The following is a 288358-nucleotide window of genomic DNA, read 5'->3' as shown; positions in this document are numbered from 1 at the left end:
ATGACCAAACAGAACCAGCACATTACAGGGAGGAGGAAGGCCCCTCATAAAGAATAATTGCATCCCTGCACCAGGTGCAGAATGGCCCAACTTCAGAAATGAAGTTATGATTTCATGGAGATGGGTGTGAGGCAAGGACAAATTCAGACATCTGGACTGTGGGGAAATATCAGGCTTTTTCAGGAAGATACTTTCTAAGGTGATAGTGCACCTACAGTTCCCTCCCTCTATTATTGTGCATGCAAAGCTCATACCTGAGCCCTCCCTTTAGAGTAAACTGGCATGGCTTATATAAAAAAAGCTATGGTTACCCTCTTTTTTTAAAATAGTATTGTTTTAATGGTACTGTTCTAAGTGCTGGGGTAGATACAAGGTAATCAGGTCGGACACAGCCCGTGTCCCACATGGGACCCACAGTCTTAATCCCCATTTTACAGATGAGGGAACTGAGGCACAGAGAAGTGAAGTAACTTGCCCAAGATCACACAGCAGACAAGTGGCAGAGCCGGGATTAGAACCCAGGTCCTTCCAACTCCCAGGCCCAGGCTCTATCCACTGGGCCACTCAGCTTCTCTTGCTACTGAGAGTTGCCATGGACCTTTTTGCCTGGTCCTCCCCCACGGCTGTTTCACAGAGCCTTTGGGTCTCTCTCCTTTGACTGGAGTGTAAGCATCTACTCTCCCTACTTCTGCGTTAATAAACGAAGTACCTACCTGTTGCCAGCTTGGTGTGGTTACTCTAATTCTCGGGTATTGCTCTGAAAACATGTTACAGAAGGGAACCTCTCTACCAACTGTCATACTATAGTCTCCTGAGCGCTTAGCACAGTCCTCTGCTTACTGCCTATTGAGTAAGATCTCAATAAATACAACTGATCGATTGATATGGGGCGAAGCTATGTGAAATCAATTAGGGAAAGCCTCCTGGAAGAGATGTGATTTCAGGAATCTCAATACAATTTGACCTAGAACATTTCTGGAGAAAAAAAATTTTTCCTGAAATATACAGCTGATTGAGGCTAAAGTATATTTGGGGATTCATTCATTCAATTGTATTTTTTGAGCACTTTCTGTGTGCAGAGCACTTTACTAAGCGCTTGGGAGAGTACAGTACGACAATAAACAGACACATTCCCGGCCAACGAATTAGACGATGTGATCCAGATAATTTTCATGTGTCTGTTGTTCTGGACTCTCCTCAGAGTTTAGTTCAGTAACCTGCACACAACAAGCACTCAATCAGTGCCATCGACTGATGTGTTGATTTAGTTTTAAGAATCGAATGAGTGGAATGAGGAGTCACTGGCCAATGCTGGGTTTTCTCCCTAACAAAATTCAGATGTAATCAATAAGGTGGGGACGGTATGTATCATTTTCCCAGGGGGCTGCTGGAGACCTCTCTAAAGTGAAGGCATCACCAGATCCTGCCCGTGAGGCCCCTCCAATCAATCGTATTTATAAAGGTGAAATATTCGACATATAAAAAATGATTTTTTTCTATTACTTGAGGAAAGCACTAAACAGCATTTTAAAATTCATTTACTGATTCTCGAATTTGCGGGACATAGTTCAGTATTGAAAACTGGACACATTTCCAAATTTCAGTCAATCGTATGCATTGTGTGCATACTGTATGCAGAGCACTGTACTAAGCGCTTGGGATAGTACAATAAAAATAAAAAAGAATAAAAATAAATAAATAAAAAAGACTCATTCCCCACCCACAATGAGCTTACAGCCTTCACAAAACCAGGGCCTCTCCTTCCCCTCCCCAGAGATGCTAAATCCAGACTTTGTGCCTCTGTGGAAAGATCACTGGGCAATCAGGATCTCTTCCTTAGCCATCAGAAAGCCTGATCAAGTTCGAACCGGCTGTGTGGTCTTGTTTCTGAATGTTCACCAACTGTGCTCCGTAAAGCGAATCATGGCACTTGAGGCTTCACAGTATCTAACTTGACATGTCAGGTCCTAATCTGATCTCGCTGACTTCTTGCTCATCCCCATCAAACAAGAAAATCCTCTTAAAGAGAAGGATGGATTTATGAGAGTCAGCATAACAGAAACCATTCCTTAACCGAAGCCCTCCATCCCATTCACCCAGGTTTCTTACCTCAGGCTGCTCTTTCTCTAAATATGGTTTTATACTTTGAGACAGGGTTGGGCCGAAAAAAAAAAGATTCCTGTCAACTAGATTTCTGTCAAGGAATCAAATGTCCTTCCCATTGTCGTTCAGGTCACCCAGAAAGTGGGTATGGGATTGAGATGGTGGGGAGGTAGAGGGAGAGGAAGCAGGGACCTGCTGTCTCAAAAAATATACTGAACATATATTTCAACTTAGCAGTGGGGGCACCTTTAGTTATAAGTGGATGCTTTGTTGTGCTTGGAAGTTGAACACTTGGGCTGAAATCCGATTATCTACAGTAGAAAACATTCCCGACAACAGGTTTCCAGGCTCTTTGCCAACTCTTTGCAAATTCCGTATCCGCTCTCTTCACTTGGTACTCCTCAACCTGCTCCCTTCACTCCCTGCCAGGCAACCTTCTAGCTGATCCTCGCTCAACTTCCCAGCTCTGTCCCTTTGTTCCCCCAGCTTTCTCTCCCTCCCTAAATCTGACTACAGCCCTCCCCATATTCAAAAATCGTTCCTTCTGAAAGCCCACCTCACCCACCATGCCTTCCATGATTCATTTTAACATCCCACTAATCTAAGGAACCCAAATATGCCACTTATGTGTAAACGTTTATTTGCATAACTGTAAATATTTAAATAACTGTCTATTCCATTCATAATAACTATTATCATTATGGTACTTGTTTAGCGCTTACTATATGCCAAGCACTGTTCTAAATGCTGGGTTAGATACAAGTTAATCAGGTTGGATACAGTCCCTGTCCCACATGGGGCTCGCATTCTTAATCCCCATTTTACAGATGAGATAGATGAGGCCGAGAGAAGTTAAAGTGACTTGCCCAAAGTCACTCAGCAGATCTGTGGCAGAGCTGGGATTAGAACCCAGGCCCATGCTCTATCCACTATATAGAGAGCTTACTGTGTACAGAGCTCTGTACTAAGTGCTTGGGAGAGTAATATACAAGAAAAATGGTCAATACATTCCGTGCTCATAGATAAGCTTACAGTCTAGACAAGGAGATGGGGTTAAGTTACCATTACATAATAATATTAATATAATAATAATTATGGTATTTGTTAAATTCTTACTACTTGCAAGGCACTGTACTAAGATACATAAGTGCTGTGGGGCTGAAAGTGGGGTGACTGAAGTGATTAAAGGGTATAGATCAAAGCACATAGAAAACACAGAAGGGAGAGGAAGTAGGGGAAATGAGGACCTAGACAGGTGAGGCCTCTTAATGGCTCAGTATCCTACCTGTAAGTCTGTCTCCCCCACTAAAGTGTGGGTTGCTTATGGGCAGAGAATGTTTCACTTGCTTGCTTTGTTCTTTCAAAGCATTTAGCACAGTGCATTGCACTCAGTGGGCACTCAATAAATGCTATCAGCCTCCCCACCTCCAAGGTGGAGGGCATCCCTGAGGCTTTGGGAAGGGACACAGCTGTAAATAAAGACTCCCAGAGAGCTTCTGGGCATAAAGTGATCCTAATGGACTTGCTCTACCTGCCAGGGCCTAGGCTGAAAGCTTCCCATGTGCAAAGCACTGGACTAAGCACTTGGGAGAGCACAGTATAGCAGAGTTGGTAGACAACTCTGCTATACTGTGCTCTCCCAAATGCTTAGTCCAGTGCTCTGCACACGGGACGCGTACAATAAATACCAGATTTATTTACCTAGAAATGATATATCCACGTCTGATCTCACACACCAAGGACCAGAACCTCATCTCCAACCCCAAACCCCTTCCCTGCATCGCTCTACCCCAGTGTTGAAAGTAAAACAACAACAACAAAAAAACTGGTTATCGAAGGGACAGTCTGATGATTTCATTGTTTCCTACTTTCAAGGGCTATACAGTGCTTCTGTTTAGCCTGGTTTATTGTCATGCACAAAATCTAGACACCTAGCATTTAAAGAGTTAATAAGTATCTCTCAGCATCATGTGTCAAATTAAAAAATATATTGACCTAAATGTCTGTTGTTTGAATTTCCCTTAACTCCAATTTGAGAAAACTAATATTTGAAATGCTCACTCATTTTCAGTAATAGAATTATTCCCCTTGCATGCGGACTGTGATATGCTGCTTTGAAGATTCCCCCAGTGAAGAAGCTCAAAATAATCTTCATAGTCTCTAGAATTCAAATATAAGAATTTTGTTGCATTGCAACTTCATGGGTCAGATGAGGTGAAAGTGAACTTTAATATTTGCATTTTTAGCATAATTAGAAAGAATGATCTATGCATTTTAAAATAAAATTGCTGTGAAGAGTCATGTCAATTGGGTAACGGATGGGTTTAAAAAATAACGCTGTAAGGTCAAATTAATTTAAAAAACAACAATAATAATGACTGTGGTATTTAATCAATCAATTGTATTTATTGAGCACTTACTGTGTGCAGAGCACTGTACTAAGCGCTTGGAAAGTGCTTACTATGTGCCAAGCACTGTACTAAATGTTAATATAGATATAAAATAATCCCTGATCCTTCTGGGGCTCACACTCTAAGAGGGAAGAAGAATGGGTAATTTATTCCCCCTTTGCCAGATGAGGAAACTGAGGCGCAGAAAAGTGAAGTGACTTGCCCAAGATCACACAGCTGGCAAGTGGCAGAGCAGAGATTAGAACCCAGGTCCTCTGACACGCAGGCTCGTGTTCTTTCCACTAGGCCATGCTGAAAGTTGTAAAGAGGCCCTTCCTTCCCTCGTCCCCCTCTCCATCCCCCTCCCCATCCCCTCCATCTTACCTCCTTCCATTCCCCACAGCACCTGTATATATGTATATATGTTTGTTCATATTTATTACTCTATTTATTTATTTATTTATTTTACTTGTACATATCTATTCTATTTTATTTTGTTAGTATGTTTGGTTTTGTTCTCTGTCTCCCCCTTCTAGACCGTGAGCCCACTGTTGGGTAGGGACTGTCTCTATATGTTGCCAACTTGTACTTCCCAAGCGCTTAGTACAGTGCTCTGCACACAGTAAGCACTCAGTAAATACGATTGATTGACTGATTCCCTGACACAGGTCCTTCTGACTCTGAGGCCCATGATCTATCCACAAAGCCGCACTGCTTCTTGGCTTTCTCTCTTCCCTTCCCGTTGGAGAATGGCCTTCACAAAAGGACAGCAACCCACTCAGCAACCCATCAGGGAGTCAAGTGAGGAAATGGCTGGGAGTGTGGGACAGCGGGAAGGGATCAGTGGTATTTACTGAGCACTTGCTATGCAAGTGCTTGGGGGAGAACAATACAAGAGATGTACACATCTATAAACTATGTATTGAATGAATGAATACAGATGCTTATACTCAGTTGCTTCCCCTATCTGTAATTCATTTTAACATCTGTCTTCCCTGCAAGATTGTGAGTCCTTTTACAGTGCTCTCAAACATTCATTCATTCAATCATTCATTCAATCATATTTATTGACTGCTTACTGTGTGCAGAGCACTGTACTAAGCACTTGGAAAGTACAATTCAGCAACAAATAGAGACAATCCCTATTCATTCATTCAATCGTATTTATTGAGCGCTTAGTGTGCAGAGCACGGTACTAAGCACTTGGAAAGTACAAGTTGGCAACTTATAGAGACGGTCCCTATCCAGCAGCGGGCTCACAGTGTAGAAGGGGGAGACAGACAACAAAACATACATAATAACGAAATAAAATAGAATAATTATATACAAGTAAAATACAGTAATAAATGCATACAAACATATATACATATATACAGGTGCTGTGGTAAGGGGAAGGAGGTAAGGCGGGGGGGATGGGGAGGGGGAGGAGGGGGAGAGAAAGGAGGGGGCTCAGTCTGGGAAGGTCTCCTGGAGGAGGTGAGCGCTCAGTAGGGCTTTGAAGGGAGGAAGAGAGCTAGTGGCGGATGTGCGGAGGGAGGGCATTCCAGGCCAGGGGGAGGACGTGGGCCGGGGGTCGACGGCGGGACAGGCGAGAACGAGGCCCAGTGAGGAGATTAGCAACAGAGGAGCAGAGGGTGCGGGCTGGGCTGTAGAAGGAGAGATGGGAGGTGAGGTAGGAGGGGGCGAGGGGATGGACAGCCTTGAAGCCCAGGGTGAGGAGTTTTTGCCTGTGACAATGGGCTCATGCATCCTCTGTTCTAAACAAGCCCATGGCTCCCTCAATCAATCAGTGTTATCTATTGAGAGCTTATTATGTGCAGGCACTGTTTTAAGCGCTTGGGAGATTACAACAGAATTAGTAGAAATTCATTTACCACCCTCCGAACTCCTTGAGCGAGTCATCTACACCTGCTGTCTCCACTTCCTCTTATAATTCCCTCCTCGACCCGTACCTATCTGGTTTCCGCACCCTTACCACACAGAAACTGTCCTCTTTGACTCTCCAGTGACCTCCTTTTCCCCCCAATACAACAGCTTCTTCTCCATTCTAATCCTCCTTGTCCTCTCAGATGCCTTCAACACTGTCAATCACCCCCTTCTCCTGGAAACACTCCTCAAAATTGGCTTCACTGACACTGTCCCCTCCTGGTTCTCCTATCTCTCTGGCCACTCTCTCAGCCTCTTCCTCTGCCTCTTCCCCTCTAACTGTGGGTGTCCCTCAAGGCTCAGTTCTGAGTCCCTTTCTTTTCTCCATCTGTACTCAGTTCCGTGGAGAAATCACTGGAGTCAGAGTTCATGGGTCCAAATCCCAGCTCTGTCAATTGTCAGCTGTGTGACTTTGGGCAAGTCACTTATCTGTGCCTCAGTTACCTCATCTGTAAAACGAGGGTTAAGACTGTGAGCCCCGCATGGGACAACCTGATTATCTTGTAACCTTGCCAGTGCCTAGAACAGTGCTCTGCCCATAGTAAGCGCTTAATAAATGCCCTCATTATTATTATTATTCACTCCCAAAGCTTTAGACTACCAAATCTATACAGGTGATTCCCAAATTTACTTCTTCAGCCCTGACCTCTCTCTTTCACTGCACTCTCACAATTCCTCCTGCCTTCAGACCATCTTTACCTGGATGTCCAGCTGACACCTCAAATTAAACAGGTCTGAAACAGAGCTCCTTATCTTCCCATCTAAGCCCTGTCTTCCCCATCGCTGTAGAGACCGCCATTCTCCATCTCACAAGCCGATAACCTCATCTCTCTCATTCAACCCACACATTCAGTCTGTCACCAGATCTTGTTGGTTCTACCCTCACAACACTGTTAGAAATCCACCCTTTCCTCTCCATCCACACTGTTACTATACTGACCTAAGCACTTTTCATATCCCAGCTCAACTACTGCATCAGCCTCCTTGCTGACCACCATACCACTAGTCTCACCCCTAGAAGTTCATACTTCACTCAGTTCCCTGGTTCAATTTTTTCTTTTTTCTTTTTTTTAAAAAAAGGACAGTCCACATCTCCCCATTTCTCAAGAATCTCTAGTGGTTGCCCATCTACCATTTCATTTATTCAATCATATTTATTGAGCGCTTACTGTGTGCAGAGCACTGTACTAAGCATTTGGGAAGTACAAGTTGGCAACATATAGAGACGGTCCCTACCCAACAGTGGGCTCAAAATCTACCATTGCATCAAACAGAAACTCTTTGCCACCCCCTTTAAAGCATTCTATCAGTTCTCCCCCTCCCATCTTACCTCCCTGATTTCCAACTACAACCCATTCTAAAAGCTTGACTCCTCTAATTCCAACTTACTCAACGTACCTCGCTCTTGTCGAGCTTGCCAACAACCCCTTGCCCACATCCTCCCTCTGTCCTGAAACTCCATTCTGCTTTGATCAATCAATCGTATTTGAGCGTTTACTGTGTGCAGAGCACTGTACTAAGCGCTTGGGAAGTACAAGTTGGATACCATTCTCCCCACCTTTAAAACCTTATTAAAAATCACATCTCCTCCCAAAGGTCTTCACCAACTGAGCCTCCATTTCCCGAATTCCCTCTTCTTACTGCCATCACCCATGCATTTGAAGCTGTATGCTTTAAGCACTTAATGGCCAATCATATTTATGGTGTACTTACTGTGCTCAGAGCACTGTACTAAGCACTTGGGAGAGTACAATAGGTTGGGAGTTGGTAGACATCTTTCCTGCCAACAAGGAGCTTATGTCTAATGGAAGAGCTTACAGTCCCACCCTACGACACCCAGCCCGACAACATTTATGTATATATCTGCCATTGATTTTAATGTTGGCATCCTCTAGACTATAAACTCCTTTTTTTATATGATATTCTTTAAGCATTGTTCTAAGTGCTGGAGTAGATGCAAGTTAATCAGGTTGAGCACAGTCCCTGTCCTGCATGGGATTCACAGTTTAAGTAGGAGGGAGAATAAGCATTTAATAACCATTTTACAGGAGGCAATGAAGCACAGAGAAGTTAAGTGACTTGCCCAAATCTACACAGCAGGAAATTGGCAGAGTAGGGATTAGAACCCAGGTCCCCTGATTCCCAAGCCCATAGTCTTTTCTCTAGGCTGCGCTGTTTCTCACCGTGAACTTGTTCACTAACTTAATTATATTATACTCTCCCAAGTGCTTACTACAGTGCTTGGCACACAGTAAATGCTCAATAAACAGCACTGACTGATTGAGAGCAGGAATCATGTCTGCCAGTTCTATCGTACCACCCCACTGTATTCTCCCAAACGTTCAGTACAGTGCTCTGCATAATAAAAGTGCTCAATGCATACTACTGATTGCATGCCAAGAAAAAAAGTTCCTGGACTACCTACTAATTTATAGGTAGGGGGAAAGGGTAATTGTACATGTTTAATGATCTCACATCTTTACTCATAGTATTTTAGTATTTGTGGTTGCAGGGTTCTTCTCCATAATGTCCACTTTCCCAGTCCCATCCACTGTCTGTGGCTCGAGGTTTCCCTTGGAAGCCCAGAGGAATCAACCAGGAGCATTTGGCCTTGCAAACATCAAATTAGAATGGACATGCTCTTCAGCCCAGGGACCTTTACATTCACTTTCCCCACCCCCACAACCCTTCTCAGGCTCTGCTGAGTGGATGGAAACCTCTTTAACAGTAAGACCATTACCACCTAGACCAAAGCTGGGTGATAGAGGAGAAATGTGAAATGAGAGAGGGGCAGAGAGGAGAGACAGAGATGTAGAGAGGGAAGCAGAAAGGCAGATGAAGAGGCAAAGCAGGGACAGATTACTGTAAGAAAAGATGGCTTTTATTTCCTCAAGATGCTTCTTATTCCAGAGTAATTCTAAAGCAGAAGTAGAAGGATTCTGTTGAGATGGCAAGCTCTGCACAATAATCCAAACACAACCTGTCATTCATGTTACATTGTAAACACTAGGAATACTCTCAAGACTCTGGCTGCTGAACTGAAGGCCAATATGTCTGTCTGTCAAGTTTTGCCCTGATTCCACATCTGCTGTGTTTGCTATTCTTGTAACAGCACGATGACACAGCATCCTCAATTTTTTTAAAAAAGCTATTTCAACAGGCCATAGGACCATGTATAGAATTGGCTCACATACCACATTTGGGCTGCTTAGGGTTTGGTATTGTAAATTCAGGGAAGTACAAGCCAAACCCCATACCATCCCAAACACAGTTTGTCATTAATCTATTCATCCCTATTCCCTCCCCTTACTACAGAAGGCATTGGTGGTTAAAATGAAAAAGAATCAGGAGGATGAAAACTCTCTTTTGGCACAAACTGTCACCCTCACTGGGGGAGAGAAGGGGCTCACAACCTCAAGACTAGGGTGGGTAGGGGGGAGCATGGGATTTCTGGGCACCCCACCCGACAAAGAGGGGGCCTCCACTCACACTGAAGTGCTCAGAATGAAGAGGACCAATTCTTTCCCCTGCAGGTGATGGACATAGGGAATTCAATCCCACGGGCTGAAAACAGCAGTGCTTCAAGAGGGATTTGGGTACCTTTCTGGACGGCGAGCCTGGCTTTGTTCGTACAATCTTAGTAACACAGGACTGTGCTCTCAGCATGGTAGGCACACAATAAATAGCAACAGTTGCTTGATAAATGCCTTGTCCATCAGTCACATTCAGATGCTAAGCCCGGGCAGGGGCCTGTGTATTCATTCATTTATTCAATTTTATTTATAGAATACATATTGTGTGCAAAGCACTGTACTAGGACCTTGGGAGAGTTCACTATAACAACAGTGTATCTAGTCTAAGGCTAGAGCACTGGAAACCCCAACCTCGTCAGAGAATAATTAATCAATGCTATTTAAGTGCTTGAGAGAGTACAGAGTTAGTAGACACATTTCCTGCCCTCAACAAATTTCCAGTCTAGAGGAGAAGACAGACATTAATATTAATACATAATTCACGGCTATGGGCATAAGTGCTGTGGGGCTTTCTCCAGACCCTCTTTTTGCCCAATTTCACAGACTTCTCTAGACTCCAGGAGTGTGAAGGAATTCTCATATTAGGAAACTGGAACTGATTCACCCTGAGGTTCCATTTTGGAAGTGATGCTATTGCCTACTTGAGAGACAGAAGGCAGCCCCACCTTCCTGAGCATTGGCACTGTGGTGTAAACTAACTTGAGGCTAACATAAGGATAATAATAATAATAATAATGGCATTTATTAAGCACTTACTATGTGCAAAACACTGTTCTAAGCACTGGGGAGGTTACAAGGTGATAAGGCTGTCCTACAGGGGGCTCTCAGTCTTAATCCCCATTTTACAGATGAGGGAACTGAGGCCCAGAGAAGTGAAGTGACTTGCCCAAAGTCACACAGCTGACAATTGGCACGGCAGGGATTTGAACCCATGACCGCTGCCTCCAAAGCTGGTGCTCTTTCCACTCCATGCTTCTTCTCTAAGGATGCTACAGTTGTGAAGAGACCAAACACATGATCAACATTTAACCACAACCAGGTCGTTTCATAATAAGCATAATTATTATTATTATGGTACTTTAGCACTTACTATGTGCCAAGCACTGTTCTAAGCACTGGGGTTAATTAGGTTGGACACAGCCCCTGTCCCATAGTGGGCTCACACTTTTAATCCCCTTTTGACAGATGAGGTAACAGTCCCAGAGAAGTTAAGATCACATAGCAGATACATGGCAGAGCAGAATTAGAATCCAGATCTTTCTGACTCCCGGCCCCTGCTCTATCCACTAAGCTTTGGCTTATTTGTGGGTGGGGATTTGAAAAAGTGCCAGCTATGGCATCACCATCCCCAACTGTCCTGTCCCCTCTAGTTCTGCTCTAAGTGGGGCGGTGGGAATTGACATGTGCTATCAGTGAACTGCTCAAATCCGTGTAAGGGAGTTAAAAGGTAGCTGGCAGTGGAGGCCTTAGAGCCCTTGCTATCAGAGTAACAGAGATTCCTCATGTGCCAGTCCATTAGCCAAAGCTTCCCTCTTCACCGTATTCCAAAGTACATTCACTAGCCAATTCTATGCCCCATATGATCCCAGCACAGTTTCTACTGCTGCTGAAATCCTACCCTCATTATCATTATTATTTTTTCCCAAGTGTTTCCATTTTTTAAAAAATTCAAAAATGAAAGTGCCCAAACCCTGTGGCCCGTTAAATAAGTGTCTTTCAGAGTCCAGAAACAAAGAACTGGGCAACTTTGAATCACCTTGCGGTTCGGAGATAAAGAGCAGCTTGTGACGAATGTCACCCACTGGTCTCGGAAGATTATAAAATGAGTCTTTTGAAGGACATCAGTTTCCATGCCGCTCCCACCAGGGAAGGGCTGCTTTCTGAATGTTAACACTCGTTCCCGGCTCTTCTCTACTCCCCTCTAATTGGAGAGACGCAGAGACCCCGCTCACAACCAGGCCTATTGGCTCCCCAGTGAATTTGAATCATCTCCCTCTTATATACCAGATGGCATTCCACATTAGCACCAGTACGCTCCCGATAATGGCAGGAACTAATAGAGCAGGGTACAACTTGAAAGCAAAGGCACTAATGTACACTTAATAACTTCAAAATTGCCCTGAGATGTTTACAGAACTCAGAATTATTACTTGAATATATGTTAATTGAGCTGTACAGAGCGATCTCCTCTGAGTAGGAGCCAAGGTTAGAAGCAATTTCCAGTGATCTATTGAGCATTCCAAAATCTTTGCATTGTAGAAATGCCACACCGCTGAGGGACCCCCTTCTCCACCTTCTCTAAAATGGATGGGATTAGTTTCCCAAAAAGATAATTTTTGGTGGGGGGGGGGGGGGGGTGGTACATGGCAAGGTTGGGAGAAAAAGAAGCTGTGGAGGAACTGTAGTTTCTCTATAACTGTAAACGGACAAAAAGAAGAGAAACTCACCAACTCACGGATCGGCTTACCACCAATCAAAAATCATGGAGAGGGGAGGTTCAAGTACAGTGGGATGCATTCTCTCTCTCCCCCACCCACTTTCCCTCCCTCTAAAGGATTTTCACACTTGAAATGTCACTCACCAACTGTGCCTTGGTTTCCTCATCTGTAAAATGGAGATTAAATCCTACTCCCTCCTACTTAGACTGTGAGCCCCAGGTGGGAGAGGGACTCTGTTCAACTGAATTACCCTATATCTACCCCAGTGCTTAGTACAGTGCTCAGCACATTTCAAGCACTTAACAAACACCAAAAAGACAACCAATTTACTTCTCATAGAAAGCTTCAGCATCTGTCTTTGCCCCAAATCTCCTCCATGCCCCTTTCTTCCCTTTCCCTCTGCTTCTGCTCGAGAGATTTTGATTGTGATTAAGATCCTGCCCACACCTGAAAGCCTTGTTTCTATTAATCAGCTTCAGCTGGCAGAAATCAGTCTGTATCTGCTGGTTGCAATAGAATGATCACTCGAGTCCCAAATCTGTATGGTGACTTTCTGGGTTGTCTGTATGGTGACTACAGGGCTGTAGAGAAAGAAAAATAAGCTGTGAAGTGGAGACAGGTGCCATTTAAAATGAAGACATCTTGAATGATTAGGGAAAGGACATGTGAGCTTGCTATCTTATTTCCCCTATCTCTAATCTATTTTCATGTCTGTCTCCACCTGTAGTCTGGAAGACAGTTGTGGGCAGGGATTGTGTCTACCAACTGTTGTACTGAATTTTCCCTAGTGCTTAGTACAGTGCTTTGCACACAGAAAGTGCTCAATGAATACCATTCATGGGTTATTTCAAAATTATTGCCATCTTCCTGTCTTCAAATGGAGTGTCCTATTCCAGTTCTTATATATATATGTATATATATATAATATAATAAAATATATATATATTTCAATACCATTTCTCCTCCAAAATCACAAGGACTTTGTCACAGTAAACAGGATATAAGTTAATGCAGCCTATTTTAATCAATAAATGAATCAATCAATCCATTAGTGATATTTACTGAATCTTTACAGAGTGAAAAACACCGTACCAAGCACTTAGGAGAGTAAAACAAAAGATCCTTGTTCCTTGGCCTCAAGAAGTTTACAATTCAATGGTAAAGACCCACAAAAACTATGTTAAAATAATAGGAGCAAGATGAAGAATGAAGATAAAGCAGGAAGTAATTCAAATATGTTAGAATGAAATAGTGCTAAGATTACCGTTAGGGTGATTTGACGAGGGTGTTGCGAATTAATTAGGGAAAAACCCCTAGAAGAAAGTTAGCTTTGAAAAATACTCAAAATTATCAGTCCAAAACAATTGAATCAAGATTCTGCAGCAATAAGGAAAAAAGTAGGAAAACAAGTGAACAACTAAAAGAATGTTCCAACCAAATACATTAATGATGGTATTTAATACCTGCTTCCTACACACTAAACTCTGGGATTAAGATGGAACACAATATCTGTCTCACATGGGGCTCAAAGTCTATTTTATCCTCATTTTGCAGGTGAGGAAACTGAGGCCCACTGAGGTCAAGCGGCTTGCCCAACATCACACAGTAAGCCATCGGTGAAGCTGGAACTCAATCCCAGGTCCCTTGACCTATTTCATGCTTTTTCCTTAGTTTTTGCTCCTTAAATTCTATCAATTCAACAATCCAATCCATCATATTGCAGGTGCCAAGGATTACCTGAATATTTATTCACTGATTTTTCTACCAATTCCTGTGTTTCTTGCCCCCATAGATAGCAATTAGACTGTGTGATTTTAGTGAAAGCTTTTTTGGGGTAAATGACAGCTCCTTGCAGCCACTTTGCACTAAATTTTGGGACAAAAGTAATGGAAACTTTTCTGATTTAGCCTATTGCATTCAGAAAACTCAGATATTTTCTCATGATTCAGAAAAATAAATAATTATTGTGATACAGATGTTAAAACTGTCTCATTCTCAGCAGTTCACAATGAAATCTTGAAACAAGTAATATTGGAGTGAGGACAGATTTTCAAAACACCTGCGGGAAGGAACGGCTTTCCTGAAGGCTCTTGCTTGTGGGTCATAATTCTCAACAGCATTCAACATTCAAAACTTTCTTTCTTTTTAGTCTTGGTCTCTTTCCTGCTTTCTTTCTCTCTCTCTCTCCCTCTCCCCCACTCCCTCTTCTCCTCACTCAATAAATCCTTTTGTGATTCTGTGCCTTTCATTAAAATTCAAACTTCTCATCCGCTTGCCCAGGTTTCTCCCTACATCATTCTTTTTTTGGAATTTCTAATTCTGATGATTCCCTAATGATTACTCCTTGCTCCAGTGAATAGAAAAGTCATTGATCAACACCTTTTTCGTGAACCTTTCTTGTAACTCACATACTTAAAAATACCTACCAAGTTACTGGGCTAAACCCACAACTCTGATTATGAAAACACAAGCCAACTACTTCCCACCTGCAGAAGTCACTCCTGTAGACAGGTTTTGGCCATGACTACTTACCTGGTTTATTTAGGAAGCTCCTCACCCAGCACTTACAACAGTGTTTGACACAGAGTAAGCGCTTAACAAATACCATTATTATTATTAGAGATAGAGAGGGATTAGTCGAGGATAATGCCATGGTTATGGGCTTGTGAGATGGGAGATAGTGGTATTGTCTGCAGTGATGGGAAAGTCTTGGAGAGGACAGGATTTGGGTGGGTAGATGAATTCTGTTTTGGACTGTTTTGTTAGTGGTGTCAGCAGGACATCCACATAGAGATGTCCTGAAGGCAGAAAGAAATGTGCGACTGCGGAGAAAGAGAGCTGTCAGGACTGGTGAGGTAGATAAGGGAATCATCCATGTAGAGGTGATAGTTGAAGCCTTGGGAGCGAACCAGTAAATCATTTCTATTATTTGAATAATGAGGTGGAGTCCCAGGATTTAGGATCCAGATGGGAATGAGAGGAGAGAGCAAGAGAAACCAGAAATGTGAACACGAATCAGCCCTTGGGTAAACTGCTTGGAACTTGATACGGTCTATTGTTTCTGCAGATCTAGTGCGGCTTAGTGGAAAGAGCACATGTTTGGGAGTCAGAGGAGGTGAGCTCTAATCCCGCCTCTGCCACTTGTCTGCTGTGTGACCTTGGGCAAGACACTTAACTTCTCTGTGCCATAGTTACCTCATCTGTAAAATGGGGATTAATACTGTGAGCCCCACGTGGGACAAGCTGATTATCTTGTATCTACCCCAGTGCTTAAAACAGTGCTTGGCACATAGTAAGTGCCTAACAAATACCATAATAATAATAATTATTATCTAGTTCAGGACCAAAGTCCCCTCCTCCATGGAGTCTGAGGAATCCACTAGACCATTAAATCCTGGAGGGCCTGGATCCCCTCTGTCATATCTCTTGTATGTTCCTTAAATGCCTATTGCAAGTACCCAATGGATACTTCTTGTAATGACAAGGACAAAACCAAGTGTCATAGTATATTAGACAAAGGGAGAGCCAGAGGACTTTAAGGTTGTAATTTACATAGCGAGCAACGGAAAGACACCACCAAGAGAACAAAGCCGTCCTTCCACCTGCTGATATTTATTTAAACAGAGTTGAATGATCTTACTTGGAGCTGACTTTTCCCTGATAAACCAGCTAATCACTCATTTTTTAACCTTTTTAATTTCCCCTCTTTTTCCTTTCCTGAGTGGAGACATTTAAACTTTTTTTTTTCTTTTTTTGCCCTTGCCGTGGAGTTGCTAAGTGGGAAAGGGCAGAGTCTATTGAATCCGGAAGGTCACAATGCAAATTGGGCCTGTCTAATTTTTTTGCCTCATGAATAGAGACAGCAGTTTGATGTTCTAATTATTCCATCGACTTCAAAGAAAATCGACAGGCTTCATCAGAGGGAAGTGAGGCCTGACCTCAGAGATAAATGTTTTCATTTTTCTACAGCTCATGCGGGCTGTTTTTTTCTTCCCTCTCCAGCATGACAGTACATCCAACAATCGCTGTAATTAAATTGGGTCATTGTTCAGGGATAGAACGACACAACCAATTAATGCACAATACACCATCCCCGGTCTTAAAAGAAATCTTGGGAGAATAATACAGCAGTAGTTTTTTTTTTTTCCTTTGGCGAATGACCAGGAAATGAGAACAACTTTGTTTTCATGAAAGGCAATTTCAAGCTCTTCACTATACTCTCTAGTGTTGTTGGAGTCATTGCTACCCTTTGCACAAGCACTGCCATGGCCTGATGGTAGCAGAGCTCACCTCCTTCAGGAGGGGAAGAGGAGATGGTGAGAAGGGGCTCAAGTAGGGGAAGGAGTGGAGGGACAGAGTGTGGGATTTGCATTTACAGGCTCAGAGAGCATCTGGACTTATCTGGGGGAACCACCCGCACAGTTTCACCGGATGAGAATGGGACTTGGATTGACTCCAAGACTGAGTATTCTCAGTTAGTTCTGGCAGAAATCCAGATAGCGGGTCGAACTCGTCCATCTTAAACTCATCCTCACCTGCCAGAACTCTGCGCTCTAGCAACAATGCTTCTCCACCTTTATTGACTTCCAGGGGCCTGGGAGTCCACTTCATGCCACAGAAATAAATCAATCAGTCAGTGTATTTAAGAAACTGCCCTCTCTAAGGTAGACAATGACCTCCTACTTCTCAAATCCAATGGCTCCATCCTAATCTTCAATTCTGGAGAAGAGATGAACCGAGAACTGAATGAGGTCAACAGCAAAGGGAATGGGGAAACTGGAGAAGATGATGGAGACATTTGAGTACATATCAAGGAAAGGCCAGGTCAAGCCTTCCATCATTGGCACAGTTTATCTTTATTGCAAAAAGGGGCTGAGGTTTGTTTTGGGAAAATGAAAGGGAATTTATTGCTGCCACTGCAGCAGAAAGGATAAGGTAAGTAAGAAATCCCTCTGAGAGAAGAATAATGAGGTATAGTTCAGGCTACAGCAGCATTTCTCTGCTGCCATGGCCTCTACTGATAAAGATAAACTTGAGGAAACTGTTGGTGCTGAGGAAACAGATGCTATTAGGTCTGCTGAGGTTCCCAAATGGAAATTGGGTTCAGTAAAGGTGGATTTCGCCAGTGAGGCCAGACAGTCACTTAACTCTGATGGGAAGAGGGTCCCCATGGGTGTAGCCAGCCCTTGTCAAGCTGTGCTTTTGGGTTGGATGGTTCTGGCTTGGGACAGAAGCCTTTGGAGCCAAAGCCAGGGCCAGTTGTGGCCAGTGGGAGCCAGGAGCCCAGTCTTTCCAGACACAGAACAGCATTAGCACTGTGCTTCTGTGAATAATAGTGATGAATGAAATGGGGGCCCACTTGGATTTAGCCTTTCTCTCTGGCTTTCTCTCTGGGCTGTCACAGCTGAGTGGCTTTGGGTGGGTGGTGGGTGGGGGAAGGTACATTCTTTTTGAGTGGAGAACTCCAACCAAGACATACCACACAAGAAACAAAGGTTCTGGACTCAAGGGGACCCAATTTGCTTGCATCCATCCCAGTGCTCAGTAGAGTGCCTGGTACATAGTAAATGCTTAACAAATATCATGATGAGGCACAACACAATGTCCTCACTAATGGGAGCCTCCAAATAGCTCCTGGAGGGTGTTTTTTTTTATGGAATTTGTAAAGTATTTCTTATGTGCCTGACACAAGCTATTCAGGTTGGGCACAGTCCACGTTCCACATGGGGCTCACAACCTTAATTCCCATTTTACATATGAGGCACAGAGAAGTGAAGGGACTTGCTCAAGGTCACACAGTGGACAGTGGCAGAACTGGGATTAAAACCCAGGTCCTATTGGCTCCCAGGCCCATTCTCTATCCACTAGGACACACCGTTATCTCAGGGATTAAACCCTGGCATCTGGAAGAGGGGCTGGCCTGAGCAGTAGCCAGTGACCTCTGACTCCAGCTATACCTTATTTTCTTGGGGAATGCCTTGGGTCAGAAAGGTGACTTTCATTAGTGGATAAATGTCCCTCTCAAAATAATAATAATAATAATGGCATTTGTTAAGCTCTTACTATGTGCCAAGCACTGTTCTAAGTGCTGAAACGTATGCCCTCTTATCTGTTCCGTCATCTGTTCCTCAGGTTTGAATAGCTGGACTGTGAATGACCTTTTATCTGAAATTAACAGTGAATCTGCCTTAGCCATTCCCGCCTGCCCATCCCATTTAGCTTATAATTGCACATCTACCTGACTGGGCCAAGGCCATGTCAGGAAATGCCAAAACCCAAGCCAAGGGCAGTTGGGTGAAAAGCAAAAATTCTGGTCGCCTGTTTCCTCAGAGAGCCAAGCCTAGTACAGGGGCCAGGGCTGGTCAGACAGTTCACTGAGAAAGGCATTTAATAACACAAAGGTCACTGAAGCAGAAAGATAGCAGGGCAGCTATTTCATAATCCTCTCCTCCTCCGCATTAAACCACAGAAAGTAAAGCGCATTCTGCTGCCAATTGGAGATTGCGGATAACATCGAATTCAATATGTTCAGGGCCGCAGAAGTCGCTCATCTGGAGTGAATGGCAATGTCCATGGGCTGGGGACCGTCTCCAGGGGGCTGGACTCTGCTCCCTTCTGATAACCTTCACAAAGCTTCCCTTTCCTCCCCTCCCCTTCTCTGCTCACAGTCCGAAGGACCCGTCTTTCCAGTTTTCAAACGGGCTTGAATTTGAAAAGAGCTTCCTGTGTCCCTCTTACTGGTGGCACTTTTTAGTCCTTGACTTCTCCTGTGGAGTGCCCAGTGTCTCTCTCCTCTTCACAACCCTCAGTTTTCTTTTCTGCATGGGTATGTGTCCGAGTCATATGAGTGGGAAGAGCGAACTGAAGAAGCAGAGAAGCCTAGTGGATAGAAAACAGGGCTGGGAGTCAGTAGGACTTGGGTTCTAATCCCGGCTCTGCCACTTACCTGTTGTGAGACCCTGAACAAGTCACCTAACTTCTCTGTGCCACAGTTACCTCATCTGGAAAATGGGACTTGAATGTGAGCCCCATGAGGGGCATGGACTGTGTCCAACCTAATGTCTTATATCTAACCCAGAGCTTATCATCATCATCATCAATCGTATTTATTGAGCGCTCACTGTGTGCAGAGCACTGTACTAAGCGCTTGGGAAGTACAAATTGGCAACATATAGAGACAGTCCCTACCCAACAGTGGGTTCACAGTCTAAAAGGGGGAGACAAAACCAAACATACTAACAAAATAAAATAAATCGAATAGATATGTACAAGTAAAATAAATAAATAAATAAATAGAGTAATAAATATGTACAAACATATATACATATATACAGGTGCTGTGGGGAAGGGAAGGAGGTAAGATGGGGGGATGGAGAGGGGGATGAGGAGGATAGTGACGAGGGGGATAGTGACGAGGGGACGAGCTTAGTATAGTGCCTGGCACAGAGTAAGCTCTCAGCAAATACCATTTAAAAAAAATAAAGGAAAACAGGAAAGTAGCTCTTCTGGTAGTGGTCCCTCAGTCCATGAATTCCCACTGCAGCATCCAATGCTGCTCTTCAGCGGTATTCACTGCTGTTACATGTAGTAACAGTGGAAAAAGCCACGGCTTTGGAGTCAAAGATCATGAGTTCAAATCCCTGCTTCGCCAATTGTCAGCTGTGTGACTTTGGGCAAGTGACTTAACTTCTCTGGGCCTCAGTTACCTCATCTGTAAAATGGGGATTAAGACTTTGAACCCCCCTTGGGACAACCTGATCACCTTGTTACCTCTCCAGCACTTAGAACAGTGCTTTGCACATAGTAAGCGCTTAATAAATGCCATTATTATTATTATTATTATTATTATACCGTAGTGTACTCTCCCAAGGGTTTAGTACAGTGCTCTGCACATAGCAGGGACTCAATAAATAGTACCACTACTAAATAGTGGAAAAACCACGGGCCTGAGAGTCAGAGGATCCGGGTTCTAATCCCAACTCAGCACTGCTTGCTGTGTGACTTTGGGTAAGTCACTTAACCTCTCTTTGCCTCAATTTCCTCAACTGTAAAATGGGGATTAAATATCCTACTCCTTCCTACTTAGACTGCGAGCCCCCATGTGGGACAGGAACTGTGTCCAAACCGATAAACTTGTATCTACCCCAGCACTTAGAACAGTGATTTACACATAATAAGCTATTAACAAATGCATAAAACAAACAAAACAACAACAAATAAGTGTCTGAAGGCAGAGGAGAAGGTGCCACCAGAGAGTGAGAGGTTGAACAGAGAACTAAGAGGAGTGAGGGTGGGAATCAGTGTTTTTTAGATGGTGAGTAGGGAAGAGAGCCGGAGGCAGTAGGAAATGGTAGATTTTGATAGCAGACAGGAGATCACCTCTTGATAGGTGGCTGAGAAAGAGGAGAAAGAGGGGAAGAGAAGGTAGAGCAGCAGGGAGGCAATGGAGATGAAACCTGTCAGTTTTTCTATTTTACCAACCCATTGCAGACCAACCCCAAGATACAGCCACGGTGTGTTGCTCAAAAATATTGATAAAACGTGAAGAGATGTTCATGTGGAGTACATTTTCCCACAGGCTTACATACAATTTGTTAGGTTCTTTTTCATAACCAGTCTCGAAATGGTGACTGGGCCCTGTATTTATTTATATATGTAAATATACATTAAACTGAAAATCCTTCTTTGCTGACCCCTCCCACTATTATTGTTATTATTATTATTATTATTATTGAGCTCTTACCGTATGCCAAGTTGGACACAGTGTAGGTAGGAGGGAGTAGGATTTAATTTCCATTTTACAGATGAAGAAACTGAGGCCCAGAAGTTAAATGAATGAACTTGCCCAAGTTCATCCAGAAGACAAGTGGCAGAGCTGGGATTAGAACCCAGGTCTTCTGACTTCCAGGCCCAAACTCATTTAATCCCTTCCCTTATTCCTAAAGAGATTTTCCGTTCTCTTGCACCCCAAAATCAGCCTCCTCTTCCTCAACCAAACCCCTGCCACGTTCCAGCATTCATTAATTTTTTTGCCTCCCAGCCTCAGGTCGAGCCAGGAGAGGAGGAACAGAGAAGTTTGGCGAGGCTTCTGGTCCTGTCAACTGCAGCCCCATCTTGTCTCTCAGTTTCCAGTCCTACAGCTGAATGTCAGAGGGATGGAGAGATGCTGCTCGGATCATCTTTGTGCAGAAATGCTCTGGGCATGTTACTCCCCCCCTCAAAAATCTCCAGTGGCTGCCTGTCAATCTATACATCAAGCAAAAACTCCTCACTCTCGGCTTCAAGGCTGTCCATCACCTGGCCCCCTCCTACCTCACCTCCCTTCTCTCCTTCTCCAGCCCAGCCCGCACCCTCCGCTCATCTGCCACTAACCTCCTCACCGTACCTCATTCTCGCCTGTCCCGCCGTTGACCCCCGGTCCACGTCCTTCCCCTGGCCTGGAATGCCCTCCCTCCACACATCTGCCAAGCTAGCTCTCTTCCTCCCTTCAAAGCCCTACTGAGAGCTCACCTCCTCCAGGAGGCCTTCCCAGACTGAGTCCCCTTTTTCCTCTCCTCCTCCCCATGCCCCCCCCCACCCCAGCCCTACCTCCTTCCCTTCCCCAAAGCACTTGTATCTATATTTGTACAGATGTATTACTCTATTTTACTTGTACATATTTACTACTCTATTTATTTTGTTAATGATGTGCATGTAGCTTTAATTCTATTTGTTCTGATGATTTTGACATCTGTCTACATGTTTTGTTTCGTTGTCTGTCTACCCCTTCTAGACTGTGAGCCCGTTGTTGGGTAGGGACCGTCTCTATATGTTGCCAACTTGTACTTTCCAAGTGCTTAGTATAGTGCTCTGCACACAGTATGTGCTCAATAAATATGATTGTATGACTGACTGACTGAATGTGGCTAAAAGGGGCTTTGGGGGATGGAGAAATGAGGTTAAAAGGGGCTTGCGGTGGGGGGGACAGGATATGCAGATGCAATCACACAATAGGAGCTCAGTGCTGTATCTGCCCAAGGGATGAGGGAAAGCTGGTCTATGTGGCAGCCCGGCAATCAGCTGCCCTAATGATAATAATAATAATTGTGGATCTTGTCAAGTAATAAATAAAATAATAATAATGGCATTTATTGAGTGCTTACTATGTGCAAAGCACTGTTCTAAGCACTGGAACAGCCTTAGAATAAGTCAAGTCAAGAGAAGTCAACAAGAGAAGTCAAGTGCCTACTATATGCCAAGCACTCGACTAAGCTCTGGGGTAGATACAAGATCATCATGTCATTCTCGGTCTCTGTCCCAGAAGGGGTACTGAATCCCCAGTTCACAAATGAGGAAACTGAGGCTCACAGAAGTGACTTGCCCAAGGTCATACAGCAGCGTGGCCTACTAGATAGAGCACAGGCCTAGGAATCAGAAGGACCTGCATTCTGATCCTGATTCTGATTGAGAAGCAGTGTGGCTCAATGGAAAGAGCCCGGGCTTTGGAGTCAGAGGTCATGGGTTCAAATCCCAGATCCACCAACTGTCTGTTGTGTGACTTTGGGCAAGTCATTCAACTTCTCTGTGCCTCAGTTACCTCATCTGTAAAATGTGGATTAAAACTGTGAGCCCCCTGTGGGGCAACCTGATCACCTTGTAACCTCCCCAGCACTTAGAGCAGTGCTTTGCACCATTATTATTATTATTATTATCATGGCTCCGCCATTTGTCACCCGTTGTGTCTCGTATCCATTCGGAATCTTAGGGTGGGCAGCTGTGGACAGGTGTGGACAGGTGAGTAGGTGGTAGACTCGGACATTGCCATTCCCTCCCATGTGCAGGGGATTCGTATCCTGTCCTGGAGCCCATCAGAAGTTGATGTCACCTGGCAGCAGGGAGAAGGTCATTCGTAACTCATGCAGATAAAATTCTGATGTTTTTCGCTCTGGAACATGACAAAGTGTGATAAAAAGGAAAGTCTGGGAAATGTCACCTTTCTGAGCCCCGCGGCGATCCATGCTGTCTGTTTCCCTGGGTGCAGCTGCTTTCCACCTGTCTCTCTCCTGTCTCTCCCTCTCTTCTTCTGTCTCTCTCCTCTCTCTCTCTCTCGCCTTCTCTCTCTCAGAAATGCAAGGCTCAGGCCAGTGCACAGCAACATGACAAATTGCATTTTCCCTTTCCAGAGTAAACCAGAATCAGGGCTGCCATGCACACATTGAGAACTGCTCACAGCCTGGTCTCCAGGTTAATAATAATAATAATAATCATGGCATCTATTAAGCACTTACTATGTGCAAAGCACTGTTCTAAGCACTGGGAAGGTTACAAAGTGATCAGGTTGTCCTGTGGGGGGCTAACAGTCTTAATCCCCATTTTACAGATGAGGTAACTGAGGCCCGGAGAAGTTAAGTGACTTGCCCAAAGTCACACAGCTGACAACTGGCGGAGCAGGGATTTGAACCCATGACCTCTGACTCCCCGAAACTTTAAGTGCCTACTTTGTTTTTGTTAAGTGCCTACTATGTACTAGGCACTGTACTAAGTGCTGAGGTAGATACAAGCAAATCAAGTTGGACACAGTCTCTCTCCCATATGGGGCTCACAGTTTAAATAGGAGGAAGAGTCAGTATTGAATCCCCATTTTACAGAGGGATCTGAGGCCCAGAGAAGTGAAGTGACTCATCTAAGGTCATACAGCAGACTGTCTCTATATGTTGCCAATTTGTACTTCCCAAGCGCTTAGTACAGTGCTCTGCACATAGTAAGCGCTCAATAAATACGATTGATGATGATGATGATGACAACTGGCTGAACCCAGGCCCGTGCCCTTTCCACATTGCAGCAGGACACACTGCTTCTACTTAAGCAGGGGTATCAAGAGGTAGGTTTGAAAGCAAGGACAGCCCTGGAAGTGGCAGTGCAACAGGATATCTCAAACCCACTTGGAGATGCTTGTAATTTGTGTCAGCAAGTGAACCGTGGATAGCTGCCTGTGTGGGGAAGAGCTCTATCCAGTGGAGCTGGCATCTTTGAGAACAAGGAGCCCTCCTGCCAGGGCCCAAACGTGAATGGACACACTGTCACATCCCCAATCACAATTTCCTTCCACGGTCCAGGTTCCTTTCCTGAAGTGCTCGAGGCTAAATCCCCGACAAGATATTAAAGACAAAGGCAGTTAGTGAGGATGCCAATCACAGCTTTGCCTCCAAGTTGTGGGAACCAGCCCTGTGTCAAGCAGAGAAGTCCCGCTGCAGTGGGTGGAGAGGGAGTAATGGTGCTTTGTCCTGAATAACCTTTTCACTCACCAGAGAATTCAGGTGTAAAAATTCCATTAGAAAGTTTAATTATTGCTGCCTCCCTGGTGGAGTTGGCAAAATGGAAGATCCCTGCCCATTCGATGCCCACGGGGCAGTGGCCTCATCACACTGGAAACTTTAATCCCTTCGCTCTGACAGTTTCCAGTCAGGAAAACACAGGGGAAACAGGAGAGGTAGAGGCCTGTCAGAGGCCCTCACCTCTTCATCAGCACCAGAAAAGTGTTTGGTCAAGAGTGGTCTGTGAGTGACGCTGAGCTCCACGAAGCAATGTGAACTGTTCCCCCCTCATCCCACATTCTTGGAACTTTCTCTCCAAATGGGGCAAGTTCAGTGAGGAGAAACAAGGAAATGGATCCCTCAATCAATTAATCAGTGATATTTACCGAGTTCTTACTGTGTGCAGAGCACCGTCCCCCAATCTTGTCCGTTCTACCGTCACAACATCACAAAAATCTGTCCTTTCCTCTCCATCCAAATTGCAACCATTCTGGTCCATGCACTTATCATACCCCACCTTCACAACTGCTGCAACCTCCTCGCTGGCCTCCCCGCCTCCTGTCTCTCCCACTTCAGTCCATACTTCACTCTGATGCCTGGATCATTTGTCAGAAAAAAAAGTTTAGTACCAGTTTCCCCACTCCTCAAGAACCTCCAGTGGTTCCGAATCTATCTCTACATCAATCCCTTATCATAGACTTTAAAACAATCAATCAGCTCCCCCACTCCTACCTTAGGTCCCCTGATTTCCTACTTCTGCTTGCTTAACTCCTCTAATACCACTCTACTCACTGTATCTTGATCTCATCTATCTCACCGTGGGCCCTTTGCCCACATTTTCCTTCTGACCTGGAATTCCTTCCCTTTCACATTTGACAGACTACCACTCTTGCCCCATTCAAAACCTCATTAAAATCACATGTCCTACAAGAAGCCTTTCCCATCTCTACCCTCATTTCCCCTACTCCCTCTCCCTTCTGCACTGCCCTTCCACTTGGGTATGTGTCCTTTACACATTTGATATTCACCCCACCCTCAGCCTAACAGCATTTATTTATAGATTCTATTCTCTCCTATTGAGACTGTGAGCCCCATGTGGGACAGGGACTATGTCCAACCTGATTATCTTGCATTCATTCAATCGTATTTATTGAGTGCTTACTGTGTGCAGAACACTGTACTAAGCGCTTGGGAAGTACAAATCAACAACATATACTCCACCATTTAGTACAGTGCCTAGCACAATGTAAGTGTTTAACAAATACCATTTAAAAAAAAAAAGCAAACTTCAAGAGCCAAGGTGCACAGAATGCGGAATTAAATCAGAACAATGAGCTATTTACAAATCAAAATAATGAACAGAATCTAGGGACTTACTAGGTATGCAATTCCAGCTGAGGTTGACATATGTGAGAAAAAAATTTGGTGATTTGGCAAAGTCTGAAATGATACAAAGCGTCTTTACCTGAAGCTCCTGGACTGAGGAAAAAGAATGAAAATAGCATGCTAATGCCAGGTTTCTGATTGATGCAGAGAGGAATGGGCAACCAAGAAAAGTTTCTCAGTATAAGATTTCAGGTCAACAAGGATTGGAGTTCCACACAGTGGGAGAGGAAAGGGCCACTTCCAAGCAGCTGAAACACTGGGTTATAGGCAAGAGAGACAGAGAAATCTGTCCCCTTCTAGTGAGCCCACCACTCTTTTGGATACTCTGGATTTCTTCCAGAGTACTCAAGTACATGATCTTAGAATCTCAGGCTCTGATTCAACCTGCAGGGTATGGACTGAGACCACCCACTCAATTCACCTATTCAGTATAACAATCTTTGGTCACCCAAGGCTTGATATCACCTCAATCAATCTGTTTCTCTTGTGGGGAGGCTCTGAAAAATACGACATCAAACCCCAAAGAGGCATGACTGAGGAACAGGGTTGCAAAATTAAAAGTTCTTGTGCCTGGTGGAAATTATCAACACTCTACAGGATGTTTTAAAGACCCTCTTCTGCAACTTGAAATGTCTCTATGATACCCACAGAGGCTTTCGCTAATCCTCGACTATCTTAAACACTGCTCTGCAGAGTCATGAGTTGGTGCCAGTTTGAGAATTTCAGAACCTCATTATAAAGGGATTTACTGAAGGATATTGAAGCAGCAGATGAATCCTTGCATGCTTCGCTAGAACCATTTCCCATTCACTGTGTAGGGATAGAAATGTAAAAAAATAAATTTGTAAAAAATTAATACATCTTCTATCGTCCTCGGTGCACCCAAAGTGCTGACTAAAATAATTCAGTTGCCACTTAGGTGAAACTTTGAGCATATTTTTTATTGGCTGTTAAATTAAAGCTTCCTTTGACTCCCAAGGAACCTCCTCCCCCTCCCACCTCCAGGAGATTCTTAAGGATTCTTAAGGAGGCAGACTTGCTCAGATCGTGTCTACCAACTCTATTGCACTGAGCTCTTCCAAGCGCTTAGCAAAATGCTCTGCACTTGGTTAAGCACGCAGTAAATGTCAATGATTGATTCTACTGTGGAGCTCTAGACACTGTGGCCAGGGAATGTGTCTGGCATTTTTGTTATATTGTACTCTCCCGAGTGCTTGGTATGGTGTAAGCACACAGCACTTGGCACCCAATAAGCACTCAATAAATAACATTGCTGTTAATTAGGGCATTTGTTCCTTTGAGATCACTCTCAAAAATAGATCATAAAACTCCCCCACTAGATTATGATTCTCCCCCACAGATTATAAGATCCCACTTAGTAAACTCTCTGAGGACAGAACTCACTTTCCTCTCCATCCAAACTGCTACCATATTAATCTAATCACTTATCCTATCCTGCCTTGATTTCTGTATCAACCTCCTTGCTGACTTCCCTTCCTCTTGTCTCTCCCCACTCTAGTCCATGCTTCACTCTGCTGCCCGGATCATTTTTCGACGAAACTGTTCAGACCATGTTTCCCCACTCCTTGGTAACCTCCAGTGGTTGCCCAGCCACCTCGGTGTCAGACAAGCTCCTCCTTATTGGCACTAAAGCACTCAATTCCTTGCTGCCTCCTACCTCTCCTCTCTGCTCTCCTACTACATCCCAGCCTGCACACTTCACTTCTCTTCTGCTAACCTTCTCACTGTAATTCCATCTTGTCTATCTCACCACTGTCCTCTCTCCAACATCCTGATTCTGGCCTGGAATGCCCTCCCTCTTCATATCCGATGGACAATTACTCTTCCCACCTTCAAAGCCTCTTTGAAGGCACATCTCCAAGATGTCTGCCCTGAGCCGTCTTTTTTTTCTTCAACTCCGTTCTGAGGAGAAGAAGAAGGAGGAGGAGGAAGAGGAGGAGGAGGAGCAGGAAAAGGAGGAGAAGTTAGAAGAAAAACAAAAGAAGTAGAAAAAGGAGGAGGAGGAGGAGGGGAAGGAAGAAGAGGGAAGAAGAAGGAGAATTATGGCATTTGTTAAGTGTTTATTATGTGCTTCGTACTGCACTAAGCTCTGGGGTAGATACAAGATCATCAGTTCCCGCATTGTCTCACAGTCTAAGTAGGAGGGAGAACAGGGATTGAGTCCCCATTTTACAGATGAGGTAGCTGAGGCCCATAGAAGTTAAATGACTTGCCGAAGGTCACACAACAGACAAGTGGTGGAGCCAGAATTAGAACCCAGGCCCTCTGATTCCCAGGCCCGTGCTCTATCCACTAGGCCATGCTGCTCCTGAGGCATATTCATTCATTCATTCAATCATATTTATTGAGCACTTACTGTGTGCACAGCACTGTACAAAGTGCTTGGGAAGTGCAAATTTCTCCCTGAGATACCAACACATGGAGGCCCTGCAGCACGCTGACACCCATCAGCCTGGTCCACTGCAGGTCTGGGCTCAAGTCTTTGACTAAACCGAATATTTCAATATCGCATAGGTCTTCCTGGATCTCCAGATCGATCCTCCCCACTCAGGTTTTGGCAGCGAGTGGATTGATTTAAGAGATTTGCTCGGGTTCTGGCACCAAATCAAGAAGCAACGTGGCCTAGTGGATAAACTGGGAGTAAAAAGGAACTGGGTTCTAATCCCTGATCTGCCATTTGCCTGCTGTGGGATCTTGAGCAAGTCACTTTGTTTCTTTTTGTCTTAGTTATCTCATCTGTAAAATGGGGATTAAGACTGTAAGCCCCACATGGGACAACCTGATTACCTTGTGTCTACCCCAGCTTTTAGAACAGTGCCTGGCAAATAGTAAGCACTTAAAAATGCCATAAAAAAATAAATGCAGAGTGGCACCAAAGAGAAATGCCCCATGATTCACCCAGACTTACCTTACACAATCTGCTCGTTTCCAAATCCACCGAAATTTGATCCTTTTCCAAAATGTCTGCACAGATGTCACAGGATAATAATGTGAATAAGAATAGTGTTAATTGTTAAGTGCTCACTATAAGACAAGCACTGTACTAAACACTGGGGTAAACATAAACAGATCAGACACAGTCTCTGGCTTTTATAGGACTCACGGAGGGAATACAGGTGTTTAATCCCCATTTTACAGAGGAGGTAATTTAGGCACAGAGAAGTTAAGTGATTTGGAGAAGCAGCATGGCTCCGTGGAAAGAGCCCGGGCTTTGGAGTCGGAGGTCATGGGTTCAAATCCCGGCTCTGCCAATTGTCAGCTGTGTGACTTTGGGCAAGTCACTTCACTTCTCTGTGCCTCAGTTACCTCATCTGTAAAATGGGGATTAAGACTGTGAGCCCCACATGGGACAACCTGATCACCTTGTATTCCCCCAGCACTTAGAACGGTGCTTGGCACATAGTAAGCGCTTAACAAATACCAGTATTATTATCATTATTATTATTATTATTTACTCAAGGTTGTGCAGCAAGCAAGTTGCAAAAGCCACTAGCCACTAAATTGCAAGAGCCGCGCTGAGAAACAGGGTTGGTCTAGTGGACCTGGATTCTACTCCTGGTTCTGCCACTTGCCCATTGAGTGACCATGGGCAAGCCACTTCCCTTCTCTGTGCTTCAGTTCCCTCATCTGTAAAATGGGGATTAAGACTGTGAGCCCCACGTGGGACAGGGACTGCGTCCAACCTGATTAGCCTAGAAAGAACAGTGTCTGGCACTTTAAAAAAAGCCAGGATTAGAACCCAAATCCCCTGACTCACAGACTCGTGGCCTTTTCATTAGGTCACTCTGATTCTCAACCAATCCCCAGACCAAGCAATCCATATGGCTTGGGAGAGGCCCAACTGACGGCTCAGCTGTAGCTCTCTTATACCACTCCCAAGGAGGTAAATTCTGGAGGGGTATGGTTGAGTCCTCTGATCTCATGGGGGAGAAAAGCAGGGGTGCCAGAGGGAAACCCTGGGGGTTGGGGGGTGGCAGCCGGCCGGGCCAGGCCTTCCCTGATCATGGGGCCTCTTAATAATAATAATAATAATAATGATAATAATAATAATGATAATAATAATAATGATAATAATAATAATAATAATAGTGGCATTTGTTAAGTGCTTACTATGTGCCAAGCACTGTTCTAAGTGCTGGGATAGATACAAGGTTATGAGATTGTCCCACGTGGGGCTCACAGTCTTAATCCCCATTTTACAGATGAGGTAACTGAGGCACAGATAATACTAATGATGGCATTTGTTCATTCATTCATTCATTCAATCGTGTTTATTGAGCGCTTACTGTGTGCAGAGCACTGTACTAAGCGCTTGGGAAGGACAAGATTTGTTAAGTGCCTACTATGTGTAAAGCACTGTTCTAAGCACTGGGGGAGATACAAGGTGATCAGGTTGTCCCACGTGGGGCTCACAATCTTAATCCCCATTTTACAGATGAGGTCACTGAGGCTCAGAGAAGTTAAGTGACTCGCCCAAAGTCACACAGCTGAGAAGTGGCGGAGCCGGGATTAGAACTCATGACCTCTGACTCCCAAGCCCGGGCTCTTCCCATCAGTCAGAAATCTGATGGCCGTAGCAAACGATTCATCATCATCAATTGTATTTATTGGGCGCTTACTATGTGCAGAGCATGTACTAAGCGCTTGGGAAGTACAAATTGGCAACATATAGAGACAGTCCCTACCCAACAGTGGGCTCACAGTCTAAAAACGATTCTGCCTTCTACGGCCAGTTGGCTGAGACTACAAGTGAAGCAGGCCTATAATGCCACCTCTGGACTCCCAACAAGACTGAGGAATGTTTCGGATTATATAAATCCTAACTCCTGCGCCAGGAGTTTAGGTCATCAAACTGTGTGGATTGTCAACTAAGATGAACAAAATCTTGTTATTCAACCTCTAAAACAATCTTTTTTCTTGATTCGAGCAGTTGGGTTTAATTCCTTAGGATTGTCATCCCGAGTTTAGGAAGAGAGTCTCGTTTTGGTTTTAGATGTGCTACACTTGGCTGGAATTACCCGAGCCAGTTGTCTTTGCCTGACAGAGTTTTGCTCCCCAACCTTTCCAGCAGGTCGGGGAGTGCTGATTGAGGTTTGATATTCAACAATATTGAGTTTTCAGATTAGTGGAGTGCAATTTAGTAAGCTCCCACTGTTCAAATATTACTGGCTGCCAGAACAAAAAGCCAGACTTGACCTTCTGTTTATCACTATATGCCCACTCCCGGATATGGAGAGGGTGGGTTTGCCCACCCAGACTTTTAAGCAAATAGTTCACAACTGATTTTGTAAATGTCCAATTTTCCATCTTCCCAGCCAGGAGCAGCTAAATGTGAACAACTTTCAAATGACGCTTTTTTTTTTGATGGCATTTATTAAGCACTTACTATGTTCAAAGCACTGTTCTAAGTGCTGGGGAGATTACAAGGTGATCAGGTTGTCCCATGTGGGGCTCACAGTCTTAATCCCCATTTTACAGATGAGGTAACTGAGGCACAGAGAAGTGAAGTGACTTGACCAAAGTCACACAGCTGACAATTGGTGGAGCCGGGATTTGAACCCATGACCTCTGATTCCAAAGCCCAGGCACTTTCCACTAAGCCAAGCTGCTGCTTGCAGTGTGGCCTAAGGGAAAGCAGGCGGGCCTGGGGGACAGAAGACCTGGGTTCTAATTCTGCTTTTGATACCACCCGCTATGAACTTGGGCAAATATTTTGACTTTTCTGCGACTCATTGCCCTCAACTGTAGAAAGGGAGCTGAACGCCTTCTTAGAGTGTGGGACTAGGACTGGGACTGATCTGATTGTGTTTTATCTACTCCAGCACTTAGTACAATGCTTAGCACATCCCCTGCCCACAAAGAGCTAACAGACTAGAAGGGGGAGACAGATATTAAAATAAATCACGGATATGTACATAAGTGCTGAGGGGCTGAGGGTGGAGTGAATATCAAGTGCTTAAAAGGTACAGATCTAAGTGTAAAAGCAATGCAAAAGGGAGAGAGAGTAAGGGAAATGAATTCTTAAGTACGGGGAAGGCCTCAAGGAGGAGATGTGATTTTAGTAAGGCTTTGAAGGTGGAGAGAGTGGTGGTCTGTCACATATGAAGGGGGAGAGAATTCCAGGCCAGAGGGAGGATGAATTGTTGTTATTTTTATTATTTTCATGAAGTTTAGCTGGCAAGTCTCTCCTTCTACAGCCCAGACTGCACCCTCTGCTCCTCTGCCACTAACCTCCTCACTGTACCTCGTTCTCGCCTGTCTCGCCGTCAACCCCCGGCCCACGTCCTTCCCCTGGCCTGGAATGCCCTCCCTCCACACATCCGCTAAGCTAGCTCTCTTCCTCCCTTCAAAGCCCTACTAAAAGCTCACCTCCTCCATGAGGCTTGCCCAGACTGAGCCCCCTTTTCCCTCTCCTCCTCCCCATCCCCCTGCCCTATCACCTTCCCTTCCCCACAGCACTTGTATCTATATTTGTATGGATGTATTACTCTATTTATTTTACTTGTACATATTTACTATTCTATTTATTTTGTTAATGATGTGCATATAGCTTTAATTCTACTTGTTCTGATAATTTTGACACCTGTCCACATGTTTTGCTTTGTTGTCTTTCTCCCTATTCTAGACTGTGAGCTCGTTGTTGGGTAGGGTCTGTCTCTATATGTTACTGACTTGTACTTCCCAAGTGCTTAGTACAATGCTCTGCACACAGTAAATGTTCAATAAATACGATTGAATGAATGAATGAAGTCCTTCTTGGCCAGAGGGTTTACCCTAGGAAGTGTCTGTCAGAAACCAACCCCATGGGCAGTTCTGCATCAGTGCTCAGAGGACTCAGTGGCACAGAGCACTGCAGCTGGCAGGCCCACCATCCTCGCGTTTCTGTTCACCACTTCCATTAGGCTTTCCTAGGGTGGGGATGGCCCGTAACCAACATAAACTCATGTCCCTGAATTAGGTTGCAAAATACATAAGAGCAGGGAACATGCCTTCACCTTTGGAGTACTTGCCTAAGCATTTGGTAAGGTGCAAACCACATAATAAATAGTTATTATGTCTATTACTACTGCTATGACTCCAGAACCCTCCTCCTTGCCAGTGAGTCAGAGAGCACGGAGGAGAGGCAGGGAGGGAGCCTGTCTTTCCTTCTGCACTCAGAGAGCACTGATAGACCCTTCTTAGACACCAAGGCAAGAACTGAAAGCCAAGGGAGGTGTGAGACCCCCAAAAGGAAGAACTGCCATCTGTTTTCTTTAGAGAAATAAATAGTGCTCAAAGTAAGGCTCCCGACTCCACCACTTGTCTGCTGTGTGATCTTGGGCAGGTCACTTAACTTCTCTGTGCCTTAGTCGCCTCATCTGCAAAATGGGGATTTAAGACTGTGAGTCCCATCTGGGCAGGGACAGGGACTGTGTCCAAACTGATTAGCTTTTATTTACCCCAGTGCTTAGAGCAGTGTCTGGTACATAGTAAGCACTTAAATACCATAAAAAAGTACTGCCATAGCATTCCCTAAAATGCTCCCCCCCTCGCACTCACCCCCTTCCTTCTCTCCATACCCCCCACGGGGGCCAGGGCTTGCTCCATTCTTTAGCTAAAGTCCCAGTGAAGCCAACCCTCAGAACTCAGGAGGCCACAGAAGCAGACATATCAGACCAGCGGATGGTAAGTAGTGACGGACAACTCTCTCCTGTAGACGGGATCTCAAGAAGATGGTGGCCACAAAAGGTTGAATCCTAAACAGCACTAGGTGCTCTTGGTGGCCCACGTGAGGGTGAGGCAGGGAATAGTAATGTCAGGCCCAAGGGGAGGAAGGGGACATCAGGCACATGCCAGGCTTATTAGCCACACTCACTTCCACAGAGAAATCTCATATCAGTCACATCATCTTTGAATGCCGAAAGATCTTATGTATTCCATATATCTTTGGTTGGCCAGTTCTTACATGTACAAGGGTTTCAGTTTTCAGTTTTTTTAACTATATCTGTTAAGTTCCTGGCACTGTACTACATTCTGGGGTGGTAATAATAATAATCACGATGGTATTTGTTAAGAGCTTACTGTGTATCAAGCATTGTTCTAAGTGCTGGGGTAGATACTGAAGCTGAAGGCTCACCACCTCCAGGAGGCCTTCCCAGACAATCCCCCGCTTTTCTTCAACTTCCCCTCCCCTCCCCATGGCCCCAGCTTGCTCCCTTCGTTCCACCCCACAGCACTTGTGTACATATTTACCTATCTATAATTCTATTTATTTATATTAATGCCTGTTTAATTGTTTTGATGTGCATACATCTATAATTCTATTTATTTATGTTGATGCTATTGATGCCTGTTTACTTGTTTTGATGTCTCTCTCCCCCTTTCTAGACTGTGAGCCCATTGTGGGCAGGGATTGTCTCCGTTGCCAACTTGTACTTCCCAAACACTTAGTACAGTCCCTGCACACAATAGGCGCTCAATAAATACGATTGAATGAATGAATGAATAAGTGAATGAATACAAGGTAATCAGGTTGGATACAGTCCCTGTCCCACATGGGGCTCACAGTCTTGATCCTCATTTTGTAGATGAGGTTAACTAAGGCACAGAGAAGTGAAGTGACTTGCCTTAGGTCACACAGTATACAAGTGATGGATCCAGGATTAGAACCTAGGTCCTCTGATTCCCAGGCCTGTGCTCTATTTACTAGGCTAAGATATAAGCTAATCAGGTTGGACACAGTTCATGTCCCACATGGGGCTAACAGCTTTAATACCCATATCACAGATGAGGGAATTGAGGCACAGAGAAGTGAAGTGACTTATCCAAGGCCACACAGCAGACAAATGGCCAAGGTGGAGTAGATCCAAGGTTCTTCTGAATCCCAGGCCTGTACTTTCCACTAGCTCACGTTGCTTCCCAGCTACTTTTCTGAAAATAATTCTGTCTGTTTCCAAGGTGACATGTTTCTCAACCTTTCTTGAACAATTTGGGGTCTTTGGATCCTCTTTGATTACTCTGGTTTGTCATGGCACCTCTGCCAAAAAGACTTTAATCCATTTTTCAATCTAAAATAAATGACAAAGTGGGAGCTGTACGATACCCTTTCTCTAGCACAGCCATCATTAGATGGCAGGAAATGGAAGTATTTATTGTGTCTCTGCAAAGCAAAGATATTTCTTGTGTTCGCGGTGCTTTATTTGTGGGGGCTTAGCAGGGAGGTAGGTGAAGGATGGGGAATTCTGTTGCTGCTCATGTTATTTCAAGGATCTTCGATAGCTCCATCATAACTGCCATTGTACATGGCAAGTCCTTTTAAGAGAGCATAATGTCGTGGGTTTTACTCAAGGTTGATTGGGGTGATAATGCATCTGTTCTTTTGCATGTGGTCCAGAGTGGAAGTGAACCAGATGACTGGCAGGGACTTCACCATTCATTCAATCGTATTTATTGAGCGCTTACTGTGTGCAGAGCACTGTACTAAGCACTTGGGAAGTACAAGTTGGCAACATATAGAGACAGTCCCCACCCAACAGCGGGCTCAAAGTCTAGAATGGGGAGACGGACAACAAAACAAAACATATTAACAAAATAAATAGAATAGTAAATATGTACAAGTAAAATAAATACCATTCATTCATACATTCAGCCGTATTTATATTTATTGAGCGTTTACTGTGTGCAGAGCACTGTACTAAGCACTTGGGAAGTACAAGTTGGCACCACCTCCCCTGCCATCCTAGTTCTCTTCCTCCTAAGGGTGAGACAAAAATCTTGCTCTTGCAAAGCATGGGTTTGTCCACCTAATCGGAAGACAGAAAGGGAAACTGGGAGCCAAGGTGCTACCAGGTTGTGATGTACTCCTGTGCTTGGTTGATTACAGAGGACTCCATATCTTTACCCTTTTGCTGCACTATTAGAAAAATCCCCTTTATCCCAGTGTCCCTGGAGAAGGTCTGACTGGACCCCAGCCTTGACCTTGCTCCCCCAAAAGCAGCATTGCCTAGTGGATAGAGCACAGGCCTGGAAATCAAAAGGACTTGGGTTCTAATCCCTGCTCCACCACTTGTCTGCTGGGTGACCTTCGGCAAGTCAATTCACTTTTCTGTGCCTCAGTTACCTCATCTGTAAAATGAGGGTGAAGACTGTGAGCCCCATGTGGGATACGGACTGTGTCCATCCCGATTATCTTGTATCTACCCCAGCGCTTAGCTTAGCATGGTGTCTGCCACATAGTAAGCGCTTAATATATACCATAAAGACGAAGGAAAAGAGCATGCCCTAACCCTGGACCCACCTACCTTGTGGGAAAGCAGCCCCTGGGGGTGGCGACATGACTTTTGCAGCAGTCAGGGCCACTTTTGTGGCAGGATGGCTTGCGAAGAACTGGCAGAAAGGACCACCATGTGAGGGAAGGTTGGACAGGGAGAGGAAGTGGAGCTGCAGAAAAAGAGGGCACTCAACAAACCAGGAACATGTACTGAACTTCCTCTTCACATACTTCATTCCTCTGTCTCCACAGGGTCCCACAATCCTAATGCAGACACCCAGACCTGGGTGCGGGCACATGGGCATGGACGAACAAGAAAGAAACCCCTGGGCCTTTCCTGATGGGGCCTTGTGTTCATGGTGACTGCTATGATATACAAGTCTGGAGCTCCGAGTTCTTCCTTTGCTCTGGCAGAGGGCACCGACAGGACAACCAAAGCCCCGGGGGGTAGGTGAAGGAAAATGAGAAGGGGGAGTCAGAAGCATCTCCACAAAAAAGGTCACCTTACCCTTCGCTAAAAATGTAGAAGAATCATGTCGGCCCCACTGGGTGACCCACAGAAAGCAGGAGCTTTGAAATGCTCACCGCTACTTTGACCTGAATTTGATATTTGTCCTTTCTCAGTTCTGGCAAAAGAAATGCTGACCCACATTTTTGCTTCTTTCCAGGATTTGAGCCTCCTCTCTGAACCAGATGGAGCTAGTCCTGGGGCACCTCTGAGCCCCACACTGGCAGCCAAACCTAGCAGCCACTCCAGAGGGTGGCCACAAACTCTCTGCCCTGAGGTTGGTGTTGGAGAACGGGCCCAATCTGTCCATTCTAGCACTTCACCTCTTTTGAGATGTTCCAGGTAAGTCAGGCAGATCAGTCAATCAATCGATCATATTTACTGAGTGCTAACTAGGTGTAGGGCACTGTACTAAGGTAGCTGACCAAATCCTTGAGAAAGATAGGCTGTGTTTTGGGCCTGTGCCCTACAAGCACTGGGTCTCCTTCCAGAAGGCATTGCTGAAAGGAGCTGAGTCCAGCTGGAACTGCTTTTGGATTCTACAGGGTGAAAGGAGCCGCCACCCTGTTCTGAGCTGCATTAGTGGGGAGAGTTCACAAGGGCCCTGGCATCTGAGATTGCTGGCCGGGTTTCTCTCAACACATGGGTGGAGGGTGCCCACTGTGGGGAGAGAAAGTGTAGTACTTGAAGGGGTTGGGGTTTGGAAGACGGGGCTGAGGAGAGGGTTTGATGTGTGCTACAGTTGGGCCCTTCCTGCTGGAGGGAGGGAGAGCGCTTTGCTCTGTTAAGCTTTGCTTGCCGTTAGTAGGCAAGTTTTAGATGGAACCTAAAACCTAATGGGCATAGCAGATTACTCTCTTCAATCAGTCAGAGATTCACTGGCAGGCCCCTCCTGGGGTTCACGGCTTTCTGTTTGCTGACGCTCACATTTTTCAAACTTCCAAAGTCTACAATCCTGGAAGAACAAAAACCTGATTTAATATGTACTCTCTCAACTGAGCGGGATCTTTCGATGAGCAGGGCAACTAATATAGTTTAAACCACCTAGACAGTGGATGAGGTGGTGAGAAGCTGAAGTTGCTTAACCCTTTATCATATAGGGCTTTGCCAGGTAAATGGGTTGTAGTTGAAAAGGGTGGTAATCCTTTGTGAAACCCAGCCGAGAAGGTCTGGAAGAGCGGCGGCAACACGACACCTCCATAACTTCCCTGGGCATTCTCTTCAAACACGGCCAGGAGGACAGACTGTGGTGGGACAAGTGGGGACAGGGAAGGATCCTGATTTTGATTTTTCAGAAACCATCTCTCTACATATCTCTAGGTGTCTGTATCCCAATATTATTTCCCTGTGTCAGAAGATTGGCAGAAATTCCGATCAATCATATCCCATATAGCAGAACCAATCAGAGGATATGGCTTATGAGAGTGTTCAAATAAACTCCTTCGACTAGATCAAATACAGGCACATGGGGTGGCCCAAAATCCAGACACAGTTTAACCAATGCGCAGTTTTATCACGTGTCCCTCGGTGGCCCTACTGAGTCACCAGAATTAATGCAGGTGAAATCAATCATTTATGAAGAACATCATTCGATGCCTAGGGTTCAGGAAAAGAATGGGAAGAGATTGGGATGAGAAGGATCATGGCCTAGAGCCAAGGCTTGGGAGTCAGGAGGACCTGGGTTCTAATCCCCACTCCACCACTCATCTGCTGCGTGACCTTGGGCAAGTCACTCCACCTATCTGTGCCTCAGTTACCTCATCTGTAAAATGAGGATTAAGGGTGTGAGCCTCATGTGGGACATGGGCTGTGTCCAACCTGATTGTTCTGTATCTACCCCAGCGCTTAGAATAGTGTCTGGCATACAGTAAGTGCTTAATCAATACCATAAAAAAAACCCAGCTCATGCTGATGTTCTAAAAATGATGGTGAGTCTAAGAACCTCAACAAGTGACCAGGAAGTTGAGGTACAGGGAAGAGAAAAGAAAGTTCTGTTGGCAGGGACAGTGTGAATAAAAATGTGAATAATAATGGTATTTCTTAAGTACTACTATGTGCCAAGCACTGCTCTATGCACTGGGGTTGACACAAGCTAATCAAGTTAGACACGTTCCTTATCCCACCTGAGGCTCACAGTCCTAGGGGGAGGGATAGGCCCCATTTTACAGATGAGGAAATTGAAGCACAGAGAAGTTAAGTGATTTGCCCAAGTTCACCCAGCAGGCAACTGGTGGAGCCAAGATTAGAACCCAGGTCCTCTGATTCCCAGGCCCGTGCATTTTCCACTTGGCCTAGCTGTTTTTCTGGTGCTTCACTGCTGCAGAAGGGGTTGCCCATGAGAGCCGGCCTAAGGGAGCTTGGGAAAGGAGGGTCAGGAAGACGCTTCCCACCACAGACTCTCTCCCTGGCCATCTTTCTGCACTTCAGAGAGAATCACTGGATTGGTCAGGGCTGGGGATTCTGTAACAAACCAGCGGCCTCCCTGGGTTTATGTGGTAGATTAATCCAGGCCCTAGGGATCATCTAAGACGCATGACATTCTAAAGATCATTAGACAATAAGGCCACAAGCCTTGGGGGTGGTGGAGGGAAGGAAGAGAGGGAGTTTGCAACTAATTTAAATGCCCCAGTGAATGCGCTGTTCAGATTCCGAGCACACATTTTAGCAATAAAATGTCTCAGGCAAATGAACCCCAGTATTATAACTATTAAAAGAGGAATTCAATACCTAGTCTCCCTCCCACTTAGATTGTGAGTTCCATGTGGAGCAGGGACTGTGTCTGACCTGATTGACTTGTATCTATCCCAGGACTTACTACAGCGCTGGACCAAGAGTAAGGACTTGGATACCACAGCCATTTATCTCACAAAAATTCAATTTGTCTAATAAACTCTGCCCTGACAGATAGACCCTGCAGCTCTATTGGCTTCTAATTCACTCTCTTTCCGCTGCCCAAGTTAACCATCTGACTTTACCTCATTCTAGACCCTCCTGCCTCCCTCCCCTTGTTCACACTGTTCCCCCGGCTAGAACTCTCCCTCTCTCCACATCTGAAAGTCCACAGGTCTCTCCATATTCAAACGCTTCTAAAATCCAGCTCTCCAACATGCCTTTGACAAATTCCCAATACCTTGAGTCAGCCCAACAGCCACTTACATATTAATACCTAACCTCAGCACTTGTCTCTATACAATATATACGATATGTGCATACGTGTATGCATGTAAACTCCTATTTATTTGTCCATTAATAATAATAATGATATTTTTTAGTGCTTACTATGTGTCAAGCAGTGTTTTAAGAGCTGGGGTAGACACATGGTGCCTGGCACCTAGTAAGCACTTAAATACCATCATTAACAAATACTATAATTATCATTCCACTCAATACTGTGAAGGCAAGAGAACTTCTCCCCAGGTAAGACCCATTAGCCTTGAGAAAATCCTCATCCAAAGCTCCCCTAGACCGTCAGTTACATACATAACAGAGCTTCTCCTCCTCATGAATCAAATGAACTTCCATCTTTGCTCTCACATTCCCTGCCTCAAAAATGTATGCTCCCCCAGTTCAGCTTCCCTGCATTTCCCAAATCAGCTACAGCAGGTCAGTGTCTTCTCTTATCTAAACTCCTCAGGCTCATCACTTTACCTCATCCTTCACCACTGCCCAAGTCTCTCCATCACCCTTCTTGGGTCTATTTTCCAGAGAAATTACACTTTAATCCTGTTGGTCATTTGAGAGGCAGCTGTCAAGAACCACTCTTCTCGGGCCTAGAGAACACAATCACTGAGAGCCTGGAACTGGAGAGGTACAGATTAAACTGAAACGTGTTTGATCCCGTTAGGAGGTCTCAGAAAATGGTTAACCCCTCGGTGCCGGGTTGAAATGGTGTGGTTAAGGAAAAGCACACTGTATCAAGCTTTAAAAAGGAGACACGGATGATAATTGGACATGGCTCTGGTTCCCTTCTGGTGGGGGAGGGGACTTGTGACAGACACATAAGGAAAAATGGAACAACACACAAGCAGTAGAAAAGATAAATAATAAAGTACAAGAATAAATATGACAAGAAGTTCGAGACTAACTAAAAGGGCAGTGGAGTACCTTGGCTAGAGGAGCAAGGTTCGAGTCTTTCATGGTTCAGAGTCCAACAGTCTCACCTGAGGCTACAGCTTCAGTCTTCCCAACATTCCAACTTGTGCAGAGCATCTTCAGAGAGGAATTAATCTAAACTCTGTGTCAGGGAGCCCTGGGTGGCCCAGCCAGACTTGTCAGACTCTATTCTATCCCCAGTTCCACTGATGACAAAGAGCAAGAAGAAGGGGAAGGAAGAGAATCACCTAAAAATGAATGTCTAAAATGGAATTGTCACCTTGGGCGAAATGGGGTGTGGGACCAGGGTGAAGAGAGGACAAGAGCAAGGAAGAGATGGGGGAAAGGGTTGCGAGAGACGGGGAAAGAGAGGGATAAAGGGAAGAAATGGGAGAGAGCTGCGGCAAAGCTTCCCGAGCTGCTTGTTCATTCATTCATTCATTCATTCAATCGTATTTATTGAGCACTTACTGTGTGCAGAGCACTGTACTAAGCGCTTGGGAAGTTGTTCCTTCACTGCTGCTGCCTCTCCCATTTCTGCCCAGTGGCAGTGGCTCAGGACGGGCCAGGCCACCTGAAGCCAGAGCTGCTGGTTCATCCCCGGCCTGCTTTGCTGGCTTCAGGAGCTGCACCCCTCGGTAAGAACCAAGCTCTCTGATCTGTAGCTCACGAGGAGGTCAGGGCCATCCTCTCTGTCCTCTCCCTAGGCCTCTTCTCATCTGACCAGCCTCTCCCATTGCTCCAGGTGCAAATTCAGTTCAGCTGACCTCTATTTCACTCTAGGAATCTGGGGATGAAATTGCACCCCAAGGATTCCAGAGTGGGAACCAGAAAAGACTCCCAAATTTCCAGACCATCTTGCTCTAGTCTCTTTAGTCTGATGTGTAGCACTACCCCCACTGAGTATAGCCCCAGAGGAACCGCACAGCCCCAGTACAATCACTCATCCTATCCTGCCTAGATTACTGCACCAACCTCTTTTCTGATCTCCCAACTTCCTGCCTCTCCCCACTTCAGTCTATACTTCACTCTGCTGCCCGGGTTATCTTTCTACAGAAATATTCAGGGCATGCCACCCTCCTCCTCAAAAATCTCCAGTGGTTGCCTATCCACCTCCGTATCAAACAAAAATTCCTCATTATTGGCTTTAAAGCTCTCCATCACCTTTCCCCCTCTTATCTAACCTCCCTTCTCTCCTTCTACATCCCAGCCTGCACACTCCACTCCCCTGGTTCTAATCTTCTCACCGTGCCTTGATCTTGCCTGTCTCGCCACCGATCCCTGGCCCGTGTCCTATCTCTGGCCTGGAATGCCCTCCCTCTTCAAATCCACTGGACAATCACTCTTCCCCTCTTTAAAGCCCTTCTGAAGGTGCATTTCCTCCAAGAGGCCTTCCCAGACTAGGCCTCACTTTTCCTCAGCTCCCACTCCCTTCCACGTCACCATCACCACCACATCACTGGCTCCCTTTGCTGTTCCTCTCTCTCCCTCCCCCCAATATTTATGTATATATCTATAATTCTATTTATTTATATTGATGCCTGTTTTACTTGTATTGATGTCTGTCTCCCCACCTCTAGACCATGAGCCCATTGAGGGCGGGATTGTCTCTCTTTATCACTGCATTGTGCTTTTCAAGCACTTAGTACAGTGCTCTGCACACAGTAAGTGTTCAATAAATATGATTAAATGAATGAAGCTCCATGGCACTGCATTAGCACCAGAAGGATGAGTCAGATGTATCGGGATGGTTATGGAATGAGTGGGGAAGTAGTGGTGGGAGCTGGGATGTGAGCAAAGAGGAATGGAAAGGGCAGGAGAGAAGGGATAGTGGGGAAATTGCAGGTCCATTGCAGCTGAGAAGTTGCTGGCAATTAACACATCCCAGTGGGGACTGGCAGAGAAGAGCCCCAAGCTAGGGGAGAAAGGTGGGCACTCCACTGCTGGGCATGGCAGGATAGAGTGGTGAGGCGGGGTGGGGCCAGGTGGACGAGACCCCCACAGAGACTCCTGCAGCCCATGAGGTGCCTTCTACACGTGACGGGGGAAACGGGGCTGCGAACCAGCCCATTTTTAGGATCGGTCACATAATTACCCATTTCTGCTGGGTATAGCTGAATGCCATCTGTTTCAGCGCCATCCGCCCCATCACTCCTCACTGCCACATTAGTGAGCTAATGAAGGCTGGAGCTTGAGAGAAACGGTCTGTGACACATCAAATCTCAGGTTTCAATGCCCGGGCTCTTTTCAGAGAAGCAGCATGGCTCAGTGGAAAGAGCCTAGGCTTTGGAGTCAGAAGTCACGGGTTTGAGTCCCATCTCCACCAATTATCAGCTGTGTGACTTTGGGCAAGTCACTTCACTTCCCTGGGCCTCAGTTACCTCATCTGTAAAATCAGAATTAAGACTGTGAGCCCCCTGTGGGACAACCTGATCACCTTGTAACTTCCCTGGCGCTTAGAACAGTGCTTTGCACATAGTAAACACTTAATAAATGCCATTATTATTATTATTATTATTATTATTATTTCAGCCCAACCCAGTGCAGTTGGCTTCCCCTGATGCCTGGACCCACCCCTCTTGGGGGGCTCAGGGACTCCCAGAAAGACTGGGGATGGAGATTGGAAGTCTGGACCCCATCTCATGCCTAGGAGGCCAGGCACAAATGAGGCCCAGATCTCTAGTAAGGCCTGAGAACAGCCTTTCAATCAACACTGGGGACATTTCACTGAATATGGAGGGAGATAGAAAGTAATTGGATTCTGTTGAAAAATGAAGTCTGGTAGATTTTCAGAAAGACAGAATTCCTAGTGTGAACAAGGGGACGGAGGAAGGAGAAATGGGAGGACAGTTGGAAGATGAGCGTGTGAAGGAATAGCATTTAAAGAGAACTGGTATAAAGAACATTCTTTTCTTATGGTATTTGTTAAGTGCTTACTAAGTGCCAGGGTAGGTACAAAGAAGGGTAGGTACAGAGGAACAGCGTACCTCAATGGAAAGAGCATAGGCTTGGGAGTCAGAGGTCATGGGTTCAAATCCCAGCTCTGCCAATTGTCAGCTGTGTGACTTTGGGCAAGACACTTAACTTCTCTGGGCCTCAGTTCCCTCATGTGGAAAATGGGGACTAAGACTGTGAGCCCCATCTGGGACAACCTGATCACCTTGTATCCTCCCCAGCACTTAGAACAGTGCTTCCCACATAATAAGCACTTAACAAATGCCACCATCATCATTATTATTATTACAAAATAATCAGGTTGGACACAGTCTATGTCCTATATGGGTCTCAAAGTTCTACTCCCCATTTTACAGATGAGGTAACTGAGGCACGGAGAAGTTAAGTTACTTGCCCAAGGTCACATAGCAGGCAAGTGATGGAGCAGAGATTAGAACCCAGGTCCTCTGACTTCAAGGCTCTTGCTCCATCCACTTGACCCTGCTGCTTCACAACCTTGGAGCCACTGGTCAGGAGCTGCTGTCTGATGTGGAGGGAAATGAATGGCCATTGGAGATTTCCAAGAAGGTGAGAGATGTCTGCCAAATAACATTAGCCAATTACTGTGGGAAGCCATGTGGCCTAGTGTGGCCTGAGAGTCAGGGGACCTGGGTTCGAATATCTGCTCCATCACTTGTCTGCTGTGCAACCTTGGGAAAGTCACTTCACTTCTCCATGCCTCAGTTACCTCATCTGTCAAATGGGGATTAAGACTGGGTTAGCTCCATGTGGGACTTGGACTGTGTCCAACCCAATGAGTTTGTATCTATGCAACCAATTAGTACAGCTCCAATCAATCAATCAATCGTATTTATTGAGCACTTACTGTGTGCAGAGCACTGTACTAAGCGCTTGGGAGGTACAAGATGGCAACATATAGGCACATAGTAGGTGCTTAACAAATTCCATTTTAAAAAAACCTAAAAAATGAATCCTTACCTCCTGGTAATGCCATCCTGTCAACCATCCATGTGGAAAGTGCTTTATTTAAGAGTAGTTATTGGGGTATTTGTTAAGGATTAAGTGCCAAGCATTGTACTGAGTGCTGGAGTACTTACGAAATAATCAGGTCAAACACTTTCCCTATTCCCCATAGAGCTTGCAGTCAAATAGGAGGGAAAACGTGTGTTGAATCCCCATTTTAAAGATTGGGAAACTGAAGTACAGAAAAGTTAAGTGACTTGCTCAAGTTCACACTGCAGACAAGTGGCAGAGCCAGAATTAGAACCCAGGCCCTCTGACTCCTTCTACTAAGCCATGCAGCTTCCTTTATTCAGGTTATGAATTCATTTGAGCCCATTGTTGGGTAGGGACCATCTCTACACGTTGCCAACTTGTACTTCCCAAGTGCTTAGTACAGTGCTCTGCACACAGTAAGCGCTCAATAAATACGATTGAATGAATGAATGATTGACTAAGTGTGCTGTACATAAAATAATAAGTTCTAGAGATGGTCATTGGGTTGATAGGACTAAGGAGACAAATCAAAGTTACCAAGTGATGCTCATCCCCACTCGTTCCTTGGACTTGTGACTAGAGAGGGCATGGGGGAAGAGGGGACATAGAAAAAAAGGGGAAAGGATGAGGAGGTTATGTCCACAGAGCACTTCTGGGTGCCTTGGAACTGGACCAACCTGCTTGAGGCAGGCTAGGGGAAGGAAGTCAACGTGGGTATTTGACTAGGAAAACTTCCCTAAAGTTTGCTAGAAGCCAGGTCAAGGAAACGGATGATATTTTACCAGAAAAACTCCCCGAATACTAAGTGTTGCTAGACTGCAGCACAGCCTCTCAGGGGAAGTGCTGGAAGCCTCATTGCTTCGAGACACTATGTACTAAATTGGCAAAAATCACTTTGTAATAGTCTTCAGAGAACAATCGCGCCCAGGCAGAGGATGGGCTGGATGACACCATCGGTCTTGCCCGTGGCTGGTTCAGGCTGCTGGGCTGGACGCGATGCGTCCTCCATGTGCATGCGGCCGTGGCACAGATTGTGAGGAGGTGACCCAGCTTGCAAGCTAGGGGCACGGTGTTTCAGGAGACAAATGCAAAGAAGGCAAATGGCCACCCTGCCCTGCCCCTGGGCCGTGGCCCTCGGTTCAGCAGTCAGCCCGGTTCCTTCTGGAGCTGGAAGCAGGACAGTGGCCTTTCCTAGTTAATGGGGCAGCATGGCCCAGTGGAAAGAGCACAGGCCTGGGAACCAGAGGACCTGGGCTCTAAACCTGGTTCTGCAATTGCCACAGGCTCTCAGTTTCAATTGTCAAATGGAGCTTAAATACTTGTTCCCTCTCCTTTTAATAATAACAACAATAATGGCATTTATTAAGCGCTTACTATGTGCAAAGCACTGTTCTAAGCACTGGGGAGGTTACAAGGTGATCAGGTTGTCCCACGGGGGGCTCACAGTCTTAATCCCCATTTTACAGATGAGGGAACTGAGGCCCAGAGAAGTGAAGTGACTCGCCCGAAGTCACACAGCTGGCAATTGGCGGAGCCGGGATATGAACCCATGACCTCCGACTCCAGAGCCCGTGCTCTTTCCACTGAGCCACGCTGTTTCTCTATAATAATGGCATTTATTAAGTGCTTACTATGTGCAAAGCACTGTTCTAAGCACTGGGGAGGTTACAAGGAGATCAGGTTGTCCCACGTGGGGCTCACAGTCTTAATCCCCATTTTACAGACGAGGGCACTGAGGCCCAGAGAAGTGAAGTGACTTGCCCAAAGTCACACAGCTGTCAAATGGCGGACTCAGGATTTGAACCCATGACCTCTTACTCCAAAGCCCGGGCTCTTTCCACTGAGCCACGCTGCTTCCGTTCAAGACTGTAAGCCCCATGTGGGACAAGAACTATGTCCAGCCTAATTTAACTGTATCTAACTGTAACTAACTGTATCTAATTGTATCTAACCTGGTGCTTAGAACAGCGCTTGACACATAATGCTTAACTAATGCCATAATAATGAGTGCACAGAGCATCGACTTGGGAGTCAGATGGACCTGGGTTCTAATCCCAGCTCCACAACTTGTCAGCTGTGTGAGCTTGGGCAAGTCACTTACTTCTCTGTGCCTCAGTTCCCTCATCTGTAATGTGGGGATTAAGACTGTGAGCCCCATGTGAGACAGGGACTGTATCCATCCTGACAAACTTGCATCTACCCCAGTGTTTTGTACAGTGCCTGGCACAGAGCAAATGCTTAAAAAATAGACTTTGTCTGCCCGAATTAGCTTGTATCTACCCCAGTGCTTAGGTCAGTGCTTGGCACATAGTAAATGCTTAACAAATGCCACAATTACGTACCACGCATTATGCTAAAATCTGGGGCAAATACAATATAATCAGGACAATCAGCCACAGTCCCCATCCTACATGGCACTCTGATCCTAAGGGACAAAGAAAACAAGTATTGAATCCCCATTTTACAAATGAGAAGACTGAGGCACAGAATAGTAAAGGGACTTGCCTGAGGTCACTTAGCAGGCAAGTTGCAGAGTCAGGATTAAAACCCAGGTCTTCTGACTCACAATCCCATGTGCTTCCCAGAAACAGATGAATAAGTCACGATGCAGACTCTTCCCCTTCTTAGGACAAGTCCATGCTGTCTCCTGTTGAGAGTCCCCTCCGATCCATCCTTTCAGATAAACTTCCCCTTTAACCCTCCTTGAGCACAAAAGTGCTTTCTCTCTCAATTATTTGGTAAATTTATCAGTGGGAAAGGAACTTCAGCAGCACAGAGTTTAGGGTAACTTTCTAGGCTAATCCAGTTCTGTCTACTTTGCGCTCTTTCCAGAGACCCATTTTCGAAGATTTCCCCTTTTCCCTTTCTTTTCCTTGCGGGCGGAAAGTAGGAGAAAAGAGACTACAATGTGGAAGGATAAGAAAATTGAGTCACAATAAAGAATGCTCTAAATGAGTTCTCCACCCTGGGCTTGTCCTGCCAACATTAACCGTGAGGGGTTTAAATGACCCTCTTTGTCGCTCAGAACAAGGCTTTCTCCATGACATTTTTGTGAGCCTTCAAAATAAACCCAGACAGGTAATCCTGGAGAGATTATTTTCCTTTCCATTCATGTGGCACAGGTGCTGGGCACTGATATAACACCGTGTCATATCCTCCAATATGCCAACTGTCGATCGCCGCATGGATGAAATAGATAAGAATGAATAGGGTCCCGGCAAGCAGAACGCTGGCAGGTGATGGAACTCAACTTCTAATCAATATAATATTTCAGTTAACACAATTTATGGAGGAGGAGGGGTGGGAGGTGCGTGTCTGTGTGTCTTGGGGGTGGGAAGGAGGGGTGGGGAACCAGTGAGTATATTTTGTACTGGTTAATGGGTGGTTGCAAAACTGGATTACCAACTCGGTTTTGATTTTCTGTGTCTGCTGATAGGCTCCCGTGAAAAGTTGAGAGGAAAAAGATAAGAATCATCTTACATTAATAAAAAAATTTCAGATGCATTGCTCCACGATATCCCCTATCTCACTCATTCACCCAACCAGAAGTTAAGCTGATTAGCTCCCAGGCAAGGAGGAAAACAAACACTGAATTGAAGGTCATCTTCTTGGGCTTGTGGTTAAATAGTTGGATTCTGGCTAGCTCTCTCTCTGTCTCTCTTGCTTTCTCCATATATATGTATGGATATATATATATACTTGTGTATATACATACATATGTATATACACCTATATATGGAATCTACTGCTCCTGCTGTCAGCTATTTCTGAGTTTCCATCTCTCTGCATTCAGAGAAGCAGCATGGCTCAGAGGAATAAGCACGGGCTTTGGAGTCAGAAGTCATGGGTTCAAATCCTGGCTCTGCCAATTGTCAGCTGTGTGACTTTGGGCAAGTCACCTAACTTCTCTATGCCTCAGCTCATCTGTCAAATGGGGATTAAGACTGTGAGCCGCCCGTGGGACAACCTGATCATCTTGTAACCTCCCCAGCGCTTAAACCAGTGCTTTGCATATAGTAAGCACTTAATAAATGCCATTATTATTATTTTGATTTCAAAATAAAAAGATATTCGTGTAAAAGAGCAAGCCCAAACTGAGTGGCTGAGATGGTGCTGATTTGAATCAGGGAAACAGACTACTGTGGCCTTGGACAAAGCGGGTTCTCCCAACTTACTGGTTTACCATTTGGGAATTGAAGGGGGAAAGATTTCATTACTTGGTTGTTTGAGTGGGAAAACGTTGGGCTGAAAAAATGACCTTGGTGAAATGGTGAAATGGTACATCCAAGGTGGTGACCCGCCCCCCCACTCCCCAGTGAAAGGAAACTGAAGCACACTACAGCTGTGCTACAGTGTGGGCGCTCACAGGCTTGCTTTGATCATTTGTCAGCAACCAAGTCCTATGATCTTTGCCCTTCGATGCTAAAGTCTGGCTTATTTGATTAGGATGCAGCAGGGGTTTCTGTAGGAAAAACAATTTTTGAAGCATGTTTTCTATGCTATTTGGTAAGCACTTTTTGTGCTTCAGACACTGTACTGAGCGCTGGGGTAGACAGAAGTTAACCAGAGTGAGCACAGTCCCCATCCCACATGGGGCTCAGAGTCTTAATCCCAATTTTACAGATGAGGTAACTGAGGCCCAGAGAAGTTAAATGACTTGCCCAAGGTCACACAGTAGACAAGTGTGCTCCTCTGCTCCTCCTCCCCTCCCCATCACCCCCCTCCCTCCCTCTGCCCTACCCCTTTCCCCTCCCCATAGCACTTGTGTATATTTGTACATATTTATTACTTTATTTTATTAATGATGTGTATATATCTATAATTCTATTTATTCTGATGGTATTGACCCCAGTCTACTTGTTTTCTTTTACTGTCTGTCTCTCCCTTCTAGACTGTGAGCCCATTGTTGGGTAGGGAAAATTATACTTTCCAAGCACTTAGTACAGTGCTCTGCACACAGTAAGCGCTCCATAAATATGATTGAATGAATGAATGAAGTGGCAGAGATAACATTAGAACTTTTTCCTGTTCTCTTTCCTCTAGGCCATGCTGCTTCTCATTTTTTTGGAGTTAGGCATGGGCGGGGCGGGGGGAGTGGGAGGGGTGGCGAGTTGGTTTCCCCACTTCCAGAGGACAAACTTGGCTTTCTCTCTAGGGGAACGCAAGTGCTGCTTGTCTCCTCCACTCCTGCTAGGCAGCTTCTTTAGAGAGCAGCCTAGCATCTTTAAGGGGGACAGGCAGCAGCAGCAGAAGCAGCATGTAGAAGAGGCCAGAAGAGAAACTCCAGCTACCACTGAACCCACCAGCTCCCCAGAGCTGGTCTGAGCTGCAGAGGTAGGAAGAGCTGGTCATTGCCCTTGGCAGGAGCACTGTCGATTGATGATTCTGATTTGGGCTCAGGAAGGCCGAGAAGGGGTGCCACTTTGGGGTGTATTGGGGTTGCAGGGGGTGCTATCTGTGTATGCGCCTTGTTCTCATCTCTCCCACCTCTGACCTCTGGCTCATGTCTTCCTCGCTGCCTGAAACTCCCTCACCGGGTATATTTTAGTGTCAGTATCTGTGGGTTGATTTTCCAGGATCTTGAGGGAGGGATATTTATATTACTGTACTATCCCAAGTGCTTGGTACACTGCTGTGTTTATAATATGGCTCAATAAACCTTTGACACCCATCCTGATATCCCTTATCCTAAAAAAAATCCTCCCTTGACTCCAGAGCACTGTCCAGTTATCACCTCATCTCTCTTTTACCATTCCTCTCTGGTTATCATCTCCTTCTTACCGTCCTTCTCCAAACTCCTGGAGTGAGTTGTCTATACCTGCTGCCTCCACTCGCCTCCATCCCTCCAGTTATCTCCTTGTCCTTCTCTAATCTGGCTTCCACCCTCTTCACTGTCCTCTCAAAGATCACCAATGACCTCCTTTTTCCCCCCAAGTCCAAAGGCTTCTACCCCGTATTAATCCCCCTAGAACTCTCAGCTGCCTGGGTCACTGTGAACCAACACTTCTGGAAACATTATCTAACCTTGACTTCACCGACACTGTCTTCTCCTTGTTCTTCTTTCCCTTTGCTTGCTGCTTCTCAGTCTTTTTCACCAGCTCCTTCTCTGCCTCTCCTCAATCAATCGTATTTATTGAGTGCTTACTTTGTGCAGAGCACTGTACTAAGCGCTTGGTACTATGCGCTCTCATGCCTAACTGTGGGTGTCCCTCAAGGCTCAGTTTTGAGTCTCCTTCTGTTCTCCATCCACACCAACTCCCTTTGAGACCTCATTTGCTCCCACAGGTTCAATTACCATCTCTCTACAGATGATTCCCAAATCTACCTCTCCAGCCCTGACCTCTCTGCAATCTTGCATTTTCTCATGCCTTCGGAACATCTCTCTATAATAATAGTGATGGTATTTAAGTGCTTATTATGTGTCAAGCACCTTTCTGAGCACAGGGGTAGATACAAACTAATCAGGTTGGACACAGTCCCTGTCCCACATGGGGCTCAGACTTTTAAACACCATTTCACAGATGAGATAACAGGCACAGAGAAGTTAAGTGATTTGCCTAAGGTCACACAGCAGACAAGTGGCAGAACTGGGATTAGAACATAGGTCCTTCTGACTGCCTGTCCTGTGCTCAATTCATTAGTTGGATGCTCCATTAACACCTCAGAGTTAACATGTCCAAAACAGAACTCCTCATCTTCCTGCCATAACCCAATATTCCTATGAAATTTCCTGCCACCCTCCTTAAGTCACAAATCCATAACCTTGGTACTATTCTAGAATCAGCTCTCACTCAACCCACATATTCAACCTATCACCAAATCCTGTTGGTTCTTCCTTCATAACATCTCTAGAATTCACCCTATCCATTCATTCATTCACTCATTCGATCATATCCTCTCCATCCACACTATCACGCTGCTCCAAGCACTTAACATATCCTGCCTCAGCTACTACAACAGCCTGCTCGCTGATCTCCCTGACTCAATAATGGATCAATCATACTTATTGAGGGCTTACCGCGTAACAGAGCACTGTACTAAGTGCTTGGGAGAGTACAATATAACAGTTGTTAGACATGTTCCCTGCCCACAGTGAGCAGCCATTAATATAAATGAATACATTATTGATAGGTACGTAAGTCCTGTGCGGATGAGAGGAGAGAAAAAAGGGAGCAAATCCAAGGGCAAGGGCAGTGCAGATGGGAGCGGGAGAAGAACAAACGAGGGCTTAGGGAAGGCCTCTTGGAGGAGATGTGCCTTCAATAAGGCTTTAAAGGTGGGGAGAGTGATTTTTGGTTAGGAAAAGAGAGGGTCTTCTAGGCCAGAGGCATGATGTGGGAGAGAGGTCAGCAGCAAGATAGACGACGCTGAGATAGAGTGAGTAAGTTGCCATTAGAGGAGCCAAGTGTGCGGGCTGGGTTGGAAAGTAGCAAGGTAAGATAAGAGGGGACAAGGTGTTTGAGTGCTTTAAAGAGAGACTCCTGTCTTTCCCCTTACAGTCCACACTTCACTCTGCTGCCTGGATCATTTTTCTAAAGAAAAAAAAAATCAGACTGTGTTTCCCCGCTCCTCAAAAACCTCCAGTGGTTGCCTATCCAACTATGGCTCAGACAGTAACTCCTTACCATCAGCTTTAAGGTACTCAATCAGCTCTCGCTTCCTTACTTCGCTGATCGTCTTCTACGATCCAAACAGCACCCTTGGCTCCTCCAACGCCAACCTGCTCACTAAACCTCGATCTTATTTGTCTCACCGATGACCCCTTCCCCACATCCTCCCTTTGGCCTGGAACTCCCTCCCACTTCATATCCTACAGGCCACCACGTTCTTAACCTTCAGAACCCTACTAAAATCAAAACTTCGGTGCTCTGCACACAGTAAGCACTTAATAAATACTATTGATGGATTGATTTTTGTGAACTTGAGTGTGTCACTGTGACAGCCAGGGGAGAAAGGAGGGCATATTTCTGTTTAGGAGTGTGGGCAAGGGGAGACTCAGCACTTGGGTCTCCAGAAAATCAGTATATCTTAGCCCTAGTCATAAGCCAAGCCCAAAACTGGATGTGTGTGTGTTTGTGTGTGTGAGAGCTGAGTTCTGTCAGGGTGTGTGAAGAGGCGAGTACAGTGTGAGTATGCGCTGAGGGAGTGTGATGTGGATGTGTGTCGAGGGGAGTGAGGTGTGGGTGTGTGTTGAGGGAATGTCCCAGTGTTGGGCAAAGTTGGCCTGTTATTCAGGAACTCACCGAATCTTCTTCACTGAAGCCTTTAAAGATGAAACTCAACCATCTGACTACACTGACTACATCTGACCACCCTCAGGCTTCCCCAGCACCCCTCTCTTTGCCATCTTCCCAATCCCTAGACCAGTCAGGTGTCAATCAGTCAGTCCGTCCTTCAGTCTTATTTATTGAGCACTTACTGTGTGCAGACTGCTGTGATAAGTGTTGGTGTCATCCTCGACTCCGCTCTCTCATTCACCCCTCACATCCAAGCCGTCACCAAAACCTGCCGGTCTCAGCTCCGCAACATTGCCAAGATCCGCCCTTTCCTCTCCATCCAAACCGCTACCCTGCTAATTCAAGCTCTCATCCTATCCCGTCTGGACTACTGCACTAGCCTTCTCTCTGATCTCCCATCCTCGTGTCTCTCTCCACTTCAATCCATACTTCATGCTGCTGCCCGGATTATCTTTGTCCAGAAACGCTCTGGACATATCACTCCCCTCCTCAAAAACCTCCAATGGCTACCGATCAATCTGCGCATCAGGCAGAAACTCCTCACCCTGGGCTTCAAGGCTGTCCATCACCTCGCCCCCTCCTACCTCACCTCCCTTCTCTCCTTCTACTGCCCAGCCCGCACCCTCCGCTCCTCCACCACTAATCTCCTCACTGTACCTCGCTCTCGCCTGTCCCGCCATCGACCCCCGGCCCACGTCATCCCCCGGGCCTGGAATGCCCTCCCTCTGCCCATCCGCCAAGCTAGCTCTCTTCCTCCCTTCAAGGCCCTGCTGAGAGCTCACCTCCTCCAGGAGGCCTTCCCAGATTGAGCCCCTTCTTTCCTCTCCCCCTCGTCCCCCTCTCCATCCCCCCGCCTTACCGCCTTCCCCTCCCCACAGCACCTGTATATATGTATATATGGTTGTACATATTTATTACTCTGTTTATTTATTTATTTATTTATTTTACTTGTACATTTCTATCCTACTTATTTTATTTTGTTGGTATGTTTGGTTCTGTTCTCTGTCTCCCCCTTTTAGACTGTGAGCCCACTATCGGGTAGGGACTGTCTCTATGTGATGCCAATTTGTACTTCCCAAGCGCTTAGTACAGTGCTCTGCACATAGTAAGCGCTCAATAAATACGATTGATTGATTGATTGATTGATTATAACATAACAATACAACAGACACAGTCCCCATCCACAATGAGTGTGGACCCACCCTCCAGCCCCAAAACGGGCTCACAGTTTAGAAGGGGGAGACAACCTCCACCCTCTCTTTCCCTTGGAACACAATTCTGGAAAGAGGCATGCATTTTGCCATAGTTACGCCTGTTACCTCATACGTAATGGGGAATAAGACTGTGAGCCCCATGTGGGACAGGGACTCTGTCCATCCTGATTAGCGTGGCTCAGTGGAAAGAGCACGGACTTTGGAGTCAGTGGTCGTGGGTTCAAATCCCGGCTCTGCCGATTGTCAGCTGTGTGACCTTGAGCAAGTCACTTAACTACCCTGGGCCTCAGTTACCTCATCTGTAAAATGGGGGTTGTCTGTGAGCCCCCTGTGGGACAACCTGATCACCTTGTATCCCCCCAGCACTTAGAACAGTACTTTGCACATAGTAAGCACTTAATAAATGCCATTATTATTATTAGCTTGTATCTACCTCAGTGCTCAGAAAGTGTTTGGCACATAGTAAGCACATAACCAATACCATAATAATTATTCAACCTGATTAATTTGTATCTACCCCAGTAGTTACATACACAGTAAATGCTTAACAAATACCATAATAATAATAATAATAATGATGGTATTGGTTAAGCACTTACTATGTGCAAACCACTGTTCTAAGCACTGGGGGGAAACAAGGTGATCAGGTTGTCCCATGTGGGGCTCACAATCTTAATACCCATTTTACAGACGAGGTAACTGAGGCACAGAGGAATCAAGTGACTTGCCCAAAGTCACACAGCCGACAAGTGGCGGAGCTGGGATTAGAACCCATGACCTCTGACTCCCAAGCCCGGGCTCTTTCCACTGACCCACGCTGCTTCCCATAACCATAATAATGATAATCTAATAATAAATTATTATTGTAGACTGTCAGCTTGTTGTGGGCAGGGAACGTGTCTCCAAACTCTGATACACTGTACTCTCCCAAGTGCTTAGTAGAGTGCTCTGCATACAGTAAGTGCTAAATAAATACGATTGACTGATTAACAGATTTGGAGGTAGGATGAATTTGGTGGAGTGAACGAGAAGGGGAGAGAAGATAAAATAAAATCTCTCAGACAATGTAGTTAAACATTTTATTTTATAACCTTTGTATTCCCTTAGTCTACATATGACAGCGTTTCATGCTCAATTCCAGCTAGGTCTCAGTGTGAGAGAAAGCTCATGCAGATCAAAATGTTTTTTTTTAAATCTAAATAGAGAACACCGTAGGACTCTTAACAGTGACATGTGTCTTGGCTGAATGATATTTATACAAATTGTTTGATTGCTAAAAACCACAATTAAAAAGAAAGAAAAAAGAAAAGCCCCAAACCCCAATCCACAACCCAAATGTTTGGAAAGGTGAACGATTTTAAACTACTTCCTGGTTCCCTCCACCAGAATTCAATAAACTGCCGTGCTTTTGATTCTTCTCATTTTCAAGTTTGAAGGGCAAGCCATTGGTTTGGAACCAAGGCTTTCTTACACTTAAACAGTCTTTGAGGCATGACAATAAGAGATGCCTTTCAGATTTCTCCCCGCCACGACTGGTATGGAGGGACAGAAATACTGAGAAGGGATTCCATGAATTTCTGGGTCACGGAAAGAAACTTGAGTTTCCTAACAAAAGTCATAATCTCTCCAGGTCACGCTGGCTCGTGAAAGCTTTCCTAATCAAAAAATCACCATGAAACCCAACCCTTCAATCTTTAGCCATTTAATAACCTCATTAAGAGTTGGCACATTTTCCTGAATTCTATAAATATAATAAAATCACACCTAAGGGTGGAAATCTTGAACGTGTATGTCTGCACAGGCTACACTGTGCTAAACAGTGGCTTTTTTTCTGCAGATAAGGAATCCACTTTATCAAATGATATGGGGAGGGAGTCCCTCAAAATCAGAGCACTGCATTAATGTAATTGAGCGGAACCCTCTATTTGAAAATACATCCTTTTCCATACTTCCACAAGCCCTTGCTAATGTTTGTTGGGCAGGACATATGTGTTTTTGCTGAACTGAAAATTTAACTCAAATGTTCGGTCCTTATTTGTGTAGTTTGAAATTGGCACATAGAAAAGGAACCAATTCCTCATAGAATCTGAACGATCTCACCTGCTTTACGGGTGGAAAAGCTGGATGGGAGAGCAGTTCTTTTCCAGTGCAGGGCAAACTTTGCTTCCTGGAAACATTCTGGAACACCCCAGGTCACTTTTTCTAGAGAGAAAAATTCTGGAGGTGGAAAGCAATCTTTTGGCAGGATTTAAGGAATATGTACTGGGCAGCTGCACAGTAGCAATCTACCACCATTCTCACAGCTACACACTTCTTGATGACAGAGAAGATCTTAATGGACGAAGCAAACAGCCCCAAGAAAATAAACACAGTGAAAGTCACCTTGAAGCAGCGTTCTTCTTGGCTGATGTACTTGGGTGTTAAAGAATGATCTACAACTTAAAAAGGGATCACTACCAAAAGGCAAATACTTTTTAACAGTGAAATCTACTTGTCAAATTAAATTACAATACTGCAGCATACATGAGAAAAGCAATTGGGTAGCAGAACCGCTAACAAACATTTACACCAAATTAGGCCATGGTTTAGAATTTGACCTGCCCCAAATACTGCTTCACATACTGTACGTCTATCATCCAGTCTGAGCTCTTGTGAAGTACTGATTTTGATTTTCTACGTTCAATTAAAATCCCAGCTCAATGAGACTCTTAGAAATAAAATCAACCCTTTTAAAAAATTTTACTATTTTCAGAAATGACATCTTTACAATTGTTTCTATATGTTGTTTTAAAGTCAGCTTTGGGAAGCATGGGGGCCAAAAGGATGAACAGGAAAGTTGTTCACATAGCATCCAGGAAGGAAAGCCGGAGAGTGGAGCTGCATTATCCACATCATCATCATCTGCAGTGTTGTACAAACTTAGGTCTAAGAATGGAAACCAATGAGGTAAAGGGCTGGCTGCCACACCTGAGTCACCTGGAATCTCAGTTATTCCAATTCTTCCATTGGGTCTCAAAAATGTGGTCCAATAAATCTCCATCTTTCATAAAAAGTGGGCTGCGGAATATCCACTTTGGACAGAACTAGCTATTTCAATGAAAAAGTCACTCCGGGTAAGTCTTCTGATGTGTTTGTTAGGAGGAAGAGATGAAATTTCCCTGGGCTAAAATCCTACAAAATTTTCCAATCGTCCTGTGGTTCTAGTCATCTGTTGACAATTCCACTTGCTAGCCAAGAGGAGGTTTGACATGGAACAGAGTTGTCACTCTGCTCTCTATACTTGCGGGCCACTCCTTGCATGTTTCCTCACACCGACGGACCACTGGACGCATGAGTTTGCTCTGTGTTTGGAAGTCCCACTGTTGCTACATAAGGCCGGAAACTCTACAGTCAGTAAGTTAAAACATTTTCCCAAGTTGTTCCCTTTCTCCCTCCACTTCCAGGACTTGTGGTCTTTCCTGAGGTATAGGGTGGGGTGCCTACCTGCACTGGATATGACTCGGCTACTATGCCAACCAGGCTGACTTCATATCTGGGGTGACTAAAGCCCAAGAGCTGTACGGGGAAGCACAGATACCATATGCCGCTCTGCTCCTTTCCCTGTATATGCTGCTGGAGCATCCAGCTTATGCCACTTCCTAAGGACTCTAGAGGACTCCATGCCTGTAAAACAAATGGCTAGGGCTTTCTCACCTGATGGCAGGGTATTACTGTAGGCAAATATTCTCAAATTGCGGAGAACGGCCCCCTATTATGACAGTTTTTGTCAGTCAATATCTGCTTGCATAAAGGTCCCTGATCAGATCGAAGCAGTCATAGATCAAATGGCATCCCAAGAAAGGAACATTTTTAGAGCCCCAGCTCCTGGCCACAGCAAGGAAGATGAAGATCTGGAGATACAGGCATACAATTTAGGGAGGTCTGTGTCTGTGGAGGGTTTGGGCGTGAGGGAGACAGTCTTCTATGCCGGGGTCACCTCTCCTTAAATCCAACCCTAGTCTATAAATGGAAGTTTTCATGGGGGCAGGGGGGTATTAATACTGACTTTAGTTCTCACCTCACAGGGGAAGGTACATGTCAGGCCATGACACTCATTTGTATATATTTCTGTAGTTTCTAGTTAATGGGCCTAGTTTTTAAAAATACTATTCATTTCCATTAAAACACCCCAAAACACCCTTTTAGAAAAAAATTATCTTTTTGTTATTGACAATTACCCGTAAAAATGGGATGACTTCTAGGATTGCTTTGAGGGCAATGGCTTATTTCGGAGATCGGAAACAATGAAATTCAGATACATTTCAGATTGTAGAACGGAAAAAAAGATCTTGAAAGAATCTTCATATAATAACAGTGAAAACTCGATCATGGTTACAAGGTAGCCATGGCTGAGAGGTCACACGATTCACATCTTTCACTGGGGGAAGTACAGGATGATTGTCTGATAGGTGAGGAGAAAAAGTGTTTAAATTTGTTTTTTGCAGATTCCTTCCTTCACCGTGTGTATGAACTGAGTCCCAAGAAATGTGGTGTTTGAGGCTAGTAGCCTATAATGAATATTTTATTGCCTCACTAAGCATATACTGTCATTGGAATTGGGATGAATTATAATTCATTTATACAAATATACAGCTACGAGATTCTTGCAGTTCTGGGTAAATACGTAAGGAACTGAAATTCAAAGTAATCCTGGCATAAACACACCCAAATAGAGTACTAAAATTCTACAACATCAGCACCAACCAGCTCCAGATCTTAACAGTGCCAGAGTAAAAACATCAAAAGGTTTGCCGATTCACTAGAACTGTTTATTTTGTCCATTTTTAATGTATTTAGGGTTATCTAAACATGATATAAAAAAGAAAAAATAAACGTGGTCCATGCCCCCACTAGGTGTAACAACTACCTCATTTCTCAGACAATCTTTGTTAACACTATGTTAAAATATGAAACAAAGCCAGTTGGGAAGCGTGGAGTAAAGAAAGAACATGTAATGAACATGAATGATCCACTTCCTATTTGACTTAGAGAACTATAAAAGGTGTGCTTCATTAGTGAAGGACAGGAAAAACTCTTCTAATGTCCTTATCTAATCCTGAGTGTAGCAACAAGGCAAATGCTTCAAGTCTTATCGCCAGGCTCAAACCCATGTGACCCAAATGACACCCCAACAACATATTTCATGACCCTATGAGGCTGAACATCCTCGGTTTCTTCAACTACTGTCTTTAACCACGCTAGAACTGAGTGGAGGAAAACCTTGGGTTACCTTTTTCAAGTATTAACATCTACTTAATGAATCAGATTTCAACTTCGTGACGATCCTGAGGCGAACATTCATCGTAATGAGGAAGAGGGAGGGAATCAGGAGAGCCTTCAGTGGGCATCACAGGTTGCTGCCAGCCCAAATCCACAGGGATTCAATAACACCCCTTTGGATGGCCAGCTAACTGTCTGATGGAAAAAGGAAGGGCAGTCCATATCCTCAAAAGTTGCTGACGGGGATATTTTTATCTTTGATTGTTCAGAATTAAATTGGCTAAAAGTTATACATGACATATAACACTAACCTGCAAAGAAAAAGATGTCAGAGACAGCAGAATCTCTGAAACAGCTCTTTACCTGGCAAAACATAACTGACAGAACCTGGCTAAGAAAAGGGACAAAGCAGCGAATATAATTTTTATACACTACTGAACAGACTCACATCATAGCAAGCGTCCAAGTATTTACGGAAGCAAAAGTACCCAAGTTTGCACACAATTCTGGAAAAGCAACTTACATTTTACTTATACACACATACACACGCACACACTCTCTCTCTCTCGATACTTCCTCTGAAAAAAGAAAATAAAAATCTCGCACAGAACAGCCTAAAATAATCATTCATTTAAAACACACCCTATTTTTGAACATATTACTTGTTCAAGAGACTCAGGCAAAATCATTCCTGTCTTCTCATTCCCTGAACTCAAAAAAAGATTTACTCAATAGAGCATAATCTCTGAAAGTCTTTTCCTATGAATCTCAAAAAATAATTCGAGAAAATAGACGCTTCCATTTGTCCAAGGGAATAGTTTCCCTTTATGAACAGAACAAATACACTGTTCACCAGCACAATTCTAGCACTTACGCCAGATGAAATATTTTCAATTTGCTCTAAATTGAAGAAAATATGTAACATTTAGGGAAATAAGGTAAATAAAAACATATTTGACAATAGCACACATACATTATTTGAACTAACAGTAGCATTTTTCATATTCGGTATATGTCCTAGGGATTTAAACAAATTACGTCCAAAATTGCTAACGCTTCTTATTTTTTCCCCCTATTTTGAAATCCAATTGGCTTTGTTTTGGAAGGCCGGTAACTGAGCAAGATGATCATGACACAGTGCATTTCCTGAAAGTTACTTCTGGCCAGAAAAGTTTTCTTCACCTCTTACCCTTAATTCCAGCGAGCTGTTAATCCCATAGAAATGTTCTGTGCTGAGGTAGTTACTGCTATCACAAACTAAATACTTATAAAAAAAATTAACAATATTTTGGCAGCATGTTGTATAGGTAATGCAATGGATTTGTGAGTTATGTCCTTGATTTAGCTATGCTTTACATTCTTTTTGGAATTTATGTTTGGTACTATGTTTGGTACAAATTGCACCAGTCCTTTGGGACTTCAATTCAGTTTCAAGTTACCTGCTACGAAGCAAATTTCATAGACTGAGTTATATTTTCCCTGCTGCATTTCAATTCTGTGTTTGCTCTATGTGAACATGCTTATAAAATAGTTTCCATAATAAATAAAAGACATCCTTTTCAGTATTTACCAGAGCAAACACAGCTAGATCTCAAGTCGTTTATCCCCGCATTCTTTACTTATCAACAATCACATACTCGTGATTAGTGTGACCTAAATGTGTCACAACAGTCTAATCCAAAATAGTTTGTCCTATGAAGTTCCCAAGAAAGCAGTTTAATAATACTCTGATCCTCAGGTGGATCTTGGTGTTTATTTAAAGAGGACTGAAAACCATTCTACTGTGAGTACGCTGTTTTTAATTTTCCCAATACTAAAAGAGGCATAGATGGAAATGCTATGATTGTATTCTGAACTCCTGGGAGAGATAAATCAGCTAATACTAAACAGATTTTTGTACATTACAGATTTATATGCTTAACTTACAAATACTTATTTTTTTTCCAGTTGACAATGGCTTAAAAAAAAGGACTTCACAATGTGTGTAGACAAGTATTGAAAACCAGAATAAAGAGCTGCATGTTAAAAACTGATCACAGACTAATAAATACATACATCAAAGATATGGAATTTTCAGCAGCTGGTTTTTAAGGACCAGGAGGTAGGGGAAGCTTAGCTGTCCAAACTCCATTCTGGCTTTGTAATCTATTCACTATGATCCTCTGAACTCCACGATAAAGCTAACCAACAAGCAGAAATGAATTTTGTAGCTTCATTCTAGAAAAACTTCAAACTACATCCTAAAAATGCTGTGTAAAATCTAATGCAATTATTTACATTTTAGTGCATTTGCCTATATTGCATTATATAGGGAGGAGGGGGGAACGAGTGGAGGAGGGGCAGGAAGGGGATGGTTTCTACCTAGAACAAATCAGACTAAAAATAAACATCTAGTCTCTACTGTAAATCTTCATACAGTAGATGGTGTTTCTAGAGTAATACATGTAATGAGAATCTGTTAAACGAATGAAAACTTCAGATTTCAACCCAACATTTGATTTTCGAATCTTGAAAAATCTTCCAAAGTGGATAAATAAAAGAATGTTTTGTACGATGCGGAGATGCCAGGTGATGATGATGATGCCAGACACCAAGATTTCCAGAACAACCCCCTTTTCCAAAGTTGTGATGTGCAGTCAACATTTAGCCTGTGAGAGAAAACTGATCCTGTTCAATTGGTTTTTCCACCCAGGCTCCGAGTCCGGCCTTCAGGAATGCTTTGAATAAACACTCTTTGGCAGATTGGTATTCTGTGGCTACCTGTTTGGATTCGTGGTACATATTGGGTTTGCTTATCTTTGAACGCAGGCTGGAGGAAAGCTGTAAAACAATAAGCAATACTCACAATGGTTCCAGGAAAAAACGACAACAGATGACAATGAAAAACAACTCAAAAGAACTTTAACTTGCTATTTATTAAGTGCTCAGAGAAGGAGGTGAATATCACAGACTACCCAGAAGGGACGGCTCCTTCATTCAAGGAACTATATTCTACCTAGTTAGAATGGGCCATGATCTTTTATTTTCGAAAAAATAATGGTGCTTGTTAAGTGCTTACTATATGCCAAGCAGTGTTCTAAGCGCTGGGGCAGATACAAGTTCATCAGGTGGGACAGTCCCTGTCCCATATGGGGTCCACAGTCTAAGCGGGTGGGAGAACTCTTTTAAGGTTTTGTTGTTTCTCTCAGGCATTTGGTTAGGAGGAGGAACACAGGAAAGAGGAAGAGAAGGAGAGCAGGAAAAGAGTGGATGAAGAAGGATCATTTTTGGTTGAACAAGGACCAGACGGAAATCCTTCTCTTTTCTTAGCAACAGGTCTGGGAAGAGGTTAAAGAATGAAGGAGCCAGCACCGGAGAGTTGTGGGGATCCAGGTAATCCATTAAAAGTTCATCAGATTTCTACCACAGTCATCTTTGGGAAGTGGCCCATCACTACGAAAACTCAGTATATGACTGAACATTATATACCATAAAAGAAAAAAAAAACTGGGCAGTCAACAATAGGTGCTTGAAATTCGTGTTGCAAACACAGTACCTTGGCGTGAATGCGCATCCAACGACTATACAAAGCATGCTTACAAAGGCGAGAGGCGCGACCCATTTCATCTTTACCAGTTGTGGCATTAATCACTTCGAGGCTGGTGTCTCCTACTGTCCAGTTCACGCTGAAATTCGGCGCTTTGCCTGGCTGTCGGGCTTCTGCATTGCTGATGCCTGGAACAGAGTGGATGTGCCAAATGAAAGTTGTGTAAAGTGCTTGTTGGGGTAATAAGTGATGCAAAAATGTAAGCCATAGTACACTGAGCCCACATTCCAGATTAAAATACAAGCAACTGAGGGGGAAAAGTTTTCTGCCTGATGCACAAAGCTTAAAGCATACATCTTTCAGGTTTAACAGAGATTGTGTGCCGAAAAATGTTCTTTCTAATTGTCAAAATCAGTTTTCTAGAATAGGTGCGGATCTACGGAATCTGGAAAAAAGGCACACGCATGCATGTGTTGTGATGGTAAGAAGGGAAAATAATATGAGCAGCTTTATAAGGGAAGTAGAATCTGAAGTACAGTTTTGGAATTTAGCAGGATAGGTGATCTAATCTGGGGCTAAGAGCCTAGAAGGGATAAATGACTAATACTCAATATTCGGGGTCATTTTAATCCTGAAATAGGTGATGATGGTGAATTGCTAAAGATGATTCAGTTGGTCAGGACTGATCAGTGGATAAAGGGTACCCAGAAGCAATGTGCAGTAGGAAGTGCTGTCAGAAACAAAAAAACGCTACCTCTTTCCACTTAGAAAAACTCCACATACATCAAAACAACTTTCTTCCAAATTAATTCTGGAACAATGAAGATGTCAAAGCTGCACGTACCAGGGTTAAATGGGTGTGAAATTCACCTTTAGCTCTACATGTGTTAAGAAATCTTGTCAGAGTAAAGTGGGGAGAGACAGAGGTGGCGGCAGCAGTAGAATCTGTTCCCATCTCTTAGAATGGTGGGAAGACTGTGACCCCAGAAAGTCCTTCCTGAATGATGATCTGAATCTGAAAACTGCTCCTCCTTCAGCCACGATGTTTTTCCATTTATTCTCATATTTGAGAACATATGTTGCTTTGTCTTTAGTATTGCAGGCTCTCCTCATATGCCCATCACCCATCTCCCAGCCTTTCCAACTTTCAGAATTTTTGCTCCCTGGGCTTACACAGATCATGTGTAATTTAGCCTCCATTGCAATCTTCCCCAGGGCATGGCCCATAGCAGGTGCTCAACAAATACCAACGAATGAATGACAATCCCCCCAAGAATAAGGATTCATGAAATTTAGGGAAGCTTAGACTGTAGACTCTAGACTATGAGCTTGTTGTGGGCAGAGAATGCTTCAGTTTACTGTTATATTGTATTCTCCCAATTGCTTAGTACAGTGCTCTGCACACATTAAGCACTCAATACATACAACTGACTGACTGAATTTTGGAAATGTGTCCAGCTTTCAATATTGAACTATTTTCCACAAATTTGATAATCAGCAATTAAGTTTTAAGATGCTGTTGAGTGCTTTCCTCAAAAAATGGAAAAAAATCCATTTGAATGTATGCCTGGAATATTTTACCTTTATATTATTTTCCTATTGACTGGTTTTTGTGTAGATGTGATGGCAGTGATTTAGAAATTATTCTTTAGTTCAAACATTTAATCCAGACATATAAATGAAATGTGAATATAGACTTTATGTATCATTTATTGCAGTTTAGAATAATAATTCCTGAGAGGAAAATTGTTTATTGGGTACTGTTGTGTTTAAACTACTCTCTGAGTAAGGCCAAGGATCACTGATATAGAAAGAAAGCTCCTAGCAATGTAATTATACTAAACCAAAAATACTGCATAACATTAGACACTTACCTCTGCAGAAAACAATTACAGTAAACTCTTTTTAACTCAAAGGCTCTTGAAATGCCAAAGACACCATATCAGACCAATATTTTTACAGGATATTTTGTGAGAGAATGCAAATTTATTTATGTAAAATACTTTATTTAGAGCCTGTGATTAAATGGTACTCCTTGTTCAAACAGTGAGTCTTTTTCTAACTTTATTTAAAATGGGAAATATTGTCAGAAGGTATAGAATCCCTCAGAAGATATCACCAAACAACGGAGGAAATTTTAGGCACCTCTTCTTTGTTTCGGGGATTGAAAATTCTGCACTTTTCACCTTTCTCCATCCCCCATACAAGAGGGCAACATTTACAGAATACTGGAGAAATATGATTTGCTTCTGTTCTAAAAAAAATTCATCTCATCCAAAATGATCTGGTATAGGAAAATGGCACTCACAAAGAGAATCAGAAGAGACTAGATAGGTTAAATGACAACCTACATTACGAATATGGATTTACGAAATTAGGAAGCACACGTTTTCTTGCCCTACACAAATCTGCTGCAGGGTCAGAGTATCCCAAAAGGGAAGAAAAATGTACACATTAAAAAATGTATTTACAACAAACGATCCTCCTCCTTCTTCCTCAAACAAGTCAATTTCTAGTCTGTTTCATATTTCAAATTCCCAGAGAGTGGGTAGGGACGCTTGGATTGAAAAGGGAACTAAAAGTCTTTCTAAATATTCAGATGTGCTACTCATGTTTCAGAATCCATTCAATTTCTGTGAAAAATCTTCTTCTTATGAATTTCTGAGTTACACATACAGTAACTGAGTTGACAGTAAAAGATCTGGGTCAAAATGTGATCAGTTCTCTTTCACTTCATCAAATTTAATATTTAACGAGCACATACAGAATGCAAGATATACTTGGCTAATTACTTCCAAACAGAAATGATCACGGAACAGTCTGACAGCAGCACTATTAAACTGAGACGCTGACTCCTTTACCGTGCAATCCTAAGCAAATCAACTTATCTCTCTGTTCCTGCCTCTACAGGAATAAAATAGAATAAGGAATATTTTATCAATCAATGGTATTTATTCAGCGCTTACTGTGTGCAGAGTACTGCATTAAGCTCTTGGGAGAGTTGGCAGACACAATCTCTACCTGATTCGATCTCTGCCCACAAGGACCTTACAGTCTAGAGGGGGAGACAGACATTGATATAAAGAAATATGGATTTATATATATATCCAAAAATACCTATTCACATGCAAACACAGATGCACACACACACTCTAGCACTGTGGGGCTGAGAATGGGATGAAAATCAATGTGGCAACATTTTGAGCTCCTGAAGAGAAGAACTACATGTATCCAAAATACAACGTGTTGGATATCAAGATGTTAAATAATTCTACCAAACTCAACTTGAACTCCTTTGCCTCCCCAGAGAACTCTATAAGGGAAATATTCTATAAATGTAAGATGAGTACCAATAATGCTTACTGAATGCTCAGTGTTTGCAGAGTAATGTAATTAATTAGCCCTTGGGAATCATAAAAAAGAAGTAAAAGGTACCAATTCCTGCTCTCGAGTAGCTCACAACCTAATGTGACTTCAAAAAGCTGGTTCATAAATTATCAGCTTGCTGTTTGAATTGCAGTTTTGAGTTTTCCCAAATCCTCTTAACCTTGTATTTCATCCTACACTGTATTCATTTCAATAGTATGTCTAGATGCTGTTCTTTTGTACTCACTGCATTTATAGCCCTTTGCTGAGGGTTTAAATATACCTTAAGAACAAGATAATTTTAGTCCCTCCTTTTTTTCATTTTTTTTTGTTAAAAAGGGTAACAGCATCAGAGTAAACTCAGGGACTATACCCTGATTCGGAAAAGATTTTACCATCCTTGTGTCATCTTAGAAAATGAAGAGGAATTTTCTCCATGCGTACCAGATTTACAATTGGTTCCATGAAAACTGTCAAGTTTGAATGTCCTACATTGGAACCAGTTTTCACGTAAAAATAATGATTTAAATGGGGGGATTGGTTTCAAACTCACGCAAAACCATATTTTGACTAAAATTACTCAGAATTGTGTATTTAATTATAGATGAGCAATATAACTACCTTAATGTATTTGTTACCATTGGTGATGATTTGTAGCCAGCTAGAGAAATTCTATAACAGTCGACTTTTCTTTCAAAAGAAGTAAAAGCAATGTTTTGATTTTTTTTAAATGATATTGGTTAAGTGCTTACTATGAGCCAGGCACTATTCTAAGTGCTGGGGTGACACAAGTTAATCAAGTTGGATATGGTCCCCGCTCTATATGGAGATCAGTCTAAGTACTGAATTTCCATTTTACAGTTGAGGAAACTGAGGCACAAAGTAGTTAAGTGACTTACCCAAGGTCACACAGCAAGCAGGAGGCAAAGTCGGGATTAGAACGAAGGACTTCTGACACCTAGAGCTGATTTTTTTTCACTAGGTCATGCCACTTCCCTGGTGACTTCACCTGGAGATCCCGCTCTGCCCCCGCCCTCCCCACACCCTTATCCTCTGTAAACCTTACCCCCTTCCTTCCTCCCCGCTTCTGTCTTGCCAAACTGCTTCCCCAATTCCCTTACAGCTCCCTCATGAGCCTTACAGTCCCATCCCATTCGTTGTTAAAACATCTTAAGTTGAGCACTGTCTTTGAAAAGAGTAGTCACTGCTTCTAGAAATCTTGACTTCCCCTTTCAAGTTTGGTACAGACGCCTGTGGTGGCTCAGAGGGAAAGTAACAGCCTTGAAAGGCTGGAGGCCTGGGTTCTAATCCCCTCTCTGGTATGAGAGTTTAAAAAAAAAAAAGATTGTAAATACCTAGGAGGGTCTAGATCACCTAAGAGTGCTGAGATTAAAAAAAAAAAAATAAAAAATTTGAAGCAGCGTGGCTCAGTGGAAAGAGCCCGGGCTTTGGAGTCAGAGGTCATGGGTTCAAATCCCGGCTCCGCCAACTGTCAGCTGTGTGACTTTGGGCAAGTCACTTCACTTCTCTGGGCCTCAGTTACCTCATCTGTAAAATGGGGATGAAGACTGTGAGCCCCCCCGTGGGGCAACCTGATCACCCTGTAACCTCCCCAGCGCTTAGAACAGTGCTTTGCACATAGTAAGCGCTTAATAAATGCCATTATTATTATTATTATTATTATTATTATAGAAAACTAAGACCATTGTCCCTCCGTTCTAGTCCTTACCGGGTTCTGAAGAAACTAGCAAGTGAAAGAAAATATGAACCCTGAGGGAAATTTCTCATGTAATAAGGAGGAGGCAAAGTTAGTTAACAGCAGAGGGTATGGGAGCACCCTCAGGTGGCTATTATCAGCTTTTCAACAATGATATTCAATGAAGATGAAAGTTACATCTATTGATGTTAATGAATAAACAAGCAGGATTCAGTTGTGTTTTGCTATGGATAAACAAAAAGACAAAAATTGGGGGGAGATGAGGAACATGATCTAGTCATGTACATTTCCCTGATGAAACTTTGCCCATTTCCTCAAAATTGGGCTCACAGAAAACACCTCTTTCTAGACAGTCTTGTTTTAATAGTTTTCCTAGCAACAGTGGTAATAGTAATAGTATTAATAAAGCACTTATTTGTGGAAACTGCTGTGTTTTGGGGGCAGGGGGCTGGGGGAGAACATGGTCCCTGGCCCTAAAGACACTTACAATCGAAGAAAAAGGGGGAAAAGGAGCTAGTGACACATATGCAGGCTAAGGAGAACAAAAACATAAAGACAAGAATGACAAAAAACACCAAAGAAACATCAGGATTTCAGGTCCCTTCCTGCTGAGCAGTACAAGCATCACATGGTGAAGGTAAAGACACACACGCAAATGGTCTAACATTACCTGCTTCTTTTATGGCTGAGAAGAAGAGATTTGCAACCATTACTAGCAAAATACACCTGGACCCCTGATTCTGAATGACAACATGATAAAAATCGGGAGATGATGCATCATGCACTCATTTCTGACATGGCCCGAAAGTCCCAATCACTCCAGGAAATTCAATTCCCTCCCTGCTCTGCTTCTTCTCTTCCCATTCTAGTAGCCTCCTTCTCCCTTGATAAGAGAGCAGCAGAGAAATCCCTGTTCAGCCACTGACTCTCCTAAACAGCAAACTGGAAGAAGGCTTCTCTGCTCCATGTGAAACCTGCTCACAACCGGGGCAAGGTGAACCACGTCTGCCTAAAAATCTCTTTCCTTCCACCTCTTCCTAATTCTGTGATACTTTTGGATGAATCGGAGGAACTCCCCAGTGGCAGGGAGGTAGAGCAGGCTGTCATGGTTGCCTCTTAAGCTAGAATCTTAATTCCACCAATACCTGGGATGTCCACATCACAAAGTCTTGCATCCATTTTTGAGGAAGGGGATGAACTTTTCAAAGCAACTGAAGAGGACAATCTTGATAGTGAGCACTTGAAAGTGTGCAGAGAATAAGGAGCAGGATGGCCTGGTGGGAAGGGCTTGGGCCTAGGAGCCAGAGGACCTGGATTTTAATTCTAGCCTGTGTGACCTTGAACAAGTTGATAAACTTCTATGTTCCTCAGTTTCCTCATCTGTAAAGTGCAGCTTCAATACCTCTTCTCCCTCCCATTTAGACTGTGAGTCCATGGAGGGCAGGCACTTGTGCCTGAACTGATTAACTTGTATCTAGACTGTGAGCCCACTGTTGGGTAGGGACCATCTCTATATGTTGTCAACTTGTACTTCCCGAGTGCTTAGTACAGTGCTCTGCACACAGTAAGCGCTCAATAAATATGATTGAATGAATGAATGAATGAATCTACACCAGCACTTAGAACAGTGCTCGACAAGTGCTTGACCAATACCACAAGTATTATATTTTGGTGTTTAGTACAATGCTCTGCAGTCATTCAGTCAGTCGTATTTATTGAGCACTTCCTGTGTGGAGAGCACTGCATTAAGCCCTAGGGAGAGTACAATATAACTATAAACAGACACATTCCCTGCCCACAGCAAGCTTACAGTTTAGAGGAGGACACAGACATTAATATAAATAAATGAATTATAGATATAGGCAAATAAGGGCTGTGGGGTTGGGAAGATGGATGAATAGAGGGGGCAAGTCAGGGCAATGCAGAAGGAAGTGGGAGAAGAGGAAAGGAGGGATTAGTCAGGGAAGGCCTCATGGAGGAGATGTGTCTTCAATAAGGGTTTGAAGGGGGCTGAGGGATGGGGGGGAAAGGGCACAGTAAATGTCTGATGGATATAAGGAGGGAGGGTGTTCCAGGTCAGACAGGACGTGGGCGAGACGTTGGCAGTGAGATAGATGACACTGAGGTTCGGTGAGAGGGTTGTCAATAGAGGAGCAAATTGTGCAGGCTGGGTTGTAGTAGGAGATTAGAGAGGTGAGGTAGGAGAGGGCCAGGTGATTGAGTGTTGCACACATAAGCACTCACTAAATACCACTGATGGATTGAGGTGTTCAGAAGGATTAAGTCTACTATAAGGTGCTTTACGAAGGCTATGGCTGTTCACATTTTCACGTTAATAAAGTCGAAATACCACTAGCAAGGCAAGCTTCCACTTCTTCAGCCTCCTGCAAAGATTAATAATCATACAATTCCTTATTTAATCAATGCTTTGAATTAGTTTGAGAGAATAATAGTTTAGTGATGTTCAATGCTACCGACTACTGGATGTAAAGGAATTTCATATTACTTTCGAGAGGTTCTGGAATGGATGGCAATTTACAACAAGCAAATTACATCATGAAACCACTCCCCACAACACAGCTGCTCATGATATAGCCGCACCTTTGAGGAATATATTTCGCCTGCAATTTGGGGTTACCATTATTGTCATCCATCTACAGGCTGTTCAACTCAATCCTGGGTCGGGGTGGTGGTGGTGGAAGTGAGGAAAGAGGGGCTACCCTTCCAACAAAACAATAAACTCCTGATAAAGTTTTTATTAGCAATCCAATACTCATCATTATTAATGAAATTGGTGAACTGAACATAATTCATTTTTTGCAGAAATAATGTTAGTGAATTAGCTTTCATGGGGATGGGAACAGTAGTCCAGGATTAGGGAATGATTTGAAACAGAGAAAGTATCCGGTAAAGGTACACTCCTGGTGGGCAGAGAACATGAGCCCACTTTTAGACTGTGAGCCCATTGTTGGGTAGGGACTGTCTCTATATGTTGCCAACTTGTACTTCCCAAGTGCTTAGTACAGTGCTCTGCACACAGTAAGCGCTCAATAAATACGATTGATGATGTATAGTGTAACTGCTATACTTCTTAAATGCTTAGTACAGTGCACTGCATTCAGGTGATCAGTGAATAACATTATTACCACTGCATAACCAAATAGCGCAGTAGGCCTCAGAATAGCAAGTTTTAGACTGTATGCTACAAGGATCACACTTACCAACTCTGTTGCATTGTGCTTTCTCAAGAGCTTATAGTCCAGTGCTCTGCACACAGTAAGTGCTCAATAAAGAACCACTTATTGTCTGTAATAATAACAGTAATAATGGTAACGATGGCATTTGTTAAGCGCTTACTATGTGCAAAGCAGTGTTTTAAGCACTGGGGAGGATACAAGGTGATCAGGTTGTCCCACGTGGGGCTCACAGTCTTCAACCCCATTTTACAGATGAGGTAACTGAGGCTCAGAGAAGTTAAGTGACTTGCACAAAGTCACATAGCTGACAATTGGCGGAGCCTGGATTTGAACCCGTGACCTCTGACTCCCAAACCCATGCTCTTTCCATTGAGCCACGCTGCTTCTCCGTAGTGCTCTTAGGGTGAGGTGAGTGGGTTGCCTGACTGGAGGGGAGTCAGAAGTTCTGCTACACAATTGTTTTGGCTTAATTACAATAAAGCCATTGGTGAAACAGCCTGTTCACAAAATAAAACAAAAACCTCCCCCAAAACAAGCCAAATAAACCTACATGCAAACACCCCAAAGTAACTAGGGTTGTCACTGTCTAAAGGACTTCCTTTGTAAGCAGCGTGCCCTAGTGGATATAGCATGGATTTGGGTTCTAATCCCGGCTCTGCCACTTGTTGCTTTGTGACCTTGGACAAGTCAGTTAATTTATCAAGTGCTTAGTACAGTGCTCTGCACACAGTAAGTGCTCAATAAATACAACTGAATGAATGAATCTGTGTCTCAGTTACTTCATCTGAAAAACTGGGATTAAGACTGTGAACCCCATATGGAACTGGGGCTATGTCCAACCTGATTAACTTGTATCTACCCCTGTGCTTAGTACAGTGCTTGGCACATACTAAGCACTTAAAAAATACTATAAAAAAAGAGTAAGCTTTCTGGTTCCCACTGGAAAACTGCCATAGCTTTACAGACTATAACACAGGTTTGAGGCACAGAGATATTTAACAGAGGTGGCAATTTAACTGTGGTCTTACTGGGCACAGTTGCTATATTGCAAAATAATATTTTAGCTATTATTCAATGGAAACTGAAATTCTGTGACACTGCCGTTGCAGTTTAAGCACTGGCATATTTATTGGCAGCTTGCCCACATGGGAACAGTTTAAAGATAGCTTCAGAAGGCATATGAGTCATCTCTTTGTGCCTGGGGCACCATTCCTTCTTCTCTGGCCCCAACTACCAGGCCTTAATTAATTAGCATCTTTGTACCTTTCCCCAGTGCTGAGTACAGTGCTTAGCACAAAGTAAACCCACACCAAATGCACTAACAATAATAATACTGTAGGATAGATTAACACGGCCTTCCCTCACTCCATCACAGGTTCCTCTCACCAGACTTATAGTATTTACATTTTCTTTACAATTCTACTATCTGACTGTAAGAAGGTCACAGATTAATGTTTTATGTCTGGAGTGAGGTCATCAACAGAATTAAGACAATAAATAATATTCTGGTACTCCAATCACAGATTGTTAGTAAATCAAGACAAGGAGCAAAATCAATCGTAGGGATTGGAAATTTTAATATATCTTATTAGGCTGGGGGCTAGTGTCTCCAGGAAAAAAAAAAGGAAAACCCAAGGTAACCAGCAAATAATTGGCCTTAAATTTCCTCTAATAAATTCCTCAGAAGCTGAAAGCTTCTGAATGATCACTCAGGAAACAGAGGTGCACAATGCTCAGTCCCTGTGGGTTAACAGTAAAATGAGGACTGCAGAACACTTATCAAGAGAACATGCCTTTCTGGTGTGTAAAGTCGTAACTAGGCTAATGACTTCATCAGAGGCCCCACTGTTGCAACTAAGTAATGAGGTAGAAATAATTTAGAACTATAGAGTTCCTATGCGGGTTGTAGGTCAACTTGATAACTACGATATAAGAAATTACCTTGTCTGATTTTTGAACTTCAAAATTGCACTCTGCCAGCACCTTTTTTCTTTTCTCTTACACCTAGCACACGATAAGATATTTGGTTCTGATTTCTTCAAATACTACAATTAGAAGTAGATCATTTAGGTAAAAAATGCACATTTGTGTGCCACAAATGAAAACATCAGTGTCTGAACAGGCTGTTATTTCTTCTTTGGACTAAGGAAAATATGTTCATACCGGACCAGTTTCATGACTTTTGGGATTCTCCATTTCAGGATGAGACCCTGGCCTCCAGGGCCCAATGGCTAATGATGAATGTGTTGAAGGTGGGCTACGCAGTCTCTAGGCATATTTAAATCAGATGTAAAGGTCAATTTCATACTCATCAATGGAAGAGCAACCTCATCCTGAAGAAACTAAAGGGGCGTGAAAGAAACTGGTGAGCTGCGTAAGCTTCTTTCCTCTTAATTTGTTTTGTCTCAGGAGTTCTGTTCCTCTGTGACTGCTTAGGCTCAATGCCACAGAAAGGCAGGGAGGTGTGAAGCTGGAAGCTGGGAATAGCCAAAATAATGAGGTGAAAAAGGAGCACTGCAAAATGGTGTGTTTTTCGTAAGAAAAAGTCACTTTGTTGGGCTAATGGAAGGGAATGAGAAGGGAATTTTGCTCAACAGGAAAATATGTGCAGCACTCTAATTCATTATTTTATTTTGTATATTTTATTTATTTACTCTGTAAGTAATTTGTTTACTTATATTAATGTCTGCCTCCGACTCTAGACTCTAAGCCCATTTTGGGCAGGAAGTGTGTCTGCTAATTGTCATATTGTACTCACCAAGCGCTTAATACAGTGCTTTCCACACAGAAAAAAAAAAAACCCACAATTGAATGAATGAATGACTGGAAGCAGTCAGATTGACTGTAATGAGGATAGAGAAGAAAAAGTAGACATCTTTTTTTCCCCAAACCTTCTCCTTCTCCCCCACAAACTTTCCTACCACTGTTGATGATGCTGCCATCCTTCCAGTTTCAGAAGCCTGAAACCTTGGTGTCAGCTTTGATTTTCTCTCACATTGGAGCTCCTGCTCAATCTTACCACTCCTTACTGCACACTTCCCACATTCCTCTCCACCCAGACTGCTACCACTATGGTCCAAGCTCTTGTTCATTCATTCATTCATTCAATCGTATTTATTGAGCACTTACTGTGTGCAGATCACTGTACTAAGCGCTTGGGAAGTACAAATTGGCAACATATAGAGATGGTCCCTACCGTGGCTAGACTACTGTGCAGCATGGCTCAGTGGAAAGAGCACGGGCTTTGGAGTCAGAGGTCATGGGTTCGCATCCCGGCTCTGCCAACTGTCAGCTGTGTGACTTTGGGCAAGTCACTTAACTTCTTTGGGCCTTAGTTACCTCATCTGTAAAATGGGGATTAAGACTGTGAGCCCCCTGTGGGACAACCTGATCACGTGTAACCTCCCCAGCGCTTAGAACAGTGCTTTGCACATAGTAAGTGCTTAATAAATGCTATTATTATTATTATTATCCCCCAACCCCCCATCTCCAGCCTCTCAGATTCAGTACCCTGCTGCACAGATCATTTTCTTGAAATGTCACTCATAGCTCCCCTCTCTTCAAATCCCTCCAGTGTCTTCCCATTTCCCTCTGCATCAAGCAAAAAGTCCTATCAACTTCATGGCCCTCTAGCAACTATTCCTAGCTTACATAGCAGCCCCCTTGAATCACTGTTTACCAGCTTCTCTTCCTCCTTTTTCTTATTATTATGGTATTTGTTAAGCACTTGCTCTGTGTCAAGCACTTGTTTAAACACTGGGGTTTAAACAAGTAAATCAGGTTGGACACAGACCCTGACCCATGTGGGGCTCACAGTCTAAGTAGGAGGGAGAAGAGGTATGGAGTCCCCTTTTTTTAAACTGAGGCACAGAGAAGTTAAGTCACAAAGGTCACAAAGCAGGTAAGTGGTGGAGCTGGGATGAGAAACCAGGTCCTCTGACCTCCAGGCCTCCTTCCAGTAGGCCTTGCTGCTCCTCTGAAATCTCCGTATTTCACAATCTCTTTATTCCTCTCAAGCTAACAAGCTCTCGACTTTCCCACTTCCATTCCCTGTCCCCTGCTGTGCCATCAGACTGGAGGAGTTCCATCCCCCAAGATGACCTAGGGCATGGGCTTGGGAGTCAGGGGACCTGGGTTCTAATCCCACTTCTACCACTTGCCTGCTGTGTGACCTTGGACGAGTCACTTCAGTTCTCTGTGCTTCAGTTTCCCCATCTGCAAAATGACCTTTAAATACCTATTCTCCCTCCTCACTAGACTCTGAACCCCACACGGGACAGAGATTATATCTGACCTTGGCTCAGTGGAAAAGAGCATGGGCTTTGGAGTCAGAGGTCATGGGTTCAAATCCCGGCTCCGCCAACTGTCAACTGTGTGACTTTGGGCATGTCACTTAACTTCTCTGTGCCTCAGTGACCTCATCTGTAAAATGGGGATTAAGACTGTGAGCCCCCCGTGGGACAACCTGATCACCTTGTAACCCCCAGCGCTTAGAACAGTGCTTTGCACATAGTAAGCACTTAATAAATGCAATTATTATTATTATTATTATTACCCCAGCACTTAGCATGTGTGACGCATAGTAATCACTTAACAGAAATCAGAATTATTATTATTACCAAGGCTTTCCCCATTTTCATAGCCCTCCTCAAATTCCACCTCCTCCAACAAGCCTTCCCTGATTAACACCCCAAACCCAAGTCACATCAACCAACTTCCTCTAGCACACATATATAATTGGTTGTACAGTTAACCTGAGCCCCCCATTTGTAAATGTTTTTAAGTACATCTTGCGTTGTATGTAATGAATGTGTCCCGTGCTGTTGCTGTACCATCCCAAGCATTCAATACAATGCATTACTCCAGTGGGCACTCAAGAAATACTTTTACCACTAGTAAATTATTCTGTTAGCATGCATGCATCTTTATATTCTGTGCCTCTGTCATTGCAAAACATGCCTACTTGATTAGTTCCAAAGTGAATTTCTCTGATCTCCTCATTTCCCTGTAAACTCTTCAAGAGCAGAATGCTGGGTTTTATTCTTACTTTTGAATTCATGAAAGCACCTAGTTCAAAGGTTTTCGTTAGCTAGTAAACATCCCCTGAACCAAATTAATCCCCATATTTTACACCTACACTTCCTTCTCCAATTGTGCACATTGTGAACATTTGGAAAGTAGTCCTATCTAAGTGGCGATGTGGAGGGCTACTCTAAGAGAGGGAGCGTAGGCTAATTGGAAGGCCCTGAAGTCAGAGGACCTGGGTTCTATTCCTGGCTCTGCCACCTGTCTGCTGTGTGATCTTGGGCAAGGCACTTCACTTCTCTGAGCCTCTGTTTCCTCATCTGTAAAATGGGGATTGAGACGGTGAGCCCCATGTGGGACAGGGACTATGTCCAACCCGATTATCTTATATCTGCCCCAGCACTTAGTACTGTGCCTGACACATATTAAGAGCTTAACAAGAACCATTATTATTATTATTATTACTCCAGGGTAGGTCCTGCAGCTGAAACCACTGCATGACAAAACTCAGCAATCCAAGCTGTTGCCCTACCTGATTCAGCAGTTTAGTTAATGTACCGTGCTCCTTTCTCTGCCATTCTGTCAAATCTGTGGGCCTCCCACTATTTTGTTCAGTCTCTCCAGTACTTAAAATCAGTTCCAATTTTTAAAAAGATTCAGATAAAGGGGGAAATGTGCACAGTGTGGAAGAAGAGTAAGAGGGAAACAAGATACAAAGAGGGTGAAACTGAGGTATAATAATTATCCTATTCTGCCTTCTTCCCCAGTGTTCAGAACCCAGATTTCAGAAAATGGAAAAAGGAGACAATGTCTTACCCACACTGCTCATACCTAGTCTCCTCCAAAGGAAGTTCTCTAGTCTTTCATATTTGACCACAGTATCAGTGGAGGACCCTGTTTGCTGAATCCCTCAAATCCTGATTACCCCAGTATCCCCTCTTCTATCTCTATCCATCCTCTCTCCTAGACTACTCCTCTCAAACTGAACAAAAAGCCACTCCACAATGAGCCAAAAGTTAATTATGTTAAAGTCTGAATCTTCCTTTTACCTGCTCAAGAGGTTAGCTCTATTTTTCAAGACCAGCATGGACAGAGTAACTGGTGTTTACCAGACTTTAAAAATATCAGGCAGAGATTAGCCACAAACCATTTTGCCCTTTCTGCCTGTCGTGTTCCTTTCTGCCTCTGACCCCTGGGGATTTTTCGTGAAGCTGAAGTCACCAACACCTCAAAGTTCAAAGAAAAGCGTTGAAAAACACAGCCATGTCCTTGAGAAAGCCATTTTGTTGGTCACTTCTCTCTCATACTATTTCAAGGAACAAGTCAATTTAGTGTGAGAGAAGCCGGTTGCTAATCTCAACTCCTGACAAGTTTGGTTGCTCTCTGCTTGGTTTCCTCCCGTCATTAATAGTGGCAAGCGGAGCCCAACCACAGGGATTAAAGCACTGCCAGGATTGCTCTCTGGAGCTCTGAAACACACAAGATTGCTTTACTTGGCCAGGAGACAACCCCAGGAGGGTAGTCAGGAAATAAGCCAAAACACGATGGAAAGATTGGGACAAGCAGGCTAATAGGAGGAGGACAACCAGCTCATTTTAAGACACTTAAAAAAAAAATGGACAAAGGAGAAAGCCAGGAAAACTTTCCAAGTCCAAAAGGGAACATGAAACACCATCATGGTCAGAATTGTAATCAATCTGCAATCAACCAAGAGAAGCAGGAAAGCCTAGTGGATACAGCAAGGGCCTGAGAGTCAGAAGGTCCTGGGCTCTAGTTTTGGCTCTGACACCTGTCTGCTGCGTGACCTTGGGTGAATCATTTAAGTTATCCGTGTCTCAGTTACCTCATCTGTAAAATAGTGTTTAAGACTGTGACTCCCATGTGGGACATAACTGTGTCCAACCTGATTAGCCTGTATCTACCTCAGCGCTTAGTACAGTGCCTGGCACATAGTAAGTGCTTAACAAATACCATTAAAACAAATCAATGGGTTATTATCGCTTGAGTAGACCATGACTCCTACTTTCAAGCAAGACTGAATATAAAGCTTAAAACAGTGCTTTGCACATAGTAAGCGCTTAACAAATACCAACATTATAAAGCTTGTTGTGAGCAGGGAACTTGTCTACCAATTTTGCTGTATTTAGTCTCCCAAGCGCTTAGTACAATACAGCTCTGCACACTGTTAAGCGCTCAGTAAATGCCATCGACTGATTAATGAACCAACCCAGAAAGCTAGTTTTTCTACCATTTCCTTACAGTGTTTAGAGGACCTTGTTCATACTTCCCAGGAAACCTTTTTCAAGCTTCTATAGCTTTGAATCCACAGAGCTGCGAGGGTTTATGGCCCCATCTACAGAAAATCCCAGTTCCTTTATCTTTCTTCACAAGTTGTCCAACCATCTTCATAACAAACAGAAACTCCTGACCATCAGCTTCTGAGCTCTCAATCAGTTTGCCTCCTCCTACCTGACCTCACTGATTCCTTACTACAACCCAGTCCACAGACTCCTTTTCACTCCGCCAATGCCAACCTCTTCACCCTGCCTCAGTCCCATCCTAACCCTTGTCCACATCCTGCCTGCGGCCTGGAACTGCCTCCTCTTTATCATCATCATCATCAATCGTATTTATTGAGCGCTTACTATGTGCAGAGCACTGTACTAAGCGCTTGGGAAGTACAAATTGGCAACATATAGAGACAGTCCCTACCCAACAGTGGGCTCACAGTCTAAAAGGGGGAGACAGAGAACAAAACCAAACATACTAACAAAATAAAATAAATAGAATAGATATGCACAAGTAAAATAAATAAATAAATAAATAAATAGAGTAATAAATATGTACAAACATATATACATATATACAGGTGCTGTGGGGAAGGGAAGGAGGTAAGATGGGGGGATGGAAGGTAAGATGGGGGGGATGGAAATATATTGGGCATATTGGGCAGACCATCACTCTCCCCACTTTCAAAGCCATCCTAGTTTAACACCTCCTCCACAGGATCTTCCCTGATTAAGCAAGCCTTCCTTTCTATGTCACATATGCACTTGGTTCTCTACCACGCAAGCACTTGATATTCACAGCACTTACATGCATATCCCTACCCTATCTGTAGTTTACTTGGATGACTGTCTCCCCCTGTAGACTGTAGGCTCCTCGTGGGCAGGGATATGGTCTACCAACTCTCCTAAGCACTTAGTACAGTGCTGTACATACAGAAAGCACTTAAATACCATTGGTCGATTAATTACTTTCCAACTGTTTAATCATCTCTATGCACTGGACACTAAATAGGATCCAACCAATTCAAAAAATATTGGTAAGAGTTAAGGTTCTAACTTATTCTGCTCCTAATTCTGAATATCATTCATTCAGTCGTGTTTATTGATTACTTGTTTATTTTGATATTGGCAGTATCAGCACTATAGTTGGACAAATTTAGCATATGGTAACACCAATATTTTTTCCATAAACCAAACCACTGATCTCATCAGCTTTTATTCATACAGTAAATTTTCCCTTCTTAAGTTTACTATCCAGTATGTGTACTCTACTAAACTTCATTCTTTTTGTTTCTTCCCCCTTACTCAACACATCAAGTTCATGTTAAATTCCATTCCTATCCTCCAAGCTGCTGGATATCCCGCCCAATCTGGGGAGGGATACAAGTCCCAGATCCTCCCCTCATTTCTCCAGCTCCCTCCTTTCCACTTAATCTATACTCTCTCATCTTCCCTGCCATCTCTCAAGTGGAAACTGTAAGCCTCTTTAAGGCAAGGATTGTGTCTACTTACTCTACTGTACACCCCCAAGTACTCAGTATAGTGCCCTTTCCTCCTGTTCCTCTCCAAGTACCTGAAATGGGTATATAAACACACTGACTCCGCTTGCTCTCCTCCAATTCACTTCTTGATCATTTACAATCTGATTTCTGCTCTCTTCACTCCACTGAGATCACCCTCTCCAAGGTCACCAATGATCTCCTTCTTACCAAACCTAAGAGACTCTATCTTAATCCTTCTCGACCCCTCATCTGCCTTCTACACTGTGGATCTCTCCTTTCTCCTGGGACCACTATTGAACCTTATTTTTTCTCATCCTTTAATCAATTAGTGGTATTTATTGAGCGCTTATGTGTGCAGAGCACTGAACTAAGTTCTTGGGAGAGTACAATACGATAAGAGTTGGAAGACACGATCCCTGCCCTCAAGAAATAAATCTCCTTCAATCCAATTCCTCCTGTCCTTAAGAGTACCTCTCCAGGGTATCCTCTGCCTCTCATATTAACTCGAAACAGAGCTCAGGCAGGAGAGAACAAGGAGGAAGGCTTGTTGTCTAAAAAAACAAAACGATATAAACATGTCCCAGACTGTATCTGTATCAACAGGAGATCAACAGAGAAAAACAGATCAACTGCCAGCCTACTCGTGGGTTTGCATGGTTCCGTTTGCTGTGTGACCTTGGGCAAGTCATTTAACTTCTCTGCTACCTCATCTGTAAAATGGGGATTGAGATGCGCTTTAGATGTATAGTATGTGCTTAACAAATACCATACAATAAAAAGAACAGTATGTTCAAACTAGGTAGAGACATAACAATGTATATACAGGAGCAAATTATAGCAGCCCCTGTGAATTAATTGTAAATTGAATTACACTCAGTTTTCCTTTACCTTGAGAGTGGCATTCTTGCAAAGCCTTCTGTTAAGGAACACCAGTGCCTGAGAACTCACCTGTTCTGAAACCATTCGTGGGAACATGGATCAGATCTTATAGCACCACACTGGGCTGCATCCAAACAGGTTAGGACTGTTGGATCCATATTCCCTAACAATGTCCTACCAAACCGTACTGTGAAAACTGCATTTTGGTACAATTGGGTGGACAACAAACTTGGATTTTAACTCAGATTTTGAGAGGTGAGCTTCTGTTCTACAGCCCCAGGGGCTATGAGAGTCTCAGTGAGTAATTTCCGAATGTTTCGTTTCTATTTTCCACTTCTGGAAATCTAGATTCCTCCAGGAGTCAGGCATGGGGGTGAAGCAAACTCTCCAGCCTCTGGGATTCTTTTCACTGAGCTAGAGCTGAATTAAAAAGAGGCTCCTCCCTCCATTTTAAAGATAGAGGCTGCAAACACTTCAAATTGTCACTCAGAAGCGGAACCCTGAGAAATGTTCCTAGACCCTCCTTTGGGGCTCAGGACTTCTGAAGACTTAGGGTGGTCCACTGGAAAGTACACTGCCCTTATAGTCTGAAGACCTGGGTGCTAATCCCAGCTCTGCCACTTGCTTGCTGTGTGACTTCAGGCAATTCACTTACCTTCTCTGTGCCTCAGTTCCCTCACCTGTAAAACAGGAATTCAATACCTGTTCTCCTGCCTACTTAGATTGTGAGTTCATAAAATAAAGCATTGTACACGAACATAGGAGTAAAAACATTTTGGCAAGGAGACAAGACTTTAGTTTTAAGCTTTCAGTGGTAAGTTTAAAAAAATTAATGATTAAAAAATACCCTAACAGTGTCCTTTTACAGTAAGAGAGTATAGGATTTAGGACCCGTGAATTCAAATGCTCTTGTTCGCCTTATTGTTAGCCATTGAAATTCTATAAAAACAGTAACAAAGGCCTTAAACAGCAGCTGCAACTACTACTACAATATTTTCTGAACACTCTATTTGGAGACTGTCATGGACCTTATTACCAGATCCACTTCAAAGTCTAGTATGGGATGATCTTTAGGATCATGTTTAAGAGCTCTAAAGCAGCATGAGTGAAACTATTTGGTTAACAAAGTCAAAGTTACATCTAACCCTGGGTGATAAAAGAAAGAAAATACAATGAGATGAAAAAGCATCTTACTGCATGTTGAGTGAATCTGATATTCCATACTTTTCCAAGAAGGAGCCAATCTCTGATTCTGCAATAAACAACTATGAGATCTAATTCTCTGTCAGGTGGTGAAAGGGAAATAGAAAATTTGTTGAGTTTGAGCGATTTCCTTTTATTGATTGGCATCAAAGCCTTCATTCTCAAAACATGAAAAATCGCTCATTTAAAGGAGTGCAAAGATATACATTTCTATGTAAATCAAGAGGACCTAAAGCGAAACACCAAATCATTTAGCTCAGATTAGTTTTTTTGAACCTAAACTTCCTCATCTTAGAATCTTAGCCCCAGACCAACGTATCGACAATTTTCAGTTAGAAGGGATTTAAGAACTGCAAATCAATATCATTATCTGAAATAGTCATTCCATCTTTCTTTCAGATACTTGCCACTAAGTAAAGGTCTGTTGAGGGTATAGAGAGGTGGTAGATCTTCTATCTCTGATATCCGCTGGTATACAGCTCTGGAAAGGTGGTCCCCATGATATAAACTCCCCAAGATGATACTAGAGAAGTAAATTGGTTCCACAAAAAGGCTAAGTAAGGAGCCTTGGATACCCAACACATTCCACCTGAAAGGAAGAAGAAAAATATTTCATCAGGAGAATTGATGTCTATTTAAAAAAAGGAATGGACCCATCAATGGTTTAATATTCAGATATCCAAATCCTCGTTTTCTTCTACTTATTTAGAGCATTACGTAATAGTTACTTTGCATTTAGTTAAAGAATGAGAAGGTAAAGACTGTACAAATTTTGACCTTTGATATTTAAAGAGGAAGATGTACCAATAGTTTTTAAATTCATCCTGTAGTAAGCTTTTCTGTCTACAACATCTTTTATTCATCATCAGTATCATCATCATGAACAATGGTGTTTATTGAACACTTACTATGTGCAGAGCACTGTACTAAATGTTTCAGAAAGTACAATAAAACAGAGCTGGCGGACATGGTCCCTGCCTACGATGAGCTTACAGTTTAGAGGGGGGACAGACATTACTATAAAAACATAATTTTAATATGTAATTTGAAAATATGTACCTAAGTGCTGTGGGGTTAAGGGTGGGGTGACTATCAATTGCCCAGAAGTCACAGATCCAAGTTCATAGATGATGCAGAAGGGAGAGGGAGCTGGAGAAAAGACGGCTTAATCAGGGAAGGCCTCCGGGAGGAGATGTGACCTTAATAATGCTTTGACAGTGGGGGAATGGTGATGTGGCTTATAGAGAGAGGGAGGGTGTTCCAGGATACAGGGAAGATGTGGGATACAGGGAAGATGTGGGAAAGGGGTCAGTGGTGAGATAAACAAGACTGTGACACAGTGAGTAACCTGGCATTAGAGGAAAGAAGTGTGTAGGCTGAACAGTAGTAGAAGATTAGTGAAGTGAGGTAGGATGGGGCAAACTTACTGAATGCTTTAAAGCTAATGGTAAGGAGTTTCTATTTGATTTGGAGGTACATGGGCAACCATTGGAGGATTCTGAGGAGTGGGTGGACATAGACTGAATTTTTTTAGAAAAATGATCTGGGTAGCAGAGTGCGTTATGGACTGGAGTGGGGAGACAGGAAGCAAGAAGATCAGTGATAACAGTGATGCAGTAGTAAGAGTGGGACAACGTTAAGTGTTGTGAAGGTTGAACTGATGGGATTTGATGACAGATTGAATACGTAGGTTGAAATGAAAGGGAGGAGTTGTGGATAACGCCAAGGATTTCAGGCCTGGGACACAGGGAGGATAGTGGCATTGTCTACAGTGATGGGAAAGACGGGGGAGTGCAGGGTTTGGTGGGAAGATAAGGAGTTTGGTTTTGAACATATTGAGTTTGAGATGTTGGCGGGACATCAGAATAGCGATGTTCTGAAGGCAGGAGAGATTGCGGAGAAGGAGAGAAGTCAGGGCTGGAGAGGAAGATAATAATAATAACTACGGTACTTGTTAAGCGCTTACTATGGGCCAGGCACTGTACTAAGCACTGGGGTGGATACAAGTAAATCGGATTGGACACAGACCCTGTCCTGCATAGGGCTTACAGTCTTAATCTCGCCCACTGTTGGGTAGGGACCGTCTCTCTATGTTGCCAACTTGTACTTCCCAAGCGCTTAGTACAGTGCTCTGCACACAGTAAGCATTCAATCAGTACGATTGATTGATTGATTAATCCCCGTTTTACAGATGAGGTAACTGAGGCACAGAGAAGAGAAGTGACTTTCCCAAGGCCACACAGAAGACAAGCGACAGAGCCGGGATTTGAGCCCAAGACCGTCCAACTCCCAGGCCCATGCTCTATCCACTATGTTATGCTGAATAATAATGATAATAATAATAACAACAATAATAACAATAATAATGATGGTATTTGCTAAGTGCTTACTATGTGCCAAGCACTGTTGTAAGTGCTGGGGTAGATACAAGGTTGTCCCACGTGGGGCTCACAGTCTTAATCCCCATTTTACAGATGAGGTAACTGAGGCACAGAGATGTTAAGTGACTTGCTCAAAGTCACACAGCTGACAAGTGGAGGCGGTGGGATCAGAACCCACGACCTCTGACTCCCAAGCCCGGGCTCTTTCCACTAAGCCACACTGAATCGTCTGCATAGAGATGGTATTTGAAGCCAGGGGAACAAATGAGTTCTCCAAGAGAATGGGTTTAGATGGAGAATAGAAGAGGACCTTTTTAGACTGTGAGCCCACTGTTGGGTAGGGACTGTCTCTATATGTTGCCAACTTGGACTTCCCAAGCGCTTAGTACAGTGCTCTGCACACAGTAAGTGCTCAATAAATATGATTGATTGACCTAGACCTGAGCTTTGAGGGACCCCCAATGTCAGAGGGTGGAAGACAGAGGAGGAGCCTGGAAGAGAGACTGAAAAGGAGCGGTCAGAGAGACAGGAGGAGAACCAAGAGAGGACAGTGTTAGTGAAAACAAGGTTGGATAAAGTTTCAGTGTCAAAGGCAGCTGAGAGATCTAGGATGATTAGGACATCATCATCATCATCAATCGTATTTATTGAGCGCTTACTATGTGCAGACCACTGTACTAAGCCCTTGGGAAGTACAAATTGGCAACATATAGAGACAGTCCCTACCCAACAGTGGGCTCACAGTCTAAAAGGGGGAGACAGAGAACAAAACCAAACATACTAACAAACAGAACAGGACAGAACAGAGGCCATCAGATTTGGTGAGAAAAAGATCACTGGTTACATCAGAGGATGCTGTTCAGAGAGGGTTCTAATTCTGGTGCCTCCACTTATGTGCTGTGTGACCTTGGGCAAATCACTTGATTTTTCTGTGCCTCAGTTACCTCATCTGTAATATAGGGATTAACTCCGTGAGCTCCTTGTGGGATACAGACTGTGTCCAACCTGATTACCTTGCATCTACCCCAGTGCTTAGTACAGAACATGGAACAGGTATTTGCTTAACAAATACCTCAAAAAAATTCAATCCTTGGAAACAGCTTGGCATTACGAAACTAATTTGCAGCACTGATACCCTCTAATCAAGAAAACTTCAGAAAAGAAGGCCATGAAGTAGTTCTGCAAATGAGGACTGAGAAACACTGAGCCCCTCGTGGGACACAGACTGTGTCCAACCTGATTACCTTGCATCTACCCCAGTGCTTAGCACAGAACCTGGAACAGAGTAAGTGCTTAACAAATACCTCAAAAAAATTCAATCCTTGGAAACAGCTTGGCATTATGAAACTAATTTGCAGCACTGATACCCTCTAATCAAGAAAACTTCAGAAAAGAAGGCCATGAAGTAGTTCTGCAAATGAGGACTGAGAAACACTGATATATTTCCAATCCCTCACACCCAATTCATTCATTTTTAACTCCAGTAATCAAAATGCTGCACAACTATTCTCACTTCTTCGCAACAACGCCAATGCTAAAAAAGACTGTTGGCTGAGGATGGAAAGTGTATATTTTATATGTAATTTCATGATTATGAAATAGTATTCACACCAGGAATCATTTAATCAATGATATTTACTGAGTGCTTATTGTGTGCAGGGCACTGTACTAAGCATTTGGGAGAGCACAACAAGAGCTAGTTGACACATTCCTTGCCCACAATGAGCTCAACTGTTCATTTAATGAGTAGTAAAATGATGATTCTATTTGCCTCCTAAAGTCCTGGAACATAAAGTAAGAACAGTCTCTAACTTGAATTGGAATTTGATTAAGCTTAAACATTGGAACACTTTTTCAGTACAGTAACTGAATAGTTCAACATATGAGAACTTGGTAAGGCACAGTGAGATGTACAAATACATAAACGCATCTATACTGTAAGCTCATTGAGGGCAGGGAACGTGTCTACCAACTCTCCCAAGTGCTTAGTTAAATGCACTGCAAACAGTAAACACTTAATAAGTATGACATTAGTACACAGCTGTTCGCTAAGCTCTGTTCTGCCTGAAGATAGAGATCAGTTGTCAATACATCAATCAGTGAATAGAAGGCAAGAGATGATAGAGGAGGTTGCAAATCTATCGCCTTGAGAGTACTGCAACCATAAATTCAAAATTCAGATGACAAAAGCAATTGTGACTTCTTGTTCACGTGAAAAGGTAACTGGAGTAAGCATTTTATGTTCTTTGATTCCAGTCAGCACTCATGCACATTACACATAAAACAGGAGAAACAATGAAAGCTGACATTTGAAAACACTACTCTCAAAAACAGGCCTTCAAGCATGCCTTCAAGGAATTCAAAATTGATCCTGCTAATTTCTGAGCAACCTTTCATTATGCGGAGCAGTCAATATACAGTCATTTACCATTATTTCATTTTAATGAGTCAACATTTTGCTAGGATTATGTTTTCATGATAATCACTATTTGAGCAGGCATCAGGATTTCTAATCTTATGTAATCTTATCTTAGTAATAATTAGATAATGCATATAAATGTGGAAATGGAAATTCAAAGCTAAAACAAATACTTATTCGAAAATCTTTTTCGAAGGAGAGGTGAAAATGCCAGTACTATAAGAACCTTTCTCTCTCATAGGGCTAAGACTAAGTTTGTGTTTTCTATATGAAAATCCACCTTTTGGAAGCCTGACTTCCATAATGATCGGCAAAACTTGCTTAGTCTTTCAGAGTCAGTCCAGTTTTTTTCCCATTCAAGAACATTCTAACCTCAGGAGCAAAAATTATCTTCACTCACCACTTTGACCTTATTCCTCCCACTACTCATAAGCTTCCATTCCCCTCATTGCCATCATCCAATGAGAAGCAGCGTGGCTTAATGGAAAGAGCACCGGCTTGGGAGTCAGGGGTCTTGGGTTCTAATCCTGCCTCTGCCACTTGTCAGCTGTGTGACTTTGGGCAAATCACTTCACTTCTCTGTGCCTCAGTTACCTCATCTGTAGAACGGGGATTAAGACTGGGTGGGACAACCTGATTACCTCGTATTTACCCCAGCGCTTAGAACAGTGCGTGGCACATAGTAAGTGCTTAACAAATACCATTATCATTATTATTATTGTTATCCGCCCCCTTAAAATTGAGTGCTTAGGTACAGTGTACTGACACAGTAAGTGCTCAAGAAGTACCATTGATTGATGGTCTAAATATAAATTTTAGAATGATTGTCTATGCTCTTGAAAGCAGGCTCCATCCTATCTAGCTGCTTTAATTGAGGAATGGTTGCGTAGGGGAAAGAGTATGGGACTGGAAGGTATGAGAGTTGGGTTCTAGTCCTGCCTCTGCCACTTATCTGCTAAGTGGTCTTAACCTCAACATGCTTATTCCTCATCTGTAAAATGGGGATAAAATACCTGTTCTCCTCCACTTCTTCGTCTGTGAATCCCTTATGAGATAGGGTCTGTATCCTATCTGATTATCTTGTATCTACTTCTGTGAATGGCTTAGTGGATAGATAGAGCACGGGCCTGGGAGCCAGAAGTACTGGGTTCTAATCCCGACTCCACTACATGTCTCCTGTGTGACCTTGGACAAGTCACTTAACTTCTCTGGGCCTTAGTGACCTTATCTGTAAAATGGGGATTAAGAGTGTGAGCTCCATGTGGGATAAGGATTTTGTCCAACCTGATTACCTTGCATTTACCCCAGTGCTTAGAACAGTGCTTGGCACATAGTAAGTACTTAACATGTACTATTATTGTTATTATTATTGGTTTGTTGTTTTTTTTTTTAAACTCTCCTATGTCCATGATTGAATTTTCTGTTCCAACCTAGCTGGGAAATTTTGAAGCTTCCTGCACCCAAATCTACCTGATCCATTTCAGTTTTTACCCAAATTGTTCTTTCCCAGGGTGGCAGCTTCTCTGAATCTGCCTCACCTCATCTCAGCCCTTCTGTAACCATAGCTCAAGGACCATATTTTTTCTTTCTTTTCTTTTTTTAAACGGTATCTGTTAAGTGCTTACTCCGTGCCAGGTATTGTACTAAGCGCTGGGGTAGATACAAGCTGATCAGGTTGGATCACAATCAGTCTTCTCTTCCTCATAGATTGAGGGACCATGTCTACTCCTAGCACAGTGTTATTCACCCTGAGGGGACTCAAGACACTTATATTTGATGAGATTTTGATTCTGCACAACAATAGAACATTTATCAACATTTTTTGAGTGTTTTCATTTTGCACTCTCATTAGTTAAACTAAGGCAGCAGTGTGGTCACACAGGATTCATGATATGAAGTGAGTCCATGCAGGGCCTTCTACTACTTGAGACATACTTCAGTGTTTTAGAGGTTACTCATTTTCCAAAAGAAAATAAGCTATTTTCTGGAGTGAGCATGAGAATTAAGGACTTCGGCACCCACAGATATTGTTGAGAAGCTAAAGATTAAAGAAAAGAAAGGTCTTAAAGAAAATTGCAGTCTTATCTTCGCCTATCCCAAACACTACATTAAATCCATGTTTTGATTAAATCCATGTTTTGATTTACCGGGACAAATATAGTCCTTTTGTTTATGAAAGAAAAATGGCCCTCTCTACCTGGTATTTTTGGTGTTATAGCCCACTGCCAATCACTTTCTGAAACCTCCAGCCAAATTTCTTCCTCATATACTATCCTCTTTTCAGATCATATATTCTTATATATTCAACTCCTTCCCTTAAATCATTGACATGGGGACAATGACCCAAAGGATTCAGAACTTCAGAATCTAAGTGTATATGGTAATGATGTTTTGAAGATAGATCACAAAGAAAAAAATTCCATTGTTCCTTAGATCCAACCAGCCAGCAAAAAACTGACCAGAGGTCTCCCATTTACCCACATTCTCAAACTGATGAACCTAATAGAAGGATCTGCTGTCTGAATTTTCATTTTTAAAAAATTTCAAGCAGATAATTTAATTTTAGATTCAATAAAATGTTTTTTCAGACTCTGGGCTGGTGCTAATACTGCTGTGTTAAAGCACATTTTTTAACACCATTTAATACAGCTCCTTTCTGATAATGGCAAGTGGGGTTGATAAAAATGAGCCTCCTGAGTTGAGTCCCATAACTAGTAATCAAAGAAAGAAGGAAACCTTTAATTTCCATAGAAATAAATCTATTTTTGAATTATAAATTTCAAGGAACACTACTGGAGACTTCAATCTATCATCACTTAAATTTTAAAACTTGCTGCTAGGCAGAAAACAGCCAGTTTACTGGCTCTTTTCTGGAAATAGGATGAATGAGGCTGTAAGAGCGAGTTACGGCAAAGGTGGAATGGGTCAGTGAAACATGAATAGCTTCCTTCCGTACTTCAGGGCTGAGTTGGCAAATCAGCAAGGGCAGGTGTGGTCAAAAAGGAGGGAAACTTTTTTCTTTATAGTACTTCTTAAGTGCTTAATAAACGCCAGGCACTGTATTAACTGCTGGGAGATACAACCAATCAGGTTGGACACAGTTCATATCCCACATGGGGCTCTCTGTCTCAGTACAGTACAAGCACTGTACTAAGCACTGGGGTAGATACAAGGTAATCGGGTCCCACATGAGGTTCGCAGTTGAAGTAGGAGGCAGAACAGGTACTGAACCCCCATTTTTGCAGGTGAGGGAATTTAGGGGCAGAAAAGTGAAGTTCCTTGCCCAAGGTCACAGAGCAGGTAAGTGGCAGAGCCAGAATTGGAACCCAGGTCCTCTGACTCAGGCCCATGGCCTTTTCAGCTACGTCATACTGTTTCATTACTACAGTACCAATGCACAGTGGGGCCAGAAACACAGGTTTCTTCCCAATTCTGGATTGCTCATCTTGTGCTTTGCCTTTAGCCCCTGTTCTCGTATCCTCATCATGAAATGGAGTGGCCAAGGAAGGCCCAGAGGTGGTGAAGACACCACAGAGTCGCGTAAGCTTGCACGGGTAGTAGTGAAGGCCTGGGACGATGCCCACCACTCAGGATACAATGCTTCAGAAAGGGAGGGCCTCCAAGGCCATAGTTAGACTTCCCTGGGACAAGAAAGCAGCGCAATGAAGCTGTTTTCGCTGGACTTTCAAGTCAGAGCTAAAACCAACCTGAGAAAATGAGTACTGCCTATTTAAGTGACATTTCCCTATGTGTAGATACCCAGTGGGTGTGCTAGCCCCTTGTCATCCCTCAGGGTTTTAGGATGAAGGAACTAGGCCGTGGGTGTGTCCGGTCCATTGGCTAACATATCCTGAGTGTCCACCAACAGCAACTGTTAAGTTGCTGGGGGCTGGAGTCGAAACAATTAAACCAGAAGAAAGGCAGAGGCTGGCTTTCTAGAGGCAACTGGTGTCCAAATGAGATTAAAGGGGAAATAGAAACGAAAATCAGAGAAAAGGAGGTCAAGACCCCAGAGATGAAGCATAGTTTTAAAAAAACAAAAGCATAAAGAAAGGAAGGCCGAGATCACCAGGGTCAGACGGGCCCTAACTGGAGGCAATCCTGGCAGTTGTTGACTTTATACTTTTGCATTCTTGGGTATATGAGAGAGAAGGTGTGTATGTGTTGGGGGGTGCCCTTGTCTCCTAGCAGAAACTTTTAGTAAATGAGTCAAAATGGCCTATGATAAGTTCTTGGATCAGCATGAGAGAACAGGGCAGATTCTAGAGGTGCTGTGATGCCAGTTGTAAATCCTTAGCTGTGGCCTTGATAATCATGAAGTGGAACCGAATTTGTCTCCAAATAGGAGAAAAGTGAAAATGTGTTTTTTTTTCTGCATTTGGATAAAGCAAATAACCTATATTCTTAGTAAAAACAACAGGATGATAGCCCACAAAACAGCCTTAAGAAGTGAATATTTTAGTAGTTATTGGATAAAAAATATACAAGAAATATTTATAGATAAGAAAATAAAATCATACAAGGTTTTAGCATTCAAAAATCCAGGCAACCTCAAAAATACTTTGAGCCATAGGCTGTACTTTCTATTAATTGGATCAGCAAAAAGGGTAAGTTACAGCATTATTTTCAATATGAAAACAGTTTATAAAGGTAACAATTTAACTCCTAAATGTAGGAGTCAAGTGCTCCAGAAGAGATAAGATCATCTCTAAAACAGGCTTGTAAAACAGGTGATCTCAAACACTTATAAAGCAGAAAAGACATAGGAGTAATATTTTCATATACATTGGAAGAGTTACATAGATACCTTCATATAATCCAAAAAAGATAGACTTCCCTACCTAGAATAGCTTGCAATATCCACCCACTCTTTCCTAAAGTAATAATAAATATAAGGGGTTGAGTGACTTTAAACTTGGAATTCTAACTTCTTGCAGGAATAAAACAAAATCTCCCCAGTAGCAAAGTAAGCCATACCCATATCTAGCATCCACATTCTAATTCTTTTTAAGAAAATTTTGAGAAGAGTACTGTACTTGATATTGGTGTGCTACTCAAGAGAAATAACGTAAAGCTGGCTATGTCCATGGACTAGCTGCTCATTAAATGAATCTTAATTTGAATTCAGAGGAACATACTTTAGAAAGGATTAACAATTGAGAGAAAATGGCTCTCATGTAATTAGTCTAGGCCTATACTTTTATATCTCTTGCAGCAGGAAAGAAATGGTTGTCAGAGAGGCTGAGAAATCTAAGGGATTTATTAAAGGCTGCCTTGTAAGGGATTTCATCAGGATGAATATGAGAAAAGAGCAAAATAATCAGATGTGGTCCTAAACAAGCATTACCTCAAATACCTTATACAAAGGGACATTTCCAATTTTCTCTTGCAAAAATTATTGTGGGGGTGGATATTCCACAAGAGGTCAATGCTTTCAGAAATTTTTTTTACACATTGAACTAATCAATAAGATTATGAATCATTTTGGCATTTAATATTATATATTATTTTATATTATATATAATATAATGATTTTATATTAATCATTTTACTTTAATGTAAAGTACTTTAAAGTACTTTACATAGTACTTTACATAGTACTTTAGTACTATGTGCCAAATGTCAAGTTAGATAGGCTATAAGATTGGACACAATCTCTGTCTCCCCCTGTGCTTACCATCTATTTCATCCCCACTTTACAGATGAGGAAACTGAGATCCAGTACGGTTAAGTGTTACAGCATGTCAGTAATGGAGCCAAGACCTGAACCCAGGTCCTTTGACTTCCAGCCCTGTGATGACTCTGCTTCTAAAACCCCATGGGCTTTGGAGGGGAAGGGAAGGGATAATCACTGTGAATATTCTGTCACCTTGTATAATTATAAGCATACTTTTCCCTAGAAAAATGTAATTGCATAAAACATGGAACCTCTAGAATTCAGTACTATTTCAGTAGAAATTATATATTTATCTTTATAGTTGCTACTTTAAATTTAGGAAGTGTAGAAGGTCCTTGAAGAATGAATCATCCCTCTATTTTTGGGGTCTCATCATTTCCTATCTCCCTGATTTCCCACTACAACCCAACCCGCAAACTTCGCTCCTCTAATGCCAACCTACTCACTGTACCTCAGTTTCATTTACCTTGCCACAGATCCTTTGCCCACATCCTGCCTCTGGCCTGGAACATCCTCCCTCTTCATATGTGACAGATGATCACTCTCCCCACATTAAAAGCCTTACTGAAGGCACATCTCCACGAGGCCTTGCCCAACTAAACCCTTATTTCCTCTTCTCCCACTCTCTACTCTGTCACCCTTGAACTTGGATTTGCACCCTTTATTTACTCCTCCCTCAGCCATATCTTTAATTTACTTAATTAATGTCTGCCTCCCTCTCTAGACTGCAAGCTCATTGTGGGCAGGGAACAGGTCTACTACCTTTTTTATACTGCACTCTCCCAAGCACTTAGTACGGTGCTCCACACACAGTAAGCGCTCAATACATACAACTGATAGATTAATTGACTGATCCCATATACTATTAATAATAGTAATGATGACATTTATTAAGTGCTTACTATGTGCAAAGCACTGTTCTAAGCACTGGGGAGGTTCCAAGGTGATCAGGTTGTCCCACAGGGGGCTCACAGTCTTAATCCCCATTTTACAAATGAGGTAACTGAGGCACAGAGAAGTGAAGTGACTTGCCCAAAGTCACACAGCTGACAAGTGGCGGAGCTGGGATTTGAACCCATGACCTCTGACTCCAAAGCCCGGGCCCTTTCCACTGAGCCACGCTGCTCACTAAGGAAGATGCACACTCCTAATGAAACACACATTATGAATATCAGAAAGGATAAGACTGCTTAAATTGTAATCACTAAAATATCAAAATGCTATTGGAAATAGTTATCATGGATTGATGTTGTTCTCAGTAACTCATGGAATGAGTTGCTCTCAGATCGGTGTGGCATAGTCCCAGAAGCAGTACAATTCTGTCCATGATCCAAGCCTTCTCAGGTTAGAGCTCTTCTAAGAGCGTGACGTAACGGTTTTCCATCACCCTTCAACATCCTTCCCTAGTGCCTTCACCCCATCCCTTCCTATTTCCCTCCCCAACCCTAAAGCGGCTGACTGGCTATCTTTCTCTCACTCATTCTCCTCAAATGTTTTTACCAGCCATGTTGTGATGAGCCCTGCTTCAATATTAGGGAACTGTTGCTATTTAATGTTAAGTATGCCTCACATTGACAGTGGTAGAATGATTCGGGAAGCTGACTGTACCTCTGTGTAATGTCCAAGATTCACAGTCATTTACGTTGGAAACTAGTAAAGCCTTGAAAACCTCTGATTTGCTTTTCAACTGGATATTGTACTTCCCAAGCGCTTAGTACAGTGCTCTGCACACAGTAAGCGCTCAATAAATACGATTGAATGAATGAATATGCAATTGTCTTCATCTCAGTCAAATCGACCAATTTACTTTCTACTCCTTTGTCAATGAGTTCATCATTAAATAGCGTACCCCTAAGTAACAGAAATCAGGGTCGGTATTATATTCTGTTGGACAATGAAAATCATCTATGGAGGTACCATTTTCCTTGAGAAGCCTTAATAATCAGTCTATGGCTCTGTGTTCACCTGCTACGGGGCTCAAAATCACCATCAGTTCTATGTAGGTGGGACAGAGACTGCATTCAATCTGATTATCTTGTACTTAACCATGCAAAGTGCTTGGCACATAGTAAGCACTTAACGCAGAGGTTAATTTCTTAAAGAACCCTGCCTTAATTACACCTTAACTGATATCACACAAATGTGCACAATTATTTCTTCTGAAATCACATCATTCTATTCATCTAGATACCAATTGTCAGAAGGCTGTTCCCTAATTCTGCAATAGAATTATATTTGAAACACGTACTGTAAATATGTGTTGGAGGAGAACTGACTGCAATTGCTTCTAGAAAACCTTCATTACAAATTAAACATTGTCTTAAACCCTTTTGGTGAAGCTCATAGTGTCTTGAACTGGAAAAGTTTCCAACGGACTAGAAACACAGTCTGACTCCAGTTTCGTGGATTCCATCTGGGCTGGGCAACACTGAATAAATCATACAACTCTAGATCTCCTATTTAGCTCTGCTTTACTCTGAAGATGAGAGTCAGACAGAGCATCTTCAACACTAAATTAGGTTGCTCAAATCATTCACTGTTGAATGATTTTAGGATCCTGGTGAATTTCTGAAGGCAATCAAATTGCTTAGTGATTGCCAGAATCCTGGTCTGATGATTTTATCAGTGTCAAAATCTAATCTCTTGCTGGGAAGGGTAAAAACGTTATTTCTATTACAGACTGCACTGCAGTTTCACTTGACAAGAGTGCTTATGGACATTTTGATGAGGTCATCCTGCCCTGACCACTTTGGCTTCGTTTCGGGATAAAAGTAAACAACTTAGAGAAGGTTTTTTGGTTCAGTAAATAACTTTCCTTTTTCCAGACCCAGATATGCCTACAGTGGGGAGGCAGAATTTGTTTGCTGAATGCCAGAAGTCAAAAATATAATTTTCCTGAAGCCAAGGGATAGAAGAAATATTGCACCCGGAAAAAGAGGGTCGAGACCGAAACAAGGTCTGCTGGATGTCACCATCATTCCCCTGTCTTCTTTACCTCTGCTGCTAACCTACTCTTTCTCAATGCTGCTGCCCCTCTCAACCTCCTTTCCTTCTCTTTTCCTTTCTCCTCCTCATCACCATATAATGAGGTGTGGAGTTGGCAGTGAGGAAGAGGGGAGGAAAGAATTAGTAGCAAGATACAGGTGAAAGGGAGAGGATTGTTGTAAGGGCTATGTAAGTGAAGGTAAATGGAGCAGTGGGAGGAGGAGGAGGAGAAGGAAGAACAGATAATGGCAGTGGCACCAGAACCCCTGTTCTTGCCCTTATCCTGAAGAGAAAGATCCTGATCTGTGGATCCCAACACAACTGTTACTGTTGCATATTAATTTCTCTTACTTTGTAGAATTGTGATTTTTCTTTTCTCTCTGGATTTTTTTAGAAGGCATTTCTAATGTCTGCTTGAATTACAATGTTAGCGAAAATACCAGTTTATTTTTTTTACCTTCCTGATGAAGGTTAGCCTGGGTTTGAGGGAAAAAAGGGTAAGCCTACTTGTAAATTAAAATATACACACACACGTATGTTAATATATTCTTTCTGCTTCCTACCGATATTCCAGTTTGGATTGCAAAAATAGGGACTAATCTTTCACTTGTGTTTATTGTAGAAAGATATTAAACTCCAATTCTCTATTGTCTTAAATGGATAAAATTCACAAAGTGAGTGGAAACTTGAATTAATTAAGGACTGACACAACAAATAGCATTTCCACGGCATCAAAGGTTCTTTCTCTGTTCCAGAGGCATGCAGTCGAGCAGGGCCAGGTCAACATATTTTTGGCCCTCAAGGTTTAAGGAAGGGGTTATCATAATTAAAACTGTGGAATTTGTAATGTGCTTACCATGTGCCAAGCACTGTACTAAGCACTGGAGTTGATACAATGCAATCACATCAGACAATCCCTGTCCCACTCGGGACAACCGGGGATCTGGAGGGGAAGGAGATTGGGTTTTTAATTTCACTTCAGAGATGAGGGAACTGAGGCTCAGAGATGAATTCAAGTGACTTGGCCAAATTCACAGAGTAGCCAAGTGGCAGAATTGGGATCAGAACCCAGGTCTCCTGACTCCCAGCCCTGTGACCTTTCCACTAGATAACACTGTTCCTGAGAAGCCGTTAGACCATAAGACAGTTGAGAAGTTATCAAAAACAGAAAATCGTTCCCCATCAGCAATTGCCAAATCAGGTATGTAAGTCATATAGTGCAGAACCAACCTGAAATTTAAAAATATAATGCAAGCACTATACATAAACATGTTTATTTACTCTATCCTCAAGGGCATTCATCATGTTTATTTCTGGGCCCTGACTGCAAATATGCTGTCTGCTATCATGTCATCCAAGGTGAGTGCAGCATACTTTTCTAAGGCTTCCAACACTAACTGTGTTTCTTGCAAGACACTGAAGTCACAGCTGAGCAACACAGCTCAAGTCAGGTTTAAAAAGTTTGTGTTAGTGAGCTGGGGAAACAGGGTAGGGGACGAAATTGATGTCTGAGAGTAGAGGGAACCTGGTCATCTGCAGTCTTGGATTGGCTATGAAGCTGCTGGATAAGGGGCAATGGAGGGGACAGGGGCAACAGAGAAACTGGGATCAACAGGTAATTAAAATAGGACCTCCACAAACCCAAGAGCCATCAACTTTATATCCACAGCAAAGATAATGGCTGTCGCTGCTGACATTCTGTTTCTCATTCTCTACTAACAGATGTTGGAGGAAAACCAGGAAAATCCCTAGAATGGGCTAGAAGTGTATATTTTTTCAAGGTACATGACATGAGGCTCTTCTTATATGGCTACATTTAAAAGTCCTCATACCACCGCTTCGATATTTGGCTTTAGCAAAATTTATTTCTCCCTCCTTTAGTTCCACTGCATGCCAGTTTCTGCCCCAAATGAACAATCTACAAGTATAAGACAAAATGAAATGCTTCTTCTTCTTTCCACAGCTGTTCTGGCACAGATTCTCTTCTTTTCTAGTATCTGGTATGAAATAATAAGTTCACGCTGTGGTTTGTAATTCTGTCTCCAGAACTTCTTGATATGTGGCGTAAATGAAAAACAAAATTAAATTGTCACTGCTACACTTCATGGAACGAAGTTAAAATATTGTTATTCACTTAAAACAGAGAAGCAAACAAGACCTACTTTACGTGAAAATCAATTATCTGGACACTTGACACCTCACCTAGCTATCTTGTCACTGCATGACATAGTGAGTAGTCTTTCTCCCTGTAAAACGCCGTCCCACGTCTGGATGGTTGCAGTGGATCTGACTGGAATCGTCCCTTCACCAGATTCTATTTTTGTACGAAGCTGTCCTCTTGCTTTTCGATTCGGATGTCTGTCGCCCTGATCTAAATGACAAAACCACGGTTAGAACCTAGAAGGAAGAGATGTGTGTTTCAAACTCTCAAGGACACTAGCACTTATGGAGAAACAGAATGATCTGAACAATATGTACTGAAAAGACAAATCCAATCAAACCTCATTTGGGAAGGATAAAAGGGGAAAACCAGTGGCCTCCATTACCACTCTCGCCTGCAATAACCAATAGAGGAGGCTCTTTTATGCATTTCAGATCATTTTTGTTTCAATAACAGAGGGATCCTGGCCTGGCCTGAACCCACCTTTCCCTCCCCACCTACCCCATCCCACATATGGCCAGACAACCACTCGCCCCATCTTTAAAGCCTTATTAAGGTCACTTCTTCAAGACGCCTTTCTTTATTAAGTCCTCTTTTCTTAGGTCCCTCTCCCTCATGCATTGTACATGCACTTGGATCTGTGACCTGTGGACATTGGGTATTAGCCCCACCCCCCAGTACTTATATATGTATCTATAATTTATCAATTCTTTATTTATATTGATGTCTGTTTCTCCCTGTACACAATAAGCTTGTTGCAGGTGGGGAACATGTCTGCTAACTGTTTATTGTACTCTTCCAAGTGCTTGAGTATTGTGCTCTGCAATCAGAAAGAGCTCGGCGTGGCTCTGTGGAAAGAGCACCGGCTTTGGAGTCAGAGGTCATGGGTTCAAATCCCGGCTCCGCCAACTGTCAGCTGTGTGACTTTGGGCTAGTCACTTAACTTCTCTGCGCCTCAAGTACCTCATCTGTAAAATGGGGATGAAGACTGAGCCCCTTCCTTCCTCTCCGCCTCGTCCCCCTCTCCATCTCCCCCATCTTACCTCCTTCCCTTCCCCACAGCACCTGTATATATGTTTGTACATATTTATTACTCTATTTATTTATTTATTTTACTTGTACATATCTATTCTATTTATTTTATTTTGTTAGTATGTTTGGTTTTGTTCTCTGTCTCCCCCTTTTAGACTGTGAGCCCACTGTTGGGTAGGGACTGTCTTTATATGTTGCCAACTTGTACTTCCCAAGCACTTAGTACAGTGCTCTGCACACAGTAAGCACTCAATAAATACGATTTATTGACTGATTGATTGACTGTGAGCCCTCCGTGGGACAACCTGATCACCCTGTAACCTCCCCAGCGCTTAGAACAGTGCTTTGCATATAGTAAGCACTTAATAAATGCCATTATTATATTGATTTACTGATCCTTAAGACACACAAATTTTTCCCATTAAATCTTTATGATATGGCTGCACAGTGCTTATCAACTCAAGCAGTAAGTGCTGATATTTTTAGCCTGCCCTCAGTACGCAGTCAGGGGCTACAGGAGGGGCCTAATATGGCAGGGCTCCATTTACTGTGACTGGTGATTTCCAGCACCAGAAATAGGGCCCTAGTCTACCTTTGCTCTCCACTGGATCCAGACTCAAAGGAATTGGGCTAAAGATAACCTATTCTCAGCAAATCTCTTAAAACAACTCACATTCTCGCTCACCTCCAATCTTGAGATTGCTGAAGCCTTCTGCACTGACTGGAATGCCCCCTTCCTTAGATTCACCAAACCACATTCCTCCCGAACATCCTTCCTTTCGAACATCTCTTTTATGAAATTTTAATTTTATTTATTTAGATTAGTGTCTGTCTCTCCCTCTAGACTGAGAGTGTTGTGGGCAGGAATGTGTCTGTTTGTTGCTATATTATACTCTCCCAAGCTCTTAGTACAGTGCTCTGCACACAATAAGCGCTCAATAAATATGAGTGAGTGAATTAATGAATGAATGGAGCACTTCCTGATAAAGGTCCCCAACCATTTCTGGGCACGAGCACCCCTCCTTTCATTCAATCGTATTTACTGAGTGCTTACTGTGCGCAGAGCACTGTACTAAGCGCTTGATAATAATGGCATTTATTAAGCGCTTACTATGTGCCAAGCACTGTTCTAAATGCTGGGGAGATTACAAAGTGATCAGGTTGTCCCACAGGGGGCTCACAGTCTTAATCCCCATTTTACAGATGAGGTAACTGAGGCCCAAAGTCACACAGCTGACAATTGGTGGAGCCGGCATTTGAACCCATGACCTCTGACTCCCAAGCCCATGCTCTTTCCATTGAGCCACGCTGCTTCTCTTCAAGAAAGTGATATAAATCAATCAACTGATTGATTGATTCAATAAACTGATACAACAAATCATTAAATACCTATCTGTTTATGTGCTATTGACTCATTTTTCCATTAGTGTTTAGTATTTATACCCAGTCGCTTGTTCTCTTGCACATATTTGTCAATCGATGGCTTTATTAACCACCTACTGTGTACAGAGCACTGTACTAAGCATCTTGGAGAGGATGATAGTGACTACTTGTTTCTCCCCATTAGATTATAAGCTACTTGATGGCAGGGATCTAATCCTTTTATATGGTCCTCAACCACTGAAGTGCTCAATAAATACTGTTATGTTGAGGCTTCCTCTATCTGCAACCCAGGACTGCAGGGAGGCATAGGGCTCAATCAATCAATAGCATTTATTAAGTACTTATTATGTGCAGAGCACTGTACTAAGCGCTTGGGAGAGTCCAATACAGCAGAATTAACAGACATGTTCCCTGTCCATAAATGTGCTTACTCAAACCAATCAATGGCATCTACTGAGTGCTTATGTGCAAAAAACGATACTAAACGCTTAAGAGAGTAAGTAGACACAATTCCTGCCCTCTAGGAGTGTCCAATGTAGCGAGATCTAGATAATAATAATGATAATAATGATAGCATTTGTCAGCGTGGCTCAGTGGAAAGAGCCCGGGCTTGGGAGCCAGAAGTCATGGGTTCGAATCCCGGCTCCCCCAATTGTCAGCTGTGTGACCTTGGGCAAGCCACTTAACTTCTCTGAGCCTCAGTTCCCTCATCTGTAAAATGGGGATTAAGACTGTGAGCCCCACGTGGGACAACCTGATCAACTTGTCTCCCCCAGGGACTGTCTCTATATGTTGCCAACTTGTACTTCCCAAGCGCTTAGTACAGTGCTCTGCACAAGTAAGCGCTCAATAAATACGATTGATTGATTGATTAAGTGCTTACAATGTGCAAAGCACTGTTCTAAGTGCTGGGGGGAATAAAAGGTGATCAGGTTGTCCCACCTGGGGCTCACAATCTTAATCCCCATTTTACAGATGAGGTAACTGAGGCACAGAGAAGTTAAGTGACTTGCCCAAAGTCATACAGCCGACAAGTGGCAGAGCCGGGATTAGAACCCATGACCTCTGTCTCCCAAGCCTGTGTTCGTTCCACTGAGCCATGCTGCTTCTCCTAGATCAATCAATCAATCGTATTTATTGAGCGCTTACTGTGTGCAGAGCACTGTACTAAGCGCTTGGGAAGTACAAGTTGACAACATATACATGGATAAGATTGACTGCTGAGACCATTTGCAAGCCCGGTCAGGGTTGGTTGAGATCCTCTTACAACTCCCCCAATATCTTATACTGGGATCCACTTTCTTTCAGAAGATACAGCTGTGGCGATCTCTGCAATCCCTATCCTTCCCATTTCCCATCAATTACCATCCCTTCAACCTTCCCTCTTTCTTAACCCTCTGTAGCAGAGCCCTGCAAAGAGTCAGGTCTGAAGAGCGGGCCAGGCTCAGGGAAATGTTTAGTACAGTGCTCAGCACTTAGTACAGTGCCTCCGTGCTATGCTCAGTGCCTGGCACATAGTAAGCACTTTACAAATGCCATAAAAAAAGTGGGGGCCGGATCCTTAACTAGCAGCCAGTCTGGTGTTGATAAGGGCCCTCAGCAAATGCCACAGCTGGGGAGAGCCAAGTAATAACTCACCTAGATCTAGAAGAGTAAATGGACCTAGGAAATTCCAACTGAAAGAGAGAGAAATGAGAGAGAGAGAGAGAGAGAGAGAGAGAGTGTGTGTGCGTGTGTGTGTGTATCACACACTATTCCTCATTTGGTTAGGTGTTCTTCCTGATATCTGATGTCAATTAACTTCAATGAGCTACATTCATTCATTCAATCGTATTTATTGAGTGCTTACTCTGTGCACAGCACTGTACTAAGCGCTTGAAAAGTACAATTTGGCTACATGGGCTTGTGAGGTCAGAAGTAAATCCAGTTTTTGCTTCTGAGGTTTTGGAGGAGCAGTCAGAAGCTCAGCTGTTCTCCCCCCCCCCAAAACCACCCAGGCCAACTTGGCTTGGGTTCAATCAATCATATTTATTGAGCACTTACTGGGTACAAAGCATTCATTCATTCATTCAATTGTATTTATTGAGCACTTACTGTGTGCAGAGCACTGTACTAAGTGCTTGGGAAGTACAGGTTGGCAACATATAGAGACGGTCCCTACCCAACAGCTGGCTCACAGTCTAGAAGATAACAGAATTGGTAGACATGTTCCTTGCCCACAACAAAGCTTGCTTGAATAATAGGGGGTACCTCAAGTTTGGGACTTTTTAGGGGGGGTGGGGAGGGTGGGAAGGATACCTCAAGTTTACTCATTTTCACTTTCTAACCAGCTGCCAGTTTTGTGGAGGTGATGCTAGGAAGACATATTTTTCTTCTCTTAACCAGTGATGTGTGAGCCCTGCTCACTTGAATGATCCAGAGTCAGAAAAAGTGCACTAAAGGATTTTCTTGGGGGAAAGAATGCAAGAGCTGCCCCGCAGGCTCACAGTCGGCAGTGTCTTCTTCGAACTGAAGAACGACTAGAACTTGTCTGCCCACAGAGAGCATGTAAAAGCCCTTACACAATGGGTACAGAGCGGGCTGAGGCGGGATAAAGACAGCACTGCAGTCCACATTCTCTGGTTTTTCCCAGGCTAACACAAAATGTTAGCCCTTCTGAAGGCCTCTGGTAGGAAGTTGCCACTGCACATAGTAAGCGCTTAACAAATGCCATTATTATTATTATTATTATTATAGGGGAGGATGTAGGGTTGTGGTTTCTCAGGGGGCTCCTCTCCTTTTCTGTCTGTTCCCAAGAAGCCCACCCAGGATGAGAAGACCAAGGTGTATAGTCAATCACATTTATTGAGTGCTTACTGTGTGTAGAGCACTGTACTAAGTGCTTAGGAGAGTATAATATAACAGACACATTCCCTGGCCACAGAGAGCTTACAATCTAGAAGGGCAGACAGACATTAATATAAATAAATGAATTACATATATATACACACACACATATATATGTATATATATATGATAAATATAGATAGCATGGCTTTTCAGATTTATATGCAGTTTATCAGGTTTAAAAATATATCAATCTATAATTTGCTGGATCACAGACTGTGGTTCTGGCTTTTAAGCTTTAAAGACCATTTTCAAATCACATTTGAATCTAGAGGGGTAGACAGACATTAATATAAATAAATAAATTACAGATATATATATATATATATCTATATAGGATAAATATAGATATCATGGCTTTTCTGATTCATATGTAGTTTAACAGGTTTAAAAATATACCAATCTAGAATTTGCTGGACCACAGACTGTGGTTCTGCCTTTTAAGCTTTAAAGACCATTTTCAAATCACATTTGAATCTAGAGGGGTAGACAGACATTAATATAAATAAATAAATTACAGATATATATATATATATATATATATATATATATATATATATAGGATAAATATAGATATCATGGCTTTTCTGATTTATATGTAGTTTATCAGGTTTAAAAATATACCAATCTAGAATTTCCTGGATCACAGAATGTGGTTCTGGCTTTTAAGCTTTAAAGGCCATTTTCAAATCATATTTACCAATTTGTGGCCAGGCGAGGAGTAAATGGTTCAAAGCTTCAATGACACCGAAAGTCAGAAGTGAAATGGTAGTTGTTCAAATATCTTTTGTCCATTGCCATATAACTGTACAATATCATAAGAAACTAAAAGCATAAACTCATACCCTCTTGTATTGCTTCGTGTGGAGAGAAAATCCGGGCATCTCCACATGGAGAGGTACTAATGTATAGATGAAACTGGACATTGCCTTTCAGTTTAAACCCAATTTTTTCTGATTTCGTGAAAATAGATTTTTGTTGGTCATCTCTATTACTGAAATAAATGAAAAAAAATAAAGAGATACATGTGACTTCATTGCATTTTTTATTTATTTTTAAATAGTAAAGACTTCTAGGCCTTATGAGGAAGGGATGTCACATTTTGTTTTAAGTACTTGGCAACGAACTATTTGTAACCAAAAGACATGGGGGGATGGAGTAGATTCTATGTGAGGATCTACTAAAAAGATTAAGAAGTTTGGAAAGATGAAGGCTAAAAGGGATCATGACTGATGATTTTAGAATCGTTTAGTGTGCAAACAGGTTGCATGAGGAATTCCTCAATCCAAGGTTAGGTTTGGAGCTTGATGGTTGTAGGTTCCAAATATATAAATATAACACATTTTTTCCCCAGTATGTACCCATTTATTACTATAAGCAGTAACAAAGGCTGCAAATTTGGATAAATTCAATGATGAGGTCTTCAAAAACCATCTTTGTTAACTGGGATTTAGGTCATTTTTCAAGAAGAAAAACAATACTTGTTATTGAAAAAGTTCTTATTAGATTGGATAATGTTTTTTATCTTCGCCTTGGGCCTATCTCCTGGGGGCCTTTGACCACTCAGTTACGCCACAACATACATTTCTACTATAAGCTTTGCCTAGGAAAGTGTTAGGAGAATTAAGAATGTTCACCTGAAAAGTTGAGCAGGTGTTGAACTAGGGCAGTATGAATTCAGATTGTGTGTGTGTGTGTGTGTGTGTGTGTGTGCATGTGCATATATACACACAGCATCAGGCACAGTGAATACTTCAACACAAATTTCCTGTCATCCAGGGTTCTACAAGAAAACAGCCCCCTAGGTTACTGAAAAACTGGTTTTTATCTCCCTTTGTTTTGCTTATTGTGTGTGTGTGTGTGTGTGTATAATAATAATAATAATAATGGTATTTGTTAAGCACTTATTATGTGCCAAGCACTGTTCTAAGCACTGGGGTAGATACAAGGTAATGAGGTTGTCCCACCTGGGATTCACAGTCTTAATCCCCACTTTACAGATGAGGTAACTGAGGCCCAGAGAAGTGAAGTGACTGGCCCAAAGTCACACAGCTGATAAGTGGCAGAGCTGGGATTAGAACCAATGACTACCAAGCCCGGGCTCTTTCCACTGAGCCACACTGCCTTTCTGTTAGCGTGAGCAACTCCCTGTGTTTATATGGGAGTTCATTTTCTGTCTGTATCCATTTCAAGCCTGTGTCTCTGTCTGCATTTACATTTGCTCTTTCTGAGCCTGGCTCTTTAAATCTGACTGGGAAAAAAGCAATGCACCTCCTCTCCTCACCCCCTGCTGCTTTGCACCGCAGGAGCAATTTGCAGATGCAGTTAACTGAGGCTGTTAACCACAGTGCAGAACAAAATTTCCTTCTGGAAATCAAAATGTGGTCCTGCGCATAAACAAAAAGCACACTACATAAGGGAGAGGTGAGAGGAGTCAGTAATCAACCCCGTCAGAGCAAAAATCACCCAGTAGCAATTTGTGCTAGACATAGTTCTACTATTGCTCAGGATGGCCTATTTAAATCTGTTCTGGATAGACTTGTACACAGAGATGATGAATGCTATTCATTATAAACCTCAAATGTATGACCGTATTATGGCTTTTTCATGCTAATATTTCTGCCTCTACTTTGCATATTATTTTATGCCATCAGAAGTCTCTGGAAGGAGTCTCATCAGTTGTTCTGTACAAAAGAAAGGCAGTCTTGCCAGGGTGGGAACACCCCACCCTGTATATCGGACCAAATTCCCTAGAGGGCAGGTCCCTGGAGGTTCTAGGAGAAGGATTTTGGGGGGCTGGCGATATCCTGTCAGCATTTACTAGCTGCTGCTCCCCTGCATGGAAAAAGTCCCAAAAGGGAAGTCTATCTTATAGGACCCCAACCAAATGTCAAAATGTCCTTTGATGTGGCTGGACACTGATACTTCCCCAAACTGGGAAGCAGTGTGGCCCAGTGGATAGAACATGGGCCTGAGAATCAGAAGGACCTGAGTTCTAATCCTGGCTTCGCCACGAATCTGTTGTGTAACTTTGTGTAACCTTGGGCAACTCATTTCACTTCTCAGGGCCTCAGTTCCCTCATCCGTAAAATGGGGATTAAGAGTGTGAGCCCCATGTGGCACAGGGACTGTGTCCAACCTAATCACCTTGTACCTACCCCGACGATTAGAACAGTGCTTGGCACATAGTAAGATTTTACAAGTACCATAATTATTACCATTATTATTAATAGCACGATGATTCTATCATTCCTAAAAGCCTTCACTGCAATCAGGACTTTTTAAATTGTTTTATGTTCCAAGTCTCTAAGCTTCAAACTTACCTTAAGAAGAGATCAAGCTGTGTGTAGAGATATCTAAGCAAGGATCTACGAGATATTATTTCTGCATGGCAGTCATTTAACGCAAGGCCACGGTCACTCATGTATTCTCCATTAATGCATTTCGTTCCTGTAGAAACGCTTATTACCTGGGCATCTTTAACACTTGTACCTGAAACACAAACAGCATGAAATAACCTTTCCTTAAATTCTTGGTAATTGAGTGAATCCATTCTCTTCCCATTTCATTCCAAATTCTTTCCCCTTGAAATTCCAAATCCAAACTGCCCAGAGTCTCTCAAGGTGTGGCTGATGAAAGCCATTTGTATTCCTAAAAGCTGTGCATTTAGCCGAGCAAACAGTGTCATCGGTGTTGTATTGTATTGTACTCTCCCAAGCACTTAGCATAGTACTTTGCACAGTAAGCGTTCAATAAATATGACTGTATGACGCAGTGGGCATATGTGCTGTGGAGAAAGAGATACTGAGTGAGGGAAAAGGAAGAAAAGACAGAGGCAGTGCGTAGGTGGACCCCCAGATCCTACCTATCTGATCTTGGAGAGACTTATGGAAGGGGCTGACCAGAGCTTCAGAGAATGAAAATGCCTGGATTCCATACCCCTTTTTGCAACCAGCCCAAGGGCAGACCCAGATGACCCACGGAACCTGATGACTGACCAGGATGGCAAGGAGAACAAGAGAAACAGCATAGCCTAATGGATAGAGCACCGTTCTGGGAGTCAGAAGGTCATGGGTTCTAATCCCAATTCCGCCACTTGTCTGTTGTGTGACCTTGGGCAAGTCACTTCACTTCTCTGTGCCTCAGTTACCTCATCTGTAAAATGGGGATTGAGACTGTGAGCCCCATGTGGGACAGGGTCTGGTGTCCAACCCGATTTGCTTGTATCCACCCCAGCGCTTAATACAGCACCTGGCACAGAATAAGCACTTAACAAATACCATAACAATAATACAAGCAAATGAGGTTGGACACAGTCCATATACTAATAATAATTAATAAATAATAATAAAAAGAAAAAGTGATTAAATTATGTTACTAGATTTGTCCGTCTGTCCATCCATCAGCCTTTTTAACCATTTAATCAGGTTGAAAGTCAAATCACAAGACTACTAATCTTCCAGAGAATACACACTTCTGGCATTAACTTCATAGCACAACTAGACCAACCGTGGTGAGACCTCTAAAAGGACCACAGCCTAACCAATAGATAAACTGGTGTCCCCACTGACCTTTCTCTGAATGGAAGTCAATTCAGAGCAGTTCAAGGAACCCATTTAATAGTAATAACTCCCTAGAGGTTATTTACTTCTTCCCAGGTCCTGAAAATCAGTTATCCAATATCGATTTAAAATATAAGGCACTTTTCTAGGTGCTTAGGAAGAACTCAGGTGGTCTATTCTTGTCTTTCTTGTCTTATGCCGTTGAGTTGTTTCCGACCCATGGTGACACCACGGACACATCTCTCCCAGGACACCCCGCTCTCCAACTGCAATCGTACTGGAGTGTATCCACAGAGATTTCTTGGTAAAAATACAGAAGTGGTTTACTATTGCCACCTCCCGCGCAGTAAACTCGAGTCTCCGTCCTCGACTCTCTCCGATGCTACTGCTACCCATTACGGGTGTATTTTGACTTGTAGCAGATTGTCTTCCACTCGCTAGCCACTGGCCAAGCTAGGAATGGAATGGGTAGGCCTTTGCTTGACTCTCCCTCCCACAGCCAAGATTGGTAGAGTACTGGAAATTCTCCAAGGTGCAACCCTGAGAGGGGGGATGATCTACTACCTACCATTTTATCACCTGGAAGAGGCAAATAAATTCTGAGAGGGAATACCTTTGTCACCTTGCGGAAGGGAAGCCCAAGGGTAGGGAAAACATACTTTCAATGGTGTGGCTACCCTACCCCACCGTGGGTACAGACATTTTCAGGAAGTTGAAGGATGACCAGAACTAGGAACCAAAGCTACTTCCTCTGGCTGTGGCCATGTCCGGAGAAGTTGGGGACAAAAGAACACCGAAAGACTCAGAGGGCAGCTCTGTGGTTACCTAGTTTGGAGAGTAAATTCAGGAATGGGGACTCCTCTCACTATTATGCTTCTCTGCTTTCTTCCATCAAAATGGGCCTTGGAATCCTAAATTCCCCCTTTTTAATTAGTTTTCCATTATCACTAAAAACTAGAGAATGCCAGGTTTTATCACAGACAGAATTTCCACTTTTTGAAGCAGTGGATACGTTGTGGTGGCACCAAGAGGATGAGAAACATGAGCTTTTCCTCCAATTGGGGTAGTCCGGGGATTGTTTTAGTCATGTAAAATGGTAAATAGAACTCAGAGTTAAAAGATGGAAAAAAATTAGCTTGTGCAGTATTTCAATTAGCCAAGATTTTGCAAAGCACCCTCTAGACATCTCCTATGAGTAATACTAAGATTGAATTAGAGTTGACTGAGTTGAATTAGAGTGATAGAGCAAAGTAAAATTACCACAATTTAAGTATTTTACCTGTTGTCATGACAATTCCAGCAAGAACTTTTCTACGAGCATGGGGGGATGTAAAATTATCAGTCAGATCACTGAATTTATCTATGACCAAGCGTGCAACAGCATCTGCTAGAACCTGGGAATCAAAGATATGAGCAGAAGAATAGCATGTATTCAAATAAGCAAATACTTAAATTGAGCATTTATCAATGCTAGTGCTCATGAAATAGAATATAAGAATTTAAATAAATCAAGAAAGGAAACAGGTTTTATTTTTATGTCTGTCTCAGATTGTTTACAATGAGAATCCAGGAATGGGTTTCATAAATTGGATTAAGCACGAAATAGAAAAATCCAATTATACATATGCATAAACCTTTTGTCATACAAAAATACTGCAACATGACTTCTAAATTAGCAGGTTTAAAATGATCATCTCATATAAAAATACAATCGCTTATCTAGTACAACACAGCTTGATAATACCATCATCATAAAACCTTGTTGAAAAAGGACTGATTTTCAATAAATAAATCCACAATGTTTGCCAGCTCTCTGACAGCTTTATATCCTCGAGCCAGTACTGTCTATTTCATTTCAAACCGATGAAAACAGATATTTTGGGGAGTCATAGTACATTGCCAGTAAACATGCACAGTGAAAATGATCATTCTATGTCATTTTCTTGTTAAAGAAATATTGTATTGGAATGGCTCTCACATGTCAGAGCCCTCCTTAAACTAAAACATGCCATCCTTTTCTGTATGTGTTCCTTTAGATGATCAACCCTACTCAATAAGGTCCAAAAAGCCACAGGTACCATCACAAAATAAAGGATGACAAATCATCCAAACTGGGAAAATACCCACTTTACCTGTTCGTATTCTGAAATACTGGTGAAAACCCGAACTTAGTCCCAAGTAACTTTTTAACTGTTTGCAATTTGATTCAAAGTGGAATGTGAAAAATTATTTCAATTGTCCGGCCAAAATAACATCATCTTGAACAAAACTCTAATATTTTATGCTTATGATTCACTTTTTATTGATTTTGTCAGCGTTCTGAAAGATATACTAAATACTGGAACTTTAGGGAAAAATTGACTGAAAGTGAATTGAAGGGGTCACTTTTATGGAGCACCTGACTTTGTATTTCTTGGATATGAAATTTTAATTTGATAACACATGACTTGTAATTCACCACAAACTCTAAAAATGGAGGAAGCTATGCTATTATTGTATAAGTGCAACAGGACTTTAAAAAAAAATTAAAATATTTGACTGGAGGTAGGAGGAGAGGGCAAACTGAACTAGCCTGCCAATTCCCACTGAGGAACATTGGTCACCTACACAGAGTAGCCATCTCAAACCTAATCCACAAACGAACTATGACAGATTTTAATTCCTGGAACAAATATTCTAACCAGTCAATAATAATAATATTAACAATATTATTAATGATGATAACAACAACGATGTGCCAGGCACTGTACTAAGTGCTGGGGTGGATACAAGCAAATCGAGTTGGACACAGTCACTGTCCCACAAACTCAGTCTAAGTTGGAGGGATAACAGGTCTTGAGAAATGTAGGCACAGAGATGTTAAGTTACGTGCCCAAGTCCACACAGCAGGCCAGTGACAGAGACAGGACGAGAACCCAGGTCCTCTGACTCCCAGTTCTGGGTTCTTTCCACGAGGCAACACTGCTTCATAAATTACCTCTGAATTATAGATTTCTTCTCATCAAATGCAAGAATATTTTTCTAACGGACTGAACAATTTATTGTCTAACTGGGAAGCAGTATGACCTAGTGAACAGACCATGGGCTTGGGAGTCAGAAGAGCTAGGTTCGAATCCTGACCCCACTACTGGCCTGCTGAATGATCCTGGGTAAATCACTTAACTTCGTTGTGCCTCAGTTTCCTCATCTGTAAAACAGAAATTCAGTATCTTTTCTCCCTCTAGAGTACTTTACCTGTCTCAGCACTTAGTATAATAGTTGGCACATAGTAAGCCAAGAGCTTAACAAATTACCAAGATTATTAACAATTATTTTGATAATAGAAAAGAAATAGGATCTTTAGGCAATTTCTCCCCTAATCAAATCACTTGAAAAAATTAACTACATTTCACTTTACTGTACCTCTGTTACTGGAACTGGGAAGCAGAGTGGCCTATTGACAGCTCCACCGTCTACCTGCTGTGTGCCTTTGGGCAAGTCACTTACCTCCTCTTCGCCTCCGTTTCCTCATCTGCAAAATGTAGATCCAATAACTGTTCGCCTTCCTAATTAGAATGTGACATAGCCTAGTTCCGACCTGATTTTTCTTGTATCTACCGCCTCACTTACAATGCTTAACACATAGTAAGTGCTTAACAAATGCCTACATTGTTACTATTATTATGGCACTTTATATTCAGAAGGGTCAATTGAGATCAGTACACAGAACCCAAAAGTAATTTCACGTGTCCTTCATACCACCCTTCATTGGAAGGTCGAACTACTGACCTGTGGAGATCTGGGGTCAGTTCAGATGAGCACTTCAGGCAAAATTCAGCCTGATTAAATGAATTCAATTACTGGACTGGCTTCAGGCCCATGCATTCCCGAGAGGTGTTTTTCAACTCTAACATAATTGCTGGTCAAATGCAGCACAAAATGCTCTGGTTAATTCTGTGCCCAAGCCAAGAGTGCCAATTTTATTGTTATACTATACTCTTCCAAGTGCTTAGTACAGTGCTTTGCTCAGAGAAGGGCTCAAAAAATACGATTGAATGAATGACTGACTGAATTAACTGTGTGCCCCCTTTCCCTCCTACCCTTCATGAAGCTTCTCTTCAGGTAAAGAGAGACAGTGGGGAGAGGCTCCCCCATGTTATCTCCTCTCCTGGGACACCAAAGAAGCAGAAGGGAAAAGGGAGTAGCCTTTTTATCTACAGTTCATTGTCAGTCCAGGATTTGAGAAAAAGCCCGGCAAAAGCTTCCCCAAGATGTGAAGTTTGTGAGTCAGTATAGAACTGGCACCCTTTTTTTATGCCATTTATTAAGCACTTACTATATGCAAGGCACTGTATTACATGCTGGGGTAGATACAAGCTAATAAGATTGGACACAGTCTATGACCCACAGTCTTAAACCCCATTCTACAGAAGAGGTAACAGAGACACAGACAAGTTTAAATGATTTGCCCAAGGTCACAGAGCAGATAAGCAGATAAACAGAGCAGATAGAGAAGTAGTGTGGCTCTGTGGAAAGAGCAGGGGCTTTGGAGTCAGTGGTCAGGGGTTCAAATCCCATCTCCACCAATTGTCAGCTGTGTGACTTTGGGCAAGTCACTTCAATTTTCTGTACCTCAGTTACCTCTTCTGTAAAATGGGGATTAAGACTGTGAGTCCCCCGTGGGACAGGCCGATCACCTTGTAACCTCCCTGGCACTTAGAACAGTGCTTTGCACATAGTAAGAGCTTAATAAATGCCGTTATTATTATTATTGCTATTATTATTAAACAAGTGGAGAAGCTTGGATAAGAGCCCAGGTCCTTCTACCTCCCAGTCCTGGGCGCTATTCTGCTGCTGAGGTAATGGGTGAGAACGTGGCTGGAGGCATAAGGCATGGCAAGATTCCCACCCTATTTTAGTCTTCCAAGCGCTTAGTACAGTGCTCTGCACACAGTAAGCACTAGTGGATAGAGCACAGGCCTGAGAGTCAGAAGGTCATGGGTTCTAATCCCACCACTCGTCTGCTCTGTGACCTTGGGCAAGTTACTTCACTTCTCTGTGTGTCAGTTACCTCATCCACAAAATGGGGATTGAGACTGTAGCCCCATGTGGGATAATAGGGACTGTGTCCAACCCAATTTGCTTGTATATGCTCCAGTGCTTAGTACAGTGCCTGGCACAAAGCAAGCGCTTAATAAATATCATTATTATAATCATTAATAGCAAATACCACTGACTGACAGGTGAAGGGGTGCTGTTTTACTGCCTGAGAATCTGGAGGTCACTCTTCACTTCCTTCCACAGTGCCCTAAAGAAGGGATGCTTCCTGGGACAAAGTGCAAAGGAGAGTATGAGAGGATGTGGAGAACGGGGTCCCTTTGGACCCCATTCTGCACCTACTCCTCCTTTGTTCCCAGGGCAACTGTCCTACCCATGCTCTCCTACTCTGCTCTGGTCAAATGCATGCTGAAAAATTACACCAAGGCAAAAAAAAGGGTTTTCTTGAGAACCTGGCCGTGGCTATATAATGTTCTTATTTACCCAGGGTGACAGCTCTGCTACTGCGCACTCAGAACTTGTACTGGGGAGCCAAAGCCAACATCTTTAGCTCTCCAGCTCTTAGGGCAGGGCAGCCAGAGATAGCCTTTCACCTCCTCCTGGTCTACAGACCCAGGCTGAACCCAGGCTCCCAGAACCAAACGGGAGTGAGCTGAGAGCCTCTCGGACAGCCTAGCAGGTGGTCATGGGGGGGGGGGGGGGGTGAAAGCTATTATCTGTCCTCAGGTAGCCACCGAGGACGTTTGAATCTCATTTGGTCATTTTCATTGAAAAAAAAAAAATTATGATGGCATTTATTAAGCGCTTACTATGTGCAAAGCACTGTTCTAAGCTCTGGGGAGGTTACAAGGTGAACAGGTTGTCCCACAGGGGGCTCACAGTCTTAATCCCCATTTTACAGATGAGGTAACTGAGACACAGAGAAGTGAAGTGACTTGTCCAAGTCACACAGCTGACAATTGGCAGAGGCAGGATTTGAACCCATGACCTCCGACTCCAAAGCCCTTGCTCTTTCCACTGAGACACGCTGCTTCTATGGCCATTTTACCTATGGATTTTTTTTTAATTGGCATTTGTTAAACACTTACTCTGTGCCAGGCACTGTAGTAAGTGCTGGGATTTGGGGCTGGTGATTTCATCCCAGTCATTATTTTAGAGATGCCATCTTCCCAAGCTACCACTGTGAAATCAGTGATTGGGAAGGATAGGAAGAAGTTAAAATAGGAATGGGTGGAAAGAATTCACTACTGCCTCTTTTCGAGAGCTTCTCTACCTGGACACACTTGGCTGCTAAGCTCAGAAGCTAAGCTTGTCTCCGTTACTTGCTTTTCTGCCCCTTTCATCTTCTCATAATGAGTACCTTCCTAAAGGAATTTTTGAAAAGGTTTTAACTGTAATAATCCGAGGCCATAAAAGCAGCAGTTAAATTAACTGCTTGGGCTCTGATTCAGAGTGACAAATCCAAGTTTTTGTTTTTCTTTTCTCGATTAAAACTGCTCTCATGACTTGGTCCATAGTTCAAGACTTAGAAAATCAAGAGGCAGCCACTCAAATTTCCCTCCGAAACCTGAGGACACTACAGATGCTCTACTGCTGGGGTGAGACGGTCAGCTGCCAAAAACGTCACGGGGAAAAGATGGCTTTAATAACGTGCTCCCCAAATCATTAGAAAACCACCAGTTTACATAGTTTGGTGTTAACGGACATTAGCTGCGTTTTCTCACCTGTGGTAAATGCAACTGGAGTCCCTCACTGGGAATCGGCTGGCGAGATGGGGTCTGATCCAAATGCATGTTGAAAAGTGACGCCAGGGCTGACTGAGCAGCCCGAGCTTTGGCGAGCTTTTTGTTCCTTCCTGAGCCTTCAAAGTTCTGACCGTCCACAGCCACGGACATTACAAAGTTCTTGGCGTGGCTCTCCCCGCTTTCGGAGAGAAATTCATACTTCAGCCCAGGCCGCAGCTCATTCAAGATCATGACGGGGTTTTTCCCGCCGGAGGAAGGGTAGGGTGAAGGGATGGGAAGAGGCGACTGCATTAGACTACTAGCTACGGTGGCTGAGGATAGATGATAGTCCCCACTGGAGCTAAAAGAACCATCTCCATTCGAACCCAAATAAAAGGAACTGTCTGCCTGGTTGGGAGTTTCGAATCCATTGAAAAGCGTATCGGGGAAGTCTGCCTGATCAGACGTAAAGTCCGTGTTTACGGAAAGGGTTCTCCCCATGGCTAGATGCGCCTCAGATGCGTTGGGAAACTGAACAAAAGACCGCAGGGCCTTTTCGGCTGCGTGAAGCTTTGCCTTCTTCTTTGTGGGGCCAGTGCCCTCAAAGGCCTGCCCATTAACTTCGACAGCCATTATGAACATCGGAGCGTGGACTGGGCCTGTTTGGGACAGAAGCTTGTACTGCAAACCGGGCTTAATCTCATTCAGCTGCATGAGGGCATTTTTGGGTAAAACGGGCCCCGGGGTTTTCTTCCTCTTTTTGATACGGTACTTGGAGTGCCCATTGTTGCCCTCCTCCAAGGGGCGTTTCCTGCTGCCGCTTCCAGCACCGTTCGAGAGTTGGGTTCCCTCCCCGGGGTTTTGCACGGTGCTCTCCTTGGGAGGGACGTTGTCTGAGTTGCGGTTTTCCTTAACGTCGATGCTGCTGGAACCTGCGGTGCCCAGAAAGAGTAACTTACAACGCCTTCGTTGCAGGATCTTGTAAATGTAAAATTTATAGATTCCTTTATCTCTCTTTGTAACTGGTTAAAATGATGTGTGCTCACAGATGTTTGTCTGTGCTGGGCGAACGGGAAACCCTCATTTTTAACCCCAGGACCATCAGCATGAATTCCAAATAAGAGTTTGGTAATTTGCTGACTGTCTTGAAAAGTTGGCAAAGGTTCCATTTTGCACCCACAATGCTTTGAGATAAAAGGCCGATTTCTTATCTAAATTTTGTTGCTGGAAATGTACTAGACTACCAAGAAACCACTTACAGCAGTTCATCGGCAATTGGTTGCATGGGATTCCTGCTGAAAGACCCCTCTATTAATAGTATCAATGAAACACATCGGGTCAAGGAAGATGTGAAATTCCATTTTAATTGCATCTTTTCCATTTTATTTAACCTCAGCCACTCGTTGGTTTTCAGCTGAGGTATCATTTAAGGGGGGCAATTTCCTATAAATATGCATTTGTAGGTTAATAGCCCAGCAGGTACTATAGAGTCAATAAAAGTGCTAACTTATTTGATTTGATTCTGACAGTAATCTCAGAAAATTGCATACGTAGCCGATACACGAGCATTCCAACTGCAACACTCGCAAATCATCGGGAGAAAAATATAGCGCCATTTCCCAAGCTTATTCATTTGTGTTACTGAATTTTAATCACCTGGCTGACTTTCTTGCATTTGCATTCCTGATATGCTTCCCGAGGACAAGAATTTTCCATCCCAATTTGACAATTACAAGAATGCAAGGCAGAACTTAAGTAACCCTAAAGCTAACATTTTTTAACTATGCACCCCAAATACTTAATGAATGTTAGCAAATTAATTTCTTACTTCTCTCAAATGTTCTTTCAGATGTATATCATTATTTTCCAGAAGGACAGATCTTAACTTAAAGTGGCTTTTATGGTTAACATAAGGCTTCCTCTCAAAATTAGTTAAATTGGTGCCAATCCTATTGGGCAAATTAATATCATTTTATCTACAAAAAGGAAAAAATCATTTACACTCATTTTAAATTCATTTTTAATAAAAAATTAAGCCCCTTTCCCCCGATTGTATTTAGGGGTATTAAAGCTCCTCGATAAATGCTTATGGGCCCTTGTTTTCCCCTAGTTGAAAGCCTCTAACCTTTTCTGAATAAGATTTCTATCAGTGTTTCTGTTACCTATATAACAACCAAAATTTTAAGTATAAAGTGGTTGAGCAGTAGGAACCATTTCTCCCCCTTCATCTACGAGATTATCTAAATTATGCTAAGTAAACTATCAATCACGCTATATGAAAATTTTTATTAGCTATGACAATTATAAGGCTAAAAATTACTTAATGATTATCAAAGTCTTCAGATTTTCTACTTTAAGGACCTTAAATTTCCAGTGATGCATTTATTCAGTTTGACAGAAGAATAATAAAAAATAATCACAGCTTTAAATAAACCCAAGAAGGAGCCTATTTTTTCCCTGTGAGAGATACGGACTTTTCTTTAAACAAAGCCTTCCCAAAGTATAACTGGCACACACACCACTTCACCCAGTTGACAAAGCTGATGGAATGATTACTAAATTTTCATTTATAACATCCTCCAGCAAAAGCTCGATAGGTTACTCCTTTCGGTGCTCAAAAACAAGAAAAGATCAAAAACAGAGCCAGATGGAGATTTATAACACTGTTAGCAATTTGAGAATACATTACATGCTTTAAAAGAATCAGAAAAGTAAAATTCAGATGTAAAAAAGAGTTCTGGAATTCCAAACTTTGAATGTATTAATCATTAGGAATGCATTTTGATTATAACCTGAAATTATTTACCTACAGTTTTAAGAATGACACCCCCTAGAGACATACGGTCTCATCAAATCTCATATTAGGAGCCCTACAAGATACTTGTTTTCACTGATAAGATGTTGATACATTAATCATACATTTTTCCATATGATTTTTCCTTCAACGTGTTTCTTTTTGGACAAAGAGAATAATGTACTACCTTCAAAATGCCAATTAATTAGGCACTTGGAAGATAAGTGAATGTGACCAGTTCTAGTTTCCTTTCTGGATGAAGCATTTTACCAATATTTTGAACCAAATTACTATTTCAAATAATTAATTCTGTATTGTATTATTTTAAGAGGATCTTGAAAATGGTTCATAATCAGGTTTTGTAAACTCTACACCATAATCACAGACCATGCATTATGAAACTGGACCCTGAATATGGCATATACTGATGTCAATTTAAAAAATAACAGCATTTTCATAAATGATTCTGAACCGACTTCAAATTCTCCACATTTTAACTTTCGCAGCACAGTGAAACGCTGGTAGATTTATTTTGAAGAAATTGTGGTGATAATTAGTTAGGTGGATCCCCTTGCCCCAATAATTATCCAGACAAAATGCTCCCTCCTGAAGCTCCGAGGCCCCAACTGTCCTCTCTTGCCCCGAGAACCCTCCCAACCACTGTCAAGAAAACTGAAATGATCAGGAGTTGGCCGAAGTCTCTCAACAGGCTTCTATCCCTACATCTACACTTATTCCCTCCAGTTGGCTCTCATGAGAACTGTGAGCCCACAGTTGGGTAGGGACTGTTTCTATATGTTGCCAATTTGTACCTCCCAAGCGCTTAGTACAGTGCTCTGCACATAGTAAGTGCTCAATAAATACGATTGATGATGATGACAAGAACACCCTGCCTCTCTGTGCCTTTGATCTCAACCCCACTTGCCTTCTAAGAACATTTGCCCTTACTCTTCTTCCATCCCTGAACATAATCTTCAAATGCTCACTTTCTGTGGGCTCCTTTGCCCCTGTGAACAAGCTCACGCCTTCCCTACGCTAAAAAAAAAAGCCATTTCTGGATCTCACTGCATCCCCCAGCTGTCGTTCCATCTCGCTGCTCCCGTTTATTTGAGAACACTTGTGAAGCGCTTATTGTGTGCCAAGCACTGGACTAAGTGCTGGGGTAGACACAAGATGATCCGGTTTGACACCGTCCAAACCCCCATTTTGCAGATAAGGAAACGGAGGCCCAGAGAAGTTAGGCGGCTAGCCAAAGGTCAACAGCAGACACGTGATAGAGACAGTTTATCTGTGTAAACTCGCCCAAAGGGTTGAGACACTCACTGCTCCATTTTCTTCTCTCCAACTCTCTTACTGACCTTTTACAATCTGATTTCTGTACTTTTCCTCCAATGAGATAGCATTCTCCAAGGTCACCAATGAAATCCTCCCCAAATTGAGCTGGATTTACAATAGGCTAATTCCCCAGGACCTCTCAGCTACTTTTGACACTGTGGACCTCTCTCTTCTCCTAGAAACTCTATTTAACCTTGGTTTTACTGACACGGTTCTCTTGTTCTCCTTCTACTTCTCCAACTGCTCTTTCTGATCTCCTTTACTTGCTCATCTTCTATCACCCTCTATCTCCTCTATCCCTCTAAACTTTGTTCTGGGTCTTCTCTTCCCAATTTTCACTCACTCCTTTACTCCAGCATTCACCTATATGCAGATGACCACCTCATCCATCTTGCTAGCTCCAGCCTCTCTGCAATCATCAATTGATTAATGGGATTTATTGAGCTCTCACTGTATGTGCAGAGCACTGTAATAAATGCTTAGGAGAATACAGTAAAACAGAGTTGGTAGACACATTCCCTGCCCACAAGGAGCTGACACTCTAGAGGAAGCAGCGTGGCTTAGCGGAAAGAGCACGGGCTTGGGATTCAGAGGTCGTGGGTTCTAAACCTGCCTCCGCCGCTTGTCAGCTGTGTGACTTTGGGCCAGTCACAGTTTCTCTGTGCCTCAGTTACCTCATCTGTAAAATGGGGATTAAGACTGTAAGCCCCACATGGGACAACCTGAGAACCTTGTATCTACCCCAGCACTTAAAACAATGCTTGGCACATATTAAGCGTTTAACAAATACCATCATCATTCTTATTATTAGAGGGGGAGACAGACATTAAAATAAATTACAGTTATGTAAATAAGAGCTTTGGGGTTGAGGATGGGGTGAATAGGAAGTGCTTAAGGGGTACAGACCAAAGTGCATGGGCAATGCAAAAAGGAGAGCCCGCTAGACTGTGAGCCTGCTACTGGGTGGGGACCGTCTCTATATGTTACTAACTTGTACTTCCCAAGCGCTTAGTACAGTGCTCTGCACACAGTAAGTGCTCAATAAATACGATTGAATGAATGAATGAATGAGGGAGTAGGGGAAATGAGGGCTTAGTCAAGGAAAACCTCGTGGAAGAGATGTGATTTAAAGAGGGTTTTGAAGGTGGGGAGAGTGGTGGTCTGTCATTTATGAAGGGGGAAGGAATTCCAAGCCAGATGGAGGAGATGGGCAAAGAGTCAGTGATGACGTAGCCAAGATCGAGGTAAAGTGAGTTAAGTTGGTGTTAGAGGAATTGGGCATGCTGGGTTACAGTAATTCAGTGAGGCAAGGTAGGAGGGGGCAAGTTGATTGAGTGCTTTAAAGGTGATGGAAAGGAGTTTCTGTTTGATGCTGAGGTGGATGGGCAACCAGTCGTGAGTGGGGAAATGCGGACTGAGCATTTTTTTGGAAAAAACGACACTGGCAACAGAGTGAATTAAGGACTGGATTGGGGAAAGATAGGAGGCAGGGAGATAAGCAAGGAGACTGATGCAATCATGCACTTCCTCTTTCATTCATTCATTCAATCGTATTTATGGAGTGCTTACAGTGTGCAGAGCACTGTACTAAGCGCTTGGGAAGTACAAGTTGGCAACATCTTGCCTCCAGTACATCTCTACATGTATATCTCCTTGGCGCTTTACATGTTACAAGTAATAATAATAATAATGATGGCACTTATTAAGCGCTTACTATGTGCCAAGCATTGTTCTAAGCGCTGGGGAGGTTACAAGGTGATCAGGTTGTCCCACGGGGGGCTCACAGTCTTAATCCTCATTTTACAGATGAGGTAACTGAGGCCCAGAGAAGTGAAGTGACTTGCCCAAAGTCACACAGCTGACAATTGGCGGAGCCGGGATTTGAACCCATGACCTCTGACTCCAAAGCCCGGGCTCTTTCCACTGAGCCATGCTGCTTCTAATATACAGCGACTCATCTTCCCTCCCAAATCCTCCCTCCATGTAACATTATTATTGCTGCTATTAGACTGTTGGGGGACTGGGGCACAGGGGTTGTGGGGTTTCATAGAAGGAAAGGGGAAATGACATTTCCCAATAGGCAAAGAGGCCGATTCACTACATTTCAGAGCAATAGAGGAGTTGTTGGGCTTTTTTATGGTATTTGTTGAGCACTTACTCTGTGCAGGTCCTGTACTAGACACTTGTGTAGATAACAAGCTAATTAGGTTGGACACAGTTCATAACCCACATAGGGCTCACAGGTTTTAATTCCCCATCTTACAGATGAGGTAACTGAGGCCCGGAGAAGTGAAATGACTTGCCCAAGGTCACAAAGCAGACAAATCGGGGAACCGGAATTAGAATCCAGATCCTTCCGACTCTCAGACCTGCACTCTCTCCACTAGGCTATGCGGATTCTAGGTGAAGTCGAGAAGGTGAAGAGAGCAGGATGGTAAGATAGGACCCGATGGGGAGAGCCTTGAAGTCAAATGTGAGTTTTGATTTGCTGCAGAAAGACAGAGAAAGCCAATGGAGTGTTCTGAAGAGATGAGACATGGGCCATGCAACACTTCAGGAAGATTAATCTGTAATAATTGTGTATCAATTTCTGCTGCTAGACTGTATACTCCTTGAAGATAACTCTAACTGTATTTTACACTCCCTGGTCCTTATTACAGTGAACTGCAAACAGCAGGCACTCAAAAAATACTACTGATTTAGAGCTTCATTCCAGATTAAATCACTATCTTAATCCCAAGATCCTGCTATCTGTGTCTTTCTTATGTCATGTTCTAATTCAATTAAAAATCAAATAACATGAGGCATGATTTGGAATATGCCTCAATTTTAAAATTTTGAATTTCTTCTACTACGAGAAAGGGCACTATTCTTCTAGATATGCTTAATGCAATAAATCAGTTCACTTTGCTGACAATCACTAATCTTTGGAATAGCAAAATATTCTTCAGCATAACTTCCATATGCTCAGGACTGCATTCTATGGGAAACTGAAATGATTTCACCTTAAACTGCTTTTCTTACTTCATTTTTGAAAAAGCATACTCAATCATATGCTCAGCAAAACAAAACCAAAAAACCCCAAAGAGCATCTTGCATAGGAATCTTGACAAAATTGTCATGCCACTCATATTATAGGTATTGATCTTTCAGTTGTAAAAAAAGTGACAAAATCTCGTGGCCTGTGATTTATGAACTAGAAAACAGGATTAAACCACCAACTTGAACAATGTGGAAAAATATGCTTAGAGGGGGCTACATATGGTCCACCATTGATTCCACCTGGCCTTTAACTGAGTCCAGCAGAAATAAGAATCTATATTCTATCTTCATTGCAGATGAAAGGCTAGTTTCAATTTATTTGTATGGAAACAACATTGAGGATTCTTTACACAATAAATGAAAGAACAACAGTATTGACATTATTGTGAACACCAGATATTTAATATGTGTTACCCTCAGTGGTGGCCCTCTAGTCCCAAATAATGGTCCACCCTGGTACTAGCTCTTTTTTGAATTAAAATGCAAATTTATGAGGTCCTACACTAGTTCTTTAACTTTTACGATGAAAGTGGATATATTGATCATTTTGGAACATGCTTAACAGTGGGTCATAAACAATGATCAATCCATACATGTGAAATGATACTGAAAACTGAATATTTGTTTGATGAATTTATGCAAATACAGTAAGGTTCTGTTTTACTGTGCCTATTATTATTCTAATATACAGTGGAGAATCCCTGATGCTCCATTCATTCAGTCATATTTATTGAGCACTTATTGTGCGCAGAGCACTGTACTAAGCCTGAGGCCCTGTTTTAATCCAGAGAAAGGGATGATAGGATGCTTGGGTCCCCTTTTCTAACTCTGTGGAAGGTTCCTTGGACTTGGAACCATTAGACAACAATCTCTCTGAGGGCTGGGGATTATGTTTTCCAACTCTGCTTTACTGTGGTCTCCCAAGTGCTTAGTACAGTGCTCTCCACACTGGAAGCACTCAATAAATAGCACTGATTGCTTGAGCCTCCTGGAACAGCTACCAAATGTCCCAAATGGATCCAGAAGTTCATAGAGCTGGAGAGGAGAATACATATCTCAAATGTTCATTAATTTCCCAAGGTTATTGTGAGGAAAACTGATGAACCAAGGAATTTGGGAACAAATAAAATATGGCTAGATTTTTCTAAATTAGTAATTTTTCATAAAATCTCTCTAGAGAGATACTAATATACATATATACTTATACAACATGCTCAAGAAACAACATCATTCATATTATATTTTTATGCATACAACAATAAGGTAATCCACTCCCTTGGAAAAGAGTAACTCTAGAGAATTCAGGGTCATAATTAGACTTCAGTGTCAGAATTCTAAAAAAGGGTTAAATTGTTTTTCATTATTTTATCCAGTATCAACCTAGAATTATTTCCCATTTGCAATATTGAACTCTCATACTATGGGGAATAAATATAATTACAGCTCAGGCATTAATACTCTGATGTACTGCAACAATAACTTAGCAATATTAAAGAAACAAAAGGAAAACCATTTAAAATAACAGCCAAAACACAAACATTTAAGCCAGGTAAATTAGAAAAATATTATGTGAAAAAGGGGCAATATCCAAGTCACAACAAATACAGAATAATGATTTCTCTTAAAAATGTGGGATATAACCCAGGTGGCGTTCTTATTCTTCTTAGGTTTTCCCATTCATCCACCAACATCCAATATGAGCATTACTGCTGTGGTTACTCCTTCTACGGAATGAGGCATATCTGTTGTTTACGACAGGAGACATTACCATCATCATGTGTTAGAAAGTTTTGTTTTATGAAAAAAGAATGGGCGAAGGGCATTTTCTCCTAGTTTCCCTTATTTCTGAATGCAAAGAGATTAATGGAACATTTTTTTTCCTATGTAATATATTAAAAACTACAGAAAGTTCATCAGCTCTACCTCTATGCATTTTACACCGTTTTCACATCAAGAGAAAACGAATGGGGTCATTCGCCGGTTTCTGTACTTTGAGCTAGAAGATATTTTTTTCTTTAAATATGAGAATGTATCAATTTGACTTTTACATTTAGAGTTATTCATTTGGGGGAGGAAAAATCCATCAATAATAGCTTCAATCTATCCTCCACACAATGAGAATGTTTTAATGGGATTAGCTTGAAAATTACTCTCAAAAATCATATTTGAATAGTAAAAATGCATAATTTGACTTTAAGACCAAATAAGAATATGAGAAACGAATACTACCCTTCTCTTACAACTTTAATGAATACCATATTGGTAAACTGAGAAAATACTGTTTCTGTCAACCCTGAGGTGATTTAATACTATGTCTATATGGATAAAGTTCCTTGGTAGAGCAAAAAATACCTCATCAAGGTAAAGCTAGAACCCTTAAGGGAAAATACTACAGTTCCAAGCTAATTCGAATACTTCAGGTAATCTTGGCCAATGTGAACACTTTTCTGAAGATAATATCAACGTTAGCAATATAATTCTGTAATTCTTGTGGGTCCAAATAGAGAGCGGGGACTAACAATGAACAAAGAAACAAAGCAATGCTTTCAGAGAATCAAATTAAAATGGCAATCTGTGTTTAGAAAATGAATCTGAAAAAGTATAACACTAAATACATGTTTACAATAATATACAAAAAAATAGCAATGGGAATCTCACACCTCAAATCATTAACTATGCGTTGGCCAAAAAAAGCCGTAATTATTACACCAGCTCAGTTATAGTTTTGCTGTGGGTCATGTGGAAGTTAGCCAGTGTCAATGATAATACATTATCCCTTAAAAAAAGCTGTTATAATTCTGCAAATTTAGCAGAGTGAACGTTCCTTTCTCTGAGAAGCTGGGACAGTTATGCAGGTCCTCCTGTTTCAACCTCTATGATGGTATGCTGGCTCCATGATTTTAAAATGGAGGATCAAAACAGGCTGGGGGGAAACATCCATGTTACATAAGAATACCTTTCATTATAGCTAATAACACGAATGATTAATAATGTAATATCTTCAGATTTGAAAGCCGGCCCCACCCAATAAGGAATCACATCCACATCATGAAGTCGGCCCTTCAAAACTATAAAACCATTATTCCAGAAAATTAGCTAATTTTACTACATCATATATAGCCAGATCTTACTCATATTTTCTTCATCATCTATATCCATAGTGAAATACTTTTGTTGGTTTCTTGATTGAAGGAGATTGCTTCTATCTGGAAAAGAGCAAGAAAATGGACTGTTATATTCAGGTAGATAAAAAATTTGGAAACAAGTGAAAAAACTAGAAGAGAATAATTTCAGAAAATACTTTGGAGTTTGTATGACAGTAAAAATAAGCATAGCACATAACAATAAGAAAATCCAAACTCAAATGTATGTTCTACCTTTTTGATCACTCGCTTCCATCACCTTTCTTCTTTTTTCCCAATTTTGGACACTACACATCTCTACACTGTAAACTCATTGAGGGCAGGGATTGTGTCTACCAACTATTGTATCGTAGAAGACTCAGTCTAAGATCTGGGAGCAGGGAGATGGAGCAATAGCTGGAGGGGCCCGGAGGGCTGAGAGGAGGCTTTTTGAGAATGGGCTTTTTAATCCTCTTTAAAAGGTAGACGGGACAGAGAGATTGAATTGTGCTAAGAGCTAAGCAGTGCGGCTCAGTGGAAAGAGAGTGGGCTTGGGAATCAGAGGTCATGGGTTCTAATCTCAGCTCCGCCACTTATCAGCTGTGTGACTTTGGGCAAGTCACAACTTCTCTGAGCCTTAGTTATCTCTTCAATAAAATGGGGATTAAGACTGTGAGCCCCACCTGGGACAACCTGATCACCTTGTATCTCCCCCCCCACCAGTGCTTAGAACAGTGCTTGGCACATAGTAAGCGCTTAACAAATACCAAAATTATTCTTCTAGACTGTGATCCTGTTGTATGGTAGGGACCGGCTCTATACGTTGCTGACTTGTACTTCCCAAGTGCTTAGTACAGTGCTCTGCACACAGTAAGCGCTCAATAAATACTCAAAGATTGAATGAATCGTGAGAGGTTGAAATTAACACGGAAGGAGGGGAGGACAATAGGAGTGAGTGGCTTTGGGAGGTGAGTGGGGGTAGGGTCAGAGGCGCCGACGGAGGTGGTGAATTTAGGGGGCAGGTGGGAGATCTCCTCTTGAGAAACAACTGGAAAGTGGGAAAGGGAAAGATGCTACAGGAGGGTGCTGTAATCCACAATGGAGTGAGTAAATCAGGTAGAAGCCTGCCTAAATTTCACACTGTTACATAATACCAACATCATATGAGGAAGCATAATCTACTTAGTTTAGAACAGTGCTTGAAGTATAGTAAACGTGTAACAAATTCCAGGGCTATTACTATTATTGTTCTCTGCTGCTAAAGGTCGTTACAGTAACCATTCTGCCTCCCTTCTGAGAATCAAAGGTGGGGTCAAGGTCTCCCTGCAATAAATTTCAACTCCACTTTCTTATATTGTGAGGACCCTCCCCTCGCACAAGGACAGAACTACCTATGTATTCTCTCTCCATTTATTCATTCATTCAGTTGTATTTACTGAGCACTTACTATGAACTTGTCAGCTGTGTGACTTTGGGCAAGTCACTTGACTGCTGTGTGCCTCAGTTCCCTCATCTGTACAGTGGGGATTAAAACTGTGAGCCCCACATGGGACAACCTAATCACCTTGTATCTCCCCCAGCACTTAGAACAGTGCTTTGAACATAGTAAGTGCTTAACAAGTGCCAACATTATTATTATTATTATTACAAGGCACTGTACTAAGCACTGGGGAGTGGACAATACAAAAACACACACATTCCCTGTCTACAATGAGCTCCCAGTGCTTAGTACAGTGCTCTGCACCCAATAAGCACTTAATACTATTACTACTACTATTATTTCAGTCAACTCCTGATTATTTAAGAGCTGATTATCCAGTTGGCAATTATCAGTGCCTCTCAGAGGTTTTTCTTCCTACCTTTAATTTGTGTTCATTTGACTACACCTAAGTATTTCTTACTGACTGTTGGAAGCTGAAAAGAAATCAAGTAACTCGGGTACATTTAATCGGGGAGAAAGCTGAAACTACTAATTAAAATATGGAAGATTATTTGTGGAATTCATTTACTTCATAAATATATGTATAGCCAATTTCATACCATCCCTGTCTCCAATTACTAGTATCTGAATGCTGACTGAATCAAGTTTCCTAAATTAGACACAGTATGAAAAATTGGATGACCTTTTATAAGAAGGTTATAATCTAACAATTTGGTCTCATTTAAACACAAACATATTTAAAATAAATTTGATGCTATAATGCAGACAATAGTCTTTCTGCTTGTAACCTAATTACTGAGACAGGAATGTGATCTGAAATAATCCATTTTATCTCTGTGGAAGAACATGAAAACTAATAAGACCTACATTAAAATACTGTACTGACAGAATGCTAATTAAAAATGGGAAAGCCAATGCAGCGTGGAATCTTTTCATCACAAACTTAATAATACATATGGATAACATTATACTTTGGTCCTGAAAGTAATTTGTTTTATCATCAACCTCTAACTGAAAAGGAATCATTTGGTCATTAATGAATGCTATTTTCCTCGGTGTCTGAATACCAAAGAAAAATGATTCCTTTCAAAAGAACCTGAACAACACCTAGCAGAGACGGGGGCTGACAGATAAGGCAAATTCTGCACTGTCCGAGCTTCTAGAATCCAAAAGCAGGGTCGATAGCATATACCGTCAACTACTTCTTAGATATATTTTATTATAATGGCCATTCCTTATGCTTAGTTTCCGTCAAGTCGATGCCAATATGTTCTCTAATTTCATGGTATGCAATGCAAGCTCAGAATACCCTTCCAGTGTTTCCAGGATTACCTTGTTTTCTTTCAGGACCTCAACATCACCCTTGAAAAATACAACCTAAGTCATTCTGGGTTGAAAGATCTTATTGCCTGAACAGATAATATTTGTTTGGGGCAGGAACCGAGGGCGAAGGGTAGTTTGATATATGGGGAGGGTGAAAGCCTGGAATAAAGCGACCTTATGGTTGTGGCAGAACTATTGAAAGGGGGGACAAACGGTTCTGTAGAGAAGGTTATTAGGGAATAAAAATAGGACAGCAGCAGCATCAGCAGCAGAAGTCATTATCTCTATGACAACAAAGGTAATGACACTGTTTGAGGGCTCCATTTCAATCATCGATCAATGATATTCATTGACTGCTTAGTGTGTGCAGTCAGTCAATCACATTTACTGAGTGCTTACTGTATGTGGAGTGCTTTGCTACACACAGCACTGTACTAAGCGCTTGGGAGAGAACCAATATAACAGAACTGGCAGACACATTCCCTGTCCATAATGAGTTTACAGTCTTGCTTTTTTGAAGTGCTTGATTTGAAATGAAACTGTTGATGCTGCTTACCTTACCTTAATATCATTCACATGTCAGTGACACACAATATCTATACAATTTCTATTCAAACACACACACACACACACACTCAGCTGTGAATGAGACTACATATCAACAGAACAAATACTAGCTATCCTTTATGCCTGATGAAGATGCTATGTTATCAGTGTGCATCCTGTGCTTCAAAAGACAGTTGATGACCAACCAACAAGAAGCAGTGTGGCCTACTGGATAGATTATGGGCCCCAGAATCAGAAAGACCTGGGTTCTAATCCTGGCTCCACCACTTGCCTGTACCTCCGTTCCTTCATCTGTAAAATGGGGATTAAGACTGTGAACCCATTGTGGGTCATGGACTGTGTCCAAACTGATTAGCTTGTATTTATCCCAGTGTTTGGTACAGTACCTAGCCCACAGTAAGCATTTGAACAAATACCATAAAAAGTCTTGTCCACACTAGGCATATGAATGGACTGCCTTCATTGAGTTTTGACCTGGAAGTATGTGGAGTTGAGAGCACTCGATCACCCCGAGCACAGAGGAGGAATGAGGGAGATCAGGAGTCTGGATCAGGCCCTGAATAGATGTTCAACAGTGGCTGAGGGAGATTATTTCCTGAGACAAAATAATGGTCAGCCACTGCTTTGTTCAGAAGAATTTACTACCAACGAATGCAAGGGATGATTCTCATTCAAACCCCAAACTCCGGAGTAAATACAAAACCAGAAGGCAGGCCCTTTATTGGCTGATTAACTCTCAAGGGCTGTTTAGGGAAAAAAGAGGTTCCTTACCCTGCAGAATGGAGCCTAAGTTTCAGAGCATGGGGAATTTTACTCTAAAGCCTTATCTTGAAAAAGGATGTAGATGGAAAACGAATAATTACACTGTGAAGCCTTAGCAATCAATCCATCAATCAATCGATGGTATTTATTAAGGGCTTACTGTGGGTAGACTTTTCTCCCAGGAATCGATCGAGCAATGAAACAGTGTGGTGTAGAGGAAATAGCAGCCTGGGAGTCAGAAGGACATCAATTCTAATCCCAGCTCTGCCACTTGTCTGCTGCGTGACCTTAGACAAGTCACTTCACTTCTCTGTGCCTCAGTTAACTCATCTATAAAATGGGAAGACTGTGAGCCCTATGTGGGATATGTACTGTGTCCAACCTTGTATCTACCTGCCTTGGCGTTATCCTTGACTCCTCTCTCTCAATCAATCCACATATGCAATCTATCACTAAATCCTCTCAGCTCAACCTTCACAACATAGCTAAAATCCGTCCTTTCCTCTCTAGCCAGACTGCTACAAAATTAGTCTATGCATTTATCCTATCCTGCCTAATTACTGTATCAGCCTCCTTGCTGACCTCCCTGCCTCCTTTTTCTCCCCCTTCCAGCCTATTCTTCACTCCATGTCTGGATCACTTTTCTACAAAAACATTCAGTTCATGTTTCCCCACTCTTCAAGAACCTCCAGTGGCTACCCACGCATCACACAGAAACTCCTTACCATGGGCTTTAAAACACTCAATCACCTTGCCCGCTCCTACCTCACCTCACTATTCTCTTACTACCACCCAGCCCGCACGGTTTGCTCCACTAATGCCAAACTACTTACTGTACCTTGATCTCGTCTCTCTTGCTGCCGACCACTTGCCGACATCCTGCCTTTGGTCTGGAACACCCTCCCTTTTCATATGTGACAACCAATTGCTCTCCCCACCTTCAAAGCCTTACTGAAGGCACATCTCCTTCAAGAGGCCTTCTCTAAGCCCTCACTTTTCCCACTCCCTTCTGCATCATCCTGACTTGCCCCCTTAGTTCACCTCCCCCACTCCCAGTCCTACAGCACTTTGTACATAGCCTTTTCTTTCCTTCCTTCCTTCCTCCCTCCTTCTTTCCTTCCTTCCTTCCTCCCTGCCTCCCTCCCTCCCTTCTTTCTTTCTTTTAATGTCTGTCTCCCCTTCTAGACTGTAAGCTCACTTTGGACAGGGAATGTGTCTGTTATATTGTTGTATTTTACTCCCCCAAGCTCTTAGTACAGTGCCCTGCACATAGTAAGCTCTCAATAAATACAAGTGATTGACTGATATATTGATTACCCTGGCACTCACTGCAGTGCCTGGCACATAGTAAGCACTTAACAAGTACCATAAAAAAACCAAAAAACAAATTTAAAAAACCCACAAACAAAAACCCAAAGAGGCTTCTAACCATGTAGAGACTGTTTCCAGAAGCAACACAATCAGAAACTCTGCATTACAGAGCTAGGACTGTAAACTTTTTTTTATGATACTTGTTAAGCACTTACTATGCCAGACACTGTACTAAGCGCTTGGCTAGATACAAACTAATCAGGTTGGACATATTCCATGTCCCTCACGGGGCTCACGGTTTTATTCCCCATTTTATGGATAAGGTAACTGAAGCACAGAGAAGTTAAATGACTTGCCCAAGGTCACTCAGACAGGTGGTGGAGCCGGGATTAGAATCCAGCTCCTTCTGATTCTCAGTCCTGTGCTCTATCCACTAAGCCACACTGCTTCTTGTTATGAGCAGGAGAATGTGTCCGCTAATTCTGTAGTATTATGCTCTCCCAATTGCTTAGTACAGTTAAGTACGAGAAGCAGCGTGGCTTAGTGGCAAGAGCCTGGGTTGGGAGTCAGAGGTTGTGGGTTCTAATCCTGGCTCTGCCACCTGTCTGCTGTGTGACTTTGGGCAAGTCACTTAACCTCTCTGGGCATCAGTTACCTCATCAGTAAAATAAGGATTAAGACTGTGAGCCCCACGTGGGACAACCTGATTACCTTGTAATCTACCCCAGTGCCTAGAACACTGCTTTGCACATAGTAAGTGCTTAACAAATACCATTATTACTATTATTATTATTACAGTGCTCTGCACACAGTAAGTGCTTAATAAATATGACTAAATGAAAAATACCATTGACTGATTGATTGAGGAGAAGAAAGCAAGCTCCAGTTTTGGCCCCTCCGTGAAAACTTTGGGAGATTGGCTCTGCTGAGAAAAGCTAGTTACTACTGTGAAAGGCCCTTTGCCTACTCTTTTCCTTCACTTTTCTACAATTCCCCTGACAATCTTCTCTGGTGGCATGTTTGGAAATCAAACAGCTCTCAAACACTGAGTGCAGTACAGCACTGCCTAAAAGTCGATACATAGCTATGTACTGAAAATTAGCCCGAAGAAAACCAAGTGAGAAAGCCTGCTTTTCAGCACTTTTCCCAGTGCCAGCTCTGAGCCAATTCAGTATCAAATGGCAAGGTAAGCTCCCGAACAAGGAGGGAATGCAGCAAACTCAAAAGCACCGAGATGCTGATCATGACTATTATGATTGCATTTTTAAGCGCTTACTATGTGCAAAGCACCGTGCTGGAAGAACGAGCAAGATTCCCAATTAGCGGATATGAATGAGGACCTAAAAAGAGGTCCAGGCAAGGAGGGAGGGCAGAATAAGAAGTCTGAAGACGTAGTGAAGTACAGTCTACAATAAGGTGCTAGAGTAGTGGTCTGATGGGAGACCACTGCAATAGGGAGAACACCTTGACACATAGCAATTGGGATAACGTTTGCTCTCCCTGGAGAAGAAGCTTCCCTACTATTACTATGCAAGCTCCTGTGAGCAGGGACTGTGCCACTTTTTTGTCTGGTACTTCACACAGGTTTGGCACAATGCACTGCACCTGATGGGTGCTAAATAAATAATACTACTGGTAGGCAGACTGGGATACTAAAAAGGCAGTGTTGAAAATGGTGACAAATTCTGCCAACCGGCTTTACAAGCACACAATGTGGGAGGGATTCCAGTCGTGAATAAACCCTATCAGTCACATCAATCAATCAACTGCATTTATTGTGCGCTTTCTGTGTGCAGAGTACTCTACTAAGAGCCTGGGAGAGTACAATATTACAGAGTTTGTAGACACGCTCTCTGCCCACAATGAGCGTACAGTATAGAGTCATAACTACACAGATACATGGAATTGCATGATCAGGAGCATCATATTTGAAAATGATGGACTGCACACACAGTTCCAGACAAATGTCAGAAAACATTCATTCAATCGTATTTATAGAGCGCTTTCTGTGTGCAGAGCACTGTACTAAGCGCTTGGGAAGTACAAGTTGACATGAAATAAAATGGAATATTCTCAGACTCAGCTTTCTCCCATGCTGAAGTGAAATGATATGAAATCTAGACAAGAAGAAACTATGAGAATTCAAAGAGACTTTCAAGAGAAGTTTGGATAAATTCACAGGTGAATCGTCTACAATGGGTCATCAGTGGGAAAGTTAAGGATGAAAAACCAAGGGTGTTTGATTTATATCTTTATCTCTTTAACCATCAAAATGGATGTCAAGGAGGGTAATCACCTCATGATTCCTACCAGCATTCTTCTGGCACTGTCAGGACAGAATAATGAGCTGGATGAATCAATTCTTATAGTCTTGAATTACCTTTCCCTGGAGGATTATCAAAGTCCTTTTTAAATAAAGATATTAACAAATCCAAGACACAAGCGAGTTTGACATATCTATTCTGATAAAGTAGCAGTCAGGTTGTTTTTTGATGCTTTTCACTCAGAACCCACAGCACCTCAACACTCAGATTAAGTGAACTCAGTAAAATAAAGAAATGCACGAGGCAATGGCAAGCCAATTTAACATAACCCTTGGCTGGCATATAATGAAACCTTGGAAATCAGGCTGAACTAGGGATGACCCTTTAGTTTAACATTATCTCAAAGGAAGATAGGGCCAGCTTAAGTTTTGGGGTGATTAAGGCTTGAACCAGAATGCCATTTTTCTCCTACTACCCATTTAGGAGCTAGGACCATGTGACGGAGAGGGTTACCAAGAGACAAATAATTAACTTCCCACCCCTACCTATCCCTCTCTGGGCACTCCATCCTTTCACACTTGGCTTCATGGATAAGAGTGCAGGAAAAGGATGCCGTTGATGAGAAAACCCTACCTATACTTTCTCCTCTCACACACCTCTCTCAGCCTCACAGCGCATATGTACAAATCCATAAAATATATTTATTTGGATTAATGTCTGTCTCTCCCTCTAGACTGTAAGTTAGTTGTGGGCAGGGAACATGTCTACCTACTCTGCTATACTGTATTTCCCCAAGAGTTTAGTATGGTACTCTGCACACAGTCAGCACTCAATAAATACAACTGATTGATTGATAGATAAGTGCTCCTCATTAATCAATCAATTAACGAATCAACAGTATTACTGAGCCTGTACTGGACCCCAAACTCCAAAGAAGGGCCAGCAATTGGAAGGTAGAACCTATCCAATATAGCTGTTTCTAGGATTTTATGTCTCCATTCTAGGTCAGCTAGATATGACACTTTCAATTCTCACAGCTGGCAGAGGGACAAGCAGCCCACTTGGGCTACACTGACATTAGCTTTGTTCTGATAATTAGCTAAGCGCAACAATCATCTCTGACTCTACAAAGACACAGCTCCTGTCTCCTGAGAGTTTATCAAAAATGATGACACACATATATACTCAAAGCCATATGTTCCCAGAGTCACCCTTAGCATTTATACACATACTGATTTACACATTTTACTATTTATGCAAGTATTCATTTAAACATCTTTCCCTTCCCTTATTCCTCCTAACTGAAAATAATTTGGGGAATCTCCCTCTTTAGATTATAAACACCTTAAGGGCAGGGATTGTCTCTTTTCCCTCTCTTGTAATATCCCAAGTGCTTAGCACAGTGTTCTGTGCACAGTAGGCTCTTCAATAAATACCACTGTTTAATTCATCCATTCATTTTAACTTCAGTTCAAAATTTTGCATTACTTGCATACAAATGGACTTTAGATGGGTAAGCTGTACTTACCTGGAAGAAAAGACATCTTATTTCACTTCATCCTTCACTTCATTTGCGGTTAGACCTATCTCTCAGCCTGTTTGAATTACACTTTGAAATCAAACTGGAAAGTGCCATGGCACACATGAAGAGGAAAAGCATATAGGTCAAAATGGAATGAGAGGGGGAAATTCGAGAAGGCAGAAAAGAGGGCTGGGAGAAAGCTCACTTGACTAGAGTCAAAGAAACAAGAAAAGAAGAAGAGAAGCAGTGTGGCTCAGTGGAAAGAGCAAGGGCTTGGGAGTCAGAGGTCATGGATTCTAATCCTGCTTCCGCCACTTGTCTGCTGTGTTACTTGGGGCAAGTCACAAAGTAACTGTGGGACAACCTGATTACCTTATTCTCACTCAGTGCTTAGAATAGTGCTTGGCACATAGTAAGCACTTAACAAATACCATTATCATTATTATTATTATTATTATTATTATTCAGAAAGCCAGCAAGGTGACAATGGCCTGGGCAGGTAAGTGGAAAATCCTGGAAAAGGATGCCTATGGAATGGTACTGTGCCCAGTACTTGTGGGCACTCAATAAATACTTGGCGATGTCTGCCTAATTTTAGTGGAAAGAATCACATTGGGCCATCCACTGACCCCACAGACATACACATGCTTATTTTAATTTTATGGCTATTTAATTACAATTCACTCTTTGTACCATATTTAATCAATCAATCACTTGTATTTATTGAGTGGTTACTGTGTGCACAACGCTGGACTAAGAACCTGGGACAGTACAATATAACGGTTGGTAGATGCATTCCCTACCCACAAGGACTTTACAGTCTAGAGGGGAAATCTAACTAGATGAGTAGATCATTTATTTTGCAATAATCCATTATATATAACAAATTGAATCCAAAACAGCAATCAATCATATTTATTGAGCTCTTACTGTGAATAGAGCACTGTATTAAGCACATGGGAAAGTACAATACAGCAGCGTTGGTAGACACCAATCCCTGCCCATAACAAACTCAAGAGTCCAGAGGGGGAGACAGACATTAATATAAATAAATTATGGATATGTACATAAGTGTTGTGGGGCTTAGGGAGGGGGTGAATAAAGGGAGCAAATAAAGGGAGACACAGAAGGGAATGGGAAAAGAGGAAATGAAGGCTTAGAGAAAGCCTCTTGGAGATGTGCCTTCAATAAGACTTTGAAACATCACATATATTGGCACCCATTGAGATGGATAGCTACTTTTGCATCCTAACATTTACACTTTTAATTACAGATGACTATTTTCGAAATTTAGAAAATAAGGGGCAGAAAGCATCAATAGATGAAATATAAACAAATTCACATACATACACCTCTTTCTTCCACCAACTAAAATCCGTTATTTTAAACAAATCCTCTAAACCAAAGAACAACGCTAAATTTGCTTCTTTGCTTCCCTCTGAATTTTGCTATACAAAATATGTGCATTTAATCTGCAGTGCAGACTGAGAATCTGACCACCTTCTTATGGACGATTCTCTTTAAGTGGATGACAATTTTCTTACAAAAAACTCCAAGACCGAGACAAGGTTTTACAAAATGCACATAATGACCAAAAATAAACTACAGCAATCATCTAACATAAAAGCAGGAAATAGTGAAGAAACAGTTATATTATACACTATGCTTCAGCTTTAAAAAAAATCCCTGTCCTTACTGAGTGTTCTCTCTCCCAGCTGAAAATAAAAAGGGTAATAAACTTATGGCTTCAAAATGATTCGCTTTACCACAGGGGGACAATAACCAGCATTCATACTGTAAGCATTAAAAAAAATCAATATAATGAAAAGAGAAAAAAAAGGGAATTGATTTAGAAGTTGCTCAAATGCTATCGTTAAACCATCATTTTATAAGCAACTCTTGTTTCAAGAAGCTGCTACAGTCTAGAAAATGTAATTGCTTTTATTATTACTTGGCAATAATATCTATTAAAGTGGTAGGAAAAACAATCTTACACCATGTGCAGCTAAAGATCTAATTGCTCAGTTTAACTGAAAACCACTATGTCAAAAGGAGACTGGATAAAACCTAATTGCTATGAGCACAACTATCTAATTGTCAAAAATCTGAATGCATCTTAAGAAAAACTGGGCTCCATTCATTTTGCTAAAAGTTGTAGTGAGCAGTTTTTCCATAAATGTGGACCATCAAGAGCACGGGGGAGTCATTTAAATGTCAGTTAAATGGAATAGTTTTTGTCCTTGATTAGTGTGAACACAGACAGTGTGGTTAACCCATGTTGACACAAAATTCATGTTAGCCAATAGTCTCTGTAGTGGTAATAATATTTAAGCAGTACCTATTATGTGTCAAAGAGTGTACTAAGACCTAGGGAAAAACTACATGGATGAAAATTAGACATGGGCCCTAGCACTCAATGCTTTACAGTCCCTGGCAAAAATCACACAAAGAAAAGTGAAAGGTCAAAAATCTGAAAAACAACATAACTCAGGAAAAGGATGAATCCTGTAGGAGCTACAGTTTCATGCACCTCCACGCCCAACCAAGGTTGTTCAGAATCCAACAGGCAGAACCGCAAAAACCTCAAACTTCCAGAATTTCAGAAAATGAAATTCTAGTGCTTCACCCTCCCCTTGTTGTGGTGGAGAGAGGAGGATGGGGCTTAATGTCGAAGGCACTGGTGCTTGCATGGTGTCTAGCTTGTTCTGGGCAGGGAATGTGGCTGCTAATTCTGTTGTAATGCCAAGTGCTTAGTACAGTGCTTTGCACACAGTAAGTACGCAATGAATTCAACTGAATGAATGAATGTCTGGGCTTCACCCTGCTGCTCCTTCCTAGCCCAGTCACAGTGGACAGTGTCAAAGGTGGCCTGCTGTCGAAGGGAATGGGGGTCACTGGGGTCTTCCTGGAGGTGGGGCTTGTACTCTGGTATTCGAGGAGTGGGGGATTCTCATGCAGCTGCTTAGTCCTCGCCTTGCTGCGGAGAAGAGAGTAGCCTTTTTTTCCATCAAATCCTTTCCCTGGGTTCTTAGCCACTAAATTGGCTTGATGACTTGGACTTCCTCCTGCAGTGGTTTGGCCACTTGCCATCTTGCAGTGGCATTGATAGCACCAAAAATAACCTGGCCAGGTTCTGACCCGCCCAAACAAAGTTAGTCCCTGACAAGAATTGGACAGGAGGAGGGGAGAGACGGCATGGCAGGCCTCTTGCACACGTGAGGCCTGGGTCCCCTTCCAGTTCTGACAAGATTCAACCACTCAGCTGCACTGAGCTAAACAAATTCATTCCTCAGCGCATTTTTTCATAATACTCCAGGCTCAACACTTGCCTTATCACTGCTGAACTCCTTATAATAATGATAATAATGGTACTCTTTAAGCACTTGCAATGTGCCAAGCACTGTTCTAAGCGATGGGGTAGATACAAGTTTGTTGGACACAGTCCCTGTCCCACATGGGGCTCACACTCTTAATCCCCATTTACAGATGAGGTCCAGAGACATGAAGTGACTTGCCCAATAATAATAATACTAATAATACTACTAATAATAATGGTATTTGTTAAGCGCTTACTAAGGTAACACAATAGACAAGCGGCAGAGCCAGGATTAGAACCCAGGTCCAAGTCTGCGTGATTTCTAACGCCCACATCCTAGCCACAGAACTTGGCATGGAGAGCTGCGGCAGAGGAGGGCCAGCAATTTAAATCCTGAGCACAAATCCTGAAAATCCTGAACATAAGACGGCCAGGTCCAAATATATCCCAGACAGGGGCCAGACTGGGAAGCATGGCCTAGCGGAAAGGGCATGGGCCTGGGAATCAGAGGACTTGGTTCTAATTCCAGCTTCGCTAACTACTTTTTCTGTGACCTTGGGCTAGTCACTTGTAACATTTCTGTGCCTCAGTTTTCTTGTTCTCTCTCCTACATAGACTGTGAGCCCCATGCAGGATAGGGACTGTGTCTAACCTAATTAACTTGAATCTACCCCAGAGCTTAGAAGAGTGCTTGACACATAGTAAGCACTTTTTAAAACCATGAAAAAGAAAAGTAGCATGCTATCAACTCCTGTCAGGAAGCATCCCAGCATGCCAGAGACATCGACAAGAAGGCGATATCCTCAACTGTCTATCAGACTCGCACCTGAACCTTTTCATCTTCCAGCATGCTACCACCTCCATCCCAGAATAATAATAATAATAATGATGGCATTTATTAAGCGCTTACTACGTGCAAAGCACTGTTCTAAGCACTGGGGAGGTTACAAGGTGATCAGGTTGTCCCATGTGGGGCTCACAGTCTTAAACCCCATTTTACAGATGAGGTAACTGAGGCACAGAGAAGTTAAGTGACTTGCCCAAAGTCACCCAGCTGACAAGTGGCGGAGGCAGGATCTGAACCCATGACCTCTGACTCCAAAGCCCGTGCTCTTTCCACTGAGCCACACTGCTTCTCTACAATCTTCCATGTTATCTTCCAAAGTTATCTTCCATGTATGGATTTATTCTGAAAAAAAAATGAGAGCTTCTGAAGTCTGCTGGGATTTATAGATGGCCTTTCTGACAATGACATTTTAATATTATATTCCGTTCTGTCACAATGTGAATTTCCTCTACATGTTTTGGAAAAAAATGCAAGTATAGGGTTTCATCAGGCTGGATTCGGCACGGTGCAGTGTTGAACAAAGCAGCCATATTCACGAGGCCAGAGTCACAACGTGAGTCTTCTTTAATGTGATGTTCTGAGAGGACACACCTCCATATTTTAGGAAAATGGGTACACACTTGTTCAAATACAGATGCTAAAACCATTGCGTAAATGACAATCTCTTACATGTACACACCCCAAGCAGAAACTCAATTACTCAACCACTTGGGGACAAGAATAAATTAGATCATCAGTAATCCAAATTCATGCTGCACATAATGTATTAAGCATGACAGTTTGGAGTCGTAAAATCAGGGGAGTGGCAGAGACGGAGCTTCCCCAAATGGCACAAATTTACTTCACCAAATTAAGCCACGGGAAATGGCTCTGGTTTGACTGCAAGACAAAACTGGGTTAGTTTTAGCAATCACCCAATGCCACTATTAGCATATAAAAATCAAAATAAACTATTCCAATGGGTCTCAGGTCAGTCTATTTCCATAGAGAGGAAGCATGAACCAACTATGTGCTGAATTCCGAGCAGTCCTGTTAACCTAGAGGCCTGGATAAACAAAGTAAACGCACATTTTATTAACAACAAAAACTCAACATTTAAATGCACATTAACAATTTAAGTATCCTTTGCTTACTAAAATGACCTCACAGAATTCTCCTGCAAACGTACATGTTTTTAAATAAAACTGTTTAACCCAGGTATGGCTGTTTTATAAGAATTCCTTCACATAGTCCATGAACACAAAGATACTTATGGAGGAGAAACAGGGGGAGAATTTGTTTAGATGGACTGCAAAATAGCACAAGACTTTCCTCCTCACATATTTGAGATTTTCCTAGAGGTAAGGCACTACTTTTACAGATATATTCCATTTATGTTACTCTGACCTTTTATAGGGTTTATAAGACGGGGAAAAGAATCTGAGCGACATTTTAAATCACAGGTTGCTTTGTGTGATTATTCCAGTTACTACAGTAATTATAAGGGGACATACCTAAAGTATTTCACATCATGAAATTTGATTCTAAAATTTGGTCCTATAAGCGAACTCATCAAAAAATAGAAAACCCAATAATCTAGCACCCAGACTTCCAAAATTAATCTTGCATGATTTTACTGAAATTCAACATGTCAAAACTTCAGGAAAAATGGATGGCCACTGCTTTGCAATGCAGAAAATATATCCTACTCAGCAAATGTTCCTTCTTTTTGAAGGACTGATTTTCTTGTATGAATTTCCTCTTCAGAAAAGTTTGTACTTTCACTTGATGTACTTTTTATCATTTGACATCTAGAGGGATGAAATGAAAAATGAAAGGGTCTACAATGTCAATTGAAAACAAATTTTATAATTCTCCAACACAAAAATATTATTTGAAAATAAAAGTTTAACAAAGCTGTTTCAGTGAAAAACAAACACTAATTTGCTTAATTCATAGGGAGAATATGTCAAATGCCAATTAGTCTTTTTCTCCAATCTCAATGCTCTAATTCTGCAAAAAAATGTGATGATAAAACTACTTGGAAGTTTCTAATAATGAATCTTTTTCCAAAAATAATTTGTCCCAAATCTAACAGCATCTCTTTTCTTCTATTTTGTTTTTTACTCTTTAGTAAATTCCTAGGTAGAAAAGTACATGCTGAAATTACAAAAATCATTGATACAATTACCCCGAGCTTGTTAACATTTGAGGACTGTATATGCTTTACAGAGAAGAGGTTGGTGGAAGATGAAGAAACCTGAGAGAGCTACTGTCATGCTAGGTCAGCCTCTCTTCCCTCCATTCCCCCACTCCTCCCAGGACTTTAATTATAATTAATAATAATAATTGTGGAATTTGTTAAATGCTTACTATGTATAATAATAATTGTGGTATTGGTTAAGCACTTATTATGTGCTAAGCGCTATACTAAGCGCTGGGGTGGATACAAGCCAATCAGGTTGGACACAGTCCCTGTCCCACCTGGGGCTCACAGTCTTAATCCCCATTTTGCAGATGAGGCAACTGAGGCAAAGAAGTCATATGACTTGCCCAAGGTCTGGTATGTACCAGACAAGTGGTGGAGTGGGGATTAGAACTCAGGTCCTTTTGACTCCTGGGCTCATGCTCTATCCACTAGGCCATGTTGCTTCTGGGCAGTTAAAGGGACAGAAGACATTCCTATCATTGTAGACAATACCATCATCCCCTTTTACTCACAAGACTAATGTTGGCAGGATTCGCGACTCCTCGATCTATTTCAGCCCATGTATTCAGTCTGTCACCAAGTCCTGGCCCATCTACCTTCACAACAGCTCTAGAATCTGCCCTTTCCTCTCTATCCAAGTGGCTATCATGTTGGTCCAAGCACTTATCATATCCCACATTGTCTACTGCATCAGGCTCCAGTCTCTCCCCACTTCAGGCCATACTTCACTGTTGCCTGGATCATTTTCATAAAAAAAAGTTCAGCCTGAATCTCCCTGCTCTTCAAAAACTTCCAATGGTTGTTCATCCACCTCACCTAAAACAGAAGCTCCTTACCATTGGCTTTACCACAGGCACTCAATCGGTTCTCCTCCTCTGACCTCACCTGCTGATCTTCTACTACAATCCCGGCTACACACTTTGCTTCGCTAGCACCAACCTACTCAGTGTGCCTCAATCTTGTCTCTTGCAATCACCTTTTTGTTAATGTCCTCCCCCTGGCTTGGAACTACCTCTTAACTCATGGCCAACAGACCATCACTCTCCTTATCTTCAAAGTCCTACTAAAATCACATCTCCTCCAAGAAGCATCCCCTGACTAATCTTCCTTTTCCCCATCCCATTCACCATCCCTTCTGCCACTTATGAACCTGTGGTATGCATTTTCTTTAACCACTTTAATAGTCACCCCACTCTCAGCCCTACGGCACTTAGGCACACATCCATATACTACCACTACTACTACTAATAATGGCATTTATTAAGTGCTTACTATGTGCAAAGCACTGTTCTAAGCGCTGGGGAGGTTACAAGGTGATCAGGTTGTCCCACGGGGGGCTCACAGTCTTCATCCCCATTTAACAGATGAGGAAACTGAGGCGGAGAGAAGTTAAGTGACTCGCCCAAAGTCACACAGCTGACAATTGGCAGAGCCGGGATTTGAAACCATGACCTCTGACTCCAAAGCCCGGGCTCTTTCCACTGAGCCACACTGCTACTGCTTCCCATGTCCATAATTTATTTTAATATCTATCTCAACTACTAGATTTTAGGTTCATTGAGGACAAGGGATCATATTTACCAACTCAGCAGTAGTGTACCCTCCAAAGCACTTAATACAGTGGTCTGTAGCCTTTAGTGCTCAGTCAATTGCTTTTATTGGGCATTTACTGTACGTAGTGCACTGTACGAAGCACTTGGGATAGTAAAATATGACTGAGTTCTAGATTTTGAGCCCGCTGTTGGGTAGGGACCATCTCTATATGTTGCCAACTTGTACTTCCCAAGCGCTTAGTACAGTGCTCTGCACACAGTAAGCGCTCAATAAATATGATTGAATGCATGAATGAATGAAAGAAGCTTACAGTCTAGAGGGGGAGAGAGACATTAATATAAATAAACGGAATTATGGAGATGTAAATAAGCGCTTTGGGACTGATGGAAGGGTAAATAAAGGATGCAAACCCTACAGGCGATGCAGAAAGGAGAAGAGATAATGCAGGATCAGTCAGGGAAGGCCTCTTGGAAGAGATGTGCTTTTAACAAGGCTTTGAAGTCGGGGAGAGTGGATGTCTGCCAGATATGAAGAGGGAGTTCTATTCTTTCATTCATTCAATCGTATTTGGGTCTTCGTAATAATCGTATTAGAAGAGATCGAGGTACAGAGAGTGGGCTGACATTAGAGGACCGAAGTGTGCAGTTGCATTGTATTAGGAAATCTGGGAGATAAGGTAGACAGGGGCAAGGCGACTGAGTGCTTTAAAGCTGATGGTAAGAAGTTTCTGTTTGGTGTGGAGGTGGACGGGCAACCACTGGAGGTTCTTCAGGAGTGGGGAATCATGGACTGAATGTTTTTATAGAAAAATGATCCAGGCAGCAGAGTGAAGCATGGACTGAAGTGGAAAGAGACAGGAGGCTGATGCAGTGATAAAGGCAAGACGGGAAAAGTACTTGGATTAATATGGTAGCAGGTTGGATTCATTCATTCAATCATATTTGTTGAGCGCTTACTGTGTGCAAAGCACGGTACTAAGCACTTGGAAAGTACAAATCGGCAACATATAAAGACGGTCCCTACCCAACAATGGGCTCACAGTCTAGAAGGGGGAGACAGACAAAAAAAAAAAACGATGTTGTGAAGGTAGAACCGACAGGATTGGGTGACAGACTATGTGAGCTGAATGAGAGAGATGAGTTAAGTATGGACTGTTTCTACCAAATAGGTTATATTGCACGCTGTAGCGTGTATATTGCACGCTACAGAGCTCGGCACACAGGAAACGTTCAATAAATATTATTGGTTGATTGATGGTAGTGCTAAGGTTATGGGCTTGTGAGAAACTGGGAGTATGGTGGGACTGTCTACAGTGATGAGAAAGTAGGGGGAACTGGGGGCAGGGTTGGAGTGGGAAGATGAGGAGTTATGTTTTGGATGTGCTAAATTTGAAGTGTCGGTGGTGGGACATCCAAGGAGGAATTGCAAGGCTGTAGAGAAGGACAGACAGCTCAATTAGACAAAGTTGCCACTGAAACCCCTGAGCCAGAAGGCACAAGAGTTGCGCATTTAGCCTCCAGGGACCCAGGTTCTACAGATCTGGGATTGGATGGGAGTCTTGAAAGTGGGGAAAATACAAAGGAGAACTATGGCCACAGGGCTGGCTAAGCACTATGGGGCCGAGGACATAGTGAGTGTGAGGGCAACCAGCAGCCACTGGGCTAGGGTCAGGGCAGGGCTTTACGAAAGCTGACAACAGTGGGGGCAGGTTAGGCTAGGTGCAGCATGGCCAAGTGGCAAGAGTACAGGCTTGAGAGTAAGAGGAAGTGGGTTCTAATCCTGGCTCCGCCACTTGTCTGCCGTGTGACTTTAGGCAAGTCACTTAACTTCTCTGTGCCTCAGTTACCTCATGTGTAAAATGGGATTCATACTGTGAGCCCCACATGGGACAATGGATTCTGTCCAACCTGTCCAACTAGATTAGTTTGTATTTACCCCAGCGCTTAATACAGTGCTTAGTACACAGTATGTGCTAAACAAATACAATACAAAAAAATAATCTGGATGGCAAAGTTAGCAACCTGGAGACCAGGCTGCGAGCAGTTCTCACTGGGCGCATGGCAGCCCTGAGTCTGGAGATCCAGATCATTCTGGACAATGAAGTTTCCTTTGGATTACTTTTGGCAATCGACTGAATTCTACCCTCACTCAGACAAGTCATAGGAAGGGTTACAGACACCATTCAACTCTTTTGCTCTATTTAAAGGACAAAATGGACATCTCTAAATACGCCAACCGGAAAGTATTCATACTGTGACAGTGCAGCTGAATCTAAGCCAATCCAATTCACTGATCCCCGGAAAAGTATTCACAATCAGGTCATGGTTACTGTAATTTCCTCCCCCCCTATTGTTTTAGCCCTTCCCTGGGAGACTACTATTAAGAGGAACATCTCATTTCCCACTGTGTTCACCGTAGTGTTAACTACGACTTTTGACTCAGCCGATATCAAAAGTAGAAATACCAAAAAAAGTGTATTTGGTCTAAGGAACTGCTCCCTCTTACAAAAGCTGATTAGATTGTACCTCCATATACCTTCGAAGATATTAGGGACATATGCAGAAGTTTTTTTAATTTGCACATGGAACCCGACATGCCTTGTGAGGTCCTTGTGTAGACAGGGAGCGTGTCTACCAACTCTACTGTATTGTTCTATCCAAAACATCTTCTACAGTGCTCAGCATACTGTAAGCACTCAGTAAATACCACTGATTGACTGACTGCTTGAATACTTCCCTCTGTGCTATTGAAGCAAATGCTCAACAAATCTGAGTTTTACAACCATAGAAGTCATACAGCCCATTACGATTCCAAAATGAAATGGAGAAATTTAAGGGTTAATATGAACATGGAAGTAGAGTTTGTGTCATTTTTCATCTTCTGTCATTTCCCACTAAGCTAAATGGCCAAATTAATCTGAACTAATGGTGGGTGACAGCAAATGTGCAGTTGCAATTATTAGTGTATTAAAGATTAATCGCTGGGTATCTTAAAAAGAAGAAAAAGGAATGAACCAGTACAGCACCTACTTCATTTATATCAAAGAACAATTCTTCCAGAAACGTACACTATGACGAATGACTATAATTTCATTTTTACCTGGTACTTGTTAGGTTAAATTTGAAAGGAGACCTTTCATTAATAAAGCATAAATACTGTAAAGAAGATGACACACCAATAATAACTTTCATTTTCCTTTCTGCTGCAAGAACTTTTTAATATTTATTTCATGTGCTTTCTTCTTGCCTAGTCTTTTTTAAAAGTCCCTGTGTCTGTCTCCGCTGCCAGACTGTAAATTCCTTAAGGGCATGGCTTATGTTTTCTAACTCTATTGTAGCCTCCCAAGTGTCTGATATAGTGCTCTGCACACAGAAGGTTCTCAATGAATAATACTGACTGATTCATTCCAGTCTCTTGGGGTGTGATGGAGAAGCCCAGTGAGAGATCAAGCTAAAAGTAGCTTTATCCAGAGGAAGGTTATGAAGAGGAAGAAAATGAACCTGAATTTGGACCCAGATTGCTTTTTCCCATGGCTCTATCACAACTTTTATGTGTATAAGCATGCATAGCACTTTACATTTAGGGAAACTGAAGCCCAGAGAGGTTCAGTAACTTGCCCAAGGTCACCCAGCAGGCTGATGGTAGAGCTGGGATTAGAACTGAGGTCTCCTGATTCCCAGACCAGTGATCTCCTTCCTATCCCTAACTATCCTTTCATTTCCTCTTTTTCTTACCACTCCTAAAGAAATCTATGTTTCAGATTATTTTACTTCCTTTACTACTGTAGCTTCTGAGAGCTTTTCCAAAAATACAAGGACATACAGGGTGGTCCAGGTTTCTCAGACTTCCTGCCATTTTAATTTTCATTACTAGGATTTCATTCATTCATTCAATCGTATTTATTGAGCGCTTACTGTGTACAGGGCACTGTACTAAGCGCTTGAGAAGTACAAGTTGGCAACATATAGAGAAGGTCCCTACCCAACAATGGGCTCACAGTCTAGAAGGGGGAGACAGACAACAAAACAAAACAAGTGGACAGGTGTCAAGTCACCAGAATAAAGGATCAGAATAAAGGATATGACTTCATCTTCCACTGAACTATATCGAAAAATCTGAATCCCACAAGAAATTCATACAAACAATAAATACAAGATGACTTGATGTTTCCTAACACTTGAATGTAAAGTGCCCAGCTTTTGGTGAGTTAAAGTAGAATGTGAAGGGTTCCTCTAAATGGACAGGCCAGTGACGCAAACAGAGCGGGGAAAGAGGGAGAAATAGAGAGGAGAAAGGGAGGAATGGTAAATTAATGCAACAGAGATTATGAGAGAGAGAGAGAGAGAGAGAGAGAGAGAGAGAGAGAGAGAGAGAGAGAGACAATGAGAGAGAATGAGAGAAAGCGAATGAGAATGAATCACATAAAGAAAGACCTATCCTCTGGAAGAAGAAATCAAGAAGTGATCAGTCCTCTCACTTTGTGAAAATTGTCTTCCAAATCATTCAGAGGCCACGGAGACGATACTTGCAGCTAAAATTGAGTCTTTTTTCTTCCAAATTGCTTAAATGGAAAATATTGTGAAAAATTGGAGGAAATTATTTAGATTCTGACAGTATATGAATTGATGAAAAATGAATTGGAATCCATTAAAGAGCTACTGAAGCAACTGTCAAAATGCTATTTACATAGAAATTTTGAGGCTTATGAAAGTAATGCGAAAAGTAAAACATAGGGTCTTTGACAATTTAAGACTGTACTTAAGATTTAACAATAGCTGTCAGAATGTCATAATTAATGGAGATTGTAAGAAATCAAGTTTGACACCCCAAAATGACTTGAAAGCCACCTTCTGAAATGGAAGAGAATCATAGCCCTATACATCACTTCATGGAAACAATTATTTGGGCTACTACAGCACTTTGAGGTCTCATGGAAAGACATGGAGAACATTAGGCAGGTTCTTTACTTATATCTGAACATCATCAAGAAAACCGTAACCAGCCTCTGCATTCTAATAATTAATGCATCAATATCTGACCCGAATCTAACATCCATGATGTGAGGTTCTGGGAAACCGTTGGAAGGGAGATAAAAGTTAATCTTAAATGATCAAATAAATACCAGTTCCGCAACCTGCACTTCAGCAGCAGGAAGTAGCAGGCCTAAGGATGAAGACTTTTTTTTACTATGGAGACTATTACACAATACTGCAGGCAATTCATTATTTAGGGTATTAATTAAGCATTTCCTTGATGCTAAGTAAGAACTGTGCTAAACCCAGTTCTGATGGTGATGATGATGGGATTTGTTAAGCGCTTATTATGTGTCAAGCACTGTTCCAAGTGCTGGGAAAGATATGAGATAATCAGGTTGGACACAGTCCCTGTTGTCCATCGGGCTCACAGTCTTAATACCCATTTTACAGATAAGGTAACTGAGGCACAGAGAAGTGAAGTGACTTCCCCAAGGTCACACAGCTGACAAGTGGGGGAGCTGGGAGTAGAACCAACGTTCTTCTGACTTTCAGGGCCGGTCTCTGTCTGACAGGCCATGCCCCAAGGTCCGCAATCTATGAACTAGGGGGAGGAGGTACCTTATCCTTATTTTACTATGAGAAAACCTTGACATATGAAGAAGCTGCCTGCCCAAAGTCACTGAGCAGGCCAATGGTGGAGCTGGGACCAGAACCCAGAAGTCCTGGCTCCTAGGCTCATGTTCCTTCCCTAAGCCAGCTCCTGAAATCTTAGCCCTTCACTCAAAACCCACCTGTCATGACTATGTATTGGCCTCACATCAGTGACGGTGACCTGTTGGTAGAAGCACAGTAAATCCTTGTTTTAACCAACTTTAGGACTCTCTTGAATATACTAAATGTTCATATCTGCCAAAAATACATACCTCAATATCTCATTTTTACTTGGGTAAGCATATAAATTAAAACTTTTGTCCACAGAAGTAATGCATTTAGTGTCTGCTAAAAAAAGGAAAAAATTTAGTGTTTGTTAAAACAAGATTTGATGTTAATAGGTAGCAGTAGGCTGTCCTCCTACATTGGTGAAATGTGGCTGCTAAGAAAATCTCTCAGGCCTAGGCTCAATCATGTTTCTGCACCTCTCCTCTCCCCCCCGCCGCCCACCTTTCTAAAGTCTGAAATAGTTCTATCCTGATAAAAACCAAATCAAAATCCCAAAGTTCCAGCTCCATCATCACGTACCCATAACTAATTTCCTTTTATTTTTTTTTTCCTTTTTCATGGCACTTTCTAAATGTTTACTATGTATTTAAGCGCTACGGGAGATATAGGTTTATCTGGTTGAGCACAGTCCCTGCCCTGCTTGGGGTTCAGAGTCTCAGTTAGAGAAAGGAGGATTTAATCCCCAGTTTACAGATGAGGAAATTGAGACAAAGACAATTTAAGTGACTTGTCCAAGGTCACACAGCAAGAAATTGGCAGAGCCGGAACTGGAACTCAGGTCCTATGACTAACAGGCCCATGATCTTTCTATTAGGCTTTGCTGCTTCTCATACTGCTGTCTTATCCAAAGCCTCTGCTCCAGCCAATTTCAAGCTGCCTCACCCTCTTCTATCTCTGAAGCTACATTGTTCTACTCAGCAAAACCTGTCTCTTCTTTTAGAATCAATTCTGAAAAAAAAATCCTTCCTGAATAAACAGAACCTGGCCATATATATCACCATTTTCTCCATGATCTTGTCTAATCCCTACGGAGTCAACTCTTCCTCTCCCCCATCTTCATATATTTATGTAAAAATGTTCACACATTTTAAAAACTAGGGCAGTTCTGAAAAATTAGCAGAAACTCAGGAAACATCTTTGGTATTAAAAAAGAAATTCCTGTATCTTGCAGAAAATCCTGCCTCTATATCACTTTGTAGCTTCCTAGAAATTCTCCAGTGGCTTCTTGTGGTTCATTCATTCATTCAATAGTATTTATTGAGCGCTTACTGTGTGCAGAGCACTGGACTAAGTGCTTGGGAAGTACAAGTTGGCAACATATAGAGACGGTCCCTACCCAACAGCAGGCTCACAGTCTAGAAGGGTGAGACAGACAACAAAACAAAACATACTAACAAAATGAAATAAATAGAATAAATATGTACAAATAAAATAGAGTAATAAATATGTACAAACATATATATATATATACACACACAGGTGCCGTGGGGAGGGGAAGGAGGTAAGGCGGGGAGGATGGGGAGGGGGAGAGGAGGGGGGGGAGGAAGGGGAGTGGTTGAGTGGCTATAATATTTGAGAAACACTAGTTTAGTAGGTCATTTATTTATCTGCTAGTTCATGTGTATATCCATCTCATATCTCTAGACTGTGAGCTCATTGTGGGCAGAAATGTGTCTGTTGTTATATTGTACTCTCCCAAGCACTTAGTACAGTCCTTTTCCACAGTAAGTGCTCAATAAATATGACTGAATGAATTAATACCTCCTTGTCTTTAAGGGCAGGAACTGCGGCACACATTTTACCTGGTTTCTTATTTAATTTTTAATAGCATCTGTTTGGCAACTTGTCAGCTATTTCTTTCTTTAACTACTCCTTTCAGCTTTTTCCTAAGAAACATATTTTAATCTTAAAGGCCCATCTATAAAAGTGAACATCTAGGTTCATTTTTTCCTTTGGAATACTGAATTTAACCTAATTGTGATCACCACTCATTCATTCATTCACTCAATCGTATTTACTGAGTGCTTACTGTGTGCAGAGCACAGTACTAAGCGCTTGGAAAGTACAATTCAGCAATAAAGAGAGACAATCCCCGCCTACACTGGGCTTAAAGTTAAGAAGGGGGTAGACAGACATCAAAACAAGTAAACAGGCATTACTACAAATAAATAGAATTGTAGATATATACACATCAAAATAAGTAAACAGGCATCAATATAAATACATAGAATCACCAAACTTTTTGCACCAGGTCCTGTCTACTACTCAACAATTCAATCCAATGTATTATCTTTCTATTTATTTTACTTTGTTAATATGTTTTGTTCTCTGTCTCCCCCTTCTAGATGTGAGCCCACTGTTGGGTAGGGACCGACTCTATATGTTGCCAACTTGTACTTCCCAAGTGCTTAGTACAGTGCTCTGCACACAGTAAGCGCTCAATAAATACGATTGAATGAATGAATGAATGAATCTTTCCTCGTGTGCTTTAGGACTAGTTATAGCAAAAATGCATCATTTTGTCACTCCCTAAACTTTATGAAACTACAGGAGCCTTTATGCTAGACTTAAAATGACCACTGGCTTTAAAGCACTCAATCATCACACCCCATCTTACCTTAGTTCACTAATCTACTTCAGCACAGCCCATACACTCCACTCCTTTACTGCCAGCTTTACTCATGGGCCCTGATCTCATCTTGCTACCAACACCTTTCCCACATCCTCCCCCTCACCTGGAACTCCCTCCCCCTCCATATATAAGCCAGACCACCACTCTCTCTACCTTCAAAACATTATTATGTTCACATCTCCTCCGAGAAGCCTTCCCCGACTAAGCCCTCTTTTCCCCCCCTCGCTCTCCCTTCTGTGCCATCTATGCGCTTGGATCTGTGACCTTTGGTCATTTGATATTCACCCCATCCCCAAGTCCACAGAACTTATGCAGCTCTGCAAATATGGCATATCATTTTATCTTCAACTGGCACCAAAACAATGACTTACCTGCCTAAGTGAATTTATAAGGCTACCCATTGATACGCAGGACTCTCAAAGACAGTTCAGATGGCACAGCTAAAACAAATTAACTCAAAAGTACCCAAACCCCAACCCCAGGGACTTCTTGAAGGGAAAAAAAATTATTTCGCTTTTTCCAGACTCATTTTAGGCAAGAAAATCTCAGAAAATTTAATTTGAAAGTTGACGGCTATATTTGCTCTTTTCTATTCCTGGTAAAACTATGAATAATGATAAATATGGCCAAATACACTTGTTCAATCTGAACAATGCCAACAAAATGTTAGACGTGCCTAATTCTGAACTTTTCACACAAGGCTATGACCAAATAATGCTCTCTTTAGACAAAAAAATACAAAACAATTCTCTTCCAAAAATTTCAATAGTTAAATGCTTTGGTCCCAAAATAAGAATCTTAATGTCTCTCTACTCCAAATTAGTAAAGCATCAAGTCTTAGAGCAATATTCTATATCTAGAATAATTCTCAGAGATTGTAATGGAGCATCATTTTTCTGCCTTGTTATGTGAAGCTGGGCTTAGAAATTTCTTTACCTCTTTCTACTAAAAAAAAAACCCACTTTCAATTATAAACTCTTTTGTCATGGAAAAGGAAGGTTAGTGGAACTTTCCATTAATCAACTCTTCAAAATCCATCACTCATCTATGTTTCAAGGACTGCCACCTGATTTAGACTCCACCTTTACCTTTGCTTTCATTTCTTATGAGCACATTTCTCATCAATCAACATCATTACCATCCCCCAACTTTTCAAGATCACTTTCTTGCCCTCAGTGAAAATTCAATCTAAATTATCCTGTTCAGGTACCACAATTCCTTCAATCAAGCAACTATGTAGTTGGAAAGTAGATAATGTTGTTCAGGCACTGTCCTGGATCTTGGAAGACTGCATGACAGACTTTGTGGAAAGGTCTTTGGAGGAAACAGTATGGAAATCCCTACATATAACACCTTTCAATATTTGATCACAGAAGATAACTATCACGATGCTTTTTAGATACACAAATAATAATAATAATAATAATAATAATAATAATAAGTAATTATAGTATTTGTTAAGCGCTTATTATGTGCCAGGCAACGGACTAGTGCTGAATAACTGTCCTTCAAACAATGGTATTTATGCCGTGGCTTAGTGGAAAGAGCCCAGGCTTGGGAGTCAGAGGTCACGAGTTCTAATCCTGGCTCTGCAACTTGACAGCTGTGAGACCTTGGGCAAGTCACTTAACTTCTTTGGGCCTCAGGCTCCCTCATCTGTCAAATGGGGATGAAGACTGTGAGCCCCACGTGAGGCAACCTGATTACCTTGTATCTACCCCAGTGCTCAGGACAGTGCTTGCCACATAGTAAGCAATTAACAAATACCATCATTATTATTATTGAGCACTTACTGTGTGCAAAGCACTGCATGAAGCACTTGAAAAAGAACAAAACAGTAGAGTTCACAGGTTGCCTTCTCTGCCCAAAAGGAGCTCAGAGTCTTGATGAGGAAAGACATTAAAATTAATTACTGATAGGACAATGCAAGAACATGAGGGTATGGGTTAAAAGTTTCACTTTTCTTCTATCCAAATTATATCTCTTGAACTACCACCCCAGCACTTCTGAACTCATGCCACCCACTGCACTCATTTATTCATTCAATCAAATTTTTATTAAGTGCTTACTGTGTGCAGAACACTGTAACAAGTGTTTAGGAAAGTACAATACAACAATAAACAGGGACGATTCCTGCCCACAACGATATTCATAGTCTCGGGGGTGGGGGGAGACAGACATCAATACAACTAAATAGAATTATAGATATATACATAAGTACTGTGGGGCTGGGGAGGGGGGAAGAGTAAAGGGAGCAAGTCAGGGAAATGCAGAAGGGAATGGGAGATGAGGAAAAGTGGGGCTTATTCTGGAAAGGCCTCATCACCTTGTAACCTCCCCAGTGCTTAGAACAGTGCTTTGTCCATACTAAGCACTTAATAAATGCCATCATCATTACTATTATTATTATTATTATTATTATTATTACAGTGTAGTGGGTGATACCAGGGATGGTATTCCCTGGTGTCATACCATCTTTACACTTTCTGAGGACTCACTAGCTTCAACATGATTTTCTTCACCTCCCTGTCTATCCTTGCATCACTAAAAGAGTTGCTCAAAATCATGCAATTAAGCTCTATATTTCAATTTGTCATGAAGCAAATCACCTCATCTCCCCATCCTATTTTCCCTTCCTACTGTGTCCCCCAGGCACTTGAGTCCACACACAGTTAAGCACTTAGGAAATCACCCCTCTCTCCACCCCCACATAATTTATATACCGACTCTTCTACTCAGTTGCTTCACTAGATTGTCAGCTCTCTAGGGTCAGGAAGCAGACACCTTCTCTCCAATGTTTAGTACAGTGCTCTGAACATAGTAAAAGCTCAATAAATACCAGTGATTGATCAATACAAATACGTCCATTTCACATTGGGTGACTCCGAGATTTTGTGGGAGAGCCCACTTAAAAAAAAAATTCTAGAACAGCTCTTCTAGTCCTTCTCATGTACAGGGAGTGGGCTGTTCCCCAAAAAGGCCAGGGCAGTGACACTGGAGGAAGCAAAATAGACATAATTCTTAAAGGTGCAGCCTTGAGAAACCATCAATTTTGCACCTCTATAATAAAAACTAGGCCTATTATCACATCTCTACCTCATTGGAGGTCTTCCACCTGCTGAAAAAACTCCATAGTCAAGTTGTCTATAGTTTTTAATCCACAGAGACTGGTTTAATTTACACAGTAATGAGCCTCTATCGTACCAGTTTGCCTCAAGGCCAGTACTTCCTGGATGGAAAGAACAGCTTTCAAAGCACGGGCAGTGAGTGAAATTAGCCCGGCTGCTTGACTCAGAATCCTGACCCAGTTGCAAATGGAGAATGTCTTCTTCCAATTTCAATTAAAAAAACCCTGAAAACATACAAATTAAAATGTTGGTATAAAAATGCAGATAACCCAGAAAAGCCCTACCTTTTGGTTCTTAACACACAAATTGCTTTACTGCTCTTTTTTATTAGCTAATAGTACTCCTCACCAAGATAAAAACTTGGCTTTTAATGGAACTCTATTCAGGCATGCAATTCATATAGTGTGATCCTTCAGTTTGTTAGCACAAATGACAAACAGCCCCTTGAGATGCTTAGAAAGGGATGGACAACAAACTGCCTTTGTCCAAACATCAATTTTCCAGACATGATTTTAAATCATCCCCAGTTTATATCCCTTTGCTATCTACCAAGTGGCCTGTTTAACAGAAAAGCACAATGGCATGCCGCTTAGTCTTACTGCTGAGCCATGGATTCAAACTGCATTATCTCAGCTACATTTCAGTGACATGGTGATGGGGTGGATTTTACTGCACTCAGGACTGCAATGTTACTAGCAGGGACTTGCTTCGAATCAAAGATGTGATACATTTCACCAACAAAACATGGCTAAAGTCCCGTGGGAGATATGTGATTATTGCCCATGAAGAGGTTCACTCTCAGGAATAGCCTCTTAGGGATGTAATATATATATATTTTAAAAGGCACATGCTTTGCTTGTTCACTCAATAAAAAAATTGCTTTTCATGTCAAAGCCAAAATGTACAAACAGAAAAACGTAATCACCTTCTCATTCCCGGAGTTTAATGCAGTGCTTTAGATGTTTCTTAGCAATACAAAATTCACATTTGCAAGAAAAAATATACCCACCCAGCCAAACTTTAAATAATCAATTAATCAATCAATGGCATTTATTGAGCCCTGACTATGTGCAGAGCACTGTATTAATTGCTTGGGAAAAAACAGTTCAAGGGAATTGGAAGACACAATCCCTGCCCACAGGGCACTTACAGTCTTCATTCATTCAATCGTGTTTATTGAGCACTTACTGTGTGCAGAGCACTGTAATAAGTGCTTAAATCTATAGTTGGTTCCTCTTGGAAAACCGTATTGACAGTAATGGAACAAGTTGGGCAAGGGAGACTGGTGGAGAAATTGATCATAAATCTCCTCTAACACCTTTAAACCCAAAACCATGAGGCCTCCTTGTGCACAGAACTATACAACTGCCTCTAGGTTGACTGAAACTTTAGAATAACTTAAACGGGCTGGGAAGCGGGGAGGGTTCTAGACATAAGTTAAGACTGCTATGATAGTTGACTGTATTACATGTTTAAAATCTGGGTTTGGCCCAGCCATGCACTGTGGAAAAGTGCATTCCACCTAAAATGAATTTCTGATTAAAGAATGCTCACAGAATCCTTAGTATAAAGCAGATAGAGTAACAATAATAATAATAATAATGATGGCATTAATTAAGTGCTTACTAGGTGCAAAGCACTGTTTTAAGCGCTGGGGAGGTTACAAGGTGATCAGGTTGTCCCAAGGGAGGCTCACAGTCTTCATTCCCATTTTACAGATGAGGTAACTGAAGTGCAGAGAAGTTAAGTGACTTACCCAAAGTCACACAGCTGACAATTGGCGGAGCCGTGATTTGAACCCATGACCTCTGACTCCAGAGCCTGTGCTCTTTCCAATGAGCCACACTGCTACCCTTGAGTGGCTTATCATGGAGGTGATAGGATATGGAATTTGTTACTACTGGATGTTGAATGGGCCAAAACTATCAAGAGGTTTGGATGCATTCGTGGTCCATAATGGGTTATTAGAGAGAAAATTCTGATTCAGAGATAGAAGCAGTGTGGTCGCGGAAAGAGCACATGCCTGGGAGTCAGAGGACCTGGGTTCTAATTTTGGCTCCAGCATATGCATGCTGTGAGATCTTGGGAAGTCACTTAACTTCTCTGTGCCTCAGTTGCCTCATCTTTAAAATGGGGATTAAGACTGTGAGCCCTTTGTGGAACAGGGGCTGTGTCCAACCTTATTAACGTTTACCTACTCTGGTGCTTAGTACAATGCCTGGCACATAGTAAACACTTAAATACCATAAAAACACTTAAAAAACCCAAAAAACAAAAACAATAAAATGAAAAACCTGGGAGTGTTGGATTAAATTAGGATGATCACTGGTGGCCCTCACAGAAGGTAGTGGCAGTAGTAATAACAGAAGCATTTATTGAGTGCATCCTTGCTGTGGTGCACTGTGCTAGGGACTGTACTAGTAAAAAATAATTAATAATAATGGCATTTATTGAGCGCTTACTATGTGCAGAGCACTGTTCTAAGTGCTGGGGAGGTTACAAGGTGATCAGGTTGTCCCACGGGGGGGCTCACAGTCTAAATCCCCATTTTACAGATGAGGTAACTGAGGCACAGAGAAGTTAAGTGACTTGCCCAAAGTCATACAGCTGACAATTGGCGGATCCGGGATTTGAACCCATGACCTCTGACTCCAAAGCCCGTGCTCTTTCCACTGAGCCACGCTGCTTCTCTAAGCAACGACACATCCCCTGACCACAAAGTTTACCCTCTGAGGAAGACAAACAAAAATATTTTCAACTATAGACCTCAAAAAAAAATCAATAAATTGAGCAGATATCTTCCCATAAGAACTGTGCTGGAAACACAGGGCTCTATAACAAGGAATGAATTCCAAATCCCTTCTCCCTTTCCTGTGGGCCCTGGATATCTTGCTTAGCTACTAAATAGGACTGTTCGGTTTTGGTTGGAATTGAACAATTTCAGGTATTACAAAGTGTTTTGTTCATTTGTACTGATTTTTTGTAATTCAGAAAGGAAACTGTACTGCCTTGATTTTGGAACTGTAGGAAGAGAGATGGCTCCTGGAACCCCCATTCTATTTCAGAAAGTGGAAATCATGCATCCCTTCCTATACCAGGGCTAACCTATGGCTAGAGTATGAACTTTGGGGGCTGGACCCAATTTTTCCCTCATTTCTACCCCAGCACATATTTTAAAAATTCGAGTGAAACCTTAAAAACAACAACACACAAAGACTTGGTTTCTGCATGCAGAGATTCTTTAAACTCTGATTTTTCTATTGCTTGCAGTCTGTTCTCTGCCCTTCCCTCTTCACCCAAGGCAGCTCCACACTTTCTCTTCTTTCCCACCTATCCCCCTAATAATACTAATAATAACAACAATTATGGCCTTTCTTAAGCACTTGCTATGTGCCAGGCACTGTATTAAGCGGTGGGGTGGATACAAGCAAATTGGGTTGGACATAGTCCCTGTCCCACATGAGGCTTACAGTCTCGATCCCATTTTACAGATGAGGTAACTGAGGCATAGAGAAGTGAAGTGACTTGCCCAAGCCAGAAATTATATTCTGATTTTCAATGTATGCTACTGAAATGAACCATAATTTTGAATTAATTGTATATCACTTCCTCATATGTCCCAAATTCACAAACATCAGAACTGACTAAAGAGGTGATTTTGAGGCAAATATTCACATATAATTGACTAAAATGACCTTTGAATTTTTTTTGTACACCTCTATTTTTCTGTAAAGAAGCGTGATTTCAGAGAAGTGTAAAAATGTTTTAAATGAATTTCTGCTACAGTGAAAACCACAATTTCAGGAAAACCCCTGTACCCTGACACTGACAGCAACAATGAAGCCCTTCAAACAAAGACAATATCAAAAGCACACCTAAGGTCACAGAGCTACCAAAGAACGATACTAAGGGGTCCAAAAGGTAAATCTCACAAAAATGTGGGGCAGAGGAAAATCCATTTTAAAAACATACTTTTATTTTCAGTTTTCAACCATGTCTTTTCATCCCTGTTATGAAATACTAAAACGGTTCTTGCACATCACGCTCAATTACTCAAGAAGAATTGGGATTGATGTCTTTCTCCTGACACAAAGAGAAAAGGGTCCTGACGCTTAACCAGGCATCTTTTGAAACAAAACAAAGTGAGGAGGGGAAAAAAGAGGATGATGCGACAGAGAAAAAGAGGCTTTTATACAGGTCGGCATTCAGTGAGCTGTTGCAATAATGGAACTCATTTACTCGGCTATTCAAGGACATTTAGTGTCTGCTATTTTGTCTCATTTTCTCAAGCTGCAATAAAATGTTTTTGACAGTTCTAATGTGAGTTCTACTCCGCTAGTGTCTCTGTGTCCATGTAACATATTATTCTAATTCCACTCTCTAACCTGAGCTGACGGGGATGGGTTGGATTCAGCAAATCCTGGAGGATTCTATATTGGGGGAGCGAGAGGGGACAGGAAAACATACAATGACAATAACTTTCTGTATCAGACAAGAATAATAATTATTTATTTCCTCCCTCAGCAAATACTGGAGATATTTGGCTTCATACACTAAGGGCTGTTCGTTACGAACAGGGAACGTATCTGTTAATCCCACTGTAGTGTACTTTCCCAAGAGAGCGTTCTGCAAATAATAAAGCACTAAATAACTACCACTGATCGATGGGATGCTGTCAATCGTTTGAAAATTAGAAAAGAAAATTTAATTGGAATACTGAAGAATTACTACTACTACTAATACTAAAGTAGTAAACACTCCAAATGTTTGAGAACGAGTGTAATGGTGACTAGATAACCAAAGATCTTTCCACTCTGCTGTTTAATTTGGAAACTATGAAAGGGTGAGAATGCCAGTCAATTGGTCTCGCTTTTGAGAGCCCACAACTTTTTTTATATCTGATTTTTGAACACGGCAGAAAACTAGAAATAACAGCTTCAAATTAATCCTCAAAAAAGGAATAAACTATCTTTTCACATTTCACTTATACGTTTTCAAGAAAAGGTATACTAATGGTTTTTAGACTGCACATTAACCAAGAATTCAATGGCAACATCCAATAGCCCTCCCAAAATCACCTGAAAAAAGATCATAACATCATATCATATTAGTATCCAAAATACCACTGCTCATTATCCTTCATTATTGAATGGCTATAATATTATGTGTGTGTATATATATATATATATATATATATATATATATATATATCTTGATGGTGACAATGAAAAGACTAGATGATTCTTCATGGACTGGTCAATTGATTCAACTAGGCAACTAAAGGTGAGTATGTGCAGGGAAAAAATTAATTCAATAATATTTTAAATTGAGCAATATATTAATGAACTGTCTGAGGTATCGGGAGCCACAGGAATAAGCAAAAGAAACTAGCCAAAGATCAACCAACGGAGGGGAAAAGGGAATGAGGGAGACAGAACCGGTTGAGAGAGAACGGGTTATTCATTTATTCAATCAATCGTATTTATTGAGCGCTTACTGTGTGCAGAGCACTGGACTAAGCATTATGAGGCAGACCTGAGCTGCCAATCTGGCAGGGAAGCCAAACACAAAGGACTTTACTGCCACTGCAACCTCCAGGCCCTACCGTCTTCTTGCAGCTGAGAAAGGTTGGTGGGGAGGCACAGGGTTAAACTCGGATATAGCGCATTGTGTGATGGAAGAGGGCTGGGAGCATGAGGGAGAAAGTTGAGGCTCTCTGTTACCCTGGCTTTCTGCTGCTCAGTCTCCCTTAATAATAAAAATAATAGTAATAATCATCATGGCATTTGTTAGGCACTTACTATGTGCCAGGCACTGTACTAAGCACTGGGGTAGATACAAGAAAATTGGGTTGGACACAGTCCCTGTCCCACACAGGGCTCACGTTCTCAATCCCCACTTTACAGATGAGGGAACTGAGGCACAGAGAAGTGAAGTGACTTGCCCAAGGTCACCCAGCAGACAAGCGGTGGAGCTGGGATTAGAACCCACTCTGCTTCTGATCCCTTCATCCTGTCCCGGACTGTGCTCTAGACTGTAAGCTTGCTGTGGGCAGGGTACCTGACCAACTCTGTTACACTGTACTCTCCTAAGCGCTTAGTACAGTACTCTGCACCCAGTAAACGTTCAGTAAGTCTGATTGACTGGTCCTCCAATTCCACAGTCCCTGAAGTCAGGGAAAGCTGGGCATGGAAGAGGCTAGAAAGATGGAAGGGGCAGCAGCAGCAGCAGCAAAGCTCACATGTTGGAGCTATAGAATAAAAATATAAATCTTACAAAACTAGGTAGAGAAGATGAGTGTGGGGAATCCAGGGAGGTGGCAGGTGAGTATGACATAAGGAAAGGAAGCAGGAGTAGAGGTTAGGAAAGGGGTTTCGTACAAAACCTCTGAGGGCCCCGGAGCAGAGAATTTCACTCTGGATTCCAGTAGTTTAAAGATTTGGTTGTGTGGGAAAGAGTGAATACTGAAGATGTTTTGGTAGAAGGGAAGGAATTGGTTCATTCCAATCAGCAATGGGCAGCTGAAAAGAGTGAGATGTCAATCACTGAGGTTTCATGCATGGAGTGAGCTGTGTGATGATTATCAGAAGTGTGCTATATATTGTAAATGTTGTCTTTCTAGAGAGCAAAAAACACTTTTACTGGCTTTCTTCTAAAGCGGTCTAAATTTCGTGAAGTTATTTATGTGAGGGAAAAACTCTTACAATAGTAAAACATTATAGAACTTACATTGTTCAAAAGTAATAGTTGTTACTGTTAAGGCAGGTATCTTCCAAGGTCACCAAGACATTTTAAAAAATAATATCCAAGGGCAATTGTTCTTCCCCCTTTTTAAAGGCATAAAGAGGGTTAATGACTTGCCAGAGGGCAATTTCTCAATTACACAACTATTCATAGGTCCACAATCTCCAGCAGGCTCAGCCTTCCCCAAGCCTGGAAAATGCCAGCTTTCAAAAATTCATTCATGTCAAAGGCAATGCATATAATTTTGTGACTCTCCATACCTCCAATTCTGTTTGACCTGATAGAAAAGTGTGCTGACTGCAGAACAGACTAAATGGTACAGACAAAAGCCAAATAGAGTATAGCTTTACTCAGTTATGCTATTTAAAGCACAAATTTTATAGATTTTCTGAATTCTTGCCAAACTCAAGATAATTAGACCCTTAAAGATATCCCTTTCTAGAATAATGACTCCATATTCTATACTATCAACTGACCTTCCAGTTTGCACACCTCTGGCGAATGATGTTTTAAACAACAGCTGGACTACCAACAGGAAATAGGATAATAAATTATGGACTCAAAGTTCAATTTGTTAAAACTAACCATGTAATGCAAATGGGTAGATGTGATCAAACTCAGCATATTCCCTCTAGGTAGAAAATTTACAGTACCCAAATGACTAACTTTGAATAAAATGCCATCTTTCGCATAATGGAAATCTGCTAATAGGTTAGTGTTTTATTTGCCGGGTCATAACTCTGAAGACAGCTGTGAGAAATGTCTGCAGAATTATTAAGGCAGGTGAGCTTTTTTCCACTTTAGCAAAATGGAAGCTTTATGGAAAAATGATCCCAATAAATGAGAACCCTACGCAACTAAATATTAAGCACAGACATGTCCCATTTTATTTTATTCAGATTTCTCTTTTCCATTAACCAAGGTAATAATAACCATCTCCGGCTTGAATTAAAGAACGATACCTCACGAAAGCGGTTTGTGTGGAGAGAAAACTGGTCAGCATAAATAGGTTCAGAAATCTAAGAAAAGCACTATTTAAATAGATAGCTATATTCAAATGAAGCGTCATAAGAGGGAATAATGGAAGCAGGATACAGTTAATAAAAGTCAGAATGAATGTAACCTAAAAAGAATAGGTCAAATAAAGCAATGGCTTATTTCCCAATAGGCCATTAGGTTTCAATTTTGAGTTGCAAACAGGAAGGTGATAGAAGCAGCAGAGAAGCAGTGTTGGCTTAGTGGAAAAGAGCATGGGCTTGAGAGTTAAAAGTAATGGGTTCTAATACCGGCTCCGCCACTATGTCAGCTCTGTGACTTTGGGCAAGTCACTTAACTTCTCTGTGCCTCAGTTTTACCTCATCTGTAAAACCTTTTCACCTTGTATCACTGTCTCAGGATCATACCTGGAGAGTTTCCAGTATTTTACTAGTCTTGGCTATGAGATGGAGAGTCAAGCAGAGGTATACCCATTCCATTCCTAGTTTGGACAGTGGCTAGCGAGTGGAAGGCAATCTGCTACAAGTCAAAACTCACCTGTGCCGGGCAGCAGCAGCATGGGGGAGAGTCAAGGGTGAATACTCAAGTTTACTGCGTGGAAGAAGGCAGTGATAAATCACATCTGTATTTTTAACAAGAAAGCTCTATGGATACACTAGCAGAACAACTGCAGATGGAGGTGGGGCATCCTGGGAGAGCTGTGTCCACGGAGTCGCTATGGGTTGGAAATGAATCGACAGCATGAGACGACAATTATACCATGTGCAGCTCTATAAACTTTCACAAATAACTAACTCCCCTCAGGCAGGTGGAACTGAGAACATCAAAGAGACTCTAAGGTCTGTTGCTTTGGATGAGAGATACTTTTAATGGTATTTATTAAGCACTTACTATGTGCCAGGTACTGTACTAAGTGCTGGAGTAAGTACTCTTCCCACACCTTCCCGTCCCACAGCACTTGTGTATACGTGTATTTACCTATAATTCTATTTATTTATATTGATGCCTGTTTACTTCTTTTGATGTCTGTCTCCCCCATTGTATACTGTAAACCCAGTGTGGGCAGGGATTGTCTCTACTGCTGAATTGTACCTTCTAAACACTTAGTACAGTGCTCTGCACACAGTAGCACTCAATAAATACGACTGAATGAATGAAATAATAGGACAGAGACAGTCCCTGTCCCACGAGAGCCTCACAATCTAAGTTAGAGGGAGGAGGATTTAATTCCCATTTTACAGATGAGGTAACTGAGGCACAGAAGATAAATGAGATGCCCAAGGTCATACAGTAGACAAGTGGTGGAGCTGGGAATAGAACCCAGACCCTCTAACTCCCAAGCCTGTGCCCTTTCCACTGTTCCAAGCCACACTGTTTCAGTAAAAAGTTTGATTAGGAAGATGCTCAAACGGTGCTTCAATTTGCTGAAGCTATTAAAGCATGTATATGGAATTCACTGCTACCACAGCAAATGTGGGCAAATTCATTTGCAAAGCACTGAAAAGCATATATGATTCTAAGTTGTCATTCAAGCTCAGTGGAGAAGAGGTTATCGTTTTGTCTAATTCTCCCCAACAGGCAATTCACCCCACTTGTAGCTGCAGAGAGGACTACAGATTTCCAACACTGCGTCCTTGATGTTAAGAGTAAAATGATTTTGTGGTTCCTTCAACTGGAGAAATTCTGTCTGGGTCTGAGCCATCTCTGATCACGTGCACACCCCTATCGGTAGGGTACTCAGAGTCAGGATTGAGATACAGCCCGTTGTTGTTTTGGGATATTTGGGGACTACACGGACTTGAGGTTTTTTCCCCCACCTCCCTTGAGAACCAGTCCTTGATCAAGGTTTGTGTCCATTCAACCAACCGGAGCATCGAGACTGGTATTTTATGGATGGACACATATGAAAATAGAACAATGATACTGTATATCTGAATTTAACCAACTTAAACCCTGTCCCACATAATGTTCTCAAACCCAGTTTGAATATCGAGCCAGAAGCACAGTAGCTGGGGAAATGACAGGGGAAGAGGAGTCATATACCATGAATACAAGATCATTCTAAATGCTATTTATTTTTAGAAATGCATTATGTATATCTAAATTATTTTTATCACTATAATGTAACTTTTCCATACACTATAATTTTCAAAATCCACTTATTTTTCCTGTCGCTCAGGTTTTTTCTCTATTCTAGAGGAACAGCAAAAATTCCTTAACATGTTTCAAGGACAAATCCCGCTGTATGTTTAACTTGACAGCTTCCTAAATTTCCTTTACAATACAAAGATCAGAGAGCTGTTTTGCATAATTACACTGGCACTTCAAAAATATTAATGAGTTAATAATAATACTGTTTTAATGCACAACACAATGGCCAGCTATCATCACAATAGTTCCATATTTGTCTTCAGGGTTGAATTAAATAGTAATTTCAACTATTAGGACTGAATGCAAAGCAACACTTTGTCACTGTGCAATTAGAATCCTCGAGATACCATTCCTAAAGCTTATTCAAAAACCAGGTACCTAGCAAGACAAACTGCAGATGTTATCAACAGGAAAACGATTACAGTGGGAGTGGAACGTTTTTACGCATCTCCTACCTAGATCAAAATACACACTTTCACTGTGTCAGCTGAACAGGTGATCACAGGTCTTGCATTTCCTTTCCCTGAAGGTTGGTAAATTACCCTGAGAACTGCTCAACCCAACACCTCTTCCTAAAACTTAGATCCTGGTATAATTTCAAGCCTAGACATCAGTGACCATGTTCCTGTCTGAAAAGAAGAAACAGGGTGGTGGCAAATTGATAGTAAAAGGATCCTGCCAAGTTGAAGTCAACAATTTCAGTAACATGCATTTTTAAAATTCTAACTTTGTATTAAATATAATTTGTATTGAAAGGCAACACAAGTGGAGATTGTGGCTACCTAATATCAATCAATCAATGGTATTTACTGAGTGCTTAATATGTGTGGAGCACTGTATTAAGTGCTTGGAAGAGCCTTTTACAACAGAATTAGCAGGCATGTTCCCTGCCCATAATGACTTAACAGTCTAGGGGGAAGAGAGACATCAATATAAATAATGTATAATATTTAAAGATATGTACATAAGTGCTGTGGGGCTGGGGATGGTGTGAATATCAAATGTCAAAAGGTCACACATCCAAGTGCATGGACGACACAGAAAGCAGAGCAAGCTGGGGAAAAGACGGTTTATTCGAGGAAGGCCTCCTGTAGGAGATGTTACCTTAAAAGATGCTAACTTAATATTTGAGATGATGACACAGATTATTGTGAAGTAACCTCTTTCCTTCCTTTCCTTATCACTGTCAGAAATACCCTTTCCCTGCCTTCTTATGTAACCTTGGGCTCATCTTTCTTCTGAAAATAAAGAATGTTATCCAACAACTCAATTTCTCAAAAATTCCACCCTTTCTTTTCCATACCTGCTATTATAAACCTCACTCATCAAGTGATTTTTTTTTAGTATCCCATCTTCTCGTTGGGGTTCCTGATTCACCTCAAGGTTCACAAAGCCATCTGCCAAAATCATATTCTTTTCCTGATGCCATGACTGTCGGATTGAGGAGCACTGCACTACAGCAATCAATCTCTGGTCAGAGCTGTGATTTCAAAACAATCAATCAGCCTTCCTGTTGGAGCCTGACAAGGAAGTTGCGAGGAAGGAAAGGAGAAGGTTTATTTCCCATTAGGCAAGGGTTCTGTTTTGCCACATTTCATAGGGGCTGTTCTGGGCGAAGCCTAGATCCCAGAATTCTCTTGAATTCTGGATATCAGGCCCATAAGAGACCACAATTCTCCCTACCTTCAAAGCCCCACTAAAAGCCATATCTCATCCAAGAGGCCAACTCTGACATTTCCCCACCCTATCTGCCCTCACTTCTGCGCTATATATGCACTTGCATCAGTACCCCTTAAGCACGTTGCTACTCGCCCCAAAGGCCAGAACACTTGTGTACATACTCTGCCATTTCCCCTATCTGTAATATATTTTCAAGTCCATTTCCCCAACCTGACTGTAAGCTCCTTGAGAGCAGAGATTGTGTCTACCAACTCAACTCTGCACACACTAAGTGCTCAATAAATACCACTGCCTCAGTACCATGTTCTGCACACAGAAAGCATTCAATAAATGTGACTGATAGATTAACCTTGAAGAGATAGATTCAAAATCTAAGGCTGTTTGAAGCTCTCTGACCCTGAAACTGACAGCGGAGGGCTGCTTTGTTCTGTCATGAATCATCAATCCTTGTGGGAAAGATGGAGGCAAGGGGCTGGCTTTCTGGTTTATGGTTTATTTATATTTTCTGATGAAGTTTAAATTCTAGCTTTACCTTTCACATCCCTTCTTCAAGTGAAATATTTAGAGAAAAAATATTATTGCTGACAACTGCTGTGTCTGGAAATTCTGTATCAGACATGGTCAATCCAAACTGTGTTGCTTTTCAAAACGTTTATGCAAAGTTCTCCTCTAAGTCTTGATCAGGTTCTCTAAACTCTTACTTCTTCTGACTGTCTTGTTTGGTGGTGGAGATGTTCCTCATTCTAAATTAATTTAGCAAGATGGTCCCAACTCAGAAAACTAACAATGACCTTATTCCCTCTTATTATGGCTGTCAATTTTCATAATTTCTCATTCTTAACTTCAAGGTCTTCACTTGTGACACTGACACTGCTCCTCTCATTTCCTTATGTGCACCTTTCATCCCCTCCTTGCAATGCTATTTCCAATCATCCGTTCTTTTTTCCGCAGACTGACAGCTGATAATTCAAGGATGAAAGGGAAGGGGAAGATGGCGTTTAAACCCAAGGTAAACTTTGTAACATTTTCTTAAAGACGGTGCCGCTTAGAATACCAGCATCAAAATTCCACAGCACTAGGTGAAAAGAGCTCTATAAAAAAAGCAATATAATAGGGAATTGCTACTCTACAGATGGTGATTGTACCAACAAGCTATTTTACCTTGTTAAGGGGCTGGGATGGGGGAAGAACAAAGGGAGCAAGTCAGAGTGATGCAGAAGGGAATGGGAGAAAAGGAAGGTCACAGGGGGCCTCATCTGGGAAGTCCTTTTGGAGGAGATGTGCCTTCACTAAGGCTTTGAAGAGGGGAAGAGTAATTGGTTGTCGGATTTGAGGAGGGAGGGCGTTTCAAGCCAGAGGCAGGATGTGGACCAGGGGTTGGCAGCAAGACAGAGGCACAGTAAGGAGGTTAACAGTAAAGGAGTGAAGTGTGTGGGCTGGGTTGTAGACGAGAGTAGCGAGGTAAAGTAGGAGGAGACAAGGTGGTGGAGTGCTTTAAAACGAGAGCAATCAATCAATCTACCATATTGATGAGTGCTTACTGAATGCAGAGAACTGTATAAGCTCTTGGGAAAGTACAATATAACAAGAGTTGGAGGACTCTTCCCTGCCCACAATGAACTTAGAGTTTAGAGGGGGAGATAGTCATGAATATAAATCAATTACATATACGTACATTAGTACCATGGGGCTGAAGGATAGGGTCAAAAAAAAAAAAAGAGGGAGAAAATTCAAGTGCAAGGGCAACCCGGAAGGGAGAGGGAGAAGAGGAAATGAAGCCGTAGGGAACGCCTCTTGGAGGAAATGAGTCTTCAGTAAGGTGGGGGTGGAGATTTATTTAAAAAAAAAAATTCAAGGGCTTAGGTAGGCAACAGGTGGTACCAAGGGTTTATCAGAGGCAGAAAGCAACACACACCAAGCTGTCGAGGACTTCTCACCCTGACAACCTCCCAAAAGTCAGGTTTGGAAGGCCCCAGCCCCAAGCCTCAGTAAGCCCACTTATTTTGAGCTTGATCTGCTCTATGATTTTGACATTGTGTCATTAGAAATGAGTTCTTTTAATAAGTGTGGAATTGAAGTCTCTCACAAAAGGCCCTGAAAAAAGGTTCAAATCTTGAATCATTATCCAGGAGAGCATTGTCATTAGTGGAAAAACAAATAATAAAAAAAAAAACAACCACCAAAAAACCCCACAAAGTTCTTGCTTTGAATCCCCACGGGGATCCATTGAACCCACTGGCCAGATATTAGTTTGTAGTTCAAAATCTAAATGCATGAAAAATAAATAGTCAGTGGCTTCCTTTAGCATACCTGCTGGAGTGCCTTAACGGGTAAACTGTTTCCTGTCCCCTAGATGAGATTACGTTTTTATTTTATCTTTTTTTTTGAGAATCATGGGAAGCACTATGGCCTAGTGGAAAGAGGAAAGAGGAAAGTGGCCTGAGAGTCAGAAGGAACTGGGTCTAACCTGACCCCGTCACTTTTCTATTGTGTGAACCTGGGCAAGTCACTTCACTTCTCTGTGACTCAATTCCCTCCTTTGAGAAATCGGGATTAAGATTGCGAGCCCCATGTGGGACAGGGACCAAGACCAACCCGATTATTCTGTATCTACCCCAATGCTTACAACAATGCTCGGCAGCTAGTAAGCACTTAACAAATACCACAATTATTAGTATAAATAAACTTTTCCAGAGAGTCAAGGCTCAGTCTTCATCAACTACAAGAGAACATCACCTCATGGGACTGTGGCACTTCACTCCAACTGTTATTTACTCATAAAAGGTTGAGTCTTACAGTGAGGGGAAAAGTCCAGTCTTCAGCCTGATTATGTAATTTATCTCTCTCAAGGAATTGTACACTTTTTCTAAAACAATTACACTCAATTCTGTGGTAACGAATTAGAAGGCGGATAGGGTCTCAGAGGGCGTTCTGTCAACGTGGGCCCGTTCAGACGCATCCTGTGGCGGGTTACAGAAGGAACTGACTGTGCAGTACCAGAACGGCTGGGTAGTCCAACACAAGTTTCAGATTCATTCATTCATTCATTCAATCGTATTTATTGAGCGCTTACTGTGTGCAGAGCACTGTACTAAGCGCTTGGGAAGTACAAGTTGGCAACATATAGAGACGATCCCTACCCAACAGCGGGCTCACAGTCTAGAAGGGGGAGACAGACAACAAAACATATTAACAAAATAAAATAAATAGAATAAATATGTACAAGTAAAATAAATAAATAGAGAATAAATATGTACAAACATATATACAGGTGCTGTGGGGAGGGGAAGGAGGTAAGGTGGGGGGATGGGGAGGGGGAGGAGGGGGAGAGGAAGAAGGAGCTCAGTGTGGGGGAGAGGAAGGAGGGGGCTCAGTCTGGAGGCAACTACCACAGAACAGCATGGCCTAATGCTGCATGAGCTTGGGAGTCAGAAGACCTGAGTTCTAATTCTGGCTCTGCCACTTTTCTGCAGAGTGACCTTGGGTAGGTCACTTCACTTCTCTGTGCCTCGGGTACTTCACCTGTATAAAGGGGATTAAGACTGTGAGCCTTATGTGGGACATGGACTGTGTCCAAATCAATTATCTTGTATCTACCCCAGTGCTTAGGAGAGTGCCTGGCACAGAGTAAGCACTTAAATACCTTTTCAAAAAATAAAAATTTAAAAAAGAGGCAACCCTCACAACCTAAAAGAGTTGGGTATATTCTTTTATCTTCCTGTTCTCTCTTCTATTTAGACTGTGAACCCAATGAGGGAATGGAATTGTGTTTGACACAATTACCTTATACCTATCTCAGCACGCTTTTGATCTCGGTCTCTCTCTCTCGCCATGCTGATCCTCGAACCCGTCCCTGGATGACAGGTGACAACTAGTGGATTGAGAGCGGACCTGGGAGTAAGAATGACTGGGCTCTAATCTGAGCTCTGCCACTTGTCTGCTGTATGACCTTGGGCAAGTCACTTAACTTGTCTGTGCCTCAGTTCCTTCATCTGTAAAATGGGGATTGAGACTGTGAGCCCTAAGTGGGACAGAGACTGTGTCCAATCCGATTATCTTGTATATACCCCAGTGCTTAGAACAGTGATTGGCACTTAAGCACGTAACAAACACCTCAGTTATTACTAAGCGTGGCTCAGTGGAAAGACCACGGGCTTGGGTGTCAGAGGTCAGGGGTTCTAATCCTGCTCCGCCAATTGTCAGCTGTGTGACTTTGGGCAAATCACTTAACTTCTCTGTGCCTCAGTTACCTCATCTGTAAAATGGGGATGAAGACTGTGAGCCCCACATGGGACAACCTGATCACCTTGTATCCCCCCCATGCTTAGAATAGTGCTTTGCACATAGTTAGCGCTTAACAAATACCATCATTATTATTAGTACAGTGCATGGCACATTGTAAGCACTTAGCAAATAACTAATTGTCTTTATTATTTCCTCACTGGCTTCAGGCTTGACAGGGTGGCATCTTCCCTCCTCCCCCATCAGAGCTTTAGGGTCTACATGCAGCACCTTTCCCATTATCCCCCGGTCTCCCCACACTTAGGAGATGAGCAGGCCAAAGCCTGTCTCCCCAACTGTCACAAGTGAGCCTGCTGGGGCAAGAGTGACCCTGCCCAGAGCCAAGCCCATTCCCCCTTCAATAGCAATAAACTGCTGCTTTTGTGGCTTTAGGTTTTCCTGCCCCATTATTTCTTTCCCTATGTGTCCACTATATGAGTTTGTGAGAGCCCCTGCGGAGGGGTCAGGCTGGCTGCTTGACGGAAATAATATTCTTGGACCTGTCCCCAGGGCTTGGTATAGTGCTTTTCATGAGGTAAGTGATTAACAAATGTCAGAAATAATAACAACCTGTGATCAGGGTAGTGGCAAACTACTTTGGCAGCTCCAACTCCTACTGAGCTTTTTCTAAAGAGGCAACATTTAGGATTCTCTAAAGAATAGACAGTATGTAAAATAACAGGAACAAAATCTCCTGAATACAACCATTACAAAACACAGGCAAAAGAATGTCTGTTATTATGACCTTTGGTCACCATTGTTGCTATTAAAGGTTATGTCAGGTACTAAGACCCCAACTACACAAGCCAAATGAAGAGAAAAAGAGAAAAGTTGTGTGTGCCTTAATTTTCTGGTCTCTTCAGTCAAAATCAGGTTTTTTTTGGTGCCAACTGTCTACAAAATGGTCTTAATTTTCAACTCAGTTTGCTGCTGAATATCTGGTTTAAGCTTGCTTCATGTTTCTGATTACCTTGGTGAAATAATACTACTCGTTGTACTGATTACTTTTAAATTTGAAAAAGATTCCTGTGCTTTCTGAATTTCAAATAAAAGGCTTATTTACTTATTAAAGTTTACAACTGTACTACAGCATGGGTTATATTCCAGTTCAAAAATTAGAGCTACTTATATTAGCAAAAACTAGTCCCCATGTATGTACAATCTGTTCTCACTTAAACAGCTTAGAGGCAGTTTCTCAACATCTCTGTTTTACATATGGGAGGCAGAAGTTTAGTGATAGTACTAACTGAGCACTTACTGGGGGCAGAGCACTATATTATGTGGTTGGGAGAGTACAATATAACAGAATTAGCAGACATGTTTCCCCCCCATAGGAGCAATCAATCCAGCAGTGGTATTTATTGAGCTCTCACTGTGTGCAGAGCATTGGACCAAGTGATTGGTAGAGTAAAATACAACAGAGTTGGCAGATACGTTCCCTGCCCAAAACAAGCTTACAGTCTAGAGAGGGAGAAGACACTAATTTTGTCTTGTCTTATGCCGTCAAGTCATTTTTGACCCACATAGACACCACAGACACATCTCTCCCAGAAGGCCCCGCTCTCCATATGCCATCATTCTGGTAGTATATCCAGAACGCCCCGCTCTCCATTTGCAACCATGCTGGTAGTGTATCCATAGTGTTTTCTTGGTAAAAATATGGAAGGGGTTTACCACTGCCTCCTTCTGCGCATTAAACTCGAGTCTCTGCCTTCGAATCTCTCCCGTGCCGCTGCTGCCCAGCACGGGTGGCTTTTGACTTGTAGCGGATTGCCTTCCACTCGCTAGCAATGGCCAAGCTGGGAATGGAATGGGCATTCCTCTGCTTGACTCTCCCTCCCGTAGCCGAGACTGGTAAAGTACTGGAAACTCTCCAGGTGTGACCCTGAGTGGGGAGTCGCTAATCAGCCAGTGTTAAAAAGAGCAACCAAACGTTTGATTCCTAACTCGGAAGAATCCCCGCTCTTTACTTGAACTTAAATGTGCACCAGGCAATCTCTCTTTGAGCAATCTGACATTTGTGGGGGCTCCCCTGCCCCAACCAGTGAGGACGAGTATTTCTGGAGCCACTTCCAACCAGTCATGTCTCAGAGGCCACTCCTGGGACCCTAACATTCTGGCTGATGGCAGTTTAAGCTTTTGTAATTGTGGCCCCCTTCGCTGAAAGCCTCGATTGCCTTAGGATCAAGACTCTGTCTGACCTACCCCAGTGCTTAGCACATAATAAAGGCTTAATAAATGTCTAAATCAATCAAGTAGAATTAGAGGCCCAGCACAGACTGCCTAACAAGTCTGGTCATTAGTTATCAGTTGTAGTCTCCCAAGCACTTAGTACAGTGCTTTGCACATAGTAAGTACTCAATAAATATGACTGAATGAGTGAATGAATGAAGCAGATGCCAGTGTCCATAGGGGAAGTAAAGCCCTCCAAAAATCCCATTTTTGTTTTTTTATGGTCTTTGCTAAGTGCTTACTACTAAGCATTTCTCCGCTGACAGGCCTTCCTCAATTAACTCCCAACACTTTAGGTCACTCATTATTTTTACATTTTCCCTGTCCTTGGCACTTGTGTGTATGTATATTCAATTAATCAGCTATGTAATTCCATCTCATTGATACTACCTCTTGTATGATTTTCTCCCTCCTGATTCCACTGTTCAGAAATAATTTATGTCTACCTGCCTCCCTCATTACATTATAAATCCTTAAAGGCTAGAGGCCATGTCTTTGGCTTCCCACACACTCTCCCAAGTACTTATCACAAGGCCTTACACCCAGTAGACGGTCAAGAAATACCACTGACTGACTGTTCAAAGGAGGTTTGCTTAATCACAATCTAATGCTTTTCAGCCTGAGCTGAACTGCTACTGAAATGGACTAGTAGCAGTTCCCTTATCTACTGGTTAAAAGAGGTAAATTTCTTGATTGATTGATCATTAATCATTAATTAAGAAGCAGCATGGCCTAGTGATTTTGATCATTAATTGTTAATCATTAATCGAGAAGCAGCATGGCCTAGTGATAGAGCATGTGTCATATGTCTGCTGTGTGATCTCAGGCAAGTCACTTCTACGTGCCTCAGTTACCTCACCTGTAAAATGAGGATTAAAACTGTGAGCCCCATATGGGACAGAGACTTTGTCCAACCTGATTAGCTTGATTCTACCACAGCACTTAGTACAGTGCCTGACACATGGTAAGCACTTAAATATTATGAAAAATTAACAAGTAAATTATGCAATTTTTAAAAAAATTCATATTTAATTTGCCTTATTTATACTCAATCAATATCTTTTCCAGGCAAGAAAACTTCTGTTGCTTAGTGCTTAGGACTTTGCCCCTCTTCACGCAAAGACTGGTACAACTGACCAAACAGCATTAGCTCCTGCCAGGGCTGAATAATAATTCATATTTAAAGATGATCAATCTTAATTAAGTATCAGTTTATTTAAAAAGAAATTTACCACCACAGGAATTAGCCAAGTTAGGCCAAGAGATCTTGAGTATGTTTAAGATATTAGCCTTAATAAGATACATTAAGTGATGATAACAGCCTTATAATAAATATTTGGTCCACTTCTACAGCATTTCAAATCTATTAGCAATTATTTAGGTCTGCTCTAGAATTCAGGCTCACAACTCTTAGCAGAGGTTGCTTTGCACTGACTAACAAATCTACTTGCAATTTAATCTTTGCACTGAGGAGCTCCTGGTCGCTGACCAAATATCATTAGTTTGACGCAGCCCTGCTGTTGGTCCAGGGGATAAGCACCATTGTGGTATTCGAGAGACTTGTGCTCTAGTTCCGGTTCTTCCTCCTAGGGTAGGGACATCAGAGGGGAAGGTTTCCGAGGAAAAAAGCAACTAAGGCAATCTGTGAGATGTACAGGTTCAGCAGGAACCCTGAAACCTGGGACTGACATGGCCAACAAAAGCGGAAATCCACTGCTTCCCCGGGGTGGCGCTGGGCTATGTAGTCACTTTGGCTATGAAAGGGTTCGGCACGTAAAAACCTTTCACCTGACTGGCCTCTGTAGCAAGCTGTACTCATGGCCGCCTACTCGCTCGCTGCACTCCTGAGCCCAGCGGGCAAAGGCCTGGCCGGGATGAGGGAGGGCAACCCACCCCGCACCCTCTGCTCCTCCGCCGCTAATCTCCTCACCGTACCTCGTTCTCGCCTGTCCTGCCATCGACCCCCGGCCCACGTCATCCCCCGGGCCTGGAATGCCCTCCCTCTGCCCATCTGCCAAGCTAGCTCTCTTCCTCCCTTCAAGGCCCTATTGAGAGCTCACCTCCTCCAGGAGGCCTTCCCAGACTGAGCCCCTTCCTTCCTCTCTCCCTCGTCCCCCTCTCCATCCCCCTTCTTACCTCCTTCCCTTCCCCACAGCACCTGTATATATGTATATATGTTTGTACATATTTATTACTCTATTTATTTATTTATTTTACTTGTACATATCTATTCTATTTATTTTATTTTGTTAGTATGTCTGGTTTTGTTCTCTGTCTCCCCCTTTTAGACTGTGAGCCCACTGTTGGGTAGGGACTGTCTCTATATGTTGCCAATTTGTACTTCCCAAGCGCTTAGTACAGTGCTCTGCACATAGTAAGCGCTCAATAAATACGATTGATGACGATGATGATGAGCTGCGCTAACCACAACAGCACAATCGTAGATTCTTCAGCGTGAGTTCTCCATCCTGAAGTCCCAGGGTTCATATGTAGACTGAAACGCCTCCCGTTTCATGAAGCTCATCATGACCAGTCCTGCGTGACACCCTGAAGAGGCCCGATTAGCTGCTTAGTTTGGCAGCTCTGAGGTCCTGTGGCCTGCCGCTGCTCCGGACAGAAACCGCCCAAGCCCCTCACCGGGTGGGCTCCCAGAAGCTCCTTCTCTAATGCAGTTAACGGAAGACAAAGCAGATGCTTGAGGCCGGTCTCCCTCCCAGGCCAGAGCTTTGGTGTTGAGGAGCAGACCAGCCTCCCAGTAGCCCCTTCTCCAGCACAGGCTTAGGGCCTACATTGCAACTCTGCCAGAAGCCCATGGCTGTGGTGATAGCCTCCCCAAGTCCTACAAGTCCTGCTTGGAATGTGACTCGTGGAAATCCCCTTATGATCAGGACTCTGGCATTCATTCATTCATTCAACCATATTTATTGAGCACTGACTGTGTGCAGAGCACTCTACTAAGTGCTTCGGAAGTACAAGTTGGCAACATATAGAGACGATCCCTACCCAACAGTGGGCTCACAGTCTAGAAGATCTGCCACCTGGATCAACCTCGCCCAGCCCCTTGGCGGGGGCAACCTTCCCTTACAAATTTTAGAAAGGCAGCATGGCCTAGTGGATAGAGCATCGGGCAGGAGTTAGAAGGTCATGGGCTCTAATCCCAGCTCTGCCACTTGTCTGCTGTGTGACCTTGGGTAAGTCACTTCACTACTCTGTGCCTCAGTTCCCTCATCTGTAAAATGGGGATGAAGACTGTGAGCCCCATGTGGGACAAGGACTGTGTCCAATCTGATGATCTTGTACCCATTCCAGTGCTTAGAACATAGTAAGCACTTAACATCATCATCATCATTATTATTGATGGTGATGGCATTTGTTATTCAATCAATCGTATTTATTGAGCACTTACTGTGTGCACAGCACTGTACTAAGCGCTTGGGAAGTACAAGTTGGCAACATATAGAGATAGTCCCTACCCAACAGTGGGTTCAGCACTTACTATGTGCAAAGCACTGAGAGGCTTGGGCTGGGAGGGTTTATCATTCAAAAGGTTTACCTGGAGCAACTGGGAGCCTGATAACTCCCACTTGGGAACTGTGTGGCCTGATGGAAAATAAAAAAACAAGCCTGGGAGTGAGAGGACCTCGGTTCTAATCCCGGCTCTGCCATGTACCTGCTATGTAACCTTGGGCAAGTCACTTAACTTCTCTGTCCCTCAGTTCCCTCATTTTCAAAATGGGGATTTAATATCTTTTCTCTCTCCTACTTAGAATGTGAGCCCCATTTGGGACCAGATTATTTTGCATCTACCCTAATGCTGAGTACAGGGCCTGGTACAGAGCAAGTAAACCACATTCTCCCTTTGTTGACTCTGATACTTGTTAATCAATCAGTGGTATTTCCTGAGCGTTTACTGTGAGCAGAGCACTTGGGCGAGTAGAAGTCAAGAGAGTTGGTAATAATGATGGCGTTTATTAAGCACTTACTATGTTCAAAGCACTGTTCTAAGCGCTGGGGGGGTACAGGGTAATCAGGTTGTCCCACAGGGGCCTCACAGGGTTCATCCCCATTTTACAGATGAGGGAACTGAGGCACAGAGAAGTGAAGTGACTTACCCAAAGTCACACAGCTGACAACTGGCAGAGCCGGGATTTGAACCCATGACGTCTAACTCCAAAGCCCGGGCGCTTCCCATTGAGCCACACTGGTAGACATGACCCCGGCCCACAAGGAGAGGCAGCATGGCCTAGTGGAAAAAGGTTGCACCTGGGAATCAGAGGACATGGGTTGTAAACCTGGCCTCACGACTTATCTGCCGTGTGACCTTGGACAAGTCACTTAACTTCTCCGTATCTCAGTTACCTCATCTGTGGGTCCCATTTGAGATATGCACTGTGTCCAACCTGATTATCTTGTATCTACCCAAGGAACTAGTACAGTGCCTGACATAGAGTAAGCACTTAGAGAACATTAAAAAAAAAAATTTACCATCTAGAAGGGGAGAGAGACATTACATTATGAATATGGGAAATGGCAGAGTACAAGAATACGTATACGAATATTATTGTTTATGATCTATTGTTATCATTGTCTTTACCTACCGCCCTATTCAGGACAGGGACAGTTTGTGGTCTGTAATATTTGTAACTACTCCAGCAGTTAGTACGGTCTTTACAATACGGTGATATACTATTTATTCATTCATTCGTATTAATTAGGCGCTTACTGCATGCAGACTACTGTACTAAGCACTTGGGAAATATGCTAACACTAACCAGAATAAGGTGGGCAGCATGTACACATCACACCTGTGCCGCTCCTGACCGTGAGCACATTGCTGGGTAGGGACCCTCTCTATATGTTGCCGACTTGTTCTTCCCAAGCGCTTAGTACAGTTCTCTGCACACAGTAAGCGCTCAATAAATACGAATGAATGAATAAAAGCAGATTTGTATTACTTTTCAATAATTCTGGTTGTCTGGAATGGACTGCTTTCTTCAAATTGTTCTATTCTGACTGCTAAATCTATCTATAAATTCTCAAGACACTTCTTCCAAGAGGACCAAATGAAATTTTAAATCATGTTCTTAAAATATTACTAGCACAAGTCATATAACTTATGAATCCTTCACAAATATTGTTACCAGCAAATAGCAATTCAATTTGAAAAAGGCAAAACAGCCTTTGCAAAGCATAACTCCTTTTATACACGAATTTAGCAGCTCTTTAAAATTATGCTCCATTATCAAAATGCTGAAAATAATCACATTATTAGGAATTTATTTTGTAACCAACTAGTGACCTTGATTTTATAAAACGTGTGTAAATTTCATCCAAGTGAGTTAGCTGCAACTCTACTGCTTCACAGGTAGCTTTTCTAATTTTTTTTTCTCTAAATGTATTCTGTGTGGTACGTTCACTATAATTAGACCAAAATGGACCATAGCAGATTTGACTTTATTGAAATGGAATAGTCCTAACATAATATTTGGGTGTTAAGCATATTTATATTATTACAGTAATAACTGGACAAGCATTCCTTAAAAAATGAAGACAGGCATGAAAATATCTGTTATTACAAAAGTACATGTCTTTCCTTCCAAATACTTTACAATACAAATTATGGAATGTCAATGATAAATATAAACAAATGAAATATCAGAATTTGGACCTGAGAAAGGTAATTTCCATTTTTATTTTCCTATACCTTTGGGTTGCCAATTTGTTTTAAATTATTCCTTGAATGCACAAAAACATAATGGCACTTAATATTTATACATTAATCAGAAATGATTGTACCCATTTTAATTCTGTTGGCTTAGTGTGCCTATCAAACAAAAATATAACCAGATGCTCTTTGAAGTTTCAGTTATCTCTTTTTCTTATTTGTTTTTGTTTGATGCCTTATTTCAGTAAATCTTGTTTCTCTGAAGCTATTTGTTAATCACACCCAGAATCATCTCCTTGTTAATCTTGGATTTTCACTGTCTACGATTTACAACATTTTGGTAGAGTAGCTGATAAATCATCAATAGTTCTTTCAAAGATCTCATCTCTATTTGGGTTCAATCACTCAGCTGCTACCAAAAACGAATGCACTGGCCTTTGTACAAAGTAGCAGAAAAGTGTAGTTCCAATGACAAGGAATGAAATGCCAATGAATCACATAACTCGTTTCAAAGTTTATTTACAAGAGGAGGTTTGTAGCGACATGCTTTTCATGATCTCTGAGATAGTCTGGTTTGGTAACTCTTTGAATACAATATATATTGATCCCAAAAAAGAAGACTGAAACCAATAGGCATATTAGAGTTCTATTCTTTTTTAAACAAAGGGATAGAAGTTGACCACGAGACCTTGTACTACTAAATCATTGTCCAGCCATATTAAAGTGGATAAAAAGGAGTCCCCCAGAAGAATTCTCACTCTATGCAAATTCAAATGGGATGAGAAAATAGAACAGCCATTTCTAGGCACTTAGCATTGTTCTTTATGAAAGATTCTGCTCTTTCCTCCAGATAGAATTGTATACTGTTGGAGCATTAACTATTTATTAATCCATCCATTTTACTCTGCAAAAAATGCAAATTAAATAAGCTTTTCTATAAATACATAACTGGTCTTTACATCTTGGAAATTATCATTCTCATGAAACTGAAAAGCAATTTCAAATATTTGATTTTAAGAAGTCAGGATTTTTTTTAACTTAAATGTACTTGAATTGAAAAAGAAGTGGCATGGAAAAATGAAAAACAAAATAATCTGGCAATCTGGACGGCACGTAGTTTTCTTCCAATGTCAAGAAACAGGCTCTTTCTTCTAGAATAGCTGCACATACACACACTTATCTCCCTTCCACTGTGAAAAGCATAGTTTTCATGTCAGGCTCATTTACTTAGACATTAAGAGACAGCCAGTGGTAGCAAACCCTCACGAGACATCCATTTTTAGGGGGGAAGTAGTCATAAAGACAAAAGGCTGCAAACTTTGAAAGTTTTAAAATTGGCTGTTTAAAAATAAACACAATAACTTTGATGCTAAGGGAGTTGTAATGGATGTTTTTACAAATTTCCATATGAAGCTGAATGCTGCTTCTTAAAAATTCAATCGTTTGTCTCCCTGAGATGCAAATGGAAGAATGGGTAATTTAAAAAACCATTTTAAAATACGCAGCATAAGGAAATTTTTATCCAATAAATAAGCACAGTTCCAAAAACACGTCAAAATAGTTTAAATTCCACTGGATTTCTATTTACAAAGCTCATTACCATTTCTCCCTTGGACGACAGAAACAGGAATGCCCTACCTTTCCTTTCAGAACGTTTCTTTCGCCTCCTTTTATAACGCCGCTTCACAACGCTGAAGAAGGTCCCCATGTTCAGAGTCCCAGTCAGAAGCGATGCCATGCAGACGGGAAGCTCAAAGCCACTGCCAGCTCAGGTCACCAGAGTGCTAAATCTCCCTCTCTCTCACTTAATAACTCAGTGCATTAAAACAACGGTTTGATGCTGTGTGCTGTGACAGTCGCGAGAATGGTTAACCCTGTGATGACACACCGGGATGCCAAACCCCCTCCTCTCTTCAACGTCTATTCATCAAACTGCAGGATTAACTACACGGAGCGCTAAACACTGCAGCTCACTCCTACCAGCCACAAGAGGCACATGTGACGATTAATCCTTATGCCAAAATATTTGTTAAATTGGAGGAGGAGAAAACAAAAAGTGTTCTTAGCCAGTGGTTTGGAGAGTAACGCTCTCAACAACTGATTGGAGGTCAGCTGGCTGTTGATCTCTGTGATGGTCAGATCCAAAATCCCAGAGGGATTGGGCCTGATGTCGGGATGGCTCCATTTCAAGGGGAAAGGATTTCCTCACTTCTCTCCTTCAGAGGCAGCACGGCCTCACGGAAAGAGCACAACTCCGGGCATCAGAGGACCTGGGTTTTGATTCTGGTTCTGCCACTTTCCTGCTGTGTGACCTTGGACAAGTCACTTCACTGGGCCTCAGTTTCCTCTTCTGTAAAATGGAAATTCAATACCTACCCACCCACCTACTTAGATTGAGCCCCATGTGAGACAGGTATTGTAAGACAGGTATTGTGTCTGTTCTGATTATCCCCATGTGGGACAACCTGATAACCTTGTATCTATTCCAGCACTTAGAACAGTGCTTGGCACATAGTAAGTGCTTAACAAATACAACTAGTATTATTATTATTACCTTGTCTCTACCCCAGCGCTTAGTATTAAGCACTTGGTACATAGTAAGTGCTTAACACCACAATTACCGTTATTACGAAAAATTTTCACTAGACCCGCTTCTTCATCACTTTATCATATTCCTCAAAAGGTAAAATTAATTTTTTCTTAAAATTAAATGTCAAAGAATAATATCCAAGACACCAAAGGTTATAGATAGTTGTCAAAGTCAAATATTGAGTAACCTATTGTTGTAGAAAATACCTATTACACTGGCAGCAGAGGAAGGTGGGAATGGGAATGGGGGGAGACGACTGGAAATGGGGCACAGTGGGTAAGGAGGAGCCGAGGCTAGAGGGGTACAGGAATGTCAGAGCCACTGAGGCAGGGACTGCAGCTCCTGGGAAAACTGAAGATCAAAAGCAGCCAAAATTCATTCATTCAATTGGATTTATTGAGCACTTACTGTGTGCAGAGCACTTGGGAAGTACAAATCGGCAACATATAGGGACGTTCCCTACCCAACAATGGGCTCACAGTCTAGAAATGGCCCAAGTGGGGCCCCAGGAAGGGGGGCAGTTGGTGAGATTTGATCACGCACCTAGGGGAAGAAGGTCACGGCTGCCCAGAGAGTGATATACAAACAAAATAGGCAGGGAAAAAAAAAAAACCCAAGGTAAACCTCCGGTTAGCATGCCAAGCTTCATTTTTTCTTCTTTTTTTTTAAATGGTCTTTGTTAAGTGCTTACTATATGCCAGGCACTGTAGTAAACATTGGGGTAGATAGAAGCTAATCAAGTTGGACACAGTCCATGTCCTACATGGGGCTCACAGTCTTAATCCCCATTTTGCACATGAAGTAACTGAGGCACAGAGAAGGGACTTCCCCAAGGTCACCCAGCAGACAAGTGGCAGGGCAGGATTAGAACCCAGGTCCTTCTGACTCCCAGATCTGTGCTCTATCCATGACGGCATGCTGTTTCTCCATTTTTTATGGTGTTTGTTAAGTGCTTACTACGTGCCGGGCACTGTACTAAGTGCTGGGATAAAAACAAGCTAATCATATTGGACACAGTCCATGTCCCACATGGGGCTCACGGTCTTAATCCCTATATTCCAGATGAAGTAACTGAGGCACTGAGAAGTTAAGTGACTTGGACAAAATCACACAGCAAACAAATAATAAGGCTGGAATTAGAACCCTGGACCTTTGGACTCCAAGGCCTGTCTATCCACTAGGCAAGGCTGCTTCTTGTTTGCCAATAAGAGCAACTTGGCATTACTGGGTCTACAGACTCCTATCATTTTGTAACAAAAAAAAGGGAATTCTTTACTGTCTGAGCCCTCCAGCAGCTTTCTTTTGCTTTTATTCTAGCAGCAGAGGCATCGTAGGGCCCCCTAAGATGACAACATTCACATCTGGAAATTTACTTTTGAGGGAAGGAAAAAGTAAGACACGCTACTTTCTGCTGAGTTCATTATGGTGCCAATGCCAAAGTTAGGGGGATGATTATATTGTATGCTGACTGTGGAAAATATTGGGGTCTCACTGCTTTCCACTGATTCTTCTACTGAAGAATACAGTGCCCTGGGTGCTATCTGAATCTTAATGTAGGGCCTCAACAAAATACGGCACAGTAAATATGAACCAGGCAGAATGTCTGTCATGGGAAAAGTGCACAGAGCACAAGTATGCTTTTTGTAGACCTTTCAAAAACAGCTGACACCATCAACACACCAACATGTTGGCAGGAGTTCAACAAATTCAGTTGGCCTAAGAAAGTCACAACATCCTTAGGCTACTCCATGACAGGTCCTGTCCTCTATCTATTACACACGATCATATCTGAGGATGCACTGAAGCTCTCTAGAACTTGTCTTGAGAATATGCTTCCAAACCACTGGGGAATTCTTCTAAATCAACAGGCCTCCAATGTCGCTCTGTCACTGACTCCACTCTCCCACCTTCAAGCCTTGCTTCAATTCCCAGGCCCGTGCTGAAAACATTCCAGTTTCCTCACTGCTCAAAAGAAAAGAAACACCTGCATAGTTTTCGGACCTTTGGGACCTGAGACTGGTAGCAGAACCGGAGCTAAATGTGTGGGCTGTGGTGTGTTCCCTTAAAGAACTGGCAGTTCGGTTTCGGTCTTCGTAGCTAGTAGACAGAAACTACAGAAAAAGAAATTTGGCTGACAGGTGCTTTGAAAGAGGACTGAGGGAAGGTCATAATGGGCTGCTGGAAAGACCGGAGAAAAAGGGAGGTAAAGGGCAGCTGAGAGACACTGGCGAGGAGTACCCAGAAGTGAGAGAGGTGGCACGCAGAAGGTTCACATGCTACACTTGTAATGAGCTTTCCAAGCACGGGCTTGAGATTTGGAGGAAATGGGTTCTATTACCAGCTCTGCCACTTGTCTGCTGTGTGACCCTGGGCAAGCCACTTCACTTCTTTGTGCCTCAGTTACCTCATCTGGAAAATGGGGATTAAAACTGTGAGCCCCATGTGGGACAACCTGATTACTCTGTATCTACCCCAGCGCTTGACACATAGTAAGCACTTAACAAATACCATTATTATTCTTCTTCTCACCTGGAAGTAAAAAAGTTCTCACCCCACAGACGTTCTGACACCCTCCCAACCAATGCAACCAAGTTATATTTTTATGCTTTTGCTCCAGTTCATTTAGCATATGCTTTTGAAAAGATCGGCTAAACCTCCTTCCACGAGATTCAATATCTGCAGCACAAGAGTTACCAAATGGCACCAACCTGTGACAGCAGAAATACGATACTATCATCACAAGGCCCATTTTTTTTTCTGGCCTATTCTTAAGCCACAAAGGCACCTTGATACCCCCTCCACCTAAGACACTTAAAACCCCATTTCCCACCCACCAAAAAAAACCTGATTTTGTGTGATTCTCCCAACTCTCCAATATTTAAGCCTCACATTAATTTGGATGCTGTTCTGAAAGTCATTTTAAATTCAACATTGTCCCTACTACCTTGTAATAAGGAATGTTCAGTGATGCCCCTGTAGCTACTCATAAAAAGAATTATTTAAAGATAAAATATATGTTCAAAGTATTAAAAAATCAGGAAAGGAAAAAAACTGAGATCACAACGCATTTTATATTACAAGCATATTAAAGATTTACAAATGCTCAACGAAAATGACAATTTTTGAAACCCAATGAGCAATGACTTAAGGATGTGGTCTTTTTCCCCAAAATGAACCAATTTATAAAACAGTTTAAGAAACCTTTAAAATCCTCCCCTTTTTGTCTTGCCCACTGAAGCCCATGAAAATAAAAATTGCTAGATTCTCTTGGCATACATTTTTCCCAGTAGTCATATGAATTTGAAACCCACTGCTGGCAAACTAGGCAATACACTGGCACTGCCTGATGTTTTGATGAAAAGTCTGTGGTAATGAGAGGAATTACAAATCAGGATTACATTATTTGGAGCAGAGGAATGAACTACTTTAGAACTGTGTGGAATACAATTTTTAAATGATTAGCTGCTTTGGGGCAACCAAAAAGAATTCATCTTGAAAGAATTTTGTAGTGCAAATCTACCTAATGTAATGGAAACCAATAGTGGTTGTGTTCATTTTTTCAATCAGTACTATTTGGGGGGCAACTACTGTGGGCAGAACGTGGTCAAAGTGTTTAGGAGAGTAGAACGAGAGTCAGGAAACTTAAGAAACTTAAGTTCTCAAGTCCTCAAGAAACTTACATTTCCCTCTTTTCCACTGTGAGTCCCTGTCAACGCAGCAGAAATCTTTGCCTCTTGAAGTGATCACCACTCTGGTTTTTGTTTCTGCATTTTTGTTGGAGAAACACCACTCCTCGAGCCCAGCCCTACTGGGTTACCAAGGCTTTTTGTCTTTTCTGGCTCCTACAACCCACAACCCCATAGCTACAGTCAATACCCACTTCCCCCTACTTCCTTTTTTTCAAATGGTATGTGTTAATCGCTTAACTATGTGCCAGGCACTGTACAAAGCTCTGGGGTAGATAAAAGCTAATCAGATAGGATACAGTCTGTGTCCTACAAGGGGCTCATAGTCTTAACCCCCATTTTACAGATGAGTGAACTGAGGCACAGAGAAGTGAAGTGACTTGCCCAAAGTCATGCAGCAGATCAGTGGCAGAGTACAGATTAGAACTCAGATCTTTCTGTCTCCCAGGCCCTTGCTCTATTCACTAGGCAACACTGCTTCCTACAGCTCCTCTTCTAGCAAATTGATCTTAACAGCTTCAGCACTACTGGATTTCAACATGGACATCCCACCTTCTGCCACTGTCATCAACTGACCCCGGCTGTTTCCCGCCCTTCTAACCTAAATTGATACTGCTATGTAATCTATTTCCTTCAAAAACCATGGACAATGTTACATGAGAATCGTAAAAGAATATCCTTCCTAATCTGAAGAATTTCACTCGGCTAAACACTGCTATGGACTTTAAAACAAAGCCCAAACTCAATCAGGCTCTTAAATGAACACATGCTTTTTGGACCTTATTTTACTGTAACACTTTTAAGAAATATTCCTTGGAGAAGAACCTCACCAAGAGCCTAGACATGGACAATGGAGCATAGACTGTAAGCTCGTTGTGGGCAGGGACTGTGTCTGTTATAATAGTAACAATAATAATAATAATGTTGGTATTTGTTAAGCGCTTACGATATGCCAAGCACTGCTTTAAGCGCTGGGGGGTTTACAAGGTAATCAAGGTTGTCCAACGTGGGGCTCACAGTTTTAATCCCCATTTTACAGATGAGATAACTGAGGCACAGAGAAGTTAAGTGACTTGCCCGAAGTCACACAGCTGACAAGTGGCAGAGTCGGGATTGGAACCCATGACCTCTGACTCCCAAACCCGTGCTCTTTCCACTGGGCCATGCTGCTTCTCCGCAGCGCTCTGCACACAGTAAGTACAACTGACTTGGAGAGGAAACGGGCAGAGAATTGTCTTGGTGGGTACACTGCGGAGATTGATAGACTATCATGTATTAAATAGTCATTTCGTTATCCAGTAAAATCCAAGGAGATGCCTCAGGTAAAAGAAATTTGGAAGTTGGACGGCCCACTAAAGTCACTGAATGTTCTTCCCCTCCACTTTCTTTCTCTCAAATGATACAGGGAAAATCCTTTGGAAAGCCTAACTTCTATCAATTAAAAATAATAATGTTTTCTAATGCCAATTCGCCAAAATTAAAAGATCATTTAATATTTGTGAGCTAATAATAATATGATGATGATGGTAATTGTTAAGCACTTACTGTGTGCTGAGCACTGTTCTAATCACTGGGATAGATACAAGGTCTTAATCTTAATCTTAAATCTCAAACCCCATTTTACAGATGAGGTAACTGAAGCACAAGAAGCAGCGTGGCTCAATGGAAAGAGCCTGGGCTTGGGAGTCAGAGGTCATGGGTTCTAATCCTGGCTCTGCCACATGTCTGCTGTGTGATCTCGGGCAAGTCACTTAACTTCTCTGAGCTTCAGTGACCTCATCTGTAAAATGGGGATGAAGACTGTGAGCCCCACGTGGGACAACCTGATCACCTTGTATCCCCTGAGCGCTTAGAACAGTGCTTTGCTCATAGTAAGCACTTAAAAAATGCCATCATTAATTAAGTGACTTTCCCAAAATCACACAGACGACAAGTGGTGGAGTCAGGATTAGAACCCATGACTTCTGACTCCCAAGCCCGTGCTCTTTCCACTAAGCCACGCTGCTTCTCTGAAAAGGAAAGATTTTGAAAGGATTTTAACATGAAGATATAAATTCTCTGTCTTGAAAGAGAGATGATCTTATCCAGTCACTTCTCCTATGATGCACAAAATTGTGTCCCTGAGGAACTTCATGTTCCCCAAACCCTATTGTATAGCATTCATGCCTTGTAAACTCTTTAGGGCAGGAATGTGTCTACCAATTTTGTTGTACTGTACTCTTCTAAGCACTTAGTACGGTGCTCTGCATACTGCAAGTGTTCAATAAATGCCATCGACTGATCAGTTTCGGTTGGATCCAGACCACTACACCGTGTGGGAAAAAATGAATTTGCCCTGATTCCTAAATAGTGTTCAACAAAAAAGAGTAATGAAAACACTCATCTTAGAAGTACCTTTCTGATGTTTGAGGGACGGAATAAGAAACTGTGTTGGGAGAATCTAGTTCACCATAATGACCATATTCACATGCCTTATATCACAGGTCACATGTACTTTAGATACAAACAGCCAAGTGTAAAACATAAGTGGTTAGTTGCCCTCTTTATCTCAAGGATATGTGCTATACTTAAGTTCCTTTATATTGAAGCAAACAGCAAAACAAGCAGAAGACAAACTATAGCACTACAGTCTTTATGAGAACACTACAATTGGATTCTCAGTTCTCTTTCACCTTGATAAAAAAGTTAGATAAAAACGGCAGCTAAGATTTTTGTCTTCACTTTATAAGATGATAATTTGTTTTTCTCATCAAATGATACAACCCAGTGCACAGTAAATCTTCCCAACATAATAAATGCCATATTTTTCCTTTATTGAAAGTCAGAGTAATTTAAGAATCTATCAGCATGACAAGGCAAACTGTGCCCTAATTATGTTAAATTTGTGTGCCGTGAACTGGAGATTACGTCTAATGGTGCATCAGTTCTTTTTATTGCATGTTAATTTATTTTAAATTCATTCTCAAGAGACAGTAACTATGGTTGGGGTAATTTCATAATTCTGATTCTGTCTCATTCTTCCTCGCTCTCACTGCCCTGCTTCCCCCACCCTTGCTTTGCCTTTAGGATACCTTAGGAGGATCTTATGAACAGGAACGCCCAGGCTCATGAAAATCAAGAAATTCATGGCAGGAAAGCTACGACCGAATGCCTCAGATGTGACTAAAATTAAATCGACGTTGTGCTTTTTTAAGAAACTTTAAAAAAACTCTTCCCTCCTCCTTTAAAAATACATCAAGTTTCCCAGTCCAGTAGCTATTTTATTTGCAAGTTAATAAGTGCATAATTCTAGAAGACAGTCATAAATAATCACACACCATTTAGCTTATGGTGTTTTAGGCATCCAAGTCATTTTATTTTTTGTCTACGTCCTAACAGGAAAGTTACCGCGATTTAAAGAGAATGTTTTCAGTCACTCTCCTGATGAGTATTTTAAATCACTTCAATTTTGGAGAATATTTATGTATCGTTTTAGAGGGGGAAATAGAAAGGGGAGGGGGGACAGACAAACTATAGATTTTTACTTTCTATTACGATTTCCTTCCTGACAATTTCTTTACATACTACAGCAACAGTGTGGCCTAGTGGATAGATCACTGGCCTGGAGTCAGAAGGACCTGAGTTCTAACCCCAACTTCTCCACTTCTCTGCTGTGTGATTTTGAGCAAGTCACTTCACTTCTCTTTGCCTCTGTTCCCTCATCTGTAAAATGGGGATGACGACTGTGAGCTCTATGTGGGACATGGGCTTTGTCCACCCTGATTAGCTTGTATCTACCCCAGCACTTGGTATAGTGCCTGTCACATAGCAAGCGCTTAAAAAATACCATACAAAAAAAAAAAGCAAAAAAGCCAAACAGACCAGCACCAAAGTTCAATGAGTTGAGACAGCAGATGCGTAGTCCTCACTTCCGAGGTGGCAGGTCGACTGTGGCTCTCTAGCTGTGACTGTTATTCCCTGTGATAACCCCATTTGGTCCCGGGCCTCCACTCAGAGTGGTGGCCTGGTCGTTGGCTAGCGTGATTATTCATCTGATTTTCCCCTGGACAGTATGGTTTTCAGCTAATCTGTCCCCAGTCCAACCATCCTGCAGCATCGGGTGGCTTCATCTCTACTCTTTTCATATTAAGCTCCAGCCAAGCTCCATCTCGGCTCCTGTTATTATTATCAAGTGCCGTAGTCATTTCCGATTGATAGCTACTCTACGGATATATTTTCTCCAGGACATCCTGTCTTCTGCCATAATCCATAACCTTTGTAATGGTTCTTCCGTTATTGTTGTTATGGTCTCTATCTAGCTGCTGGTCTGCCTCTTCCATGTTTTCCCTGGACTTTTCCTAGCATTAGTATCTTTTCCAGAGAATTAGTCCTCCTGATTGTGTCCAAAATATGTTACTATAACTCACATCATTTGGCCGTCCAAAGACCACCTTGGCCTAATTTGCTCCAAAATCCATTTGTTTTTCAGGCAGTCCAGGGTATTTGCAAAAGCCTTCTCCAGCACCACATTTCAAAAGAATCAATGCTCTTTCTATCCTGTATTTTTCACTGTCTGGCTTTCAGATCCATACACCGTGACTGGAAACACCACAGAACTGACAGTTGGTATTTTTGTAGCAATTGTTATATCAGCACATCTCAGCTCCTGCCGTTGAGTGAACACTGAATAAATATTTTTAAGACTACTACTACTACTACAGGATCGTGGCTCATAAAGGGCCCCCCTCTTAACAGAGAACTAAGAGGTAAGAGAAGGCAACAACAGTTAGGGAGCATTGGAGGGAGGTCAGGAGTCCCCCAGGAATATGGCCTTTGTCCTGAAGATTTCCATTAAGGGATCTGATGACAGCATTATGTTACATTGCGTAAGGCACATAAAAGATATCTGTTACTTCTGGTTTGGCAAAGGCAAGTCCAGGTTCCCTGAGGGCCGTCACTAGCCACTCCAACTGCCACATGTGGCCATCCTAGACCAGAGCTATTTAGGTTTTTCCCTGGCCGGTGCTAGAGAGACAGGGGCAACAAACAGACTCTTGGGTTCTGTGGTTTGGGGCAAGGGTTGGAAAGATGTGTTAAGGCAGAATCTGGGATCATCTGCAAAATCTCAGGATCCAAAAAAGATCTCGGTAGGGCCCAAGATATACAAAAGAAACCTGAAGACTGAGAATCCACCTGGTTGGATTTGAAAAATGGCCAACACTGCCATATTCACATAAGCATACATTACTTGGCACATAGTAAGTGCTTACCAAATACGGTTATTATTATTATTACTTGGTGAGGATAAATGCTGAATTTTCAGGTTACTAAGAATAGCCTTTGTGCTCTCTCCCCTCTGCATCGCCCCCACTCATTCCCTCTGCTCTACTCCCCCCTACTCCACAGCATTTGTGGGTATACATGTACATATTTATAATTCTATTAATTTTATTAATGATGTATATATATCTACAATTCTATTTATATTGATGCTATTGATGACTGTTTACTTATTTTGATGTCTGTCTCCCCCTTTCTAGACTGTGAGCCCATTGTGGGCAGGGACTGTCTCTGTTGCCAAATGGTACTTTCCAAGCGCTTAATATAGCGCTCTGCACACAGTAAGCGCTCAATAAATACGACTGAATGAACTGAATGAAAGAATGAATGAATAGTAATGGCATTTGTTAAGTGCTTACTATGTATCAGGCACTGCTCTAAGCACTGGCTCTGTCACCTGGATTAGATTCCAGGAGGGGCTAATTTTTGCTGTGATCTACCCCATAGGAGTATATATCCAACCTGATTAGCGCTTCACAAATACCATTACTATCTACAGAGAGCCAGCCCCAATCAGAATTGGTTGTATTTCGTGTCTGCTAATTCTGTTGCATTATTCTTTCCCATGCACTTGGCACAGTGCTCTGCACAGAGTCAGCACTCAATAAATAGCACTGATTGGTGGATTTTGACAACCCTTTCTTTCTATGATGGGCCTAGATATATATTTCATACACTTCATGTCCTTCTTAGAAATAAAAAACTGTGAGGAAAAGGGTCAAAACAAAGAACAATGTTTACATAGAAGTGCTATCGTGTCAGAAGCTTAGAACGACAGCACTGCACACTTAGCTACTGACAGAGAGCAGCCAATTAAAGAATTTGCACTTTCTTTAATAAACTGCCCTCTGCATGGGCAATTTTTATTTTTACATTTAAGGTTTGAGCAGGCTGGGGGATCCTTTTTTTTTTTTTTTTTTTTTTTACAGTCATCAAGCTCTGGTAAAGCCCCCAAATTGAACTTCTGCTAGGGCTTTACTGCACTGCAGTTGAGGCTTAGATTCCTACCACCAGCAGGATGCCAAACGAAGGAACAGAGAGCTCAGTCTAAAGAGCAGCATGGCCTAGTTTGTTTGTTTTATGGTACTTGCTAAACTCTTGCTCTGTCTGACTGCTCTAATCACCAGAGTAGGTACAAGTTACTGAGGGCTCACCTCCTCCAGGAGACCTTCCCAGACTGAGCCCCTTTTTTCCTCTCCTCCTCCCCATCCCCCCCGCCCTACTTCCTTCCCCTCCCCACAGCACCTGTATATATGTTTGTACAGATTTATTACCCTATTTATTTTACTTGTACATATTTACTATGCTATTTATTTTGTTAATGTGTGCATGTAGCTTTATTTCTATTTATTCTGACGACTTGACACCTGTCCACATGTTTTGTTTCGTTGTCTATCTCCCCCTTCTAGACTGTGAGCCCGTTGTTGGGTAGGGACCGTCTCTATATGTTACCACCTTGTACTTCCCAAGCACTTAGTACAGTACTCTGCACACAGTAAGCTCTCAATAAATACGACTGAATGAATGAATGAAAAGTTGACTACATCAGACACAGTCCCTGTCCAACATGAGGCTCACGGTCTTAGGTGGGAGGTAGAACAGGTATTGAAACCCCACTTTACAGTTGAAGAAACTGAGGCAAGAGAAATTAAGTGATTTGCCCAAGGTCACACAGCTAGCAATTGGCAGAAGCAGGATTAGAACCCAGGTTCTCTGACTCCGGCGCCCATGCTCTTCTCACTAGGCCATGCTGCAAAATGGGGGTTCAATACCTTTTCTCCCTCCTAGACTTTAAGTCCTATATGGAACCTAACTGGCTTTTATCCACCCCAGCACTTAGTACAATGCTTGGCACACAGCAATCGCTTAACAATGCCATAATCACCATAATCATCACCATCAGTACATGAACACTGTTTTCCCCTAGAGAGGAAGCTGAAGTTTAATGTGACAACCACAAATTCACTTAATTTGAGACTGTGCCCAAATCTTAACTGCCCTAGTTTTAGTTGCTATTAGAACTAAAAGCCATGCAAATCCAGACAAATGCCAAGCAACACCTTCTAATGCTCCTGGATAATAATAATACTAATAATAATAATGTTGGCATTTGTTAAGTGTTAACTATGTGCCAAGCACTGTTCTAAGCACTGAGGTAGATACAGGGTAATCAGGTTCTTCCATATGGGGCTCACAGTTTCAATCCCTATTTTACAGATAAGGGAACTGAGGCCCAGAGAAGTTAAGTGACTTGCCCAAAGTCACACAGCACATAAGTGGCGGAGCCGGGATTAGAACCCACGACCTCTGACTCCCAAGCCCTGGCTCTTTCCACTGAGCCACGCTGCTTCTCTAATGGCACAATGCAAGATATATGTGACATATATAGGTCTCTCTCTCTCTCTCTCTCTCTCACACACATACACACACACACACACACACACACATATTTATGTTATTTGTTAATTGCTTTCTATGTGCCAGGCACTGAACTAAGCACTGTGGTAGAAACAAGTTAATCAGTTTGGATATTGTCCATGTCCCAAATGGAGCTCACAAATTTCATCCCCATTTTACAGATGAGGTAACTGAGGCACAGAGAAGTTAAATGACTTGCCCAAGGCCACACAGCTGATAAGTGGTGGAGTCAGGATTACAGCTCAAGTCCTTCTAACTCCCAGACCTGTGCTCTTTCCACTGGGCATACATGTCCAAATGGTTGGACTATAAAGACATTTAACCAAAATCTGAGAATATTGCTAGAAAAATTCCTGAAACACTCAGGAAGACAGCTAGCTTACTATTCGATTTCTAACTGGGCTTTAAATATATTCCACCTATTCTAGTAATTCCAATAATATTCCAACTCTATTATTTGTTCGGTCTATGACCACATCATTTAGTCTTTCTGTCCCTCAATTTCATTGTCTGTAAAATGTCACTGATATTTGTGACAAAGAAAAGAAGATATAGGCATCAGGATTAAAAAAAGCAATAAGGGCTCTTAAAGATATTGTATAAGTCAAAGTACATTCATAGTAAAATAAAATTTGTTGCTCAATTAATTTCTAACATATTTATGAGCCAATAATTCAAAGGAAATCTATTTTACTGCCTTAAAGCAACTGAAGGCGTGGGTAGTCATTACAGATCACAATCATCTTGAAACTTATGTATGCCAAGATTTATTAAATATAGAAGCCAGACATTGGTTTGTTTGAAAATCAGAGAAAAGAAAGAAAATCAACTGCTGATATAAATGTTCAATGTTCAAGCTCACTTTACAAGCAATTACAGATATTGTAATTTTATTCAAACCAGTAAGCTGTGCTCAGCAATTACTATAGTAGGCCAAGTTCGGCTAGTATAAACATGATTAAGTAATATTCTATTTAAAACAGGCAAAGACACAAAATAAAGTGCTTTGTTAATCACAATTTTGGCTAAAATAACCAACAGTACTTTGTTTAGAAAACACATAGAGGTTTAAAAATTAGCTTTAAGTGCCTTTCCTTTCTCTGGCTAGATATTTCAATCTTTCATCTGGTTCCACCAACTTTAATATAGACAGGCATTCCAGAGTTCTGCACATTTTGGGGAAGTGAATATTTTTTTGAAATTTAAGGAAAATAACTTCTCAAATTTCTTAAATAGCATAATACAGAGGTCATAGTTTATGAGCTGAATTTGACTCACCTTATATAGTATAACCTGAATAAGGCATTTTTCAAAGAAACAATCCAAATAAATGTTCTATCTTAGTTGTGCCCATTAAGACTAAAAAATAGGACCCACATGAGACTGGTTCTTTAAAAATTCAAAATAAACTCTTAGTTGCATAATCTATTATGGCTCATTTCCAATCAATAGCACCTAGTTGGTGCCCTCACAAAAGTTCAAAAATGCAATTCCCAAGTTCCTCCTCAGGAGACTTAAGACAACGAAACGATACGGGAAGTCTTCAACGTGGCTCTCATTTCTTCTTACTACTCCTAGTGGAATAATAATACTGATATTTGGTAAGCGATTACTATGTGCAAAGCACTATTCTAAGCGCTGAGGAAGACACAAGGTAATTGGGTTGTCCCACGTGCGGTTCACAATCTTTATCCCCATTTTACATATGAGATATCTAAGGCACAGAGAAGTTAAGTGGTTAGCCCAAGGTCACACAGCGGACAAATGGCGGAGCCGGGATTAGAATCCACACCCTCTGAATCCCAAACCCATGCTTTTTCCCTGTTCCTTTTAGCAGCACAGTCTCCCAGCCTCCTGCTCATTTTTCACCTTCTCAACCCCGTTAGAATACATTTTTTTCCTGTCCATCTTGCCCCTGCATTTGGATTTACACCCTTTAAACACCCCTCCCTCAGCCCCACGGCACAAGCTCGTTGTGAGCAGGGAACATGTCTACCAACTCCTTTACATTATACTCTCCTAAGCGCTTAATACAGTGCTCTGCACACAGTAAATGCTCAAAAATACTTTTGATTGATATCTGTAATTTACTTATTTATATTAATGTCTGTCTCCCCCTCTAGAGTGTAAATTTGTTGTGGGCAAAATACATGTCTACCGTCTCTCTAGAGAAGCAGCCTGGCTCAGTGTAAAGAGCCCGGGCTTGGGAGTCAGAGGTCATGGGTTCAAATCCCAGCTCTGTCAAATGTCAGCTGTGGGACTTTGGGCAAGTCACTTAAGTTCTCTGGGCCTCAGTTACCTCATCTGTAAAATGGGGATTAAGACTGTGAGCCCCCCGTGGGACAATCTGATCACCTTGTAACCTCCCCAGTACTTAGAACAGTCCTTTGCACATAGTAAGCGCTTAATAAATGCCATCATTATTATTATTTTCTCTGCCGTACTGTACTCTCCCAAGCGCTGTACTCTCCAAGTGCTCTGCACACAGAAAGTGCTCAATTAATATGACTGCTTGACTGACTGACTCAACCAAACTGCTACTATATTGATCCAAGCACGTGGATCCTTGGTTTCCTCGACTGTAAAATGGAGATTAAATATCTGTTCTATCTCTTCTCTAAACTGTGAGTCCAAATGAGACATGGAATGAGCTTATCAATTTGTTTCTAGCCCAACACTTAGAACAGTGCCTGACACATGGCACTTAAGACATACCATAAAATTAAAAAAATCACCCCTGAGAGAACACAGAGCCAAACCATCTTTAAATTTCTGTACTAAGCACTTGGGAGAGTATGCTATAACAGAGTTGGTAGACACGATTCCTGCCCAAAACAAGCTTACAGCCTAGAGGAGGAGGTATATGTTAATATAAGTTACCAATATGTTCGTAGGTGTTGTGGGAAAGTACAGAATAACAGAGTAGGTAGACATGATCCCTGCCCACAGTGAGCTTACAGTCTAGAGGGGGAAACACACATTAATATAAATAAATTACCAATATGTACATAAGCACTGTGGGACTGAGGAAGGGGTGAATAAAGAAGCAAGTCCAAGTGCAATAAATAATAAAGAGCATTATTCTTACTTCAGTGTTTATACTGGTGAATCACTGAAGAGCCAGAGCAGCTGGGGGACTTGGTAAAGACTTTCTCAACAGAATGGCCTGTGGGTTTTTTTCATCCTCTCAAGACTGCGCCAGCAGTCCCGTTCCTTTCTGAGTGGGGTAGAAAGGAAGAGAAGCATTTACGTCCAAACTCGAGGAAGTTTATTTTCCTCTGGTCTCTGATGTAGCCAGATGGATACAAGTGTGGTGCTACTGACACTTCCCAGAAGGATTTTATCAGTCACTGACCATCTTCTGAGCCAAGATAGTTTCTTCAAGGTCTTAAATCATGAATGCTGAGTGTGTACTGCATCCTTCGACTGGCACTGAGTCACGACGCACAGAGGCTTGCATGTCCTTGGGCAGGATGACAGGTAAGCATGCAGTACCCATGGGGCATCTAGTTAGTAGCTGCATACCATGTTCAAAGTCGATGAAGTGGTTGTGGTGCCCAACTTTCTGAACTGTTGTGACTACTAGAGATGCCACATCCAGCTACTTGAACAGTTTTGCCAATGTCTCCTAGACTGTAGACTGTAAGCTCACTGTGAGAAGGGAATGAGTTTGTTATACTGATATATTGTACTCTCCCAAGCACTCCTTGAGGGCTGGAATTGTGTATAATATCTCCAGGGTACTGTTCCATGCACTTAGTCTACTGTTCTGTACACAGTAGACATATACATGCGAGGAGGACAGTATATATCACTTAAAGGCATAGTGGAGTCATTTGAATCCACCTATGTACTTGGATTTGTTTTAAGCATTTGATATTCACCCCACCCTCAGGCCAACAACACTTATGTACATTACCATAATTTATGTATTTATATTAATGTCTGTCTCCCCCGTGAGACTATAAGCTCCTGTGGGCAGGGAACATATCTATCCACTCTTTTGTATCAAACAATGTTTAGTACAGTGCTCTCCCCACAGTATGTGCTCAACCAATACCACTGGGTGAGTGAAGCCTATTTTTCAACAGGGTAACATGGCACTAAGCAGTTAGGAAACCACTGCAGACAAACTGGCTTAGTGGGCAGCAATTGGGAGAGGGTTTTCTTTTACTGAACAAAGGCTTTGGGGAAGATTGAGATATCTCCCAACAGTTCAAAAACAGAGACAGGCTCAAAAAGGGCTACTCCATTAGTGAAACAAGGAAGCACTTCTTTCATGGACACAGCTGCTTCTTCCAGACTGGCCTTTTCAGCCCCACAGAGAAGATCGCACAATCAATCAATCATATTCACTGAGCTCTTACTGTGTGCAGAGCACTGTACTAAGTGCTTGGGACAGAACCAGACAACAAGAGTTGTTAGACCCATTCCCTGCCCAGAATTAGCTTGCACTACTGGTAGAGCCATCTTCAAAAACAATACTCTGAAAGGAGGTGAAAGTGTGACTTCATGTCCTGCCTTCTAAATCAATCAATCAATCAATCCATCGTTGGTATTTATTGAGCACTCACTGCATCCAAAGCCTGTAGTAAGCCCTTGGGAGAGTACAACAGGGAAGACATGTTCCCTGATCCTAGAAATCTTTGTACTTTCTTCTACAGGGATCTCACCATGATAATCCAAGGTTCTGATGTTTCTATGCTATTGATATGTTTGTCAAAATTCTTGAAAGCAACTCAGATCGCTCCTAAAATTCATGAATTTGAAATTCATGGTTTAGATGTATTGGTTATGCATGAGGATAACTTAGTAGGAATGTGATAAATTATCATTTTTAAATTACAAGGAAAAATGTATTATTCATCCAAAATTATTCTCTTGGAGAATACCTGTAGTAATTTCCACTTCAAAGACTGAATGAAATTAAGGATTTGTTTGGTCAATTTCCCAATGGATTTGATGTTAAAATTCATAAAAATGACTTTCCTATTTTAATTTTTTTTTAAAAAGAATGTATTACTTTGTTTCGGGGTCTCCTAGGCAAAAATATGTTAGATATACACAATTTACAAGTGGTCCTCACGTTTTCATCTACAGCTGGCACACGTCTGCAACTCTTGATTCCTGGATTTTCAAGCACTATCCCTGCTGACAATTTTGGTCAGGTTAGATATCAATGATATGGGTCTCTCCCTGGACCTCTAAAAGTTATGCTAACTTGCTCACCGTCCCCAATGGCCTCACTTTCTTGTTACCTCCAAACCTTCACTCATTCATTCATTCTACCGCATTTATTGAGTACTTATTGTGTGCAGAGAACTGTACTAAGCGCTTGGAAAGTACAATTCGGTAACAGACAATCCCTAACCAACAAAAGGCTCACAGTCTAGAAGGTGGAGAAAGACAACAAAACAAAACAAGTAGACAGGCATCAATAGCATCAAAATAGATAAACAGAACTATAGATACATACAAATCATTAATAAAATAGAGTAATAAATATGTACAAACATACACAAGTGCTGTGGGGAGGGGGAGGGCGTAGAGCAGAGGGAGGGAGTCGGGGTGATGGGGAGGGGAGGAGGAGCAGAGGAAAAGGGGGGCTCAATGTGGGAAGACCTCCTGGAGGAGTTGAGCTCTCAGTAGGGCTTTGAAGAGGGGAAGAGGGCTAGTTCGGTGGATGTGAGGAGGGAGGGCATTCACTTGAGCCTTCTCTCAAACTGGGAATAGCCTTCCTCCCAAACTGGGAGTTGACTGAGGTGCACGAGGGCCTGGACCCCAGAATCAGTGGCTACCCTGACCCCAACTCAGGGCCAGCCCCTGGCAGCCCTGCAAAGCGAAGACCGTGATCCATCCAATTGTGTACAAAGTAGAAAACTAGCCGATCATGTGACAACCTCTGTGTAATAAAAGATCGTTGAGAGCTGCTGATCTTTGTCTTGCCCGGGACTAGGTCAGGGATTCACCAGCAGGCTTGGGCGGCCCTGTCTGGGTAATCAACCAGTCGATCAATTGGTTGTACTTACTAAGCGCCTACGGCAATCGGGCTATCTAACTTCACTGCCTGACACAACATTTCCCCATAGATTCATTGATTTAGTCCATCTGCCACAGAGAAGCAGCGTGGCTCAGTGGAAAGAGTCCGGGCTTTGGAGTCCAAGGTCATGGGTTCAAATCCCAGCTCTGCCAATTGCCAGCTGTGTGACTTTGGGCTAGTCACTTCACTTCTCTGGGGCTCAGTTCCCTCATCTGTAAAATGGGGATGAAGACTGTGAGCCCCCCGAGGGACAACCTGATCACCTTGTAACCTCCCTAGCACTTAGAACAGTGCTTTGCACAGAGTAAGCGGTTAATAAATGCTATTATTATTATTATTATCTGCCAATTGTCAGCCATGTGACTTTGGGCAGGTCACTTAACTTCTCTGTGCCTCAGTTACCTCATCTGTAAAATGGGGATTAAGACTGTGAGCCCCAAGTGTGACAACCTGATCACCTTGTATCCCCCCAGTGCTTAGAACAGTGCTTTGCACACAGTAAGCACTTAACAAATGCCATTATTATTATTAATATTATTATTATTAATAATAAAGAGCCTTCCTCCTATGACTGGCAAGTCATAACCTGCCCATCTTTCAAATCACACTATCACAAAAGCCAATTTTTGACTACATAAAAAACACTGGTATTTTAATCAATGGTATTTACTGAATGTTTACTGTGTGCAGAGCACATAAAAAGTAGTAGAGCAGTCAAGAAAAAGGATCAAAAAATATTTCCCCCTAGACTTCATGTTCTCCATTGAAACATGAAATGCCGGATTGCAGGAGCAGTGGCTGCCAAACCTTTGAGGCTAGTGGTCACTTCTGGATGAAGGGGCATTAATGGGAGCCCTGGAATGCATTCAAAATGATGTTCCCCATATTTTGGATTTCCAAAGGACTCCTGGGTCCCAGCTACCCCAGCTGGATGCCCCAAACTCCCTATAATTAATTCCCCACATACATAGATTCAGAAACATTTTATGAAAATGTCAGTTGTTTGGGACAGCGATGGGTTTCAGTATATGGGCAGGGAACATGTCTGTTAATTGCTGTGTTTTACTCTCCCAAGAGCTTAGTACAGTGTTCTGCACACATTAAATGCTCAATAAATATGATTAAATGAAAGAATGAATGCATAGGAATCAATTCAATTCAGTAACCAAGACTCCCCTGTGCTGGACAGCAGCAGCATAGGAAAGAGTCAAGGGTGGAGACTCAGGTTTACTGCGCCTTAGACGGCAATGGTAAACCACTTTTGTATTTTTACCAAGAAAACCCCAGGGATACACTACCAGAGCAATTGCAGATAGGGGTGGGGCATTCTTGGAGAGATGTGCCCATGGTGTTGCTATGGGTTGGAGATGACTCGACTGCATAAGACATGAAAGAATAATGTTCCACTTACAACCCCTTTGTTTTACAGCTGAATTACATAGTGTACACAACTTTTTGCAAAGAACTTTTAAGTGGGGGGAGGGAGGGGAGGGAGAGAAGAGTTTTTCATTATTCTGATTTTTTTCCATTAAAAGTCCAGTTTTTATAAGAAATTGACTTTGGATTTCTCAGTAGGAAGGGCATTCCTGAATTTCATGCCTAGTCCCACCATCCAAAATAACAGGAAGTTATTTGAAAGCCTAAGGGTCTATGGAAGGGAAAAGGTGGCTGAGAGCGGTAGACTGGTTTTTAATGTTGTGGTACTTGTTAAGCACGTAATATGTGCCATGCATTGTACCAAGCGCTGGGGTAGTTACAAGATCATCTCATCCCACATGAGGCTCACAGATTAAGCAGGTGTGAGAACAGTGATTGAATCCCCATTTTGTAGATGAAGGAACTGAGGCCCAGAGAAGTGAAGTGACTCACCGAGGGTCACACAGCAGAGAAGTGGTGGAGCCAGGATTAGAACCCAGGTCTCTGACTCCCAGGCATGGGCTCTTTCCTCTATGGCATGCTGGTTCTCTTCTCTTTAAGGCATGGAAGAAGTTCTGAGGAAAACTCCGGCACAGTGGAGGCATGTCTGGGAATGATCGCTAGAAGGTAGAGCCCCGTTTCAGAGTAAGAATCCACACAGGGGCCAGTGTGCTTGTAACTTCTAGATCTTCTTCCTTTCTCCCTTTTATGAGGAAGCAAGGGAGAGCTAAAAATGTCCAAAAAGCTTATTCAGATTTTGGAGCAATATAGTAAGGTACTTAAGAGGAGAAGAAAATTGAAGACTTTTTAGGATTCTAACACTCTAAAATGCAGTGACAGTGGTGGGAACAGATTTCTTTTTCCATTAGAAAATGAGAGTATGCCCAATTCTGTTTTCTTGATACATCCTGGCTATTACCCTGCCGGGGAATCGGAAAAGACTATCTGATAAGGTACGTCTGTTTGGATACGGCTCATCGTCGCATCAGAATAACCGATTTCTGGAAGTGCACTTCTGTGCCAAGTCCTGTACCAGCACCCTGGCTTTCCTTACTGCAGGGGTTCTACAAGAATGCATCTTGTGAAATATAGGAAAACTGGGGGCATAAGGGCTCTGAAAATCCAGGAAACAGAGAGGGATCTTATAAGACAGGGGCTTTGAAGAGGAGGGGACTAATACAGTATTGGTTGCATTTCAAAATCACTCATTTGCAATTTAAATGTCTTATCTTCCACCCCCCCTCCCAAAAAGGAGCATCCACATCATGCAAATTTTCTATCCGTCATGCAGCCTGCCTAACGAGCACCAATTCCAGGAACTAGACTATCAATTCACAGTATTAGCTCTTAAGGCCTCTAATGTACCAATTATTCCATTTCCCTGAATTTTATCTTGCTTGTTACCTTCTCAAATCCCTTTACACTTTTCAGTGCAGCCTCTAAATATAAAATATACTGTTTTGCTGGGAAGCCCAACCGACCCTAGATTTACAACTAAAATATGACACTTCCAAAAAGGGAAACAAATTTCACATACACTCCCTCTCAGCCCCTCACTCCACTGTTAGGCTCCCTCACTCTTGTTCTCTGCTTGGTTGAGAGAGGAAAAAAACTGCAGTCACCTCAAACAGTGCGCTACAGAAATGTTCTGTTGGAGACAATAGCTAAAGATAGACCTGTCTGATGAACAAACAAATCAGAAGGGTGATTGCTCTTGATAATTAAGCTATGTCCTAATACCAAAATTTATAGTAATTTAAGAGCATTCTGAAAATTAACAGTTCTTCAGTAGAAAATCAAATATTTGATGATAAACCAGGCAGACTGCTGTTTTACTTTCTCAGAAATAATCCTACAGCACCATCTACTGTTCCAAACCTCTTCCCCAAAACATTCATTGTTAAAGGGCCTTTTTATTTTTAGTTTCTAGATATACCTTTGGAAACTGACCTGGGAAATTACGTTTCAAACGGAGGTTTGAAATGAAGACTTTTAAAGACCTAAACATAGCTTAGTATTCTTTGGAAAATATTTTCAGGTGGCTCTGGCATGTATACCAGGGAGTCTGAGGGCTTCTAGACTGTCAGCCTGTTGTTGGGTAGGGACCGTCTCTATATGTTGCCAACTTGTACTTTCCAAGCGCTTAGTACAGTGCTCTGCACACATAAGCATTCAATAAATACGACTGAATGAATTTCAAACCTTTCCTCCTACAAACACTCACCCTCTAGACTGTACGCTTATTGTGGGTGGGGAATGTATTCACCAGCTCTGTTATACTATACTCTCCCAAATGCTTAGTACAGTGCTCTGCACACAGTAAGCACTCAATAAATACCACTGACTGACTGACAAAAGTAATGTCCCTGGCTGCTAACTACTCAGAAGGATGTTTTGGGTTTTTTTTACAGTATATATTAAGCACTTACTCTGTGTGTCAGGCACTGTTCCAAGAGCTCAGGTAAAAACTAATCTTAATCCCCATTTTTCAGATGAAGTAACTGAGGCCCAGAGAAGTGAAGTGACTTGCCCAAAGTCACAGAACAGACAGGTGGCAGAGTCAGGATTAGAACCCAAGTCCTTCTGACCGCCTCTCTTGTGATAAAACGTATCAATAAATATTACTTACCTTAAAACCATTTTACTGATCGGTCAAAAGCAGCGGAGACTCTAAGCTCATTATAGGCAGGGAACGTTTCTGCTAAATCTGTTGTACTATACTCTCTCAAGCGCTTAGTAAAGTGCTCTGCACATAGTAAAAACTCAATAAATACTGATGATGGATTGATTGAGTGGGCACTAGTGTCCGCAGGATGCTGTTCCTGGGTAGCAGCTGGATGCCAGAAGTGCAGCCACGAGCCGCTTTAATTGAGGCGCTCACCCTCTCCTCCTTAACCTCGCTGATCTCCCACTACCACCCAGTCTACACACTTTGCTCTTCTAACACCTACCTACTCTCTGCCCCTTGGTCTTGTCTATCCCACCACCGGCACCCTGTCCCCCCTCAGACCTGGAATGCCCTTCTCATTTATACCCAGAAGACCATCACTCTATTACCTTTGACCCCTTATTAGTCAATTGTATTTACTGAGCGCTTACTGTGTGTCCAGCACTGTATTAAGCGCTTGGGAGAGTGCAATATACCAGGCACATTCCCTGCCCACACTCACATCTTCTCCAAAAGGCCTTCCCCAGGTATACCCTTTATTTCCTCTATCCTCCCTCCCCATGTCAACTATGCACTTGGCTGTGTACCCCTTAAGCACTTTGATATTCACCCCAGCCCCCCAGCATTTACGTAAATGATCTTGTATTCTATTATTTTCTCTCTCCATAACTTATTTTAACATCTGTCTCTCACTGTAGACTGTAAACTCGTATGTGCGGGGATGGCGTCTACTAACTCAGTTGCATTGTACTCTCCCAAGCGCTTAATATGGTGCTCTGAACCAGGTAAACACTCAATAAATACCACTGATTGATGGAATGGGGTGGTGGCGCGGAGGCCGTGGCGATACCGTCCCCGGGATTCCTCCTGCTGCTTCTTGGTGAGGCAGCTGCCCAAATTTACGGACAGCGAAAGACCTTTACGGGCTTGCTGCAAGTGACCAATTTTAGTGGGTTTTAAGAGCTGCCTGTGAATTGACAGACGGCTAGCAGGAAGCCTTATTCCCTCTGAACATATGCACACCGGGAGCACCTCCCACCCTTCAGCTTTCCCGGACTATAATCTTGAGCTGCAGCTCTTTGCTCTCCACAGTCAGTTCATCCCCAAATAATAATAGCAATTCTTTCTCCATAGCATTTCATGTCCACAATCATACAGCAACCCTCCCTGCCCTTTTTTTAAATTATTGTTCTTGGTCCAGTCCTAATCAACCTATTCTACACTTAAGGACTCAACAAGAAATCTAGATGCTGCTATCAATCAAATAATTGATCAACAGCATTTGTTGAGTACTTATTGTGTACAGTACTAAGTTCTTAAGAAAGCACAAAAGAGTTGGTAAATGTGATCCCTGTCCACAAGAAGCTTACAGTGTATGGGGGAGAGAGACAATATAATAAATTTAGACTGGGCAAAGAGCAGAACATAAGGATATGTACACAAGTGCTGTGGGGTGACTAAAACATGCTTGAAGGGCATATCGCCTCACTAATGATTTCCTTAGGTCCTGTGTGAAAGTACGTAACTGTGTCATTGCTGCTTTCAGACCTACGGAAATTTTAAAAACAGTATACTAGTCACCCCACAGACACTCCATAATCAGAATCCCCCAGGAGCTTGTGGTTCTTACATACTTCTGAAGTTGCTCAATTGGCTAGGAAGACCTGCCCAGTTCTGGGGAGGGGGAAGAAGAGAGGGTGGAGAGGGGAAGGAGTGGAAAAAAGGAACCTTAAAACTAAACAGCGAGTTAAGAAGTTAAGTAATATGTCTCCAGAGGCAGCGCAAATCAACTGGAAGACATATGGCTACAGGTGCACAAGGATATCCTAAGAGCAGGTTGGACGTCATTAAAATATAACTGCACAGAATCCTCACTAATGATTTTGGACACCAGCCATGAACCGTTTGAAGGCTTCATTTCAGCACGAGAAGGCTGGAAATCATCAGGTTGAGCTCCTGCAGACCACGGATACTGTCCTGCAAAACAAGGCTGGGCCCCCATGCACACTTCTCCAGTATAAAAGGCACTGACCTTGGCAGAAGACTTTACAAAAGGGGTAGGTATTGACTGTGTCAGACTTTACAAAAGCACCAGTGCAGAACCATGTCAGACTTTACAAAAGCACCAGTGCAGAATTCTTGAAACTTCTTGTGTATTTCTAGGAAATGTTCATTAGTGCAGAAATCAAATTGAAAAAAACACAAAATCGGGACAGATTTGCAAAATGGAAAGGTTCTCATCAACAATTAGGATTTATGTAGGGAAGCCCTACTTAATCGCTAAAATGGTATCCAAGGGTAAGTAAAGCCTTAGTATTGTAGTTTTGATATCTGTTCAAGTTCTGCATTTACTGAAATATTGGAATTAATATGATGATAGTCCACAAGGGTGTGCTGCTGTATCATCACAGAGCTTTAGCCTTAGGCAGCAAACCATTTCTAGGCAGAAAATTCAACTTGACCAAAGAAATAATGTAACTGAGATATTCCAACTACCTTCTTATACATTTTTTTTTTGGCTTTGAAAATGTGCAACCTGGAAACAAATGTGGAAAGAATTGAATTCAATAGGACATGGTTCTGCAGTTGATAGATGATTTCACTTTCATAATCATTAAATTTGATGATTACATCAGGTCTAGTTAAGACAAAAATACTGACCCAAATGTGTTACTATCTTCCCAAATAACTCCTTCTATAATGTGCTCTGAGACGATAGTTACAGGACTGTCCCGAGGTGACCCTGAGGTACCGGCGATCCCAAGGTCAAAAACTGTCTCGTGACCACCCGAGCCAGCAGGTGGAACTCGGAAGTGAGGGTGGGATACCACCCCCGTGACCAAATCTGCTAGATTGACAGCCCAAGCCAGGAATACAGAAGGTGTCCCTCGCCCACGTGCCAATCAAATTAGGTATGGAGGAGTGGGGAGGGCAGAGATTGGATAGACTGAGGCCGGGAAGCTGGAATGGCCTAGGGGCACAGGCAATAAATACCTGTCGCCTCTGACCTTTGGGGTCAGAACATCAGGACACACAGCAGAAGGAGGAGCAGCCCACGTGTCTCTCTCTGCCCAGAAGGCCAGATGCCCACTCTACAACCAGAACCAACACACTGAAGCAAGGGCCGCGGGACGGGTGAGTGTCTCATGGGTGTGACTCAGGTACCCTGCTGCTGATGGGAATCATGAGTGGATTCCTCCCATGTAGGGAGAGCACACTGTGAGAGCTAGCCACCCACCACGTGCGCGGGTAATGTAATGAATTCTTCCCATTTGGGAAAGTAAGTGGATTCTTCCCGAGTGGGAAGTGCACATGGGTGAGAGCTAGCCACCTCACCCACGCGCGATTAACATATGATTGTGTTCCTCCCGTGTAGGGAAGCGCTAATATTGCTAATTGATCATATTCCCCTCGAAAGGGAAGTTCAATCCATTGGGCCTAAACAATTACATAAATTCAATTCACCTTGTGGAATAAATTTTATATAAAACTCAGGCTTTCCGTCCCCGGCCTCTCTGTCTCTCTCGCCTCGCCGATCACTGAACGAACCCGTCCCCCGACAATGGGTGACAAGGACCCAAATAATGATCTGCAATAAGAATTTTTTTTTTTGCTTCTTGATGCCTATTAGGAAGCAGCATAACATGGAGGAAATCAATCAATCATATTTATTGAGCACCCACGATGTGCAGAACACTGTTGTACTTGGGGGAATACAACAATATAACAGACACATTTCCTGCCCACAAGAAGTTTACAGTCTAAAGGAGAGCACAGGCCTGGGAGTGAGAAGACCTGGACTCTAATCCTATCTCTGCCATTTGTCTGCTGTGTGACCTGGGGCAAGTTACTTAACTTCTCTGTGCCTTGGTTACCTCATTTGTAAGACTGTGAGCCTCATATGGGGACAGGGCCAGTGTGCAATCTGATTTATCTATATCTACCCCAGGGATTAGTACAGTGCCTGGCACATAGTAAGTGCTTAACAAACACCATTAAAAAAGTGTTTTCAGAACATGATTTACGTACTTATTGAGCACCTACTGTGTGGAGAACACTGTACTAAGTACTTAGTAGAGCACTCTACAAAAAAGTATAGATGGTCCCTGCCCACAAGAAGCACACAGACTAGAAGGATAGAAAGGCATTGAAATTACAGACGGATATGTACGTAAGATCTGTGGAGCTGGGGGAGGAGTGAATGGCATAGTGCTTAAGGGGTAAGGAATCAAGGGAGTAGGCATCACAGAATGGAGGTTAAACCAGTATTGTGAAGGCTTAGCTGAGGAACGTATCTTGGCGACGTGATTATAGTAGGCCTTTGAAGATGGGGAGAGATGGTCTGTTGGATTTTGTTATATTGTCCTCTCCCAAGCACTTAGTACAGTTCTTTACACACAGTAAGCACTCAGTAATATGACTGAATGCTATAAAGATAGGACGTTCTAAGGACAGTGGGCAGGGACAGTGGGCAAGGGGCTGGTGGTGAGAAAGATGAGACTGAGGTACAGTGAGAAGACTGGCGTTGGAGAATTGAAGTGCACAGGCTGGGTTATAGGAGGAAATCAATGAGGTAAGATAAGAGGTGGGTAAGCTGACTGAGGGCTTTAAAGCCAGTGGCAAGGAGATTCTGTTTGATGCAGAGATGGATGATATTGAAGAATGAGGGAACATTCTTCTCACAGCACGTCTGCCTGGATACAAAGTGATCCACAGGTTGGCACGAGAAGATTCTGGACAGGCAGAATGGGTGTTTACACTCCCAAGGTAAGAGTGGCAAGTTTTATACAGGAGAGCTCAGTTTGGGGCTGATTTTCCCCTATCTTGGATGGATCCAGCACTGGATACCTTGATGTCTGGAATCTTTATTTTAAAGACTCAGCTTCTCACCAGTGTGGTTTGGAAGCACCTTCCATGTCCAGAGGAACTTGGGAGAGAAATGCAAAGCCTTCTGAACATTTTTTTTGTGGGGTGGAGGGGGATTTCAAGGATCCCCTGAGAGACACTGTTTTCAGATGACATCCAGCCTTCTCAAGGGCCATCAGTGGCCTTGTTTGTGAACATGTGAGTACTACAACACAATTCTTCCATAACCCAAAATTCTTTAGGAACATGACTACTACATTACATGATAAGTGACTGTTGATTTATTTCTTCAAGAAGAATCCAGCAATCAGCCTATTGTGGGAAAGCATCATTTTTCACTTGCGATAGCAAGCTTAAACTTTCCTGCCTTTTACCAAAGTAACATTCCAATGGCCATTAGTTTACTGAAGTGATTTTTAGGGTATTTAATCAGTGAGTCAAACGGAGTTCTTCTATTTAATAGTCACTGGTGTTTCAACAGTCTTGAAATGTGAGCTGTAGGTATTTTGGTAAGGGGATAGAAAATGTCCTTTTCCTGTCATAAAATTTGGCTTTCTAGATTAGCTTCCTGATGAATCTCATCCACCCTGAAACACTACTGGTCTCAGAAAACCCAGATTCCAGGTTTTACCTCCTGTAAAGAGAAAAAAACAAGAACGTTTCTTTCTACATCAAGCCCAAGCCTTCAATAATAATAATAATAATAATAATAATAATAATAATAATGGCATTTATTAAGCGCTTACTATGTGCAAAGCACTGTTCTAAGCGCTGGGGGGATACAAGGTGATCAGGTTGTCCCACGGGGGGCTCACAAGCTTAATCCCCATTTTACAAATGAGGTAACTGAAGCTCAGAGAAGTTAAGTGACTTGCCCAAGGTCACACAGCAGACATGTGGTGGAGCCAGGATTCAAACCCATGACCTCTGACTCCAAAGCCCGTGCTCTTTCCAGTGAGCCATGCTGCTTCTCTTAAACACTTAGGTGTTTCTATGTGGGCAAGCTGACCACCTAAGCAAGTATCACCAGTTGCTTACGGCACCCAGTAAGTGCTCAGAAAATGCCACTGACTGATTAAAATCTCCATAACCCAGCATTTGGGGATCCAAACGTGAGCAATAATAAAGAGAAAACTAAAACTGCATTACTGATGAACCCTACGCCCCTGCAAAACCTCAGTTTAGACAACATCAGCATATGGATTTTTACTATGAAAAGGAAGCAATGAGTATGGGAGATAGACAAGTAATTACTACTGAAAATTATGAAAAAAATAGAACTATAATTTCAATTTCAAAGATGGTAGAAATAGCCTCTCTAGCACAGGGTTGGGATAACCAAAATGTTTAGCTATCTACCCATGCTCTCTGGGTGGAGAAAAATCTACTGAAAAATATTGCTAAAACATTAGCTTACCATGTTGGGCGGTCAATTAATGACAGTATTCTCCTTCCATCAAATAAGCATTTTGTGTTTTAGCATGAAATAAGAATAAGAAGCCTGTGGATAACTTCATATTCTCTCATCTCCTCTTAAAAATGGGCAATTACACTGCCTGGTTCTTCAGCTCCAACTTGCAGGCAGGGATTTTCTACATTTAAAAGAAATATAAAATACAGGAAAAGAGCAGTTCTTCTAAAACATCAGATCTTTTGAGAGGTGGTAGTTTTTGCAATCTGCCATATGACAAATGATTTATATTTGTATAAAATGAGTCACTAGACTTTCAAAGTTGGAGCATTTGTTTATCTTTAAAGTATACTAGAAATGGAAACGCTCGTCTTGAATTTCTTACTGAACCTGAGTCTGAGCCCAAGTAACTATTATGACAAGTGAACAAAACGCAAGAAATCCAAACTTACTCTGCATGCCAACACTTCATCTTTAAATTATGCAGAAGCAAAGAGAAAATTGAAGGAATTTTCCCCTTCTTTGTTATTCCAACCGCCTTTAGAAAGATACTCAAGGAACATTCTTTATGGAAAACAGTCTTACGGCTTTAAAGACCTATTACATTGTAAGAAAAGCAGAGGTGGAGTTGTAAGAGGCCTGTAAACTGAATACGACAGAAGAGCAAGTAGAAAGGCTCAAGAAAGTAAATGTTTTGGCAACGTGAGCAGGCATGTGTCTATCGAGAGCGATTAAATTTATGCTGGCTGGACTGTGGAATGGGTGAAAACAAAATGCCTGGCAGATAAGATCTGCTGCCACTGTTCCAGAAATTCCATCTTTATTGCCTGAAGGATCTTGTTTTACCTCCAGGGACCATCCCCAACTAATGGAGGCGTCAGTCTCCTAATTACACATAAATTTACCAAGTTGGCCTTCCACATGATCTTTCCACTAGCCGCTTCCTCTCACTCCTCAACTCCTCTGACCTCCTGTTTCAGCTTGCCTCACCCACTCACCAATCTGGAAACGCTCAATCTCATCTCTAGTCATAATAATAACAACAACAATAGTAATAACAATCATAATAGTCTTTGTTAAGCACTTATTTTATGTCAAGCACTGTTCTAAGTGCTGAGGTAGATCAATCAATCAATCAATCAATCGTATTTATTGAGCGCTTACTGTGTACAGAGCACTGTACTAAGCGCTTGGGAAGTACAAGTCAGCAACACATAGAGACAGTCCCTACCCAACAGCGGGCTCACAGTCTAGAAGGGGGAGACAGGGAACAAAACCAAACATATTAACAAAATAAAATAAATAGAATAGATATGTACAAGTAAAATAAATAAGAGTAATAAATATGTACAAACATATACATATATACAGGTGCTGTGGGGAAGGCAAGGAGTTAAGACGGGGGGGGGATGGAGAGGGGGACGATGGGGAGAGGAAGGAAGGGGCTCAGTCTGGGAAGGCCTCCTGGATACAAGCTAATCAGGTTGGACACAGTCCCTTTCCCACTTGGGGCTCACAGCCTTAATCCCCATTTTACAGATGAGGTAACTGAGGTGCAGAGAAGTGAAGTAGCTTGCCCAGGGTCACACAGCAGACAAGTGGCAGAGCTGGAATTAGAACCCACGTCCTCTGACTCCCTAAGCCATGCTGCTTCTCAAGTGAGTAAGAGAAAAGTCGAGTGACTTGCCCAAGATCACTTAGCATACATGAGGCAGAGCTGGGATTAGAACTCAGGTCCTTCTGACTGCCAGGCCCATTCTCTAACCACTAGACCATGCTACTTTGTACAATCGCCAACCCTGCCAACTCTGAAATTCCCCCCTCCAACCAAAAACCTCTTACCCTGCCTTCTATCCCACTTCCCCTCCTGGCAAATCTGTCCTTTTTTTATGGTATTTGTTAAGTGCTTACCATGTGCCAGGCACTGTGCTGAACGCTGGGGTAGATATGAGATGATTACGGTGGAGACCGTCCCTGTCCCACATGGGACTCACAGTCTTAATCCCCATTTTACAGATGAGGTAACTAACAGAGAAGTTAAGTGACTTGCCCAAAGTCACACAGCAGGGAAGTGGCAGAGCAAGGATTAAAACCCAGGTCCTTAGGAGTCCCAGGTCTGTGCTTTATCCATTAGGCCATGCTGCTCTGTCCTGTTGTTGCTGCTCTGTCCTGTTGTCCCAGAGACCCCCAATCATTTGACCCTTGCTATTTTCTAAAGCTAACGTGCCCCATTTGGCCTCCATAATCCAACCGAACTTCTGTTAACAAATTCATGCTCGCCCTCTCCACTCAATTCAATTCCCTTGTTCCCTTTTACCTCGCCAAATTCCTGTTGCCAACCTGCATCCCTGGACCACCTCCTCGGGATGGGTTCTCCACTCCTGGGCCCGAGCTGCTGGCAGAAATCCATATTCCAGGCCAACCTCGGCCATCCTCACCTGTTTTAACTTCGCCCTCTCCTTCTTGATGCCTATAAGGAAGCAGCATTATGTGGTGGAAATCAATCTATCGTATTTATTGTGCGCTTACTATGTGCACAGCACTATACTAAGCACTTCGGGGAGCACAACACGATGATATAACAGACACATTCCCTGCCCACGAGCTTACAGTCTAGAGAATAGGTCTGGGTGTCATAAGGATCTGGGTTCTAATCCCACCCTGCCACTTGTCTGCTGTGTGACCTTGGGCAAATCACTTCATTCACTTCCTCTGTGCTTCATTCATTCATTCAATCGTATTTATTGAGCGCTTACTGTGTGCAGAGCACTGTACTAAGCGCTTGGGAAGTACAAATTGGCAACATATAGAGACGATCCCTACCCAACAGCGGGCTTCATATCTACCCCATCGCTTAGCACAGTACTTTGGCACTTGGTAAATACTTAAAAAATGCCATAATGTGGAACAGTGTGATCTGATTACTTCATATCCACCCCATCACTTAGCATGGTGCTTTGACACTTAGTAAATACTTAAAAAATGCCACAATTCTTACCTGAAAGAGAAATGGGGGCATCAAATTTCAATAGGTGCTGAGTTAAAGGTTCAGTTTCAAGAGTTGGAGCAGAAGAGACTGTGTGATAAAGGGATTACGAAGCGAGAACACAAATCCCTGCCCTGCTTCAGTTACCTCATCTGTAAAATGGGGATTAAGACTGTGAACCCCTTATGGGCCAGGGACTGTGACCAACCCAATTTGCTTGTATCCACGCCAGTGCTTAGTACAGTGCCTGGTAAGCGCTTAACAAATACCATAACTGTTATTATTAAGCAGGTTTCCTGTACTGCTTTGGGTCCTAATCAACCCTAGAGAAGCAGCTTGGCTTACTCACGGGCTTGGGAGTCAGAGGTCATGGGTTCTAATCCCAGTTCCGCCACTTATCAGCTGTGGGCCTATGGGCAAGTCACTTAACTTCTCTGTGCCTCAGTTATCTCATCTGTAAAATGGGGATTAAGACTGTGAGCTCCACATAAGACAACCTGATTACCTTGTATCCACCCCAGTGCTTAGAACAGTGCTTGGCACATAGTAAGTACTTAGCAAATACTATCATTATTATTATTACATGCTGGGTTGATTGTGAGCTCCTTCTGAGCAGGCAATGGGTCTACCAACTCCAAAGCACTGTTCTTTCTCGAGCATCTAATACAGTACCTGGCACACAGTAGGCACTCAATAAATACCACACATCCGCCAAGCTAGCTGTCTTCCTTCCTTCAAAGCCCTACTGAGAGCTCACCTTCTCCAAGAGGCCTTCCCAGACTGAGCCCCCTTTTTCCTCTCCTCCTCCCCATCCCCCCGACCCTATCTCCTTCCCCTCCCCACAGCACTTGTATATATATTTGTACAGATTTATTACTCTATTTTACTTGTACATATTTACTATTCTATTTATTTTGTTAATGATGTGCATATAGCTTTAATTCTATTTGTTCTGACGACTTTGACACCTGTCTACATGTTTTGTTTTGTTGTCTGTCTCCCCCTTCTAGACTGTGAGCCCACTGTTGGGTAGGGACTGTCTCTATATGTTGCCAACTTGTACTTCCCAAGCACTTAGTACAGTGCTCTGCACACAGTAAGCACTCAATAAATACGATTGAATGAACTTCTTGTTCTGAAGGAAGCTCATTATATCCAGGGAACATGTCTACTAATTCTGCTGTACCGTACTCTTCCAGGCGCTTAGTAAACTGCCCTACACACAGAAAGCACTCAATAAATACCACTGATTGATGGCTTGAAGAGACAAGGTGAGGGCGGGCTCAACATCCCTGAGTCCTCTAACTGGCAGGGTCAAATTCCTCAGCAGGTTCTCTTGATAACAAATACATTCTTCCCATCTCTTCCTCAATTTGTCTGGGTCTTCTTTCTCCCTTCTCTCTAACCTACTCTCTTTATCTCTCTTTCTCCTAGCCCTCCCCGTAAATGAAAAACCAGTCAGGCATATAGGAGGGATCCTGAATTATTCTTTTTCCAATCAGGACTTCAAAAATCCACATAATCCTAGGGCACTGAAGGCAAGCATTTCTAAGAGAAGCAACAATACAGCAGTGTGTTTCTTCAGAAAGGCCTGGAGTAATGAAATGAACTTCTTTCAAATAGTGTTGCTTTTACTGAGAAAATTAAAAAAAAAAAAGATCATGGCACACATCTCTTCCAGTTTCCTCAAGGGAAATATCTATTCCCCTCTGACATAATCGCTTATTTCAGACACTGTATTTTACAGATCTGTACCAGCATCCTTTTATGTAGATGGAAATCTATTGCAAGCAAAAGAAAAAAAAATCCATCATGTTAAACTACATCAGCAGGATAACAGGTATAGCATCATCTGGGGGCCTTGCCTCCGATTACAACACTGATAAGAATAAACACTAAGTACTGCAACCTAAGAAGCCTTAAGGGAATTCAAATCAAACATTAATGCATTCTGGAAATCAAATAGAACTGAATCAACTTTTAACAGCAGCTCAGAAAATAATGTAAAGATAAAAAAAAAGTACAGAACTGTGAAATGTTTGTATTATCTTGAATGTTTTTGGATTTTGCTGGTTAGCTTAAAAAGAAGGGTGGCTTCACGAAGGTCAAGTTTCAAATCAACTGAATCCTAGATTCAAGCACATGAAACCACATCCCACTTTCACTTGTCATTCAATAAATGCTGCTGATGATCATTTGCATAGTTTAGAGAAGCAGCATGGTATAGTGGGCAGACCACAGGCCACAGGGAGTCAGAAGGTCATGGGTTCTAATCCTAGCTCTGCCACTTGTCTGCTGTGTGACCTTAGGCAAATCACTTCACTTCTCTGGGCCTCAGTTCCCTCATTTGTAAAACGGGAATTGAGACTGTAAGCCCCACGTGGGACAGGATCTGTGTCCAACCCTATCTGCTTGTATCCACCCCAGCGCTTACTACAATGCCTGGCACATAGTTAAGTGGTTAACAAATACCATTATTATTATTGTTAGTGTTATTTAGCACCCAGATAAATAATTTGCTCTTGCATGACCTATCCCAGATATTCCACGTCATGACATTAATAATCTATTCTTGGCAGGGTAATGATTCATTTTTGCGCTTCCCAAACACTTTTAGGTGACTAACAAGCCAATTGCCTCTAGCACACACAGCAGGTTCTATGCATCTAGTTTGCTTAGAAAGGGAATGCTTTCTAGGGAAGCGGCATGGCCTAGCGGGCAGAGTCCGGGCTTGGGAATCAGAAGGACGCATGTTCTAATCCCAACGCCGCCACTTGTCTGCTGTGGGACCCTGGACAGGTTGCTAGGCTTCTCTGTGCCTCAATTACCTCATATAATAATAATAATGATAGCATATATTAAGCGCTTACTATGAGCAAAGCACTGTTCTAAGCACTGGGGAGGTTACAGGGTGATCAGCCTTCCCTTCAAAGCCCTACTTAGAGCTCACCTCCTCCAAGGGGCCTTCCCAGACTGAGCCCCCTTTTTCCTCTCCTCCTCCCCATCCCCCCCACCCTACCTCCTTCCCCTCCCCACAGCACCTGTATATATGTTTGCACAGATTTATTACTCTATTTATTTTACTTGTACATTTTTACTATTCTATTTATTTTGTTAATGATGTGCATTTAGTTTTAATTCTATTTGTTCTGACAGCTTGACACCTGTTCATGTTCTGTTTTGTTATCTGTCTCCCCCTTCTAGACTGTGAGCCCGCTGTTGGGTAGGGACCGTCTTTATATGTTGCCACCTTGTACTTACCAAGCGCTTAGTACAGTGCTCTGCACACAGTAAGTGCTCAATAAATACGATTGAATGAATCAATCAGTTTGTCCCTCGGGGGGCTCACAGTCTTAATCCCCATTTTACACATGAGGTAACTGAGGCCCAGAGAAGTTAAGTGACTTGCCCAAAGTCACCAAGCTGACAAATGGCGGAGCTGGAATTTGAACCCATGACCTCTGACTACAAACCCCGTGCTCTTTCCACTGAGCAACGCTGCTTCTCATGTGCAGGTTGGGGATTAAGACTGCGAGCTCCATTAATCAATCAATCGTATTTATTCAGCGCTTAGTGTGCTTAGTGTTTGACTCCCCGGCTCTAGACTGTAAACTCATTGTGGGCAGGGAATATGTCTTTTTATTGTTGCATTGTATTGACACAGTCCAAATCCCTAAACTCGTGGAGATCGTCATCATCAATCATATTTATTGAGCATTTACTGTGTGCAGAGCACTGTACTAAGCACTTGGGAAGTACAAGTTGGCAACATATAGAGACAGTCCCTAACCAACAGTGGGCTCACAGTCTAAAAGGGGGAGACAGAGAACAAAACCAAACATACCAACAAAATAAAATAAATTTTATTTATTTTATTTATTTTTTATTTATTTTATTTATTTTATTTTTTTTATCTCACAGGGCGAGATCAGAGATCAGAGAATAGGTCTATTATATATTGTTGCATACTCTCCCAAGTGCTTAGTTGCTCTGCACACATTCATTCAATCATATTTACTGAGCACTTGCTGTGTGCAGAGCACTGTACTAAGCACTGGGGAGAGTACACAACTATTTAACAGGCATAGTACCTGACCTTCACAAGCTAAGGTCATGGACTTTGTCCAACCTGATTAGCCAGTATCTAACTCGATGCTTAAAACAGTGCCTGGCCCATAGTAGGCCTAACAAACATCATGAAAAAAAAAACCTCCAGTTTTTCAGTAAGCAGTGAAGACTTCATCACTGTATAGCGGAAATGAGGGCCACACTCAATGAATAGGATAAAAAGGGCATCGATTCATTTACCATGGACTGCCCAAAGAACAAACAAATGGATGTTGGAACAAATTAAACCAAAGTGGTCTTTGGAAGGCCCAATGACTTGATTTAGATTAGCATATTTTGGACATATAGTTAGGAGGACTAATTCTCTGGAGAAGACACTAATGCTAGGAAAATTCCAGGGAAAACCTGGAAGAGGCAGACCAGCAGCTAGATGGATAGAAACCAGAGCGATAACAGAAGAACCGTTAGCAAGGTTACAGATCAATCAATCAATCAATCGTACTTATTGAGCGCTGTGTGCAGAGCACTGTACTAAGCGCTTGGGAAGTACAAGGCAACATATAGAGACAGTCCCTACCCAACAGTGGGCTCGTGGCAGAAGACATGACGTCCTGCGGAAAACAGATCCATAGAGTTGCTAAGAATCTGAAACGACTCAATGGCACTTGATAATAATAATAATAATAATAATAATAATAATAATAATGTCAAGGAGGATACCACATTGTAAACCACTAAAGAGGTCACAGAAGACATATTCTGTTCCATCACCACTCACCTAATCCCTTAACTCAAGCTAAGTGACTACAATTCTCACTATTGGTCGTAAAGCACCTGGGCAAGAGACTCTAAATAGCTCAGCACAACATTAAACTGGAAAACAGGAGTGTAGCCTAGTGGAAAGAGCCCAAGCTGGGTCCAATCCCAGCTCTGACACTTGCCTGTTGTGAGGCCTTGGGTGAGTTACTTAACTTCTCTGTGCCTCAGTTTCCTCATCAGCAGTGGTATGAGAAAGAGTCAAAGGCGGATGATCAACTGATCAAAATGTTGATCAAAGACAAGGGCAGAGTTTCAGGTTTTTGCTGCACAGTAGAAGGCAATGGTAAACCACTTCCCATAATCTTTACCGAGAAAACCCTATGGATATCCATTCCAGAAGGACTTTATGAAAGAAGATGGGACGTTCTGAAGAGGGTGTGTCCATGGAATCACTACGGGTCGGAAAAGACTCGACAGCATTTGAAGAAGAATTCCAACACGGAAAATAAATCACTCTGGTTTCCATAGCCACAGCTACAAAGGAAAGCTCTACTCTTTGGGAAGTGGAATTTTATGGCTATTTTAGTTGTCTATTCTGGCAATTGCTTTTTTGGCGTGACAGTTTACAGCCGTTCTCAACTCATCCTGAATTTTGTTTATGAAACTGGAAGAGCAAGCCAAAAACCGAAGATGAACCTAGTAACCAACCAAAATCATACCCCTAAACACTTAAACGTCATTTTTTTATTCCTGTCTTCTAAAGTATTGGCAGCCCTGCCCTATTTAATGGCATCCTGAAACCTGATGGGTGTGTACTGTCCTAATGAACAGACCCAGACCCAAGATCTGTCATCTAATCACTGGAAAAGCTAAGACAAACCAAACTGCTTCAGTCCCCTGGGTTTAGGCCTTGATCAAATCCAGAACCGGAGGCGGATCTCTCTGTTTAATAGCTCAAAATTCCTAGGACCCAAGAAATGTGCATACGGATAGTAGGTAGGAAACTAAAAATGGGGCCTAATCATTGCAAAATATGCAAATTTTCCCATGAATTTTGAATTTACTGAACCTTGTGATGCTCTGTATTTTGGTTGTGAATTGTTAGAACAAACTTTCTCAAATTCTTTCAGGATTTCTATTCCCAACAGCCTGGCCGAAGTCTATATTTGTTCCCTGATTTAAACCTTAATATGTTCGGAAAAGGTAGCTCCCCCTGACCCTAAATAAGAGGAACTCACTAGATCACTCTTATTTTCTTACCACTGTTTTCAGAACAATCTGCCAAGATCAAGGAACAGAAAACTTCTTTTGAAAATGCACTCCTGGAGTCAAATTCAACGGTTTTTAAATCTTCCGGTGATACCATGACTGTTTTCAAAAGAGTTAGCTGAAGCTATTCAGACAACAGAAATATGATTATTTATGCCCTTGCTATGCACCGGACAAATATCCTGAAATTATGGAGCACATACACTGATGATTTATGTTCAGGATACTAGAAAATATCCAAATCGCCTTAGAATAGTATTCCACTTTTTCCCAGTGAGGGAACTCCATATTATATAATGGGGTGTGTAATGTACGTATGTACACTTCTGGGGCTTTCAATCTCCTCTCTTGCCTAAAGGTCAGTCTTCTACTGGAAGGGTTGGCCATTCTGTGGATATTCATTCATTCATTCAATCGTATTTATTGAGCACTTACTGTGTCAGAGCACTGTACTAAGTGCTTGGGAAGTACAAGTTGTCAACATATAGAGACAGTCCCTACCCAACAGTGGACTCACAGTCTAGAAGACTGGGATATCCCTTCCCAGTCCAATTATGGCTGCAAAATCAATTCTCACCTCACCTTTCCACACCTGGATTCATTCAATCATATTTATTGAGCACTTACTGTGTGCAAAAAACAGTACTAAGCTCTTACCTGGATAAACCACGATAGGCTGTTTGAAGAAACGGCCATGCGCGTGTTCATGGCGTTGTACGACTATGATCCAACTCTAAACTGATTGACTAGGGAGTAGTTGTGCAGCATTCCCAGATATTCAGTTCAGTCCTATATTAACTTCAGGGCCTACATAGGAAATTTCGGTGGAAAAGTTGGAGACTGACGGGGAGACATTTTTCCTTCCTTTTAATTATTTAATAATATATAAAGCGTTTAAGTAAAGTTGATCGGAGATTGAGCATTTTAATCACATCAGCCAGAAAGGTGTAGGCTTGATTCCGAATTGAACATTTGGGGAAGCAGCATGGCGTAGTGGAATGGTCACAGGCCTGGGAGTAAGAAGGACCTGGGTTCTAATCCCAGCTCCACCACCTGTCTTCTGCGTGACCTTGGGCAAGTCACTTCACTTCTCTGTGCCTCACTCACCTCATCTACAAACGGGGATCAAAGCTGCCTCCTTCCAACTTAGACTGTGAGCTCCTATGGGACAGGGGCTGCATCCAACCCGATATCTTGTATCTACCCCAGTGCTTAGCGCAGTGCCTGGCAAGTAGTAAGCACTTAAATACCTTTAAAAAAACTCTGACTTGACCTTTCACTCTCTTTTTTAGAGAAGCAGCGTGGCTCAGTGGAAAGAACCCGGGCTTTGGAGTCAGAGGTCATGGGTTCAAATCCCAGCTCCGCCAATTGTCAGCTGTGTGACTTTGGGCAAGACACTTAACTTCTCTGGGCCTCAGTTCCCTCATCTGTAAAATGAGGATGAAGACTGTGAGCCCCCCGTGGGACAACCTGATCACCTTGTTACCTCCCCAGTGCTTAGAACAGTGCTTTGCACAAAGTAAGCGCTTAATACATGCCACTATTATTATTATTACTATTAGCTGCAACCACAGGGCCAGATCTCAAGTCTGCCAAATGCCACCAACCTCAAACACTGCAGGGTGGTGGGGAGGGGAGAGATGTTTGTAGGCTCTTCCCGTAAAACAGAATGGGGAGACAATGGAGCTGCAGCCTAGCTTCCCCACTGCCAAAATGGGGGGCGGGCTGTTGGTTGTGGCTTCAGTGGAGCAGGCAAAGTCCCGGGATCCCTTTCTTTAAAGTACCGTACTGGCGCTCTGAGTGCTTGGCACATTGCCGTTGTTACTGCTTTGTCACCCATCCCTCTTCCCCACCAGTCTACATTATGAGCCCACGTCAGCCAGACACCGTGCCGGAAGTATTATCCTTATCCATCAATCAACTGGATTTTTGGAACACTTACTATGTGCACAGCACTGTAATCAATCAATCAATCAATCGTATTTATTGAGCGCTTACTGTGTGCACAGCACCGTACTAAGCGCTTGGGAAGTACAAGTTGGCAAAATATAGAGACGGTCCCTAACCAACAGTGGGCTCACAGTCTAGAAGGGGGAGACAGAGAACAAAACCAAACATATTAACAAAATAAAATAAATAGAATAGATATGTACAAGTAAAATAAATAGAGTAATAAGTATGTACAAACATATATACATATATACAGGTGCTGTGGGGAAGGGAAGGAGGTAAGGTGGGGGGGATGGAGAGGGGGCAGAGGGGGAGAGGAAGGAGGGGGCTCAGTCTGGGAAGGCCTCCTGGAGGAGATGAGCTCTCAGTAGGGCCTTGTAATACTGTAATAAGTGTTTGGGGGGGTCCGATACAACAGAATTAGCAGACATGTGGTATCTTTCTCCAGAACTTGGTAGGAATGCTCACAACATTCAATACATAATCATTTCTTTGATTTAAAGTAACTCTATGCAACAAAAATGAGCTATACTCTTCTTTTTCAGAATGGAAAGTTTAACACTGCTAAACCTTCTTTTTAGGACATCATGTATTTACAATTCCTACCATCTTCAGATCCAGCAGCACATCCATTCACATCACTTCTCTGTGCCAGTTACCTCATCTGTAAAATGGGGATTACGACTGTGAGCCCCCCGTGGGACAACCTGATTACCTTGTAACCTCCCCAGACCTTAGAACAGTGCTTTGCACATAGTAAGCGCTTAATAAATGCCATTACTATTATCATTATTAGTTCAGTGCTCTTCACACTGTAAGTGCTTAATAAATACGACCTAATGAATAAATGGCTGCTGTGAACAGTTTGGCATTAAGAAGTAATACTGGGTTCTCTTAGATGTTCAAGGCATGCACACCTGGATTACTTCCACGCATCCATGACCTTCTGACTCTCAGGCCCGTAGTCTATCCACTATGCCAAGCTGCTTGTCAAGCGCTTAGTACAGTGCTCTGCACATAGTAAGCGCTCAATAAATATGATTGATTGTATGTGTCAGACGTGAGTAGGGCACAAGTTCTCTGTCAGGCAGACTTTCGCCAAAACACAACCTCCACATAACAGGATGACTAACTGAAGCTAAGGGTTTCCTCACACCGCTCCAGCTTCTCTCTCCACTTTTGAATATACAAGACAGTCTTTATTTACTACAATATACTGCTGAACACATGTAATAAAATTCAGGCTTCATTATTTCTCAAGTTTCCATAAAAATATACGCTGAATGATATGGCACCACTGATTTTAATTTAGTTTGAATACCATGACACTTAAAAAATAATGATTGCACAACTATAGTACTTTATAAATTCTTTGAAAAGGAGCAGGGATCATGTCTACTGCTACTACTTCTACTACTACTAATAATAATAATAACAACAATAATAGTTGAGATATTTGATAATCATGCATTATATGCAAAGCACTGTACTAAGCATTGGAAGAGGTACAAGATCATCTGGTCCCACTTGGGGCTCACAGTCTAAGTAGCAGGAAGAACAGATGTTAAATCTCCATTCTGCAGATGAGGGAACTGAGGAGCAGAGAAGTTAAGTAACTTACCCAAGGTCACACAGCATAGAAGTGGCAGAACCTGGATTAATAATAATAATAATGATGGTATTTGTTAAGTGCTTATTACGTGATAAGCGCTGTTCTAAGCACTGGGGTAGATAGAAGATTATCAGGTTGTTCCACATGGGGCTCACAGTCTTAATCCCCATTTTACAGAGGAAGTAACTGAGGCAAAGAGAAGTTAAGTGACTTGACCAAAGTCACACAGGGGACAAGTGGCGGAGCCGGAATTAGAACCCAGGACCTTCGGACTCCCAGCCCGGGCTCTTTCTACTAGGCCACGCTGCTTCTCATTCTACTGTATTCATTCATTCATTCAATCGTATTTATTCAGCACTTACTGTGTGCAGAGCACTGTACTAAGCGCTTGGGAAGTACAAGTTGGCAACATATAGAGACAGTCCCTACCCAACAACGGGCTCACAGTCTAGAAGGGGGAGACAGACAACAAAACAAAACATATTAACAAAATAAAATAATAGAACAGTAAATATGTACAAGTAAAATAGAGTAATAAATCTGTACAAACATATATACAGGTGCTGTGGGGAGGGGAAGGAGGTAGGGCAGGGTGGATGGGGAGGGGGAGAGGAAGGAGGGGGCTCAGTCTGGGAAAGCCTCCTGGAGGAGGTGAGCTCACAGTAGGGCTTCGAAGGGAGGAAGAGAGCTAGCTTGGCAGATGTGCGGAGGGAGGGCATTCCAGGCCAGGGGGAGAACGTGGGCCGGGGGTCGACGGCGGGACAGGTGAGAACGAGGCACGGTGAGGAGGTTAGCGGCAGAGGAGCAGAGGGTGCGGGCTGGGCTGAAGAAGGAGAGAAGGGAGGTGCGTTAGGAGGGGGTGAGGTGATGGACAGCCTTGAAACCGAGAGTGAGGAGTTTTTGCTTAATGCACAGGTTGACTGGTAGCCACCAGAGATTTTTGAGGAGGGAGTAACATGCCCAGAGCGTTTCTGCACAAAGATGATCTGGGCAGCATCTTGAAGTACAGACTGAATTGAGGAGAGACAGGAGGATGGGAGATCAGAGAGGAGGCTGATGCAGTAATCCAGTCGGGATACGATGAGAGACTGAACGAGCAGGGTAGCGGTTTGGATGGAGAGGAAAGGGTGGATCTTGGCGATGTTGCAGAGATGAGATGGGCAGGTTTTGGTGACGGACTGGATGTGAATGGGGAACAAGAGAGCACAGTCGAGGATGACACCAAAGTTGCGGGCTTGTGAGACGGGAAGGATGGTACTGCCGTCTACAGTGATGGGAAAGTCAGGGAGAGGGCACGGTTTGGGAGGGAAGATAAGGAGTTCATTGTACACTGCCAAGCACTTAGTACAATGTACTGTACAGAGAAGGTGCTCAATAAATACTACTGACTGATAGATATATATATAACCTCTGTACATATCTGTAACTTATTGATATTAATGTCTGTCTCCCCCATGCCCTTTAGACTGTAAAGAAACTGTGGACAGGAAATGTGTCTGTTTATTGTTGTATTGTACTCTCTCAAACGATTAGTACAGTACTCTGTACACAGTAAGCGCTCAATAAGATTGAATGAATGAAATGAAAAGAAAGAACGCCACTAATACTCCTTTCTTTAAACAGACTTACCAGTTCTGCCCACTGGAGGGCAGCAATAGATTATATTTAAAGGTTTGGATTGGGAGGTTTAAGAAAATAGATACTTATTTTGGGGACTAATTAACAGGGTGTTTTAAATTCAGGCAAAAAAAATATGCTTCCAAACTTTTAAAGCACTTAAACGTTCTATTTATCCATTATCTTTTTTTGGTGTGAACTGAGTATTAAAATCTGCAAGGCATATGTTTCTTTGGTAACATTACTCTTTTACGACATCTGCAAATGCCATCAGTGGCTAAACAATACTGGAACTACCTGCTGGTATTCCTGGAATCAAGGTTTCATTTGGGGGGCTCTGTAATAAACTCTGCACCAACCCCAAATTGGACAAAACTCAAATCATGGTTTTGAGTTAAGCATTCCATAGGAGGACAAGGAAGACAAGACACACACCCAAACTGACCTTGGGCGTGGGTATCTGAAGAAACATAGAATGGAGATAAAGGAAGTCCCAGAAGAAGAAAATAATGATGGTGCCCACATTTCCCAAATGTCGTGTAAACTATATGCTGGTAACATGTCTTGAAATCAGTGATAATACTGACAAATGACACAAAAGTGTTAAATTGACTTCAATGGATCGTGACCAAATTAGGATAGGTTTGTAAATGGATTTAAGTCAATTTTGGTAAAATTACACTCAATACTGATTCAGCAGGTAGAAATTGGGTTAAGATCAGATAAGACCCTAAGTACCCACACTTTTTGTTTTATATAGCATGTTTATAAGTCTATACTATTAAGATTTCTAAGATTATTTGGTTTAAAAAGGAAGTTATAAAATTAGCGATGACTCTATGAATTTACAATTTTGCTTCCTGTTTAAACTCAAAGCTTCCTTTATGTTCCTAGACTGAGGAAAGGAAATTTTTTTAACACTTGAATTTTTTATTTAAATGACTTTACTCTTACCTAGAAGAATGTTATCTGGTCCAATCCCAATGTTTTCTAGCTGGATTCCTTTACAGCAAGCAGGAAGAATCAAAACAATCTGAGGATGAAGTTAGTATTGCCTTGCAGAAGTGCTTCTCTTCAATTCACTTGTCCCATCAATCAATTTGGATACTTTCTGCTTAAAATATAAAAAGATATGATAACTAATTAAATAGGGTATTTTTTAAGCTCTGACTGTGTGGAGAGGACTGTACTAAGCGCTGGGAAAGAATATACTGGTGGGAATTATATAAGGTTCCTGTCCTTCGGGGGACTCAAAATACAACAGAGTTGAAAAACTTGTTCCCACCCATAACATGTTTACAGTCTCATGGGCAAGAAAGACTTTAAAAAAAAAAAAAAACTATGGCTATGTTCATAAATGCTTCTACCATGATGACTGCAAATGGAGGTGGGGTGTTCTGGGAGAGATATGGTCATCGTATCGCTACGGGTCAGAGACAACTCGACAGCATAAGACAGGATATAAGTGCTTGGGAGCTGAAGTGAATATCAAGTGCCTAGAAAGTACAGATCCAAGAGCAAAGGTGATGCAGAAGGGAGAAGGATTAGGGAAAATGACGGTTTAGTCAGGTAAGGCCTCTCGGAAGCATTATGATTTTTAATAAGGCTTTGAAGGAAGGGGAAGTGGTGGTCCGTTGGATTTAAAAGGAGAGAGAGTTGCAGGCTGGAGGGAGACTATGGACAAGGGGTCGCAGATGAGATGGACAAGAAAAGGCTAAAGTGAATAGGTTGGTGTTAGAAGAGAGAAGTGTGCAGGCTAGTTTACAGTAGAACAGCAGCAAGGTAAATTGGGAGAGGAAGAGCTGACAGGGCTTTCGGTGGTAAGGAGTTTCTGCTTGAGGCAGAGGTGGATGAGCAATCACTGGAGATTCTTGAGGAGTGGAAAGACCTGGACTAAAAAGTCATTTTGGGCAAAATGAACCAGGCATCAGAGTGAAATGAGGAGTCTAAGCTCATTGTGGGGAGAGAATGTGTCTGTTATATTGTTATTTTGTACACTTCCAAGCGCTTATTACTGTGCTCTGCACAAATTAAGTGCTCAATAAATACAACTGACTGATCAACTGAAAGACAGGAGGCAGGGAGGACAGCAGAGTTGAGGCAGGATATAGAGTTTGGATCAGTGTAGGATGGAGAGGAAAGGGCTGATTGATAAAATGTTATGAAGGTAAACCCGACAGGACTTAGTGACAAATTGAGCATGTGGGTTGAAGGAGAAAGATGAGTCAAGGTTACTGCTAAAGTTATAGGCTTGTGAGACCGGGAGGATTAGTGGTGCAGTCCTCTCCGATGGGAAAGACGGGGAGAACAGGATTTCGATCAAGCGCTTAGTACAGTGCTCTGCACACAAGAAGTGCTCAATGAATACGATTGAATGAATGAATGGATGGGAAGATAAGGAGCTCCATTATTGACATGATAAATGTGAGGTGTCGGCAGGATATCCAAACAGAGATGTCCTGAAGGTAGGAGGAAATGTGAGACTGCAGTGAAGGGAAGAAGTACTTGGGAATCATCCTAATAGCGATGAAGCCATGAGGGTGAATGAGTTCTCGAAGGGAGCAGGTTTAGATGGAGAACAGAAAGGGACCCAGAACTGACCCTTAAGGGACTCTCACACCAAGGCAGTGGGAAGCAGACAAGGGGGCTGTGGAAGAGACTGAAAAGTAGCAGCCAGAGAAATAGGAGGAGAACAAGGAGAGGACAGTGTCAGTGAAGCCATGGTTATGTCAGTTTTCCAGTGGAAGGGAGTGGTCTACAAAGTAGAAGGCAGCAGAAAGGTCAAGGAAGATTAGGATGGAGTAGAGGCTACTGGATTTGGCAAGAAGGAGTCACCAGTGACCTCAGAGAGGGTGGTTTCCATGGAGTGAAGGGGGGAAAAGCCAGAACGGAGAGGTCAAGGAAAGAGGAGAGCGGAAGTGGAAACGGTGAGTCTATCCACCACAGCTTCAAATATCATCTCTACACTGATGACACCCAAATCTACATCTCTGCCCCTGCTCTCTCTCACTCCCTTCAGGCTTGGGTCTCCTCCTGCCTGCAGGAAATCTCCATCTGGATGTCTGTCCACCATCTAAAACTCAATATGTCCAAGACTGAACTCCTTATCTTCCCTCCCAAAACTAGCCCTCCCGTCACTGTAGACGGCACTACCATCCTTCCCGTCTCACAAGCCCACAACCTTGGTGTCATCCTCGACTCTGCTCTCTCATTAACCATTTACATCCAATCCGTCACCAAAACCTGCCGATCTCATCTCTGCAACATCGCCAAGATCCACCCTTTCCTCTCCATCCAAACCGCTACCCTGCTGGTTCACTCTCTCATCCTATCCCGACTGGACTACTGCATCAGCCTCCTCTCTGATCTCCCATCCTCCTGTCTCTCCCCACTTCAGTCTATACTTCACGCTGCTGCCCAGATCATCTTTGTGCAGAAATGATCTGGGCATGTTACTCCCCTCCTCAAAAATCTCCAGTGGCTACCAATCAACCTACCCATCAAGCAAGTGCTCAATAAACACCACAGATTGATTACTGTTCCACATGTCTGGTTGGCTCCACTTTCTCCTAGGCCTCCTGCCTGTCACCTGCCCCACCTATTTCTTCAGCATCTATCTTAATAAGCCCCCACCATGGTAAGCCCAGAAAGATGCCAACTCCCAACTTCATCACTTTCCCCTTAAAGAGTCTTGTCACTCCTGGATGGAAAACACAGTTTCCCTCTGGAGCCAGGCATAATTTACGGCTTCCTGAACATTTGTGGTTCCACTTTCTCCAGCCTTCATAGCTCAGCCCAAGGAAAACAAACTTCCTGCACAGTTCCCCGCAGGCCTTCTCGGATCACTTGGATTCCAATTCGTATAAAGTCATGAACATGTTCTCCCTTCTCCTCTTTGGCGTGTCACTAGATGCCCGAACTAATTACCTTTCAAAGTCAATGGGGGAAAAGTATCTTGATCTCTCCTCAAAATACAGTAGGACATTTATAAAATGAATCAATAGCAGCTCATTTTAAGAGTGATATTTCAATTATAATTTAGACTAATGAAAAACAATGTCTACTAAAAAAAGGCATGTATCCTCACTTTCTAGTTTACTATTAGAAATTTATGTCAATCATATGATTCAAGACAAAGAGGCCCAATTCAAAAGAGGAAAAGTACAGACGCACTGTCACTCAAATATATTATTTCAAATACCATGCCAGGCAGAAGAACAAGAGAAACATCTCACCAGCGTTACTTAGATCCGGGAAAGAAAAGCATTGGGTTTTACAAGTAGTAGAAGCTGTGTCCTTTGATCAGATCAAATAGAAATAAGTTGTAGAAATTACAAAATTAAGAACTGACAACTTAAAATCCCTCACCACTCTGGAATGACATTTTCCATAGTTTATACTTAATTTTTATATCCTTATGTCAGATTGGTGATTTGTATTATCTTCTCATTCATTCATTCAATCGTATTTACTGAGCGCTTACTGTGCAGTGCACTGTACTAAGCACTCAGAAAGTACAATTAATCAGTTTGGATACAGTCCATATCCCACATGGGGCTCACAATCTTAATCCCCATTTTTCAGATGAGGTAACTTAAGCCCTGAGAAGTGAAACGACTTATCCGAAGTCACATAACAGACAAGCGGCGGAACTGGGATTAGAACCCAGGTTCTGATTCCCAGGCCCAGGCTCTATCCATTCATTCATTCAATCGTATTTATTGAGTGCTTACTGTGTGCAGAGCACTGTACTAAGCGCTTGGGAAGTACAAGTTGGCAACATATAGAGATGGTCCGTACCCAACAACGGGCGAGCAGTCTAGAAGAATTGTCCATGCTGCTTTTCCTGCTGTCTCCATCCTTTACAGTGTTGAGCTCAACATTGCCAGAGGTAGCAGGACCCTCCAACATGTAGAAGCAATGCAAACTGAGCACAAGCAATGACTGGGAAAAAAAAAAAAGGAACTGCTGTTTTGTTCAATACTAAACGCAAGCTTAATAACCACTTCCATCTGCCATTCCTCAAAAACACCCACTTAAGCAGTAGTCTTAAAAATAGTCTTATTTTTACAGATAAGAAAACCAAAGCACAGAGAGGTTAAAATGACTGGGAACCCAACAAACAGGTGGAAAAACTAGAGGCATGATAGATACCTAAAGGCTTCCAAAATTGGGAACTTAAGATTGTGGCAATATTAACTTTTCCCTAAACCAGCCCTTGAGTTTGTCCACTAAGAAGATACAGTATTCTCCACTGGACAGTGGGGATATGATTGAGGTATAATGACCTAACAGGAAAGAGTGAAATGCACAGAAAGGGAATTAAAGTTCAAGAAGGGATCCCCCTTAATCAATGGGTATTTATTGAGTGCTTACTGAGTCACAGCACTGTGCTAAGCGCTTGGAAGAGTACAATACAACCAAATTAGTAGACTCAACCCCTATCCTCAATGAGCTTAGCCCCTCAACCTGCTAAAAAGTGGCAACAAGCACATTCTCTCTTCCCAAGATACCAATGCCAGTGGATTGCACTTAATCTCACTGGATAACTCTCCCTGACTACTAAAGTAGCTATGATATTTATCTCCTATTCTTGCTTCCTCTACTACAACAAAGGAAAATGAAATCAATCTAAACCTTGAAGTAAGGATCCTCTTCTATATATGCATATTTTAATGGTATTTGTTAAACACTAACCTACATGCCAGGCACTGTACTAAGCACTGGGGAAGATACAAGCTAGTCAGGTTGGACACAGTCCATGTCCCAAATAGAGTTCATGGCATTAATCCCCATTTAACACACGAAGTACCAGGCGCAGAGAAGTGAAATGACTTGCCCAAAATAAAACAGAAGACAAGTGGCAGAGCCTGGATCAGAACCCTTGTCCTTCTGCCTCTCAAGTCTATGCTCTATCCACTAGGCCACGCTGCTTCTCTGATTTGTTTAAGGAAGTACAGAGCGAAGTTCTCCACATGTTGAGTCCATATTCAACTACAGGAATAAGCCCTCCAGATGGCTAAAAGGTAGAAGTGGGTAAATTTTCCCTCAAACTTGGAAACATTGGCTTCATTTCTTGCCCCCTGCCAGCAGGCATCACTCAATCAATCAGTGGCATTTCCTAAGCACTTACCCTGTTCTGAACACATACTATGAACTTGGGAGAATACAGCAAAGTTGATAGTTGTGGGAAACATAGGAGGAGAAGGGAGGTAGATCAGGGAAGGCTTCCTACAAGAAAAGTGACTTTAGAAGATGGGGAGAGCCTTGGTCTGCCAGATGTGAAGGGGGAGAGAGTTCCAGGAAGATGGGAGGGCAAACATTAGAGGTCTGTAGTGAAAGATCAACTAACGGCATTTATTGAGTGCTTACTATGTGCAAAGTACTGTACTGCGAAGTGGTAAGTTGGCTTGAGAGGAACGGAGCAGACCAGGTTGTGGGTAGTGAAGAGAAACAGAATAAGTAAGGGTGAGAGAACTGACTGAGTGCCTTCAAGCCTCATTGGAATCTGGAGTGAGGTGTGAGAGACTCTTCCCGCATCCAGCCTTGTGACGCCTTCACCTTGGCCCACCAGGTCTGCCCAGGTGCCTGGAGTCCCCATCAGGGAGATAAAGGTGGGCACCACGGCTCCGGAGTTGTGTCGGTGGGCACCCCAGCCAAGCCTCTGGGCCACCTTCCCATCACAGCTGCCAGAGCACAAACGAAAGCATTTCCAGGTTTACTGTTGCTCCTGTGGCAGCAGACACAAGTAGAGCGAGAGAGAGGAGAAATATCAGGCCTCATGGGGTGTAGAGTTCTGGCGCTGAAAACAGTGGCTCACCCTCAGAGGGTTTCCAGGCCGCCTGGGCAGACTTTGGGCAAGTCACATCACTTCTCTGGACCTCAGATCCCTTAGCTGCAAAATGGGGACTAAGACTGTGATGTCCCATGTGGGACAGAGACTGTGTCCAACCTGATTATCTTGTACCTACACCAGTCCTTAGTACAGTGTCTGACACACAGTAAGCGCTTAACAAATACCATTAAAAAAACAAAACCAAGCATACGTAAGATGGGCAAATGGCTTGTCCTCATAGGCCCTGGACTCTGAAGAGGCCAAGGAGACAGGTATGGCAAGAAGGATGAGTTCCTGTAACTTCTTTTCTGTTCTCTTTCCAATCAACTGTATTCATTCCCATTTTTTTTTCCATTTCCCTTTTTCAATCAATCAATGGTACTTACTGAGCACTTACGGTGCGCAGAGCACACACTATACTAACTGCTTGGGAGAATACAATACAACCGAGTTGACAGACACATTCCCTGCCCGCAAGGAGCAGAATATAAAATGTTTCACTTCCCTAATCTGTGAGGAGGTTCCATCAGTCTCTAAATCAATGACATTTACTGAGTGCCTTTCAATCTCTCCCTTCCCACCCCATCAAAGTTTTACTTTGGTGACCCCCCATCAATGCTCCCCTCCCCCAAAATCATGCCCAAGTTCACCCCATTATTCCTAGCTACTGCCCTCATGGAACTGGGTATGTGGGAGCAAAGCAAAAAGGAAGATTGGGTCAAGTGTGCTTGGCTCTGAGCAGTGACTACTTTTATCCAGAGAAAACAAAATTTTTCAATCCTGTCAACAGTAATAATTCACTTATATAAATGGCATAAGCAAAAAACCGTGCACACACACAAACACACACACACACACACACATACACCTTCTGATGCTATAAAATCAAAATTAGCTAATGGAATCGATAGAAGTATTTTAAAGAGAGTCTAAATACAGCATTGACAGGAGAATTCACTAAATGATAGCCACAGAATGATTTTCCAAGGTACAATAACAGGCAGGCTGTAGGATTAAGACATTGATTAGGGATTCAAAGGTTACCCAACGTTAAACTAGAAATAAAATAAAAATTAGTGGGATGACAGATTTACCAACCCAAGAAAACATGAACATTACAAAAGGCAAGAAGAACTATGTTAGTAACCAGAACCAGGTGATACACAATTGTAACTTGCAAGACAAAAAAAAGAGATGGGGACATTAAAGGACTCGACCGATTTTAGAAAAGCTTTTTATCTCGACATTTTAAGTGCTCAGTTTTGAAATTATTAAATGAAATTGTTTCTCTTTCAAAAAATGTTATTTCATAAATAGATGAGTAACCAACCTGCGCTTTGATAATAAATCAGTGAACAACTTCTGACATACATATCAAGAGCTGGGCAGGGGTTGTCTCTCTTTATTGCTGAATTGTACTTTCCAAGTGCTTAGTACAGTGCTCTGCACACAGTAAGCGTTCAATTAATACAATTGAATGAATACTTTATGATATAAAAATTCATACATAGAAATTGTGCCAGGGATACTGGTCTCCCTAGATCTCCCTGTCCCCCCACCAAAAAAACTGAATTTCTGAAATCAATGGTATTTATTGAGTGCCTATTGTGTGCAGAGTACTGTACTAATTGCTTTTACAATGAAAAGAATTAGCAGACAACTTCCCTGCCCATAAGGAGCTTACAAACTAGAGGGGGAGACAGACATTAATATAAATAAATTCCTTGGGAGCAGATGGCAGAGAATGCAGGTTATATATACATGCTCCTCCCCTTATCCTGGGAAAAGGCAGGTTAGCAGTGGTTGGAATTTGTAGTTTTATCTGTTCCTGCTTCTTGTTAAAAGGTATAAAAAAATTCCAGAGAGTCCAACAAGAAATGGAATAGCAACAACAGGAGGCAATAATAATGCTAATTCCAGTCGCTGCTGCTGCTGCCACCACTGCTCGCTCCTTAGGGTTTGGGCCTCCTATGGGACTCTAGTAAAAATTTGACCAACAGCAGTCAGAACAGCTGAGAATTCATTCATTCAATCGTATTTATTGAGCGCTTACTGTGTGCAGAGCACTGTACTAAGCGCTTGAGAATGAAAACTGCTGCTGTTGCTTCTGTTACCATGATAGCCAATCACCACAGTCAGGTTATCGTCTTTCCCGCTAGTCCTTGGGACACAGTTTTTAATCAATCATATTTATTAAGGGTTTGCTGTGTGCAGACCATTGCTAATAAGTGCTGGGGAAGAGTACAATATAACAGAAGTGAACAAATATGAGCAAATCAGTAATGGGTTGGTCTACAAGTGCCATCTGTTCCACTGACCCTATGGTTCTATCTGTTCATTGCAATTCTTTAACAACTTTTGACTAATTAATACACGTGCTATATTGAAAAAGATGTTAAAGGATACACTGATTATATAAATATCTTGGCATTTTACTAGCTAAAGACATAAAAAAATTAAGAAAAGCTACCCCTAGGTAATAAAAAATAATAACAACAAAAACAACGGTATTTGTTCAGCACTTACTATGTGCCAAGCACTACATACTAAGTGTTGGGGTGGATACTTAGGTCAGACCAATAATCCATCCAGCCCACTACACTGCTCCAAATAGTGGCAGCGGGGTATTTGGAGCCCAGTGTGATGGTTTCTCTTGCCTGTTAATCTAAGGTTTAGGGGTTCCCAACAACACCCCTAACTATATCCAATTTTCTCTCTAGGAACTATTATGGTTCTCAGCCATGAATTTAGCCAAATCCTTCTTCCAATTTCAACCCACCCAATTCCTGTGGTACAGAATTCCATGTATTCCACCTGCTGGGTTTCCTTATAATGGTTAGTTTTGAACCCAGCACCTTCAAGTTTCAACGGGGGCCTCCTCACCCTGGTGGTGCAGGGTTTGATTCTCTTGGTCCACACCTCCTTCATGACTTTGAGGACGGAGTATGTCCCCTTCTCAGCCTCTACCTTGGCTAACCGAAGAGAGTTAATCTCAAATTAGATTATCACTGCCGGACACAATGCCTGGAAACTAGACTGGGTTTTACATTCTACATGATTAAAAACTGCAAATGTGTTACACTCAGTATTCTTTTAAAAAAGCAAAGATTTATGCATAAAACAATTTATGCTCCGTAAGTATCATACTGCAGTGTTTCTTTTTGTTTTTCTGACTCCTGGGAACAAAGATGAAATCTGCAGCTTTCAGTCACCCTGGATCGATTTTTACGATATCATATTGGTGTCTTCAAAAAGATCCTTCTTCCTGAAGTAGGAATTTCAGATGTGTGAAAATGTTAAGGAGGATCACTAGTGAATTTACAAATGGATGGCTGGAATCGCTAGCTGGGAAAAACAGGATCCTCTAATATACAATTTCCAGAGAATGCAGCGTGGCTTCAGATCGCAGTTTACGTAGAGAGGGCAGGCGCTCTGCAGGGCGTCCAATACGGGAAACATGCAGGCAACTGCAAAGTATTAGACACCATCAGTACATCGGGATCCTTTAAACTACTTGGCCAATTGGGCTGCTTTGAAAAACTCATTAAGGTTCTGAACCTAATTCATGACTGCATAAAAGGCCGGGTCAGGGCCAAGGATGCTCGGTCTGTCAGATGGGCCTTGGTCCTGAAGCCAGCGTGGTCTAGTGGAAAGAGCTTGGGCCTGGGAGCCAGATGACCTGGGTTCTAATCTCGACTCTGCCACTTATCCCACAGATATGCTGTGGGACCTTGGGCAAGTCACTCCCTCCCTGATAGCAACAGAGGGCTATCAGGAGCCACCTCAAACAATATGCTGGGACACAACAGGCCCGTATACCCGTGGTCAGACCACAACAATCTAAATAATATGACCGGGTTAGCAAACCTTCAACTATGAAGCCTAATTCGAGAGAGGTAAATTACATGGGCAGATTATCAGAAAAGGATCGGGTTTACTCTATGTATTGTGCTCTGCCGCGCGCTTAGTACCTGAACCAACATTACACATCGTAACATTTTGGCCCCCCAAAATTACAGTTTTAGTTCAGCTGGATGTTTACAATTATATCAAGGCTATTAACAACGATGATGGTGGTTATTAAGCACTTACTATATGCCAAGCACTGGAGTAGATACAAGACCCTTCTCCACGATTTGTCTGCTGTGTGACCTTGGGCAAGTCATTTAATTTCTCTGTGCCTCAGTCATTTCATCTGTAAAATGGGGATTAAGACTGTGAGCCCCATGTGAGAAATGGATGTGTCCAACCTGATTATTCTGTATCTACTCCAGTGCTTAGGACAGTGCCTGGCACAAAGAAGGCACTTCAATACCAGTCAAAAATAAAGGTCAACCTCTAACACTAAGGGCAACAATACAGTTTAAAACACTTAAAAAAATTTCAGAGTCTGAACCATGGGTAGCTCCTGCCACCTTCAAAGCCTTCCGAAGAATCAATCATATTTATTGAGCTTTACTGAGTATGCAGCCCTGTCCTAAGCCCAACTCCTCCAAGAGGAGACTAAGTCCTTATTTCCCCCATCCACCTGCAATCTGATATCTATCCTCCAAGTGCTAAATATTTACCCCACCCTCAGCACTTACGTACATACCCTTATAATCTATCATGTCCCCCATTTGATATTTAATATCTACCTCTACCACTAGACTGCAAATTCTTTGTGGGCAGGGATCGTGACTACCAACTCCACTGAACTGAACTGAACTTTGCCAAGGGCTTAGTACACTGCTCAGAACGCATTAAGCGTTCAATAAATACCACTGACTGACTGATTTTCTTCAGAGTCTTTGAGAGGGCAAACCGGCAACTGAAGTTGCAGGAATTGTTGAGGCCAGGTAAAGGAGGGGAGGACCACTCTTGCTAAGGGACAGAGAGTCTGCAGTCAGCCAGGTTTGGGTTGGCCTGGCCTACATCACTATGGCCAAGAAATGTGTCTGTTTATTGTTAGATTGCACTCTCTCAAGCGCTTACAACAGTGCTCTACAAACAGTAAGTGCTCGATAAATATGATTGACTATCCCGAATCCCTAGACTTGGGGGAGAACCGTGTGTAGTTGGAGGCGTAACTGGAACCAATTCAACAGTCTTGGGTTCACTCACAAGGATAATTCTTATTCACTGAAGAGACACAAAGGACTTTTTTTTTTTTACAATGTGACTGATAGTGTTTGCTGCCATCTGCGCTTGGAGAGCAACTTTGCCTTTTTATGGTATTTGTTAAGCGCTTACTACGTGCTAGGCACTGTTCGAAGTGTTGGGGTAGATAGAAGCTAATCAGATCGGACACAGTCCGTGTCCCACGTGGGGCTCACAGTCTTGACCTCCATTTTACAGATGAGGGAACTGTCTTGTGTTGAATGCTATCTGATTAGCAGAACCCTCAACACATCTGGGGAATCCACCGCTGCTTCTGAGAGCTCGGGGTGACTATACCGCTTACAGTTTTTAACTAAACTTTTAAGTAGTATGGTGTAGTGGATAGAGTACAGACCTGGGAATCAGGAGGTCATGGGTTCTAATCCAGCTCTGCCACTTGTCTGCCAGGTGACCTTGGGCAAGTCACTTGAGACTGTGAACCCCATATGAGACAGGGACTGTGTCCAATCCGATCTGCTTGGATCCACCCCAAAGCTTAGTATAGTGCCAGAAACACAGTATGCCCTTAACGAATATCACAATTATTATTATAATTATTAAATCCAACCTAGATCATTTTGTACAGATTAGATCAAATCACACAGGTGTGGGTCTGTAAACCCGGTGTGGGCAGGGATTGTCTCTTTTTTGCTGAATTGTACTTTCCAGGTGCTTAGTACAATGCTCTGCACACAGTAAGCACTCAATAAATACGACAATGAATGAAAACAGAAGCAGCATAACCTAGTGGATATAGCAAATGTCTGGGAGTCAGAAGGTCCTGGGTTCTAATCTCAGCTCCGCCAATTGTCCGCCGTGTGATCCTTGGCAAGTCAGTTCACTTTTCTGTGCCTCAGTTACCTCATATGTAAAATGGGGATTAAGACTGTGAGTCCCATGTGGGATAATACATGTATCCCACCTGATCAACTTATATCTACCCCAGCATTTAGGACAGTGTCTGGCACATGGTAAACCTTTAACAAATACCATTTTCAAAGAACAAATAAACCCCCAAAAAACTTAAAAAAGCTTGAAAAGAAGAAAGCCCTCAGGGTGCACTATAGTAACATTCACCTATTCATGAGGAAAGCTAGAATACATTCTTTTTTAAAAGACACTGCTCCAATAGATGCAGGTGAAACTTTCAAACAAAAATAATGGAATTAATCTGAGGCTTAAATGAACTGTACACCAAGCTGCATAAAATCTCTTCATTGACAGGGAAATTGTTTTCTGGGACACATAACGGATGGCTCACATTTCCAAATGATGACGTACTGTTCAAGGGGGAAATTTCCAATAAATATTTTTCTGCCTTTTTCCTCTTGATTCTTTTGAAGAAAATCCCTGTGAATTTGAGAAAGATTTTCCTCTGAAATAAATCACTTGGAATCTTTTTGGAAAAGCTACATGCTACCGTTTTCCCACTTGCAACTCCATCATTCGGACAGACAAACAAATAAACGTTTCGTGCTACGTAGATGAGGCACAGTCAAGGTACTTAGGTCTATAAGCATAAATCAGTCTGCCACAAATTCTGATATGTCATTTCCAGGAAATTCTTATAAACCTAAATACATAAATGCATCTGTGAGAATTACACTTTAAGGATCCACCCTCTTCCTAATCAAGCTAAAATTTAACATTTAAGCCAGAACAGCAATCTATTCCCTAGGGATTTTAAAGTACAAGACTGAAATTTTCCTGATATTCTGCCAGTTACTTCATGAGCATTTGCAGAACGCAATGATTTCGAACAATGCTTTGGGAATACTGAATTTTATGCTGCCAAAGTATTGTTAATCTAATTCACATTCCAGAGTAAAAACTCTCTTCCACTTCATAATCAGTTGTTCTATTACATCCCTCTAGACAGTAATCTCATTGTGAGCAGGGAACATGCCTACCAATGCTGTTATACTGTACTCTCCTAAGCCCTTAATACAGTGCTCTGCACACAGTGAGCGCTCAATAAATACCAATGACTGATCCCCCACTTACAATTTACAATTACAATTGACAAGCATCATGGCACAGTGGATAAAGCACAGGCCTGTGAGTTAGAGGGACCTGGGTTCTAATCCCAACTCCACTGTTAGTCTGCTGTGTGACCTTGCGCGAGTCACAAACTCTCTGTGCCTTAGTTACCTCATCTGTAAAATGGGGACTAAGACTGTGATACCCACGTGGAACATGGACTGTGTCCAACCTGATCAGCTCGTATCTGGCCCAACGCTTAATACAGTGCCTGGTAAATAGTAAGCGCTTTACAAATACCACAACTGATTTTTATTTTATGAGACCAGGATGAATGAGAAGTGGCCTGGGGCTCACTTCCAGTTAAAGCCTGCCACACGTGCTCAGGTTTTCCTTGAGCTACTGGGAGTTTCATTTCAACAACGTGCGTGAGGGGACAGGCCGCTCCGGACTCCTGCTCGCTTTACTTTATCATTCCTTCCTCCTTTCCCATCTCCTTCCCTTCCCATCTCCTTTCCTCCTCCTTCCCCATCTCCTTCCCTCCTCCTTCCCCATCTCCTTCCCTCCTCCTTTCCTTTCTCCTTCCTTCCTCCTTTCCCTTCTCCTTCCCTCCTCCTTCCCCATCTCTTTTCCTCCTCCTTCCCCATCTCCTTCCCTCCTCCTTTCCCATATCTTTTAGACTGTGAGCCCACTGTTGGGTAGGGACTGTCTCTATATGTTACCAACTTGTACTTCCCAAGCGCTTAGTACAGTGCTCTGCACACAGTAAGTGCTCAATAAATACGATTGATGATGATGATGAAGAACAACTCAGGGAAGCCAAAACACAGGTGACTATTCACGGGAACACCGCCCTCTAAACTGGCGGGGGAGGAGGCTGTGAGAGGAACAAGAGGCGTCCAACCCTAATGCAACTACTCTAGCCCCACAGAATCAGCATCCTCAGTACCCACAGACCCCATTTCTAGGGGTACACTAACCAGCATTCCCTTCATAGACCTCTTCCTATAGTTGATGAGTTGTCATCTCTTGGGCTTCTCTTACCTAGGCTAAATGAACTCAGTTCCTTTAACCTGCCTCCTTTCCACCTGCTTTCCATCCCTTTAACCCATCTTGTCGCTTTTCTCTGGATCCTCTCCAGTTTTTCCATAACCCATTGAAAATGTGCTCCCACCAACCTGATCCAGTGGACTAAAAGGGTCTGACTAATGCTGATCATTATCTTTAGGTCACCAATTACTCTGCATAGGACTCAAAGCAAGAAGGACATCAGCCTTCATTAATTCCTCTACTTTCTAAAGCACTAGGAAATTGTCCCAAGTGGAATCCAAAAGCCCATTTGACAGTAAGACTCACTTAAGTGCTTTTCCGGCAAATGTCTGAATAAAGTTCCAATAACACAAATCCAAAATAGGCTTCTTTGATCCTTTACCGGTTGTCATATTTCTGACTCACTGTTATGGAGGTGACACCATAGCTTTTCACCTTTCCCTTAACCCAGAACACTCTCTACTTGTTATCCTTACTCTATTTCCTGAGCTTCCGAGCAGAGTTATCCTTGATATACAAAGCAACATCACTTTTTGTCCCCCTACCTTTTCTTAACAATCTAACATTTTATTTATCTGCATGATTTTACTACATTTCAGTTTTTTAGAACTAAAGTTCTGAAATCAGCCCTCCAGGCCCGCCTATTTCCTTGTAATTCAGAAAACAGAAGAGAGACTTTTCTATATACAGGTAAAAAGTGTTACCCGGTACTCCCAATCTTTACCAATCTACTATCAACATGGATGTAGACTGGAAGTAAAATGAATTTTTTTTTGCATTTTTATATGGTATTAAGTGCTTACTATGTGCCAGGTATTGTACTAAGCAACGGGACAGGTACAAGAAAATTAGGTTGGACACAGTCCATGCACTACTTAATCCCCATTTTACAGATGAGGTACCTGAGACACAGAGAAATTAAGTGACTTGCCCAAGGTCACACAGCAGACAAGTGGCAGAGCTGGGATTAGAACTCAGGTCCTTCTGACTTCCAGGCACATGCTCTATTCATTAGGCCACTCAATTCATCTGGCACAAAATGCAATATAAGTCTCAAATTAAAACTGGAGGGGGAGAAGAGTATTTGTTATCAGGGAGCACTTATTACACAGGTCTTTCAAAATTTCGTTACAGTACCTAGTGGGTTGCTGGGTTTAATGGGAAACTCTATTATGCGGTATTTGTCATAAAGGGATTTGCCTATATAATTCTCCTCGTAGCAGGGAGTGGCTGTCCCTACAGCTCCAGTAAACTATAAATACCTTTTACCAAAGTTATCTAGTTTCATAAAACCTCGGGAATAGAGCCACAAAAGAAAATTCTGAGAAATGGGGTGACTTGTAACTTTGTGTTCTTGATTTATGACTCAAATTCCAAATTTGCTACTTCAGAAAATTCCTTACTGACATTCCTGGTCACTTTTCCAAGTCAGATGCCCCATGGTAACACCCGGGCCTAGGGCCATAGCCATTCACAGCCGAGGCAGGGATGTTTTGGGAACTCCACGTTGATGCATCCTAATGTGGATTTAGTAGTTTGTTGCGACTATCCAAAATGGAACTCCTGAAAAGCAAAGGAGGCATCCAGGGTTCAGCAGCCAGGGTCACATTCAATCTAAGGGCTGGTTACTAATGCTTTCTGGGATAGCATGGTATTTCTTTGTTAAGTTTTTACTGTGTGCCAAGCACTGTACTGAGCGCTGGGGTAGATACAAGACAGCTGGGTCCTACGTGGGGCTCACAATCTAAGCAGAAGGGAGAACAGGTATTGAATCCCCATTCTGCAGATGAGGGAAATGTGGCACAGAGAAGTAAAGTGACTTACCTAAAATCACTCAACAGGTATATGATGGAGCCAGGACTAGAACCCTTTGCCACCCAAGCCCATGCCCTTTTCATTAGGCCATGCTGCTTCCCTATTACTGAGAGACACTACTATACTTGCTTTAGTAGCTCCTCTATGGGAATGCCATCCCTAGGCCCCTCACTATTACTTCGGCCTTCCTGGAAAACACCAGCTTCGGAATTCCTTTTCTACTTGAATCGTATCAGTGACTGCTCCTATTGTTAGCTCAAGGGATTTCCCCAGCCCCTCTGCCTCTTTCCTTACCCCTCTTTTCTTTTGCATAATCCCACTACTCTGCTCCCAATAGTGGCAGTGGGGTATTTGGAGCCCAGTGTGATGGTTTCTCTTGCCTGTTAATCTAATGTTTAGGGGTTCCCAACAACACCCCTAACTATATCCAACCTTTAATTTTCTCTCTAGGAACTATTATGGCTCTCAGCCATGAATTTAGCCGAATCCTTCTTCCAATTTCAACCTACACAATTCCTGTGGTACAAAATTCCATGTTTTCCACCTGCTGGGTTTCCTTATATTGGCTAGTTTTGAACCCAGTACCTTCAAGTTTCAATGGGGGCCTCCTCACCCGGGTGGTGCTGGGTTTGATTCTCTTGGTCCACCTCCTTCATGACTTTGAGGATGGAGTACGTCCCCTTCTCAGACTCTACCTTGGCAAATGGAAGGGAGCTAATCTCAAATTAGATTATCACTGTTGGACACAACACCAGGAAACAAGATTGGATTTCACATTGTACATTATACATTCTCCTTGTATAACTGGGTGCACTTAGATTGTGAGCCCCATGTGGGGCAGGGACTGCGCTCAACCCGATTAACTTCTATCTACCTCCCGCCTTAGATCAGTGCTTGACATATTCTAAGCACTTGATAAATACTATAATTAAAAAATTAAATAGTTTGGTTGACATCACCAGGTGACAGGGCTTTCCTTCTAGGAGGGGTCTTAAAGATTGAGCAGTTTCCCTGTTCCAGAAACTTCTGAGTCTTCCTTACACACCCTTTTTTTTAATGGCATTTGTTAAGTACCTACTGTGTGCCAGGCACTGTTCTAAGCACTGGGAGAGATACAAGTTAATCAGGTTGGACACAGTCCATATCCCAACATGGGGCTCATCATCTTAATCCCTATTTTACAGATGAGGTAACGAGGCAAAGAGAAGTTAAGTGACTTGCCCAAGGACCCCCTTTTCTATGTTAGGCGCTAGTCTGCTACACCACCAACCTGACAACAGAGTTGCTGGATTGTGTATTTGTATAGGAACTATGTACAAAGAGGAAAAAAAACAGCCCACAGATAAATAAAGCACAAAAGATCAGCCATTATCGGGGTGGGGGGGGTCCCTTTTCTCACCCCCACAAGTTTTGATTCTTTCCATGGATTGATAGTTTCATTTTAAAACCATTTTAAGGGTAGTTATCCGCCAACAAATTTCTTAGAACAACCTTCTTCCCCGGAATACACTACTGCCCTGCATTTAAAATAAAATTAAATTTAAAAAAGTTTTTGAAGACTTGATTCTTCATAGAAAGGTTATGGTGTAAGTCCATCTTGTATTCAGAGAATAATGATTGGAAAGCCAACAGTTCCTATATCTCTATCTATCTACCTATCTATCTATATGTATATCTCTATATATATCATAAAGCAGATGGATACACATGCAAAATCTAACCATAGAAGTTAACTGAATTGATATTGAGGCTGAAATTAAACACCTGACAAACTCCTGAATCAAATTTAAGTATCATGTGCCTCTCCTAGATCCTCAGAAGACTTTTCAAAGCAACCTTGAAGTACAGAGCTCTTTGTAAATTTAACAGTAAAAAGAACACTCCTTTCAATATCCCAGCAGTCCAATGGGATAAATACAGACCTATGATTCACAGAAATATAAAGCTTTGGAAAATGAGAATAGTAAAATAATATAGTTTTTTATCCCTTTCTCTCCCCCCGCCCCACCTCATGGCTCCTCCCCTGCTTATTGTGTCTAACCAAAGCTCCCTCTAAACCTCTTTCCAACAAAAAAAAAGGGGGGAGGGGGAAGGGGGGGAGGAAGATGTGTCCTGAGAAAAATAAAATGGGAGAAGAGACGTAGACCAATAAAAGTAATGTGAACCAAATGATGACGACTGCCTGAAAAAGTGATCAACTATTAATGTGATGGTTCTATCCATATATGTTCATTCTTTCACTTAAATTATGAAAACCTGGCACGCATAGGAAAAATTTGGCTATGCGCAAGTTGGCTTACTGAGAGTAAGCTATGCTTTCAACTATTTTAGGTATCACAAACTTGTGATTTTATTTATGATTCATGCTTAAGCACAAATTACAGCTTTTCTAAATGCTACCATAATAGCAAAACTTACTAAAATAAACCTTAAAAAAATCAGCATGACAATTCTACTATAAATGAAAAGCCATCATTTCACGCAATTTGATTCTAGACAAGTACACTGTGGTATTTTGAGATAGTAAATTCTAACTTATTAAGGTCCTCCTCTCTGCGGGTGAAGTATAGGCCTCTTGGTCCCCTACTGATTTCTTCTGGGGTCAAGAAAGGCTAACAGAAAAACCCAGTTCAGTGATTCCACATGAAAGATTATCCCAGAATTGTTCTATTCCAGTTTTCCACTGCTTCCATGAAAATTTTCAATGGCATTTGATTTGCCTGTTTCCAACTTTTTTGGCATTCTTCTACTTATTACTCAGCATTGCATTATTTGACTTGACCTGCTTTGTCGAACGGGATTAACAGATGCAGAGACATCCCAGGTTTTAATTAATCAATAATTAACAGTATTTATTGAGCACTTATTTTGTGCAGGGCACTGTATGGAGTGCTTGGGAGAATACAACAAAAATCATTGACATGTTCCCTTCCCATTACAAACTTCAGTCTAGAGGATGAGTTTTCAGTCTAACTACACGACAATACAACCAATATTCATTCAATTGCATTTATTGAGTGTTTACTGATTACCCAGGGTTACAGTCACCTCACAGACACAGCGGATATCGTCTGCCTGAGTTCAAGTATTCACCTAAATAAATAAATTTATTTAAATAAAATAATCCCTCCCTACTGCCGCCTCCTTATGTGGGCTGAGATTAAGCAATCGACAAGGAATTGATCGTGGCAGAAGTTGTGCCCAAAATTCGGGTCAGGTTTTCGAGTCATTGAAGAGACCCCCGAGCAGATAACCAAAGCAGTTGTTGAAATGGAGTGGCAACTTCATTCAGAAATGGATGATGTCCGTGACAGCGAGTTCATGGCATCTCATTCAGAAGAACTGTCCAACAAGGACTTCATCGTACTTCGCCAATCCAGTGTGCTTATTGCAAGATACTGAGGGAGCTGAAGTTGCTACGGTTTCTCCACCAGCAGCTAAAATTTGGCGGTTAAAAAATATTCAACAATCTTCAACAAAGTGGATGATCTTATATGAGTGAAGACCTAATGGAGAGAGTTCAAAAATGTGCATGAGTATTCAGGAGTTCAACTACTATAAGGTACTTTAAGAAGAAGAAGGCTGCTGCCCAACTGCATCAGTCTCCTCCCTGACCTTTGTGCCTCCTGCTTCTTACCACTCCAATCATATTTACTGAGTACTTACTGTGTGCAGAGCACGGTACTAAGCACTGGAGAGAATACAACGTAACACACCGGGTGGGCACATTCCTTGCCCATGCTCCAGTCCATACTTTGCTGCCCAGATAAAGTTTCTTAAAAAAAGTTTAGTCCGAGTCTCCCCACTCCTCAAAAACTTCCAGTGGTTGCCCATCCACCTCCGCATACATTCATTCATTCAATCATATTTATTGAGCGCTTACTGTGTGCAGAGCACTGTACTAAGTGCTTGGGAAGTATAAGTTGGCAACATATAGAGACGGTCCCTACCCAACAACGGGCTCACAGTCTAGAAGGGGGAGACAGACAACAAAACAAAACATGTGGTCAGGTGTCAAGTCATCAGAATAAACAGAAGTAAAGCTAGATTCATTCAATAGTATTTACTGAGCGCTTACTGTGTGCAGAGCACTGTACTAAGCGATTTAGAATAGTAAATATGTACAAGTGAAATCAATAGAGTAATAAATCTGTACAAACATATATAAAGGTGCTGTGGGGAGGGGAAAGAGGTAGGGTGGGGGGAATGAGGAGGGGGAGAGGAAAAAGGGGGCTCAGTCTGGGAAGGCTTCCTGGAGGAGGTGAGCTCTCAGTAGGGCTTTGAAGGGAGGAAGAGAGCTAGCTTGGCGGATGTGTGGAGGGAGGGCATTCCAGGCCAGGGGGAGGACTTGGGCCGGGGGTCGACGGCGGGACAGGCGAGAACGATGCCCAGTGAGGAGGTTAGCGGTGGCAGAGGAGCGGAGGGTGCGGGCTGGGCTGGAGAAGGAGAGAAGGGAGGTGAGGTAGGAGGGGGAGAGGTGATGGACAGCCTTGAAGCTGAGAGTGAGGAGTTTTTGAATCAAACCTCAACTCATCACTGGCTTTAAAGCACTCAATCACATTACTCACTACTATCTTACCCTGATGATTTCCTACTACAACCCAGGCACACTTGTTTTACTCCTCTAACATCAACCAATCAATGTACCTAGATCTCATCTAATTCGCCCTTGATCCCTCGCCCATGTCCTGCCTCCACCCTGGAACCCCCTCCCCCTTCATATCCAACAGACAATCACTCTCTCCACCTTCAAGGCCTTATTAAAATTGCATCTCCTCCAAGAGGCCTTCGCTGACTAAACCCTCACTTCCCCTACTCCCTCTCCCTTCTGAGTCACTCTTGCACTTGGATTTGTACCCTTTAATGCACTTGATATTCACTCCACACTCAGTACTTCAGCACTTACGTAAATAACCATAATTTAACATCTGTCGAGACTATAAGCTCCTTGATGGCGGGGAATGTAACTACCAATTCTGTTATAGCGTACGCTCCCAAGTGCACAATTTTCATACTGTACCTTGATCTCGTCTAACTCCCCATCAACCTCTAGCCCACAACCTGCCAATGGCCTGAAATGCCCTCTCTCTAAACATCTGACAATTACTCTCCTCCTCCTCCCACGCCCCAACTTCAAAGCCTTATTAAAAGCACATCTCCTATAAAAGGCCTTGACTAAGTCCTCCTTTCCTCTTCACCCACTCCCTTAATAATAATAATAATGGCATTTGTTAAGCCCTTACTATGTGCAAAGCACTGTTCTAATCACTGGGGAGGATACAAGGTGATCAGGTTGTCCCACGTGGGGCTCACAGTCTTAATACCCATTTTACAGATGAGGTAACTGTGGCACAGAGAAGTTAAGTGACTTGACCAAGGTCACACGGCAGATAATTGGCGGAGCAGGGATCTGAACCCATGACTTCTGACTCCCAAGCCTGTGCCCTTTCCATTGAGCCACGCTGCTTCCCTTCTGCATTGCCCCAACTTGCTCCATTTATTCATCCCTGCTCCCAGCCCTACTGCACTTTCATATCTACCTCTCTAATTGCATTTATTTATATTAATGTCTGTCTTCCTCTCTAGACAGTAAGCTTGTTGTGGGCAGGGAATGTGTCTGTTATATTGTTCTTTCCCCAGCACTTAGTACAGTGCTCTGTACACAGTGAGCACTCAATAAACAGAATCAATTGACATTCTAAATTGGACAAACTCTTCCCTAAAGTTGAAACACTAATAATAATAATAATAGCATTTATTAAGCACTTACTATGTGCAAAGCACTGTTCTAAGCGCTGGGGAGCTTACAAGGTGATGAGGTTGTCCCATGGGGGGCTCACAGTCTTAATCCCCATTTTACAGATGAGGGAATTGAGGCCCAGAGAAGTTAAGTGCCTTGCCCAAAGTCACACAGCTGACATGTGGCGGTGTCAGGATTTGAACCCATGACCTCGGAGTCCAAAACCCGTGCTCCTTCCACTGAGCCACGTCACTACTATAACAAACTGCCGAACAAGCTTTTACTTCTGCTGCCCCTGCAAAGACTCCAACATATTACAATGCTGGTTTGGGGGGGGGGGGGGGGGGTTCTAATGGTATTTGTTAAGCACTTACTACACGAGGCATTGTTCTAAATGTTGGGGTAATAATAATAATAATGATGGTATTTGTTAAGCGCTTACCATGTGCAAAGCACTGTTCTAAGCGCTGGTAGATATAAGCTAATCAGATTGGATACAGGTCATGTGTTACATGGGGCACACAGTCTTAACCCTCATTTTACAGATGAGGTAACTCAAGTACAAAGACGTGAACTGACTTGCCCAAAGTCGCACAACAGACAAGTGGGTGGAAACGGGATTAGAGCCCAGGCCCTTCTCTATCCACTAAACCCAGGCTGCTTTCCTCCTCATTTACTGTTGAGGTGTTATATTCTAAATTACTAGAGATTAAACAATCGGTTAGTGACATTCGTCATTACATTATAGCACAAAAAAGGAATTTCGTATTACTTTTCCAGCCAGCCTGGAACAGAACACAATTTAGAGGAAATGGGAAAACTCACCCCAAGATACAACTAATAACGATACTGCCATATTTTCAATAATATAACCTGGTTGTATTATGGGAGTGTGCCAGTTTTTGAAACCATTTTTACAAAAAAATAAAATAAAAAAGGATGGCCAAAACCCAGCATCATAACTGACCTTATGCCCTGCAGAACTGTAAAGTCATTAAAGTCCCCTCCTCCCCCTCCCCCCGCCTTACCTCCTTCCCCTTCCCACAGCACCTGTATATATGTATATATGTTTGTACATATTTATTACTCTATTTATTTTACTTGTACATATTTATTCTATTTATTTTATTTTGTTAATATGTTTTGTTTTGTTGTCTGTCTCCCCCTTCTAGACTGTAAGTCCGCTGTTGGGTATGGACTGTCTCTATATGTTGCCAACTTGTACTTCCCAAGCGCTTAGTACAGTGCTCTGCACACAGTAAGCGCTCAATAAATATGATTGGATGAATGAATGAATTATAGCTTCAAGAATAAAATCCCATCTGAGGGAAAGAAGTTAAGAGTATTAAGCTGTCTTTTGCTGACTGGGGGAAACAGCAGATGCAAAATCCCTACTACTGAAATAATGTCATATTGAAAATTATGATAAAAATGAACTTATGAGAAGGCCCACATATTGTAATCATCGGGTACCTGATCCCAAAAGAACATTTAAGGACATTCACTATTTACTGTAATGCATGGCTCAAAGTCTAGGTCTAATTCAGTTTCCTGGTTTTTTAGTACAACTCAAGTTTCTTTGCTGTAAAATCACCATTAAAATTTGATAAACATGAGAAAGACATCCTGTCAATGTTTATGTGTCTGTTCTTTCTGATAATTCACAGCTTTAGTTCCTAAATTCTTAACCTTTGTTTAGCCTTAAAAGAGTCAATCACCACTTCAGTTTAAAAAACGAAACTGAAGTGTATGGATGAGGAGTTATTTCCCAAGCGTTCCTCTGATATTAGCCATTTAGAAATAGAAAACCCTCAGAGAAAAGCTGGAAAAGTGAAAATATTACAGTTTTAAATAATTCACTACGGGAACTCCATCTGCTTCCCTAATCCAGATTTTTAAAACAGGTTGTTTTGAAAAATCACAGCATTATAGCTAGTGTACAAATGTGCCCTACCCGCCTGCTTCAACAGCCATGTAATGGATTTAGAACATAAAAATAATCTCAGCAATGTAGAACACGGGCTTGGGACTCAGAGGTCATGGGTTCGAATCCCGGCTCCTTCATTCATTCATTCATTCGTATTTATTGAGTGCTTACTGTGTGCAGAGCTCTGTACTAAGCGCTTGGGAAGTACAAGTTGGCAACATATAGAGATGGTCCCTACCCAACAGCGGGCTCACAGTCTAGAAGGGGCTCTGCCACTTGTCAGCTGTGTGACCTTGGGAAAGCCACTTAACTTCTCTGTGCCTCAGTTACCTCATCTGTAAAATGGGGATTAAGACTGTGAGCCCCACGTGGGACAACCTGATTACCTTGTATCCCAGCGCTTAGAACAGTGTTTGGCACACAGTAAATGCTTAACAAATACCATCATTATTATTATTATTTCTTTTAAGGATACTAAATTTGACTTTTCTCCTATCCTGCAGAATATGAAAATTACTTTCATCAGTCAATCAGTGGTATGCAGAGCACCATATGAAAAGCTTGGGAGAATACAACAAAGTTTGTAAACGTGTTCCTTGCCCATAATGAGGTTTCAGTTTTAACCATTACTAAAACACTGAATGACTTCCAAAGTGCTGCAGAGAGCAAGAAAAAAGTTATCGAAAATGTCTGGGTGGAGCACTGCGCTTAACTCATATGGAATAAGGTGAGGAATTACCTGAGCCAAGCACTCTCTATATTGAGTCCTGACAGTCACAAGGGCAACATGGCTTAATGGAAAGACCAAAGGCCTGAGAGTCAGAGGACCTGGGTTCCAATTCTGACCCTTCCATTTACCAGCTGTGTGACCTTGGATAAGTGACTTTACTTCCCTGTGCCTCATTAAATTCATCTGTAAAGAGGGGTTTGTGACTGTAAGCCCCCTGTGGAACAGGGACTGTGTTCAACCCAATTACCTTGTATCTACCCCAGGACTTAGTACAGTGCATGGCGCGTAGTAAGCACTTAGCAAATCCCACACACAAAAAAAAAAAATTAAAAGGGGTGTATTCTGAAGTTAAGGACTGGCAAAAAGACAATTATGTAGATTTACCAGGCAGTTGACGACAGCTACCAATAATCACATAATAAAATTCAACACGTTGTGACTTAAAACTCTGACCTCCTAGTACTTGCTTGCCCTCCAATACAGCAGGAAAATGAATGAAGCATTAAGCAAGTATCATAAGAGGCATTCTGAAGATGGTTGCAAATGACCCTGGGTTTTCTGGGCCTTGAATGGCTCTCTGGCCATCTCAGGCCTTCTCCTCCACCCACCTTCCTATACAACCTCGCTATGGAGATGGGTGAGGCTGTAAGATCCTTAAGACTAAACTGCAAAACTTGTTTAGCACTTTCTGTGTGTCAAGCCCTGTTCTAAGCGCTGGGGCAGATATAAACTAATCAAGACAGTGTGTCAAGCTCTGTTCTAAGAGCTGGGGCAGATATAAACTAATCAAGACAGTCCCCATCCCACATTTCTGAGTAGGAGGGAGAACAGACACTGAATCCCCATTTTATAGATGAGGAAACAGGCACAGAGAAGTTCATTCATTCACTCAATCGTATTTATTGAGTGCTTAATGTGCACAAAGCACTGTACTAAGCCCTTGGGAGAGTACAATATACAATACAATGTATTATACAATACATATACAATCCTCTACAATTATATGTCTCTGGCTACAGTAGTCTGTCATGGCTTGAACATTTTTATCAATCAGTCAATGGTACTTACTGAGTGTTTACTCTGTGCAAAGCACTGTACTGGACATTTGGAAGAGTACAATATAAAGAGTTGGTAGAAATATACCCTGACCATAATGAACTAACAGACTTCCATCAACCAAATTGAGACACAATAATAATTCAGGGCCCTCCCAAACAAACCAGGATATATAGTTAACTAAGGGGAAAAATCCCCCCACACAACAAGGAACCAATCAATATAATCGTATTCCTTGAGTGCTTTCTGTGTGCAGACCACTGTACTAAGCGCTTAGGAGAGTACAATATAAAAGTGTTAGCAAACACATTCCCTGCTCACAGTGAGCTTACAGTCTAGAGAGAGAAAATCCAATCTAGATGGGGAGGAAATCAAATGCCAACTTTAATTACTTTTACTGCATTTTAAACACCACACAATATGGCAAGAGATGCTAGGTTGATCTCTTTCCCCATGCCTGACAACAAATCATTGAAAATTCAAACTAGTAATGGTGATGTATCAATAAAGATATTTTAACAAGGTGAAATCTGCAGAAAACCTCACTTAGAACAGGGTCAGACTTTGATAATTGGCTTTGTCGATACTTAGTGCAATTTAAAGTTTGATGCTGATGCTTCAACTCTGAATTACTCTGATGCCAGTGACTTATCATCGTATTTTTCCATGCAAATTGTGCTTCCTCCAACCCTTAAATTGATCCAGAAATACTCTCATAGGGCAGATGGACCTTGTACTGTGTTCTGAAACCTGACATGTTCTGGATTCATCAAGTATAAAAGAGCACAATGACTACAGATCCTCCACTCAAATTCTGACTTTCTCCCAGCATGAAATTCAAATCACCGGGAAAACGCAACCCTTCACAAGATTATGGGCATGTTCAAACAGACAGCCCACCAAATAACCCGACTAACTCTCAAGTAGAAGTAGAGTGGCCTAGCGGATAGAACACGGGACTGGGATTATTATTAGAATTATTATTACTAAGTGTCGTTGAGTCGTTTCCGATTAACAGCAATTCAATGGATATATTTTCTCCAGTATGCCCTGTCCTCTGCCATAATCCGCAACCTCTGTAATGGTTCTTCAATTACTGTTGTTGTGGTCTCTATCCATCTAGTTGCTGGTCTGCCTCTTCCACATTTTCCCTGGACTTTTCCTAGCATTACTGTCTTCTCCAGAGAATTAGTCCTCCTGTTCATGTGTCCAAAATATGTTAACTTTAGTCGAGTCATCTGGCCTTCCAAAGACCACTTTGGTTTAACTGGCTCCAAAATCCATTTGATTGTTTTTTGGACAGTCCATGGTATTCACAAAAGCCTTCTCCAGCACCACATTTCAAAAGAACTGATGTTCTTTCTATCCTGTTTTTTCACTGTCCAGCTTTTTGAATCCATCTATATCTACCTATATGTATTATAAACAGCCATATGTATGTGTATGCATATATATATATATATATACACATGCACAAACAGATATACCACTGTATCTCTAGTCGTTCTGGTCTTAGTATCTATAGTTTTCTTGGTAAAAATACAGAAGTGGCTTACTATTGCCTTGTAAAAATACAGAAGTGGTTTACCACTGCCTCCTTCCGCACAGTGAAAACTTGAGTCTCTGCCATTGTCTTTGATCATCATTTTGATCATTTGATCATTCTCCTTTGACTCTTTCCCACGCCGCTGCTGCCCACCACAGGTGAATCAACTTTGTCTGACGCTTCCACTTAGATATTTCCACCATGGGTAACCCTTGCGAGACTATCTGTCAATGGCATAGCTCTACACTTAACTGGCTTACACAAACTCTCCTGCCACGGTAAGGTGTTGATTCATAGGAGAAGGGAATCAGAAACCTGGTTTCTAATCTGAGCTCCGCGACTTGTTGCTCTGCGACCTTGGGCAAGTCATTTAACTTCTCTGTGCCTCAGTTACTTCATCTATAAAATGAAGATTAAGACTGTGAGCCGCGTGTAGGACTGGACTGTGTCCCATCTGGTTAGCTTGTATCTACCTAAGCACTCAGTACACTGCCTGGCACATAGTAAGCACTTAAATAACATTAAAAAAAAGTAGGCCAACCTCTGGTAGCAGTCCAGAACACCAGACACCAGATTCTACAATGAAACCCACATTGCAGCTTGATAATGTCGCCTGGGAAAAGGTTCTTTCTGGAAGTCTGCAGAACCTTAAGTGGCTGAACACATCCTAATGGGGCCCCAGAAACTCCTCCAGTGCTTAGAACAGTGCACATAGTAAGCGCTTAACAAATACCATCGTTATTATTATTACTATTCTAGAGCCATTGTGGTTTCCTCCTCATCCCTTTAAGCAAGGTTGCCACCTGGAGACTCCAAGCTCCTGATGGGCGGAGATCACGTTCACCAACAGAGAAGCAGTGTGGCCTAGTGGCTAGAGCATTGGCCAGAAAGTCAGAAGGACTTGGGTTCTAATCCCAGCTCCATTTTATCTGCTGCGTGACCGTGGGCACGTCAGTTCACTTCTCTGTGCCTCAGTTACCTCATCCGTAAAATGGGGATTAGGACTGAGTCCCATGTGGGTCATGGACGATGTCCAATTTGATTAGCTTGTATCGTCCCCAGCACTTAGCACAGTGCCTGACATATGGTAAGTGCTTAACAAATACCATAAAAAAAAATATCTGTTGGACTGCACTTTCCCAAGCACTGAGTAGAGCGCTCGCCACTCTGGACATGCTCAACAAACATCAGTGACTGATCGATTGATTGATTCCGAGCCGTGAGACTCGGTAGCAGGAATCATGGTGGATGGAGGCTGCAAGTTGGCAAATAAAAATAGCGGACACAAAAGTACCTTCCCACAGCACTCGACCAATCGCCTCCAAACTAGGCTGTGTGATAAACAACCAGAGGAGCATGGCTGGGAAACAACCAACACTTCCTGGGATTCTCTCCCCACATCAGACTCCTTTGTTCAAGCTACCTCTGCTTGGGCAGCAGAGCCATGTTAAGATGTCTGGGACAGGAGGGGTAGTAGCGGTGAAGCAACAGCTTCAAACCCAGATCTGGGGCGGCATGGCCTAATGTCAAGAGCACAGGCTTGGGCATCAGAGATCATAGATTCTAAACCCAGCTGCCCCATTTGTCTGCTATGTGGCCTTGGGTAAGTCTTTTCACTTTTCTGGGCCTCACTTACCTCACCTGTAAAATGGAGATTGAGACTGTGAGCCCCATGTGGGACAAGGGACTGTGTCCAACCTGATTACCTTGTATCTACCCCAGAGCTTAGAACAAGTGCTTGGCACATAGTTAGCGCTTAACAAATACCATAATTATGGTGATTATTATAGTTATTATCTGGGAATTCACAGGGCCCTCTGAGAGGTTGTGCTTTATCCCCTTTCTCAGGCCTCTCTGGAGATGGAAGAGCAGCACAAAGTAGTTACTTACTGACGACTGGACTTCAGAAGAGACTCGATCACAGAGACAGGCCCGTCTCACAAGCCCGCAACCTTGGTGTCATCCTCGACTCTGCTCTCTCATTCACCCCTCACATTCAATCCGTCACCAAAACCTGCCGGTCTCACCTCTGCAACATCGCCAAGATCCACCCTTTCCTCTCCATCCAAACCGCTACCCTGCTGGTTCAGTCTTTCATCCTATCCCGACTAGATTACTACATCAGCCTCCTCTCTGATCTCCCATCCTCCTGTCTCTCCTCAGTTCAGTCTGTACTTCATGACGCTGCCCGGATCATCTTTGTGCAGAAACGCTCTGGGCATGTTACTCCCCTCCTCAAAAATCTCCGGTGGCTACCAGTCGACCTGTACATTAAGCAAAAACTCCTCACAGCTTCAAGACTGTCCATCACCTCGCCCCCTCCTACCTCATCTCCCTTTTTTCCTTCTCCAGCCCAGCCCACACCCTCCGCTCCTCTGCCGCTAACCTCCTCACTGTGCCTCGTTCTCGCCTGTTCCTGCTGTCGACCCCCGGCCCATGTCCTACTTCTGGCCTGGAATGCCCTCCCTCCCCACATCTGCCAAGCTAGCTCTCTTCCTCCCTTCAAAGCCCTACTGAGAGCTCACCTCCTCCAGGAGGCCTTCCCAGACTGAGCCCCCACCTTCCTCTCCCCCTCCCCATCCCCCCTGCCCTACCTCCTTCCCCTCCCCACAGCACCTGTACATGTTTGTACAGATTTATTACTCTATTGTACTTGTACATATTTACTATTCTATTTATTTTATTTTGTTAATATGTTTTGGTTTTTTGTCTGTCTCCCCCTTCTAGACTGTGAGCCCGTTGTTGGGTAGGGACTGTCTCTATATGTTGCCAACTTGTACTTCCCAAGCAGTGCTCTGCACACAGTAAGCACTCAATAAATACGATTGAATGAATGAATGAATGAACTAGAAACAAAAGAGATAAAATACAAACCACCCAGAAACACATGAAGTTCTTTTTTATGGTTATTTGTTAACTGCTTATTAGTTCTAGCTAAAAGATAGAAAATGAGGAGGGGCTAGAAAATGAGGTGGATGGCCACGTTTTGTGGCCACAAAGAATCAGTCAGGAAAGAGATGCTTTGGGAAGGAGAGGTTCCCAGATGGGGACTAGAAAAGCAGTGTAGGCTAAAATAATTAGTCCAAAGAACTTTGCTTTTGCCGGTTGTGGTATGAAAAAAATGGATGCAGTGCTCTATCAACTGCCATTAAGTCCAAGGACATACTATACTGCCAAACAGAAAAAACTCCCAGGCAATGGCCCCTTCTGATGATCTTTAGATTAAGGGTTCACATCAGAGGATCTCATCTACCTCAACAAAGACAGCAGGAAACTAGAACAACTCAATCCTAGATTCTGAAGGTTATCTTTATCATCATTTAATGCTAAGACTACTGAAACTGCTTTTCTCTTTGCCATCCACAGTCTGCCCCCTCCATCAAACTAATCCCACCCCCCTCAGCCTTCGGGAACAACCTCACAGTGATCCTTTCATTCATTCATTCATTCAATCGCATTTATTGAGCGCTTACTGTGTGCAGAGCACTGTACTATGTGCTTGGGAAGTATAAGTTGGCAACATATAGAAACGGTCCCTACCCAACAGTGGGCTCACAGTCTAGAAGGGGGAGACAGTACAAAACAATACATATTAACAAATAAAATAAAACCTTGACAAGCTAGAAGAACTGCAGAGAGGGGATGAGAAGGACCGTCCCTTGAGTCTCAGGATTGCTTTGGCAAAAGTGGTGAGAAGCAGAAGCAACTAGGGATTGTCTTCCTCATCCTCTGTCATTATATTTATTCTCCACTCTGGGGCATCTGCAGTAGATGCTGGAAGCCACAGCAACTGTACATGCTAAGAATCAGAAAATAGAGAGAGCGGCTACAGCCTTTAACATTATTGATATAGCTCAGCACTCTGAACACTACTGATTCTAGTACATTCTAGGAAACTGGCACCTTGCAAATGAAACAATGAATATTTAACAGATATATGTGCATATCAACACTAAAGATTTTTTTTAATTAAAATAAATCTACAAGCAAATGGGCTGACATGACTGAAAATAACATTGTTTTTCTTAATTAGTTCTCCTTAGTTGGTGTGAAATTCAAAAACAAGCTTTATTCACACAGTACCATTATAACCACTCTTGATTTAGCCATTAGAGTCAAAATAGGAAATTACCACCCTAACAATTGAATTAGAGGGTACAACTTTGGCAGGTTTTCAGATTTCTTTCCTTCTGATTAAGTTCATCTATGTCCTTCTCGCTGCCAAAAATAATTCTGTAAACAGAATATTGGATTTTTCATTCATTCATTCAATCAGATTTATTGAGCGCTTACTGTGTGCAGAGCACTGTACTAATAGCTTGGGAAGTATAAAACAGCAGCATACAGAGAGGGTCCCTACCCAACATCAGGCTCACAGTCTAGAAGGGAGAGACAGACAACAAAACAAGTAGACAGGTGTCAATAACATCAAGATAAATAGAATTATAGCTATATACACATCATTAATAAAATAAATAGAGTAATAAATATGTACAAATATATACAAGTGCTATGGGGTGGGGAAAGGGGCAGGGCAGGGGGATGATGGGGAGGGGAGGAGGAGAGGGAAAAGGAGGGCTCAGCCTGGGAAGGCCTCTTGGAGGAGGTGAGCTCTCAGTAGGGCTTTGAAGGGAGGAAGAGAGCTAGTTTGGCAGATGTGTGGAGGGAGGGCATTTCAGGCCAGAAGTAGGACGTGGGCCAGCGGTCGACAGCGGGACAGGCGAGAACGAGGCCCAGTGAAGAGGTTGGCGGCAGAGGAGTGGAGAGTGCAGGCTGGGCTGTAGAAGAAAAGAAGGGAGGTGAGGTGGGAGGGGGCGAGGTGATGGACAGCCTTGAAGCCAAAAGTGAGGAGTTTTTGCTTGATTTGAAGGTTGATAGGCAACCACTGGAGATTTTTGAGGAGGCGAATGACAAGCCCAGAGCATTTCTGTACAAAGATAATCCAGGCAGCAGAGTGAAGTATAGACTGAAGCGAGGAGAGACAGGAGGATGGGAGATCAGAGAGGAGGCTGATGCAGCAATCCAGTCGAGATAGGATGAGAGATTGAACCAGCAAGGTAACGGTTTGGACAGAGAGGAAAAGGCGGATCTTGGCGACGTTGTGTAGGTGAGATCGGCAGGTTTCGGTGACGGATTGGATGTATGGGGTGAATGAGAGAGCGGAGTCAAGAATGACACCATCGTTCCGGGCTTGTGAGATGGGAAGGATGGTAGTGCCGTCCAGTGACGAGAAAGTCAGAGGACAGGGGTTGGGAGGGAAGATAAGGAGCTCAGTCTTGGACATGTTGAGTTTTAGATGGCAGGCAGACATCCAGATGGAGATGTCCTGAAGGGAGGAGGAGCTATGAGCCTGGAGGGAGGGAGAGAGACAGCAGGGGCAGAGATGTAGATTTGGGTGTCATCAGCGTAGAGATGATAGTTGAAGCCGTGGGAGCGAATGAGTTCACCAAGAGAGTGAGTATAGGTGGAGATCAGAAGGGGACCAAGAACTGACCCTTGAGGAACCCTTACAGTACGGGGATGGGAGGGGGAGGAGGAGCCAGCGAAGGAGACTGAGAATGAACAGCCAGAGAGAAAAGAGGAGAACCAGGAGTGGATGGAGTCTGTGAAGCCAAGGTTGGATAGTGTATTGAGGAGAAGAGGGTGGTCCACAGTGTCGAAGGCAGCTGAGAGGTCGAGGAGGATTAGGATAGAGTAGGAGCCATTGGATTTGTCAAGAAGGAGGTTTTCAGTTGTTCACTGTGAATAATTAGAATTTTAGAAAGGGAGGAGTGATTTTCTTCCCCTAAATCATCTTCCTGTCACATGACACCTCACCAGTTCTAATGACCTTCTTCAGGCAACATCACCAGGAAAGTTTATCACTTCTATTTAAAACCACATCATTACTGCATCTTGGGAAACCAACCTATCCCTTCCATATAAGGGGCCCAGTCCCATATATCAACCTGTATGTATAGGACTTTCCTTTGTTCTCATACAAGACATCATGGACAATGAAATTCACAATGGGGGGGGGGGGTGGAGAGAGAGAGAGAGAGTGAGTGTGCACACGCGCATTCAATGCAGGACCTACAGTATCAGTCACAAAGTTCACAAAAAGTATGCTAGGCTCAGACTGATGCTGAAAGCATTTCTTGATAAAGCAAATTTGTTCGGAGAAACAACACTCCGAATAGCAACAGCATAAGAATAAGAAACACACCATCCAAAATTAAACATAGAAAATCTTTGCCTCTCCTTCCCTCAAGCAAAAACTGGGTCCCCATTCGAGTGATTTCCTGGAAAGAAGAGATGCTCTCAGCTTCCTGCAGGAGCTCCTGAAAGTGGACCACTGGAACTATAAAACAGTACTCTTGCTGGAGGAAAAGAATAAGAACAACCCAAAGAGATTCTTAATAAACAGATATTTTAAAATGAAATGAAATCTCCTACCTAAATGCCTTACCCACTTAATACAGTGTCATGGTCCTAGTGGATGCTTAACACTGGTTTGCAATGATCTTCGGGCACAAAACGTAGCTGCCCAAATTCCACGTCTTAAATGTAGCTCTCGACTACTACCGGAGTTTGCTCTTGAAACAGGAGTATTTTCAGTGTGAAGGAATGGGAAAGGGTAGATGAAAAGGGGCTTGACAGAATTTGTTGTTCAAATTTATACAGCCACTATTTTTCCTGAGGTTGTGATGCAGGCTAGTTTCAATTTCTATTTCAGTTTGCTTACTTTTTTTTAATAGTACTTGTTAAGCGCTTATAATGTGCCAGGCACTGTATTAAGCGCTGGAACAGTTTCAAGTTAATCATGTTGGACACAGTCCATGTCCCATATGGGATTCATAGTCACAATCCCCAGTTTATAGATAACTGAGGCGCAGAGAAGTTAAGTAACTTGCCCAAGGTCACACAGCAGACATTTGGCAGAGCCAAGATCAGGACGCAGGACCTCTGACTCCAGGCCCATGCTCTTTCCTAGACCATCTGCTTTTCAGTCAACAGATCTTAACAGGATTTCAAATTATATATTAAAGCAGCACATTTTCCAAACAGCTGCTAATGGACTAGAAGAAAAAAACCCCAAAAGAATCCGATCCACATACTCCTCCTGACACGGTGCCTTCTCCTGCACTTACCAAAAAGCTGGAAATCCATTCAAGTGACACTGAAACCTCAAACATTCATCATAAAACATCTTCCTTACTTTCACAGTAGAGGAAAATAATGTGAAACAATATGGCAAAGTATAGCTGTGTAAACAATTAAGTGTTTGGGAGAATAAGATTTATTTTTTCCCAGAACTTGATGTTTTAATCACCTTGGATGATTTGGCAGTCTGGGGCTGGCCTGAGTCAGAAGGCCGAGTGAATGGCTTCTGGGCCCCTCCAAATGCATCCAGACAAGCCAAGGGATTTTTCATAAACTGACCTCCCATATGGACGCTTCTAATGGGCAGTTATATAGAAGAAAATTGTTTCCTGACCATTATTTTCCTTTTTCATGCAGACGCACACATTCAGAATTTGCTTCTCTCACGAGTTTGAATTTATGAACATAAATTCAACCACTTAGACTTAAAGACGAGCTCAGTTTCTAACCCAAAGGTTGCATAAACGTACCAACAACAAAACACAAATATATTATGACTATGTATGCAAGTAAGTATAAGCTCTGAAGGTGGGGAGAGTAGTGATTTGTGGGAGATGAATGGGGAGAAAATTCCAGACCAGAGGGAGGATGTGGACAAGGGGTTGGTGGCAAGACAGAAGAGATGAAGGTATAGTGAGCCGATTCACATTAGAGGGGAGAATTTTGTAGGCTAGGTAATTCTAGGAAATCAGAGAAGTAAGATTAAAAAGGGGCAAACTATTTTGTCCCTCTGGACTGTAAGCTCACTGTGGGCATAGAAAATGTCTGTTATATAGTACTTCACGCTGCTGCCCGGATCATCTTTGTGCAAAAACACTTGAGCATGTTACTCCCCTCCTCAAAAATCTCAAGTGCCTACCAGTCAACCTACGCATCAAGCAAAAACTCTTCACTCTAGGCTTCAAGGCCCTCCATCACTTCGCCCCTCCTACCTCATCTCCCTTCTTTCCTTCTACAGTCCAGTCCACACCCTCCGCTCCTCTTGCCTGAACCTCCTCACTGTGCCTCGTTCTCGCCTGTGTCGCTGTCGACCCCTGGCCCACGTCCTCCCCCTGGCCTGGAATGTCCTCCCTCTGCACATCTGCCAAACTGGCTCTATTCCTCCCTTCAAAGCCCTACTGAGAGCTCACCTCCTCCAGGAAGCCTTCCCAGACTGAGCCCCCTCCTTCCTCTCCCCCTCCCCCTGCCCTACCTCCTTCCCCTCCCCACAGCACCTGTATATGTTTGTACAGATTTATTACTCTATTTATTTTACTTGTACATATTTACTATTCTATTTATTGTGTTAATGATGTGCATCTAGCTTTACTTCTATTTATTCTGATGACTTGACACCTGTCCACATCTTGCTTTGTTGTCTGTCTCCCCCTTCTAGACTGTGAACCCGTTGCTGGGTAGGGACTGTCTCTATATGTTGCCAACTTGTACCTCCCAAGCGCTTAGTACAGTGCTCTGCACACAGTAAGTGCTCAATAAATACAATTGAATGAATGAATGAATGAATACTCTCCCAAGTGCAGAGTACAGTAAGTGCTCAATAAATTCGATTGACTGACTGGGTACTTTAGAGCCAACAGTAAGTACATTCAGGGCAACCACAAGGTTCTTGAGGAGTGGGGAGACACGGACTTAACATTTATTTTTTATTTTTTAAGAAAAACGACCCAAGCAGCAGAGAGCAATAAGGAATAGAGTGGGGAGAGTCTGGAGGCAGGGAGGTCAGCAAGGAGGCTAGTAGTCAAGGTAAGATATACTAAATGCTTGGATCAGTACAGGAGCAATTTGGATGGAGAGGAAAGGGTGGATTTTAACAATGTTTTGAAGACAGAACCAATAAGATTTAGTGACGGAATGAATATATGGGTTGAATGAGAGATAAGTAAAGGATAATGCCAAGGTTACAGGCTTGTGAGATGGGGAGAATGGTGGTGCTGTCTACAGTGATGGGAAAGTCAGGGGGAAGACAGGGTTTGATTGGGAAGATGAAGAGTTCTGTTTTGGACAGAACTATGAGGTGTTGGCAGAAAATCCAGGTACAGATGACCTGAAGGCAGGAGGAAATGAAAGACTGCTGGGAAGGAGAAAGGTCAGAACTGGAAAAGTAGATTTGGGGGTCATCCACATGGACGGTAGTTGAAGCTATGGGAGTGAATGAGTACTCACAGGGAGTAGGTGTAGAGAGAGAACAGAAAGGGACTCAGAACTGAGATGGGAGTGAGAGACAGAGGAGGAGCCTGTGAAAGAGACTGAGAAGGAGCAGCCAGAGAGATAAGAAAACCAGAAGAAGACAGTCAGTAAAATCTAAGTTGATAATGTTTCCAGGAGAAGTGGGTGGTCTAGTGTCAAAGGCAGCAGAAACTCTTTACCATCAGCTTTACGTCACTCAATCAGCTCTCTCTCTGCTATTTATCCTCACTCCTCTCCCACTACACTCCAGCCCACACACCTGGCTCCTTTAATACCAACCGACTCATTATTCTTGGCTTCTTGCTCATACCCTCCCTGTTTATTTTAATGGAATTTGTTAAGTGCCTACTATGTGCCAGACACTGTACTAAGCACTGGGATAGATACAAGGTAATCAGCTTGGACCAGGACCCTGTCCCGCATGGGGCACCCGGTCTTAATCCTCATTCTACAGACGAGGTAACCGAGGCACAGAGAAGTGAAGTGATTTGCCCAAGGTCACAGAGTAAACAAGTGGTGGGGCTTGAATTAGAACCCAGGTCCTTCTTATTCCCAGGCCCATGCTCTAGCCACTAGGCCACACTGCCTCCCTCCTGCCTGGACCTTACTTCCAGCAGAACGCTACTCTTCCCATCTTCAAAGTCCTACTAAACTGACAACTCCTGCAGGAGGTTTTCCATGATTCATCTCTCGTCCCTGACTGGCATCACCTGTACCATTGAAAGCTCACCCATTAAGCACTTAGTACTCTCCCCACCACCCTTATGTAATATCTTTAAACTCTACTGATTTAGGGTCTGTCTCGTCTTCCCCCTCCCTCCTCCTGCTAGACTGTAAGCTCCTTGAGGGGAAGGATTGGGTCTACCAACTCTACTGTTCTCTCACAAGCACTCAGTACAGTCCTCTGCACTCAGACGGATGGGAATGCAGGGAGGTATCTGGCCTGTTTCTGTCCAGAAGCAGTCAACTGCTGATTGGGAAAGAACCTGAAACCCAGCATTTAGGGGCAGGAGGAGAATTAAGCTGTTACTGCTTTTCCTAAAATTAAGCAGTTCTTCAAAATCGATTTAAGGCTGTTGGATGTTCGAAATTAATAACATGGTCAAATACTAAAATAATCCTTGTGTTTCCTTTTACTATTATGATCACTATTTGCCATATTCTTTATAACTGCTACAGTGAGGACAAATTTGAGAAGATGGAAGTTTTCATTGTGAAATTGTGCGCTCTAAGAATATTGAGTACACTGCCATTTATTCATCCATGCGAATTGATTCTTGGTAGCCACCAGACGACTAGTTATGACTACCATTTAATGCCTCTTAGGGACATCAAATTGGAATAGTTTCAGCTAGGCTTCCAAAATGTGTAAAGCAAGTCAAGTGGAGGAAGATTAAAACTAAGCAATGTAAAATTCTCCCTCCCTCAAAATTTTGATAGCTGTAAGAAGCATCACCTAGCTATGGCTAATTTAAGAAATCAAACAGTCAGTCAATCATATTTATTGAGCACTTACTGCGTGCAGAGGACTGTACTGAGGGCTTGGGAGAGAACGATATAATAAACACATTCCCTGCCCACAATGAATGTTCAGTCTAGAGGGGAAATAGAGGTGAAATAACTGGTAAACAGCAAAGAAATGCAACTCTTTTAAAGGGCTTTCTGCAACAGCATATGAAAATATGCTGCTTACGTACTTTTGTTTTCTCATATCTAAAAGTTCAACAGACCCCCTTACAGATTAATCAGCAACTGAAACTATCCTGTATTCTCCTGAGTGAAATGCTAATTCATAAAATTTACAAAATCATAACATGGTAAAGGACTTCAGAAGTTGTCGAGATCCCCAGGCAGAATAATACGTAGACATAATTTTATCTTATTCATAAATGATAATCATAGTAATGATATTTGTTAGGCACTAGTCTGCACCAAACACTACACAATATATTGAGTAGATACAATGCTATCAGATCAGACCCAATCCCTGTCCCACATGGGGTTCAGAGTCTAAAGGGAGGAAGAGAGAGAGCGGGTATTTAAATCCCATTTTACAGAAGAGAAAATGGAGGCATAGAGATAGTTTGATGATTTGTCCAAGGTCACCAGCCGGGAAGTGGCAGAACCTGGATTAGAACCCAGGTCTCCAATCTCCAGTCTTGTGCTCATAAAAGATGGATCTTCCTTGGGAGACTTCCCATATCCAGTCGACTTCATCATCAGAAGTGCCACGTTAGAGCTACTAAGTAAGCCCTTCCCTTACCTCCTGCAAGTACACAAATTACTATTCACTCATTCAATCATATTTATTGAGCGCTTACTGTGTGCAGAGCACTGTACTAAGCGCTTACCTGCTCAGGGAAGTGACTGTCAGGGTAACAACGAGAGAGAATGAACTCCTTTAAGCAGCTGACCAGTACACAGCTCAAACGGAACCTGGAAGCATGGGCTAAGTTTTCAGGTTTGAGAGTCACAGATTCCTCAATTCTCCCTCTTGGATCTGAGTTAGTTACTGAATACAAAGGCTCCCTCTCCTCCCACAATCCAGTGAACTCCCCTTAAGGAAAGGGGGTTCAAACCTCCTCCCACCCCTCCTTCTCATACACAATTCAAATGGGGGGATTAACTGACCAGAGAGGCAGGAATGGGAAAGGGAATGTCCTTTCAGAAGGATGTTTTGCCGCGGGTCAATGGGGATTAACTTAATATCTCTCGCTGCAATTAAAACTCATGTCCCCTCATTCACTTCTTTTACAGAGACAGAAAACAACTGCCCATTTGTTATTCCCTTTTGATAATCCTTCAAGTACAGCACCTGAAGGAAACTAATTAAATCACCCTGTGGACTTTTCATTGGCTAAACATTTCTCACACAGCCTTTTTTTAAAAAAAAAAAATAAAAATTTCTGGTTGCTCCTCTTCAACCAGAGGAGAGGCTGCATTTCTGGTTGCATCCTCTTAAATGACAGGGACCAAACCAGATCTCAGAGCCATATCAGGAGCCTGACTCATCCCAAGACGAGAGGAGGGTTGATTTTCTACCCTTGTTTTACTCCTAGCAATACAGTGCAGAATTACACAGCAGCATTACATTGCTGATCTTCAACTTTTTTTATGGTACTTAAGCATTTACTCTGTACACTGTACTACACACAGGGATAGATGCAAGATAATCAGGTTGGACACAGTCTCTCTCCCACATGGTACTCACAGTCTAAGCATTCATTGAATTCATTCAATCATACTTACTGAGCGCTTACTGTGCAGAGCACTGTACTAAGCACTTGGGAGAGTATAATACAATAAGCAGACACATTCCCTTCCCACAACGAATTTGCAGTCTGGGGCGGGGGGGGGGGGGGTAGGATTTAATCCCCATTTTTCAGATGAGGTAACTGAGGCACAAAGGTATTAAGTGATTTGCTCAAGGTCACAGAGTAGAAAAGTGGCAGAGTCAGAATTTGAACCCAGGTCCTCTGACTCCCAAGCCCCTGCCCTTTCACTAGGATAAGCTGATTCCCACGCTGCTTCAACTGGTGATCAATCAATCAATTGTATTTATTGAGCGCTTACTGTGTGCAGAGCACTGTACTAAGCGCTTGGGAAGTACAAGTTGGCAACATATAGAGACAGTCCCTACCCAACAGTGGGCTCACAGTCTAGATCCATCCTAACCCTCAGGACTTTTATGGTTGTGTTAACCCAACCATCCTTTTTTTTTTTTTTAAATCCTAGAATGTACTACTTCGCACTTGCAAGTCCAAGTTATTTTGTTAATCTATCAGGGTCATTTTGAATCCTTTACTGCTGCAGCAAACATTTTTTACATTCCATAATAAGCTAAAAATATCTGGATAATCAAGAAATGGGTGGGAAAGGTGGTACTGGAAAAATATTTCTCCAAATATAATATGATCAAATATTTAGGATATGTTTTGCATGCTTAACAGTCAATGAATTTTACTGAGTGCTTACTATGTGCAGAGCACTGTACTAAGTGCTTGGGAGAGTACTAAGTACTTTGAAAGAGCACGAATCTGGGAGTCAAAGCACAGGCACGGGAGTCAGAGGACCTGAAGTCTAATTCCAGTTCAGGCATGTACCTGCTGTGTGACCTTGGGCAAATCAATTAATTTCTCAATGCCTCCGTTACCCCATCTGTAAAATGGAGATTAAGACTGCAAGCCCCCTGTGGGACAGGAACTGTTTCCCATCTGATTAGCTTGTATCTACCCCAGCACTTAGAACAGTGCTTGACACATAGAAAGCGCTTAACAAATACTATTATCATCAGGGAGCGACATACTGCACCCATGGGTGAATTTCAACACCAGGAGTCATATTCAGGTACTAAGGACCAAAAACATTTCCTACCGAGAGATACCAGAGCTCTGTATTTTGGAGTTCAAAGAATTCAAAAAGTTATACATTTCTGACACTCAATTATATTTAACCACCACTATAAAAACACTAAGTTTAAAATTTCAATACCTAATAATGAGCAAAATTAACAGCAAAAACATGCAATTAACAACTTCATGCATTCCCACACAAAAGGGCAGTTTGCCAATGCAGCCACAGAAAATCAAACACCCCTTACAATGGGGCTTTAAATGTACTCTGGCCAGAGTAACAGATGGCAAAGCAATGCTGGAAGGGAGGAGAAAAAACAACAACAAAAAAACAAAAAATCAGTGAGCATACCTTAGACAATCAGAGAATTAAAAAGAATGCCATTCCACCTCAGAGAGCACCGGCAATGTTCTAATTCAGAAATAGTGGCTATATAACTCAACTGCTGCTTCCCTGTGCCTTTTTATCCCTGCAAAAGAAAGCCCAACCATCGTAGTAATCCAAGAGGAAAGTAAATTCCTTCACAAATGACTCTATACTTTTGTAGGATCCCAAAAATGAACCTAACATTTTGGTTCAACCAAGGCCACAGTCCTTAAAGCATTTAAGAAAAATATTAAGGAAATGATGACTCATGGGAATGATAATGGAGGCCTTCAAGTCTAGGTCAATAGTTTGAAGCCAATCCAGGTCAATAGCTCACAAAAGTTATTATCATTTAATAAGTCTAAGATGATTTATGCGAAGCAAGTTTTCACTCAAGTAGAGTTCCTGGAGGGCAAGTGTCCATATTACCAAAGATTACTAAAATTGATGAGGAGCTACAGACAAAATGAAAAAATTGTCCAGAAAGTCTAACTACGGTCAACCCATCTACCACTCAATCGGAGTGGAAGTACAATGAACCTGGCAAAGCTCTGAGAGGCTTAATTGATTCTGTTCAACACCCAGTATGTTTAATCTGATACTTGGCGTGCTGAGTTTCCCTGTTAAAACACGGGAAAACATTATTTCAATTCTGTTTCCGCAAGGCCATCAAGAAATATGTTCAGTACCTCAAGCAGTGAGTTAATGAAGCAAAGTCCAGTCCTTAAGCCCTAGAGCAAGGGCACTGACCTGGAACTTCACTTTCAGTGAAAAGCAAGAGTTCTTTCCATAACTGAAATTTAAATTCATCACTAACATGTAATAAGAAAAGACAAGCCACTTTTCTTTACATAGTCCAAGTACATCTAGATAGGTATACAGTTGGAAAAGAGTGAGCAAGCTCTTACCATTCAGAATAGAAAATTTATTTTGAAAATGACTGTCCTTGGGAACCTGGGGGGCCTAACATTTGTTATCCTATAAGACTAGCCTTGGTAGTTGGGGGCCAATATGCAGCAGCCTGAGGGCACACCTCAGTTCCTGAATATTGAGAACTCTCTAATTCAGAGCAGGGATGACACTGTCCGGCAAATTGAGAAATAAGGAGGTCATTTTCCAAACATGACCCACAAATGATTAGCAGAAAGGGCTAATGCTTTTTTTCAAAAAGCAGTACACTTCTATTATATGGAGGCAGGTAATTCCCTCAAATTCAGTTAGACCAGAGGACGGCCTTTCAACCCCAACATAACCAAGGCATTTTACTGTTTTCTCTTTGAACTGTGGCTAGAAAATTGTATATGGCATTATAACGTAACGTTATACGTAACATATTCTAAGTATAACAGCAGTAATAGTATTTATTAAGCCCTTCCTGTGTGCAGAACACTGTATTAAGAGCTGGAAGAGAATACCCGGGTGGAAATTGGTCGAGGTCCTTTTTGCCACTTCTACTAGTCTTCACAACCAAGGCCACTGACATACAAACACAATCTAAATAAGGTCTTCCATGTACCTGTGGACGTGTGCATATGTGTGGATGTGCAAAAACAATGTGATTTGATATGTAGCTCCCACACTGGCCTTTAAGGCCACGGGTGAATTTTTCAGTCAACAGTTTCGTTTTCTGTAAGGATGGAGGAAAACAATAGGTAGGTGGATTTAGAAATGTCCTCATCTTGACAAAAGGCTACAAGGCAAGCATGAGAAGATGAAAACACAGAAATGCCAGGTTAGGCCAGTATAACAGCCCAATCAGAGGTACTTATTGACCGCTTACCATGTAGAGAAATAGCATGGCCCAATGGAAAGAGCATGGGCTTGAGTCAGAGGTCACGGGTTCAAATCCCGGCTCTGCCAACTGTCAGCTGTGTGACTTTGGGCAAGTCACTCAACTTCTCTGTGCCTCAGTTCCCTCATCTGTAAAATGGGGATGAAGACTGTGAGCCCAATGTGGGACAATCTGATCACCTTGTATCCTCCCCAGCTCTTAGAACAGTGCTTTGCACATAGTAAGCGCTTAACAAATGCCATCATCATCATCACCATGTAGAGAGCACTGTTCTAAGGGACTGGGGGAGTACAAGAAAAATTACCAGACACAAACCCTGCTTGTAATAAGCTTAACCAACCCATTACCTAATCCCCAAAAACACTCAATGTCCAGTGGAACAGGGTCACTGTACCTTGTCCCACAGCTTAGTATAATGCTCTGCATAAAGTATATGCTTAATAAATATTAATACTAAATGGGGTATTTAATTGTGGCATTTGTTTAGTACTTACTACGTGCCAAGCACTGGGGTAGATATAAAATCATCGGGTCCCATATGGGCCTCACATTATAAGCTGGAGTGAGAACAGGTAGTGAATTCCCATTTTACAAATGAGGGAACTGAGGCATGGAATGAAAGTGAAATGATTTCCCTCTGGTCACACAACAGGCAAGTGGCAGAGGTGGATTTAGAAGCCGGGTCCTTTGACTCCCAAGCTGTGCTCTTTCCACTAGGCAATGTGGCTCCTATTACTGCATCCAGCTGATTCAGTTAGGACATCACATCCAGAAATGTAAGGAAATCCTCCTAGAACCTATTGGTAATGCACAACTCACTATAATAACAAATTCCCTGCATTACCAACTCCACCCTTAATGGAGAGGGGTTTCTTTCCACTACGAGCCACCTTCTGTCCCCACTTCCATAATTTTGTGGCTTTCCAACAGGTTTCCCCTCAGCCTTTGCCACTCTGGACCAAACCGTCCTAATCTTTTTCGTCTTTTTCGTCTACCCTCAGGTGAGAGCTGCTCTATTTCCCCATCATTTGACCTGTTCTGCTCTGCTCTCTATCTTGTCCAGCTGTTATGTTCTTCCTAAAATGCAGTGTCCAAAAACTGCGTACAGTATTACAGAAACACATACTCATGGGACCCCAGGATGTGGCTCAAAAAATACGGGAGTATCATGAGGCTCATGTTCCCATGGATTTATGTCCACCCAGTTAGATTCTGTTCCCACATAAGCCCCAATATGACAACCGAGTCCCAGGGGCAGGTAAAAATTATAATCAATCATATCTGAGCGCTTACTGTGTGCAGAGCAATGTATTAATCACTTAGGAAAGTACAATTTTACAGTTGGTAGACATGTCCCGCCGTCGACCACCAGTCCACGTCCTTCCCCTGGCCTTCTAGACTGTGAGCCCACTGCTGGGTAGGGACCGTCTCTATATGCTGCCAACTTGTACTTCCCAAGCGCTTAGTACAGTGCTCTGCACACAGTAAGCGCTCAATAAATACGATTGATTGATTGATTGGAATGCCCTCCCTCCACACATCTGCCAAGCTAGCTCTCTTCTTCCTTTCAAAGCCCTACTGAGAGCTCACCTCCTCCAAGAGGCCTTCCCACACTGAGCCCCCTTTTTCCTCTCTTCCTCCCCATCCCCCCCGCCCTACCTCCTTTCCCTCCCCATAGCACTTGTATATATAGCTATACAAATTTATTACTCTATTTTACTTGTACATATTTACTATTCTATTAATTTTGTTAATGATGGCATTTAGCTTTAATTCTATTTGTTCTGACGACTCTGACACCCATCCATATGTTTGGTTTTGTTGTCTATCTCCCCCTTCTAGACTGTGAGCCCATTGTTGTGTAGGGACCATCTCTATATGTTGCCGACTTGTACTTCCCAAGCACTCAGTACAGTGCGCTGCACACAGTAAGCGCTCAATACAACTGAATGAATGAATTTTCTCTGCCCAAAAGGAGGTTAATTACCCCACTCACAACACTTATATACATAGCCATTATTCATTTTAATGTAGGCCTCCCCCTCTAGGCTGTAATCTAGTTGTGGGAAGAGAACAAATCTACCAACTCTGGCATACTGGACTCTCCCAAGAGCTCAGTACAGTGTTCGGCACACGGTAAGCACTCAAAAAGTTCAACCGATTGATTGGGGTGGGGAGACAGACATTGAAATAAATTACAGAAATGCACGTAAGTGTTGAGGGGTTGAGAATGGGGTGACTGAAGGGTCCAAGTGCAGAAGTGATGCAGGAAGCAGAGAGAGTAGGGGAAATAAGGGCTTAGTTCATTCATTCATTCAATTGTATTTATTGAGTGCTTACTGTGTGCAGAGCACTGTACTAAGCACTTGGGAAGTACAAGTTAGCAACATATAGAGACGGTCCCTACCCAACAACAGGCTCACAGTCTAGAAGGGGGAGACAGACAACAAAACAAAACATGTAGACAGGTGTCAAAATGGTAAGAATAAATAGACGAAAGTCCTCTTGGAGGAGATGTGAATTGAATAAGGCTTTGAAGGTGGAGAGAGTGGTGGTCTCTTGGGTGAAGGAGAAGAGAGTTCCAGGCCAGAGGGAGAATGTGGGCAAAGTTGTCTGTGGTGAAATGGAGGAGACAGAGGTACAGCAGTAGGTTGGCATTCAGAGGAGTGAAGTGAGTCAATAGGAAATCAGTAAGAAACCAAATAAGAGTTGGCAAGGTGGATGAGTGCTTTAAAGCCCCTGGTAAGGAGTTTCTATTTCATGAAGAGATGGCTGGAGGTTCTGAAGAAGTAGAAAAACACTGACTGAACTTTTTTTTTTTTTTTGCTGGGGGTGGGGGGAATAATCCAGGCAGAAGTGAAGTATAGACTGGAGTGTGGAGAGACAAGAGGCAGGGCGGTCAGCAAGAGGCTGACGCAATAATCAAAGCAAGATAGGATAAGTGCTAGAATGTAAATTCATCCCCATTTCCCTATTCCCTCACCCTGTTCCTAGTGGCTTTCCTGCATTCCAAACTTGACCTCATTCTCCCATTTCCCCAGCCCATCAGACAGTATTTTCTTTGTCTGAACTTCCATCATGCAAGTACGGCCAATTTCCTCCTGCTCCCTCTTCCACAATCCCAAGTAATCCCAATGGCCCTAACCTGGGCCCTGGTCCTACTCCTTGCCCTCCTTGCCCAGAGGAGTGGGAGCTGGCTTGGTTTTTCCCAGTCACCTCCTTCTCTGTCCCCCTTACCCTTCGCCCGGCCTGACCTCCTCACCTGCAGGCCAAGGAGAGGATGGGATGGGGCAACGGACTTACAAGCCGTGATTGGATGTAATGTTGGGGGCAGAAATCATGAGTCCTGGGGAATATCAACAAATAGCATGTGATAACTGCACACCACAGGGTGGCCATAAATCCAAGCATGCCTGTGTCTTCATTTTTAATAGTCCCAAAACTATGGTTTTCATTTCATAGAACTTCACAAACCTCAACATTCCTATGCTTATAATTTCAATTCACACGTCTAGTCTCTTAAATACTTATTTATGAGACATACTAATACATGTATTACTACACACATCTTTTTAACAATAGGCTTCTTTTACTATCAATCAATAGTATTTACTGGGTGTTCGATGAAGTACTTGTGGGAGTGCAATGCACAGAGTTTTACGACTGCTTCCCTACAATTAAATGAGTTTTTCTTCAAGCCTAAATGTGCAGTTCACAGTACTAAGAAAAGGAACAGCGACTCATACTTGAATAGATCATTCTTGCAAGCCCAGGACTTTAATAGTACCAGATTCCACCCCCACAAGTCAGCTGAGCACCCATTTCCAAACTTTTCCCATCCTCCACGGTAAGAGCAGCTAGAACTGTGGTACCAATCTATTTAAGACTTGAGCACAAAAATATTTACTCTGCAATCCTAGATAAATTTTTGAGATGCTTTCTCTCTCTATTGAAGCATGAAGGCAAATCACAACCTTTCCAGAATTCTCATTTAATAGAAAGTCGGAAGAACATACCTCACTCGGGACAAAGACAAAATGCCTTGATAACACTGAAAATTCAAAGGACTTAAGTTAGCGTGAGGTGATCAGATAACATTTTAAGTGTGAAGCGCTAGGGTAGGGACAAGTCCCCATCCCACACTGAGCTCATAATCTAAGCAAAGCCATTCAAGGTTTTTTTTTTTTGACAGTAGTCCACATGACCAGAAATCCCTATCTGTACAGTTATGTTAATTTGATTGAAAACAGTTCAGCACAGCCTATTCGATATTCAACATTACAGATTTTTAGCAATAATAAAAAAAAGTTTAAAAATCAATTTCACCTGTGGACAGCTATAAGCCTAGTGCCAACCACTGGACAATTCTGATGAAGTTGATGAGAGCTGAGGTACTAACAGACTCAACTCTTCTCAAGAATAATGGGGAGTATCTCAATTATGACAAGGCCCTAGTGGCCTAGCAGTTGGAAACAAATTTGCAAAAAATCTCGGATGGGCCACACTCCACAGCAGAGAGAGCTACAGTCGGCATACACTGTGGTTGCTTTCACATAGTGAAAGCTAAAGTGCTTTCTGCTTTCCTCTTTCTTAGTCTATAATAATGTCCCCGTCACCATCATTCTAAAGACAGAGTTTCATTAACCCGTTGAATATGATTTTTCTGAAAAAACAATCAGTTCATATCCCCTCTAGACTGTAAGCTCATTGTGGGCAGGGAATGTGTCTGTTATATTGTTGTGCTGTACTTTCGCAAGCGCTCAGTACACTGCCCTGCACACAGTAAGTGCTCAATAAATACAATTGATTCCCCCCACTCCTCAAAAACCTCCAATGGTTGCCCATTCACTGCTGCATCGAACAGAAACTCCTTACCAACGACTTTAAGGCATTCCATCGGCTCTCTTCCATCTACCTTACCTCACTGATAATAATAATAATGATGGCATTTGTTAAGTGCTTACTATGTGTGAAGCACTGTTCTAAGCGCTGGAGGGGATACAAGGTGATCAGGTTGCCCCACGGGGGGCTCACAATCTTTAATCCCCATTTTTCCAGATGAGGTAACTGAGGCTCAGAGAAGTTATGTGACTTGCCCAAGGTCACACAGCAGACATGTGGCGGAGCCGGGATTCAAACCCATGACCTCTGACTCCCAAGCCCGGGCTTTTTCCACTGAGCCACGCTGCTTCTTCACTGATCGACTACTGCTACTATCAACTACAAAATCCATCACTAAATCCTGTGGGTCCCACCTTCACAACATAGCTAAAATCCACCCTTTCCTCTCCATCCAAACTGCAACCATGGTCATACAATCACTCATCCTCTCCCGCCTGGATTACTGCATCAGCCTCCTCGCTGATCTCCCAACCTCCTGTCTCTCCCCACTCCAGTCTATACTTCACTCTGCTGTCTGGATCACTCGTCTAACAAAAAAAACCATTCAGGACATGCTTCCTCACGCCTCAAAACCTCCAGTGGTTGCCCATACACCTCTGCATCAAACAAAAACTCCTCACCAGTGGCTTCCAAGCACTCAATCACCTTAGCCCCTCCTACTGCAGAGAAGCAGCGTGGCTCAGTAGAAACAGCACGGGCTTTGGAGTCGGAGGGCATGGGTTCGAATCCCGGCTCCGACACGTCTGCTGTGTGATTTTGGGCAAGTCACTTAACTTCTCTGAGCCTCAGTTCCCTCATCTGTAAAATGGGGATTGACTGTGACTCCCATGTGGGACAACCTGATCATGTTGTATCCCTCCCAGCACTTAGAACAGTGCTTTGCACATAGTAAGTGCTTAACAAATGCCATTATTATTATTATTATTATTATTATTATTACCTTACTTCGTTACTCTCTTACTACAATCCAGGCCGCAGGCTTCACTCCTCTAATGGTAACCTTCTCACTGTGCCTGAATCTCATCTATTTCACCGCCAACCCCTTGCCCACGTCCTGCCTCCTTCCTGGAACGCCCTCCCTCCTCAAATCCAATAGACAATCACTCTCCCACTCCTTCAAAGCTTTACTGAAGGCACAGAGAAGCAGCGTGGCTCAGTGGAAAGAGCACGGGCCTTGGAGTCAGAGGTCATGGGTTCCAATCCCGGCTCCACCAATTGTCAGCTGTGTGACTTTGGGCAAGTCACAACTTCTCTGTGCCTCAGTTACCTCATCTGTAAAATGGGGATTAAGACTGTGAGCCCCTCTGAGACAACCTGATCACCTTGTAACCTCCCCAGCGCTTAGAACAGTGCTTTGCACATAGTAGGCGCTTAATAAATGCCATCATTATTATTATATTATCTCCTTAAAGAGGTTTCCTGACTAAGCCCCCGTTTCCTCCTCTCCCACTCCCTCCTGATCACCCTGACTTGCTCCCTTTGTTCATCCCCTCTCCCAGCCCCTACAGCTCTTATGTACATATCTGTAGACTAGACTGTAAGTTCCTTGTGGGCAGGGAATGTGTCTGTTTATTGTTGTACTGTACTCTCCCAAGTGCTTAGTAATAATAATAATAATAATAATAATTTTGGTATTTGTTAAGCGCTTACTATGTGCAAAGCACTGTTCAAAGCGCTGGGGAGTTTACAAGGTGATCAGGTTGTCCAATGTGGGGCTCACAATCCTAATCCCCATTTTACACACGAGGTAACTGAGGCACAGAGAAGTGAAGGGACTTGCCCAAAGTCACACAGCTGACAAGCAGCGGAGCCAGGATTTGAACCCATGACCTCTGACTCCAAAGCCCGGGCTCTTTCCACTGAGCCACGCCACTTCTCTGTACAGTGCTCGGCACACAGTAAGCGCTCAATAAATACGACAATGGATGAATGAATACTACAACCCAACCCACACTCTGCTCCTTTAACCAACCTATTCTCTGTATCTTGATCTTGTCTATGCCGCCGTCAAACATTTTGCCACATTCTTCCTCCCCCCTCGTATCCAACAGTCGGCCACTCACCCCACCTCCAAAAACCTCCTAAAATCGTGACTCTTTCAAAAGGCCTTCCCAAACTAAGCTCTGTATTTCCCCTCTCTGCCCTCTCCTGCATCAACTATTCATTTAGCAGTGTACCCCTTAAGCACTGTGATACCCCAACCCCAAAGTACTTATATAAATATTCTTAAATTCTATTTTCCCTATCTCTATCCCTATCTATGGCTTCCCGCTGTAGACTATTAGCTCCTTGTGGATACGGATGATGTCCACCAACTCTTGTACTGTACTTTTCATAAGGTCTTAGTACAGTGCTCTGTACACAGTAACCATAAGAAATACCATTGGCAGATTGATTAAATATCAGGATACAGGCCTGACCTCAGGTTTCACATACTAGACCAGGAAAACAAGCATGGTGTAATGCATGGAGCATGGACCTGTAACTCTGAGGTCACGGGTTCCAATCCCGGCTCCGCCACTTTTCTGCTGTGTGACCTTGGGCAAGTTATTTCACTTCTCTGTGCCTCAGTTACCTCATCTCTAAAATGGGGATTGAGACTGTGAGCCCCACATAAGGCAGAGACTTTGTCCAACCCTCTCTGCTTGTATCCACTCCAGCGCTTAGTACAATGCCTGGCACATAGTAAGCACTTAACAAATACCACATTATTATTATTATTATTAACACTGTTCTCACCAGTCTACGTAGACTGTGAGACTAACAATAATAACAATAATTATAATAATATCTGTTAAGTAATATGTGCCAAGTAGAGCTCTAACAGCTGGGATACATATAAGATAATTAGGTCCTACATGGGGCTCACTCTCTCAGAAAGAGGGAGAACAGGAAATGAATCCCCATTTTGCAGATGAGGGAACTGAGGGACAGAGAATCAATCAACTGCATTTATCAAGCACTTACCGTGTGCAGAGCACTGTACTAAGCACTTGGGAGAGTACACTATAGCAACAGACACATTCCCTGCCCGCAATGAGCTTACAGTCTAGAGGGGGAGACGGACATTAATATGTAAAATGGGGATTAAGACTGTGAGCCCCACGTGGTCACCTTGTATTCCCCCCAGCGCTTAGAACAGTGCCTCGCACATAGTAAGCACTTAACACGTCATCATTATATCCCCCTTCTAGACTGTGAGCCCGCTGTTGGGTAGGGACCGTCTCTATATGTTGCCAACTTGTAATAATGATAATAATAATAATAATGGCATTTATTAAGCGCTTACTATGTGCAAAGCACTGTTTTACTTCCCAAGCGCTTAGTACAGTGCTCTGCACACAGTACGTGCTCAATAAATATGACTGAATGAATAAATATATTACAGATATATACATAAGTGTGCCTACTACATGCCAAGCACTGTACTAAACTCTGGGGTGGATACAAGCTAATCAGGTGGTGCCTAGTCCGGGTCCCACATGGGGCTCACAGTCTTAATCCCTGTTTTACAGATAAGGAAACTAAGGCACATAGAGGTAAAGTGATTTGCCCAAGTTCACATAGCAGACAAGTGCCAGGGCCAGGATTAGAACCCAGGTTCTATGACGCCCAGGCCCATGCTCTTCCCACTAGGCCAAGCTGCTTCCCCGACCGCGGTAGGGGCTGTGACCGGCCTAATTATTCTTGTATCTAGCGCTTAGTACAATATACTAAGTACTAAGAGTAAGTGCTTCACACATACCACAAGTATTATTAATTCTTGTTATTACCAATGTCCTCTGCAATAAAACCTCTCTTCTTGACTACCTCTACCTGATACCCAAAGATGTTTTCTCGAGTAGAATCCAGTTAAACCTATGAACAAAGACAACTTAAAGTGGCTGTTTCACGACCAAAGGATATTTTGAGTCATTCATTCATTCACTCAATCATATTTATTGAGCGCTTACTGTGTGCAGAGCACTGTACTAAGCGCTTAATCTAGTCCTGATCCAAAATGTGAGACCTCAACCACCTGCTCAGAGCACGGCCTCCAAGGTTGTGGATGGAGGCAGTGTGACCTCACGGAAAGAACACGGGATTGGGAATCAGGAGGCCTGAATATGAATCCCAGTTCTGCCAGTGGCCTGTTATATGACCTTGGCCAGTCATTTAACCTCCCTGTGCCTCGGCTTCCTTGTCTATCAAATACAAATAGCCTCTCCCTCCCAAACTCTTCGACTGTGAGCCCCAGGTGGAATAGGGTCTGTGCCCTATCCGAATACCTTGTCTCTACCCCAGCATTTAGCGCAGGGCTTTGGCACAAAGGACTTGAGCATTATCAGTATCATTACATAGATGAATCCCAGCACTTGAACACTCTGACGTGGCTAATGCTAAGACAGATGTTAACGAATACCACGATTATCACTATTGTTATAGGTGCTTTAGCTGTGAGATGCGCCCTGAGAACTACATAAAACAGAAACCTATATCTGGGTCCCCTCCAGGTTCCCTAATTGACCCAGAGAAGACTCCCGGGGAGTGACTGTCAGGGAAAGCTGGCCCAGAGGACAGACAAGGGCAGGATCAGAGGCAGGGAAAAGGAGAAACGAAGAAGGAAAACAAGGGAGGGGAAAAAATGATTTGGAAGCTGAAGTGGCAGAAGGACTGAGGCCTAAGGGCCTAGAACCGTCGACGCAGCTGGGAGAAAGGGCAATGGAAAGCTAAAGCTCCTGACGGGATGGTCTTCCAAAGGGACTATCAATCAATCAATCGTATTTATTGAGCACTTACTGTGTGCACAGCACTGTACTAAGCGCTTGGGAAGTACAAGTTGGCAACATATAGAGACAGTCCCTACCCAACAGTGGGCTCACAGTCTAAAAGGGGGAGACAGAGAACAAAACCAAACATACTAACAAAATGAAATAAATAGTAAATAAATAAATAAATGAAACAAAATAAATAATAATGACTACTGCCGGAGCAGCTAGGGAGAGGGGGACAGGGGGTCTTGGGGCCCAGACACTAGGAACAGACCAATCATTTCTGCCAGCGTACCTTAAAACCATCAACTACGATCACGATGTTGATATAAATAAATACTCCTTACACCTCTTTTCTTTCTCCTACCTGCCAGGATACAAATGTATCCGTGCCACCAATAATAACTGTTTTTATTATGGGGTTTAAAGACTAACTACGGGTCAAGCACAGTACTAAGCATTGGAGTAGATGCAAGTTAATCAGGTTGGACACAGTCCCTGACCCACACGGGGCTCACTGTCTAGAGATTAGGAGACGAGGGACAAGAAATCACTGAAATCTGTCAGTCTGGCTTCCCGTTAACTTCCGTACAAAGTCAGGTGGAGAAGCTGGTCCGTTTGAAATAGATAAATGATACACTCCGGCGATTCAAAACCTAGGCTGTCATTTCTATTACAAATCCAGATCTGGATGGCAGACCTATTGCATAAACTTCTCCTCCCCCGAAAAAGGCGATTTAAGAACGATTTATTTCCTCAAATGTGCCCTTAAAAGAACTTGGGCCTATTTTGATCCTTTCCAACAAACGCCGCGGATCCTTTCATCTAGTCTGACCAAGGGCTACTCTTTTTTAACCCTGACCAGAGACTTGTTAGCCCATTGGCAAATTGGGCTCCCAACTGCCTTTCATTCATTCATTCATATTTATTGAGCGCTTACTGTGCGCAGAGCACTGTACTAAGCGCTTGGGAAGTACAAGTTGGCAACATATAGGGACGGTCCCTACCCAACAGCGGGCACTTGGGCAACCAAAGGCCGAAGCCATCCTCTCGGATTGGGATGCCGAGGCATTTGGTGCAAAGAAATGAAGAAGAAGGGACATTCACACACACCATACTACTTCTGGAAGAAAAAAAAAATCTAATCATACTTCAAACGACCTGAGAGTCATTCATCCCGAGCCCTAAATAAAGAGAGGAGTAGCCATGGCCTAGAACGCACCAATTCCCTATTTGTGGTGTTTTTCCAGCCCCTTTGCCTGGTCCTGGGAATTTTCCAACTACCTCTTTCACCCCGTAAGGACAACCCCGGTCCCAGACACATAATAATGATAAAATGGCATTTGTTAGGCGCTTACTATGTGCAAAGCACTGTTCCAAGAGACATGCAACTTGCCCTGCGCGCTGGGAGCTGTGCTCTGCACAGGGGAGGGGGCAGGTTACCCCTCTGGCGCTCAGCACAGTGCTCTGCACAGTGCTAAGTGATTGATATTGGGGGGGAGGCGGATAGGTGCAGGTCCCTTTCCCACCCTGCTGGTCCCAGGAGGGGATTCATTCATTCAACATATTTATTGAGTGCTTACTATGCGCAGAGCACTGTACTAAGCGCTTGGGAAGTACAAGTTGGCAACATACAGAGACGGTCCCTACCCAACAGTGGGCTGCATAATGATGATGGCGTTTGTTCAGCTCTTACTATTCACTCAGTCGCATTTACTGAGCGCTTACCGTGTGCAGGGCACTGTACTAAGCGCTTAGGAAATACAAGTCGGTAACATACAGAGACGGTCCCTACCCGACAACGGGCTCCCAGTTTAGCACTGCTCTGGATGCTTGCAGGGGAAGGAGACCGGGCCGGGGCTGCACGAGGAGGTGGGAAAATATAATAAATACAAAAAATTCCAGCTCCCTGTACTGGGGTTGCAACAAATACATAAAATAAATTCCAGTTCCCTGCACTGGGGCTGTAAGAAATACATAAAATAAACTCCAGCTCCCTACACCGGGGCTGCAACACATACACAAAATAAACTCCAGCTCCCTACACCGGGGCTGCAACAAATACATAAAATAAAGTCCAGCTCCCTGCACCGGGGCTGCAACAAATACATAAAATAAACTCCAGCTCCTTGTACCGGAGCTGCAACAAATAAATACAAGATATTCCAGCTCCCTGCACCGGAGGTGCAACAAATACACAAAATAAACTCCAGCTCCCTGCACTGGGGCTGCAACACATACATAAAATAAATTTCAGGGTCCTGCACCGGGCTGCAACAAATACATAAAATAAATTCCACCTCCCTGCACCGGGGCTGTAACAAATACTTAAAATAAACTCCAGTTCCCTGTATCGGGGCTGCAACAAATACATAAAATAAACTCCAGCTCCCAGGACCGGGGCTGCAACAAATAAATACAAGATCTTTCACCTCCTAGCACCGGGGCAGCAACAAATACATAAATGTCAGGGTCCTGCACCGGGGCTGCAACAAATCCAAGAAATTCCAGCTCCCTGCACCGGGGCTGCAACAAATACATAAAATAAATGTCAGGGTCCTGCACTGGGGCTGCAACAAATAAATACAAGAAATTCCAGCTCCCTGCACCGGGGCTATAACCAATATATAAGAAAAATTTCAGAGTCAATCAATCAATCGTATTTATTGAGCGCTTACTGTGTGCAGAGAACTGTACTAAGCGCTTGGGAAGTACAAATTGGCAACATATAGAGACAGTCCCTACCCAACAGTGGGCTCACAGTCCTGCACCGGGAATGCAACCAACACATAGAATAAATTTAGGGGTCCTGCACTGGGGCTGCAACCAATACACAGAATAGATTTCAGGGTCCTGCACCGGGGCTGCAACCAATACACAGAATAAATTTCAGGGTCCTGTACCGGGGTTGCAACCAATACACAGAATAAATCTCAGGGTCCTGCACCAGGGCTGCAACCAATACATAGAATAAATTTCAGGGTCCTGCACCGGGGCTGCAACCAATACACAGAATAAATCTCAGGGTCCTGCACCGGGGCTGCAACCAATACACAGAATAAATTTCAGGGTCCTGCACCGGGGTTGCAACCAATACACAGAAGAAATTTCAGGGTCCTGCACCGGGGTTGCCACCAATACACAGAATAAATTTCAGGGTCCTGCACCGGGGTTGCAACCAATACACAGAAGAAATTTCAGGGTCCTGCACCGGGGTTGCCACCAATACACAGAATAAATTTCAGGGTCCAGCACCGGGGTTGCAACCAATATACAGAATAAATCTCAGGGTCCTGCACCGGGGTTGCAACAAATGCCTACAATAAATTCCAGGTCCCTGCACACCATATGCACACTTCCAAGTCCCTGCACAACAAATACATACTTCCAGGTGGCTGCACCATATAAACACACTAAATTCCAGGTCCCGGCACCGGGGTTGCAACAAATGCATACAATAAATTCCAGGTCCCTGCACCCCATATGCACACTTCCAGGTCCCTGCACAACAAATACATACTTCCAGGTGGCTGCACCATATAACCACACTAAATTCCGGGTCCCGGCACCGGGGTTGCAACAAATGCATGATATAGATGGCAGGTCCCTGCACCGGGGCTGCAACACATCGATGCAAGAAACTGCAGGTCCGTGCACCGGGGCTGCAGCAGATCTGTAAAGTGCATTGAAGCCCCCGTGCCCGGCGCCTTCCAGGAGGAGGGTGCGGGGCACTGAGCTGAGCGCTGTGCAGAGGGCCGTGCAACCGAGCGCGCAGGCGCGTCGGCATCCCCGGCTCACCTCGGGGCGGGCAGGGGGGGGGTCCGGGAGGATGCCGCCGATCCGTCGCCATTAGAGCCGGGCAGAAGCGGTGCCCTCGGAGGTGCCCACGGCGCTGCCCGCGCTCCCACCCTGAGCACCACGCTCCGCCCAGGCCGCCCCGGCGGGGGGGCGCGCTGTGACGTCACGCCGCCCGGCCCCGCGCCCCCCGACCCGGGACGCTGCCTTCCTATTGGTCCGCGGACGGTTAGCGCCGGCCATTCGGACCAATGGGGAGCGCCCGTGGGGGGATCCCGGATCCTGATTGGTCCCCGGGCGGATACACCCGCGGGGCTCGCGCCGAGGGCGGGAGCGGGCCGGGGGGCGCGAAGCACGTGCGGCTCGGGACCGTTTTTTTTTTTTGTCGTTGCTCACTATGTGCGAAACGAGCGCTTACTGGGTGCAGAGAATTCATTCATTCATCCATTCAATCGCATCTGTTGAGCGCCTACTGTGTGCAGAGCATTCATTCATTCAATCAGTCGCATCTATTGAGCGCTTACTGTGTGCAGAGCGTTCATTCATTCATTCAATCGCATCTGTGGAGCGCCTACTGTGTGCAGAGCATTCATTCAATCGCATCTATTGAGCACCTACAGTGTGCAGAGCATTCATTCATTCATGCAATCGCATCTATTGAGCGCTTACCGTGTGCAGAGCATTCAGTCATTCATTCAGTCGCATCTATTGAGCACTTACTGCGTGCAGAGCGTTCATTCAATCGCATCTACTGAGCGCCTACAGTGTGCAGAGCATTCATTCATCCATTCAATCGCATTTATTGAGCACCTACTGTGTGCAGAGCATTCGTTCATTTATTCAATCGCATCTATTGAGCGCCTACTGTGTGCAGAGCATTCATACAATCGCATCTATTGAGCACCTACAGTGTGCAGAGCATTCATTCATTCATGCAATCGCATCTATTGAGCGCTTACCGTGTGCAGAGCATTCATTCATCCATTAAGTCGCATCTATTGAGCGCCTACTGTGTGCAGAGCATTCATTCATTCATACAATCGCATCTATTGAGCACCTACAGTGTGCAGAGCATTCATTCATTCATGCAATCGCATCTATTGAGCGCTTACCGTGTGCAGAGCATTCATTCATTCATTCAGTCGCATCTATTGAGCATTTACTGCGTGCAGAGCGTTCATTCATTCAGTCGCATCTATTGAGTGCCTTCTGTGTGCAAAGCATTCATACAATCGCATCTATTGAGCGCCTACAGTGTGCAGAGCGTTCATTCATTCATGCAATCGCATCTATTGAGCGCTTACCGTGTGCAGAGCATTCATTCATTCATTCAGTCGCATCTATTGAGCACCTACTGTGTGCAGAGCATTCATTCATTCATTCAATCGCATCTATTGAGCGCTTACTGTGTGCAGAGTGTTCATTCATTCAGTCACATCTATTGAGTGCTTACTGTGTGCAGAGCGTTCATTCAATCAATCAATCAATCAATCAATCGTATTTATTGAGCGCTTACTATGTGCAGAGCACTGTACTAAGCGCTTGGGAAGTACAAATTGGCATCACATAGAGACCCATCCATTCAATCGCATCTATTGAGCGCCTACTGTGTGCAGAGCATTATTCATTCATTCAATCGCATCTATTGAGCGCTTACTGTGTGCAGAGCATTCGTTCAATCGCATCTATTGAGCGCCTACTGTGTGCAGAGTGTTCATTCGTTCATTCAATCGCATCTATTGAGCGCGTACTGTGTGTAGAGCGTTCATTCGTTCAGTTGCATCTATTGAGCGCTTACATTGTGCAGAGCATTCATTCATTCATTCAGTCGCATCTATTGAGCGCCTACTGTGTGCAGAGCATTCATTCAATCGCATCTATTGAGCGCCTACTGTGTGCAGAGCATTCATTCATCCATTCAGTCGCATCTATTGAGCGCCTACTGTGTACAGAGCATTCACTCATCCATTCAATCGCTTCTATTGAGTGCCTACTGTGTGCAGAGCGTTCATTCATCCATTCAGTCGTATCTATTGAGCGCCTAATGTGTGCAGAGCATTTGTTCATTCATTCAATCGCATCTATTGAGCGCCTACTGTGTGCAGAGCGTTCATTCGTTCAGTCGCATCTATTGAGCGCTTACTGTGTGCAGAGCATTCATTCAATCGCATCTATTGAGCGCCTACTGTGTGCAGAGCATTCATTCATTCATTCAATCTCATCTATTGAGCGCTTACGTGTGTAGAGCGTTCATTCATTCAGTCGCATCTATTGAGCGCTTACTGTGTGCAGAGCGTCCATTCATCCATTCAATCGCATCTATTGAGCGCTTACTGTGTGCAGAGCGTTCATTCATTCAGTCGCATCTATTGAGCGCTTACTGTGTGCTGAGCGTTCATTCATTCATTCAGTTGCATCTATTGAGCGCCTACTGTGTGCGGAGCATTCACTCATTCATTCAATCGCATCTATTGAGCGCTTACTGTGTGCAGAGCATTCATTCAATCGCATCTATTGAGTGCCTACTGTGTGCAGAGCATTCATTCATTCATTCAATCGCATCTATTGAGCGCTTACTGTGTGCAGAACGTTCATTCATTCATTCAGTCGCATCTATTGAGCGCTTACTGTGTGCAGAGCATTCGTTCATTCATTCAATCGCATCTATTGAGCACTTACTGTGTGCAGAGCATTCATTCATCCATTCAATCGCATCTATTGAGCGCTTGCTGTGTGCAGAGCATTCACTCATTCATTCAATCACATCAATTGAGCGCTTACTGTGTGCAGAGCATTTGTTCATTCATTCAATCGCATCTACTGAGCACTTACTGTGAGCCCACTGTTGGGTAAGGACTGTCTCTATATGTTGCCAACTTGTTGTACTTCCCAAGCGCTTAGTACAGTGCTCTGCACACAGTAAGCACTCAATAAATGCGATTGAATGAATGAATGAATGAATGAATTTATTGAGCACTTACTGTGCAGAGCACTGGACTAAGCACTTGGAAAGTACGATTTGGCAACAGATACAGTCCACGCTCCCTGCCCCATCCATCCATCAATTCATCTGAATGGCATTGACTTATTTTTATAATAGTAATAATAATAATGATGGTATTTGTTAACACGAATCGTATTGATTGAGTGAGCGCTTGCTGTGTGCAGAGCATTCATTCATTCATTCAATCGCATTTATTGAGCGCTTACTGTGCAGAGCACTGGACTAAGCACTTGGAAAGTACAATTTGGCAACAGATAGAGACAGTCCACGCCCCCTGCCCCATCCATCCATCCATCAATCCATCAACAATAGCATTGGCTTATTTTTATAATAGTAATAATAATAATGACGGCATTTGTTAACATAAATCATATTTATGGAGCGCTTACTGTGTGCAGAGCACTGTACTAAGTGCTTGAAAGTACAATTTGGCAACAGATACAGTCCATGCCCCCTGCCCATCCATCCATCCATCAATCCATCAACAATAGCATTGGCTTATTTTTATAATAGTAATAATAATAATGATGGTATTTGTTAAGCGCTTACTATGTGCAAAGCTCAAATCATATTGATTGAGCGCTTACTGTGTGTGGAGCACTGTACTAAGCCCCTAGGAAGTACAATTTGGCAACAGATAGGGACAGTCCATGCTCCCTGCCCCATCCATCCATCCATCAGTCCATCAGAATGGCATTGACTCATTTTTATAATAGTAATAGTAATAAAGATGGTATCAACACTAATCAGATTTATTGAGAGCTTACTGTGTGCGGAGCACTGGACTAAGCACTTAGAAAGTACAATTTGGCAATAGAGACAGTCCATGCCCCCTGCCCCATCCATCCATCCATCAATCCATCAACAATAGCATTGGCTTATTTTTATAATAGTAATAATAATAAAGATGGTATTTGTTAACACATCATATTTATTGAGCATTTACTGTGTGCGGTGCACTGGACTAAGTGCTTGGAAAGTACAATTTGGCAACAGAAACAGTCCATGCCCTCTGCCCCATCCATCCATCCATCCATCCATCCATCAGAATGGCATTGACTTATTTATATAATAGTAATAATAATAATGACGGTATTTCTTAAGCGCTTACTATGTGCAAAGCTCAGATCGTATTGATTGAGCACTTACTGTGTGAGGAGCACTGGACTAAGCACTTGGAAAGTACAATTTGGCAATAGAGACAGTCCACGCCCCCTGCCCCATCCATCCATCCATCAATTCATCAACAATAGCATTGGCTTATTTTTATAATAGTAATAATAATAAAGTTGGTATTTGTTAACACTAATCATATTTATTGAGCATTTACTGTGTGCGGAGCACTGGACTAAGTGCTTGGAAAGTACAATTTGGCAACAGAAGCAGTCCATGCCCTTTGCCCCATCCACCCATCCATCCATCCATCCATCAATCCATCAACAATGGCATTGGCTGATTTTTATAATAGTAATAATAATAATGATGGTATTTGTTAACACAAATAGTATTTACTGAGTGCTTACTGTGTGTGGAGCACTGTACTAAGCGCTTGGAAAGTACAATTTGGCAAAAGAGACAGTCCATGCCCCCTGCCCCAATCATCCATCCATCCATCCATCAATCCATTAGAACGGCATTGACTTATTTTTATAATAGTAATAATAATAATGATGTTATTTCTTAAGTGCTTACAATGTGCAAAGCTCAAATCATATTGATTGAGCGCTTACTGTGTGTGGAACACTGGACTAAGGGCTTGGAAAGTACAATTTGGCAACAGATACAGTCCCTGCTCCCTGCCCCATCCATCCATCCATCAGAATGGCACTGACTTATTTTTATAATAGTAATAATAATAATGATGGCATTTGTTAAGCATTTACTATGTGCTAAGCTCAAATCATATTGATTGAGCGCTTACTGTGTGCAGAACACTGGACTAAACACTTGGAAAGTAAAATCTGGCAACATATACAGGCCATGCTCCCTGCCCCATCCATCCGTCCGTCAATCCATCAGAATGGCATTGACTTATTTTTATAATAGGAATAGTAATAATGATGGTATTTCATAAGTGCTTACTATGTGCAAAGCTCAAATCATATTGGTTGAGCGCTTACTGTGTGCAGAGCACTGGACTAAGTGCTTGGAAAGTGCAATTTGCCAACAGAGACAGTCCATGCCCCCTGCCCCATCCATTCATCCATCAATCCATCAACAATAGCGTTGGCTTATTTTTATAATAGTAATAATAATAATGGTGGTATTTGTTAACATAAATCATATTTATTGAGCACTTACTGTGTGCAGAGCACTGTACTAAGCGCTTGAAAGTACAATTTGGCAACAGATACAGTCCATGCTCCCTGCCCCATCCATCCATCAATCCATCAGAATGGCATTGACTTATCTTTATAATTATTATTATAATTGTAAATTATAATAATAATTATATAATGTATCATAATATATTATATAACATATAATAATATATAATTATAAATTATAGATTATATCATATTGACAGCAATAATTATAATGATGCTATTTGTTAAGTGCTTACTATACACCAAGCACTGTTCTAAGTGCTTGGGAGGTTACAAGGTGATCAGGTTGTCCCACGTGGGGCTCACAGTCTTCATCCCCATTTTCCAGATGAGGGAACTGAGGCCCAGAGAAGTGAAGTGACTTGCCCAAAGTCACACAGCTGACAATTGGCGGAGCCGAGATTTGAACCCATGACCTCTGACTCCAAAGCCTGTGCTCTTTCCACTGAGCCACGCTGCTTCTCTGATAACCTGGATGACATGGCCAAGAAGGAGGGGATTAATTTGACAATGTTTCTTGGAGCAGGCAGCTTTTTTTAGGAAGCTTTTGAAGGTGGGTTGTGAAGCGGAGGTGAGTGATCCGGGGCAGGGTTTGGAATTTTATGTGTTTCCATTACTGTGCCTGAAACGTTTTTCACTTTGTCCTTGGGCTCGCAATCCTCTCAAGCCTTCTGTTCGAAAGGAGGCATTTCCTTCCTGATTGTAGTTCTCCACGATAACCCTTCTGCTGCCATGCCACATTGTCCATGGCTGCCCTTCACAACATCCGGAAACCGTTTCCTCTTTCCTCCCGGTTTTCCATCACCCCATTTCAGCTGTTTGGGTATTCTGCTGTCATCCGTTCTATAAACATGTGTTGCAGGGCGCGTTGCTTCAGTGCTGCTAGTCAGAATTGTTTCCAGGACTTCAACGTTCGTGATCCCACGTCATCATTTCATGGGAAAAATGAGGCATAGGAGATGCTGACGGAACTGCTCCCATTTAGTATTACTATGATTAATAATAGTAAAATCATGTGAAAAAATCGAAAGTAGATAAATGAATGATGTTATTATGCCATGAAAGGCTGTTTTTGAATGCTGAAGTAGTTGAGGGTGGTGATTGATCCAGGATGGTGGGAGAAGTAATCAAAATAAATCTGAAAAGCTTCATGGAGGAGGTGGTTTGTTCAGAAAGCCTTTGAAAAAAGGGAGAGGCATTGTTTCACTAGATGGACCAGAGGAGTGCATTCATAGTGGAGAAAATGGGTTAGAGGTGGTTGAGTCAAAAGCAAGAGAAAGAAAAGAAACATGCTTGGGAGGACATGTAGACTGGGATGTAACAGGAGAACAGAGAACCAGCTAATGGAGCTTTTATTTTATTCAAGAAAGAAATAGATGCTATTAGAAGTTTGGAGGATCAACTCATGGTATTTACTAAGCACTTACTGTGTGCAGAAAACTGTAATAGTACAGTGCTCTGCACACAGTAAGCGCTCAATAAATGCGATTGATGATAATAAGCACCTGGGAGAGTCCAGTAAAATAGAGTTGATAGACATGATCCCTGACCAGAAGGAATTTACAGCCTAATAATAGTGATGACATTTGTTAGGTGCTTACTATGTGCCAAGCCTGGAGGAAACAAGCATTTAAATACATTTCAGATAGAGGAAATGGCAGAATATAAGGATAGGGACATAAGTGCTTTAGGGCTGGGAGTGGAAGGAATATCAAAGGTTGGGAATACAACCCCTCTCAAGGTTGCACCTGGAGGGTTCCAGTACATTACCAGTCTCGACTATGGGAGGGAAAGTCACGCAGAGGCATATCCATTCCATTCCTAGCTTGGGCGGTGGCCAGCAGGTGGAAGGCAATCTGCTACAAGTCAAAACTCACCTGTGCTGGGCTGCAGTGGCATGGGAGACAGTCGAGGGCGAAGACTCAAGTTGACTGCACGGAAGGAAGGAGGAAATGGTAAATCACTTCTGGATTTTTACCAAGAAAAGTCAGAAGCAGCGTGGCTCAGTGGAAAGAGCCCAGGCTTTGGAGTTAGAGGTCATGGGTTCAAATCCCGGCTCCGCCAATTCATTCATTCATTCATTCAATCGTATTTATTGAGCCTTACTATGTGCAGAGCACTGTGCTAAGCGCTTGGGAAGTACAAGTTGGCAACATATAGAGACAGTCCCTACCCAACAGTGGGCTCCCAGTCTAGAAGGGGGAGACAGACAACAAGACAAAACATATTAACAAAATAAAATAAATAGAATAAATATGTACAAATAAAATAGAGTAATAAATACGTACAAACATATATGCATAAATGCAGGTGGTGTGGGGAGGGGAAGGAGGTGAGGCGAGGGGGATGGGGAGGGGGAGGAGGGGGAGAGGAAGGAGGGGGCTCAGTCTGCGAAGGCCTCCTGCAGGAGGTGAGCTCTCAGTAGGGCTTTGAAGGGAGGAAGAGAGCCAATTGTCAGCTGTGTGACTTTGGGCAAGTCACTTAGCTTCTCTGTGCCTCAGTTGCCTCATCTGTAAAATGGGGATTAAGACTGTGAGCCCCCGTGGGACAAGCTGATCACCTTGTAACCTCCCCAGTGCTTAGAACAGTGCTTTGCATGTAGTAAGTGCTTAATAAATGCTATTATTATTATTATTATTATTATTATTATTATTATTACCAGGATGATTGCAGATGGAGGTGGGACGTTCTGGGAGAGATGTGTCTGTGGCGTCGCTATGGGTCGGAGATGACTCAAAGGAATAAGACAAGGGAGTACAAATCCAAGTACAAAGGCAACGCGGAAAGGCCTCTAATCGAGGAAGGCCTCTTGGGGGAGATATGATTTTAGTAGGGCGTTGCAGATGGGGAAAGTGATGGTTTTTCAGATACGTACTTCCCAAGTGCTTAGTACAATGTTCTGCACACAGTAAGCGCTCAATAAATATGATTGAATGAATGAATGAATATGAAAGAGAGGGAGTACTAAGCCAGAGAGAGGAAGTGGGCAAGGGTCAGTGGTGGCGAAGGAGATGAGATCGAGACACGGTGAGTAAGTTGGTGTTTGAAGAGCGAAGTGTGCTGGCTGGATTGTAGTAGGAAATCAGCAACATAAATTAGGAGGGGCCAAGCTGATTGAGTGTTTCAAAGCCTGCGGTAAGGTGTTTCTGTCGAAACAGAGGTGGATGGTCAGCCACTGGAGATTCTTGAGGAGTGGGGAGATGTGGGCTGAACTTATTTTAGGAAAAATTATCCAGGTGGCAGAGTGAAGAAAGGACTGGGGTGGAGAGAGGCTGGAGGCAGGGAAGTCAGCAAAGAAGGTGATGATACAGTCAAGGTGGAGTATGATGCTTGATTACTCATTCATTCATTCAATCATATTTATTGAGTGCTTACTGTGTGCAGAGCACTGTACTAAGCACTTGGGAAGTACAAGTTGGCAACATATAGAGACAGTCCCTACCCAACAACGGGCTCACAGTCTAGAAGGGGGAGTTATGATTAGCATAATAGCATTTTGGATGGATAGAGAAGGGTAGATTTTAGTGATGCTATGGAGGTAGAACTCGTAGGATTTAGAGACAGAATGAATATGTGGGTTGAAGGAGAGAGCGGAGTTAAGGATAATGCCAAAGTTACAGGCTTTTGAGACAGGGAGAACAGCAGTGATATCTACAGTGTGGGAAACACAAGGGGAGGACAGGGTTTGGATGAGAAAATGAGTTCAGTTTTGGACATGTTAACTTTGAGGCATCGGTAGGCCATCCAAGTAGAGATGTTCTCAAGGCAGGAGTAAGTGTGAGACTACAGAGAAGGAGAGAGGTCAGGATGAGAGGTAGATTAGGGAATCATTCTCAGAGAGATGGTAGTTGAAGCTGTGGAAGCGAATGAGTTATCAGAGGAAGTGGGTGTAGATGGAGAATAGAAGGGGACCCAAAACTGAGCCTTGAGGAACTCCCAGAGTTAAGAGGGTGGGAGACAGAGGAGGAGCTGGCAAACGTGACTGAAAAGGAGCAGCCAGAGAGATAGGAGAACCAGGAGAGGACAGTTTCACTGAAGCCAAGCTTAGATTGTGTTACCAGGAGAAGGGGGTGGTCCACAGTCAGTGCCCGTGTCTGCTGAG

At 42.6% G+C, this 288358-nt stretch overlaps 1 protein-coding gene and 2 non-coding genes across 7 annotated transcripts; 1 reads left to right on the top strand and 2 right to left on the bottom strand.

Moving 5' to 3' along the window:
- Positions 1-59064: 59064 nt before the first annotated feature.
- Positions 59065-279016, bottom strand: ADARB1 (adenosine deaminase RNA specific B1). 5 transcript variants are annotated; one of them, XM_038748934.1, is made up of 12 exons: positions 278929-279006; positions 222773-222929; positions 207564-207738; positions 124853-124927; positions 114551-115482; positions 109069-109183; positions 106551-106719; positions 104073-104221; positions 97968-98136; positions 82711-82892; positions 63136-63314; positions 59065-62420 (listed from the first exon to the last, which is right to left on the bottom strand). In XM_038748934.1, the coding sequence occupies exons 4-12, from the start codon at positions 124878-124880 to the stop codon at positions 62244-62246; spliced, it is 2100 nt and encodes a 699-aa protein (XP_038604862.1). In that variant the 5' UTR covers positions 124881-124927; positions 207564-207738; positions 222773-222929; positions 278929-279006; the 3' UTR covers positions 59065-62243. The 5 variants fall into 5 exon arrangements, with proteins under 5 accessions (XP_038604862.1, XP_038604863.1, XP_038604861.1 ...); XM_038748935.1 differs by lacking the exon at positions 207564-207738; XM_038748933.1 differs by lacking the exons at positions 207564-207738; positions 222773-222929 and having other exon boundaries at positions 278929-279016.
- LOC119931158 lies at positions 108201-108339 on the bottom strand. The gene has a single exon (XR_005452015.1). It is a non-coding gene; the product is annotated as a small nucleolar RNA SNORA7 (small nucleolar RNA).
- Positions 161524-161661, top strand: LOC119931045. Its single transcript, XR_005451913.1, has one exon. It is a non-coding gene; the product is annotated as a small nucleolar RNA SNORA7 (small nucleolar RNA).
- Positions 279017-288358: the final 9342 nt, after the last annotated feature.

Source organism: Tachyglossus aculeatus, chromosome 7, assembly GCF_015852505.1.
Source record: "Tachyglossus aculeatus isolate mTacAcu1 chromosome 7, mTacAcu1.pri, whole genome shotgun sequence".
NCBI lineage: Eukaryota > Metazoa > Chordata > Mammalia > Monotremata > Tachyglossidae > Tachyglossus > Tachyglossus aculeatus.
The sequence above is the reverse complement of the archived record's forward strand: the minus strand, read 5'-3'. Positions and strand labels throughout refer to the sequence as shown.

Excerpts from the sequence above, each read along its gene's own strand:
- ADARB1 (XM_038748932.1), bottom strand. The coding sequence starts at position 178,881 with ATGGCATCGCTTCTGACTGGGACTCTGAACATGGGGACCTTCTTCAGC. Across the intron at positions 115,483-124,852 it reads AGATGATGAAGAAAATATGA|GTTCCAGCAGCATCGACGTT; the intron begins GTAAGATCTGGC and ends TGGGCACCGCAG. Across the intron at positions 109,184-114,550 it reads TCCAGTTGCATTTACCACAG|GTTCTAGCAGATGCTGTTGC; the intron begins GTGAGAAAACGC and ends TTTGATTCCCAG.